Source organism: Bos grunniens, chromosome 24, assembly GCF_055505025.1.
Source record: "Bos grunniens cultivar Pamir isolate PY7600 chromosome 24, Bosgru_T2T1.0, whole genome shotgun sequence".
Classification (NCBI taxonomy): Eukaryota; Metazoa; Chordata; class Mammalia; order Artiodactyla; family Bovidae; genus Bos; species Bos grunniens.
The window spans coordinates 62,114,713-62,354,665 of record NC_141188.1 but is presented as its reverse complement, the minus strand read 5'-3'; the positions used below and the strand labels follow the sequence as shown (position 1 = coordinate 62,354,665).

Sequence of the window (239,953 nt, the reverse complement as noted above, 5' to 3'; positions counted from 1 at the left end):
AGTGGGTTGGCTTGAGGCTTCAACAGCCTAATGAATGGGAGAAAATATTTGCAAATCACGTAGCCGATAAGGGAACCCCCTTATCGGCTGTTTACACAGACGGTAAACAATCTGCCTGCAATGCAGGAGACCCAGGTTCGAACTCTGGGTCGGGAAGATCCCCTGGAGGAGGGCATGACTGCCCGTTCCAGTATTCTTACCTGGAGAATCCCATGGACAGAGGAGCCTGGTGGGCTACAGTCCAACAGTCCATGGGGTCGTGAAGAGTCGGATACGACTGAGCAACTAACACGTACTTCGATGTGATTATAAATACGGTAAAATTTAAGTCTGGCTATTTGTTTTCTATTTGTTCCACCTTTGCTCGTTTTTTTTCTTACCTTCTTTTGGATGATTTGAGTATTTTTAGGGTTATGTTTTTTTCTCCATTGGTAGCTTATTTTATATCTCTTGTTTGTTTTGTTGTTTTAGTTCTGGGTTTACAACATGACTATATGACATGACAGTTTACCTACAGATGAAATTCTGCCCCTCTAGGTATACGGTTGGAGAAGGCAATGGCACCCCACTCCAGTACTCTTGCCTGGAAAATCCCATGGACGGAGGAGCCTGGTAGGCTGCAGTCTATGGGGTCCTGAAGAGTCAGACATGACCGAGAGACTTCACTTTGACTTTTCACTTTCATGCGTCGGAGAAGGAAATGGCAACCCACTCCAGTGTTCTTGCCTGGAGAATCCCAGGGACGGGGGAGCCTGGTGGGCTGCCGTCTATGGGGTCGCATAGAGTGGGACATGACTGAAGCGACTTAGCAGCAGCAGCAGGTATACGGGAAGAACCTTACAACAGCACACTTCCGTTTCCCCTCCCGCCTTGGGCTACTGCAGTCATGCTGGTTCCTTTACTTTGTGACTCCCTCCTGGGCAGCCTGATGGGTACACTGCCAGTTACTTTTCTGCTTTTTGGAAAGCAATCTGTAGTGTTTGGTTAAAAAAAAATTAAAAGTGCAAATATCCTTTGGCAAAGCAATTCCATATCATAGTAGAAAAAGCTAGTTACAGAGTAATATCGTCCCATGTCTGTAAAAAGTAATAAAAAAAAAAACATGATTTTACTTATCTAAGCAAAGGAAGTTTCTGGAGAGACAACAATAGCAAATACTAATAGCATATTTACACTTACAAATTCATTCAATTCTTGCAACAGCTTCGCAAGGAATACTAAACCCTTTCTACAGATGAGGAAACCGAGGCATAGAGGCTAATAACTTACCTAGGGTCACCTGCAGTAAATGCCAGAGCTGGAATTCAAACCTTGGCTGTCTGGCTCTGGAGTGCATCTTATTACTAAGCACCAACTTCTCCCCAGGTTTTAAAAATGGAACTACAGTTGATTCACAACACTGCGTTAGTTTATATAGTGATACTGCGTTAGATATATAGTAAAGTGATTCAGTTATGTTTATTTTTCAGACTTTTTTCAGTTCTAGGTTACTACAAGATACTGCGAGTGCTATACCGTAAGTCCTTGTTGCTCACCTGTTTTAAATACAGTGGGTGTATGTCTGTTGATCTCATCTCCAGATTTATCCCTTCTCCCCTTTTCCCTTTGGTAACCATAAGTTTTTTTCTATGCCTGTAAGTCGGTTTCTCTTTTCTAAATAAGTTCATTTGCTTCTTTTATTTTTTTTTTAGATTCCACGTATTAAGCTAACTTGCTTCACTGAGTATGATAATATCTAGCTCCATCCATGTTGTTGCAAATGACATTTCATTCTTTTTATGGCTGGGTATTATTCCATGGTGTGTATATCACATCTTCTTTATCCATTTATCTGTTGATGGACATTTAGGTTAAAGCACCAAATATTAGCATTAGGTGAATCATAGTAGAAACTACTCATTTTAACTTTTGATGTTCCTAAGCTGTTTACACTGAGGAAAAAGTACTTTTGTACTTCAACTGACAGGTATGTACGTTTGGTAAATAGAGGTTAAAACTCCAGATGAAATTAAGTATAGGAATTGTACAAAATTAAGACTAAAAAAAATATTTATCTGGCCTATTGTTGTCTTGAATGTGGGGACAGACTTTCTGGAAATGGCTGTGTGTGAGATTCTGATTTTGATAAAAGGAACTGACTTGTGGGAGAGGGTATATTCACTGTGGCACTTCACGAGAAATACCAAGGCCTACTCCTGGCGTATTTCCAACATCAACCCCTTCTTTTTTCAAAAAAAGATTAGGGGACTTAAAACTTCTGCTTGGAAAGTCCCAGAGGTGAGTGTGCTGGTTTTGGAAGCACTGTAAACAACAGAATGCCCGGGTTACCATATTAAATCTACTAAAACAAGTTTAACTGAAAAAATAATTACTTTTAAAGACTCTATTTCAATATTTACGGATCACTCAAATAGTTCAAATACTTTATAGAGATTAATGTAGAATACATTTGTTATTAACAAGATCCATTAAAATGAGCTTGAGGACATCATCTTTCCTATATAAATGGCGTTATTATGAGAAACATGGAAGTTAAATACTATTTTTCCCTATTAAGTGAAGAATGCTTGCACTATAACTAGATATTTCTCTTCATTTACAGAAAGTGTTATTTATTATTTTTATAAGTCCATTTACAAGCACATGTATAATTAAATTTTGGTTATATGTAATAAATGCAAAATGTATAATTAAATTTTGGTTATATGTAATAAATGCAAAATTCATCTTAAACAACAGATGTTTTAACATTTATTAAACATTTCCAATTTTTACAGAGTAATCAGCCAATGGTGAATTGTTTTATTTGTACTGGGGAGAAAAATAAAAGAATCATAGCTTTAGTAGAAAACTATTTTACATGGGTAATGTGCAACTAACCCTGAAAACCCTCACTACTTCCCGCTTCTGTAAGAACTCTTTTGAGTTTCCAGAATCAAAAAGGTAAGTTAAAACACGGCTGTCATTTTCGTTTCAGGTGAATGCTTCGTAAGTATCCTATCAATAGGATTATATTTTAATGGCCTGTACTAGGCACCAGAAAATAGATACAATCTTGTTAATAAAATGCCTATAAATGTCCACAAGAATGAGAATTAATCAGCTTATGTAATTTTTTTTCATGTGGTGACAGAAAATAATTACTGGGCACAGAGCTAAAGCAAATACATAAAAAGCGAAGTTATTAAGTAAACATAAGACTTTACAAATCTTTCAGGAAAAGCTCACTAGTAAATACAAATGTTTTTATTATTCACTCTGCTTGCTTGTGCTGTCATCTCACCTACAAAACACTTTTTAAACCACAGTAAACCTTGATAAATCAGTGTTCACTCACAGATGAATCAAGGGGCGATGCTATCCCACAGTGACATGAAGAAATTCCATATCCAGGTCTGTGAGAGAGGCTGGCCTGCCGTACCCTTCCTGAATTGGGTCTTGTCAAGTTTCAGTGTCAGTGTTTTGCTGGACAAGACTGAGGAATATGGAAGACCTTCGAAAAGGTGTATAATACGGTATTACTTTTTCCTTAAATATTTGGTAGAATTCACCCATGAAACCATCCGGGCATTGAGGTTTCCTTATGGCATGGTTTTAAATGACAGGTTCACTGTATTTGATAGACAGCTTTAGAGAGCTTGTTTCCTTTTGTGTTGGTTTTGGTAAGAAGTGGTGTATGTGTGTTTTTAAATAGAAGTATGTTCATTCCATCTAATCTTTTAACTTTGCTGGTGTACAGTCATTTATAAAATCTCATTATATTTTAAATGTAGTGTTTGTAAGGATTTCTTCTTTTTAGTTTCTAATACTGGTAATGTCAGAAAGAGAAGAGGAACTAAAGAGCCTCTTGATGAAGGTGAAAGAGGAGAGTGAAAAAGTTGGCTTAAAACTCAACATTCAGAAAACTAAGATCATGGCATCTAGTCCCATCACTTCATGGCAAATAGATGGGGAAACAATGGAAACAGTGAGAGATTTTATATTCTTGGGCTCCAAAATCACTGCAGATGGTGACTGCAGCCATGAAATTTTTAAAAGACACTTGCTCCTTGGAAGAAAAGTATGACCAACCTAGACAGTGTATTAAAAAGCAGAGACATTACCTTTCTGATAAAAGTCCGTCTAGTCAAAGCTATGGTTTTTCCAGTAGTCATGTATGGATGTATCCGAGAGGTGGACCATAAAGAAGGCTGACTGCCGAAGAATTGATGCTTTTGAACAGAGGTGTTGGAAAAATTCCTGAGAGTCTCTTGGGCTGCAAGGAGATTCAGCCAGTCCATCCTAAAGGAGATCAGTCCTGAATATTCATTGGAAGGACTGAAGCTCAAACTCCAGTACTTTGGCCACTTGATGCAAAGAGCTGACTCATTGGAAAAGACCCTGATGCTGGGAAAGATTGAGGACAGGGGAGAAGGGGACGACAGAGTACGAGAGGTTGGATGGCATCATCAACTCGATGGACATGAGTTTGGGTAAACTCTGGGAGTTGGTGATGGCCAGGGAGAAGGCAATGGCACCCAACTCCAGTACTCTTGCCTTGAAAATCCCATGGACAGAGGAGCCTGGTGGGCTGCAGTCCATGGGGTCGCTGAGGGTCGGACACGACTGAGCGACTTCACTTTCACTTTTCACTTTCCTGCATTGGAGAAGGAAATGGCAGCCCACTCCAGTGTTCTTGCCTGGAGAATCCCAGGGACGGGGGAGCCTGGTGGGCTGCGGTCTATGGGGTCGCACAGCGTCAGACACGACTGAAGCGACTTAGCAGCAGCAGCAGCAGGGAGGCCTGGCGTGCTGCAGTCCATGGGGTTGCAAAGAGTCTGACACCCCTGAGTGACTGAACACCACCTGGTAATTTATTTATGCCTTCTCCTTTTCTTGGTAAGTCTTTCTGGGGTTTAATCAGGTTTTATTAGTTCAATTAATTAGAATCAAATTTTTATCTTTCTTTATCTTCTTTATTGTGTTTGAGTTTTCTATTTAATTTCTGAACTTTATTGATTCTTCTGCTTCATGGTTCTTTTCAAACTTCTTAAAATGAATGTTAATTGACCTTAAACATTCTTTCCTCATTTATGTATTTAAAGCTGTATGTACAGCTCCCTGTTAAGAATGGCTTTAGTTTTATCTCACAAGTTTCATATTTCCCATTATTTAATAAAAATGTTTTCTAATTTTGTTGTAGTTTCCTTAACCTATGGTTCCTTTTAAAAGCACATTGCTTACATCTCTAACATTTGATATTTTCCAGTTTCCTAAAAAAAAAAAAAAAAATTTGGCTGCCCCAGGTCTTGGTTGGGGCATGTGGGATCTAGTCCCCTGAGCAGGGCTTGAACCCAGGTCCCTGCATTGGGAGCACAGAGTCCTGGCCACTGGACCGCCAGGGAAGTCCCTATGTATCCTTTTTTTGCTCCATATTGTTTTTTGCATCTGTAAGATGCTACCTAGGGTCACTCTCCTTTCGCTTGAATAACTTTCTCAGGTTTTTCTTTGGGGTGAGTCTGCTGCTAACAAATTCTGTTTTGGGTTTTTTTTCTAGGGGAAGAGTGTCTAAAAATACCTTAACTTGCCTTCATTTGAAGTTGTAGGGTGGCAGCTATTTTCCTTCGGCATTTAAAAAACATAATTGCTTTGTTTTCTTTGATATGCCAACTATCAGCCTTACAGTTGCTGCTTTTAAGATTTTGTTTGTATTTGGTTTTCAGCAGGTTTACACCAACGTGGGGAGGTTAGTTTTCTTTGAATCGATCCTGTTTGTAATTCATTGCCTTTCTTGATGTTTTTTGTCAGCTTAAGCATTTTTGTGTCCATTCTCTCCTCAAATAACATTTCTGCCCAATCTCTCTCTTCCCTTCTGCCCCAAATGACTTTTACCCTCTTTTCTGTGTTTTGCATTTAAAAAAAAAAAAAAATCTGTGCTGCTTCCTGTTTCCAGTTCCACATGTAGGGAGCTTGAAGTCCCCACTCTGTCCTGATGAGTAAAAAGCTGAACGATCAATGGTTTAGTCCTTAAGTCGTGTCCAACTCTCTCGGCTCCATGGACTGCAGCCTGCCAGGCTCCTCTGTCCATGGGATTTCCCAGGCAAGAATACTGGAGTGGGTTGCCAGTTCTTTCTCCAGGGGATCTTCCTGACCAAGAGATGGGACCCTAGTCTCCTGCACTGTAGGCTGATTCTTTACCAACTGAGCCACCAGGAAATCAGTAACTCTTCCTAAATCCATTTAAGAGAAGGGAGGTCCCAGGGCATACCACTGCCCCCCAAACTGGAGAGACTGACAGGTAAACACAGAGAATCACAAATTATCAGAGCAGAAAACTCACAAGCTATAACCTCTGTGGGAACCGAGGCAGGGGTGGAAAAACTAGAACTGTAATTGATCAACTGCTGGAGTCCCAGAGAGGACAAGTGTAAGTCACAGACTCTAGGGAGCCCAGCCAGAGAGAGGTCCCTGCTCTTTGTTCTTACCTCCAGGAGCTAGACCAGGTTCACAGATGTCAGCGGAAAACTTCCTCAATCTCTAACCCTTCCCACTGGGCACATGGGAACTCAAGGTGTCTTCAGATTTCTCATCCTCAGCCGCTTCTCTTGGACCCACCTTACGCTAGTTAAATCCTGACCACCCCTTGGTAAAGACACTGCCTGCAATGTAGGAGACCTGGGTTTGATCCCTGGGTTGGGAGGACCCTCTGGAGGAGGAAATGGCCACCCACTCCAGTATTCTTGCCTGGAAAACCCCATGGACAGAGGAGCCTGGTGGGCTACAGCCCATGGGGTTGCAAGAGTCAGATGTGACTTAGGGACTAAACCACCATCACCCCTAAAACATCACCTTCATTGCTATTCTTTAGAGTGCAGGCTTTTCCATTTTGTTTCCACAAACCTCTGTACCTTAAAGGCTGGGCGTAGAACAGGAATAGTATTTGCTTTTCACTTCTACTCTCAAAGGAAGCTCCTTCCAGCTCACTTACATACTGTTGACTTTATTTAGGCCCATCCGTCCGATAGTTTCCCCCTCGTTCCCAGTTCAATTCTGTGGGTCCATCACAATAATAATTTCTTTGCAAGAGGTTTAATATCCTTGTCTTTTCTCATCTTATGCATCTGGAAAAACCCAGACCTGGTTCTACTTTATTGTATGTATACTTCACATCTGTTCTGAACAGCTAATTTTGTCTGGAAGAAAAAAAAAAAAACACAACAAACCACAATTGTGTTAACTGCCTGTCTTTAAATTCGTAATTACTATTCTCAAATCAGCTTTCACAATTGCTTGGCAGTTTAACAGTTGTATCCGTAATACTCTGCTATTCTTGGAGACAACCATTTCTACCTTCTTTTTCCTCAAACCTCCAAAACTTTCCACATGCCAGCCACACTAGTATCTTTGCTTCATCCTTTACTGAGAAGAGATGGAAAACCCCAAACCTTCCCACCACTGTATCTACCAAATTACCTCCAGTGCACCTATTCTCTCCAATCGTGGAGGAGGCCCCGATGCCTTTGTGTCCTGAACCGCACCCCCTCTTGCCTTCCCAGGGACTTCACTGTTGCACAGTCCTCACCTACTCTTGCTGTCGCACCACCATTCTCTCTCAATTTACTGACTTGCTCTCAGCAGCCTACGTACAGATCTAATTTCTCTTGTTACAAAGCTTCCCTCCACACCTCTCCTGGACCTCACGATCCTTTCTAGACGCCAGGGCTTCTGCTCCCCTTTATGGCAACGTTTCCTGAAAGAGCCGGCAACCCTGTCCGTCTCTCTTCACCGTGTGCAGTCAGGCCTCTATCTCCACAGACCCACTGAGCTTACGATTGACGTCATCAGTGACTTTTATCTTCCACCAACCTTAGATCCACCCTCCTACTGACTGCCAAGGGGCCACCGCTGTTCCTTGGGGTGTTCTTCTTTGGCTCCAGGAAAGCACCCTTTCTTGGTTTCTCTCCAGCCTCACTCCCCTGAGCCTTATGAGTACGTTCTCCTGCTCTACTGAACGTCCAGATTCGGGAGTGTCTCGGGGCTCAGAGTCGGACTCTTCTCCACGGCTGCTCTCTCCCCAGCCCATCTCATTTAGTTCCATGGCTTTAGTCAAATACCAATGACCCCACAATCTGGATTTAAGCCTGACCTCTGTTGAGACCCACACTTGGATAACGAACTTCTCACTTGACCTCGAGACAGGTACCTCTCAGATATCTCAATTCTGGCACATCTCAAACTATAGATTCATCCTAAAATTTCCTGTTGTTATCACTCATTATTTATTCAGTTAATCCAGCCAAAAATCTCAGTGACATCTTTGACTTTTCTTTTTCCCTCACTCTTCATACCCAACCTGTCATGCCAATATTACGTCCCAAATCTATCCCCAGTTTACCTCAGGTCTGCCCTTTCCCCGCCCTTTCCGTCCAGGCTGCCACCACCTCTTGCTTAGACATTGCCTTGGCTTCTGCAGCCTCTGCATGCTTGCTAAGTTGCTCAGTCGTGTCCGACTCTTTGCAACCCCATGGACTGTAGCCCGCCAGGCTCCTCTGTCCGTGGAATTCTCCAGGCAAGGATACCGGACTGGGCTGCCACGCCCTCCTCCAGGGGATCTTCTTAACCCAGGGACCGATCCGTTCTCTCTCGTGTTTCCTGCATTGGCAGGTGGGTTCTTGACCACCAGTGCCACTCGGGGAACCCCTGCAGCCTCTACTCCTGCCTTTTTCCAAAGCGTTCTTCCAAAGCCTGTCTAACCATCATGTAAACTGATCAAGCCAGTGTACTACTTCAACTATGTGAGAAGAAAGTGAAGTCGCTCAGTCAGGTCCAGCTCTTTGCGACCCCATGGATTACAGCCTACCAGGCTTCTCCATCCATGGAATTTTCCAGGCAAGAATACTGGAATGGGTTGCCATTTCCTACTTCAGGGGATCTTCCCAACCCAGGGATTGAACCTGTGTGATCTGGCTATACCCCTTTCCAGTTTAATCTGTTGATACCCCATCATATTCAAAATGCTGGAGTCACATTGGTCTTCTTTTTCCAATTCCCTAAACCCTCCAAGGCCTATGCACGTACTGCTCTTTTTTCTCTTCCTGTTTTCACATGGGTAAAGCCCAGTCTTCCTAATTTTCAGGTACAACGTCACCTTACGGAGGCCTTCCAAAGTACTCATCCTACTTACGGTAAGGCTTCCTCAGTCCTTCCCTCTCAAACTGTTTGTTTCCCTGCCTGGCTGCAAGCTCTGTTCTATGTTGACCTTATCCATCGCCTCCCGTGCCTAGCACAACATAGGTACTCCATAAATAATACACATGTTGAGTGGTGAATGACTTTATAATCTTTAGAAAGGGATGGTTTTACTACATTTACAAATGGCTTAGCAAACGTGGTAAGGTTTGTTGATAAATCGGGCTGCTCAGAGCCAGAGATAAGGAGACAAGCTCTGCTGAGCTTTTTAGGCCATGTGCCCACAGCACAGCACTTTATTTTTGCTTTTATTTACCTATATTTTTTACCTTGGAAATAAATAAAGACGTTAAGACAATCAGTCAGATACCTTGCTGAGTTCAAAATGTATAAGACTACACAATTCTGATCCACATATAATGGCTCTATGAAAAGAACATTAGGTTACAGCTAGATGAAAGGTAAACAGAACATTCTTATATAGTATGAAAATAGTCTAAAACCCAATTATTTCACCGATATGCAGATACCAGATACATTTATTATTTTTATTAGTAACATATATCTTTAACCTATTATTTTTTAAATATACTGAAATAAAATAGTAACCAAATGAGGTACACTGTAAAGTTTTCAAACACGTCTATTCATGTGAAAGGCTAAGTTTATTTCACAGTTTGCTTGTAAGAGTTAACAGCTAAGATAAAGCTAGAATATACTTACCTGGGCAATCTGAAGAATTTGAGGATTTGGAGTAGCCAATTACAAACCTCTTAAAATAAATATATATTATTTACACAAAAAATAGTTAAGAACTTATAATCAGCATAAAATGTTAGCTGCGGTTGGCTATCGCTGTTTAAATATCCACAAGGTGGGTCTAGACAAAGTTATGTTCCTAAGGGTCAAACAAGGCTATGGTTTTTCCTGTGGTCACGTGTGGATGTGAGAGCTGGACCGTGAAGAAGGCTGAGCACCGAAGAACTGATGCTTTTGAAGTGTGGTGTTGGAGAAGACTCTTGAGAGTCCCTTGGACTGCAAGGAGGTCCAACCAGTCCATTCTAAAGGAGATCAGCCCTGCGATTTCTTTGGAAGGAATGATGCTAAAGCTGAAACTCCAGTACTTTGGCCACCTCATGTGAAGAGTTGACTCATTGGAAAAGACCCTGATGCTGGGAGGGATTGGGGGCAGGAGGAGAAGGGGACGACAGAGGATGAGATGGCTGGATGGCATCACTGACTTGATGGACACGAGTTTGAGTAAACTCCAGGAGTTGGTGATGGACAGGGAGGCCTGGCGTGCTGCGATTCATGGGGTTGCAAAGAGTCAGACACAACTGAGCGACTGAACTGAACTGAATGGCCTAAAATAGTTTATCTTAAAAAGCAGGTTCGTGAAAAGACAACTCAATACACACTGATTTCACGTCCCCAAACTTTAGTTTATTTCAGAGACTATTTATTTGAACCATTTTTTCTTTTCCTATAAGGAAAGGAAGCTTGATAGCACCTGAATTGATACCCCATTAAAGTTACTTAAATTATTCACAATTTCATTCAGGTTTTAAGTTAATCTGATGTTTAGCAAGTAATCTCTCAAAAGGGGTGCTGACTGCCAACAGATGAAGGTCAAGGATACCGTGTACAGAGGTACGTACATATAGTGATGCTACCACGCAAGCAATGTTCTCAGGTTAATACAGTGAAATTGTTAACTACAGTTCTTGTGGATTTCTGAAAAATTTTAGTCTCTGGCTTGCTTTGGAGCATAATTTCAAATTAACTTTTCATTACTTTGCAAACTTTGCTTTTATTTGTATCATTTTTACGTCTGTTTAAAAAGAGCGAGGATGGGAGTTTTCCAGCTTGTTTTGGAAGAACGCACCCAGTTTTATGATTAGTGTCTGTTTTATCATTAAAGAATCTATATTTTGCCATGAAAAAAATAAATGTAAAGTCTTACTGACATTAAGGGGTTTAATAGCATAATAAGAGGGACTCGAAACACACTGTGTATCTTACTGGATGGTGCCTTTCATGAAAACCTGTTAGCATTTGGATAAATGGATTCACAAATTAATAAAACTTATCACATTAAAAATACATTATATTTATTCATCAGGTAACAAACATACTAATGTTACTTCAAAACAAATGAGAATTTAAACATTTTTTTCTTTAAATCATCTCAGAAATGTTTTCATTTTATACAACACAATGCTTTTTAAATAAAAGTAAACTAAAAGAGGTAACTTATGGAGATTATATTCCTAAGTTAAAATATATTGAAGTGAATATACAGCTTCTCATTTCATTTTGCTTGGCTGGAGGATATAGTGTTTCAAAATGAAAATAAATACACATAGCCAAAATCAAAACCAAAAGAAGTATGCAAAAACATTTTATTTATAATAGATCAACATTTTTGACATGAAAGGAAGCCACTTTCAATTTCTCAGGAATGCCTAGAATCCAACAGTTTCCATAAATACTAGCTAACAATTATTTCACTGTAGGTTAAAGAAATAATTTCAGAATAAACTTTTTAAATGGCTCTGCCTATGGAAACTTATTTTTTATACGCTTGAATGTGTAGTAAGCTAGCTTTGCCCAGGAAGTGAATGTAATCCAACTATATTCCAAGTGTATTAAAACCAGTTTATACAACAAACATGACAATCACCCATGTGTATCAGCTGTGCTCAAAAGAGAATTCTCTTTACCGAAATACGCATTTTTCAGAAAGGCCTCACATTAAACCATTAAACCAACCGCCTCCCTCCTATGTCCAGGATCACTCTTTTCTACTGAAAGTTGCATTACTTGACAGACAATTGTCAAATTCCAGGGGAACTGTACACTGACTTAAGACTCTATGTGATATATATCAAACACAAGAACAGGCACTGACTTTAGGGGACAAGGTGACGACTGAGACCAATAGTAAGGAAGCCAATGTCATTTTTTGTCTATAGGGAAAAAAGCAGCCCCCAAATGTCCCGAACTTTTCTGTACCTCTCTGTAACGCATAGGATGAAAAGATAATCTCTGAAATTAAAATTCATCAGAAAATTTATCACCTTAAATAGAATGTTTTATGTAAATAAGTATTAACTTTTAGATCCGAACCATACTTTCTTCTTTTTTCCCACTTGGGAAAAAAAAGTCACAATTATTAGCTTTTCTTACTTAAATTTAGTTTGAGTATTTAAATCTACTACACACCAGTTTGTAAAATTCACCTTGGTTACCACTCCCCATGCGATGCGTGCTCTCCTTCCTCAGGTAAGTCCGTTATATCCATATAAGTAATGGGGAGATTTACATAGCACTTAAAAGAATACTCATGAGAGCACTGAAATGTTGAAGGTTACACTATTATCTACTGACTGTAGGATGTGTAATTCAGATTCATTACAGTATTGTAAATACCGTGTGAATGGAGCGCACACAAGTCCTACAGACGCACAAACTGAGTCCAAAGGCACAGAGTGATGCTGGTGGCTCTTTCTAGTCAGTTAAGAAGCAATAAAGTCTGCGTCATCCTTTCGTAATTTAAATACTTAAGTCATCTCCATTTTTATTACTTTATAACAATGACTTCAAATTTACATTATTTTAAGTACCACTGTAATAGCTTAGTGTATCATACAAGTATTTGCTAATATCCCATCCAAAAATTAAAAAAAAAAACTTCACTATATATATATATTATATATAAAAAAAATATTCTGAAAGACAAGAACATAGAGGGGACCTGGTACAGACTGTCAACTCAGCTTATCACCACAGTTGGCACTCCAACACTGACATACAGCAATGATCAGCAGCGGTGCCAGTGTCTTTGGAGGTTAAGATGACATTAGGATGCAAGAACGGAAACCAGAAATAAAAAGGCAAGCACTTCCAGTACCAGGAGCCAGTCTGCCTGAGGCCCACCTCAGTGCTCGCCGGGGCCTCCTCCCGCGCTTACTTCTTCCTCTGAAACACGGTGGCCAGCATGGCGCCGGATGTTGTCAACTGGCCCATTTTGTTCAAGAACTTGGTCTTCGCATCTTCACTCACTAAGCTTGCAGCAATTGACATTGAGCTAGGAAAAAGATTTTGAAATTCGTGTAAAGCAATTAGAAAATGAAAATTATCTTACGTTTTTTTTTCAAGTCTTTAGTAACAGAACATTAAGAAATACATTCTGAACTGGTATCACAAAAGGGAAACTAACACTTAGGGAGTAGAGCTTTTTGGTACCATCGGAGGTTAGTGGCTTTTGTGTTAATCATTTCTTGAAAGGAAGCAGTGTGGTGTAGTGATTAGGAGCAAGTCTGGAATGAGACTGAAGCTCAGTTCTGTCATTCACGAGCTGTGTGACTTTGGGCAAGTTATTTAATCTCTGTTTCCTCATCTATTAAATGAACATAATTCTAGTACCTACCTCATAGGGCTATTCAAGGATTAAAAAGGCTTCCCTGGTGGCTCAGCTGGTAAACAATCTGCCTACAATGCAGGAGACCCGGGTTCCAGCCCTGGGTCAGGGAGATCCCCTGTAGAAGGGAGGGGCAACCCACTGCAGTATTCCTGCCTGGAAACTTCCATGGACAGAAGAGCCTGGTGGGCTACAGTTCATGGGATTGCAAAGAATTGGACATGAAGCATCACTACGAACAAAGCTAGTGGAGGTGATGAAATTACAGTTGAGCTATTTCAAATCCTGAAAGATGATGCTGTGAAAGTGCTGCACTCAATATGCCAGCAAATTTGGAAAACTCAGCAGTGGTCACAGGACTGGAAAAGGTCAGTTTTCATTCCAATCCCAAAGAAAGGCAATGCCAAAAAATGCTCAAACTACTGCACAATTGCACTCATCTCACACGCTAGTAAAGTAATGCTCAAAATTCTCCAAGCCAGGCTTCAGCAATATGTGAACCATGAACTTCCTGATGTTCAAGCTGGTTTTACAAAAGGCAGAGGAACCAGAGATCAAATTGCCAACATCCGCTGAATCATGGAAAAAGCAAGAGAGTTCCAGAAAAACATCTATTTCTGCTTTATTGACTATGCCAAAGCCTTTGCCTGTGTGGATCACAATAAACTGTGGAAAATTCTGAAAGAGATGGGATTACCAGACCACCTGATCTGCCTCTTGAGAAATCTGTATGCAGGTCAAGAAGCAACAGTTAGAACTGGGCATGGAACAACAGACTGGTTCCAAATAGGAAAAGGAGTACGTCAAGGCTGTATATTGTCACCCTGCTTATTTAACTTCTATGCAGAGTACATCATGAGAAATGCTGGACTGGAAGAAACACAAGCTGAACTCGATTGCTGGGAGAAATATCAATAACCTCAGATATGCAGATGACACCACCCTTATGGCAGAAAGTGAAGAGGAACTCAAAAGCCTCTTCATGACAGTGAAAGAGGAGAGTGAAAAAGTTGGCTTCAAGCTCAACATTCAGAAAACGAACATCATGGCATCCAGTCCCATCACTTCATGGGAAATAGATGAGGAAACAGTGGATACAGTGTCAGACTTTATTTTTGGGGGCTCCAAAATCACTGCAGATGGTGACTGCAGCCATGAAATTAAAAGACGCTAACTCCTTGGAAGGAAAGTTATGACCAACCTAGATAGCATATTCAAAAGCAGAGATATTACTTTGCCAACAAAGGTTCGTCTAGTCAAGGCTATGGTTTTTCCTGTGGTCATGTATGGATGTGAGAGTTGGACTGTGAAGAAGGCTGAGCACCGAAGAATTGATGCTTTTGAACTGTGGTGTTGGAGAAGACTCTTGAGAGTCCCTTGGACTGCCAGGAGGTCCAACCAGTCCATTCTGAAGGAGATCAGCCCTGGAATTTCTTTGGAAGGAATGATGCTAAAGTTGAAACTCCAGTACTTTGGCCACCTCATGCGAAGAGTTGACTTATTGGAAAAGACTCTGATGCTGGGAGGGATTGGGGGCAGGAGGAGAAGGGGACGACAGAGGATGAGATGGTGGATGGTATCACTGACTCGATGGACTTGAGTCTGGGTGAACTCCAGGAGTTGGTGATGGACAGGGAGGCCTGGCGTGCTGCGGTTCATGGGGTCGCAAAGAGTCAGACACAACTGAGCGACTGAACTGAACTGAGCGACTGACACTGGGTTCCCTGATGAGTATACAGGGCTCATTAGCAGTGCCAGGCAGGTGTAAGTGTTAGTTCTTCTTCTTCTTCTTAGCATTATGTCATCTAATGCTTACAGCAATCCTGGAAGATAGATATTATTCCTATTTTCACAAATGCATAAACAAAGCCACACTGAGGTCTTTGAGGTCGATCACCAACTGCACTAGTGTCAGTCAACAACGCCAAATCTTGTTTCTCTTTGGCCAACCTTCTGTGTGGGGAGTAAGCACAATCCAAATGACTACTAAAGACTGCTGATACATCATACTATTGAACAAAGTATTGATCAGGGACATTTTTCAGTGATTCAACAATTGTGCTGTAATAAGTAGATTCAGGAGTCCAGCTTGCTGGCTTTGTGACTCTGGCCAAGATACTTTAAATCACTCTGATTCAGTTTCCTCCTCTGCAAAATGTCTTGAGGTCTAAGTAAGAGAATATGTCTGACCCTGTCAGAGACAAGTGAGCGGTGAGCCAGGTACAGGAGCTCAACAGACGTCTGTTACATCTACACAAGGAGGACGCACTGCTACGAGCCCTTCTGGTTCCGTGTGGTCTTTACAGGAGGCACTGTGGGTCACTCAGCTCAGTACCCGGCCGTGACACTGCCTTGAAAATCTCTTCTTCCTTTTGCTCTTCCTCCAGTGCCCCCGCCTGCTGTGTCCCTGTGTCTCTGAGCACGCCTCTCTTGCTGGTTTCCCTCTTCCCACAAGTAATCCTCCAGCAGGCTCAGTAGTTCTTCAATTACAAAATATACTCATTCTCTATGTTTCAAATAAATTTCCATAGGATGACTACAAAATAGTTACTGAAACGCAACACTTCGCCGAGGGCCAGAGTCATCAACTGTTGTACACTGGATCAAGCAACGTCCCAAGCATTTTTTTCAGACCCTAACTTTAGAAATAACTCCCTGGAGCTCCAATACTTTGGCCACCTGACGCGAAGAACCAATTCACTGGAAAACACCCTGATGCTGGTAAAGACTGAGGGCAGGAGAAGTGGGGGGACAGAGGATGAGATGGTTGGATGGCATCACCGACTCGATGGACATGAGTCTGAGCAAACTCAGGGAGACGGTGAAGGATGGGCAAGCGCAGTGTGCTGCAGTCCACGGGGCTGCAGAGCCAGACACGGTTTAGTGGCTCAGCAACAGCCCTGTTTTCTGCCTTTCCTCACATTCCCTCTCTTCCTAGCGGTGAGTATGACGGCTCCCAAACTATCATCACATCTTGTGACTTTGCAGCATTCTATCGTTTACTTTTATTTCTAATGCCAATACTTCACAACTTCCTAGCGGTGAGTATGATGGCTCCCAAACTATCATCACATCTTGTGACTTTACAGCATTCTTTCGTTTACTTTTATTTCTAATGCCAATACTTCACAACTGGATTATTCCAATAATCTTGGATCTGGTCTTCTTGTATTAGTCACTCACCACTTAAATAATCACTTCTTTATATCACACCCCTTTCTCAAAATCTTCAGTGGCCACTTACTACCTCCAAGATAAAATATGCATGGGATTCAAGAAACAGCAATCTAATTCTTGTGTGGGTGTGTGTTTTAAACCAACCTTCACTGATTAACTCCTCGACTCCCTTGAGTCATGTTTGCCTAGTCTAAGTGTTCGAACTATTCTCAACTTAAATATCTCTTCTTTGATGTCTAACCAAGTTTTAAATTCCATGATGCCTTTCCTTAACACTATAGGTTGATGGTACTGTTTTCTTTCTGTAGGAAACAGTGTTAAGTCAGAAGGTAAGTATTATTTTAGTCTGCATCTAGAAAAACAGGAGACATGGGTCAGATAATATCTGAGATACCATCAAGTCAATGATTCTAAGAGGAGCACAACAGTATGCTAACGGAGTCTAGAAGCCAGCACACAGAAGTGAACGGAATGACCAGCGTTCAGCTTGGAGGGGAGTTAGGGGCTTACGACACCTTCCCATGAAGAACGAAACATGTGCTACGTATCTGCACAGCTGTGTGCGTCTACAGAGACCTGTGAGCCGCACCACGATCATCTGGGGAGCTTCTGGATGTGGCTCCTAGACCTGACCCCGGTGATTCTGAGTTTCTCCTTCCAGGGTCGAGGACCCAGGTAGGTATGTTACAAAGCTTTCCAGTAAAGAACCACTGCATTATAGCATTTTTTTTGTTTTGTTTTTCTGAAGAGTTTACATTTTTTATTACTTTGACAAAACAGTCTGACTCTGACCCCTCTGCCAAAACTTGTTTTAGAGAGTAGATGTTACAGGAAGGGAGACTTTAACTCAGAATATGAAAGGAATTTTTTAAAAAACAAGTGGTTAAAAATGAAATGGACTGCCCTGTAAAGTACTGTCTTCTTACTGCAGGCTTTCAGGGAAATCTGACCTTTCCATTGCAAGTCATAGGCAACCACTTCCCACTACCCGTTGATTCTGCACCTATAGAAACTCTTACTTCTGGCCTAGTTTTAAACTTATTTATGTCCTAGAATACCTCTCTCCCTCTCACATCACTCTATCTTACAAGTGGAAGACCACTGCTCCTTCTCTTTTAAATTCCTGTTTGATTTTTTGACACCACTCTGAATTGCCTCCTAATTCTAAGCGAAGCTTCTCTTGAAGTGAAGTGTTAGTTGCTCAGTTGTGTCTGACTCTTTGCGACCCTATGGACTGTAGTCTGCCAGGCTCCTCTGTCCATGGTCTTCTCCAGGCAAGAAGACTGGAGTGGATTGCCGTGCCCACTTCCAGGCAGACGTCCTGACCCAGGGACTGAGCCTGAGTCTCCTGCACTGGCAGGCGTGTTCTTTACCACTGAGCCACCTGGAAAGCCCAAGCTTCTCCTAGACGCTGCATTTTGAACACTGGTCTAATTTTATGTCTGAGCCCTCTTTCCACGTGAGATCATCCGTCCAGCTCCACCCCTCTGGTCACCACTAATATTTTAATAGTTCCTAAATCTCAGTAACTGCTTACAGTGCTTTTCTAACTGTACTTCAAACTGTGAATAAACACTTCTCTTCAGAATAGCTCCACTGGGTTGTACTGTGCCATCACCCAACCCAGGAACCCTTAGATTCTAGTTCTCTCTTAGTCTAACCTGTTGCCAAGTTAAACTGAACTCACATTTGAATATATCCTGAATCCACCTTAATTCTCATACTGACTGTTATATATAAGCTGAGTAGTGAATACATGAGGATTCATTGCTGCTGCTGCTGCTGCTAAGTCACTTCAGTCATGTCCGACTCTGTGTGACCCCATAGACAGCAGCCCAACCAGGCTTCCCCGTCCCTGGGATTCTCCAGGCAAGAACACTGGAGTGGGTTGCCATTTCCTTCTCCAATGCATGAAAGTGAAGAGTGAAAGTGAAGTCGCTCAGTCGTGTCCGACTCTTAGCGACCCCCTGGACTGCAGCCCACCAGGCTCCTCCATCCATGGGATTTTCCAGGCAAGAGTACTGGAGTGGGTGCCATTGCCTTCTCCGATGAGGATTCATTATGTCATGTTTATTTTTTGTGTCTATTTGAAATTCTGTGGAATAAGAATTAAAAAAATAATAATACAGAAGATTTGAATAACACAGGAAAACTATGATTATAAAAGTGAACTTTTCTTTTTAAATGGAAGGTCACATAACCAAATGTGTTTCAGGACAGTACAGAGACTTCTTTCTTTCCTGCATGCTACTTTATGAAATGTCATTTAGAAGGTATTTCACATATAATTTTTCTCAATTTTGGTCCCAAACCTTTTACATTTTAAACTAATAAGGCATCAAAAATGTTCATATTAAATGTATAAAAATGAACAGAATTATATGCTTTAATGATAACTTCACGGATTTTGTGTTCAGAGTAGAAACCTATCAAAGCATTTCTATTCTGTAAGTTTCCACGGCTAAAGTGATAGAAGAGCCCACCATTCCAGGAGGCGAAGGCAACAGTTCTGAGCTGTGCTAAGGGGCAAAAGACTGTGTGTGTGTGTGTGTGTGTATTGGGGTTGGGAGTGTGGAGGAAAAGACTGTGGGTGTGTGTGTGTATATTGGGGTTGGGAGTGTGGAGGAAAAGACTGTGGGTGTGTGTGTGTATATTGGGGTTGGGAGTGTGGAGGAAAAGACTGTGGGTGTGTGTGTGTATATTGGGGTTGGGAGTGTGGAGGAGTGTCTGTATGGGCACCTGGCCTGACAAGATGAAACACTTATTCCTGGGAGTCACTTTTATAAAGGAAACACCTTTGAGTTTTTCATGCCTAAAAGATTCCACTTAAGATTAACTGTTCAAGGTTACTTTAGAAAGAGTACAACAGACTATTTATAAATTACTTCCTATCCTGAAATGACCAACTTTATTCTTCCACATCTATGTTCATATTTTAATTTCACTAAATCTTTGAGCTCTAATTAGTCTGGTTAGAAGCACGTGACTAGAACATTCACATGCTGACAACCCTTTATGCAGTGAATCACATTAACTGTCACAATTCTTGTCACAAATTTTTAGAAACTATTTTCACCAGTGATTCCCAAATCCAACTACCTGTCAGAATCTCTTTGGAAGTTTTTATTTATTTTCTTTTTAATATTTTATTGAAATATACCTTATAAAGGCGTCCCTGATAGCTCAGTTGGTAAAGAATCCACCTGCAATGCAGGAGACCCTGGTTTGATTCCTGGGTAGGGAAGATTCCCTGGAGAAAGGATAGGCTGCCCACTGCAGGATTCTTGGGCTCCCCTTGCAGCTCAGCTGGTAAAGAATCTGCCTGCAATGCAGGAGACCTGACCTGGAAAAGGTCAGTTTTCATTCCATTCCCAAAGAAAGGTAATGCCAAAAAATGCTCAAACTACTGCACAATTACACTCATCTCACACACTAGTAAAGTAATGCTCAAAATTCTCCAAGTCAGGCTTCAACAATACGTGAACCATGAACTTCCAGATGTTCAAGCTGGATTTAGAAAAGGAAGAGGAACCAGAGATCAAATTGCCAACATTCGTCAGATCACCAAAAAAGCAAAAGGGTTCCAGAAAAACATCTATTTCTGCTTTATTGACTATGCCAAAGCGTTTGATTGTGTGGATCACAACAAACTATGGAAAATTCTTCAAGAGATGGCAATACTAGACCACCTGACCTGCCTCCTGAGAAATCTGTATGCAGGTCGAGAAGCAACAGTTAGAACTGGACATGGAACAACAGACTGGCTCCAAATCAGGAAAGGAGTACATCAAGGCTGTATATCATCACCCTGCTTATTTAACTTCTATGCAGAGTACATCAAGAGAAACGCTGGGCTGGATGAAGCAACAAGCTGGAATCAAGATTGCCGGGAGAAATATCAATAACCTCAGATATGCAGATGACACCACCCTTATGGCAGAAAGTGAAGAGGAACTCAAAAGCTTCTTGATGAAAGTGAAGGAGGAGAGTGAAAAAGTTGGCTTAAAGCTCAACATGCAGAAAACGAAGATCATGGCATCCGGTCCCATCACTTCATGGGAAATAGATGAGGAAACAGTGGAAACAGTGAGAGACTTTATTTTCTTGGGCTCCAAAATCACGGCAGATGGTGACTGCAGCCATGAAATTAAAAGACACTTGCTCCTTGGAAGAAAAGCTATGACCAACCTAGACAGCATGTTAAAAAGCAGAGACATTACTTTGCCAACAAAGTCAAAGCTATGGTTTTTCCAGTAGTCATGTATGGATGTGAGAGTTGGACAATAAAGAAAGCTGAGCACTGAAGAATTGATGCTTTTGAACTGTGGTGTTGGAGAAGACTCTTGAGAGTCCCTTGGACTGCAAGGAGATCCAACCAGTCCATCCTAAAGAGATCAGTCCTGAATATTCATCGGAAGGACTGATGCTGAAGCTGAAACTCCAATACTTTGGCCACCTCATGCGAAGAACTGACTTATTGGAAAAGACCCTGATGCTGGGAAAGATTGAGGGCAGGAGGAGAAGGGGATGACAGAGGATGAGATGGTTGGATGGCATCGCTGACTCGATGGACACGGGTTTGAGTAAACTCCGAGAGTTGGTGATGGACAGGGAGGCCTGGCATGCTGCAGTCCATGGGGTTACAGAGAGCTGGACACAACTGAGTGACTGAACTGAACTGAACTGATAGATGGTATACAATATTATGTAAGTTACAGGTGTACAATATAATGATGCACAATTTTTAAAGGCTATATTCCATTTATAGTTATTATAAAATACTGGCTATATTCCCTGTATTGTACAATATACCCTTGTAATTTATTTTACATATAACAGTTTGTTCCTCTTAATCTTCTGCCCCCATATTGCCCCTCCCCCTTTCCTCAACCCTTCTAGTAACCACCAGTTCATTTTCTGTATCTGAGTCTGTTTCTTTTTTGTTATATTATTCAATCCTGTTGTATTTCTTAGATTCTACATAAATGATATCATACAGTATTTGTCTTGCCCTGACTTATTTCACTTGGTAGAATACCCTCTTTTTTATGGTGTAGCAGTATTCCATTATGTGTGTGTACATATACAGACACACACACATCTTTACCCATTCATCTGTTCATAGACACTTAGTCTGCCTTCCATACCTTGGCAATTGTAAATAATGCTTCTATGAACACTGGGGTGCAAGTCTCTTTGAACTGGTGTTTTGGCTGGAAGCTTTTAAATATACAAATCTCTAGGCCAACTTAGAAAGATGAGGGCACAGAGAATGAGGCAGAGATCTGAATTTTAAATTCCCTAGATGGTTTATGGATTAGTATGTGTGAACTGCCCATTTAAAGGCTTTTCTTGCCTTCTAAATTAATTACCACAAAACAACACAATATAAAACACTTGACCCACTGACAAAAATTTTATGTAGAGAAGTTAAGGTTAACACAAAGCCATAAAAAAGAATTAAGGTTTTACCCTTGAGGCTCTTGGACGGTCTTGTTCTCTATTTTTTGTTCACATTCTTTTATCATGGAAGTTAAAATAACCTGATTAAAAAAAAATTGACTTTAGTGAAATATAGGTAGCACAGTAAAATTAAAGATTTAATTGAGTATTTAATATTGCCATAAGCTAATATGTTAATTAAAAGAGGAAACTTTTGGCAGTTACTTTGTTAAAGGCTTGCCTCTTGTTTGTTCTATTCTACAGATAGCCTCCATCTTCGATGCAAAAATCCTGAACAAAATACTAGCAAGTTGAATCTACCTTCATCTATTAATAAAAGGAATTATGCATCATAACTAAGTGGGATTTTTTACAGGGTTCAAAGATTGCTTTAGCATATAAAAACCCATTAATATCAAATATTGTGAGAGAATAAAAAACCATAATTATGTAATCATCTCAACTGACTCAGAAAAATACATCTAACAATATCCAACCACCCCTCATGATAAAAATACTCAACCAACCAGCAGTAAAAATGAATTCCCTCAGGTTGGAAAGGGCAACTATAAAATGTACAAAGCACAATAGGGAAAAAGCTAAAAAGAGGGAAAGAAAGCAATTCCTAATCATAATTTTAACATGTCTTTCATAGCTGATAGAACAACCAGATCACAAAAAGTTAATACAAATATAAGAGAACTGGCTCATAAAATTAACTACCTTTACCTCATGAAGCAAAAATCCAGGGATCAATAAAGAAATAATGGAAATGAGAATCTAATTTGAACTAAGTGATAACAAAGCTACAGTGGAGCAAAAGGGATGTGGCTAAAGGAACACTGACAGCCTTAAATTTATGTATCAGAAGAGAAGAAAAGTTAACAAGTGAAAAATCCAAGCTTCCTCCTTAAAGAGTTAGAAAAACAGGAAAAAAAAAAAATCAAACCTAAAGAAAGCAGAAGGAAATAAAGATGAAAATAGTAGTCAAACTAAAAACCAGAGAAAAATCAACAAAGTTCAGTATTTGAAAAGGTTAATAAAATTCATAACCCTTAACAAAACTATTTTAAAAAGAAAGCAAAAAACAAATTAATATCAGAAGTAAAAAGGTATAGCAATATAGAGCCTACAGTAAGGAAAAGGGAAAAAAATACAGTAAAAGTATTAGAAAATAATATATTATTTACTATAATAATAGTGACTTTCCTGCATTTGAAACTTACTTAAAAAATCCAGAGACATTTTATTATTAGAATTAATAATAAAGTTTCTCAGGTTAGCCAGACATAAATTCAACATATAAAAGTTATATACATTTCTACACACCAATAACAAAGTGTTAAAAAACATATAATCCTAAAAAAAGTTAGCATTATAGCATTATAAATATAAGGTGACAGTTTTGTTCAAACAAAATTATAAAACTTTATTGAAAGACATTAAAGGAGACCTAAATAAATGTAAGATACAGTATGTTCTGGATGCTTGCGTGCATGCTCAGTTGCTAAGTCGTGTCTGACTATTTTTGACCCCATGGACTGTCCATGGGATTTTCTAGACAAGAGTACTGGAACGGATTGCCACCTTCTCCTCCAGAGCATCTTCCTGACCCAGGCTTGGAGCCTGTGTCTCTTGCACCTTCTGCATTGGCAGGTGGATTTTTTTTTTACCACTGGGAAGCCCCATGTTCTAGATAGAAGACTCAAAATTATGAAGTTGATGTCTCTCCCAATTAATTTATAGAATCAATTAAACTTCATCAGAATATGAACAAGATCATTCTGGGAACCTTGTTTAATGCTAAAGTTTACATAAAAATGATAAGAGTCATGAAAAGTTCTAAAAAAATGAGAGGATGCTGAACCTGCCCTGTTAGATTTCAGGACTTTTTAACAAGTGACTGTAATAAAGACAGTTCATTACAATGATACAGTTCATATCAATGTTATAATAACCAAGGAGATCAGCAGAAAAGAATGTTCCTGAGTAACAGACACAGGAATACAAGGAAACATCAGGTATGACAGAAGTGGAACTGCCAATCAGTATAGACATAATGAACTGCTCCATAAACAATAATGGGACAGCTGGTCATCTGTATAGAAAAAAACATAATTTAAGCACTACCTCACACCATACATAAAAACTAATTTTAGATGGATTATGAATTTTATTGTAAAAATACAATTTTAAACATTTTAAGAAGAAAGTATAGGAGATCATGTCTTAGAAAGATTTAATCAATCTATTAAAATTAAAAATCAGTGTTCAAATAGGCCAAAAATACGAAAAAAAATTGGGAAAAGATATTCACAAAATACAAAATGAACAGAATACTGGTATTCCAATTATATAACAAACATCAAAGAAATAATAGGAAAAAATATCATCCAAAGTGAGAAAAATGGGCAAAAAAACCTAAAAAGGCTTTGATGTTAGTAAGCACATAAAGAATTCCAAGTTTGAAAACAGTCAAGGAAATGCAATGAAAACCATCATGAGATACCACTTTGTATCTACCGAATTCAAAGAAGTCCAAAAACATCGAGCACTGACAAAGACAAGGAGGAAAAGGTTACAACTCCAGCGTGTCCGTTCAGTGCAGCACTTGGATCACCAGTGAGCTCAGAGACAGAAGCTTTGCTGGCTGAGTGTGACGGTGGATACGCGGTACTGAGTGTGTGAGAGTTGAGAGTGAGCGTGGACTACTGGGAGGAAAAAGAGGTGTGGTGAAGGGGTAACGGGAAGATTTTTGTTTTGTTTTGTTTTGTTTTGTTTTGTTTAGGACGGAGAGTCAAACATGGTAATAGGCTAAAGAAAAGCTGATAGAAAAACAGATTGATGACATAGAATAGGAAATAAATGATAAAACCTGTGTCTTCTGTCCTGAGGTCACAGGAAGATAAACAGAATGAGAAGTGTTATGAGGAAATGGAGACAGAAAATAGAAACTCTGCCTCTAAGAAAGCTGATGGTCTGAGATAATACTGTACAGCAGTTTGCAGATAAAAAGCATTTCACATACATTCCTTGCTAAATTCTAGACAGTTCGTTATGCCTACTTCAGAGAACTGAACAGAGAGATGCAAAAGGAGCTGCTTAAGATCTCATCACTAGTTAATAAATCTGTAAAATGACACTGAACTCAATTTGAAAAAATTAAGCACAGCATACCATAATCAGGCCTCACACGAAGAGGAATGAAAGTCTGAATAGGAGAAAATGAACTTCCCAGGTGGTGCTAGCGGTAAAGAAACCGCTTGCCAATGCAGCAGACAAGGAGACAAGGTTGGATCCCGGGGTGGGGAAGATCCCTTGGAGGCGGGCACGGCAACCCACTCCAGTGTTCTTGCCTGAGAATCCCATGGACAGGGGAGCCTGGAGGGCTACAGTCCATGGGGTTGCAAAGAGTCAGACACGACTGAAGTGACTTAGCACGCACGCATAGGAGATATTAAAACACATGGTCATGGTGCTGATAATCACAGTGGCTTAATCATGACAGCAGCTTACTTCGTGCTCTGGAGAAAGATGTTCCATGTCGATGCGTAAACATCTGAGACCAGGTAAAAAGTGATTAACCATTAAATCCTCTGAAATGACTTGAGAGAAAGTAGTTAAGGACATTTACAAAAACCAAACTGGTATGTCCAACAGAACAACAGAAGCAGATTTCTTAAATGATGCCTATGGTATGCTTATCACTTAGAGCCAACAGGCTTCCCTCAAGCCTCATTCTTATCTGTTGTGTTAGTTACTTGTCAAAAGTCAACTGTGTTTATTGCCACAAATTTCTTCATGTCAGAAGCACTGGTTATTGTTACAGCACATAGTTTAATAACATGGTATGTAAACATACGAAATAATAAGGGTGAAAATGAAATCATGAAATTTAACTGGATGATTAAATGAGGATAAAAAGAAAATTAATGTTTCCATGACATTTAAGTTGAAAGCCCAGTTGCTTAAAACATTGCTGTTTAAAATATATGCATATTAAAATATAAAGAAAAATACAAAAATCTAGAAAAATTCAGTACCCATTATCAGAAATGTTTCCGGATTCTCTTTAAACAAAGTTAAGTTGAAATTCATAGACAATTATATTACAAATGTGATTATTCTAAGGCGGCTGATGTTTAAAACTCTAATCAGCAGACTGACAGAAGAAATTCTTTAACTCTACATCAAAAGATTGGTAAAATAAGTTACATTTATGTGTTTTAAGTTAAAAGAAGTTACCTTAGGTATATATCATTTTCTTGATTTCTTACTTCAACCATTCTGTTAAACTGACCCATACTGGTCCTGATTGAATTGGGCGAGAGAGGTTTTGCTGTAATAAGTTTAGTACTACCTATATTTCTTAGTCATATGAGTTTTAGCTGATTATATGACATTGAAAGGGATCGGGAAAGTAGATGCATTTCCCAAGAAAACAATTCACCCTGTTCATTCACATTACTTAATGACACTTTCTCACCTATCATAGTTGTGAGCCATTTAAAAATAGTTCTTATTTAATATACCATATTAATATTAAAGTGAAAAGTGCCAGTAAATGACTTCCCCTATAAAGATGAACTGATTTTTCTGAAGCAAATTACAATAAACTTTATTAAGTAAAAAAAAAATCCATATAACTACTGCCTTGAAAATATAGTTATTTTCAAGACAGAGAGGAATAAAGCCTCCTCTCTCCCTACTCACTGTTTGGTCCTCTCCCCCATGAAATCCCACAGTGTCTCAGGAGTTGGAAACTTATAGGTCATTTAGTCCTGTCTGAGGTTAGAAACCACCTCTACCTCATCCGTGAGTGATGGCACAAGGCCTCTGACAGGACATTCAGTCTCATAGAAGAGGCCATTGTACTTTTAGATAACTCAGAAAGTTCTTCTCAGATCACAGGCCTCCCTGCTCGTCAGCATTTACACAAATGGGCCTAAGTTTTTTTCTACATAACAACCTTTAAACTAATTTTCAAATTATCTTTTTATCCCTAAATCATTCCAAGTCAAATATTTCTAGACTCCTTCAAATTTTATATTAAACATCATTTCTTGACACAACACCTTGCCAAACCTATTAAAAGATGATGATGTGTTCTATCAGCTCAGAATGCAATGGAATACAGGATAGACAGACAATGTGATTTTCTTGGTGGCCATAACCTCCCTGCTCACTCAAGTCCAAGTTCTGACTCATGGAGAAGGGCTCGCACAGGGTCTACTGTTAAGATGCTTCTTCCCCTTCCTGTGCTGGTGTGGAGGCTTTTTCCTGTGTGTCCTCTGCAGCGATGCTCTGTGCACGCCTAACCATGCAGTGATGCCCCTTCCATACGGACGCCTCTGCTTTCAGAAACCACTGCCTTGTCCACCTGGAAAATTACGTTTACAGAGCTGAAATGTTTGATCTTTCTTTTTCTGACTTTCTCATTTTCTTGAGGCATATTTCACGTGAAACTCTAAGAAAATTTAAGATTACACGTAGCTTTTCACTGAAGTTTGTAAACATCTACTTTTGCAAAGTTTAGGGAACAGGTATGAACATATCCGTGTTCTCTTTCTTTGACACGCCACACTCTGACATGCCATTATTTCTTTCTTGGAAGGGTCCTGTCACTTCTCCATTACTAGAGTCCTTCCTTGAGAATTCACAATTATCACTTCCTCTTCTTGCTTCCTCTATCTTCTCTAAGTTGAAAATGCCAACAAGATAAACTAGGAATGATAGTTAACTTCTGCTTTTAGTGGAATTAAACTTATAGAAAATATATGGTTAGTTGAGGCAAAATTATCAAAATATGGTATCTCTGCCCATTTTATAATCTATATTATAAAAAAGTAGCTTATGTCAGCCACATGACTAGGCAATTTTCAGTAGAGTCCCAAAATGAAATGCTCTCAACCATGCATTGAGCTTCAAGCTTTCCCATTTTGAAAAGGACCAGCAGCTCCTTAACACACGGTTCTACGTTTCCATTTTCCTACCATCATCTCTCCTGTCCTAACCATAATTCTCTGATTATGTTCTGCGGCACGTACTTTCACAGTCCTATTCAAGTGTTTAGTGTTCACCCCTTTTCAATCTCTTATTTCCCCTTTCTAGGGCTATTCTGCTTTTAATGGGAAAGCCTGAAAGCTGGAGTTTGCTCTGCCCATCATTATCTTTACTTCCTTCTTAGTTTTATTTCATTTTTATTTCTTAGTTTTATTTTACTAGGTCTTGGACAGTAAAGAGAACATTTAACAGGATAGCTAAAGTTCGTTGTTGTAGTCACAATTTTGCTTTTAACTATTAAAAAACAGAAGTCACTAATGTCTTCAAGTTTTAGTTTAATCATTTATAGAAAGTAGTGAGTGACATGGGTTAGATGATCTCTGAACTTTCCTCCAGTTCTGCTATCAATGCAAATGATTAACCTGGGTGGCCCTGTATTTTTTTTTCAATGAGTGATATGTCTCCAAGAGATATTCATACGATCATAAAGGTGGTTAAACAGTAATTAAAAGTGAATGCCAGGACATAGACAAGGCTTCCTTTTGATTAACAGAGAAGCCTCAGCTGTAGCTCATTTGTGGCTTAAGTCATACAGCTGATTAACACAGACAAAATTTTAGTCAATGTTTTCAAGACCATAGAACATATAAAAATAGAAGACTCAAAGTTGTCTTTTAAAATTAGGGGATGGCTAGAATGAAGAGTGGGGCAAGTCAACTCAAATTTTTAAACTTCTACTCTACTTATTTAAGCTGAAAAAAAACATTCTACTTCTCAATCTTTGACAACTGAGGTTCACAGCAAAACTGATCCTTAAATATAGATAACATAATAAAGCAAGGATACAACAACAGGAAAGTGCGCTGTAGGCTTCAAAGAGATGGGTAGCAATATCCAGTCGTTTAGAGTCCACAATTTGTAAGTTGTTCACCAAGGCTAACTTATGCAGATGCGGTATAACAACTGAAAAGAGAAAAAGAAATTATTAATTTTAACCTAAAATGTCCTTTATCCATTTGAAAAATAATATTTCATTTTATAAAATTTTATTTTAATTTTGGATGATTTCGAAAGATCACCCACATCCTATACTTGCTTTTTCTTACTAGGGAAGAAAGCATGTTTTTTCAGAATAAAGAGTGATCCAGAATTTGGGAGAAAGAGATCACAGCGTGCCATCATGACCTAATTGTGAGGATGCACACAGGTCATTTAGCTTCACTGCAACTCAGTTTCCCAATCTGAAAAATGAAAACCAAATAAATAAATGTAAACAACCTACCTCTTGTGTTATTATTATAAAGTTTATACAAATCAGGTATTAATGTTGCTATTAAAAGATAAAAAGTATACTTATTCTCTTTCAATATCAAATGATTTCACTACTTCATGAAAATATTACTGGCTTTAGTTTCTCAAGTTCATAGCAAAGACCAATGTCAAACAGCACAGGTGGCTGAGTTTTCAAGTCACTCAAGGGCTCAGTATGTGATATCTCAATGAACAGCGTAAAATTTCAAAAATACAGATAACACACTACTAAAATAAAAGAGATGGCCCAAGAAACAATAACCACTTCAGTAACGCTGAGCACCCCTACTGCCTAAGATCATGAGCTCTAAATACCATTTCCCACTAAAACCAGGGTTCCTTGGAGAAATGGCTCCAGGGTAAGTGATTATCAAGTTGTTGATCACAGGGTCCCTTTCTAGCCCCTGCTTGGTTGGGGGACTCAGAGCATGGCTCATCAGGGCGTCTTCTGACAGTCGAGGTGACTTCTTTCATGTTTACACTGAATTTGCATATGTTAAAGCCACAATCTCCTTATCGAAAAATCTTTCTCAATAGATCAGCACTATAATTACAATCTTTAAGCTTACCTTAGTAAATGTAAAAAAAAAAAAACAAACCTACAAAAACTTAGGACAACTACGGCCATTTTTAGGGGACTTTTTGACTTGTCAAAATTAGTAACAACATACTTAAGAGGTGTTCTAAAAACATAAGACAAAAACTTCAACTATTCATTGAATTCCTAATCAATTTACTGAAACTTTGATTCATTAACTGGCATGCTGAGGCCTCAACAAAATGGTGGCTCTGAGACAGTCTCTCAAAGAGTCTTTATTTCATTTCTGCCCAAATTTACCTTCCTTGCACTTGTTTATCTATAAAAGCGTGGCCTCTCTATTCATTCTGCTCATTCTGTTATTTCTTATTCAAGCAATCCTTTCCTCAATGTTTTTCTCAGAAACTCAACGACCACACTACACAATATCCCCTTAAAACTGCTTAACTAGAAAACAAACCTAAACAAGTTTCTTTAAGTTCTAGTCTACTGACAGTTAAAGGCAATCATGTAGGATCTTCCTAAATCTCTGAAGATAGACATTTATTACAGAATTCAACATTTCATTATATAAGTACTGTCCTGGGTTACCATATCTGTAACAATTAATTCACTCAACTGTTAACCCCTCAGATGGAGATAAATGGTTAAAAGATTTAATAACCGAAATGAGAGTATTTCTACAAATGACCTTCAGTGGGCAAGGAAAATAGGAAACACACAACATAAGGCCACTTCTGGAGCCTTTCACTTAAAGATTCAAAACTGCAAACAAAGTAAAGATAAATCAACAGGAAATTTTTAAAAAATAGATTTTAGTAAAGTTCCAAAATATATTCTGGGGTAGATCCAATAGCAAAAATGAAGGGAATCATGTCCTCTCTTTTTATAAACGGGCTGAGATCTAAAATAAGGAACTTAAAAAACAAAACAAAACTGATTTGAAATGTAAAACTGCCATGTTAGAAAATCTCTGAAGTATGACTGAACATTTTCAGAGAGCCTTATAAAGTTAAAAAAGTGGAAAACAAAATTGTATCATAGTCTGAAAAATATTCCCCGGTGGTTCAGACGGTAAATAGTCTGCCCGCAATGCGGGACACCTGAGTTCAATCCCTGGGTCTGGAAGAGCCTCTGGAGAAGGAAATGGCAACCCACTCCAGTATTCTTGCCTGGAAAATCCTATGGACGGAGGAGCTGGCAGGCTACAGCCCATAGGGTTGCAAAGAGTCGGACACGACTGAGCGACTTCACTCACTCACTGGAAAAACCAAATGGCCCTCGAGATAAAAATAAAAACCAAAAGGGCCTGTGATAACTAAGAGTTTGGGAAAGAAAAAGGGGCACTAGGTGAACCGACGTCTTCTATTCTCTAAGAAATAGAGGGAGAAAAGAAATAGAAAGTTAAAAATATCACTCCAAGAAACAGCAGTTACTACCCTGCAATGCTCTGATCTTTCTCTAATTCCTAACAGTAATTGTCTATAAATACAGATAGGTAACAATATAGCATCCTTGTCAATATGGGTTCTACTTTGTCTACCATTCACCTTATTAATATAAGACATTAAGTTCCTTGGGGTAAAGTTTTAAAGCAAAAGAGAAATCAACTGACTGAGTAGTAAATACAGAAGAAAAAAATTTTTGTTTTTTGTCTTAAAACAGACTGGTCAATCAATATACAGTTAACTTGTAGAAGGCTTCAGGGATAATGGTTTACTACACCTATTCAAGCATTGGAAACTTCTATTCTCAATCCTTTCTCTAGTCAAACCTTGTTATTTTGGGATCATTATGAAAAGAAAATTTCTTTCTTCTATGCAATGTGTCAACCTTTCTCTTGAATGTACATACAAAGGTTCAATTGTGTTCTCAACAATGTGGTGCCCACCAAAGGTCCACTGACTATTTAGACTGTTCCTTGATTCAACAGCCAAGACCTGCTTCAGGGCAATTACAGCCTCAGTAAAGTTAGTCAAAGCTCCTGCAGAGGGCCATCTGTAAATCTAATGTTACTACTATGAGGAACTAACCCTGCTGCTCACTAAAATACTAAACCTTTTTCTGTTAACTAATTGTGAAATATGTGAAGTATTATTTCCTCCTCACGTTACCAACACTATTACCCATCAAGAAACAATCCTCTGACTGTGTTCTTGTAGCTCCATAAGTATTCATGCCCTTTTGGACACTGCAGTCCAAATCCTTACAATATTTTTGGTGATAATTCTTATAAACTGACTTAGGAAACCAAGCCTGTGATCCTTTCAAGAGCATGTCAATGGCTAAAAATAAAAGGACTAAGATGTAGCAGTGATAATTGTCATGGTTTTGGCATAATAATTATTGGGTGCTTTGATACCACTCAGAAATTGTAGTCATAAAGGTTGAGGCTCACTGTTGAAGTAACACTATAGAAACTGGAAAAAATGCTTTAGCAGATCATTATGCAGATTATTCAGCAGATTGACAAGCTGTGACTTAAAATTGTTGAATGGCATGCTAAGTGGAAGAAATGTACATTTTTTCATAACATATCTAAAAACACATATAAATTTCCTTAGAAATAGAATTAAATAATAATCTCTAAATATAAGGAACACAGTTATTTTGAAATTAAGTTATTAAGAACTGTTCTAAAAATAACTTGAAATTATTTATGAGTTACGTTTCATATGTCTACAGGACATAGTGTAAGAAACCACTGAGTGACAGCAATAATGATCAATCCCCAATAAAAAACTTGTTTCACTTGGTAGCTTTCAGTGCATGAAAGACAAAGTGCAGAAAAGGCTTTAACATATGACACATCCTCAGAGAAACTGATGGTTTTGCTCTTACATGTCAATTCAGGAAAGAGTAAAAAAACGCAACTTACACTCATCTCGGAACCTTGGTTCTGCATTAGGCCCAACTCTACCAAATGTTTTTATGATCTCTGTATGCAGAGAATATTGGTCTTGATATTGAGGGTCTTCCAGGAAAGAAGCCAACTGCATTTTCACTCTTTCCAGCAACTTAAAATTGAATATTATACAGTCAGATTGAGAGAAAGATACACACTAAACATGGTTTGCATAACTGGATTCAAATGACTTATATCAACATGAGTTGAAGTTTGAAATTAAATAAGTACTTCTTTAGTCTTTCAGCTCAGAAAAGATCCTACATATTTATGTTTGCCAACTCATTTTTTTTTTTAACACAAATATTCCCTGACAAACTGTAGAAAGATCCCGTAATATTTAGGGAAAAACATAAATGTATGATGATTTTGTGTCTAAGTCAGAATTCTTAAAACAGATCACAGTGTAAGTTACCCACTTATTCACCTTCTGAAAGCAATGAGTCATTAGTGACTTATATATTACTCATATTTCCCTAAAAGTTTTTATTTTGGGATTTAAGAACATGTTGAAATTCTGCCAAGACTGCAAGCTTTGCAGAATGATGTATTTTTTTATTTTGCTCCACCAGTAAAATATATATATATATATATGTAAGTGAAAAAACAGAGAACACTTTTTCCCACAACTAACAAAGTTGTTTAGTTTTTTGTTATAAAAAAAATCTCTATGACAAAAATTTTACAAAACAGTCTATATATATATAATTTTTGTGTGTGTGTGAAACGCCTATGAGATGGAAAATCTTGTTTTCCATTTAAGTGGCTAATAGGTCCACAAATAATTGATTTTCTAGTGTACAGAATTTTTCATTGTGCAAGGACATGTCCAATCTCATAACAGAGAATAACATTCTGATACTAATTTTGATAAGTGTCTAACAGTTAATGCTGCAGACAGAACCGAACAAACTTTAGATCACACAAGTTTCTGAATCAAAATACACTTTGAGGGAGGAAGACTTTGGTGATCTCCTGAAGCAGGCATGACAGAGGCTGTCACAGTGGTGTGGACTGCCAGAAGATGACACCAGTCTACGACATGACTTGCAGCTTGACATGAATGACAGTTACAAGAACATCGGAACCTCTAGCCTCCATTCCCGAAACTGAGGAAACCTGTTCTCTTCAAATCTGCACGCACTAACCACTGGGAATTTATGCGGACTATCCAGAAGGCTACTGAATAAGAGAAGACTTTGAAACTAGATCTGCTGTGAAGGATTATTCAATTGCTGATTATTAAGCAATATCCAGACAAGCTTAGAAAAGAACATCTGAGAGCTGGCTTATACTGAAGTTTCTAACTGAGAAGAAAGACTAGAGATTGCCTTAGCATATGAAAAGATACTTTTGGTAGGTTACCATATTTTCAAATACTGAGATCCCTCCGGCCCATAATTAACTAAGAAATAAAATGAATGCATATGCTCCCTGCCCCCAACCCCAGGGTATGTGTATGGTCATATGCTTTCATCACCTCGGCAGTACATACAGATAAATAAATTTCACTCATTTCCTACCTCTCTTTGAATAACTGTTTCCATAATCGTGCCAAAGGCTGGAATCGTAGCAATCCTGACAGAGCTGTTAGAATAAAAGAAGAAAAAAACTGACATTTTCTTTGAGATGAAAAACTGGTTATTATTAAAGAATATATCAAGGTAAGTACAAGGTAAATATACTGTATTAGTCGCTAGCAATGACAAATTAAATTTAAAAAAAGCAGACCAAGAAGAATGCTCAAAAAGACAGACAGGATAACTTAAGGTCGCAGTCTGTGGAACTCACAATTCAGGATCACTGGACAAGGTAACAAGGGCCGGAGCAACCCGCTTGTCAACTAACGCTTCACTCATGCCTCGAAGAGTCAGCTGTAAACCAGTCAACATGCAATAAAAAATGGTTTGGTAAACTGGAATGAGAACTGGGTTAGCTGTGACTGACGATGGGCAGGCAGACTCACTGGCCTTTCTTGGTTTAGTCACCCACATGAGACATTAAAACGTTAAGCCTCTGGTTCATGCCACTATACTTACTGGTAACAACATGTTAGTGAGATTAGCAGAGCATCCCTTCTTGGCTTGGAAGAAATAGTCCATCAGCATGTGTTAAGCTTTGGAGATGTTTACTGAGGAACAGTGCTACTAATAACCCCTTTCAATACACGGCCTCGTCATTACGTTTACTGTGAAGGCAGACTTAAAAAAAACCAAAACCCATACATGAATAGTAGTATAATAGTTTAAAATCAAGTAAGTATAATCCCATATTATTATTTTAAAGAGTTAAACCTACTCTTCAATGAATTTAAAAGCTGATGGTTATTTCTTGACAGGCACGTTTTGAAAGGGATGCTGAAGGTAAAAGGCAAGGACGACACTTACATTTCAGGGTCACTGGAGAGAGTTATGAGAGCAGGAACAACCCTCTGAGCTACCAGAGTTTCATTCACCCCCTTCACCAACAGCTGATTGGTCAGCGCAGGGGGTATTCACAGGTGATGCATGGAAAGAACAAATAACAATGCCACGGGAAGAAGAAAGGAACAACCAAGAGAAAGAGAAAACACAAAAGCAAAACCAAAATTAGAAGCTAAGCCAATATGACTACCGGAGTGCTTAAAAAAGGCAGAGAATGCTTAGGAGGAAAATAAAGCTTCCACAGCCTAGCAGTCCCCGAAAACAGCTTGTCACCAATTCAATGGCAATTTGTACTTTTGGTCACACAGTCTACAAAATTTCCATATTCAATTAAAAGGCAATTTAAAATAAAGCTTTATTCTTTATTATTATTTTTTTAAAGAAGCCAAAAAGACGACATACTGGGTTCTATGGTTAAATTCTTTAAATAAATCTGCTATAATTTTGTTTTGACCAACAAGGTACAAACTGGACTGTTTTTAAACCAAACTCAAACGGCTAGCAGCCACCACTAAATTGCTTTTGACTGTTCTAAAGCACGTAAATTTTAAAATCACATACAAAAATTCCCAGTCTTTCACATCACAGAGCTTTCTTTCTTGAGGTATAGAGACCTAAGACAGCCTAGTGCAAAGGAGTTACTTCATGTGCGCATCAGACCTGGGTTCAGACTGTAGCTCTCCACTTATTAGGCATGTGGCCTCACATATATTACACCATCCCTTGAAACTCAGTTTTCTCATCTGAAAATGGTGACTGTCATCTACCTCCAGGGATCACGCACTACTAGCTGCACATAATACACTTAACACTGTGTCTGACAAAGACCAGGCATTCAGGAAATGCAAGTGCAATTATTATGATGACTCAAAGGACGTAAGCTTCGTGATACATTTAGAAAAAGACATTAAATTAAAGAATGTTTCCGGTTGGTCCAAGGAGGTAATGCTTACAAATAGCTCATTTCTCTAAAAGCTCAAATTAAAAAAAAATATGATAACCACAATTAGACCTATTTCTATAATCTAATTATAAAACAATTTTTTAGCAGCCAACCCTAAATTGTAGAACAAGAGGACAATATTGAGCTATATGCATTTTGTTTTTATAGAAATCACAGCATTTTATGAGCTTCAACAGAGAAGGGTAACATCTTAATCCTATAATCTCAATTTCAGAATGTAAATACAAATTATTAATCTTAAATGCTAACCTTGTAAGGGAACTAGTCCTCCAAGAAGAGGGAAGATGTCATGGAATCTTTAGTAACAAAAACCCAACAGGTACTTTTGAATCTGCTTCAGTATTCTGAAATAATTTTTATTTCAACAGAACCATGGATAATTTAGACAGGAATAAAATGACAAAAGAATTTGTTACTACTTTAAAAGCATTACAGATGTCAGGTAGAAAGAAATAGGGGGAAGAAATTAAAATATTGTTAAATAAAACTTTCTTCTCTGTATCATTTTATAAATAAAAGGGCATCCCTGGTGGCTCAGATAGTAAAGAATCTGCCTGCAATACAGGAGACCGGGGTTCAATCCCTGGGGCAGGAAAATCCCCTAGAGAAGGGAATGGCAACCCACTCTAGTACACTTGCCTGGGAAATCCCATGGACAGAAGAGTCTGGCAAGCTACCATCCACAAGGTCACAAGGAGTTGGACTGTTAAATAAAACTCTCTTTTCTGTATCATTTTATAAACAAAATAGCTTAGATTTGAATCAGTAAAGTACATTTTGAAAGGTTTATATTGTGCCAGCCAAAAAGCCTTAAAATGGACTCATTCACTGGTCTTAAAAGCCCATGCCTCCTTTGAGTTGTGGTCTTAATACCACTTGCTTTGTTTCCTTCTGAGTGATGTAAGAAATCATTTGAAACTAACTCTCTGCATCTTTTGGGAAACCCACCACGTCACACTACAAGTCACACAAGAGGGTCTCTTCTATAAATCAATTTCAATACTAACTTGCTACATCAAGAATATACTTTCTCTTATTTAACAATGACTAGATTTCCCCTTTTCATCCTGCTGTCTGAAAACTCAGAGCTAAATTTAGTGTTCAATTTCACTAAGTATCCAATATCAAGTTCCTGATATATCCATTTCTCACTTTCTTATCAATAGTTTCTGTTCTGACATTAAAAACTTAAAAAATTTTAAGTCCCCCCCTTTTTACATTTTTATTTTGAATTAAGTCATTTTTGGGTGGCAGGGGAAGCAAGCATAATTGCAAATTATAATGTATTAGTATCAAAAGAAATCTTATGAAATAATTAATCTTTTAATACAATATTGTTTAAAATAAGGCTCATTGACAAAAATAATTTTAATTTTTCCTGATGACTTTTACTGGCATGCTCAGTAAAACTACTTTTATCATAAATGAATTTGAAAAAATACTGAGATGTCTCTCAAATTAAGACTCAGAAATTCATAATCAACCTGAGAACATTGAAAACTGCTTAAGCATAGGTATAGTTTCCAACCAGGACTGACAGCAGACATAGAAACCAAAACCAAAACCAGACAAAAGTCACATGTAAGAAATAAGGCGGAAAAAATACAAAAACAAGTAAAGAGGGAGGAGACCTCATTTTCTTTAAACTATTTTCATTTATATGGTATGCTTCATCAGTATATATAGACACATTAGAAATAAATGTTTTAAGACAAAGAAATAGCTCTTATGGTCTTAGAATACAATTCTATGAAGAGTATATTAAAGAAATACGATGCTCTTTTCTTTTGGGGGAAAGAGGAGGCTAAAGAAAGACTTTCTTCTTTCATGGTAATAACTTTTCAGCATACTGAATAATCAAAAACTATTTGTACCTAAAAGGAACTTATTATGATAGGCATCTAACTAAATTTTTAACTTGGCATTTGTCTTGATAAAGACCACGTGATTGGTTTTTTTGGATCAAATTTGTATAACTGTGGAATAACATGGACAGAGGATTTTCAATCTTCTGATAAGAATGGAATTTTCTTTAGATGCCACAAAAAGTTAAAAGTTTTAGATGGTATATGTTTTAAAAGCTATCAGTGCTCTAATCCTTTGATTGCAATTTACCTTAAATTATCTAGAAATTCTGAAATGTAGGAAGAAATGAATTCTCTCCTTCTTCTTATGAAAATAAATGCTTTAAGATATTTTAAAAATGACAGACACAATAGGGACAGTTTCAGCCTGAACAAACATACTTTTCTTAAACTATTATATTATCTTGTGAAGTAATGGCATAGATTTAAAAAACAATCATAATAATAGTTAACATTTATTAAGTTCTTCTAATTATGTGTCAGACACTGTCTTAAGGCTTTTATAAGTATTAACTCATTTAATATTAACAAAAAATCCTTTGAGATGGATACTTATTATTATCTTCACTTTATAGATGAGAAAACCAAGGCCAGAGAAGTCTGAACCCGGCATTAAGTGGCAGAGACAGATGCTGAACCCAGGCAGGATGGCTCTGTGATAAGACTCAAGAACAGTAAAACATTCAAAGCCAACTTTAGTGCTCACATTCTAGTTCTAAAAACATACATACATGAACTAGGCTGACACAATTTCCTTTGTGAAGGATAAAAAAGATAGGTATTTCAATTTTCATACTAAACTTGGGTAGGTGGCAATTTAAGAAAATCTAGTTAAATTATATGAAGTGTCTTCTCTCTTTTAAGTCTACGGGCAGTTAAAGTCTAGAGATGCTATTATTCCAGATATAATATGCGAGGAAATAACAAAGTAGGAATAATCAATAAATATTTCCGTAATTGCAACGATTGAATCAAAGTATATTTTACTCATGAGTTCAACTATATTTTACAACTTTATAAATGCCCTCTACTGTTTTAGTTTGTTTTAATAGCCATTTGCCTCAGTAAATAGAAAAGTATAGCCAAGAAGATTTACATAGGACGGAAATAAGTAAGATTTAAAAGAAATTTGAGGAGAGGAAATGATAATATAATAACATTCGAGGAACCAATAAGGCTAAAAAACAATCCGAAATATTCCAAAACTAAATTTCTGCCCCATCCCACAGGACACAACTAGATACTATTCAATGCCACAAAACATACATCAACGTAACGCAGTATGAAAAGCTCCCTCCCTTCAAAAAAATATTCCCTCTCCCTCTTCCAAAGAAAATCACTGTGATCTGAAAATCTTGTTTACATACCTCAAACATTCTAGCAGCAGTACACCTCACGAGTGCTGACGTGTGGACAACACCATACCACAGAACAGTTAACAGTAACTCATGGTAAGCTGGATTTGCACTGCAAGAGAAAAATCAACGCTAAAAGTGAGAGCCACAGTGTCTTACTGGGGTACTGAAAACTCTACCTTTCTGAGGAATACTAGTGACAAACATATTGGCAAAACATATAGAATTACTTTCTATGGTTTAATAGGCTATGTCTAAGATTCTTTAAAAAAAGGAAGTCAGTTTATACAACTACAAACTTTTAGCACATTCAGGAACTAAGTTTCTCTAAGCATGTGCAAAGACGACAGACATTTCAACTCTTTAATAGCATAAAAGTTAAAATTATAAAAAAATAAAGTAAAATAAAATTTACTACTTATGAGAAGAAACACTGGACTAAGAGTCAGATGGGTAAGTTGTAACCTTTGTGAGTCTTAATTTCTGACATCTATAAACAGTGGTGAAACAATACTGTCCTATATATGCCATATGGGTGGTATAGGATCAGTTAGGATAACCCAAATCAAGGATAACTCAAACCACCATATGGAAGGGTTAAGTTGGGTGTGACACTTATCTAAATGTGGGATAGTGTTATTAATAAATACATAAACCTGTTTTTAGTAAAGAATGAGAAGAAACTACTTAAGCAGCTAGATGATGTGATTATGAGTTCAGTTCAGTTCAGTTCGGTCCCTCAGTCATGCCCAACTCTTTGAGACCCCATGGACTGCAGCACGCCAGGCCTCCCTGTCCATCACCGACTCCAGGAGTTTACTCAAACTCATGTCCATTAAGTCAGTGATGCTATCCAACCATCTTATCCTCTGTCGTCCCCTTCTCCTCCTGCCCTCAATCTTTCCCAGCATCAGGGTCTTTTCAAATGAGTAAGTTCTTCACATCAGGTGGCCAAAGTACTAGAGTTTCAGCTTCAGCGGCAGTCCTTCCAATGAATATTCAGGGCTGATTTCCTTTAGGATGGACTGGTTGGATCTCCTTGCTGTCCAAGGAACTCTCAAGAGTCTTCTCCAACACCACAGTTCAAAAGCATCAATTCTTTGGTGCTCAGCTTTCTTTATGGTCCAACTCACATTCATACATGACTACTAGAAAAACCATAGCTTTGACTAGATGGGTCTTTGTTGGCAAAGTGATGTCTCTGCTTTTTAATATGCTGTCTAGGTAGGTCATAACTTTTCTTCCAAGGAGCAAGTGTCTTTTAATTTCATGGCCACAGTCACCATCTGCAGTGATTTTGGAGCCCCCAAAAATAGTCTGTCACTGTTTCCACTGCTTCCCCATCTATTTACCATGATGTGATGGGACCAGATGCCATGATCTTAGTTTTCTGACTGTTGAGTTTAAAGTCAACTTTTTCACTCTCCTCTTTTACTTTCATCAAGAGGCTCTTTAGTTCTTCATTGCTTTCTGCCATAAGGGTGGTGTCATCTGCATACCTGAGGTTATTGATATTTCTCCTGTCAATCTTGATTCCAGCTTGTGCTTCTTCCAGCCCAGCGTTTCTCATGATGTACTCTGCATGGAAGTTAAATAAGCAGGGTGACAATATACAGCCTTGACGTACTCCTTTCCTGATTTGGAGCCAGTCTGTTGCTCCATGTCCAGTTCTAACTGTTGCTTCTTGACCTGCATACAGATTTCTCAGGAGGCAGGTCAGGTGGTCTGGTATTCCCATCTCTTTCAGAATTTTCCACAGTTTGCTGTGATCCACACAGTCAAAGGCTTTGGCATAGTCAATAAAGCAGAAATAGATGTTTTTCTGGAACTCTCTTGCTTTTTCCATGATCCAGCAGATGTTGGCAATTTGATCTCTGGTTCCTCTGCCTTTTCTAAATCCAGCTTGAACATCTGGAAGTTCATGGTTCACGTACTGTTGAAGCCTGGCTTGGAGAATTTTGAGCATTACTTTGCTGGTGAGATGAGTGCAACTGTGTGGTAAACCAGGCAAGTCAAATGGAATGGAAAGGGAGCCCAGTGGTCTGGCTTTCACTGGGACGCCTTTTCCAATTTGGGGCCACTGAATTTTCTTCAAATTTGTACTTGATTTTATGCCCCCAGCTGCTTCAATGAAGACATATCTGTATCCTTTACCTCATTCTTTTATCACAATGTATTGATTATAAAATATTAAAATATACAAAAAAAGAACAAAAAGATCTTAAGTAAGAAATCAAGAAGTTTGGTGTGTATAGTAATCTTTATTTAGACTAAAAATATGTACTCTATAAAACCAATTTTAAGACTTGCTATAGCTTTTAAAATCTATCAGCTATTATTTTTACCCCAGTTCCACAAAAGCAGCTTTCAGGCTATCAAGAGGAGCATGAGATAATGAAAGCAAGGTCATTACATCCTCTAAGAATCCAATCAACAGCTTTCGGTCTTCTTCCTATGGAGGAAAAAGACTGATAATCAATTTCCAAGCAATCAAGTAGAACTTAAAAACCATCATTTCCTATCTACAATTAGAAAATTTTATCAAATAAGGGGAAAATATTCTAATTTGTAAACATTTTAATTAAAGATATTTATTAAGCATATCTACGATCACAATGGTATGAAGAGAAATACTATTCTGATTCATTGATTTAGACCTGAGCTGTCCAATACTGTAGTCACTCACCACATGTGGTAACTTATACTCAAACTAAAGAGAAGGAAAATAAAAGATTCAGTTCCTGAGTTGCACTAATTACAATTCAAGCTGTTTAACCTCCATGTATGGTTACCTCACTGGACAACTCAGATATAGATTACTTGCATCACTGCAGAGTTTGATAAGATAGTTCTGGTTTGAAACATAAAAGGTATATTTTTAATTAAAATTCATTTTACCAGTTTTACTTCCCATTAATTTTGGCTCCAAATACTTAAATACAAGCCACTAAAACAGTTATCCTCCTAAGAGTAGAAATTGATATCTGAGAAATTATTAGTAGTGAGAAGTCGCACACTTGCTGAAATATAGACCATTGTGTCCTTAAAAAAATAGTCACACCTTTGATTAAAAAAATTACCTTTACTTTTAAGCTTTCTTTGACAAACCATTATTTTAATAATCAGAAAATATTTCTTTCTTTCTTTTTTTACATAGCACACTATTAAGAAATTTGTTAGAAAAAGCAAGTCTGCTCAATAGAAAAGTTAAAAAAGATAATTGTATGTTAAATTAGCCAGAATCTATAAGGGAAAGAATCTGACATTCTATCAGGAAATAAATATATAATAAATTAGAGTCAAATATTTTATCTTTAGGGCTATATTATGTCAACAATAAATGGCTTCTATATATATCAGTATCAATGCTTCCTGGTGGCTCAGTGGTAAAGAATCCACCTGCCAATGCAGGAGACGCAGGTTCGATCCCTGGGTCAGGAAGACCCCTGGAGAAAGAAACGGCAGCCCACTTCATTATTCTTGCCTGAAAAGTCCCATAGACAGAGGAGCCTTGGCAGGCTATAGTCCATGGGGTCTCAAGGGTTGGACATGACTGAGTGACTAAAAAGGCACATCCATCACTAGATCCATGAGGAAGACTGGATTGCCATCCAACCTTTCCTGCATGGTCAGGTTAATCCAGAGAGAGGTAGAAATAGAGGACTGACAAAAGTAATGCTCCATGAATAAAGGACGGACACGGCAGTTTATAATATGCTGGTCTGCTCAGTGAAGAACGGAAATGCTGGCAAGCCACCATTGGAGCTACGGTGGAACACAGATCTCACCCATTTTTAGTGCTTACTGTACCAGAGGATCCATAAAATTTGGAAAATAAACTGTAAATCTGAAAAAACTTAACTGTGAAGTAACAGCTATAAAATATACTGCTAAATGAGCATGAATTCTTTGCTTTGAAAATTTACTACAACACAATTTCTCAACTTTGAAATTTCAAGACAAGTAATACTGCTTCGGTACTTGATTCAAAATAGGCTTTGTTTATCAAAGCAACAAGGACAGTTAATTTGCCTTAATAGAAAATTTTGTTTAGTAAGAAAAACACCGGCGTGTGCTTCCTTAAGCACTGACAATCTATGATAGCCACTCAATTCTCATTTTGTAAATAGCAGCAAAGCTCTTATCTCTTTAGATATTTGGATTTCACACAGTGACTCAAAAAATATGTCTATATTGATTTATTCAATAAATCTATTCTGAGGGACTACTATGAGACAAACCTTGTATTTCATACTTTATCAAACTTAAAATATGTATTTCATATTTATTATGCCTTAAAATACTGTTTATGGTCAAAATCAACATGCTTAGCATACTTACTGCACAAGCTTAAAAATGAGAGAGGAAAATACTGACATCACGTTTGTTATTCTGCTGGAAGAGCTTCTAAAATTAAAGAGGAAAGGGTATTCATGCTGCTGTGCCTGGTAATGTGCTAGGACTTAATCCTCACAAATTTAAGGAGAACAATGGATGCAATCTGTTAAGGTTACATGACTTAAAATATTCTAAACACAGAGATCCTGTGTGCATCCGTATTGTGAGGTAGTCTGAGAAACTAGGGTAGAAAAGTGCAAAGAATACCGTGCTCCTCCAACCGAGCTGGAGCTTCTACTGCAAGGCATCTTATGATACGGGGAACTGCAGTTTAATATTATAAGATGCTTCAAATCTGTCTCGGAAGAAGAGTGCAATAAATATGAACGGCTATACTTTTAGATTTAAATGTAAAAAAAGTTAGGAATTATTGTGGAAAATTTGGGGGGAAAAAGATCTTCTTCTTTGATTTTCCCATTCTAATTCCTTTTTAAAAGTTAATTTGGATTTATTTTATTGTTTTCCTATGATTACATTCAGATTAATTGGAGGGAGTGGTCAGAAATACTACATGGGAATTATTGTGTCATAATTTCTACAAATGCTTTACCTTGAGTCCATATTTTCAACTCACAGGTGGGACTGCCTCACACTTAAAAACAACTGATATGCCTTAATGCACAACGTGTTTATTTAAAACAATGCTAAGTAGAGTGAGGTGGTCTGCTATACTGGCGAGCACCAGTGAACCCACCTCCTGGGTCAAGCTCTCATTGAGTCTCCTCTTTTTTTGAATCCGGGTTGGACTTGTGACTGCTTTAACCAACAGAATACAGTAGTAGCAGTGTGCTGATTCCAAAGCCTAGGCTGCAGCCTAGAAGATTCTGTTTCTTACAATTTTGGGAGCCCTGAGCTAGCACAGAATGAGTCTGGCTCTGCTGCTGCACAGGACCTGCCGACAGAGAGAGGCCCTAAGACTCCACGGGGACTAAAGCTCAGTCATCCTGCCAGGAGCCCCACCAACCAACCAGGTGAGCGCAGCCACACAGCGACTATCAGCAAGAACAGCGGAAGAGACGCCCAGCTGAGACCATGAGCAATAAAGGAGCTACAACAATCCTTCATGCTTCGGGACTACAAAATACTTGGCTAAAAATGATGAAACAGTATGCGACGGCATTTTGCAGTTTGCTTCACCTAACACATGTGCTTTGTTTATTAATGAAAAAATTATCATGAAACACAAAGAAATTGCTACGTAAGTACAATCTAACACTTTTTTTTTTTTTAATCTTTTTTTTTTTAATCTAACACTTTTAAACAAAATATCAAGAAGCACACAATCTCTAATTTTATTTGTTTAACAGAGATGGTCCTCAAGAGACTATTACCAAAATATGCTTTCTACTATATATTATTTATTGAATAAGAATAATAAATAAATTTGTTTATTTATGGGTATTATTTTCACTTATGAACACATTAAAAGACATAACATTAGCTATCCTTCTAAATAGAAAGTGCTTTTACATTTTCCAGCCAAAGAATTTTTCCTTTACCTGAATATAACACGTGAGGACTCCTGTTGCATAAATGGGGACAGTAGCTTTAGTGAGGACCCCATTTCCTGCTGAGGAATCTAAAAATCACAAAAATAATTTTAAATATCTGAGTACACTTTAAAGCAAAAAGTCACAGTACAAATTATATTTTAAATTACAATTGGTTACAAGGCTTACAAATAAATGTTATCATTACTTTAAAAATACTTTGATCAAAACATACATATCCACTGGTGGTTGTGAAAATGTAACTTAATACTTTTCCGAGCCATTAGCATACACAGTTTTGATAGATGGGAAAACCTTTAATGACCAAAATGAGATGCTATACTGTTATTTGCACAGTCATTAAGTCAGAGCTTTCTTTAACACTTTCCCAAGTGGCCATACAAGCATGTTCTATAAAGTTTCAGGCTTTTAATTTGCAGTATTCAGTAAAGCATAAAGGCACTCAGCTGAAAGGAGACACCTAGATACGCATTTAACCTGCTTCTAGACATGAGACACTACCCAGTTTCTAGTATTAGCCTAGTTCCAGAGCTCTTCCTGTACCCTGCACAGGGGTTTTCAGAAGCCAGACAGAACCTTGACTATTTCCATGGAGTAGGGAGGCTAAATACAGCCTGGGGAGACAGGAAAGCACCCACCACAGCTGAGTGTCCCGGTGACGACTTTAGCACCTCGGATTTTCTTATGCAGCATGTGTAGACGATGTTTAAAAAATGTCCAGAGACGATATGGCAGTTGCTGTTTATAGCACCAAGAGCTCTCATTTACTGATGTTAGGCATTATTTGAAGCTCTTCACATTTGCTTTTACGTACTCAAACTTTTAAAAATTACTTTTTTCTACTCTTACATGGTTTTAAATTCTTTTCAGAAAGTAGTACATACAGAATTCAGTTGAAAGCATGTATTTAACTGTCTTGAAAGTATTTTCACCCAAAACGAATCTATTTTCCTATCAATTAGTATCTGAGGTTTCTTTATTCTCCTGGCAAGAGTAATTTTATCTTTTGGGGAGTGCTGATGTTGGCTGAGTGTGACTATGGTAGTTGAGAAGTAAATCTGAGGCTACAAACATAAGCTTAAGTTGAATTCATACATACAGACTGTATATAATCACCTCCTAACTAATAATTCTGAAAGCTATCATCATTAGAATGAATAACTAAACAGATAATACCATTTTTTAATTCCAAGTAATTAAACCATTAGAAACCTATTAAATATAAACTTTAGGAAGCATTTGTCAAAAAAAAAAAAAAAAAACCTCACTGACATTTTCAAACTTAAAAGGAATCATTTATTCACTCTCTAATTACCTCTGATGACAGACAAAAATGGAGTCCAGATGACTCAAATCAAATCACTAAGGTGAGACTGAGGTAAGAATTACCTACATCACTAAGGTGAGACTGAGGTAAGAATTAGCTATCCATCCAAAACAGCCAAGGTAAGGTACAAACCACAGGGGCTGTACATTCTTGTCCTTAATATTTTTACAATTCATTCCTAGAAATTAGAAAAATACACAGGGACATAAGATCCCGACATAAAGGAGGTCTTGGTGCTGTAACCAGACTTCTTAAGACAGGTAAGTAAAAACTACGAACAGAGGGGCTGGAGCTGCCCATTTAAGCCTGTAGTTTCATAAAAATCTCATGTTTCATTAAAAAAATGTTCATCTTACATTCTGTCCAGTTACACTTGTTTTAATTTTAAAAGTTCTAAGTAACTAATTATGAATTACATGCTCTGTATTTTTTCCTTTTTAGTATTTCAATTGCACCACTTCAAACCTCCAAGGGTACAGTAAGTACACAGTCTGAGAAGGTCAGGTTTAGGTCAATTTGATTACAGTGAAGGTAGATATTTACAATAAAACTGAGGGAGATTAATCTTATTACTACTCCACGGAAAGGATATTAGATGTAGCAGTGCTGTAAACCCAAGAACTCCATAGTATAAATTTTCCTTTTCAACTGTACTTGCTAGTTTATTTATACAATTTGCATATAATGAATAAAGTATTTTTCTGGAGTAAAGAGATTTAATTGTTTTTATAAATTATAATGCACAGACTTACCAATATTTTCTTCAGACAGCCTTAAAATCTCCTGGAACTGAGGTTTTACCTAAGCAACCCAAAGAAAAGATCCAGAAAGTCTCAGGTTCAACAGACCAATCAATGGTTAAATAAAATGTTTCCTACCATTGCTACTACTGCTAAGTCACTTCAGTCGTGTCCGACTCTGTGTGACCCCATAGACGGCAGCCCACCAGGCTCCCCAATCCCTGGGATTCTCCAGACAAGAACACTGGAGTGGGTTGCCATTTCCTTCTCCAATGCATGAAAGTGAAAAGTGAAAGTAAAGTTGCTCAGTCATGTCTGACTCTTAGCGACCCCATGGACTGCAGCCCACCAGTCTCTTCCATCCATGGGATTTTCCAGGCAAGAGTATTGGAGTGGGGTGCCATTGCCTTCTCCGTTGCTACTACTACTTATTTTTAAAGATACAAGTAGTCAAAAACATAACACTTCTTAAAAGCCATAGGAAAAAAGAAGTGTCAAGTTTCTGAAAACAACATCTTTTTAGAGATAGGATATTTAAAAAATCAATTTAGGTCAGCAAGTTTTCTGAAGGGCGTTTAGATTCTTTCACTAAATTAAAATAATTTCCAGTGACTTTAAGTGTTTGAAATTACTACCTCCCAAAACTGAATTTGATGATAGGGTATTTAGGCAGATATTATATGATTAAAATTGTTGAAAAAAAATGTTGTGTATAAAAGGAATGAAAATGAAATTCCATTCATTTAGGATATTCAGTAACATACTCATTATGTTATATCCATTGGCTTAGATTAGTCTTTAACTTTTTTAAAATTTAATTTTAAACATGAAAGACAGAATTTAACATTAAAATTTTAAGTTAGAGGAAATGCTTGTTTCAATTTTTATTTTTAACATCACAGATTTCAGGCCTCTGAAGTCAACCACTTAAGTGTTAAAGTGAATTCGTAATTGCTTTTGTAAGAAAAAGTAAAATAAATAACAGTTACTTCTGGAGATGTCAGTTTTTGCCAATAATGATTCCCAGTAAAATCCAATTATACTTAATAATTAGATGTTAATGAATGATTTGTTTTCTCCTACAGTAACATTAAGCTCTGGTTTTTGCCCTTCTATCAATAGGTCAGGCATATTAATTTGCAAATGCCATTTAAACTGAGATGTAGACCACTGTGAAAAGATTAACCTACAGCATCAGATGTACAGGATTAAATTTCATTTCACACATAAAGAGATTAAGTACCGATACATTAAATGATTTATTCGAGGACACAGAGAGTCACAACCCATTTTCTGAAGTCTGTCGGTCCACTATACCAAACTGTTATGCTCCAAACGTTTCAAAAACTATAGGCTTAGTAAAGAGATGCCACAGAATTTTTACCTTTTAAATGTCTCAACGTATAGCAACTACATCTTTATAAGGTTTTGTTAATGCTCTAAAGAACTGGCTCAACAATCTGTTATGAAGACAAATGGATTAATAGGATTAAAGAAGAAAGCAGGAGTTAAGGACTTTCCAATTTTAATATTTAAACAACAAAATAACTTGGTTAGGCAAATGTGACAGTGATTGAAATATGCAGCATTTATCTCAAGTGTCCATTCTGTTTTAGGAGCTCCTATCTTGTAGCAAGTATTCTACCTAAGTTGCTTTGTTTCTATAATCACCTGAGTGAAAGTGAAAGTCACGCAGTCGTGTCTGACTCTTTGCGACCCCGTAGACTATACAGTCCATGGAACTCTTCAGGCCAGAATACTGGAGTGGGTAGCCTTCCCTTTCTCCAGGGGATCTTCCCAATCCAGGGATCGAACCCAGATCTGCTGCATTGCAGGTGGATTCTTTGCCAGCTGAGCCACAAGGGAAGCCCAGGAATACTGGAGTGGGTAGCCCATCCCTTCTCCAGCAGATCTTCCCGACCCAGGAATCGAACCAGGGTCTCCTGCATTGCAGGGGGATTCTTTACCAACTGAGCTATCAGGGAAGCCCATAATCACCTGAAGTTTTGACCAAAGCATATAGAGGAAATGGCGGCTTCCTGAATCCGTGGTAGATTCAGTACAAGAAGCACATTCAAGGAAATGCAGTGGAGTCCCCGAGCTGATACTTTCTATGCTGGAAAGCCCTGAGACATCCACAGTGAGTCGACCTTATATTCAAATGTGGATACAGACTAAATTTTGGCTAAATCATTTTTTGAAAATCAATAAAGGTAAGAATATTACAGATCAGAATTTTCTTTTATTATCATAGTTTTCTAAGATATTAAAAGATAATTAGAATAAAGGAAGGGCTCCTGCTTTTAACTACTCTGCCATAGCATTAGTTAACACATTACATTTTTATATGTCTTGCACATAAGAAAATATGAAATACAAGTTTTTACCTTAGTGTTTGTAAAAATTTTGCCAAATGTCCGGCAGAGGCGCCAGAAAAATCTGGAGAACTCATGGACACAGGCAGTGGAAGCGACGTTGATTTTGCCAACGATTTCTATAAGCTGTGGCAACCTGAACAAGAAAGGAAGGAAAACAGGCAGGGACACAAATAAGCGACTGTTTCCTCGCCAATTTCCGAGCCCATCCAAAGCGAACAAGCTCTTCTGCTTTTCACAGCCAGCAAAATCAGAATGCAAAGGAGTTGTTTGGGACCCTTTGAAAAAGTCTTAACTTTATATTCTGTAAACTTAAATTTTAACAGGTTGTCATGAAATATATGGAAACTTAATGGCAGAGTTCTAAGTGAGGTGTTAATAAGACTCAAGTCAATGGAGGCGACACGTCATACAAAAGCTTGGCTCACATGGCACCATATATTTTAGCCTCAAAAATGAGAAGTGTGGATGCAGTTTACAATCCACCATCACTTTTAGATAATACGGTAGCAGACAGGTTTGTCTGCAATAACAGACGCACCATTTCCACAGATAAGCAGCTACATGTCTACAGGTATAGCTCTTCTCTCCTGAAGAAAGTTACCACAGATGACGCCAAGTTACGTTTTGTTATTTTTAAAAAAATATTTTGCTATATTTTGTCCCTCAGTTCCCAGGCTAAGTATAGTGAGCTATCTTCCATTCAAGTAGCTGAGATGTACCAAATGAACATGGGTGGGCGTGGTAACTTACAGCTGATTGACAACCCACAGTAAACTCTCCCAGCCGGTTGTGCCCGCGTGCTCCAGCTGGTAGTCATAGAGCTGCAGAAGCAGCGCCAGTTGCTCACGGCTTCCAATAATAGTAGACACGTCTTGAAGAGGTGACATAGGCCGAGGGAACCTAGTCACTATAAAAAAGAGCAGCAAAATAAATCATGTACAAAATGGCAGTTTGGAAAGTTAACTATCTTATCAAAAGAAAACTAAGGTTCTGCCTCCTAGTATCTATCTAGCATATTATAGACTTTAAATATAAAACTAAAATACATTAAATTACTTTTAGAAAAAAAATGAAATGTACCTGATCCCTGCACAATCAGGGGTTAAACTGTCTAACTTATTGTCAGCCCTTTGTGTCAGAGATTCTGTCACACCCACAAATTCAACCAACCATGGACCAGGCAGTGCTATGATATTAACTACGGAAAACTGTACATATATAAGTGGGTGTGTACACCTCAAACTCCTGTTGTTTAAGGGTCAACTGTAAATTTCTCTTGCATGTGAACAAATTTAACAAATCTCAAAAATTAAGGTTTTATGAGACTAAATATCTAGTAAATGAAAACTGAAAGAGTTTGCCAGTAAAAAGCAAAACTTTATTTATTTTAATTTAAAATTTGCTCCAGAATAAGATCTCAGTTAAAATATGGATTTGAATTTGGTTTAAAAAAAAAGATAGTTGTAAATCCACCAGACTGTTTATGTCAATAAATAATAACTATAAGGTATTTCTTTCATGGAGTAAGAAACTAACAGGTTGACAGCAGGAAAAAGTTGTTTAATACCAGAAAATAACCTAAAATGCATTAAAGCTTGCGCTGAAGAGGATTCTTCAGTATTTAATGTCCAATATTAAATGCTTTATTTAGAAAGTTTTCCATAATTTGATGAACATTAAGTTAATATAAAGTGTTAAAAGCAGTGACCAGTAAGACAAAGCTATATGTAATAATAATAAAAAATATTATAAATATTATAACCAGGGTCTCAAATACAAACTTTAAAAGTTTTAGGGGAAAACTGAAAAAATGACTTTTAAAATTGTGTAAATAAATAACAAATATACATTAGTACGTTTTCAAATTTGAACATATCAATAAAATCTATGATCCTACAGATCACAATTAGATTCCAGGTCTTAGCTGGCTCTTAAGTGAAGAACGCTACCAACAGAACGCTACCAACAGTTTCTTTACTGTTGAGAAATTCCTAGTGGCCTGACAGCTCCTGCGTCGAGGTTAACACCCTAAAAAGACACAGTGAAGGATGCAGCATTGTCTCAAAGCATATGAATGGCGTAATGATAATCATTAAACTTAAGAAAACATGAAACAACTTTTAAAATGCCAAAAGACAAAATTAAGATGGTATTCTCTTCCTATGCTTCCTAAGGTATTTAACAATATCTTAAGTACAGATAAAGGTTGTCCCTTGTTAGTTCAAGTCTCTCTTTGCTATCATAATACACAAACAAATAAATGAATTTAGGTAAAATGGTACCCCATACTCTCTGAGATTTCTGCATGAACTGTCATTATCTCAACCTAGGAATCAAACAGATTTGGACGGTGAGGGACAGCTGTACCTCATATTTCTATATCATGTCGCAGCACATCTGCCCATTTCAAATAGGAGTACATCATACTGGTCACAATCTGTGATACTACGACGACATGCATATTATTCCTTCAGAAGTATGACAAATCACTGAAACCAGTGGGAGAGTTAAGAGTAGAATAGATAATGTTAAGATTTGTTACGGGAAAGTAAGGTCCAAAGATGTAAAGCTAGGTCCAACAGAAGCAAAACCAGAAATGAGCAACTACTTGGATAACTCAGGGGTCTCCTGGGGGCTCAGATGGCAAAGAATCCGCCTGCAATGCAGGAGACCGGAGTTCGATTCCTGGGTTGAGAAGATTCCCTGGAGAATGGAATGTCTACACACTCCAGTATTCTTGCCTGAAGAATTCCACGGACAGAGGAATCTGGCGGGCTACAGTCCATGGGGTCGCAAAGAGTCAGACATGACTGAGCAACTAATACACCATGGATAACTCAGTTGTAAAAGATAAGTAGTCGGAATGGTTTAGAAACCTCAAAGTATTATTCTATTTAAAAGGATTTTTAAAAATGTAAGCATCTAACTTGTGAACATACAGAAAAGTCCTCAGAATGCCATTTCAATAGACTGCCAAAACTAGCATTTGTTGTCTAAAAATTACCCAAATTATCCAAATCCAGCAAAATAACAGCTGCTATGATTCTTTAATGTATTTCCTTCCCACCAAAATGTCAGCTCTATGATGGCAGAGAGTTTTGTCTGTTTTATTCCTGAGTGGATCTGAAGTGTTCAAAATAGTACCTTGCATAAATATTATCTAGTGTTGTGAAATTTTCAGTGTTTAAGAGAAAAACAAATAAATTTTCACTTGTAATAAACTGTATCCCAAATTATATAGATGTGCATATAGACAGACATATAGACACAGCTATATAGACAGACCCTAAATATGGATATATTTCCTCATTTATAGTAAATGTATTATATAACCTACAAGTGAGCATAACAACATTAACATTTACAGCTACTATTAAAAGTCAGAAGGTCAAATTAAGTCAGTGAGAACTTAAGATTATTTTTGACATGATAAAGACATAATGACAAGGAAAGGTCACATGAACACCTTCAGAATGGTAAAGTAGTTTTGAAAATTTTCTGTCTAACCTCTAGCATGTGCTTGGCCATAGGTGACATTGAAGAATTATCTGCTAAGTGAATGAATGATAGCAAATGCTAGGGGGTGAACTGTGTCTCCCTTAAAAATGTGTATGTTGAAAGCCTAACCCCTAGGACCTCAGAATATGATCTTATTTGGAAATAGTGCTGTTGCAGATATAATCAGATGAGATGAAGTCACTGGAGCAGCATGGACTTCCAATGCAATATAACTGGTCTCATAACAAGGGTAAGTCTGGGCACAGACACACGCATGCACACACACACACAGAGAACGGAACGTGAAGATGAAGGCAGAGACCGGGGGTGGGGGGTGCAGTTACAAGCCAGAGCGCCAGAGATCGCCAGCAAGCCAGCGGAAGCTAGGGGACAGGCAGGAAAGCGCTCTCCGCTCACAGCCTTCAGAAGGAGCCAACACTGCTGACAGCCTGGCCTTAGACCCCTCGCCTTCAGAACTGCGGGGTAACAACGCCTGATGTTAAAGCACTACGCTTATGGTACTTTGTTACGGTGGGTGCAGCAGAACAGTACAGCTAGACAGAAAGAAAAAGGGAATTAGAAAGTCCCGAGGCAGCTCAAGTGCCTTAATGAGCGAAGGGGTAAACCTGAAGTGGCCAGCTGTGAGCATTTTGTGGTTTAAGTCTGAATTTTCATTCTCCTCAATAATTATAATTACAAAATATTAAACTAACTCTACCCTATCCATTCTCAATTTTCCAAGTAAAACTGGCATTCTTATAGTATATACCATTTTTACACGATGCTTTGCGTATTGTTGGATATACTGTTTCATATCCCAGAGATTATAGGTGGCCCAGTTTACTTTATACTGAAATTGTAACACTAAAAACATTTGATTTTATACTCCTGTTTATTACAAGCCCAGAAGAGATATGGATAATTTCACAAATCTGAAAATCTCATATATACTAATAGCTTGTCTATAGCCATTTATCCTGGGGGTTGGGTGCTGTGGGGCTACCATGTGCCATGGATCAAAGGTCACTTACTGATTAGCTGGACTTTGAGCTAAGAAAATAACGGCTTTTGCTATCAATTTCATGCATTCCTGAAAATAAATCATATTCTTTTTTCTGGGAAAAAGAAAAACAAAAAACTGTGCCGCATATGCTTATATTCCTATCAAGGACACAGCAGGAAATAGTAATTACACTTTCTTTCCCCTACTGAAAATAAGAAAAAGTAGCTGAGGAAGAAAAAAAATACAAAGACAATGAAAACGAAAAGCTTCACAAACTGGCCCTAGTAACTATTAATTCAGCTCTGTTAATGAAAGAAAACACTTACTTCTGACTTACCACACTGAAAAAAAAAAGGCTATAAAAAGGCTCTAGATTAAGAATGGAGAGGAAGAATAAATGTAAAATAACCCCATGAGGCTTATCCATAAACGATGAAGCCATGTAGTTCACCTTAGGTATCATACAATCTCTGACCATGTGGTTCCACACATATAATACATTTTAGTAATTATGCTGTCATAAAGTGACTTTCTGAGAAGGAAATGGCAACCCACTCCAGTAACCTTGTCCAGGAAATCCCATGGACAGAAGAGCCTGGTGGGCTACAGTCCTTGGGGTTGCAAAGAGTTGGACATGATTTAGCAACTAAAAAAAACTGACTTTTACAATTTTAATCAAAAACAATTCTGTGGGAAGCTAAGCTGTTAATGTTCTACATCCTCCTTCCATAATTTAAGTTCAATACCTTCTATCTGTGGCACGTCACCATGCAGCTTGGCTTTGCTGGAGAAGGGTGCGTTCTGTAGCACTAATGCAAAGAGAGACGGGATCAAGGACTGCAAGGCAGACAGATACATGTGGAGCTTATGTTCATCCAGCCCGTGCTCGCCTTCCTGAAACATAAGCAGGTGGAAGCTAATTTAGTTTCCCAAGAGTATGCATTTATGATGCTCTTCCTTTCAGTGGCCAACAATAAAACATTGAAGTACATGTATGTTAGCCTCACAGTAAACCTAATGGAGATGACAAAGAATCTTTTCTGAATTGCTCTGAGTATGTGAAAATATGAAAAGCTAAGGCACTGTGGGGGCTTCCCTGGTGGCTGAGAAGGTAAAGAATCCGCCTGCAATGAAGGAGATCCTGGGTCGATCCCTGGATCAGGAAGATCCCCTGGAGGAGGAGAAGGCAACCCACTCCAGTATTTTTGCCTGGAGAATTCCATGGACAAAGGAGCCTGGTTGGCTGCAGTTCTTGGGGTTGCAGAGAGTCGGACACTACTGGTTGGCTAACATTTTAACTTTCACAAGGCACTGTGGACGTAACAGATCTTTCGTATGGAAAACTGCAGGGCGAACATAGGTCATTTCATTTGTATGGAACTTCTTTCAGAGCTTTCTTCTTTTAAGAGGGTCTTAACTTTTGAAATTTTAAACATCGGGTGAAAGATATTAAAGTGATCAAAGGAATTATTTGAAATGCTCAACCGTTAAACCAGCAGTAGCACTTACTACTTTCTCTCTACTTCCAAACTCCTTTCATAGACTTGATGACAACTGTATTTGCCAGTATTTAATGCACTTTAAAATAATTCAGCGTATAGGTAAAATGCAGAAGAAATTTCAAAAGGAAACAAAAGAGATACAGAAACAACAACCAAAAAGAGTGAGACGATCACTGGTCACAGAAACCCAGCATCACAGTGAAACAGAATCGTTAGAGACAGAGCATTTAATGCTGCTCAGATCCACTTGGGATGCCGTTATATCATAAGTAACACTGTGTCAGAAACACCAGATTTGTTAGGTTTTTTTACTATCAGGTTCTAAATTAGTTAATTTCTTTATGGAACATTATCTGTGCGGAATACTGCAGCTGTGCTTAGGAGCAACGTGGGATTAGCTGTGTTATGGAATGGAACAAAGAAAACCCAGTATGGATAATTCTCAGATAGAAGGGATGCAAATATTAAAGAAAAAATAAAATATTTGAGAAATCCCCTAGGTTTCATAAAAAGAAGTACTGCAGTCTAGCTATTTATAGTCTGCAACATGCATTTTGAAATTTATAGGGAAAAAAAGTCCAATTTTTAAATTAAATAAATGCACATACATACATGTAAGACTATACACAGAGTAGTATATATATATGTTAAAATACTTTATGTTAGGACTCTTATAAAGATTCTTAAAATTTGGGGGTGGGAAGGGCAACAGTATAGTTTCGGAGGCTGATCCTGATCCTGGTCCTGTCATTTGACAGCTGTGGTAAGTTAAACAGTTTCCACACCAAAAAACCAAAATATAATTCAAAGAGTTCTAAGAATGATAATAGATTTTATTTATAAAATATGGTACACACTGTGTACATAATACACATGAAAGAAATGTTGGTTTTTCTCCTAGACACTGAGACTTTTAGTATAAAAATTAGTTTCGTTGTATCAACTTTTCTTCTTAGGAAGAATGGAAAATTCATTTTAAAGAAAAGAAAATTCATTTTAAAGAGTGAGGGCATGAACGAATGCAGTGAAATAAAGTTAAAACATTTTGACATTGTGTAAATAAGAAAGCTTTGAAGACTCATATTTTAAGTCATCTCTGCCTTCTGGGGACTGAAGCTGACACTTTAAAGTATTTAAGTATTCAGAAGAGGTTAGGAAGAGGCAGCACTGGGAACAGTGTCAGAGTAGGTGCCACAAAGATGCTATTTTAGCTAACAAAGTCAGATCATGCCCTTTCTCCTTAGCTTCAGTCAAGCAAAACTTCCTCAAATCTCTCTTGGCTCCAGACCAATAGAATCTTTAACGGGTAATTAATTAGAATGTTCAGCGAAGTGGTACTTTCTGTTTCCCCAACATTCTTTCAAGATGCCTTAAAACACACTTTTAAACTTTCTGTTGTATAAATAAAGGAAGCATTTACCCTGAGAAGTTTTTCAATCTTGTTCAGCAATGTGGGTATAAGGTGAGACTGTAAATTTCCAAGTTCTGTAGTCCAGGCGGCATAGGCTGGTAAAAACACTTGATGTGTGGCACTAACGACTCTTTCTGAGGGATCACCCAAGGCTGACAGCAACAGTTCAAAACCCTGCCAAACGGAAACAGACATAACGCAGATTTAAAACAAAACAGAAGCCTAAAACATAATAGAATGTAACAAACATACATTCCAATACATCTAGAAGACATTTTAAGCGAGAAAGAAGCCATTCGTAAGCCTACCTTCCCCAATTTCTTTAAAGAAAAACGTCATGTATCCACTGATGGGGAAACCAGAGAGAAAATGGCATGCTTGCTGCCAATTTCCTGCCACAAAGCTGTGGCAGATACTATAAATGAATCAAAGCATTTTCTCCTTGAAATTGCAGAACTGAAACCAGGCAGCCAACTTTACCTTGTTCAGGTTGACATGTTTGCGATGCCTACTATAGAGTACGGGGTATTTGAATCAGAGATTTGGGATATTACACCATTTGGAATTTTATAATGGAATAGATGGGATTTATTCTGAAAAGCATACCTGCTGATACTTGTCTGGGTCATCGATGTAACCCATAATGATACCAAGGCTTTTGATCACAGCTTCTCTTACCAAATCTGCCTTATCTTCCATTAACATTTGTTGCAACATTGAAAGAACCAAGGAGCTACGGATCTCTTTCTGAAATGAACAAGCACATATTTAACTATTTTTTATACTAGCGGCAGAAAAGAATAGAAAAAAATGACAGATAACCATGTATTCACAATCCAGATTAAATATATATTAACACGTTGCTATGTTTGCTTCAAGTCCTCATTTCTGAAACACAGAAGACATTACAGATGCAGCCGAAGTGCATGACTCTCTTCCACCCTCCCCTTTCCCCTAATTCTCCTCTCTAAAGGTAACATTTACCCTGAACTTGGTATTGATCATCTCCCAGCATATTTCTGTATTTTTACTATGTATGTGCCAATCCCTGAAACCTTCACAATGCACTTTTGGCAAATCAATAGTCACCACTCTGCCATAAACAGGCTCTTCTGTGTAAAATGACTATTCTATCACTCACTACCTATGGAACTCAGAAAAGCACTGATAGTCATAGTAACAGGAAGGATTACAGAAATCACTTTGGTAATCAAAACATTTGCCTGGGATAGGAGCATGGAAACGAAAATCCTGGTGTTGCTATTTTTTTTGAAGAACTGAGGGGAAAAAAAAAGCAGAATGATAAAATACGAGAGTAAACTTTAAAAGTGCTTGTAAAACTGCACGGCTATTTTCCGATGCTACTATTAAATATAATGTCAACTACTACTGCGTCTTAAATTTCATACAACTTTTCCCCCATGGATTCAGCCTAATTAATGTCTGAGGTTAGAATAAAGTGTCATTATTTTCATATTCTTGCCCTTCCTTCCCTTTTTTGTACCATTACTGTAACTTGATCAATGTATAAAATTCTTTAAACCTAAACTTGTTTAGGTCACTTTTACATTTAACAGTTACGATAAAAGGAAATAACCACTCCTGTAAATCTCCAGTCAGTGTGATTTGGTATGCAGAGCAAGGTCTGAAAGACATTTTAAAATAATCTAGTTTTTAATTTTTAAAAACAAAAATATATGTAATTATAGAAACATTTGGTCACATTTAGGGTGGTGAATATACCTTTTGGTACAGCCTTGTTTATTTATCATTTAGGTTAAATACTGCTTCCCAAGGTCACTTTAAAAGTGAATTAAAAGGGCTTTCTGGGTGGTATCTACACAGGCAATACGACAGAGGTGAGTGAACCTCAGCCGGGCATATGCTTTGCAGCGATCGAAGCTGAGGTCAACTGTGGCAGCTTCCACGTGCTAAGGAAACCCACGGGACAAGTTAGGAGGCTTCATGCCATCTGAGCTATGACTACACTGAGGTTCTATTGCTATCAGTTACAGTGGGGTAACGAGGCAAGTGGAGATTCATGCAGGAAACATCAAGTCCATTACTAACACTGCTTAGCATTCTAGTCCTAGGAGCAGTGTGGAACAGTTTCTTCCTTCTTTGAGAGCATGTGATATTCAGCTCTCTCTTGGAACAATAAATAATAGGGTGCTCAGACTCACTCATGGATATAAACCTACACAATTTATCACAATAAGATAATTTTCTCTGAAAAGATAGGAAAACACTAAAAAAAAAAAGTTTATGCCCAGTTCCTGGTAGAAGTATGGGAAAATAAGAACTTTGATGCACTGCTGATGGGAGTACAATCTGTGCTGTCTTGGTTGGGGGCAATTGAGCACTGTCAAAATTTAAAAATCCACATGTCAACCGAAGCAAGATACAGAGGTTTCAACAGTATGTGAAAATTTAAAATGCATAGATTCCCACACAAGGCATATATAGATCACTGTACAGTGTGATTAATTCTGAGTAAGAAAAATTTTAAAGATATAAATTTGTAAGCTTGCATATGCATGAATTTTTATTTTCTGTTAAGTATTCATTAAAAACCGTTAACGATAGATGTCTGTCTTTGGAGAGAATGGCTAGGGCCAGGGAAGGCTTTGATTTTCATGTTACTCTTTTCTGTACTGTCTGAAAATTTATTTTCAACAACAACAACATTTCTGGGAGTGGAGACTATGAATTGTTCTTGAATTATTCTTTGTATTTTTCTGTATAAAAAGAAAAGATAAATTTTATTTTTTAAAAAGACAATTGTCTGACTCTTGGGTTTCTCAGTCTTCACTCACCCTCACACTACAGAATGTGAGGTAACGGTAAATGTAACAAAATAGCTCATGAACTGTTGTTGCTGCTGCTGCGTTGCTTCAGTCGTGTCCGACTCTGCTCGACCCCAAAGACGGCAGCCCACCAGGCTCCTCTGTCCATGGGATTTTCCAGGCAAAAGTACTGGAGTGGGTTGCCATTGCCTTCTCCCAAGTACTGTTGCACAATTCCAATTTTTGTACTCCCTTTAAAGAGCGGTCTTACAGAAATGACCCTTCAGGGCAGGGGTCAGCAAACTGGGCCAAAAAGTCTCTGCTGCAGCTACTCAACTCTGCTGTTGCAGTACGAAAGCGGACACAGACAATACACAGAAATGGGTGTGGCTGCATGCCAATAAAACTTTATTTATAAACACAGGCTGTGGTTTCCATTTGGTCTCCAGACTGTATTTTGTCAAGCTCTGCTTTAAATGACCATTGTTCAAAGTAAAACCATTCTTGCTGTCACCTCTTGCTTCCATCCCCTGTAAACCCTGGGCCCATCAGGAGACACCTGCTGGAGCACAGCAGGCCAGCGTGCTCAGTCTTCTTCCTGGCGGGAGGCTCCTGGTCATTTAGAAACTAACGAGCACCTCAAACAGCTTTTGTTTGGCTGGGGAATATCATCCTGACATTTATCATATCAGAAATTAAAAATGAGAAATTTCAAATTGTTAACTCATTAAAAACAATAAACTTCTTAAAGGTTAACATGACTAATGAAATTACAATTTTAATGGAAATAACTATAATCAAAAAAAACTAGTGGGAGGAATAGTGCTGCTTTATATTGCAAGTCCCAGTGACGCCCGGACTCAAAAGGAGACAGGGAGGATCCTCTCATCTTTATATTGCAAGTCCCAGTGACGCCCGGCTCAAAAGAAGACAGGGAGGATCCTCTCATCTTTATATTGCAAGTCCCAGTGCCGCCCGACTCAAAAGGAGACAGGGAGGATCCTCTCATCTTTATATTGCAAGTCCCAGTGCCGCCTGATCCAAAAGGAGACAGGGAGGATCCTCTCATCTTTATATTGCAAGTCCCAGTGCCGCCCGACTCAAAAGGAGACAGGGAGGATCCTCTCATCTTTATATTGCAAGTCTCAGTGACACCGGACTCAAAAGGAGACAGGGAGGATCCTCTCATCTTTATATTGCAAGTCTCAGTGACGCCGGACCCAAAAGGAGACAGGGAGGATCCTCTCATCTTTATATTGCAAGTCCCAGTGCTGCCCGACCCAAAAGGAGACAGGGCGGATCCTCTCATCTTTATATTGCAAGTCCCAGTGACACCCGACCCAAAAGGAGACAGGGAGGATCCTCTCATCTTTACATTGCAAGTCCCAGTGATGCCCGGCTCAAAAGGAGACAGGGAGGATCCTCTCATCTTTATATTGCAAGTCTCAGTGACACCCGACTCAAAAGGAGACAGGGAGGATCCTCTCATCTTTATATTGCAAGTCTCAGTGACGCCGGACCCAAAAGGAGACAGGGAGGATCCTCTCATCTTTATATTGCAAGTCCCAGTGCTGCCCGACCCAAAAGGAGACAGGGCGGATCCTCTCATCTTTATATTGCAAGTCCCAGTGACACCCGACCCAAAAGGAGACAGGGAGGATCCTCTCATCTTTACATTGCAAGTCCCAGTGATGCCCGGCTCAAAAGGAGACAGGGAGGATCCTCTCATCTTTATATTGCAAGTCCCAGTGACGCCCGGCTCAAAAGAAGACAGGGAGGATCCTCTCATCTTTATATTGCAAGTCCCAGTGACACCCGACCCAAAAGGAGACAGGGAGGATCCTCTCATCTTTACATTGCAAGTCCCAGTGACGCCCGACTCAAAAGGAGACAGGGAGGATCCTCTCATCTTTATATTGCAAGTCCCAGTGACGCCTGACTCAAAAGGAGACAGGGCGGATCCTCTCATCTGCTCGCACTCAACTGTGTTGTTGCTTGGGTGGGAGGACTTAAGAAAACCTCACAGAAATGTGTAACTCAGAAAGGGAGAAGTATCTCCATAGCCTCTTCTGAGAAGGATAGAAGCTGTCAAGCTCTGAATGGTGAATACAAGGTTTCCAAAATTCTTGTTCTCATTAGAAGTTCTAACTTTATCACTGGCAATGAAAACTGTACTTGTTTTTCTTGCAGCAAGGCTCCATGTCACTTATCTTCATGAAAATGTCTGCCACATACCCAAGTTTGAATAATCACAGCTTGTTTTTCAGTGATCTATCAAGTAAAATTGGTGTCCCATGAGAAAAGCAGTGGTTCAGCTCACAACTCAAACTATCTGAATGCTTTCTTTCTGCAACAGCCATCATAGTTCAGAATGCAGCAAAAGGGCTTAATATCAGTATCTTCCAGCTGATTATACAGAATATTAAACAAGAGGCATACTTAGGGTCAAAATTTAGTAGGGTTAATAATTTCACTGGGTCACCAAGTTCATGTCTAAGTGCAGCTGACTCCCTGTGAGTGCACGGTGGTGAAGAGTGCGGCCACCGCCCGCCTCTCTGGGGGTCCCTGCTCTGATCCCCGCTGGTGCACTGGCACTGGGCCCGTCACAACTTGTGCTTGCACCAGCAGTGTGACTGTCAACACACAGAAGAAGACAGAAATGCTTTAGTGTTATTATGAAAATAATTTTCATCTCATGGATCTCTTCGAAAGGATCAAGGAACTCCCCAGGGTCCTCAGACTAAACTTTGAGAATTCCTGATGAGGTTTAATATATTTATACTCATGTAAAACCAATGGCTAATGTGCCCCTCTGTCTGCAATGTCACATGGTACCAATGTGAGCTTTCTTTATTCAGCTCATCTTCTTCCTTTGTTAGGACACAATGTGGATTAAAACGTATAATAAGACACCTGAAAAAAAGGTTTCTCTATTGCTAAACAAAGAAGGAAAAGGTTTTTTGTTTTTTTTTTTTTTAAGAAAAAATTACAGTTCTTACAGGAAGGTAAGGTGCCAGCGCTCCACAAGATTCTGCCACAAGCAATCTTCTTTCTGGGTATTTGTGATTAATCTAGAGTAAAAAATAAATAAATCAAACATAAACAACATACTCTCCCTTCCTCCAAAAGAGAATTATTTTTCAGCACAAATCCTGTTAGGAATGCAATAAAGCTTCTTTCTTTCCACTTCTGGGGATCCCTATACCTGGATCAGGATTAAGGGACTCAGAGAGAGCCTAAAAAATGAGATCACAGGGGTTATCTATTGAAGAGAAAGAGGATAAAGCAAAGATGAAAATATGGCAAGGTATCTAGAGATTGTGGGCTTACCCAAGAAAGCTTTCCTTAGGATGTCAGGAGCAACCTTTTCCTTCCCTAGGAACATTATTATATTTTCAAATTTGGAAAATCCAGCTTCTAGATATTTACTGACATGGCCTACAAGATGTACCAGGAATGATCCGTCATTCCTCTTTTTCACCTCAAGGATTAAGTTGCAAATCATCAATGATTTAACCAGAGCTCCTGACTGGTGTTGTGGCTTTGTTTTTAAAGCAAGCAGATGTCAATTCATTCCTGCTTGCATACGCAAGACGATGGGGTTTTACTATTGTAATGACGACACGGAATCGTAACAAAAAATACCAAAAACAAAAAAAGGACACATACTGGGTTTTGTTCCCATATGTCTTCTTCATAGGATAGAAATCTTTCTTTGACTGGAAAAGAAGTATATCTGTTCTCATACTCCCATATGAAAAGGTGACATAATTCATTAAAGTATTGGATGCCTAAAATTAAGAAAAGATATTATGCAGCAATCTACTGGGCAACAAACTGGAGGCAGGCGGCTGACAAATCCCTGATGTCCATGTTTATTCGGGTTACAGAAGAGATAGTGGGGGAGTTGTTGGTAACTGAGATCTCCAAGTTAGGCTTAACCCAGGAACAGTAACCTCCAGACAAAATGGTTTGAATGTCATGTTACACATAAACTTACACATTTCTTTAGTCTAGCAGGATAAGTCTCAAAATTAAATGTACACACAACAACCAACTGTATTCCTACATACTTTCAATGAACAACCAGAAAAGTACAGAAAATTCTATTTACACAATAGTATTAAAAAGAATAAAATACTCAGGAATAAACTTTAAAAGTATGTAAATTATATTCTGAAGACCATAAAACATTACTGAAAGGAAATTTAAAAGACCTAAATAAATGGAGAAGTGAAGTGAAAGTCGCTCAGTTGTGTCCGACTCTTTGCGACCCCATGGACTGTACAGTCCATGGAATTCTCCAGGCTAGAATACTGGAGTGGGTACCTTTCCCTTGTACAGGGGGTCTTCCCAACCCAGGGATCGTGCCCAGGTCTCCCTCATTGCAGGTGGATTCTTTACCAGTGGAGTAAAAAGCTCAGATTTTACTCTTTGCGGTGATTACAGGTGAAGAAATACATGCATCATTGCCAAAATAAATGGAAAGACATCTTAAATTCATGGATTGAAAGCTTCACTATTGGAATGGCAACATTTTCCAGACTGATCTACAGATTCAAGGCAATCCTTACAATTTCAGCTGGCTTCTTTGCAGAAACCGATATGTTGATCTTAAAATTTATACAGAAATTGAAGGGACTCAGAATAGCCAAAACAACCTTGAAATACAAGAACCAATTTAAGAGTTTGGGGCTTCTGTTGTGGGCGATAAAACTGCTCTACAGGTGACTGTAGTGATGGCTGTGTATCTCTGTGACTGCTAAAAACCACTGCGCTGGAGACCTGAAATAGGTGAGTCGCATGCTATCTGAATCACAATCTCAATAAAGCTGAAAAGAAGATGGAAAAACAAAAAAGACATGTACATATACAGAACTGTAGAGAACTGTAAATTCAAAGCTGTGCATACTGTTTCCAATTTAACTTGATTTTCAGTGATTAGTCTCACCGTAAGCTTCTGTGCACTACAATCTACAGGAGGCACAGGGACGTCAGAGACAACGTGAACACACATAATGTTCCCTTTCAAACAATGTCTCTAGCTTACTAAATTAGATGACGCTACTAAATTTTAGAGAAAAAATGAATATCTGAAGAAAGTGGGAAGAGAATTCTCAAAGACCATATACCTTAGCAATATTCCAGAGAGTCATATTTTTTCTTAAGAACAAGTGACAGAGCTGGTATAAAGAAGGCCATGAAATCTGTCTTCATAAGTAAGAAACTCATCTTTTTAAGATGGAACAATGAGTTACTTAATGACCTAAATGTCAAGTGTACAAAGTCAAAGATCCTGAGTTTTAGAGAAGACAGGAATATTCAATATAAAACCAAAAGTGTTGTTAGTAAATAGTGAGCTGAATTGTAAATATACAGACTTCTTACATCAAAGGTTTACACTTTATATTCTGTATATATTTGTAATATATACAAGTATACAGTATATACAGAAAGCATGTCTATTATTTACCTCCTTGCTTATACATACACAGAGCCTCTTGCTTTCCCTGAACTCATTAGTTTTTTATATATATTTTTTGTATTTTGTATCTCACTTGATTCAGAATAAAGCAAAACATGCCAGACATTTCTTAAGCACTGTTAAATCACTGGGCTGGGCAAGAGAAGTCCTAGCATAGTTTATATCCCACATATTTCCTAACAGCATTTTTAAAAGACAATGTGAGCATTTCCAATAACCTAGAGAAGACCCAATACAGCTATTTACCTGTTCCCAACACTGTGGTAGAAGCTCAGCTTCAACACGTGTGGGTCCAACATGGCGTGCAAATGCCACACAGCCCGTCAGGATCATCTGCCTGAAAGACAAAACCAACGACTGTAGACCAGCATCTGCGTCAGGATCATCTGCCTGAAAGACAAAACCAACGACTGTAGACCAGCATCTGCGTCAGCAGCACGGCTAGTTACCATGGAGTGCAATTATTTTTGTATGATCAAATTTCACTCTTGACTTTTCCCAATCGATAGGCTGCCCCAAGGGAGTGAGTTTCTTAAGACTCGTCCTTCCAGCAACGGCAACACCATTTGAAAGATGTTGTGAAGAGATTCTCTACAGCTGTAAAGCTGAATCTCCTAAATTAACTTCCCATATATATAATACATTTTGAGATTATGTTTAATGCTTCCATTTCTAATGAATTTCAGTTTCTAGTTAATCAATCTATGATTGTTTTCCCAGTATTCCTATAGCTCAGTCTCCCAGGTGGCACAGTGGCAAAGAGTCCACCTGTCGATGCAGCAAACCCGAATGACTTGGGTCCCATCCCTGGGTTGGGAACGTCCCCTGCAGGAGGAAATGGCAACCCAGTCCAATATTCTCGCCTGGAAAATTCCATGGACAGAGGAGCCTGGCAGCCTACAGTCCATGGGGTCACAAACAGTCAGACATGACTGAGCAGACAGATCTTTGTAATTAAAAACTCTGACACTGTATTAGTAAAATGATACTTAAGTGAGAATTTTTGGTACTGAACCCAAGATAACTGTGGTAGGCAGCTTCTGACACGACTCCTACTGGGTCTGTCTCCTGATATTCATGCCTGTGTGTAACCCCATCTTGTTGAGTGTAGACTGGACCCAAGGATTTGCTTCTAATGAATAGAATAATGGGATGGGATGTCACTTACGAGATCAGGTTACAAAGGCCTGTGACAGCCATCTCGTGAGACAGTCTTTTCTGCCTTCTCAGCGGGCATGCTCTGAAGACACTGCCACGCTGGAACGGTTTCAGGTGGTGAGAGACTGAAGGCTGCTGCTGCTGCTGCTGCTAAGTCGCTTCAGTCGTGTCCGACTCTGTGCGACCTCATAGACGGCAGCCCACCAGGCCCCGCTGTCCCTGGGATTCTCCAGGCAAGAACACTGGAGTGGGTTGCCATTTCCTCCTTCAATGCGTGAAAGTGAAAAGTGAAAGTGAAGTCGCTCAGGGACTGCAGCCCACCAGGCTCCTGCGTCCATGGGATTTTCCAGGCAAGAGCACAGAAGGCAACTTCTGGCTATAAGTCAGTGCAGGAGGAACCAAGGCCCCCAGTCCAAAGATCCATGAGAGACCGAATCCTGCCAATGACCAACCACGTGAGTGAGCTCAGAAGCAAATCCTTCCCCCACGGGCCTTGAGGTGACTACAGCCACAGACAACACCTTGACCACAGCTTTGTAAGAGACCCAGATGAGCTGACTCACATAAATCATAATACAAGTGTTACTTTAAACCACTTTCTTTTGGGGTAATTTGTTATAAAACAATATATAAATAATTAATGACAGTTTCATTTGATGATAGATTTATAATTCAAAATTTTGAAAAAGATTTTTTACTTTTCAGAATGAAGGTACATTTAAAATGACTCTGAAAGTCAGAATGTTAATTTTTTTTTTTTTTTACTTCTGATTATCTATGACTTCAAAACCAGTAAAGCTTGATGGAAAAAAAAAGCATGTTTTCCATAGATGTTTCAAAGTAGCCAACTTTAAGGAAAAACAAAACATAAAGTTTAATTCATATCAACTATAAAAGCAGTTCCTCATTGCTGTTTCTTAAGATATGTCACTTCAACTGAAAACTGAAGCGTGACTTTAGGTTTCTGCTTAGGCTACCCAAGTCAGCGACAACGGCTCTCGGGCTGAGGGGAACAGTGACAGGCAGTAGGCCTGTGGGAGGCAGGAGAGTGTGAGCCAGCATGTCTTCACGGCACACGGCAGCTTCCTTTCACCATAACCTTCTAACTTTTATCTATATAATTTCCCTTTATGCTTATGTCATTGTCTTCTCTGATGGCTTCCCAACTTTTCTTTTCCTATTTGCTCCGACTTTAGGAAGGCAAATTAAGTGGATAAAAGAAAAATGGAAAAAGAAATTCCCAAGCTTTAAGACAGACATTTAGCTTCCCACTAAAAATTTCTTCATTTCTGATCATTTCTACCCCTACTGGTCTGTTAAAATAATGAGAAGTCACATACATAGGTTTCAGAAATATTTGATAATTATAATAAATAAACTGTTGAAATTTAAGCATTTCGAACAAATGTAAGAAGTATACACGTGTATAAGACCTTCATGTGAAATAACTTTAAATCGTGAGTCACCATCACTATATTAAACATGTACAAATTTGTTCAAAAAATGTTAAGCCCCTCAAAATAAACTTCTTAGCAGAATTAAGAGTCACAATTCTAAAAAGTGGGTCAGTTTTGAAATATACTTGAAAACAGAAAAGATCAGATGGCTACAGATTATTAATAGCATTGGAAACAGACTCCTGTGATAGTAAAAATACTGTTTCTACTTGTGGGAAATCATAAACACTGTTCCTACTTGTGAAATTATTTGACTGCTATTTGACATAATGGGCTTCCCTTGTGGCTCAGCTGGTAAAGAATCCGCCTGCAATGCAGGAGACCTGGGTTCAATCCTTGGGTTGGGAAGATCCCCTGGAGAAAGGAAAGGCTACCCATTCCAGTATTCTGGCCCGGAGAAATTCCACGGACTATAGTTTCAATACTTTGGCCACCTGATGGAAAGAACTGACTCACTGGAAAAGACCCTCATGCTGGAAAGATTGAAGGCGGGAGGAGAAGGGGACGACAGAGGATGAGATGGTTGGATGGCATCACCAACTCGATAGACATGAGTTTTGGTAAACTCCGGGAGTTGGTGATGGACAGGGAGGCCTGGTGGGCTCTGGTCCATAGGGCTACAAACACTAGGACACAACTGAGCAGCTGAACTGACACAATAGGTGGAAATACGGTGTTAGTTATGGCTGCTAGCAAAGAATTACCAAAAAGGCAATATAGCTGAGCATAGAACTGGACAGTCCTTGTGTCCTTCTCAGGACGCAAGGAAGCCTGTGATTCAGTAAGTAAAGTAATAAACGATTACATGTCAAACTTATGCTAATTTAAAAATTTTGCTTTATTTTTTATTCATATCAAATGTAGTTAACAGCTTAGCTTATTTAAATAAATAACTTTATTTCTGAGAAGTGGAAGATCAGCTGTGAACATGCGCGTTTAAATCCTGACGTATCTTGACCTGAAGTCAGGCTGACAGGTACTTTTGGCCACCAGACGGCAGCTGTTAGCTTTACAGCAGAGTCTGTAAAAACAGGCTATGTAAATTGAGAGATTTTTGCCTTGCATTCTAAAAATGACAATGTAATAAGTAGTATTTATTAATTAAGTTTCCAAGATAGGGAATAATATTTTCAAGGAGAAGATAAAATATTAATTTTCCTATATGCTGCTGCTGCTAAGTCGCTTCAGTTGTGTCCGACTGTGCGATCCCACAGACAGAACCATCAAATTGTCCTAAGAAAATTTTCGGTTTGCAATGAATGGAACCTGATTGAATTTCCCTTACTTCTGTTCAGCTAGCATGTAGATTAATCTTGACTGGATCCTGAAAAAAAACATGTCTGCTTGCTCAGGTATATTTTAATAAGGGTAGGAAAGAGATACATGTTCACAGAGTTTAAAAGTCTACATGACTTTTTATTCTCATGGTGGAGAGATTCCTTGTGTTTTAAATTTTGGGCTTGATTTGTCGTATGGTTCACTTTATGATTTTCCAACATTCTCAGAAGAGGTAAAAACTGTAATAGTCAATAAAACAAGAACTAAAATTATATCAAGTTACCTAATCTTAATGTATAACTCTATTGTTTTGCGAAAGTATAAGCAAAAATTATCTGCTTATTAAGACAGAAAATTACAGTGTGGAAACATTCCAACAGCTCAGTCTTGTCCAACTGGTGCTTGGTCTGCTTACCCTCCACTAGGATATTCTGTTCACGTTCACACTTGCACAGCTTCTCCTAGTATTTAAAAGTCTGCTTTCTGGGGAGACATCTATCACGGCTGCCTGAGCAAAAAACCCATTCCCCTTTCTTCCAGAAGTCTCCTGGGTATGTGTCTTGTCCCCCTGCCCCCAACACTCTCATGCCCCTCACCACTCCCAAGTACAACTCATTTCTCCACTCAGGCATCCTTGATTGTGGGCGTTTGAATCAGGACTAACCAAAACACTGTATCCCTCTAGCCATACAGAAACTGATTGGTGATGCAGACATTCCTATGTTAAATATTTTATTTCTGGTAAACCATAACTATTAAGAGGCCATGCTGTATCTAGCTCATCTGTGGGGGGAAAAGGGAAATATTTAGGAGTTCTTGGAAATCAAATGTGAAAGATAAAAGCAAAGACTTAATGGCATAATTAGCAGCCCAAAGATACCTAACACAAAAGTGTGGCAGTGCGACGTGAGCAGCTGGAATGACAAGGAGAGCGCTGTAGGGCACTGTGAACAGGGGCAGTGTTTGCTTTATTAAGAGACCTTAGAAAGGAGAGACGGCATTTAGATTAGAAAGGCAATCATGATGTCAAAGCAATAAAGAGCAAGTCCACATTATATTTATTTCCCAGAGAAGCAGCCATAGTCACCTCTGCTCATCGTCGGGCCTCTTGATCAGATTGAAGAGTATGTGGAGAAGCTGGTCCCTCTCCTTGGGCTCAGGGTGCAGGCAGGCTGTGCACAAGATGAGGGGGATCAACTCCTAGAGAGACACGAAGGTGGAAAGAGCCAAAGTAAAAACGCATCGCAGAATATTCTTTTCCCCCCAAAGTATTCATAAGTGGAAGTTTTAAATGAAATAAACCTCAACATAGGAGCAAATTTTTATTTTGTAAGGCTGATAATTCAAGAGATAAACACAGTTATGGAGTGACTGTGCAGAAGGTGCACATCACAATGTAATAAAGTAACTTATGATTGAACTAACCTTGTTTTCTCATCCAATACTTCCCAAGGGTCTATCACCTTTTACACTAAGTAACATTTTATCTTACTATAAGCTCATATAGTTTACATTTTGAAAGTGCTTTTAAATAAAAACTTCAGAAGTTAACTATATTTTAAAACCTAAAATGAAAAACAGAAAATAAAGATAACTCTTCATACTTCCATAAGCACAGTAGGATCAGAAATAATTAATAACTTTATACCCTTAGCACCTAACCTAGTGGGTAATTAAAAAGACCATCTTCATAGGTGTTGAATGCTCTCTGTAAAAGCACTTGTAGAAATGTTCTATTTTGAAATGAAAATTTTAAATAATATTTTGTTCCACTTTCAACATAGAGAAGTAAATTTAGTATTTTCAAGGAAACAGACAAAAGTTTATTTCTCTTTTACAAAGTATTTGAAAATTAAAGTTTTTTCACATTTTAATTAAACTGAGGCAAAATTCTAAAATACATTTAAAAGATATTAATGTTTTTCACTTTTGAAGTAGATTTGCAAATCTAATGAAATAAAAGTTCAAAAGTGATAAAGTATTTTTGGAGAGAAATCCTCTAAGTTATTTTGCAGATATTTTAAAGAAATCACTATGATATAATAAAAAGGGTAGAATGATTATTCTCGTTTATTTTTCCCATCTACCTCCCTACCCCCAAAGAGTATTAGCAGATTTAAAATAGGAATTAATCACTATGTATTAATGCATGACACTTTAAAAAAAGTCTACATTATTCTGAGGACGTTCCCTTAGAAACAGATGATATGCTTTTAGAGGAGTTGAGACTGACACTAAGGCATGACTAGAAGTCCTTTCCATTATTTCTAATGTCTTACATATATTATGTTAAAATTATAATTACTCGGTATAAATCTAAATTCAAAGCACAAAGATGTAGATAAGAAGAGGAGAAACAAATCTGAGAAGCAAAAGCAAATTTAAATTTAAAACACTTATTCTGTCATCTTTCTGTTTAGGAGCCTCTGTGGGTTTTAGATTAGTGAATAACTGAAAAGCGGGGAAAATAATTTTGTACTGGGAATGGAACAGTGTATGTATAGATCCTTGTATTTTGATGTTTCCCAAATATGCTTACCATGAGGCTTGATGGGTGAGGACCATTAATACCAAGGGTCCTTAGAGAGCTCCACTGAGATTGCTAAGGGCCAGGCCACTAATGAGAGGACCAGGATGACACATGAGCATACTCCACTGAGAGCAAAAGGTTAAGGATGAAAAGCTAGTTATTCTAGAAAGTACTAACAAAAAGAGAAAATATCTTAATGCCTGAAAAATCAAAAAGGCCCTAAATATTTAACTTGTACTTTTCCCTCATGTCCCATGGGTTTTCTTTCTCTCCTATGGGTTTTCTTGCTTTCTCGTAACCCTTTCTTCCTGCTTCCCAGTCATCTCCAAATATTCACTCTTAAACTATCTCACTCTACTCTCTCCCTATTGCATTAGTCATTAAAGAAATAAAGTTATGAAGTGTAGGTAAGATATCTGCTCTAACTGCAAGTACACGCATACACCCTCTGTCTAAAATACAGAATAATAGTTTCTTTATCTCAAAAACAGGTATACCAAAATAACTGTCTTACTGTTTACTTTTGTGCCTTACATTTTCTTTTCCTTTTTTCTTTTTTGTTAAACCACGAGGCTTAGTGATTCTTAATCAAAGAGGAATTTTATGTTATACATTACTGTAATGAATCTTTCAACTGGAATGTGGCTACAGTTGTGCCAAACCAAGAACGCTAAACTCGGAGTTCGAAGAGCTCCTGTCTCAAAACTCCTAAGTACCAAAGAACCCAATGAAAACTGTGAACCTCTCTGAGTTTTTGTTTCCTCAACTGAAACATACAGGAATTAAGCTGAGTACAGAAATCAAAAATACATATATTTTGTCATTTTCTTATCTATTGCTAATGAGATTGTTAATTTTCCTTTCTGAGATCAAAGCTGGCCTCAAAACCCTTCTCAACACAGCAGCCATTACCGACCGATTCAAACGGACACGTAGGAAAGGAAAAAAAAAATCTGTCAGTCTTTGTCTCCTTGAACCCTACAATTCTGTGAATTTAGGACTTTAGAGAAACATTCACTTTTCTCAATCACAGTTAGTAATAATTTACTCTGCCACCTGTTTTTATTTCTTGCTGGCTATAATAGCAAATGTGGGAAGTCAGTGCCAATACACTTCGGTTGATACTCTACACCAAGGAGAACTGGGCACATCCTGGCACCTCGATGGCAACGGCAGTTATAAAGTGTGCCAGATGGCTTCCTCTTCCTGAGCATCGCTGAGCTGAGAGGAGGTCCAGAAGGCGATGGCAGGGAAAAGTGGAAGCTGTAGTCTGTGTGACAGAGCCATCAGAACTTTAATTGCTAAGTCATGACCAGCTTCAAAAATCCTAATTTCCTCTTCCTCTGTCATTCATTTAACCACAACTTCCATTTATACCACTCTCCAAATAATGAATTCTGTATGTACGTTATCTGCTGTGCTGCGTATCTTACTGCTTGTAAATTCACCTTTTTCAAGCCTCTGACGTACTAGTCTATCCACAAGACTCTAATTTAGGATTTTCACACTACAGTTGACCCTTAAACAACACAGGTTTGAATTGTGCTGTGGGTCCACTTATATGAAGTATGTGTGTGCTTAGTCACTCAGTTGTGTCCGACTCTTTGCAACCCCATAGGCTATAGCCCGCCAGGCTCCCTTGTCCATGGGAATTCTCCAGGCAAGAATACTGGAGTGGCTTGCCATGCTCTCCTCCAAGGGATTTTCCCAACCCAGGGATCAAACCCACGTCTCCTGCATTGCAGATGGATTCTTCTGTCTGAGCCACTAGGGAAGCCCAAGAATACTGGAGTGCATAGCCTATCCCTTCTTCAGGGGACCTTCCCAACCCAGGAATTGAACCAGGGTCTCCTTCATTTCAGGCAGATTCTTTACCAGCTGAGCTACCAGGGAAGCCCACTTATATGCAGATTTTACCCCATAAACATGTACTACATTACTACACAGATCTGTGGCTGGCTGAATGTAAAGTTATACTTGGATACTGAACTGTGTGGCGGTCAGCACACATAATCTGTGCACTGTTCAAGGGAGGGTCGATGGTACGCATAAATGTACAGATTTGAATCAATATTTTCCCATTGGTATCATCATTTCCAACTGAAGAAATCTAGTGTTTAAATAGTTTCCTTATAATTCTAAATAAAATATTTAAAAACTGGTGTCTAGATTTTCAGAAAATGTGACAGTGGTTTTAAAAATGTCTTTGAATAATAACCATGGAAAAATAATAAAGCTTTGATAAACATTATATACAAAAGGAATCCCTTGCCTACCCTGCACAAAAACATTACCGAGTTCATATTTCAAGGCAACAGACATTTTAAATATTTCCAAACATGCTTTATCAGTTAACGTGTACTGAAGTGAAATATAAAACTGATCTCCTACTGATCATTAGAGAGGAAATCAGTGTAGTAATCCTATTACAGAAGGTATTCCCGTAGTTTCTTACCATGGACACTAGGAAAGACATTTCTAAGGCCTTTAGAAATTATTAATCTAAAAGACTTAGTAATCTGCGCTTTACCCAAGTGAATGAGTTTCACATCACCTGGTGTGACTTCCGCCACTTTGACAGCACTAGCTCTCTCCATATGGAGGGCTTCCCACCTTCCACAATTCAACAGGAAAGGTTTCCAGTATTTTTCTTTCAGTTTTCAAGTAAAACAAAATAAATTCTAATGATAACAAAGAAATCATTTTCAAGGCAGTAAATGTCTTCAGAGATGATTACATTTGATTTAATGAATACTTTTACTTGACTTTCTTAGTCTTTAAAGATTAGTATGTGTTCAGACTACAAACACAGAAGAAAAAATAGTACCTAAACAGGATCTAAAACAATGTGAGTGATCAGATGTTAAAGGGAAAAGAAATGAAGTAGGAAATGAGATCAGGCACAATTTAAAATTCAAAAAAGTATGGGAATGTTGATATGATAATAACTGCAAGATCTGAAAGGAATCTAAAATACAAAAGGAAGTATTGCACGTAGATCAGATACCAATGAGGAAATATGTGAGTACTTCAGGTCAGGAAGCAAAATTCTGCAATTCTAGAAAGGTGATATCAGTCCAATTAATTATAGGTCACCACTTGTCTTCACTATTCCACTGAAAATATTTCCTATAACCTCAGCTTTGAAAAAATTTTAGATGGCTGTTACTAAATTTTTTTCATCTAGTCTTTTTCCTAGGAATTAAGCAATAATGAATTACAATAATTCAAATGTTGATAAGTATACACCCTTTGATTTGGATTTTCAGTTGAAATTTGTCATGATGTTGGTAGTAACATATAAAGAAAAAAAACATTACAAAGACTTATATAAGGAAAAGACAAGATTACTCACCTCTGGAAAAGTTTTATACTTCAAGGGCTGCTAAAATACCTATTCTTAGAATTATTAATATCTGTAATTCCCAGGTCTCAGCCTTTAGGAAGCTTAACTGAAATACTTAAGTGACTTTTAAACTCTGATACTGCTCAAGAGCATGTGGTTTACTCTGAAAATTACCAGACACATACACACAAACACAACGTGGGCAAAGAAGGTGGACCAAACTTTCGCAACTTACTACTTACTCTACTATGCTTGTACTAGCACAGCACACTCGTGTAACTGTGAATCATACTGCTACTCTTAAGAAAAATTTACCACAGAGCAACCACAAAAGGCACCGTAAAAGAGTAAAGTTTGGTTTCTTAGAAGATGAACAAGTCTTTAGAGGTACTAGCTAATTTTTAAGGCTTTTAGGGAATTGGTGCTCTCCTTTATCTTTTTTCTTTTTATAGCTTTAATGATATACATTTCACACAACACACTCTAAAACAACCAATGGGTCAAAGAAATCACTAAGGAAATTAAAATACTTTGAGATAAATGAAAAACAGAACATACTAAAACATGTGAGATGCAGCATAAGCAGAACACAGAGGGAAATTTATAGCCATAATCACCCACATTAAAAAAAATGAGATGCCAATTCAACAACCTTGCCAGAAAAAGGAAACTAAAGGCCAGCAGAAAGAAGAAAATAATAAAGATTACAGCAGAGGTAAGTGAAATATAGGAACGAGAAAAAACAGAGTCAACAACATCAGAAGTTGGCTCTTTGAAAGGATCAATACAATTGACAATCTTTTACCTTAACTGACAGAGAAAAATAGAGAAGATACAAATAATTAGAATCAGAAATAAAGGAGAAGACATTAGTAACAAAAAAATCAAAAGGATTATAAGTGAATACCATAAACAATGGTCTACCAACAAGTTAGATAATCAATACATGAACTAGCTCCGAGAATCACAAAAATGACCAAAACTGACACAAGAAGAAACAGAAAATCAAAACAGACCTGTAACAGGCAAATAGACTGAATCAAAAGTTAAAAAACCTCTAGGATCAGATGACTTTGCTTGTGAATTCTAAAACACATTTAAAGAATTATTAATACAGATTGTACTCAACTCTTTGAAAGAACAGAACAGGAGGAACAATTCTTAAGACATTCTGTGTGCAAATACTATAAAGAATTTCCTGTTCATAAAATACAAGAGTTAATGCTGTTTGAATGTCAATATTCCTCAAAGTGATCCACAGATTCAGTGCAATTTCTATCAAAATTCAAATGACTTTTATGGCAGAGACCAAAACTGAGCATCCCATTATATGAAACCAAAAAGGGCCCTAAATGGCTAAATGATAGTGTAAAGAGAACAAATCTGGAAGACTCATACTTTTTAATTTCAAAACTTACTGTAAAGCTATAGCAATCAAAATAGAGTGGAACAGGCATAAAGATAAACATAAAGACCCATGGTACAGAATTCAAAGTATAGAAATGAATCCAAACATCTACATCAAACTGATTTTTGACAAAGGTGCCATGACCATTCAGTAAAGAAGCAACTGTCTCCCCAACAAATGGTGCTGGGACACCTGGGTGACTTCATGAAAAGAGTCCAGTTCTGAACTCCTGCCTCACTCCATACATTAACAAAAAACAAAACACAAACAGGGGTCAGTCACCTAAATACAGGAGCTAAAGGTATAGAACTATTAGAAGAAAACATAGGGGTAAATCTTTCTGACTTCAGCTTTGGCAATGGATTCTTAGATGCATACCAAAAACATCAGCAACAAAAGAAAAAAATAGAGAAATCAGATTTCACAGAAATGAAAAACATCTGTCCATTTAAGGACAACATCAACTACAGGACGGAAGAAAATACTTGCAAATCATATATGAGGTCAGAGTTTAATATCCAGAATTGTAAGAACTCTTACAATTCAAAAACAAACAATCCACTTAAAAAATGGGCAAAGGATTTACTAAATTTTACTGCATGTGAGATGACAGCTCAGGGACAGGGGAATAAAAGCTCGTATTGTACATCTTTTCATATTCAAAAGATGTTAGCCCATGAATATGCATTATTTAATCAAACCTTATACTCTATTTTTAATGCTTTACTTTTTAAATTATCTAGGCTATTGCTATGATGAATCATACAAATGGACATTTTAATTGTAGTCACATATCAATAAAAAGGCTTATACTGATGAATACAAAGAATTGAGAAATAAGAAAAAGCAAAAATATTAACTCTTAAATCATAAGACCTTTTAAAAAATATAAATTTATGGAACTAGGGTAAAATATTAAATACAAGTAATCCAATATCAAAGGATAAAATCAAATAAAAGTTTTGTGCTTTTATGCCCTGGGATTAGTTTCAAAGAAAGGCAAGATAAACCTCATTATTTACCAATTTAATTTTGAGGGAATACAACTCTGGTATATTAAAAATGGTAAAATTTCCAATAAAACAAAATATGATACAAATAATTAAATAAACAAAGATAAGTGATCAATTCTTCATGAAATTATAAGTATAAAAATATTTTTATATATAAAAAACTTAAAATCAGCCAGAAAAGTAAACATCATACCACAAATAAAATATACATGTATATATAAATATATGCTTATATATATATTTATATATATAATATATCTGATTACTGATGATGCAAATTTATAAAAACTTCATGCAGTACAATCAGATTTTAGTGGTAGAGTTTTTTATGATTAAAAAAGGGAAAATAAAAATTAAAAAAAAGCTTAAACTGCATTTCATAACAATTAGGTTTCTATGCTATTTTAAAGATTATCTTAAGGAAACATAGTAAAAGGGATGCAAACATTAATGCACTGCACAGAATATGTTACAAGCTGAAAAAGGAAAAAGAAGCTCAAACACCATTCTGCCAGGCAGAACTGCAAAACAATCTGAAATTGGACACTGATCCTTCAAGACACAGAAAATTTTCACTTCTTAATATCTCACACAACCATTCTTAAATGTTAGGTAAAATAAAACCATCAGTAAGAAAACAGTCATGTTTATCATTTTTAAATTAAAAATACCTATAGGTATAAGAATTATTAAAGCTCTACATATATGTTTTCTTGAGGATCAGTACAAATTTCTTGTGCTAAACAGATAATTAAGGATAAGCTCTCATATGGGTTTTGCCAATGCACTGTGTACCTATCATACTGTAGGTCCCATGAATTATGATTAAAACCAGTGGTAAAGATTAAGAGGATAACAAAAGAAAACTTGTAGGACACGTTCAATAATATTCTTAACCTATTTAAAAAATTTGTGAATTGCAAATTGATTTCATAAATTGAATAATTCAAATAAATAAACTTGTTTGCAAATAAATCATTCACTATTTAAATGAGATTACAGATAATTTTTCCTTAATCTTTTAATGACGAAATATAACTCTAAAGAATACTTTCTATATTATTTATGGCTTATAACATAGGCAATGTGTACCAAAATAAATCTGCTACTCTATTTTAGACATTTAAAGCATCTGTCAACAACAGGTTAGCTATAAGAAAAATGAAAAAGATACTCTCAAAAGTTATTGCAGACAATATTATAACTATCCTATTCTAAGACAAGTCTATCTACTGCCAAACAAATACAATAAAACTAACATTAATAAGAGGTAACTACAAGTACAAGAAAAGAGTTATATTATTAGTCCCTATTAATGTTCAATCCCAAGACTGTCTATTTCTGTAGGCAAGTCACGCGTATCATATATAGCGAGAGATCAAATAAACTAGGTAACTGGTGATGCAGAGAACGGACAGTGTTCACGGCACGTAGATGGACCTACAGTAATAGTTAGTGTTGCAGAAGCTAATGATGCTTTAAGCAAAATTGGAAAACATGAATCCATGCAGTTTTACTGAACTCACCTGACAGAGGTGTAAAACCATTCTCTAGGAGCAGAGATGCATGCACAAAAGTAAGAATATGATTGCAAGTAATAGACTTTAACAAAATAAAAATATAACACTAAACTTCAAAATGACGAAAAATGGACAACAGGATGGTCTAGGGACGACAGTACTTCTCTGGGTCTCACCTCTCTCTTGGCCAGCAGCACGTTAGGGACGATGTGTGGCAGGCAGCGCCCCAGCATCAGCATGACGCTCGCCTCACTGTCCGCAATCCGAGACACCTGGAAGACCACAGGGTTAGTCAAGGCTGCGCTGGAGGGCCGTGTGCGCGACGGGGCTTCACGGCTACGGTCTGGACCCTGTCACTTCTGTTTCAAACACACATTCAAAAGGACAATTTATGAGGAGGAAAACAAAAACAAGAACAACCTGAGATTCCAAACAGGACAGACATTTTTGTAGACCAGAAAAGGATTTAAAACACTAGGAAGAAGCAAGGGAGCAGACAAGGAGGCTTACTAGGCTTCAGTTCTGGGAACAAATAGCGATAACACAGGACTGGGGCAGCCTCAATGGCTTTTAATCTTTGTTCTGGGGGGAAAGGTACCCACAAAGTCACGATCTTTGGTTAAGGCGAAAGAGAAGCTTGTATAATGAAAACACATGCAAGGGGAAGTCCATGGGGGCTGCCCGAGTCTTACAATGAGAACTGCAGACTGCATCCAAACCATTCTCTAGCTCCAGATTGTTAACAACACCGTGGGACAGACGCTCAGAAGAGGTGACATGGAACCAACCGCAAGAAAGGTATTAATAGAAAGGGAGAAGTATAAAGAAAGGAGAAAAAAATACCCTTTTAAGATAAGCCTGCAATAACAGTTACAAAGGACTTGATGAAAAGAAATCTGAGAGACAATTTACTCTGCAATCAAAGACAATCAATCCTAGAGAAATTAAAAATGGAGTAATCTAAAAATAACTGAAGTTATAAATAATATATACACCTGACTTGGTTTTCTAAATTACACCATAAAGAGGCATATAATTGTAGGTTGGTAGACATAAAAAATTAAAACTATACTGTATAGAGTCACTGTCTTACTAAACAGAGCTTTAATCCAAAGATAAAAATAATCAACTACTTTGCTTGAAAGCAGAAAACTTTGGAATTATTTCTTAGATTTTTTTACTTGAAACAGAGTTGTATTACAATTATTTTTTGGGTAAAATGCTAAGAAGAAAAACGGAATGTTTTAAGAAAGTTGCAGGAATCTGGTATAACTTACCTCTGATCCTAAACGACTATCTGCTGACATTCGACAGAAAGAGAGTAGTGCTTGATGGAAAGCAGGAGACAACTTCCTAGAAGAAAACAATGATGGAAAATGGGACAATATCGAATAGTTAAACTGGCGTTTAAGGAGAAACTAAGTTGCAGGTTTTAATTCCCATCATTACTTGAATCCTACCTTACACATGTTTGAATTTCTTAGCCACAAAAGATTTAAGGTCACTTCACTGGAGAATCATACAGGGAAAAAGGAATAGCAACAGCGGGCACGACTGAGCGACTTCACTTTCACTTTTCACTTTCATGCATTGGAGGAGGAAATGGCAACCCACTCCAGTGTTCTTGCCTGGAGAATCCCAGGGACGGCGGGGCCTGGTGGGCTGCCGTCTATGGGGTCGCACAGAGTCGGACACGACTGAAGCGACTTAGCAGCAGCAGCTGAGCTTAAAGGAGCTGATATTATGTGAATGAATGTCTTATAAATGTTAATAGATTAAACCTGAAGTTGTATGGCAGGTCAATGACTACAGAAAGTGTTTGCAAAACCTGAAATGAGGATTTTTTTCCCCCCTTCCCTAATTCTCTATGGTCCCAGAAAGGTAAAGAGTGGCTGCAAAGGCTAACCTGGTATGTTGCTGAGAAGTTTTGCAGATCTGTATCATGATAATGATAACCCTCAATGTTAGGAACCCTCATAAAAGAATAAAAAATTAAAAATAAATGAAGGAGAGGCTCATTCAATGTTCACATATATTTTAAATAAAGGATTTTTTGTAATTGAAAATATTAGCCTATTTATGTTTAATAAAGAAGGTTAAAACATTTATATTTGTAAAATAACACTGGTCTCTATGTAATAGTATTCATAATATTGTAACTATGGGTTGTATTTTATGTGCTCAATCTACGAAGAGAAGGGGTGACATCTAAGGTTACATAACAGAGGTTATTTAGTATACACCACAAAGTAGCCCCCAGGAGCACCTGATTATGGACTTAGTGTGCCAAAGCTGAAGCCTGTTTGCTCATTATGTCCCCACTCCCCTAATCTTTCAGCGGAGGGAGCTACAAGGCATCTAACTGCCCAAGCCAGAAAGCCTTTATCCTTCCCTTAGTTTTAACCTCCTAATCCAATCAATTTTTTTTACCTTCTAACTATCTTACAAATCTATCTACGTCTTTCCAATACAGGAAATTCCACCATTTCTTTCTTGGACTCTTCCAACAGATATCCCACGAGTTTCGGTTCTTGCTACCCTCTAATTACCACTACTCTAGAGGACTCTTTCTAAAACTTCAGTTCAGTTCAGTCGCTCAGTCATGCCCAACTCTTTGCGACCCCATGGATTGCAGCACGCCAGGCCTCCCTGTCCATCACCAACTCCCAGAGTTTACTCAAACTCATGTCCATTGAGTCAGTAATGCCATCCAACCATCTCATCCTTCGTCGTTCCCTTCTCCTCCTGCCTTTAATCTTTCCCAGCATCAGTGTCTTTTCCATTGAGTCAGCTCTTCACATCAGGAGGCCAAAGTATTGCAGTTTCAGCTTCAACACCAGTCCTTCCAATGAACACTCAGGACTGATCTCCTTTAGGATAGACTGGTTGGATCTCCTTGCTGTCCAAGGAACTCTCAAGAGTCTTCTCCAACACCACAGTTCAAAAGCATCATTCTTCTGCACTCAGCTTTCTTTATAATCCAACTCTCACATGCATACATGACTACTGGAAAAACCATAGCCTTGACTAGATGGACCTTTGTTGGCAAAGTAATGTCTCTGCTTTTTAATATGCTGTCTAGGTTGGTCATAACTTTCCTTCCAAGGAGTAAGCGTCTTTTAATTTCATGGCTGCAATCACCATTTGCAGTGATTTGGGAACCCCCCAAAAATAAAGTTTGCCACTGTTTCCACATCTATTTGCCATGAAGTGATGGGACCAGATGCCATGATCTTCGTTTTCTGAATGTTGAGCTTTAAGCCAACTTTTCCACTCTCTTCTTTTACCTTCATCAAGAGATTCTTTAGTTCTTCACTTTCTGCCATAAGGGTGGTGTCATCTGCATATCTGAGGTTATTGATATTTCTCCCGGCAATCTTGATTCCAGATTGTGCTTCCTCCAGCCAAGTGTTTTTCATGATGTACTCTGCATATAAGTTAAATAAGCAGGGTGACAATATACAGCCGTGAAGTACTCCTTTTCCTAATTGGAACCAGTCTGTTGTTCCATGTCCAGTTCTAACTGTTGCTTCCTAACCTGCATACAGGTTTAAGAGGCAGGTCAGGTGGTCTGGTATTCCCATCTCTTTCAGAATTTTCCACAGTTTATTGTGATCCACAAGTCAAAGGCTTTGGCATAGTCAGTAAAGCAGAAATATATGCTTTTCTGGAACTCTCTTGCTTTTTCCATGATCCAGAGGATGTTGGCAATTTGATCTCTGGTTTCTCTGCCTTTTCTAAAACCAGCTTGAACATCTGAAGTTCACAGTTCACATATTGTTGAAGCCTGGCTTGGAGAATTTTGAGCATTACTTTACTAGCGTGTGAGATGAGAGCAATTGTGCAATAGTTTGAGCATTCTTTGGCATTGCCTTTCTTTGGGATTGGAATGAAAACTGACCTTTTCCAGTCCTGTGGCCACTGCTGAGTTTTCCAAATTTGCTGGCATATTGAGTGCAGCACTTTCACAGCATCATCCTTTAGGATTTGAAATAGCTCAACTGGAATTCCATCACCTCCACTAGCTTTCTTCACAGTGATGCTTCCTAAGGCCCACTTGACTTCACATTCCAGGATGTCTGGCTCTAGGTGAGGGATCACACCATAGTGATCATCTGGGTCGTGAAGATCTTTTTTGTACAGTTCTTCTGTGTATTCTTGCCACCTCTTCTTAATATCTTCTGCTTTTGTTAGGCCCATACCATTTCTGTCCTTCATTGAGCCCATCTTTGCATGAAATGTTCCCTTGGAAACTCCAATTTTCTTGAAGAGTTCTCTGGTCTTTCCCATTCTATTGTTTTCCTCTATTTCTTTGCGCTGATCATTGAGGAAGGCTTTCTTATCTCTCCTTGCTATTCTTTGGAACTCTGCATTCAAATGGGTATATCTTTCCTCTTCTCCTTTGTTTTTCACAGCTATTTATAAGGCCTCCCCAGAGAGTCATTTTGCATTTCTTTTTCTTAGGGATGGTCTTGCTCCCTGTCTCCTGTACAATGTCAGGAACCTCTGTCCATAGTTCATCAGACACTATCAGATCTAGTCCCTTAAATCTATTTCCCACTTATACTGTATATCATAAGGGATTTGATTTAGTTCATACTTGAATGGTCTAGTGGTTTTCCCCACCTTCTTTTAAAACTTAGATACCATCATGTTCCAAGTCTCTAAAATGAGTTAACACAGCTTATGTGACTTGGTCTCAGCTTAATTCTCCGACTTCCCCCTCTGTTGTCTTCTCATCTGCATGCTTTGCTTCAGTCTTCATAAACCCTTTCTTGCTTCCAAGTGCAGTGTTCTTCTGCTCCTATTAGTCCCTTTTAGTGGGAAGACTTCCTCTTATCTCTTGGCCTGGTTCACTTCTTACTCATTAGGTATAAAGTTAGAAAATACTTCTTCCCTGAAATCTTTCCTACTCTGACGACCAGGTTAGGTACCCTGATTGTGTGTTCCCCAAGCAAGCTGAACTTCTCTTATATTACTACGTTTTGCAATATTATAATTGCCTGACAGTCTCTCTCATACTGTAAAGTCTGTAACCGAAGGGTACCATATGTTTGGTTACTGTTATTATACTCTTCATTTGGGCTTCTCTAGTGGCTTCATTTAGAGAAGGCAATGGCACCCCACTCCAGTACTCTTGCCTGGAAAATGCCATGGACGGAGGAACCTGGTAGGCTGCAGTCCATGGGGTCGCTAGGAGTCAGACACGACTGAGTGACTTCACTTTCACTTTTCACTTTCATACATTGAAGAAGGAAATGGCAACCCACTCCAGTATTCTTGTCTGGAGAATCCCAGGGACGGGGGAGCCTGGTGGGCTGCCGTCTATGGGGTCGCACAGAGTTGGACACAACTGAAGTGACTTGCCAGCAGCAGCAGCTAGAAGACTGGCAGGCTACAGTGCATGGGGTCCCAGAGAGTCAGACATGACAAGCAACTAACACTTTCACTCTTCTTTAAACTTCAAACTCTTCATTGACATTGCCTGACACACAGTTAAGAGCTAAAAAAGTTAGTTGGACAAATTTAACAATCATCTTTCTCCTGAGAGTGGCTTTGGAGTATAGAGGAGATATATGGAACTACTATAAATGCCACTGCATTATTTTTATGACTATATCTTAACCATATTAGATTAAATGCACTTTGAAGACTGGGCCATGTCTATTTCAATCCTGTGACCCCCTCATAATACCTACACATACACACACACACACAACCACACACAAAGTTGTGGCATATGAGTCAAAAAGTTTGCTTTGGAAAAAAAAAATCAAATACTTCTCACTAATAATGAGTACCTTTAAGTCTAAAACAAATTAGTCATGCTTTCCTATTACATCCCAACACTTGCTATAATACTCCTCCATTTATTAGGAGGAGGAAGTATGACTGGCTCAGAATGCATCACAGGGTGTGTGTGAGGATTAACTAAGCTAGCATATGTAAAGCGTTTAGAACTGTGTCTGATATATAAAAAGAACTCAATAAATATTCCACTCTCAGAGAATATTCTTTTTCCACATTATAATGTAAACACTTTTTGTCTCCTCTACTAGAAAACATAATCATGATGGGCAAGGGACCCTGCTTTGCTCATCTAAGTTCAATCATTGTGATTCAATAAAAATTAAACGAATTAAGATAATATTAATGACACAATGTTACTAATGGAAGCAGAAACAGAAAAAAGGACTAAGATCAAGAACTAATCACCTTTTTAGTAAAGGCAACTATTTAATATCAAAACTTTCTACTGAATCTGATGATTGTAGAACACAGAGAAGGTAAAAGCACTGGGTACAATACAGCCCAGAGAGCATGCATGTTGTTTATGGGTTTAAGCACTGAGCTAAAACAGGACCTAGTTCACTCATGGTCTACTCCTCTGCAACACAATTTAACTTAGTAATTACTTGTGATTTTTCACAGTGATGTGGACTCTGCTATGTGTTAAGTTCATGCCAGACACATAAAAATTCATGTATCTGATATGCAAAATAACAACTGAAACTCTTCTAGTTTGAGAATGTACTAAATAGCTGAAAGATGCATTTCAAAACACAGGACACATACTAACCTATTGGGTTTATCAAAATGGACTGTGTTTTTACTTGATGGAGAAGAAGATGGTATTCCTTCTCTTTCTCTCCTGGGGAAAGAATGCGGGAAAGTCTCTTTAGGAACAGTAGAATCAACTTCATCTGATTTTGAAAGATGGACATCCTTATTTTCTCCCTTGTCCAAACTATTTATAACTGAATTCTGTCCACTGTCTTCAGAGTCTTTGTGGGGAGACTGATCCAAAGAAGGCTGAACAGAGTCACAAACTACAGGGCTGGCAAAGTGTTCATTTTTGAGGAAGTCCATTTCACTGTAAAAGAAAGACAAATTATTAGAGAAGAAAATTGTATTTTTTAAGACTTTGGCAATAGCATAAACCTCATACTGGGTTTAATGATTTAAAAGTATAACATATTAATAGAAAGTGATTTGGCAACTAATTAATCTTTTCTGTACCACAGATATTGATGCTTCATATAGAAATGTAGCCACAAACTCTTACAACAAAACATAAAAATATTTTTATAAACTATGCTTTGGATTATCACTTAGCCTTCTTCGTGTGTGAGATGTGGAAAATTCCATCTAACCCACATCATGAGTATAAGAATTAAATGAAATAATGAATGGAAAATATGTATAACACTAGCACGAAGAAGTTCCTTTATTACTACTGATACAACCTGAAGAAAGTAAAAAATATCTTACTCCTTGGTTCTAAGACATATATGATTTTATGATTATTACAGTGATTAACAACTTTTGGCGGTGAAGAACACATTAAGTATATACACAATTATAAGATTTTTTTCCCCAGAAGTATTAGAATATGAAAAATTATGCCTTACAACTGAAATATTATCTTATATGTTTATATAATTTGTCAATTTCTTTAATAATTTTAAGAGGTTTTATAGAAATGATGATTAAGTACTAACCTTTCAAGTCTTCTGATTTGTTCCATCAAAGACCATTTCTCACTATTTAATAAACTAATTTTATCTTCTAATTTCTGTACTAGCAAGGAGTTCTAAAATCAAAATGGGAGAAAAACAGAAACTCAACATCTCATAGTCTGCTTTTACATGGCTTAAACACTTTTTGTGGACTTGATTATTAATACCTCTCACCTCTACAGTCTGAGGAGTTTCAAGGGTTGAAGGAAGGTTGCCTAAAACTGGTGTCAGAGCTTCTAATTCGTCTTCTTCTACACCACTGGCCACGTCCACAAGGTCTTTCCCAGTTACTTGATGATTTCCAAAATCTCGGTAGAGCTGCAGTAAGTCTGGAGGTTTTGGAATATTTAATCCTACGTCATCCCATAGTTCAAAATCCTAAAAGATAAAAAACAGTAACATAAAAAAATCTACGTGGTGGTTTTATCTTGCATTTTTGAGATGTATCTTTTCCTTATTGCTACTATCTTGAAAACTCAACATAATTGTGTGATAATGTCAAAGTGTATGTGCCCGGTGAATAACATCCTGGGAGTCAGGAAGTGTCTAGGAGTGTGAGATGCACCCCCACCTCATACTTGGAAAATAAGGGAAACAGGGTACTCAGTGGAGAGACAAGCTTTCTTTACAGCAAAAAGGATATTCTGGACTTCCCTAGTAGCACAGTGGATGAGAGCCTGCCTGCCAATGTAGGGGACCTGGGTTTCGTCCCTGGTCCGGGAAGATTCCACATGCCTTGGAACTACTGAGGGCAAGCTCTAGAACGCGAGGGCTACAACAGCTGAGCCTGCCACCCGCAACTACAGAAACTTGCGCGCCTAGAGCCTGTGCTCCGCAACAAGAGGAACCAAGGAGTGAGGAACCCATGCACCCCAGAATGAACAGTGACCCAGCTCGCCACAACTAGAAGAAGCCCGCGTGCAACAACAAAGACCCACCACAACCAAAGAATTAAAAAATAATACATTTATAAAATTTAAAAAAACAAACAAAAAGGGATATTCAGAGAGAAGTTGAAAATAAAGACTTTATTTATAATAAGAAAATTTCACATAACACCACAGAAAGGAAGGATAGGAAGTAAAGGAAAGAACTGGCAAGAGGGAACCAAAAAACAGTAAGATAATGATTATATGCAGATAAGAATGTAAGAAAACTATCAGTAAGTATGTACCGAGTGCTACTATACACGCAGGCACAGAGATGAACAAGAGATTCGTTTAGCCTCAAGAAGATTATAGGCTAGTCAGGGATAATCTTAGGTAATCTTAGAGCCATTAAGATAAAACCAGGCCACTAAGATAAATGATCAAAGATAAATTCAGGTAAAAAGTCTTACCTTTTAGCCAGAGGCGAAATGTGAAAGCTGTGAGGGCCCTAGGACAGAGCTGCTTTAAGGTCGGGTGAGATACCACTGAGCAGCATCCAGTGGCTAAAGAAGACGGAACTGAGGAGCACTTGCACTGCCCTTTGTAAAATAGCTTTATTGGGGTATATAGTTAATAAGTAACAAACGGCACAATTTAAATCTGACTCTTTGCGACCCCAGGGACTGTAGCCCGCCAGGCTCCTCTGTCCATGGGATTCTCCAGGCAAGAATACTGGAGTGGGTTCCCATTTCCTTTTCCAGGAGATATTCCCAACCCAGGGATCGATCCTGGGTCTCCCGCATTGTAGGCAGACACTTTTACCGTCTGAGCCACCAGGGAAGTCTTAAATCCACAAGCTAACTTAAAATGTGCCATCTGCTAAGTTTTGACATCTGACTACACACTTGAAGAGATCACTGCAATCAAGAAGATGAACTTGGGGGCTTCCCTGGTGGCTCAGTGGTAAAGAATCTGCCTACCAATGCAGGAGACACAGGTTCGATCCCTGATCTGGGAAGATCACACTTGTCATGGAGCAACTAAGCCTGTGTGCCACAGCTACTGAGCCTGTTTGATCTCAGGCCTGGGAGTTGTAATTACTGAGCCCATGTTCTGCAACTACTGGAGCCCACACCCCCAGAGTCCGAGTTTTGCGACTGAAGAGTAGTCCCCACTCGCTGCAAAGAGCGAAAAGTCAGAGCAGCAATGACGGCCCAGCACAGCCAAACATAAACAAACAAAGCAGAGAAAAAAAAGAAAAAAGATTAAACACCAAAGCTACGGAAAAAAAAAGATGAACTTGCTCACTCCCTAGAGTTTGACCGGCCGCTTGCAAAACTTCCCCTTTTCCTCACGTACGCCCCGTTCCTAGGCAAACACTGCTCTGTTTTCCATCACTGTTACAGGTTTATGTTTCTTAGCATTTTATGTAAGTGGAAGCATACAGCAAGTACTCTATTTGCCTGGTTCCTTTCATCCAGATTATTGATTTTCAGAGTAATCTATGTTGCATCTGTCAGAGGTTCATTTTTTTTTATTGCTGAGTTAGCATTTGATGTAACGATACATCAGAATTTTTTATTCAACTGCCTGCTTTTGGATACTTGGGTTGTCTCCCTAATGTCAGCTATTACAAATAAAGTTGGTGTGAACACTGCGTAGGAGTCTTGGTATGAACATCTCCCTTCACTTCTCTTGGACTGTAATATCTAGAAACAGAATGATCAAGTCATATAGGTGGTGAAGGTTTTAATTTTTTTAAAATAGCTTGCTAAAAAATGTTCCAAAGTGACTGTACCATTTTGGATTCCCATGAGCAATGATGATATTTCTACTTACTCCACATCTTTGCCAAGACTTGGTACAGTCTCAGTTAAACATTCTAATAAGTGTGCTATGGGATTTCATTGTGACTTAATTTTTATCTACCTAATGACTAAAGATGTAGAACATCTTTTTTCATGTGCTTATTTGATATCCATATAGGTTCTTTGTTATAAATCATCTATATTTTTTATAAATCATGTATATATGTTTGTTATAAAATCATCTATATAAATTTTTTGTCCATTCTTTTAAAAATTGGGTCTTTTTTTATTATTCATTTTATAGAGTTCTTTAAATATTCTGGATAGAAATTCTTTATCAGATATGTTACTTGAAATATTTTACCTAATCTATGGCTCATCTTTTCATTTGTTTAGAGTTGCTTTCAAAGAGTAGAAGCTATTGACTTTGATGAGAACAAATATCTGATGAAGAACACCATACTTCTGGTGTCATATATAAGAAATCTTGGCCTGCCTTCCAGGGTTGCAATGAATTTTTCCATGTTTTCTTCTAGGAGCCTTATGGCTTTAGAATTTACATTTAAATCCATGATCCATTTGAATTACTTTTTGTGTATGGTGTGAGGTATGGTTCAAAGTTCATTTTTGGAGGTATATAGATATCAAAATGGTACAGTACCAATCGTAAATTGGTACTGAATGGAATTTACTTTGTGCTTTGTTAGACATCAAAAGATCATCTATGTGTGAGCTAATCTCTTGACTCTCCACTAAGTTCCAATGATCTATGTTTATATCAGTAAGATACTGTCTGAACTATAATATCTTAAAGTCAGCTAGTTGAAGTCCCCTAAGTTTGTATTCTTTATTAAAGTTGTTTTGGCTATACTATGTTATTTCCATTTCCACAGAAATTTTAGAATAAGCTAACCTCTACAAAAAAAACTGGCGAGATCATTAGGATTGTATTAAAAGTACAAATCAATTTACAGAAATGGATACTTTGACAATACTGAATCTTATCTATTAGCACAATATGTCTCTTCTTTATGTCTTCTTTATTTTCTCTCAGCATGTATAATAGTTTTCAGTGCATAATCCTTCATCATATTTATCCCTAAGTATTTCCTATTTTTTTGACACTTTTATAAATGTTATCTTTAAAATTGAATGTTTATTTGTTGCTAGCATAAATACAATTCATTTTTGTTTACTGACCTTGAATCCTACAGCTTGTCTATCATTACTTATTATAGTGTTTAACACTATAAGCAGTCTATAGGATTTTCGATACATAGAATCATGTTACCAGTGAAAGTTTTCTTTCTTCTTTTCCAAAATATATGCCTTTTATTTTTTTTTTCTTGCCTTGTACTGGCTAGATTCCTCAGTATGATGTTCAATAGAAGTAGTGAGAGCAGATATTCCTGTTTTAGTCCTTATCTATTCCGTATCATTCATCATTAAGTATGATGTTAGTGATAGTTTTTCTATAAATGTCTTATATGAATCTGAGGAAATTCCTCACAATTCCTAATTTCTTTAAAGTTTTTACAGGAAAGACATGTTTGATTGTGTCAAGTGTTTTGAGCTGATCATATCATTTCTCTTTTGAAAAGTTTCTTAAAATGGTGAATTACAATGACTGATTTTTGGACTAATCAATCTTATGTTCCTCAGATAAACCATTTGGTCATTCTGTATTAGCACTTTTACACACTGTTGGATTTAATATAGTAAAATGTTATATAGAATTTCTATATCCATGCTTATGAGGAAAATGAGCCTGCAATTTTCTTTGTTAGCCAGGTCTGTATCTGGTTTTGAAATCAGAATTATGCTGGTCTTATAGAATGAGTTATGAACAATTCCCTTCTCTTCAATTTCTAGAAGAGTTTGTGGAAAAGTGGTGTTACTTCTTCCTTAAATATCTGGTAGGTATCTACAGTGATATAACCTTGCTCATTTACTTTACTTTTTCCTTAAAAGTCTAGTAGATATCTATAGTGATATAACTTTGCTCATTCCAGATTCTGATAATTTGCTTCATGTCGCTTTTTCTTAATAAGTCAGGCTAGAGGTTTACCAATTTCATTAACCTCAAAAACCCAGTTTTTTGTTATTATTAATTTTTCTCTGTTGTTCTCTGTTGCCTATATCACTGATGCTATGCTAAGTCACTTCAGTCGTTTCCAACTCTGTGCGACCCCATAGACGGCAGCCCACCAGGCTCTCCAGTCCCTGGGATTCTCCAGGCAAGAACACTGGAGTGGGCTGCCCTTTCCTTCTCCAATGCATGAAAGTAAAAAGTGAAAGTGAAGTCGCTCAGTCGTGTCTGACTCAGCGACCCCATGGATTGCAGCCTAACAGGCTCCTCCGTCCATGGGATTTTCCAAGCAAGAGGTACTGGAGTGGAGTGCCATTGCCTTCTCCATATCACTGATATGTTCTCATTTTTAATATTTTCTTCCTTTTAATTTCTTTGGACTTCAGTTAGTTTTCTTTTTCTAATTTCTTAAAATAGAAACCAATCTTCATCAATTTGAAATGTTCTTTCTTTTCTATTCAGTATTTTGGTGTTATGGAATTTTACTGTATGTATACCTTTAAAAAAAATTAAAGCTAGATAAAAGAAATAAGTACATTATAAATTAGAAAGGAAACAAATTATTGTAAAAAAAAAATAAAAAAAGGAAACTGTACCTGATCATCATTTTCATCTGAAAACGTTATTGATGTCAGCTTGTAGTTATTCTTCAATAAAAATTCATTGACTAAGAAGTTTAGAGCTCTCTTTTCAAGAGGTTTGATTGGCTCCTAGAGACAGACAGAAGATGGAAACAGTACTGTAAGTCTTCTGCTTTCAATACTTGTGCTCCATTTCACATGGAAGATACTTTTAGATCTGTCATTCACCCACCTGAATTTCAGGACTTGATTTGTAATTTTTTCGTTCCTGTAAAGGAACTTCATGTTCTGGTGGAAGAAAATACAAATAATATTTTACTCTTTTACATTTTAAAATATCTCAGCTACTTCTACATTGTCAAAGTAGAAAAAGTCTCAAAAAAGTTGTATGTACACCACCTGCAGCCTTTGTCAGGTTGGCTCGGAGGGCCTGAATGGTCTCCTTGGCTTTCCGTAGTTCAAACTCCAGGACTGGACAGGGATTTGGAATAAACACACACAGGCATCCAACCAAGAAAAGGGAAACAAAAATAAAAAATAAAAAGCAAGGATGGGTATGGAAAAAAAATACAATTTGTATTGAAAACAGAAAGCATGCAATCTTTATGAAACTTGTGAACGCATGCAGCAGAGTTGATTTGCAAGCAAACTGGTGAATGTTTTCCATAGTTTTAGAATACAGGGGACTACTGATCACATGTTCTAGCTGTCTGACAAGGAATAGCTCTATTTAAAAATAAAATCTATGGCAGACTCTCATTTAGGCAAATAAAAACCTTGGGTGTTGTGCTTCACTCAGTCTAGGTAGGAAATGGAATGGAATGTTTCCAGGTGACATAATTTAGGGGAAAAGACAAAACTTAGATGAAGTTCAGCAAATACAGTTAAAGAAAATCTTAGGATTAAAAAAAAGTATTTATCTAGAATAATGTTTTAAATCAACATACAGAAACAGTGAATATATTCTTTCATTAAGATGTTGAAGAAGTATGTTTTAAGTATCTTACAAATGTGGGATGTCTATCAATTTTTCTATAAACAAGTATATATCTTCTGTAAACAAGCACAGATATGTTAAATACATATCTAAAAAAAGTTCCAAGGGATTTACTTTAGGTTTCATTTAAAGCCAAAGAATAGACATACGTTTGTTTTTTAAGTTACAATTAAAATCATTCTAAAGCAAATGATTGTGTGCAATTCTAATAAGAGTGTAGTTATCTAAGGATACTGAATAAAATTAAGTAGAATTTCAAAGTTTCTGACAACTCTTCAAATAGATATTTGTTCACATTAAGAGGTACTAATGAAACTTAAAGATTCCTCCTGTTACTGCAGACTCTAATACAATAAACATGAATATTGAGGAAACATTTTAATGAGCTTTTTGAAATGTTTCATCATCAACAAGATTTAACTATGTCTTTACTGGGAATTTTCTTTAAAATATATAAATACTGCTTTGAAGAAAAAAGTATTGGAGGGAAAAGTCATTTCTGTGAAGTAAAGCTCTGAGAAAATTAAGTGATCTTTGTCACAACTGGATATTAAAAAAATTATTATCTAAATAGTTCTGCATAAAGATGAGTAAATTTAAAACTTTAGAGATGCAACTTTTTCCTGATTGACTAATAAACAGAAAAAAGAAGATGGCAAATGAAATGCTATCAGAGACAACAAAGCTATAAAAATATATGGAAAAAATAGAATTCACTCAGTTTGCACATTTTCCTTAAAAACTTAAGATGTAACTGAATCACATCTAGTACATGAAGGCCAATTATTTTGATGCACAGAATTTCACCGCAGCAACATGAAAGCACAGTAAAAATCAGATGATGTGTATATGACTTTTTTTTTGGTCGTCAGCAATGCTGATCTGCAAACCTTTCTGTGCAACAAAGTAGAAACATTTTCCCTAAAAATTACACTTCTGGAAGCTCTTAGAGTTTGTATTTAAAGTCAGACTGCACAGATTTGATGTGTAAGGTAAGTACAGAATAGATTTACTTTTCTTCTATTTCAAAACTCTAGGTTTTGATTTAAAAACACTTCACTATAGCAAAGTAAGTACACATATCATACTTTCAGTATCACTTACAATTTACTAAGACATATTACAGAACAATTGCAGATCAGAAATGCCCTGTACCAGAATGATAGAATATGAAAAAAAAAAAAAAAAAAACCAAAAATTGGTTAAAACACAAACTGTGGGGGAAAAAAAAACAACTCAATTCAACTGGTGAAAGTTTAGGTGACCAAGAGCAAAACAATGAATGATCAAGGCACAGAAAGCCAGAAAAACCCATGTCAGACGGCAAGAATTTATATTTTTATGCACATCTACACATACATTGCCAAATGCCATTAGAAGTTACCACTGCTTTTAAAGCTAGTGCTTATCAAAATGAACTCACTCTGCTGCATGTTTCTTAATATATAATACAGACTTTAAAAGACAAAGGCATATCTTTGAAGCTATAGCACATCTCTATAAAGGCACAGTATGATCAAATAATTGCAGTTATGTGAAAAGTTTTCCATGAAAGGTCTGAACAGATATATTTACACACATACGTATTTGTTACTTCTTTATTCAAAGATATTGGATTAAAACTCAAGACTTATTACTTTGTAAAGCAATATATTATACCAAACGACCTCCAAGTAGTTTTCAAACATTATAATTCTTCATAAGAATGTCTGAAGAAGTGAATGCTTTTAAAACACACTGTAGGCACCAGCTACCAGCCTGCTCACTGCACCGCCCCAGCCTCTACTAGCCCAATACTGCTGAATGCCATTTTAGTGGAGCTAAAGTAACAACTGCAAAGATATAGGTATACTGTAATACTGCATATTATAATCTTACCAAAATAATTAATGACTACGTCATTATCAGCCGTTCTAGATTGGCTGAAACAGTTATTTCTCAGTCAAGGTTGGCTAATACTGGTATTGTATCAGTGGTACTAGATGAGGCGCTTATGACTTGGGATATATGCCAGTGTGTATCATTACTATCTTAAAATATTTGTTAAGTCTTAGTTCTTTTGGCACAAAACTCAAAATAATGGTGCTCTATAAACATCTGTTCATTTAGAGATCTTTTCCTCATTAAAGGAACACCTGCATAGACTTATAACCAGATTTTTAAATTTAGGAAAATGATGATGAAAATCATCACATACATACATGTATATATCTCTCTCATACACACACACACATATACGTCAGATAAACAGTTTACTAATGGTTGGAGCAGACTCGCATTTGCATCATGGGGCAATGGACTCAAAGCCTGTGTTATCTATGAACTCCTTCTGCCCGAGACTGGTACAGGAACATCAAAAAGAGATTTTTGTTCTTTCTCAGTAAGGTTTACATGTGATCCAATGACAGATGACATGGTAATTATCTCTTCTCAATTACTGGCCTTTCAATTAGCTTCTAAGTTACTATCAATGGTTAGTAAAGAGACAAAAGTCTCTTTGGAAATGGGAATTGTGATTAATTTAAATTTTCAGCCACATATCACACACTTAATTCAACAACAGGCTATGGTACAAGAGCCCTAAGAGTCTAAAGGTTATTTTCTTGGAATAACATGTATTTTCTTCCTTTTCCCAGTGAAGATGAAAGACTGCATCCATTCATGCATTTATCCTGAAGGATCACTGACTCATAATATTGTGTTCGTTTCAGGTGTATAGCATAGTCATTCCATTTTTTGTAGCCTATATCTCATTATAGGTTATTACAAGATATTAGATATAAACTTTTGTGCTATGAAGTAAACCCTCGTTGCTGATCTATTTTACGTTTAGTAGTTCGTATCTGTTACTGCTATACTCCTAACCTGTCCCATCCCCCTCTCTCTCCCCGCTTTGCAGAACCACAGCTTTGTTTCCTATGTCTGTAAGTCTATTTGTGTTTTATACATAGATTCACTGGTATTACTGTTAGATTCCACATATAAATGATATCACATACTATTTGTCTTTCTCAAGACTGCATGTATTTATATATTAGCATTATATAGTAAGCAAAAATTATTTTATTTTCCCAAACTTAGAGAAAGAGTATAATCTTTAGATTAAAAATACAAGGTCAAAACTACCAACTATTTAAAATTTTCCTTCTTAGTTATGTTTGGTTATGATATTTTGCTTAGTTATAACATCTGGCTTTTACATCCATGTTTCCCCTAATTAAAAATACTAGCATACCTAATAACAAGAATAACGATGAACCTCTTAAATTTGACTTTAGGTTTTCAAATAAAAATTAGAGGAATGAAAATAATTACATGGTCTATGTCTGGGTTGAAGTTTTTTTCAAATACATAACCATCTGAACAATAATACAATATACAAAACTAAATATATTTGGTTCAGTTCAGTTCAGTTGTTCATTCGTGTCCGACTCTTTGCGACCCCATGAACCGAAGCACGCCAGGCCTCCCTTTCCATCACCAACTCCTGGAGTCCACGCAAACCCATGTCCATTGAGTCGATGAGGCCATCCAACCATCTCATCCTCTGTCGTCCCCTTCTCCTCCTGCCCTCAATCTTCCCCAGCATCAGGGTCTTTTCAAATGAGTCATTAGTTTCAAATAAACTAAAATATCATGTATTTAACACTTAATAAATAACATATAACATCCAACATTTACTATGTAATTAAATATAACATAATGCCACTTAACAAATGATGTAATTAGGAGGATAAGTCCTAAAATTATTGAAATAATTCCCATTTGATTTGCTAATTTTCAGATATTACTGATGTGATTTGCACTTTCGACACAGCTCTTTACTAACCATTGGCAGTAACTTAGAAGCTAATTGAAAGACCAGTAATTGAGAAGAGATAATTACCGTGTCATCTGTCAACTAACAATGCTTAGGACTAAATCATGACAATTGAGGCGGCAGTTGCACTGAGTCTTCCAGTGACTTCCCCCTTCAGCTGACACTGCTATTGTTCTCACTGCCGCATCCTCTCTGAGCCTCTGCTGAACTAAAAATGATTACATCATTTTCCCCCTTAACTCATGTAACACTCTTTGAGATTTTTAAACATTCAATAGCTCTTTTCTCAAGCAAGAAATGAAAAGCACATATTGGAATGTCATTTTACATAGGTCAAACTTAATCCTTCACTCTACGAGGTGGCATATGGTATGATCAGTCGTGGGCTCTGCTGCTGGGCTATCTACATTTGAGTCTTCACTCTGCCACTAAAGTCTTAAGACTCTCTGAGTGCCTCAGTTTCTTGGGCAGTGGAAGATGAGGATAATTCTATAACTTAATGCGTTAAGATACTTTTACAAAGTGTTCAGAAAAGAGCAAGTGCTCTATAAAAATTAGCGCTCAATAGCACTCATCTTTATTCATGATGACTAGAACAGGCAAATATATGGCAGGTTTTAACAACCTTGTTCCAGTAAAGGGAAAAAAATTCAACAGGGTTGATGAAGAGAGGGAGCCACAGTGTGGATGTTCCCTGACCCCAAAGGGCCCTCACAGGCTCCACTTGTCTCATGTGGCATCTTTCCTACACCAGGTGTGCCCACCACCCCAGCTCGGGAAAATGCCTAACTGAGGGTGGCTTCCCGTCTATCTCAGAGTCAACGTCCCATGAAAACCACAATTCCTATAAAGACATTCAGGAACTACTTCAATAACTAACAGTCACAGCCTGAAGCACCAGAAAGGTGCCAGTCCCTTGACATCTGAGGAGCCAGAGCTTCTATACTGGTAAATTCAGGGTGGACCCCCCAGAAGAATCCAACTGGCCTCATCTGATGAGGGCAGAATACAGAGGGTACAAATTGGTCTTCTGAAGTCCCTACAGATCCAATGGCAATGCCAAAAAGGCAAAACTGGCGGGAGAGTGGAGAGGGGAAGGAGACTGGAATGAGGAACCAAGCAACTAAAAAGGATGCTGCTCTTCTTTTTGGAATGGGCAAAGTCCAGGAAGCCCTGAGTGGACCAAGTATTAACAACCTTTATTTTCAGGATCACAGGAAAGTCAAATGAAGTTTCTAGAGGGATGCAGTGGCGGCCACGGAGAATCCAAGGAATGAAGACAAAGTTTTGATCACCAATCAGCATGGAAGTATGTAAACCAATTTTTAACCATCAGCAGAGTTGCATTGGTATATACCATGTCAATGGAGAAGGCAATGGCACCCCACTCCAGTACTCTTGCCTAGAAAATCCCATTGATGGAGGAGCCTGGTGGGCTGCAGTCCATGGGGTCGCTACGAGTCAGACACGACTGAGCGACTTCACTTTCACTTTTCACTTTCATGCATTGGAGAAGGAAATGGCAACCCACTCCAGTGTTCTTGCCTGGAGAATCCCAGGGACGGGGGAGCCTGGTGGGCTGCCGTCTATGGGGTCGCACAGAGTCGGACACGACTGAAGCGACTTAGCAGTAGCAGCAGCATACCATGTAAATATTACTTAGCCCTGGTCTGGAGGATAAAAGGAAAGAGGAGAGCAAGGTCCAAATAACTTTGCACTAAAGCATGGCTGACTTACACCTGCTTTCCACCAGTTTTATAACTATGTGGCTGTAAACTGTTAGATGTGAGCAGAACTCAGCAGTCGCAGGCACACATAACCAAGAACTCAGAGCATCACTGGAAAGAGCGGATGGGGCTGCTGAACATTCAGGAATGCTCCCTGAAACCAATAAATTAGTAACATAACTTCATATGATAACTATCTAATTCTATTCACATACTGAACTGTAGAAGAAAGAGAATTTTTCAAGTCATTTAATTATTTCTGGAATGTCAAAAACATCCAAATCTGTCTTTAGACTCTTACCTGCCACTCTCTCATCTGTTTCCCTGTTACCATCATCTGAATATCTTGCAAAGTCTAAAGAATCAAGGGTACTGATGCTCCCGGCTCGATCTGTAATAAATCAAAAACAGAAAAAAAAAAAAGAAGAAGAATTAAACAGCTTTTTATTTAACTGCCAAAATAAGCACCTGGAAATCAATTAATTACCTATGATTTTTTCCTCCAGTTAATAAACTATGATTCTAAGGTGTAGGAATTCTATTACAACTATAACGTAAAAATGCTCATACTAAGTAAAGTACTTTGAGGTAACTCAAGTTTCCCTGCCCAGATCTCTAACTCCCGAACAAGACACACGCAGGGTATAATGCAAGCAGCCTAGCTAAGGAGAACAGAACTGCAAACAATTTGGATTTTATTCCAAGTCCAATGGAAAAACAACAGAAACACATACATTTTTAGAAACTGGCTGCTGTCAGCAAAGTGGTTTTCAGAGAGACCAGCTCAGAGGCTATTATGTAAATCAACTATACTCCATTAAAAATAAAAATTAAAAAAGAGAGGCTACTAGAGTCATGTAAGGGCTTCCCAGGTGGCATTAGTGGTAAAAAAGAACAACAACAACAACAAAAAACAAACCTGAGCCAATGCAAGAGACATAGAGACTTGGGTCTGATCCCTGGGTCAGGAATATCCCCTGAGGAAGCCATAGCAACCCACTCCAGTATTCTTGCCTGGAGAATCCCTCGGACAGAGGAACCTGTGGGCTGCAGTCCACAGGGTCGCAAAGAGTCGGACACGACTGAACTGACTTAGCCGCAGCATACATACAGAGGCGTGTAGGTGAGAGATGATCAGATCTGGCCTAGAATAGAGGTGCTAGAAATGTGAGAAGTGGGCAGATTTGGGTTATTTTTTGGTGTAAAACATGTCCTGGTATTGAATTGAATGTAGGTTTAAGTAAAAGAGAGAAAACAAGGTGATTCCTGAAGACTCCATTTACTGAATTTGTAATATGAGATGCAAAAGATGAACGCAGGGGCTTTAGGAGGTCTGTGCAGGGGTGGTAGAATGTTCTTAGCTTTAGGCAGATTTTTAAGTGTCTCTGAACAGAAAAATACACTGTAAAAATTCTCACTTGAAGGAAGAAATCAAAGCTGACACTTATTAAGGGAGATGTACCTAGCTAATGCAAAGAAGGGACAATAGGTCAACTCTTCATTAAGTCATGCTACTTACAGAGTGCCCACTGCTCTAAGGAACAGATTATCTGTTTAGAAAGCGCTATCTGGGCAAATAAATGCAGATGACAGAAATACAGATTTGAAATCACATATGGCCCCCCCCCTCCTTTTAAAACAATCAGTATATGCCAATAATTGAAATGGTTGGCTTTCAAATAGAGTTACGCTATTATCAATGTACCTCTTATCTTTAAACTCCTATTAAGGTGAACTGTGTACTCTTCTGAGAACACTGTGTTTGTATTCAGAGCAGCATTTAATTTCTCTGCACTTTAATTATATCTGATAAATAACAACTTACTATTAACTTATGTTGTAAGATGGTATAAACAAATAACAGGGAATCAAGTACACATCAAATCATTAGAGCATAATTTATTTAAGCATAAACCAGGAAATATCAAATAACAGTATTTACTATAGAAATCTCAAAAGTTCATATTAAAATAGGGTGAAATTAGGAATATTACTCAGCCATAAAAAAACTACATGACTGAATTTCAGTGCTTTATGATGAATGAGAGAATCTTTATACAGAATACACACTGTGTAATTTCCTTTACATGAAGTTTTGGAATAGACAGTAGTAATTTATGGTAGAAACAATCATTATAGTGGTTCTTGGAGCGGTGGTTGAAAGGACCAGGGGCTGAGTGACTGGGAAGAGGTGTGAGGGACCTTTCCGGGCTGACACGAGTGGACAGGAGGCTGGGTCATCACAAGCGCATTCATGTGTTGAAGCTCATCAAATAGCACACTTGAGACACATAGTTTACTGTCTTTAAACTTGCCTCACAGGAAAAAAAGGTGAATTCTAAACATTGAGCCCGAGTCAGTGATAGGCATGCTGAAATATTTAGAGGGAAGTATACCGGTGTTGAAAAGCTTCTCTGGTAGCTCAGTCGGTAAAGAATCTGCCTGCAGTGCAGGAAACCTGGGTTTGATTCCTAGGTCGGGAAGATCCACTGAAGAAGGAAATGGCAATCCACTCCAGTATTCTTGCCTGGAGAATCCCATGGACAGAGGGGCCTGGCAGGTGATAGCCAATGTGGTTGCAAGAGTTGGACACGACTCAGCAACTAAACCACCATCAATACTGATAATCTGCAACTTAATTTGGAATGTACAAAAAATAAGATGAACTTTCAGATGGGTAGAGGATCAGGGAGAGTTGTATAAATTGGAGATAAAGCAATCATAGTAAAAATTTAATTGCATAATCGAGGTGGTAGATAAAGCAATCACAGTAAAAATTTAATCACACAATCAAGGTGGTAGATATCAGCTGTAAAAATTCTTTCCCACCTTTCTTAAGTTTGGAAATTTTCAAAAAAAAATGTTGGAAAAAAACTGGATGTACAAAGGGGACCAGAAAAACTCACATTTAAGTCCAGGATCCACTGACTCCTAGAATTTAATAACTGAAGTTCTAATACTGGGAAATAGCTATGATTTCTTATTGTCTTAAATTACAAAATAAATAATTTTGTTTTACTTCTACTGTTTGAAATGGAACCAGAGTTAGACAATGTGTCACAAAAAGAAAGGAAATAAATTTCAAAATATAATGGATAAACTTCATAAGGCTTTTTACTTATACATCTTTTAAACAAGTAAAAGTACAAAATGATTGACTGGAATAGACCACTGACCTATGAATACATCTGCCTGGTAAATAACTAATATATATTATAAAATGGTGTCCTCAGATCATTATATGTATACTACCTCAAATTTCCTGTTGTTTTTTTTAATGACTTTTCTCCAATGATTTGTACCATACTGAAAATAAGAGCTCTTTCCTCCAATTATATAAATACACATACTATAAATAATTATAAAAATAGAGGTACATAGAAAAGTAGATAAACCATTCCAATCTTACTAAGATTGAAACATGATCAGAGATTATTAATTCCACCCCCCCCCCCCCGAATTTCTAGATATTCTTTTCTGAACTCTTTTCCCCTTGTGTAAGTACACATATACATTTCTGCAAAAACAGAATGGATACTAGCATCTTTGTAACTTGCTTTTTAAAAATGAAGATCATGTAGTGAGATTTTGCCATATTGATAAGGCGATGGATACACATTGCTTAGACCGCTTTCTAAATTAAGTAAGCACAGCAATCTGAGTTCCATCCACAGTATACAACAGCAGTTGTCAATGTCTGGTATTATTATTTTTCATCTCACCAATTTAACATATACTATAAGGTTGTCTTATTTAATTATGCATCTCTTTGATTCCTGGTGAACTTGAACATTCTTTTAAAGATATGATGGCTATCTACCTTTTTTGAGTGTATGTGTGCAAATTTTCTGTTCACTTTCTTTGACCATGTTAACTAGCATCCAGATTTTCCTGGTAAGTTGTTTTGCTATTACTGCCCTGATCAGAAGCTCCTCTTGAGGACTAGTCCCTCTGCTCACACTCAGAAGAATGTTTTAGCTCCTCACTAGCTCGTCTCATGTCTCCAACCTGTGTGTTAAAACATGTACACCCAGTAGGATAAATCTTTATCAACCAACATTCTGGTGGTGGTGTAGCAGACCTCACTGTTTTATTCCTGAGTTTCATGAATGGTGAAGTATGATGCTGGTTGTTGATTTCAGAAATATATATTTCTACATGTTAAGTATCTAATGTTAGTTTTCTAAGTATTTCTTTCTCTTTCTGGTATTTTCAGTCAGACATACAGGCCTACTAGGTTAGAGCCTATTTGATCATCATACATATTTCTCCACTAAACTATTTCTCCAGAAGTTTGTAATAGGAAAGAGTCTTTGGAGAAAGCAAATGCAGCTTAATTTCTGTCTTGGTATTATTATGACCATTGAAAAATATATTCTTTTTCTTTTTAGTTCCAAGCCAACAATTTTATATTCTCCAAGGAAAAAAACCTTTAATATCTTTTAAACTACAATAACATTAATGTCATAAAAGTAAAAGCAATCTCCCGATGTATTAAAATATATGCCATGTCAGAAAATAATTATGTATGGAAGAAAGTAATTTCAACTTTGATGGAGTTAACCTATAACAGTTTGTATATAAAATATACTTTGGAATTTAATACTAATAGGTGAGATTTATCAGTTTTTCCAGTAGTCATGTATGGATGTGAGAGTTAGACTATAAAGAAAGCTGAGCACCAAAGAATTGATGCTTTTGAACTGTGGTGCTGGAGAAGATTCTTGAGAGTCCCTTGGACAGCAAGGAGATCCAACCAGTCCATCCTAAAGGAAATCAGTCCTGAATATTCATTGGAAGGACTGATGCTGAAGCTGAAGCTCCAATATTTGGGCCACCTGATGAGAAGAACTGACTCATTGGGAAAGACCCTGATGCTGGAAAGATTGAGGGCAGGAGGAGAAAGGGACAACGGAGGACGAGATGGTTGGATGGCAACAGCGACTCGATGGACATGAGTTTGAACAAGCTCTGGGAGTTGGTGATGGACAGGGAAGCCTGGCATGTTGCAGTTCATGGGGTTGCAAAGAGTCAGAGACGACTGAGCGACTGAACTGAACTGAGGTAAGATTATAGCTTCTAGATAAATAAGTTTCTTTGGATTCAACCAGAATTCTTTTCCAGGGCAAGCACATACCTTTCCAAATACTCTGATATAAAAGAGGAAGAGTTTGGAAAAACTAGCCTCTTTTCTTAAGAAAGAAGCTATTACCACTTTCTAATATACAGTATACTGCAAAGCATTTCTTCAAATTCCAAGATTGTGTAACTTCTTAGTAATTCACTTTGTAACTCAGAAACTGAATGATCAGGGACTTCCGTCATAGCTGGCAAACCAGTAAAACCTGTATGTAAGTTTCAGTAGTCCTGAAAACTAAAACCATTAGACACAGTGTAACTACAAGGCATGCAGACTGATTTCATAAATTACTGTATGAGAGTAGTCTTATTTATATACATTTAATCTTTTAGTACTGATGACAGAATGTACTTTTACAATAGCTAAAAAAATTAGTTTCAGATTCTTGAAAAGCTATCTTTTATAGAAATTAGATATCAATAGCACTGTAAAAGAAAAATGTATCAGAAAAATTGATCAGCTCCTGACTGGTAAACTGCATTGGTTAATTCAGTGAACATTCAGTGAACAACTACTGTGTACCAGGTTAATAACAGGAAAATACAATAAAGAATTAAAGAATAATTTTTAAAGACTATAGATATAACTGATTCTGAAGAACAGACTTAAAATTTCTGAATACTTCTCTCTATACTGTTTAAATTTTTTACAATTAATACTTTTTGTAATATGGGCATTTTATAATTAAAAAGTCATTAAAGTACCCAATTTACAATTAATGGATTTAAATAAAAATAATGTCAAGCAATTAGATTTAAATTTCAATTTGCTTAGTAAAGATCATTTACTGAACTACACCTGTGTCATGGGTTAGGGTTAAAGCAAAGAAAAGAAGTATATAGTTTATAAATTCAGTAATAGATAACAAATTTACCTTAAAAATAATTATATCTAAATTTGAGGTCACACATAAACACTCTAGTATATTATCCATTTAAATTAAAAAATGGATCTTAGAAATTTCTCAGTGGCAAAATTTACATTTAGATTTCGTGGTCTTCAGTTCTTCTCTAACATGGGGACTCATTTCACTGGCCCCTATGTTCAAAATATTTGAGAGCTAGAAGGAATCTTAGAGACAGCCCAACCCTTCATCTTGACTAATAAAAAAACAGTGTGTATTCATTCAGTGTATATTTACTAATCCATGGAGTGGAGGAGAAAGATACAAATTCAGTAAGACTTGGCTCTAGCCTTGAGTAAGCTTATAAACCACTGGAATTCAGTCAGGTACACAGATAATAACAATACAATCAGACTACGTTAAAGGTGAAGCAAATTAACCTTTGTGAGAAGCTCGGGGTATAATTTAAGTCTCCCAGTTTCCAGTTCACTGTCTTTTCTTTGTCACAAGATTTCACTGAGTTAAATATCAAATTAAAAGACTTACACTTAGGAACAGGCAAACACTGAAACTTTATTGACTATTCACTAAAGGTAAAGTTTCTATAATGCGGGATGACTTAACCATATGAACAGCTGTCAGGTAAAGAGGAGGGTTATTATTAACAGCATTAGCTATTATTATATTTAACACTTTCTGACCACTTATTCCCTAACAGAAGCAGTAGATATTAAGAAGAGGGGGAAGGAATACACAGAAGAACTGTACAAACAGGATCTTCACGACCAAGATAATCACGATGGTGTGATCACTCACCTAGAGCCAGACATCCTAGAATGTGAAGTCAAGTGCGCCTTAGAAAGCATCTCTACGAACAAAGCTAGTGGAGGTTATGGAATTCCAGTGGACCTATTTCAAATCCTGGAAGATGATGCTGTGAAAGTGCTGCACTCAGTATGCCAGCAAATTTGGAAAACTCAGCAGTGGCCACAGGACTGGAAAAGGTCAGTTTTCATTCCAATCCCAAAGAAAGGCAATGCCAAAGAATGCTCAAACTACTGCACAATTGCACTCATCTCACACACTAGTAAAGTAATGCTCAAAATTCTCCAAGCCAGGCTTCAGCAATACGTGAACCATGAACTTCCAGATGTTCAAGCTGGTTTTAGAAAAGGCAGAGGAACCAGAGATCAAATTGCCAACATCCGCTGGATCATCGAAAAAGCAAGAGAGTTCCAGAAAAACATCTATTTCTGCTTTATTGACTATGCCAAAGCCTTTGCCTGTGTGAATCCCAATAAACTGTGGACAATTCTGAAAGAGATGGGAATACCAGACCACCTGACCTGCCTCTTGAGAAACTTATATGCAGGTCAGGAAGCAACACTTAGAACTGGACATGGAACAACAGACTGGTTCCAAATAGGAAAAGGAGTACTTCAAGGCTGTATATTGTCACCCTGCTTATTTAACTTTTATGCAGAGTACATCATGAGAAATGCTGGGCTGGAAGAAGCACAAGCTGGAATCAAGATTGCCGGGAGAAATATCAATAACCTCAGATATGCAGATGACACCATCCTTATGGGAGAAAGTAAAGAGGAACTAAAAAGCCTCTTGATGAAAGTGAAGGAGGAGAGTGAAAAAGTTGGCTTAAAGCTCAACATTCAGAAAACGAAGATCATGGCATACGGTCCCATCACTTCATGGGAAAGAGATAGGGAAACAGTGGAAACGGTGTCAGACCCTAACCCTAACCCTAATCTTTTTGGGCTCCAAAATCACTGCAGGTGGTGACTGCAGCCATGAAATTAAAAGACGCTTCCTCCTTGGAAGGAAAGTTATGACCAATCTAGATAGCATATTGAAAAGCAGAGACATTATTTTGCCAACAAAGGTCCGTCTAGTCAAGGCTATTATGGTTTTTCCAGTAGTCATGTATGGATGTGAGAGTTGGACTGTGAAGAAAGCTGAGTGCCAAAGAATTGATGCTTTTGAACTGTGGTGTTGGAGAAGACTCTTGAGAGTCCCTTGGACTGCAAGGAGATCCAAACCAGTCCATTCTGAAGGAGATCAGCCCTGGGATTTCTTTGGAAGGAATGATGCTAAAGCTGAAACTCCAGTACTTTGGCCACCTCATGCGAAGAGTTGACTCATTGGAAAAGACTCTGATGCTGGGAGGGATTGGGGGCTGGAGGAGAAGGGGACGACAGAGGATGAGATGGCTGGATGGCATCACTGACTCGATGGATGTGAGTCTGAGTGAACTCTGGGAGTTGGTGATGGACAGGGAGGCCTGGCATGCTGCGATTCATGGGGTCGCAAAGAGTCGGACACGACTGAGTGACTGAACTGAACTGAACTGACCACTTATTCTGTGCCAGATATTTTTCACAGATAAACAGGAGCTGTTACCTTCTGCATTTTGCAGTAAAGGATAAAGAGACTATCCCAGACTCACACAACTGGGAAGGAGCAGAGTAGAAATATTAATTCAAGCCCTCTGACGCCAAAGCCTGTGCTCTAAACCATTAGTTTTCTTGAGCAACATGTGAAAGCCTGCAGGCTCACATCTCCTAGATACCAGCCACGTTGGGCTTGATACTGTGAATGATCTCAGTAAGGTCAACCTGGACTCAACTTTCCTCAGGCTACAGAGGGAAAAGCTAATTTTACAAGGAATATTCCAAAGTTACATATTTAAAAGATCCCAATACCTAAAGATCATCTCTTTAACATACCATCTACATTTATTTAAAGGCTTATTTGTCAGGCACAATATTAGGCACTGGTGACAAAAAGAGAAATAAAATATGGTCTCTTTTCTCTATTCATGCTAAATAAATATTTATGAACTGCCTACTTTGGGCACTTGTGCCAGGTGTGAAAGAAGACAAAGCTATATGAGACAGGAACTCCAACAAACAGCTGAAAAAAGAATCTAGTCAGCGAAAACATCAACACACAAAAACAAGAGCAGCAGTACCACAGTCACAAGTTTCATATAATTAATTTCCATGAGAGAGAGACCAAACAAACATACAAACAAAGTTCAGAGGACTTAGAGACCACTATGAGGAAGGAAGATTAACTGGACCTTCCCTTAAAGATAAACAGAATCTGGAAAGCAGAAAAGAACGATGGAGGAAAAGAACATGAAGAGAAGGAAAAATAATACGGACAAGAGCACTGAGACAAGAATACATAAAGCAAGTTCAAGAAACACTAAGTAAACGACGTGAGCACAACAAAGGGCTGTATATGGCAGTGCGGATGAACACACAGGACAAACAGAAGTACAGGGAGAGCTTTATGAGGCATATTTACAATAAAATACTGCAAAGTCATTTTTATCATATACTGTGCAAAAATGGGAAAAATTAAATTCCTAAACAGATTTGTAAATTTTTTTTCTGCAATATATAATTCTGCTATCAAAAAGCGTTCAAAAAAACTGTCTTGGATGAGAGCAATTTTAAAAGGTTTTAGCTAGAGTCACATGAACAAACTGCTTTTAAAATCAATTAAGGATGGAGGAGCCGATTAAAGGCACAGGAACCAGCGATAAGGTAAAGCTGAAGGTCCAGATGAGCGCTAAGGCCTGAACTAGGGTGGCACACAAGCACAGGGCTGACGGAGGGTTGGGAAGAGCCCAGAGAACAGGGTGACAGCACCTCGAGCAGCAGTAGCCACCTCATCAGGACCAACTGGTTTCAGAAACAAATGAACATCACTTCTGACTGCTGAGGAAATGTGGAGAAGGTCACACCCATGACGGCAACCGCGGTCCCCACTCCTCGAGGCTTAGTCGTCTTCCAGGACTAGACCGGAAACTGAGATGTCACCATGCACCAAAGCCTTGGGACTGAAAAGAAGAAGGACGTACTAGTCCAACTCTGTGGATTTCCATAGGTGAATTTCATTCAGCAAATGATTACTCTCCTTTGTCTTGGTGTGGTGCTACAGTTTACCATTTATTTGTTAAATGATCAATATTATTCTACCCGACCTGCCCTCTGCATTAAAATGACTGGCTACTCTGAGTCAGTAAGACATACTCTGAATGGGTTACTAAGATACTTTGCCTGATCACATACTAAAATGACTCAAGAACATTTGCTTAACTGTGCTTTAAAATGGACAAAACAGTAGTTGTGTTGCAATGAAAAGAATGAAAACCTGGCAGCTGATGATGTGGTTTGGAATCCCAGTCTTGCCACTTAAGACATGATACGTACTAAAATACCAAAGGGCACACAAATAAAAGGTGAGCCCACCTTCACCAGCCACCATCACCCTATGGGTCACCAGTCATGGCTTAGACTCTTCTGTACATATCCTTTCAGAAATACGCTAGGCATAGACCAGTTTCTCCCTTTTTGTAGGTCAATGGAAACAATTCACAATATTGCGTGCATCCTAACTAGTTCAACTTGTAATGTATCTTCTGTCATCCCATGTCAGCACATGCAGATCACTCTGCTTTAATTAGCTGATCCCCCTCTGTTGGACATTCAGGTTGTTGTAAAACTTTGACACCTTTACTTGAATGTAGAAGATATAAAAAAATCTAGGTTCAATAATTTTGATGCAAACGAGCTTGTCTTTAATAAAATATGGAATGGAACTGGACACTAAGGAACATGCATTTTTAAAATGTGCTTGATACCACCAAATTACTCTCAAAGAGTGTCCTACCAAGAGTATATAAGTATACATCTTACTTTCCAACCTTTGTATTATATGTATTTTGATCAAAACTACACTCAGAAGACAACATTGTTTACAGACAAAAAAAAAAAACTTGTTAGGAAGAGTTCAGTGAGCCTGTAGACTCAAAAACCCACGTATCAATACAAGCTACCTATTTGTTACAGACAGCTTATTAGAAGGTTCAAGAGGCAAAAATCAGTATTCTTACTACTGTAACTTACCACAATGCAAATATTAAACATTAAGAACATAATAAAATATGACTAAGAGATTCTGGTGATATATTCGTTACTCTCATCATCTCATCTCATACTCTCTGGACATTTCTCCTTATTCATACATCCATTCTCCACACTGCCTATCCCCCAACACACACATACACACACACAAGCTTTATTCCTTACAGTGATTGTAAAGAATGCCTATAATCTGGAACTACTCTTGAATAAAAAAATTAGAAGCTTTTAAGGCTGCTGCTACACACTTCTCCAATGGTGGTACTATTTCTGCACATATATACAGAATATTTACAAGACTCCCCATACAGTGTAATGTGCGGGCAATACTCTGCAATACTTATTACAGTGCAATAAGAAGCTATTGCTGTAATTCTGTCTGCTTGAAACATGTCAAATGTATCCTAAAAGAGATCTTTGTCAACATGACAGTAAGAATTATCAACTGACTCTCAAAATTTCCCTTCCAAATAAAACTGACCTTCACGGTAAAATAGCAATAGGAGACTGAGAACAGAGAAGCTGGCACACAGGTACCAATCATCTGTGAGCAAAGAATGGCGTGTTTCGCTACTGTCTTGTACAGGAGACAGGGACCAAGACCATCCCCATGGAAAAGAAATGCAAAACGGCCAAACGGCTGTCTGCGGAGGCCTTACAAATAGCTGTGAAAAGAAGAGAAGCGAAAGCAAAGGAGAAAAGGAGAGATATAGGCATCTGAATGCAGAGTTCCAAAGAATAGCAAGAAGAGATAAGAAAGCCTTCCTCAGCGATCAATGCAAAGAAATAGAGGAAAACAACAGAATGGGAAAGACTAGAGATCTCTTCAAGAAAATCAGAGATACCAAGGGAACATTTCATGCAAAGATGGGCTCAATAAAGGACAGAAATGGTAGGGACCTAACAGAAGCAGAAGATATTAAGAACAGGTGGCAAGAATACACAGAAGAACTGTACAAACAGGATCTTCACGACCAAGATAATTACAATGGTGTGATCACTCACCTAGAGCCAGACATCCTGGAATGTGAAGTAAAGTGGGCCTTAGAAAGCATCACTATGAACAAAGCTAGTGGAGGTTATGGAATTTCAGTGGACCTATTTCAAATCCTGGAAGATGATGCTGTGAAAGTGCTGCACTCAATATGCCAGCAAATTTGGAAAACTCAGCAGTGGCCACAGGACTGGAAAAGGTCAGTCTTCATTCCAATCCCAAAGAAAGACAATGCCAAAGAATGCTCAAACTACCGCACAATTGCACTCATCTCACACGCTAGTAAAGTAATGCTCAAAATTCTCCAAGCCAGGCTTCAGCAATACGTGAACCATGAACTTCCAGATGTTCAAGCTGGTTTTACAAAAGGCAGAGGAACCAGAGATCAAATTGCCAACATCTGCTGGATCATCGAAAAAGCAAGAGAGTTCCAGAAAAACATCTATTTCTGCTTTATTGACTATGCCAAAGCCTTTGCCTGTGTGAATCACAATAAACTGTGGACAATTCTGAAAGAGACGGGAATACCAGACCATCTGATCTGCCTCTTGAGAAACTTATATGCAGGTCAGGAAGCAACAGTTAGAACTGGACATGGAACAACAGACTGCTTCCAAATAGGAAAAGGAGTACTTCAAGGCTGTATATTGTCACCCTGCTTATTTAACTTTTATGCAGAGTACATCATGAGAAACGCTGGGCTGGAAGAAGCACAAGCTGGAATCAAGATTGCCGGGAGAAATATCAATAACCTCAGATATGCAGATGACACCACCATTATGGCAGAAAGTGAAGAGGAACTAAAAAGCCTCTTGATGAAAGTGAAGGAGGAGAGTGAAAAAGTGGGCTTACAGCTCAACATTCAGAAAACTAAGATCATGGCATCCAGTCCCATCACTTCATGGCAAATAGATAGGGAAACAGTGGAAACAGTATCAGACTTTATTTTTTGGGGGCTCCAAAATCACTGCAGATGGTGATTGCAGCCATGAAATTCAAAGACGCTTCGTCCTTGGAAGGAAAGTTATGACCAATCTAGATAGCATATTGAAAAGCAGAGACATTATTTTGCCAATGAGGGTCTGTCTAGTCAAGGCTATGGCTTTTCCAGTAGTCATGTATGGATGTGAGAGTTGGACTGTGAAGAAAGCTGAGCACCGAAGAACTGATGCTTCTGAACTGTGGTGTTGGAGAAGACTCTTGAGAGTCCCTTGTACTGCAAGGAGGTCCAACCAGTCCATTCTGAAGGAGATCAGTCCTGGGTGTTCTTTGGAAGGAATGATGCTAAAGCTCAAACTCCAATACTTTGGCCACCTCATGCGAAGAGTTGACTCATGGGAAAAGACCCTGATGCTGGGAGGGATTGAGGGCAGGAGGAGAAGGGGACGACAGAGGATGAGATGGCTGGATGGCATCACCGACTCGATGGATTTGAGTTTGGGTGAACTCTGGGAGTTGGTGATGGACAGGGAGGCCTGGCGTGCTGCAATTCATGGTGTCCCAAAGAGTTGGACACAACTGAGCGACTGAACTGAACTGTGCAAATTTAATAGATGATACAAGACAGATATTCAATATAAGGCAACAAAAAAGGCAGACATGTACCAAACACATATGCAGAAATAACTTAACAATGCAGAATATATTCTTTGTGTTCATATACCAGAGTCAAGATGATATTCGTATTTCACATCACTAGAAACACAAAACTCGGTGTACACTGCATAGTTATAGGATTTGGTGTCAATTAATGGCAGAACACTGGAGCTGTAATTCCCATTACAAATGTTTCTTGTTTTGCTAGAATTTATTACATGCAAAATTTGACAAAAATACCTTAAATTGACTCAAGAAAGAAAAGTACAAAGTACATCATCATATAGCTACCACCTGATATGAACAATGGCTAACATTTTGCAAAATTTAAAAAGAAATAAAGTTCACGTCCCTAATGTTTCCTTGGAGAAGGCAATGGCACCCCACTCCAGTATTCTTGCCTGGAAAATCCCATGGACGGAGGAGCCTGGTAGGCTGCAGTCCACGGGGTTGAGAAGAGTCGGGCACGACTGAGCAACTTCACTTTCACTTTTTACTTTCATGCATTGGAGAAGGAAATGGAAACCCACTCCAGTGTTCTTGCCTGGAGAATCCCAGGGACAGAGGAGCCTAATGTGCTGGCGTCTGTGGGATTGCACAGAGTCGATACGACTGAAGCAACTTAGCAATGTTTCCTTCCTCAAAGGCAATCGCAGCCATGGATTCAGTGTGACTCTAGTTGATGTTTTTAAACCTATAGCACATATCACTTCAGTTCAGTCACTCAGTCGTGTCCGACTCTTTGCAACCCCATGAACCACAGCATGCCAGGCCTGCCTGTCCATCACCAACTCCCGGAGTCTAAGTACCCACAAATAATATATTGTTTTATGCATTTGAAAATGTACATAATGGCACTGAACTGTGTGTGATGCTTCACAATAGATCTGATTAAGGCTGCTAAGACCTCCATTCTATGAATATACTATAACTAGTGTTTCCACTGGAGAAGGCCGTGGCACCCCACTCCAGTACTCTTGCCTGGAAAATCCCACGGACGGAGGAGCCTGGTAGGCTGCAGTCCATGGAGTCGCAAAGAGTCGGGCACGATTGAGCAACTTCACTTTCACTTTTCACTTTCATGCACTGGAGAAGGAAATGGCAACCGACTCCAGTGTTCTTGCCTAGAGAGTCCCAGGGATGGTGGAGCCTGGTTGGCTGCCATCTATGGGGTCGCATAGATGGACACGACCACAGATGGACGCTTCAGTCGGACACGACTGAAGCGACTTAGCAGCAGCAGTAGTGTTTCCACTATGTATGGCCAAAAGCACTGCTTCCAACGTTGTACACACCTCGTTATGCATCCTCGTTAAGTTCTAGATAAATAGTTATATGTGGAAAAGCTGGGTTCACCGGTGTGCACCGCCTTCAGTTTTACTGTATTTTATCAAAACATATTTTATAGTAGTTGTACTGACAGTTCTACTGGTGCCTGCTTCCTCCATATGAGGAATACTAAGTGTCAGACCTCTTCATATTCTGCCAAAAGCTCAGGTATAGGTTTTACAATATGCATTTCCCTGATTACTAGTGAACTTGAGCAACTTTTCATTGGTTTGCTTCTGCCTATTTTCCATTAGGTTATTTTCCTTCCCTTACTTTGCAGGGATTCTATACAGATTCTATATTTGAAACACTTTTTGACTACTATATTTATGTGTCAAATATGTACTCCTAGTCTATGGTTGTCTTTTACTTTATGCTATCTTTTCACATACAGGAATTTTAATTGTGATACAAATATATCAATCTCTTCAAAGTCTACAATTTTTATGCATAAGCAATCTTACCTCAAGGTCATAAATATGTTTTAATATTTCCTTCAAAAAGTCTTCAAGTTCCATTTCCCACATTTTGTATTTCAATTTATTTGGAAACTTTGTTTTGATGTGTGCATGTATATGGTAGGAAAGAAAGAAAGAACTTCCCTCTAGAAGGAGAAAAGTGTATTGAATAGTCTACCCTCTCCTCCTTTGTCTGACTCTGTTTCTCATACAAAAGAGTCACGGAGCTTGTCTCTGGCCTGTAACCTCTCCTTACTGCAATCTGTCTAGCTCTGCTTGCCTTTACTTTTAAATATTTGTTCTGTAGACAGCAACATAATTGGTTTCAAAAAAATTTTAGTAAGCTCCAAAAAGACAAATCCCATTTTCTCATCATGTGTTGGTCATAAAATCAAATAACTAACCATTGCCTAAGAGGAACACACAAAAAAATATTTAAAAATAAATTATATGAATGTAATTTAAAATATCTACAAAAATGGAGGTACAATGCCTTTACAGATATAAAATACAATGCATTAACTGTATGGAGGCAGGTTTTAATGAACCATTACAAAATCTTAAATCCAATGTTTGCCTTTTAATATCAATAATCGATTCTACACTTACATACACTTACTGCAGATGATAATAAATATTAATTCAGCTGACTCTCATAACAGCTCTTATCAGGTAGGTACTGCTGTCCTCAATCCTCATTTTTAGATGAAGAAATTGAGGCACTGAGAGATTAAGAAACGAGAATAAAAAAGTGGCAGAAACAGGATCAAAGCCAGGACTCCAAACTCTGTGCTCTTAGCTCTCTACGCTGTACAGTTTTACTTCTTTAACTTATGGTGGCTACTCAAATAGAAATGTTTTACATTTTCACGTGAATTTCAAGTACAGATGTTCCCAGTGTGTTTTTTAAACAATTATTTTAATTAGGATGTAACATACCCATTCAGTTCACTTCAGTCGCTCAGGCATGTCCGACTCTTTGCGACCCCATGGACTGCAGCACGCCAGGCCTCCCTGTCCATCACCAACTCCCAGAGTTCATCCAAACTCAAGTCCATCGAGTCGGTGATGCCATCCAGCCATCTCATCCTCTGTCATCCCCTTCTCCTCCTGCTCCCAGTCCCTCCCAGCATCAGGGTCTTTTCCAATGAGTCAACTCTTCGCATGAGGTGGCCAAAGTATTGGAGTTTGAGCTTTAGCATCAGTCCTTCCAATGAACACCCAGGACTGATCTCCTTTAGGATGGACTGGTTGGACCTCCTTGCAGTCCAAGGGACTCTCAAGAGTCTTCTCCAACATCACAGTTCAAAAGCATCAATTTTTCGGCGGTCTTCAAAAAATAGGCCAAGTTCACTTTCACTTTCAAAAGTATAGGTGGTACACACCGGCACAGACCAACTACTGTTTTATCAGCCACACGTTTCCACTGTTACTCTTCTACCAAGCTCATATTTCTCTATTTTACTCACATCAATGTGAGAGATCTATCACATAGCTTGCTATAATACAAACACATCAGCTCTAGAACACTCTTCTTGATCCTGTTATAGTTACCTTTTGCTCAATCTTAGTAAATACCATTGCTGTATTCAATTACATCAAGTATTCACTTCTCAGAAATCTGAAGAATTTATTTTTAAAGTAAATTCGACAATTTACATCCAACTTTCTCAGATTTTCCTGTGCAGATTTCCTTAGTTTGTAGAAACTATATGCACATATGGAATTGGAGAGTTACCAGTTTCACATGCTCCACTGAAATGGGGCCAGAACCACTTTAAAAAATTAACTGCAGGTACAAGCTTCCAACAAGATAAATAAGTCTTGGGGATGAAGTGTACAGCATGGTGGCCATAGTTAACAATATTGTTTTGTGTATTTCAAAGCTGCTCAGAGAGTAGATCACAGAAGTTCTCATCAAAGGAAAAAAACAAACAAAGTGTAGCTATGTGGTGATGGGTGCTAACTAAGCTTACTGTGGTGATCATTTCAAAATACAGACATGTATCAAATCATTCTGCTGGACATCTAAAACTAGTAAAATGTCATGACGATTAGATCTCAAAAAAAAGTTAATGGTAATACCTCCACAAACATTCATATGATAAGGGAGTTGAAGCAGATCAATCCTACCACTGCCGCTGTTGCTAAGTCGCTTCAGTCGTGTCCAACTCTGTGAGACCCCACAGATGGCAGCCCACCAGGCTCCGCCGTCCCTGGGACTCTCCAGGCAAGAACACTGGAGTGGGTTGCCATTTCCTTCTCCAGTGCATGAAAGTGAAAAGTGAAAGTGAAGTCGCTCAGTCGTGTCCAACTCCTAGCGACCCCATGGACTGCAGCCTACCAGGCTCCTCCATCCATGGGATTTTGCAGGCAAGAGTACTGGAGTGGGGTGCCATTGCTTTCTCATCAATCCTAAACTAATGCAAATCCCCCAAAAGTCAACCAAAGAGGCATCGTGTTCAAAATATGGCCAAACAGCAGAACACAATTTATTTAAGTATCAACAAGTATGTTTTTAGTATAAATAATTTAGAAACCACATTTTATCATCAACTCTTACAGTACAGATGTGTGTGTTGTGTGTGTTTAGTTAGTTACAGTACATACACATAGAAGCCAATAAAAACAACTATCTGAAGGAAAAAATAGGTTATTAATATTTAAGGCCCTTCTCAATCGATATTTACAATTTAGGTATACGCAGACTGTACTTTTAGACCAAGGTAAGTGCTCTTTTCCAGTTAATCATCCTAAAACCATGGGGGTTAAGGTAGTAGGCACAGTTAAAAGCCACCATACAAAAAAAAAAAAAATGTAGTTTTTGACCCAAACAAAACGAACACTGAGCCAACCCTGAATTGTTTTTTCCAACAAAGGTGCTTAGAAAACAAGCAAAGAAACAAAACAGCAGACAGTGAGGTCATCTCTAGAGCAGAAAGTGTAAATTTAGTTTTTAACACAAAAAGGCCTGTTTGATGATTAATACCCTTATCTTGTTTCCTGTTAAACTATGTACCACAATGGCTTGAAGTGTCATACTGCATTTTTATAACTACCCAAATGGAATCAATTAATTGTGAGCCAGATAACGGCAACCATGTTCCCAGACAATGTTTTAAACAAGGCCAAATATAAAATAAACATTATCTTCTCTTTACCCTCACTTCCTTTTCCTCTTCCTCACTCAGGACGAAGACTCTAAATATGGCCAAATAAGAAAGTTACTGTTTATATTAAAATTTCACTCATACTTAAGCATCACATTAAAATTTTACTTTCTCCACAATTATCACAATCAACAATGATTTTTCTATATCTGAATGCTTACACTATTACCTGTACCACAGAAAACTACTCTATAGACTTTCAGGTGTTAGTCTTGCTTCTCCATTAAGAACATAATATGCTCAAGGATATGCACTAAACTTCTTTGGATTCCTATAATACTGAGCTGTACATAATTTCATAAATTTACTGGTCAATGTAAAATATTGAATATCAACTATACACAAGTCACTGTTCGAGGCAATGAAAATATCTGACTTTCCACAAGAATTAAAAAGTTTGAAGCTGCTGAAAGACATGGGTAAAAAATGAGTCATATAAGAGAGAAACTGCAGTCCATGGGGTCGCTGAGGGTTGGACATGACTGAGTGACTTCACTTTCACTTTTCACTTTCACGCATTGGAGAAGGAAATGGCAACCCACTCCAGTGTTCTTGCCTGGAGAATCCCAGGGACGGGGGAGCCTGGTGGGCTGCTGTCTATGCGGTCGCACAGAGTCGGACACAACTGAAATGACTTAGTAGTAGTAGTAGTATATCAATAACTTCAGATATGAAGATGACACCACCCTTAAGGCAGAAAATGAGAAGAACTAAAGAGCCTCTTGATGAAAGTGAAGGAGGAGAGTGAAAAAATTGGCTTAAAGCTCAACATTCAGAAAACTAAGATCATGGCATCTGGTCCCATCACTTCATGGCAAATAGATGGGGAAACAGTGGCTGACTTTGTTTTTTGGGGCTCCAAAATCACTGCAGATGGTGACTGCAGCCATGAAATTAAAAGACACTTACTCCTTGGAAGGAAAGTTATAACCAACCTAGACAGCATATTAAAAAGCAGAGACATTACTTTGTCAGCTAAGGTCTGTCTAGTCAAGGCTATGGTTTTTCCAGTAGTCATGTATGGATGTGAGAGTTGGACTTTAAAGAAAGCTGAGTGCAGAAGAATGATGCTTTTGAACTGTGGTGTTGGAGAATTCTCTTGAGAGTCCCTTGGACTGCAAGGAGGTCCAACCAGTCCATCCTAAAGGAAATCAGTCCCGGGTGTTCATTGGAAGGACTGATGTTGAAGCTGAAACTACCAATATTTTGGCCACCTGATGCAAAGAGCTGACTCATTTGAAAAGACTCTGATGTCTGGAAAGATTGAAGGCAGGAGGAGAAGGGGACGACAGAGGATGAGATGGTTAGATGGCATCACCGACTCAATGGACATGAGTTTGAGCGAGCTCCAGGAGTTAGTGATGGACAGGGAGGCCTGGCATGCTGTGGTTCATGGGGTCGCAAAGAGTTGGACCAGACTGAGCCACTGAACTGAATATGGTCCAGACAACAGTAGCAAGTCTCACTCAGCTAAAAGCAGTGAACTTAATATATCAGAAATATTCTCTTGATATTTTGTTAGAAGCCAGAGGAAGCACTAAACCCAATTCCAACCTACCGGGGAGGAACTGCTTTGTTAAAGTGGAAGAGATGGGAACTTTTGGAAGATGGGAATCACAGCACAGGTGATAAAAGAAGGGGACAGAGCACAGTGAACCAAGTGCTCTCTCAGAGCTCTGAGAAAAGACAGGCAGGACAGTGAAAGAGTATTTAAAAAGGAGAGAGATAACTCAAGAAGTCTGCAGGCTTATAAGTTAAATTATTAAAGTCAGTCATAAATGGCTCCTGATAAGCTGCCTTAAGAACATCTGGAAGCATGATAGCTACAGAATAAAAGAAAATTCATCACTGAAAGGCATGTTATTTGACCACTTACTGTCTCTACAGAGCTGACTCATTCTAGGCAATTTTTCTGATTTTGATTAGACCTTGAAGGCTCAGAGTAGAATATCATTTCTCTACATAAAATACTGTAATTTGTAATTAAGTTGTGCCAAAGGAATTGGCACAACTTTTATCTTGCAATCTAACTGGAAACCAAACTGGCTAAACTGGCAAAAATAGAGAGGACAATATATAATTAATGTGTGTCTATAGTCAAGCAAGCAATATTACATGCAAAAGATCAAATCAGTTTATCAAGTGGACCTAGCAGGACCATCACAAGGATGCTACAATTTACCAAACACTGAGACTCCATGAGAGCTCATTTTAAATTCTTCCACTGAAAACATCAAATTTAAAAAGCTATAGTTCTTTTATATGTTTTATACATTTGACTTACTCTTTTAGGCAAGAAAAAAGATAGTATGAAGACTTCTTAAAGTATTTTAGAATTACCACTATACTATTATCTAGGTCAGATAATACAGACTTTGGGGCAAACAATTTAGTAAATCTTACAAAATTAAACTGCTTTTGTGTGTGCTTAGTTGCTCAGTCCTGTCTCTCTGCGACCTCATTAACTGTAGCCACCAGGCTCCTCTGTCCATGGGGATTCTCCAGGCAAAAATACTGGAGTGGATTGCCGTGTTCTCCTCCAGGGGATCTTCCCAACCCAGGGATCAAACCCAGGTCTCCTGCACTGCAGTTGGATTCTTAACCATCTGAGCCACCAGGTGAGCCTTTTAGAAATCTTTAAACAAAGAAAACCACTGTTGACTATACATTTATTACTCTGAAGTTTTATGAATTTTCAGATCAGACACACATTAATCAAAAATACATAAAAACAAAAATAATTTAATGTTTTAGATAATCCACACTATCAATGTTTATACTGTTTACAATCAACCAAAAAGTATTGAGTATTATAAAGTAATAATCCAACTAGCAACAATTAACATGGTAGAACTGAATACAGAGGACCCTTATAACCAGCAGTAGTCTGGTCCTAAAGAAAGATTCATCCTCAGAGTTTCTAAAATATAATTTGTATGATCCGAATCTTAGTCAAAATCTTCAAAACATGGTACTAACCATAGATTTACAGACTTATTTTAGCATTTATCTATTTTCTGACTGTATTAAGACATTTAAGTATATTAATATTTTGATATACAATGCATTTGGATTTAAATTATACTAAAGCTAGTGCTATAAGTATCTGCATAATTATAGGAGGAATATTTTAGAAATATTTCTTCTTTTTATGATGCCATCATAGGCCTAAATTTAGAAAGAGAAACTATTAAACTTCTAGAAGAAAATACACAAGAAAATTTTTGCAACTTTAGGATACGCAAATATTTATTTAGGAAACAAAGACCATGAATCATTAAGGGAAAAACACAATTAACTGGACTTAATGAAATGAAAATCTTTTGTTCACAAGACACATTGTTAAAAAATGAAAAGGCAAATCATGCTAGGAGAAAAAACTTGGAAAACACATATTTGCTGGAGGACTTGGGTTCAGAATATATAAAACAACTACAACTCAATAAAAAGCTGTTAACAGACATTGCACAAAAGATATGCAATAGCAGTAGAGACACCCCACAATGGCCAAAAGCTGAAAGAAGGAGCTCAGCATTACTAGTCCGCAAGAAATAAAAACCACAATGAAATACCACCATACTCTCACTGCTGCTGCTGCTAAGTCGCTTCAGTCGTGTCCGACTCTGTGCGACCCCATGGACTGCAGCCCACCAGGCTCCCCCGTCCCTGAGATTCTCCAGGCAAGAACACTGGAGTGGGTTGCCATTTCCTTCTCCAATGCATGAAAGTGAAAAGTGAAAGTGAAGTTGCTCAGTCATGTCCAACTTAGCAACCCCATGGACTGCAGCCTACCAGGCTCCTCGGTCCATGGGGTTTTCCAGGCAAGAGTACTAGAGTGGGGTGCCACTGCCTTCTCCTAGAATGAGTTAAATAAAAAGCCTGAAAATACCAAGGGTTTGGGGGATGTATAGAAATTGAAACTTTCATACACTGGTGATGGAAATTTTAAATGATAGAAACACTTTGGAAAACCTGTTTGACAGCTTCTTACAAATTTAAATGTATACTAACTATATGAACCAGCAATTCTATTCCTAGGTATTATCCAAAAGAAATGAAAACATATGTCTCTGTAAAACTTATACAAGCATGTTCATGGCAGCTTTATTCATATAGGCCAAAAATGGGAAAAAAAAAATGTCTAATAACAGATGAATGGAAAAACCAAAAAAGGAATGAACTACTATTACACATCAAAGCATTATTTGAATGAATTTCAAAAACATTATACTGAGGAAAGGAAGCCATACAGAAAAGACTATATGCTCCAAACTGCATTTGTATGAAATTTTTAAACAGGCAAAACTTATCTAAGGAAGTGGTTCTCACTTGGGGAATTTTGCCCTCCCCTTCCTCGGACGGTGCTGGTGACATTTTTTGACTGTCACAACTTGGGGAATGGGGGCTGGGTGGTTGCTTCTGTTATGCAGTGGACACAGAGGCCAGCAACGCTGTTAAACATTCTAGAATGTACAGGACTCTAACACAACAAAGAATTATCAGGCCCAGAATTCCAACAGTGCCTAGGCCCAGGTTGGAAAATTGTTTTCTACTATGGTCAGTGATGGGCTTGAGATACAGAATGCAAATGAAAATGAAGGCGTTCTGGGGATGATAAAAATGTCCTCAGACATTTATTTGTAGTAGTAATTTGTTTTCCAAAATTCACCACGCTGTACACTTCAAATGGGCACATTTTATTGTATGCAATTTTACCTCAAAGTTGATGGTAAAAATTATAGCCTATCAAATAATATAAAGCTACAAAAACAGTTTAATCCATATTTTGCTTTTAAACATATATGCATAGAAAAAAACGGAAAAGGCAAGTACTATTGGTTGGATTATGGATAACTCTGATTTTTTTCCCCTACTGCTCATCTGTTTTGTATTCACTTGAAAATATATTATGTAATAATGTGCTTCTGAGTTATACCCAAACAGGTCCAGGTAAACCATGGCAGAGCACCGCCGCACACGGATGTGTGGTTATAGCCAAATCCCGACGTGTGATCACAAGGCTAAAGTTATTTCAAGAAACTATAAAAATGTATAATGCAAAGGCATTTACAAGTCAACTTTTACTTTAAAACACAGCTATATTTAGAGCCTAAATTATAAATGTAACTATTTCTGTGCAAAACAGTTTTTAACAGAAATTTTCACTATAAACAGTGATTCCACACAATAAGGTAGGCTGAAAAGATTAATAAATTCTTTTAAATTAAATAAAATAATGTTATAAAGGAATAACTTATTTCATTATATCTATACAGTAGAAAAACATAGCAGATACAATTCAGTTATGTTCAACGACAGGCCAGGGACTATACAAACTGTGAGTAATAAAAAGATGTCCCTCAAGAAGCTGACTATCTAATGGAGAGAAATGATACTGTTAATAAATCAAAATAAAAAGTTAAAGGCTATGGTTGAGGTTTGAAGGTAGTACAGTGAAAAGAAGCCTTGGTAGCGTGGGAAGTACTGACAAAGATGAGAGTTGAGCTGGGTCTTGAGGAAGTATTAAGAGCTTATCAGGTGAAAATCATTATTAGACACTTCAAAAACCTTAAAACAAACAAACAAAAGCCAGCTGTCTAACAATTTTGTTACACTGCTCTTTTGTTACATTTTATAGTCTTAAAGGTCAGCAACAGAAAAACCGGTTTCAGGAAAAGGAAGATAATCCTACAGTACTGAGTAAGGAAGTTACACCTGCTGAGAAAACTCCATACTCAAGAGAGAAGACTGCTTTGGATTTACCTTGATGGAAAATGGCACTCTTTGCAGTTTAACTACATCTAACTAAGTTACATCTAAGTTAGGCAACTGTGGTGTTGGAGAAGATTCTTGAGAGTCCATCTCAACCAGATCCAACCAGTCCATCCTAAAGGAAATCAGTCCTGAATATTCACTGGAAGGACTGATGTTGAAGCTGAAACTGCAATACTTTGGCCACCTGATGGGACGAACTGACTCATTAGAAAAGCCCTTGATGCTGGGAAAGATAGAAGGCGGGAGGAGAAGGGGACGACAGAGGCTGAGATGGTTGGATGGCATCACCAACTCAATGGACACGAGTTTGAGCAAGCTCCGGGAGTTGGTGATGGACAGGGAGGTCTGCCGTGCTGCCGTCCATGGGGTCACAAAGAATCAGACATGACTGAGACTGAACTGAACTGAAGTTAGGCTATCTCAGTCTCTAGCACCACTTAAAAGTACTGACAAAAAACCATCAGTTCGGCTACAATTTTAAATCATGTATTTTAACATGTGTGAGCAAATTTCAGTTGGCCTCACATAACACATTGAAAACCTCATACCACTAGTAAGGGAAAATCTAAGATGCCTCTTAAGAAGGATAGGTACTGGGACTCCAATATGCATTCTTGGCAGTACGTTTTAAAGACATGAATACTTATAAATACATGATGAATGAGGTAAACGACCTCTCTACACAGTTAACAATGATTACAATGAGGCAGAAAAGTTAATTCCTAAACTTCCAAAGAGAAAAAAGCCTACAAGGTACTGAGACCAGGAGGTAATACTGCAGGGAGAACCTGCCTACTCTGCTCCTTAGACTCCTATAATTCTGGACACCCACTGAAATTAAGGAACCGAAAGTGAATGAAACTGAGTTTATTTAAACTGAACAAATTTTATGCAGCAGAAGATGCAACTTTTGAGTAATCAACTCTACCCAAAGACAAAGGGTCTTCAAGTGGATCTGGCTTCGGGGAGAGAGCAACAACATTTCCTATTCTTTTCTCTCTTGACTTGGAGTCAAATAATTACTGCGAACAACATAAGGAACACTGTTTCCTGGTAGTGGCGATTCAGGAGATGGGAGAGAATGGAAAAACGATTAAAGCGATAAACCAAGGTTGCAAGGGAGTCTTCTGGTCATGTAGTAGCCAGTGAACTAGAAACTCCGGATGTTTAATAGATATCGACACCAACAGTGCTGGTGCAAGGCTGCAGGCAGGGAGAGAACAGTCGCTGCCAGAGCCTTTGGCCTCCACTGTAAAAGATCACCGCCCGCCCCCCGCCCCAACCCTCTAGCTGAAACGCTCCCAGTACTCAGCACCAGCCCACAAGCACCCCCTCCCCACAATAACCCCCCACAACCCCAACAGCCCAGCCGGAGGGACAGCGCCGTCGTTCACTTACTGAGCTGTCCCCCACCCGACGTCGTACTCGGCTCCCGACCTCCTGCGCCTCCAAGGCCGGCTGCCCCGGGGACCCCCGGCGCCCCCGTCCCCGGGGGGGTCCCGCTCTGCCTCTCGAAATTGCCAGGGTTGGAGAAGTAGTCGCGCAGCCGAGGGAGCTCACGGCCGCTCTCTAACAGCTCGGTGTGCAGCTCCAAGGCGGTCAGCAGGTACTGATCGCGCAGCAGCTGGGCCGCGATCGCATCAATTGACAGGCGGGCCGGGGTCTCCCCAGGGCCCCCTAGGGCCGCCGCCGCAGCCTCCCCGGGGAGCCCCGCTCTGGCACTGCTCCCCAAGGCCACGGGGTCCTGGGGCGACAGCGAGTCCGCAGAGCCCGGGTCTAGGCCGCCCCCGGCACCCAGCCGAAGTCCTGCCCGCCGCTCGTCGGTCGCCGAGACCTCGTCCTCGTCCTCGTCCGAATCGCTGAGGAAAGGGTTCACGCCGCAGCCGCCACCTCCAGGCGCCATCGCCGCCATCTTACACTGTCAGGAGTGTGGGCGCCTCCCTGTCTGGCTCTGACAGGCCGCGGCCTGAGTCCCGGCTCAGCCTCAGCGGTCGCCGCTCGCTTCTGCAGCCCCGGCCTTGCCACGTCCCGTCTCCTCACCTGGAGACCAGGCGCAGGCTTGGAGGCGAATCGTCCGGAGGCTGCAGCGGCAACAGCAGCCACAGCTTCAGCCGCAGCTGCACCAGCAGCCCGGCTCTGCGGGCGTCTTCCTGGTCCCCGGTCTCGCGAGAAATGGCGCGTGACCCGCCCCTCTCCTCTCCCCGCCCCGCCCCGCCCCGCCTGCTCCCCACGCTTGTGAGCAGAGACTGAGGGGCCCCGCGCCCAGCTCAAAGGCAAAGCCCCGCCCCACTCCTTTTTGATTGGTCGCAGAAGGTGGGGGCGGGGATTGGAGGGCTGACGCGAGAATTATCGCGAGAGTAGCTTCTGGCCAGGTAAGTGTCAGGGACCTTTCGTGGTTGGGGGGCGGTTGTGACGGTGGCTTAGGAACCTTCTCTTCTGAGCCAGAGGGGAGCTCTGACTCGCAGCCGGGCCCCGCCTTCGCGCTGACGAGGCCTCGTTCCCGAGGTCAGGCCTGACCTGCTCAAGCCCAGGTAGAGTCCGGGAGAAGTGGGGACAGGCGCCGGGCCCCGACACTGGCGCTCGCCGGGGTGCACTGCCCCCTCTTCCTTCGCTCCTGCTGTGTGCGCTGCCGGGTACTGATGTTTTCCCTGCAGGGGTGGCCGGTGCCGGGCAGGGCCGGTGGTCGGAAGGGGGTTTGCTTCCTCTTCCTCGCCCTCCCAGCCTCGTGCCTGCGGGCCCCAGGGGCCTGGGTGCGGCACAGGGACAGAGCCAATAGAAAATGCATTGGGGACGTTGGGATCTGCTTGGATCTGGGAATATCCCGATAGTCTCGAATTTGGAGAAGGAAATGGCAACCCACTCCAGTACTCTTGCCTAGAGAATCCCATGGAGGGAGGAGCCTGGTAGGCTATAGTCCATGGGGTCGCAAAGAGTCGGACACGACTGAGCGACTTCACTTCACTTCACTCCACTTCGGTAACAAACTATTAGGAGCGCAGCAAGCACTTGTGATTTAATGCACAGCTTGCACATTCCTTCCAATGAACACCCAGGACTGATCTCCTTTAAGATGGACTGGTTGGATGTCCTTGCAGTCCAGGGGACTCTCAAGAGTCTTCTCCAATACCACAGTTCAAAAGCATCAATTCTTTGGTGCTCAGCTTTCTTCACAGTCCAACTCTCACATGCATACATGACCACTGGAAAAACCATAGCTTTGACTAGATGGACCTTTGTTGAAAAAGTAATATCTCGGCTCTTCAATATGCTGTCTAGGTTGGTCATAACTTTCCTTCCAAGGAGTAAGCATCTTTTAATTTCATGGCTGCAATCACCATCTGCAGTGATTTTTAAGCCCCCCCAAATAAAGTCTGACACTGTTTCCACTGTTTCCCCATCTATTTGCCATGAAGTGATGGGACCAGATGCCATGATCTTAGTTTTCTGAATGTTGAGCTTTAAGCCAACTTTTTCACTCTCCTCTTTCACCTTCATCAACAGGCTTTTTAGTTCCTCTTCACTTTCTGCCATAAGGATGGTGTCATCTGCATATCTGAGGTTATTGATATTTCTCCCGGCAATCTTGATTCCAGCTTGTGCTTCTTCCAGCCCAGCGTTTCTCATGATGTACTCTGCATAGAAGTTAAATAAGCAGGGTGACAACATACAGCCTTGAAGTACTCCTTTTCCTATTTGGAACCAGTCTGTTGTTCCATGTCCAGTTCTAAGTGTTGCTTCCTGACCTGCATATAGGTTTCTCAAGAGGCAGATCAGGTGGTCTGGTATTCCCGTCTCTTTCAGAATTTTCCACAGTTTATTGTGATCCACACAGGCAAAGGCTTTGGCATAGTCAGTAAAGCAGAAGTAGATGTTTTTTCCTGAAACTCTCTTGCTTTTTCGATGATCCAGCGGATGTTGGCAATTTGATCTCTGGTTCCTCGGCCTTTTCTAAATCCAGCTTGAACATCTGGAATTTCACAGTTCATGTATTGTTGAAGCCTGGCTTGGAGAATTTTGAGCATTACTTTACTAGCATGTGAGATGAGTGCAATTGTGCAGTACTTTGAGCATTCTTTGGCATTGCTTTTCTTTGGGATTGGAATGAAAACTGACCTTTTCCAGTCCTGTGGCCACTGCTGAGTTTTCCAAATTTGCTGGCATATTGAGTGCAGCACTTTCACAGCATCATCTTTTAGGATTTGAAATAGCTCAACTGGAATTCCATCCTCCACTAGCTTTGTTCGTAGTTATGCTTTCTGAGGCCTACTTGACTTCACATTCCAGGATGTCTGACTCTAGGTGAGTGATCACAGCATCAGGATTATCTGGGTCATGAAGCTCTTTTTTGTACAGTTCTTCTGTGTATTCTTGTTGTTTCATAGTCCTTAGCTAAAAGGATTGCTGATCTTTATTGTAATTGAGTTGCCAGAGAGATTGAAAATGGAAACAATTTCTGGAATGAAAAATGGGAAGGATTAGGGAATGGCATGGAAAGGGCATGTTTAGAAATGGGTTATTTATATGCAATATTTCTGCCTGTGTAATGGGAATTTTACACATCTGTGGTACTTAAAGTCCCCACATTTAGGATCTTCCTGTCAAGGATTGTGCTTGACAGTCATATCATATCCCCGTCCTGCCAGTTATTTGCCATGAGACTTTTTAAAAGTTACTTGATTTCTCTCAGCCTCCTCTGTCAAGGAGATACACAGAATTAGGAATGTGTTTGTCACAGTACCTGGTACCTAGTACACAACAAATGTTATAATCATGTATCAATTAATATACTACTAGTGTGGCCATGGCACCCCACTCCAGTCCTCTTGCCTGGAGGATCCCACAGATGGAGGAGCCTGGTGGGCTGCAGGCCATGGGGTCACACAGAGTTGGACACGACTGAGCAACTTCACTTTCACTTTTCACTTTCCTGCATTGGAGAAGGAAATGGCAACCCACTCCAGTGTTCTTGCCTGGAGAATCCCAGGGACGGGGGAGCCTGGTGGGCTGCCGCCTATGGGGTCGCACAGAGTCAGACACGACTAAAGCGACTTAGCAAGAGCAGCAGCAGCAGCAGTAGCAGTAACTGTGTATTGAAAATATTTGACAGATTTTTAAAAGTAAAGCAAAACAGACCTGATGTCAGTCATTTATTAGCGTTAGCCAGAAAAAGCAGTTAAGGTGGTAGGCCCCAAAGGGAATATCTTTAGGATCTGATTTCTAAAATGAAAATTGAAAATAGATTTAAAATATGTTTCCTTAGAGAGTTGTAAGAAGTTGGATGTAGAAGTTCTTCCTTGATCAGCAGCTTCCTACGGCACATCTGTAATTTCCTGGTTCTACCTCACATCCTGTAATCATGGACTTGTCAGTGTGACCTTTCCAAGCCCCTAACAAATCAACTGGCCAGTCGTCTCAGTAAGTACTTTTCTCTTCCACTAGCGCATAGAAATTTGCTTATCAATTAAAAATGTTGAAGAAATATTAATAGTGCATACTAGGATATTATTAACAACTGCTGATTTCTATTTAATAATAATTTGCCATTAATATTGTTGAGGAATTTTCTTTCTACTTACCAAAATTTGCATTAATCTAGGTCTTTACAGCCACTGTTTCACTGAATAATCTGGATAGTCATTGATGCTTGTATGATAGTGATAAAAATATGAAAGATTGCTCTTTTCCAAGCACCTCAATTGTTTTCTTGATTAAAAAATTATTTTTTTGTTTTAGTACTTTTAAAATAACCACAAGTAATATTTTCAGTGCAAGTTTTTCATTGATGTAAAGTTTTATAAATATCTAATTTTTTATACATTTTTACATATTGTAATTTTTGACATTGTTTTTCAGTGTGTGGTGAACATCCCAGAGGTATAAGTTAAATGGCTTTTATTGATACATGGTTACATGTATTTTAAAAATTTTAGTAGTTATTAATTTGTTTAGGTGATTTCCAAATGATTCATCCATGAAAAAGTTTTCCTTTTCACTGAATCTGAATAAAAAGTGATTAAAAAAAAAGAGAAAACTTAAATTATAATAGTGCTTAATTATATGTGCTTAAGCAATGTCAACCCACTCCAGTACTCTTGCCTGGAAAATCCCATGGATGGAGGAGCCTGGTGGACTACAGTCCATGGGGTTGCTAAGAGTCAGACAGGACTGAGTGACTTCACTTTCACACATTGGAGAAGGAAATGGCAACCCACTCCAGTGTTCCTGCCTGGAGAATCCCAGGGATGGCCAAGCCTGGTAGGCTGCCGTTTATGGGGTTGCACAGAGTTGGACACGACTGAAACGACTTAGCAGCAGCAGCAGCAGCAGCTATAATGTAAGTAGTATGTGAAGGATGATTTTTGGAATCACTGAAATATTATGTATCAGTTCAGTCGCTCAGTCATGTCCGACTCTTCGAGACCCCATGAATCGCACCAACTCCCGGAGTTTACTCAGACTCATGTCCATCGAGTTAGTGATGCCATCCAGCCATCTCATCCTCTGTTGTCCCCTTCTCCTCCTGCCCCCAATCCCTCCCAGCATCAGAGTCTTTTCCAATGAGTCAACTCTTCACATGAGGTGGACAAAGTATTGGAGTTTGAGCTTTAGCATCATTCCTTCCTAAGAACACCCAGGGCTGATCTCCTTTAGAATGGACTGGTTGGATCTCCTTGCAGTCCAAGGGACTCTCAAGAGTCTTCTCCAACACCACAGTTCAGAAGCATCAGTTCTTCGGTGCTCAGCTTTCTTCACAGTCCAACTCTCACATCCATACATGACCACTGGAAAAACCATAGCTTTGACTAGATGGACCTTTGTTGGAAAAGTTATGTCTCTGCTTCTCAATATGCTATCTACGTTGGTCATAACTTTCCTTCCAAGGAGTAGGTGTCTTTTAATTTCATGGCTGCAGTCACCATCTGCAGTGATTTTGGAGCCCAAAAAGATAAAATCTGACACTGTTTCCACTGTTTCCCCATCTATTTCCCATGAAGTGATAATCCTAGGTAATTTAATAGCCCTGACTAAGTGCCCAGGACTGGGCTGAGTACTGGAGAAAGCCTGTCTTGCTTTCCTGGAATCAGCATGAAGTTATAGAGGCAGCCATTACTACAAACAGTCAGAGTCATAGCTGTATAATTATAAACTGAAGTAAAGGTTTGAGCTTCTGATTTGGACTGAGTAGTCCCTGAGGAAGTGATGCTGGAAAGTGCCCGGGAGGGACCTAAGATCCCACTGTTACTATACAAGAGAGCTAGATTTTTATGTTAGCTATTACAGCTTCAGGGTCAAAGTTCTCAAATAAAATGTTTGTTTTACTACTTCAGTAAGCTTTAGGGTAGAGGAAAATTTGTATTATCCTTTAACACAGACACTTTGATACTTTTTACAAAAAAGTTGTGTAACAATAGTGGGGAAAAGAAAGAACGTAAGTCCAGGAAGTTATTTGTAAATGCAAAAGAAAGTGAGAAATGATAGAGATATTTCCTTATTAGTGAGCATGATAAGGAGAGTACTCAGGTTTCCATGGTAGAGAGGAGTGTTTAGGTCAATGGGAGCCTCTCTACATCTAGGCAGATACCATATGTACTTTAGTTGTAAATAGAGTTTAAGATCTTACTGAAATGAATTAAAATGAGTTGAAAAGTGAGTTACTTTGCGTAACTAAATATGATACCTGAAGAAGAGTTGTGAGCTAAAGGATAGAAGAAAGAACAAGTGAACAGAATATTATGGACAGTTTGGAATCATAAATGTGACAATTTGGATGAAATGGACAAATGGACCAAAGATACAACCACCAAACGCACTCAGCAAGTGGCGGGCGCTCTTAGTGTCTCTCCGGGTGTGAAGAGACTGAGTTATAGTTAAAACTTTCCAACAAAGGAAACTCTGAGCCATTGATATCCTGTTACGCAATAAAGGAAGAAATAGTACTAATTCTACACAAACTCTGCCAAAAAATAGAAGGTAATAACACTTCCCATTGCATTGTCTGACATCAAAACCAGAGAAAGATATTACAAAAAAAATTTATAGTCTAATATCGCTAGTAAATATTAATTTAAAATGCTAAATATTTTAGCAAATAAAATCCAAGAGTATAGAGGAAGGATAATACTTAATGATTAAGTTCAGTTTATTCTGGGAACCCTAGCTTGGTTTAACATTTGAAACTCCATCACTGTAGTTCACCACACTAGGAGACCCCACACCAGGAGACCCCACACCAGGAGAGACCCCCACGCCAGGGGAGACCCCACACCAGGAGAGACCCCACACCAGAAGAGACCCCACACCAGGGGAGACCCCACACCAGGAGAGACCCCACGCCAGGGGAGACCCCACGCCAGGGGAGACCCCACACCAGGGGAGACCCCCACGCCAGGGGAGACCCCACACCAGGGGAGACCCCACGCCAGGGGAGACCCCACACCAGGAGAGACCCCACGCCAGGGGAGACCCCACGCCAGGGGAGACCCCATGCCAGGGGAGACCAAAAGGGAAAATCCAGATGGCCTTGGTCCTCTCTCGCGAGAGGACCTCACGTGATCCTCCCTTCTCATGTCTGCTTTTGTCAAAAGCACTTGACAAAATCCAGCATTTTCCATTCACAACTTTAAAACTGCATAGTAAAAGTAAAAGAGAACTTCTTTAACACAACAAAAGGAATCTATGAAAAAAACCTGAAAAATTGACGGCTTGCACCGTAGGACTGGAAACAAGGCAGGGATTTCTGTTGTTTCCACGCCTGTTCAACGTTACACTCAAAGTCCTAGACAGTGCAAGCATGAGTCATAAATAAAAAGTCTATAGATTGATAAGGAAGAAGTCCTTTATTCACAGGTGACATAATTTTTCTCCTTGGAAAATCAAAAGGCATCTCCATAAAAACTACTATAACAAACAGTTTTTCAGTGTTGCAGAATACAAGGTGAATATGTAAAAATCAGTGGTAATTTAAAAACTAATGAGGGGAAGCTGAAATAAAAAATGCCATTTACAATAACATTAAAAATGGAATATATAGGGATGAACCACAGGGGCATGGGGAAACTTTTGAGGGATATGAGTATGTTCTCTCCTGTGATTATTATACACTTTAAATATGTACACAGCTTACTATAGGCCAGTTATGCCTCAGAAAAGCTATAAAAATGCTGTGAAGAAAAGTACTGGGACACTTCAAAAAGTTGGAGTATAGATGGTAGATTAGGTAAAATACTGACGCTGAGTTTACTGAAGTTGGTAGCCACCGTAGGTACATAAGGGAGTATCGTTATTGTCAGAAAACAAGCACTGAAGTATACCCCTCCACACACACACACACTCACACACAAGAGGGGTAAGTTGAAGAGACGAGGCAAAGACCAGAGGAAAATGATAATGTTAGAGATATATGGCTAAGGGGTGTATGGATGTTTGTACCATTATTGCAGCTTTTCTCTGAACTTGAAATTGTTTTAAAATAAAAATATTAAAAGTGTACTAAAGAAAGTGTTGTCATCTACAAAAATTCCCTAGGTGGGACACAAAATACAATTGCCAAAATAAAAATTAATTCATTGAACTTTCAGAATTTATAAGTACTGGCTGCTCTTTGAAAAACACAGTTAAAAAAATGAAAAGGGGATAAAAGAGGATTTTAAAATGCCCATTACATGCATGTAAAGTAGCTCAACGTTATTGATCACCAGGGGAATGTAAATTAAAACCCCAATAAGTTAAAAGACTGGACAAAATTAAACACATTACAATACCAAGCTTTGGCCAATGTAATGGTTATGGCGTTGAGGATATAACGCTCAGTGAGACAAGTCGGTCATAGAAGGACAAATGTGCACATCTCTCCCTGTCTGAGATAATCTAAGAGTCAAACTCATGGTGGGTGGGTGGTGGGGGAATGAAAGTGGTTGTTCAATGGCTGTAAAATCTCACTTATGCAAAGTGAGTAAGTTGTCGAGATCTGATGTATAACAGTGCCTATAGTTTGAAATACTGTGTTTTACACATAAAAATTTAAGAGGGTAGATCTTATGTTAAGAACTCTCTCTCTCCTTTTTTTTTTTTTTAAGTCACTCAGTTGTGTCCAGCTCTTCATGACCCCACGGACTAGAGCCCGCCAGGCTCCTCTGTCCATAGAATTCTCCAGGCCAAAATACTAGAGTGGGTTGCCATTCCACATCTCCAGGGGATCTTCCCAACCCAGGGATCGAACCCAGGTCTCCCATATTGCCAGCTAATTCTTTACCATTTGAGCCACTAGGGAAGCCCTCTTCCCACAACTTGAAAACGATTACCTATGTAGATAAGGCAAGTAGCCGCAGAACAATGAAGCTTATTGAAAGATGGAGGAAGTAAGAAGTGTCCACCAAACTAAGAAGTTTTCTGAGACTGAAAAATGAGGCAGGCAGCTCTAGTCATCAAATAAACTGAACACATATTTGTTTGCGCTGAGGCTCACCCAGCTTTGACTCTGTTGCCTCTTTGCAGCGCGTCTTGGCGCTTAGCTCCTCTGGGTATGCTGCTGTACGTCACTTTGGGATTGCTCGTACACTTCGTGTTCTTCGCCTCCATCTTCGACATTTATTTTACCTCTCCTTTGGTTCATGGAATGACTCCTCAGTTTACGCCCCTGCCTCCCCCAGCAAAAAGACTAATGCTGTTTGTTGCTGATGGCCTGCGAGCAGATAAACTTTATGAATTAGATGAAGATGGAAATTCTAGGGCACCGTTTGTTAGGTAAGCATGTCAACTGGTACTGTTACACTGATACTGTCTATCTCATGTTGGGTGGAGGGGTGATGATGAAAAAGAGAGCAGGGCACGGATGCCTCTGCCTCTGTCATAGAAATTAGCAAGTGTGTTTCCTTCTACAGTTACTTCTGTTATTGTAGAAGTTGATACCAGGTGGTTGAAATGCATGACCTTGGCTGCCTAGCCTCACTTGTCCTAATTTCTGAATCCTGGCTTACAACTCAGTATATTATCTTTTTTTCTTTTTTGTAAAGTAAGACTGTTCAATTTTTAAGTAATGACAAGCATAAATTTCAGTGAATTACCAATTACAAAGGTATTTATCTAAAAAATATAAATTTCAGTTCATAATACATTTTCTATAAAATAAAGCCTTCCAAATTTACATCACTTTGTAATATGATAATTTTGGATTCTGTTAAGTGGCTTTGAAAAGAAATATTTAATTTTTTGGACCTGTGGGGTTCTTGTAATCAACTATTCTTTTTTTTCATTCATAGCAAGCCCCTCAAAAGCCCTTCCTAATGCTACTGTGGGGAGATTAAAGCTCAAATTCAAGGGAAGTTTGTCTAAAATTGTCTACATTTCCCCTGTCCCTACCTGTCATCATTGCTTCCTATCCCTCTACCCTATTTTGATTTTGTTTATAGTACTACTCAGCGTGTACAACTTCCACTAAGGCAGGGACTTTGTTTTATACACATTATCTCTGGTTCCTAAAACATAGTTCAGTTCACTTCAGTTTAGTTGCTCAGTCGTGTCCGACTCTTCGAGACCCCATGAATCGCTGCACGCCAGGCCTCCCTGTCCATCACCAACTCCCAGAGTTCACTCAAACTCATGTCCATCGAGTTGGTGATGCCATCCTGCCATCTCATCCTCTGTCGTCCCCTTCTCCTCCTGCCCCCAATCCCTCCCAGCATCAGGGTCTTTTCAAATGAGTCAGCTCTTCGCATCAGGTAGCCAAAGTATTGGAGTTTCAGCTTTAGCATCATTCCTTCCAATGAACACCCAGGACTGATCTCCTTTAGGATGGACTGGTTGGACCTTCTTGCAGTCCAAGGGACTCTCAAGAGTCTTCTCCAACACCACAGTTCAAAAGCATCAATTCTTTGGTGCTCAGCTTTCTTCACAGTCCAACTCTCACATCCATACATGACCACTGGAAAAACCATAGCCTTGACTGGACGGACCTTTGTTGGCAAAGTAGTATCTCTGCTTTTTAATATGCTATCTAGGTTGGTCATATCTTTCCTTCCAAGGAGTAAGTGTCTTTTAATTTCATGGCTGCAATCACCATCTGCAGTGATTTTGGAGCCCCAAAAAATAAAGTCTGACACTGTTTCCACTGTTTCCCCATCTATTTCCCATGAAGTGATGGGACCAGATGCCATAGTAGGCAGTTAATAAATATTTGTTGACTGCTAGAAGAATGAATGAACCTGAATTCTATGTCAGATTTCCAGGAATAAATTTATGGTGCGTCAAAGAAATGGATAATATATTAAAGGATACAAAGAAACAAGCAACTCAGGGCAATAGGAAAATATGAGTAGGAAAATAAGATTGTTAGGGTTAGGTTCAATACACAAAAATATGTAGCAAATTTCTATGACTAGTGTAAAAATTGGGGTGATATATTTGGTTGAATTTCTTAGTTGTCATAGAGGAGAGAAATGTAGTTCGTTGCAAAGTTAATGACATTAAAATATACTGGTTGTTAAGGCAAAGATGAGCTGTTCTGACCGTGCCTGTTTCTCCCTGGGGTGTTCTGGGGGGGCCAAGGGCTCCCAGGTGATCTGCTGTGTGTTGTTTGCCATTCTAGCTGCTTCTGAAGCCTTTTTTGATAGGTTTTCTTTGTTTCTCACTTCGTTTTTTTAAAAATACGATCTGATCAAATGTTTCTCAAGAGAGGTATCCACATTGCTTTATACCTCCCTTTTTTTGCTTGAGTTCAGTTTCCATTATAGAACTGAAGAAGTTAAAAAATATTTCTCCCTTAACATGTGGTTTAATGGTTTTTCAAGCCTTTGACTTTTTATGTATGTATTTTGCCAGTCTGCGGTTATAAGTCAATTAAAAGTATCTAAATCAGCACTTTTAGGTACTTCTCTCCAGAACATTTTGAGGCCTGAGAGTTTAGCTTGAAAACTGTTACAAATGAATTAGTGTTTCATAACTTGTTGCTCTGCTGACCTTTCCCTTGCAATGGCATTACTGTTCATTTTGCATTTTTCTCCAGATTTTGCAAATCACCCTTAGACAAAGAATGGTGATACATTTTAGCAAAAAAACTTTTGACTTGTTTTAATCTCAAATTTAGAAAGATAATTTAACTCCTAATTGAGAGTATAGCTGTTTCCTCTCTTAATTTTTTATTTTGAAATACATTTAACTATAGAAATGTTGAAAGGATTATATCATGAATATTCATCTGTATATCCTTAATCTAGATATGACCATTTTAAACATTTTTCATGTTTTCATTCTCTTGTCTCAACACATACACACTTAAACTTTAATTATTTTTTCCTGAATAATTTGAAAGCAAAATATTTTAACACTTTACCCCTAAACACTTCAGTGTGTATCTCCTAAGGACAAGGACTTTAACATGATCACAACACCATCATCACACCTAATAAAATTTAACGCTGACAAAGTAATACTTTGTGTGTCGGTGATTTCTTATGTAACACAGCGTTTCAGTACTTTGTGACTTAGAGCTGTAGCATGTGTTTTGTTTTGTGATTCTGTGCACTGCTTGGGTGGTTCCTTGTCTTGCCTGGGCTTTCTTACACTACAGAATCCATCTGGTGGGAGGAACTGCACTGAGCCCAGCTGGGATCAGAAAGATTCCTTCTTAAATTTTGACTCCTTCTTTTGACTGGATTTCTTCTGTGGTGATTTTGTTTTTCTAAAGCCTTAGCAGAGCCTGTGATCATAGTATATGCTGACTCTTCATCTATGATATCTTTTAGGAACATCATAATGAATGAAGGCAGCTGGGGGATCTCTCACACGCGTGTGCCGACCGAGTCTCGGCCCGGGCACGTGGCCATGATTGCAGGGTTTTACGAAGATGTCAGCGCAGTTGCCAAAGGTACTGTCTCTTTAGACGATTTTTATCACATGAAGAAATTGATTGCATAAATATTGCTTCTTTAATACTGAAGCAGTTGCTTCTTTTGTACTGACACAAAGCGAAGTATGTTTTGAGACCCTTTTGACAAGTCGTTTAGCTTGCCTAACTCAACACACACTGGGACTGACTCAAGAATAAAACTTTAATCTTATATCATCATGTCCTGTTGATAGAATAGGACTGCATGGATCTCTGGTTTTCCTAGATGTTAACTCTCAGAAGTTCAAAAGTGATTCTGTATTTTAGTAAGAAGTCAATTAACTGTTGTAAGCTTTTTATTAAAAAAATTTGTAGTATAATACAGGTAACAAAATCTGTTGTTAGTTTTGCATTTTTTCTGCAGTTAATCCTCTTTGTTATTATTTGAAAAATACTTCAGGAGCCATACCAATACGTCACCATCTAAATATTACTATTGTCATTGTTTTTTTTTCTCAATTACCTGAAGGATGGAAGGAAAATCCTGTAGAATTTGATTCTCTTCTTAATGAAACCAGGTACACATGGTCCTGGGGAAGCCCAGACATCCTGGCTATGTTTGCCAAAGGTAGGAGTCACGGATTATATTTCCCCAGATACTAAGTAGGCAATAAATCAGTATGGTAATTTAAAATATATACTACATTTTACTCATTATGAGATACATGTTTTGACATATTTAACGTCTCTGAAGTGAGTGTATATTATAATAGATGTGTGAGTTTGACTTTTTTTCATTTTAGTTATACTTAAAATGTTGGATTATACAGTTTAAATACCTTGGATTCAGTGAAATGGTATATAATTCTAACATCTAACAGCTTTCTAATTTTGGGTAAGTTAGATAACTTCTCTAAATTTCAGTTTTCTTTTTTGTAAAATGTGATAATAATAATTTCTATCTTATAGGTTTGTTTGGGGAGTTAAATAAGTTAATTCATGTGAAATATTGACCAAAATGCTTATTACAATGATCTCATTATGATGGTGATGTTCACTTACTTTGATTAGTAAGAAGTTAGTAGATAATCACATAAAGATTTAAATGTTAAGATTTATAACTTCTATTTTCATGTATTCAGATCATACCATTGAGATTGGTTGTATTTGTTGTGTTTCTGTGCATGAATCTGCAAATATGAGAAATCTCTTGATGAGAAAATTCATTTGCATCATTTTCTAGAATCAGCTGGATTCCACTTGAATTTTATGTTATTAAGTGCTTTTTAGTGGGAGCACTGTAGTCATTTCACCTAATGAAAAGGTTTGGACCTTTAGCCATGGGTATAATTATACTATAAATTATAATAATTGGAATTATTAAAGATTATTCTATATCTCAAAAGCAAAACAGATACTCAGAATTTTCTGTACGATAGTTACAGAACATTATTATGTAGAGCAGGTCCAAAAACTCATACTGCTTGAAGTTCAGTTCAGTCGCTCAGTCGTGTCCGACTCTTTGTGACCCCATGGACCGCAGCACGCCAGGCCTCCCTGTCCATCACCAACTCCCAGAGTTTACCCAAACCCATGTCCATTGAGTCGGTGATGCCATCCAACCATATTATCCTCTGTCATCCCCTTCTCCTCCCGCCTTCAGTCTTTCCCAGCATCAGGGTCTTTTCTAATGAGTCAGTTCTTTGCATCAGGTGGCCAAAGTATTGGTGCTTCAGCTTCAGCATCAGTCCTTCCAATGAATATTCAGGACTGATTTCCTTTAAGATGGACTGTTTGGATCTCCTTGCTGTCCAAGGGACACTTAAGAATCTTCTCCAACACCACAGTTCAAAAGCATCAATTCTTCAGTGCTCAGCTTTCTTTATAGTCCAACTCTCATATCCACACATGACTCCTGGAAAAAACATAGCTTTGACTAGATTGACCTTAGTTGGCAAAGTAATGTCTCTGCTTTTTAATATGCTGTCTAGGTTGGTCATCGGAGAAGGCAATGGCACCCCACTCCAGTACTCTTGCCTGGAAAATCCCATGGACGGAGCAGCCTGGTAGGCTGCGGTCCATGGGGTCACTAAGAGTTGGGCACGACTAAGCGACTTCACTTTCACTTTTCACTTTCATGCATTGGAGGAGGAAATGGCAACCCACTCTATTGTTCTTGCCTGGAGAATCCCAGGGACAGGGGAGCCTGGTGGGCTGCCGTCTATGGGGTCACACAGAGTCGGACACGACTGAAGTGACTTAGCAGCGGCAGCAGCAGCAGCAGTGGTGAGGATGAAGTTGCTATGGTTTACTAAACTCACCTCCCTACTTCTGACTGCAGTTCATAGGACAGGATCAATGCCTTAACTGGAGACAATCCAATAGGAGTGTTCCATTTCTTATAGTAATTTACAGTCCCACTCAGATCTTTACTTGGGATTTGAAGAGTAGAATGGTTGAGGAGTGGAACCGGTATCGTTAGAGCTTGCTGCTAAGTCGCTTCAGTCATGTCCGACTCTGTGCGACCCCATAGACGGCAGCTCACCAGGCTCCTCTGTCCCTGGGATTCTCCAGGCAAGAACACTGGAGTGGGTTGCCATTTCCTTCTCCAATGCATGAAAGTGAAAAGTGAAAGTGAGGTTGCTCAGTTGTGTCCGACTCGTAGCAACCCCATGCACTGCAGCCTACCAGGCTCCTCCGTCCATGGGATCCTCCAGGCAAGAGTACTGGAGTGGGGTGCCATTGCCTTCTCTGATCATTAGAGCTTAGCTTCTCATTTTTAAAAGAGATTGTCATTATTTTGTTATATCTCTTCCTTTTGACCTTTAAGAGGCTAACACAGAAATTCACTAGGTTGATTAGATCCTTAATAAAATCATACAAGTGTTTAAGATTAATATATTTGTTGACCCTTTCAAACTATTTGGCAGTTATCAATATTTTTTCTTATATATTGAGGAAAATGCATGTATTTTATGAACAAAAGAATTGAAATATGTGAATTTTCTTCTTGGTTAGGGAATTTTGTAAAACAGGTGATTTAATCTGTTTTAGATTGTACCATTCCTAGATGCCCAAATTCTTTGATTAGTTTCATTCTTACTTGAAGGCAAACTCCGTTGTTTACTTTTGTGCTATTATATACTAACTAGCATTGTGATTTTTTTTTCTTAGCATTTTAAATTACAACTCACTTGTATCTGCCAACAAAGGTCTAGTCAAGGCTATGGTTTTTCCAGTGGTCATGTATGGATGTGAGAGTTGGACTGTGAAGAAAGCTGAGCGCCGAAGAATTAATGCTTTTGAACTGTGGTGTTGGAGAAGGCTCTTGAGAGTCCCTTGGACTGCAAGGAGGTCCAACCAGTCCATCCTAAAGGAGATCAGTCCTGGGTGTTTGGAAGGACTGATGCTAAAGCTGAAACTCCAATACTTTGGCCACCTCATGCAAAGAGTTGACTCACTGGAAAAGACCATGATGCTGGGAGGGATTAGGGGCAGGAGGAAAAGGGGACGGCAGAGGATGAGATGGCTGGATGGCATCACTGACTCGATGGCGTGAGTCTGAGTGAACTCCGGGAGTTGGTGATGGACAGGGAGGCCTGGCGTGCTGCGATTCATGGGGTCGCAAAGAGTCGGACACGACTGAGCGACTGAACTGAACTGTGTCTGTAAAATTGGAAAATGTTATTGTGAGAACAAAAGCAGCAGCATATGCTCAAGCATGCACTGTGGTCCATGGCGTATCGTTAAAATGTTTTCCCCCAAATTTCCTCTTCAGGTGACCTTAGAAGCCATATTTTTACAGAGAGTTACGATGCATCCAGTGAGGATTTTGGTGCCCACGATGTGACAAAATTGGACACGTGGGTTTTTGATCATGTGAAGGTACGTGCTATTGAGTGGCTGCGCTGCAACACACTAGATGCAGGTATTTGTCTAATGTGCAGGGATTGTCTAGTACCTGTACCTAGTGTGCTAGAAACTGCTTTGGTAATACATCCATCTTAGTTTTTTCTGCTTGGATGAATTTGAAAGTTCCTTATTGTAGCATACTATTTTGAAAAGACTGGACTCTAAGAAATTGCACATTCTACACTAAACATACAGATTTTTAAAAAATTTGAAAAAGTAAACCCTTTTCAGTTCCCCACTTCTACAGTGAAGTGAGCCCTGGATGGGATTCAGGAACCCCACATTTCATTCCTCATTTGCTGAATGAGGTTATTCACCCCAGAATAACCTTTCTGGTCTTTTGTTGACCACAGAACCAGTCTCTTACAAGCAGTGATGTATGTTAAAGTCTTTTGAATGTTCAAATCTAAGGCATTTATTGTAAAACAAGGTAGATATTTTACATATTTGTAAAGAAAAATTAGATAATCAAAAAACAAGTTCATAAGTTAATCATAATAAAACATTTGAGTCCCTTTAAGAAATACAGGTTGTGTTTTGGACTCTTTGTTAGTGTCAGTCCTCATGGTTTCACCAGGAATCCAATAGAATTTATGTTTTCAGAAATTGTGAGAAAATCTAAACTCTGGATATTGGCTGACTCCTATCTATCATTCTCTTCCTTCTCATCTCAAAATTGGAACTCATAATTCATCTATTGTAAGAGGCATTCATTGACTGACCTTTAGTGATTCTTCTTTTTACCAGTAGTGTCTCTGGACTGACATTGTGGGCTCTCCAAAACACAGTCATTTTTTATTGCTTGTTTGTAAACAGTCAGTAGGTGTCTGCATATTCATCAGGAGAATGCATGCACTCTCCCACAATGCATAATAAAGTGCTCAATATGTTCTTTGATAAACCCTATTTCTTTCCTTAGAATTTTTTTCCTTAAGATTTTCTTTTCTTACTTAAAATAAAAGTGAAAATCTTCAAGTTAAATAAAATCTCTTTACAAAATTAGCAAATGATTTTGCCCAGTATCACTTGTTAATATAATCAATTTACATTAGTATTTGTTTCAAGGCCCTTGGCTTCTAACTTCATAAGCATAGCCAAAAATGTGCAGCATCATGGGTTTGATTCCTTGTGGATAGGCAGACAGAGTTAGTGGCTGGCTTGATTCTATGCGTTTTTTACCTTATTTCAACACTGCTATTGACCAGAAAAAAAAATTCCCCATAATTTCGTAAGATATGATAGAGGTATGTACATTAATCAGGTAACAACAACAATATGAAATCATCCAAGTCCAATCTAAGCCGAACAGTTAGAGGAAGACCTTCCTGTGACTTTTGAGGTAATCTATGGAGAAGCCTAGGAAACAAAGAAACGGTTGGACCCAGATTGCATATAGAGAAGAGTATCTCAGGCCAACAGCATAATGATAACTTGGGCTCCAAAGGAACTCTGTAATAGAGGAAAATATTGCTTTGAAGTTTGTTTGTCTCTCCGTGAACGATAATGCCAGTAGGCAGCCCAGGATTGATGCAGTCCAAGGTTGCCGTGGTGGCTCCCCAGTGTCGTTAAGACCCGGTCTCTTAAGCGTCTGTTCTGTCCTCAGAGCGTGGCCTTAGCTTCTGAGTCGTCTTATGACAGGAGATGCTGGAGTTCCAGCTATTATTTCAGTGTTTTAGGTCAACAATACACGGAATTGAAAAGGACCTTCTCTTCTACTAAATTAAATTTATTTCAAAAAGACCTTAATAAATAGTTAAATTTATTTCAAAAGACCCATCGTCTTTTGACTGAAGTGTTTGATTTCTGTCTCATTGGCCATAACCAAATAGGTACAGACAGGTAGCCATGGGAGAGAATAAGAAACATGTAGGTTTTAAGTTTGAAGCACTGACATGGTCCCATAAAATCAGAAGTTTTACTTGGAGAAAAAGGGAGAATGCATGCACTCTCCCATAATGCATAATAAATATTTAAGTACAAGAAGGAACAAGTGCCTTTGAGCTAAGAAAAAAATGGAGTTGGTGGGCATAATTGTAGTAAATATTGGGAGTGGGGAAGAAGCTAGGAGTGTATATCCCCTCCTGCGTGCAGAAGACCGACTTTTTACAAGGCGGTGGGAATCTGTCAGGTTGAGCTCTGCAAGGTTAGTATTTCATGGTTTCCCAGATCGTGTGTCCACTTTTGAATGAATAGCACTTTTTACAAAGCTGAATCATATCAGTCATGAAACATTGTAAATTTGACTCCAATTCAATTGCTAAGTTTTTTTGTTTCTCGTCAGCTTTTCAATTACATCTTTAGAATATAAGTCCTTAATCTTGAAAAACTTCCCATTTCCATCTAGATTTAAAGTTTCTTAGGGCTAATTAGAATGTATATGAAAGCTAGGGGGCCATTTTATGCTTTTAAGGATGATTATGTTTATTTATATTTATATTTATTTATGTTTAATTTCATCTGTATTCCTTTTTTTTTTCCTATTCGGAAATAGATAGTTTCTCTAATGGCACCATTTATATTTTTTAGTGTTTGTAATAATGAAGAATTCGTTGAAGGAATACTTCAGGCTTTTATTGGAAAGTTAAATACCTTGTTAAAATTAACATCTTATATAGTTAAAGACATTTATGTGAATAATCATTCTATATCTTGGCAGTCAGTTGACTTATTCAAAATAATTTAAAAGTACTTTCCATAGGTGCTTGCTTACACGTTCATGTGTGTGCAAGTACAGGATGAGCCCTCTTCTCAGAGGGCTTTATGAACCCAGTTTATCATTGTGAAATTAATCATTTTTGAACTGTATTTCCATTCATTATGTGGACATTTTTCTATCATACCTTGTGAAGCACAGATACGAGTCTTGGGAAAGTAGAAATAGGCTATTTGCTATGTTCCAAGGGAGAGGTTATGGTTGAACTGGGATGCTAACACGGGACAAGAAGCAGGAAAACATTTAAACTCAGGAAGCGTTCCTAAACTGTGCCATTAGTGCTGTTTTATTGTTGGCTCGTGTCAAAATAGTTCTCCAGTATTATTAGAATTTCATGAAATTGAGATCCCGTCTCTATAATCTTTTTTCAGCCTAATTATAACACGGAAAATAGCTCACTTGTTTTTTGAATGTAGATGTCTGAACTGACAAGTACTTTGTGTTGGTAGGTCCTGAGGACAAATTTAAACAAAATAGGACAATTTAGTTTTTTAGTTCTGTATAAGTTTAATTAAATGTTTTATCGGAATTATTTTTTAAATAAAATTAATGAACTAAAAATTTTTAACTGATTTGTTACATATAGGAATTCTTTCATGCTGCCAGAAACAACCAATCTTTGTTTTCTAAAGTAAATGAAGACAAAATCGTTTTTTTCTTACATTTATTAGGAATAGACACAAATGGACACGCTCATCGACCATCATCAAGGTAATGTTAATGCCACGCTTACTTTCATGGTTTTGAGGGAAATCCCTGTTCTGTTTGAACTTTTAAAGTACTATAATGTCTTCTTTGTAATGATCACAACAGAACTTATATTTTAAATAACTCTAGAATACATTCTAAGTTATATGTAGTATGATATTGTGGCTAAAATCACATGTGCTGTGACCACACTACACATTAATATAAGTAAAATATGTTCTGTACGTGTGTTCCATATGACTCATTTATCAAAGCAGAAAGAAAAAGATTATATTTCAGAAGGATTGTAATAAATTTTGAAACAAAAAGCATTTTTATGATAATATTTATATCACAAAAAGTAACTAGCTGTTCCTTACATTCCATTTAAACAGTGCTATATCTAGCAGATGATAGTATAAAGTTTTGTATCCTATATTTCAGTAGCACTCCTTATATAAAACAGCAACTGTTTTTCTCACTTTTGCAGAGCATAAGATAGGAAGAATTCATATTATGCTTTTATTTTTCGTTTTAGATTAGATTTAGATTAGTCTAACTGGTAGTAAAGTCTATTAACTTCCAGTAATGAATACCTCATGCTTCTCATCTTTAACACAATGCATTGTCTTAAGTAATAAAACTTATACTAAACCACCCCTTGTTCAACTGTATGGAAAGCTTAAATATAGTTTGTCCAAAATGTATTATATCATATCATAAACACACTAAAGAAAGAAAATATTCTATAGCTGAAACAGTGATACTTAACCTGTTTGATAAATGTGGCAAAAGCAACATAGTTTACATTATTAGAGACATGAATTTAAAAGTCATCATTGTTGCCTTTGAGACTTAAAAAGCATTCATGAAAATCTATTTGCTGATCAATACTTTTTTTAAAAAAAATTCTGAAAATGATTTCAGATTGTTTTACTTCTTTAAGAGAGGAAAAAGTGATTTTAACAATCTACAGAGCTCTGATTTAAAAACATTAAGGTTGAAATCTGAAAGTATTTTGGGAGTTATTGACTTTATCATAAATTCGTGTTGAATAAATTTGATTTTGCCAAATTAATGTAATTAATATAATTTGCTCTTCTTTTTCTTTTTAAACAGGGAATATTCAGACAATATTAAATTAGTTGATAAAGAATTGAAAGAAATTGAGTCTACTGTTAAAGATTTTTATGGAAATGATGGGAAAACAGCATTTATCTTTACCGCTGACCATGGAATGACGGACTGGGGTTAGTCTGTCTCTAAGTGATATATACTTTATGATTAAAGTAGTGGTTAATGTAGCTTGCAAATATTTGAGGGTATTGCAGAGAATTAGATGTCTTAGTATATGCAAAGTGTCTAGCACGTAATAGTATGCATAAAATGTTAGTGTAAAAAAGACTAATCTTATTTAGTGTTTCTTTTAACTACGAAAGGAATATATTCTCATCTGACCTCCCAGGTGGCACAGTTGATAAAGAATCCACCTGCCAGTGCAGGAGACAAGAAACACGGGTTCGGTCCCTGGGTCGAGAAGATCCCCTAGGGTAGGAAATGGCAACCCACTCCAGTATACTTGCCGGAAAGTTCCATGGACAGAGCCTGGAGCGCTACAGTCCACAGGCTTGCAGAGTCGGACACAACTGAGTGTGTGCACATGTGCACACCCACACCCACACACAGAGGGACCCCCCCTCCCCCAAACCCACGTTATCTACCTAGAAGTAACTGTATGTGATGGCATAGGGCGTGAGTTTAAGGTGGTGTTGCTGGGGGACCTAGGGCTACTGACCTTGTCCACTAGAGGAGACTGTCCACTCTGCCAGACTCCCAAGGCAGACACAGTGTCCAGAGAGCAAATCAAGGCAAAGCGGAGACTTGGGTCCCCGAATCACAGTGTAGAATTCTGATGAGCGGGTCCCACTTTATAAGGGGGTTTGGGCTATACCAGCCAGAGTGGCCAGGAAGAAAAGCAGACCGAGACTCTGCTGTCCTCTTCAGAGCAGATCTGGCCTCAACCGCCCGCCCCAAACCTGGGCGGTTACTCCCCAGAGGAGCCTTCCCTGTGGTTTCTGCCTTCGCTGCCCTCTGGTGGCGTCTCCTCCAAGCCTTGGTTGTTGTTGCTCTTAATCTTCTTTCAACCAGAGCCACTCCACGGATGTTCTGGTTTTTCTTTCTGCCTGTTTGTTGTGATGCTCTGATTTGCCTGGAGAATATTTTAAAACTAATTGTTAAATAGAGATGCAAGCTTTTGGGAGTGTGGTGGCGGAAATTAGCTCTTTATGGGTCAACCCTTTACAACGAAGTATTAAAAAATATTTAGGTCTAGGTTAATCAGGTACAGATTCATCTTTATGTACTTACATTGCTCTTTGGGTCTTATTTGTAGGCTCCCATGGAGCTGGTCATCCTTTAGAGACTTGTACTCCTTTTATCGCTTGGGGAGCTGGAATCAGGCTTCCCCAAAAAGTGTCAGCTCAGAAATTTGATGACTCATATTTGCAAGGTAGGTATGCTTACCTTTATTGTTTTTATGAATGTGACATTTTAAAATCAAAGTTTAATTTTAAAAAATGACTTTTCAAATTATAGCTTTCATTTTGTTATTTGTGACATTACTATTTCTGTGTATTAGTTTTGTATAGTTTATATTTCATTTATGATATTCAGCTTAAAATACACATTATTATTTGCCTTATGAAAGTTCAAGTGTACTATTCTTTTTTCACAAACCTTGTTACTCTAGGACTCAGATTAAACCCTTGGCTTAGATCTTACCTGCAAAGACTATCAATCAGATGAGCCACACATATGTCATAATTTATGTTTCAAAACTGGGCAGACTTTGCCCTGTCTCTAGTACTTTTGAAGGCCTTCTCTGTTGTGCAAGCCTCTTGCACAATCCATGATAAAAAGGAATTTCTTTTTCCTTGGAGCTCTGGTTATCTTGTAAGGTAAGGGTCTTTTTAGAATCTTCAGAGCTTTTACTAATTGGACAAAATAAATTCCTCCCAAGTGTCCTTCTCTGAATTAGTTGTGTCAACTCATTCAAAGTACTTGTTAAGAATATAGATTTTTTTAAAAATTACAGATTTCTAGACCTTGTCACTAGATATTTCAATTCCATGAGTCTGGTTGAGGCCTGGAAATTTTCTTTTTAAAACCTTCTCCAGGGATGTGAACTCACAGCTGTATTAGGTGTTTCTACTAGAAGATTTTTGGGTTTATATATTAAAGTTTTCTTACATGTTCTGTCTTTTTTTGAATTTTTTGGAGATATAATTCTCATACTATGAAATTCACGTTTTAAAGTCTGTAATTGAATTTTGTTTAGCATGTTCACACGGTTTTGCCTCTACTATGCAATTTCATTGCTCTCCCCCACCCCACAAAAAACCCTTGTCCATTAGCAGTCGCTCCTCACTCCCCTCTCCATGGTATGTGTATAAATCATATTCTGTTCAGTTAGCTTATGGGCATTTGGGTGGTTTCCACATTTGGGCTATTTTACAATGATGCAGCGAACCTTTTTGTATGGGTATGTGTTTTTATTTCTCTTGGATAGATTCCTAGGTGAGTAATAACAGTCATATGTTCCTTATGTTTATTTTTCCAAACTGCCAAACTGTTTTCCTAAGCAGCTGCATCATTTTGTATTCCTATACTCTGTGTTAAATAGATTGTTTTTGTTGTTTAGTTGCTCAGTTGTGCCTAACTCTTTGAGACCCCACGGACCATGGCCCACCAGGCTCCTCTGTCCATGGGATTTCCCAGACAAGAATATTGGAGTGGGTTGCCGTTTCCTTCTCCAGGGGATCTTCCTGACCCAGGTATCAAACCTGCATCTCCTGCTTGGCAGGTGGATTCTTTGCCACTGAGCCACCAGGGAAGCCTGTTAATGGATTCGATTGGGTCTAAGTAGGAGCTAGGTTAAACGGTATGTTTGTATTTAGGAAACAGAACTTTACTTTGGCAGTTGATTTCAACCCACTCCAGTATTCTCGCCTGGAGAATCCTCATGGACAGAGAATCCTGGCAGACTGCAGTCCATGGGGTCACAGAGTAGGACAGACTGAGCTGCTAAGCATGTGCTGCTCTCACATTTGGAATCAGTGGTGGCAGGAGCGTCAGAGCCAAAAACGTTCATGTATTTTGCAAGCAGCTGCCGTTACAAACGGAGAAGGCAATGGCACCCCACTCCAGTGCTCTTGCCTGGAAAATCCCATGGACAGAGGAGCCTGGTGGGCTGCAGTCCATGAGGTCGCTGGGAGTCGGACACGACTGAGCGACTTCACTTTCACTTTTCACTCTCATGCATTGGAGAAGGAAATGGCAACCCACTCCAGTGTTCTTGCCTGGAGAATCCCAGGGACAGAGGAGCCTGGTGGGCTGTTGTCTATGGGGTCGCACAGAGTCGGACACGACTGAAGCGACTTAGCAGCAGCAGCAGCAGCTGTTACAAAAAGGAACAGCTTAGATTGCCTACCGGACGGTCGGCTGCCTTAGTAATCGGAGCGGGACTGTCGCTGCTGTCGTGTGACAGCTGTTATCATTGTGCCTTTTGCTTCCATCTTTCCTTCCTTAGCCTTTTGATGTTTTGAAACAATTATCCCCTAATGAGCATTTTGGAAGTTTAATAAACTATTACAGAAAACATCAAATATATTTTATTGAGTTACTCTTTTAAAATTCTAGTTTAAAAAAGTTTGCAGCTCTGCCTTTTTAGCACCCTTGTGGTTCATACTTGGCTTAAAATCGACTGTCCCAATACTTTGTTTTTCCATTGACCACCTGTAATAATAAAATAACTTCTTTTTTTTTTAATTCTTAACATCAGCACTTATGTTTATTTGTATCTTTCAGAATGGAAGTTGGAGAATTGGAAGAGACAAGATATTAATCAGGTATTCATTATATTTAATCATGTTCAAATTTAATTTTCTCTCCTATAAGAAGTTTAGAACAAAAAAAATCTGGGAAAGAAAATTGTATTAAAGATGATAAAAGATTTTTCTAAAACATTTCATTTACTAAGAGAAATCCTGCTAGTGTGAATATTTTCACCCCGAGTAATCCTTTTTTGGCAAAATAAAGCAGCCTCAAATAAAACTGAAAGGAGAAGACTTCCTCCAAATACCACTGGCTAATTACAGACTTATGATGCAAATTGAAATGTGCACGCCTGTTACATTTGTGAGGCTTTTTTGTCATGGGCGCCTTGCTCAGTTGCTTTCAGCACAGATCTAATAAAACCCCGTGGTGGGTTTCTTTCCTCTTAGTGTGTCAGTTACTGTTTCTCTTTTATTAACACAAGTTTTATCTTTAATTCTACCCCCAAATTTTTACAAATGCAGTGGGAAAAAGTGACAAGAGTATATAGATTAGAAACCTGACATTATGGGATCCTTACACTGTAGGAGACCTTACATCACAGGACAGTGCCGGCCGATCGAATAGTGAGACCGGCAGCCTCACCTTACATTATAGGGATCCTTACACTGTAGACCTTACATCACAGGACAGTGCCGGCCAATCGAATAGTTAGACCGGCAGCCTCACCTTACGTTATAGGAATCCTTACACTGTAGGAGACCTTACACCACAGGACAGCACCGGCCGATCGAATAGTTAGACTGGCAGCCTCACCTGAGGTAGGAAGCACATAATTTTCTTGTGCTATGTAGATAGCTGTCTGCAAGTGAAAGGCATGGTATCGTTGGTGTGTGTCCTCCAGAATGGCAGGAATATCTTACACCTCCTCCAGGTCACCTCACACGTTCACCTCAGAAGCTGGACTTCCTTACTGTGGAGGATTAACCAAGGCCTGGGGTCTCATTTTCAGCTGTGTGCTTACAGAAGCCTTTTCTTTCTCAGCATATTAAGAATGGTCTCATCTCTCCAGATGAATGCTTATTACCCAAGCAAATGAAAATGTGTAGAATTGGATAGCAGTCTATTAATTTGCAATAAAAACCACTGTCAGAGGGATAGGAATATCTTGAAGTTCATAAAATAAGAGCATGTATTATTTATAGCCAGACTGGATTGTAATCAAACAGTGAATGCCATTGCTCTCTGAACGCTGCTTCAGACCTGCATTAGATGAGAGTTCTGCAGTCATCCCTTCCGCCAGTGTCGTTCTGCGTCTGCAGTATGTTTAAGCCCTGTGCAAACATTAGCACTGACACTCAGCATTGACATACTAACATTAAACTTCATGTGACAGCTATAATGGTGAAGAAAAAAGAGACACAGTCCCTCCCCTAGGAAGCTTATAGTTTAGGAATAAGATAAATTTTACATTTATCTTTACTTATCATACAAATAAATGTAAAATTATAGCGGTGATAAGTGCAGCAGAGGAGGCCTGGGAAGCCATGAAGGCGTAGAGCAGATCTGTCCGGTGGGCTGTGTGGTCAGCAAAGGCTTCCTGAGAAACTGAGGCCTGAGCTGAGACTGAGCCTGAGTAGACGAGGCCAGGCCAGGGCAGGAGGCGGGAGCTTCGCAGGCCAAGGGGCAGCGGGTGCCCAGAGATCTGGGAGGGGCACATGCCACTTCAAAGGACCCTGAAGAAGGCAGGTGAACAGAGCACAGACACCGTGGTTCAGTGGGAGGCGGAAGGCAGACGCTAGACCGTGCAGGGCCTCGTGGGCCTGTGGAGTTCATCCTTAAGTTGGGGGAAGCCCTCCTAGTGTTTGAAGCCTGGGGGGTGGCATGATCTGAGGTTTTACGACAGGGTCGTCTCTCTGTTGGAGGACAATTCAGAGGCCAGCAGTGGAGGCTGGGGAAGGAGAGGGTGCAATCAGGCGGCCAGGGGTGTTGTCAGGTTTCTGTGAGATGGGGCTTGGTAAAGAGGACGTAGATGGTGAAAGTGAGACAGACTGAGAGCCTGGGACGAAACTCCAACTTTAAATGAGGGCTTGAGAAGTCAGCTCTGAATGTTCATTGGAAGGACTGATGCTGAAGCTGAAACTCCAGTACTTTGGCCACCTGAAGTGAAGAGCTGAGTCATTGGAAAAGACCCTGATGCTGGGAAAGATTGAGGGCAGGAGGAGAAGGGAACAACAGAGGATGAGATGGTTGGATGGCATCATCGACTCAAAGGATGTGAGGTTGGGTGGACTCTGGGAGTTGGTGATGGACAGGGAGCCTGGCGTGTTGCAGTCCATGGGGTCGCAAAGAGTCGGACACGACTGAGTGACTGAATGAACTGAACTGAGAAAGTAGGAGACTGGAGACTCTAACTGCGGGGTTACAGAGACCCAGAGGGGGTGGTCTGCACAGTGCCGAGTGGTCGGATCATTATAATCACAGCAGCGTCTGCAGCTGCTGGTTAGTGTGGGATTATTACACACTAGTACTTTATAAATTGTCTCATTGGATCATGCCGTAATTCTGTAAGGGAGAAACTTTTATTTAATTTTTAACTGACAAGGAAAACTGAAGCATTGGAGAGTTGAAATAACCTGCCCAAGGTCTCAGAGATCACAAGCAAAGTGTTTGAAATTGGGCATTCTGACAGCCAAGCACTTGATTGCCTGAAACATTATTGGGACTAATACAAAAGCAATCAATTAGATGTAGAAAATGGAGGTTATTAGTTCTGTAGTGAGTGCAGTCTACAGGATGATAAAGAGTGAAAACAAGTTAGAGCAGCCCAAGGACGGATAGGGAGGTGAGGCCATGGAGACTGGATGCGTGGACCGCTCTTCTGGACACTTGGACCTGGAGCTGCTGCTGCTGTTGCTAAGTCTCTTCAGTCATGTCTGACTCTGTGCGACCCCATAGACGGCAGCCCGCCAGGCTCCCCCGTCCCTGGGGTTCTCCAGGCCTCCAAAGCCGTGCTCGAGGACTTCTGTCTAAAGAGCCTCTTATCCTGCTTGATGCCTTTTTCTAGACGTCACTGACTGGCCAGCCAACCTCCTTCTGCTGTATTCTTTCTTTAATTAATATATAATATATGTGTATATATCTAGTTGAAGTCTACTTTTGCTGTTTATTTTCTGTCTAGTAAGCATCCTTGTCATAATACCCAAAAACTGTTACATTAGGTGGTCAGGCTTTTAACTTGTAGAATAAGTGACTTTTCTGTTTTATATGTTTTACTTTGGGGGCTCCTAGTGATTTCAAATTTAGGTTTTCATACGTTCATGTACCTCTAGCAAATGACATTTTTTTAGAGATCAATATCTACTGTGCATGGAATAAGTATTTGATGATAATGGATTAAAATGGATATCATGGTTATCTTTCAAAATACAGTTATACAAATTAAATTACTTAATGTCCTTGTTGATCTGTCACTGTCTTAGATTTAACTTCTTCTGTTTGCAGGCTGATGTTGCACCGTTGATGGCAGCTCTTATTGGAGTTCCCTTCCCTCTTAATTCAGTGGTAAAGAGTACAATTTTCTTATCAACTCTCAGAATAAAAGAAAAATTATCGTACAGTAAAATTTACTTTTTATGTGCTTCTGAATCCATTTAAAGAAAATTTATTACAAAGATGTTGCTGGTTTGCTAGATCAGTGCTCCAGAGACTCAGGACAAAGAAAGTCACTGCAGTTCCTTGGCAGAGCCAGTCTGCAGGGTCACCGACCCGCACTGTGCCTGTTGCACCGTCTGTTCCTTGACCCTAAAGCTTCAATTCCAGTGTTTGTTAGCATTTGAGTGGTCCAGCCTGGATTACTTGTCTACCCTTCAGTATGGGAAGGCAGGGGACCTCGTTAGACCCACTATGCTCCATCTAATATCTCAGCTTCCAATGGAAATGTTTTTAAGATGGGAGCTGGAAGCTGAAAACCTAAAAGACAAACAGAATCCATTCCCATCAGCCATTCTTTTTAGCCCTTCAGCTCAAAGTTTAAAAAACTAATATCATCTGCCTCAGAGCTCTGTTGTTTGACCCCTGTAGTCATAAAGGTGTGTGTGTGTCTGTAACTGAAACCAGAGTTGCAGAAAACAGCCTCACTTTTACATACAGTGTAACAGTGTGGAGCTTCCCTGGTCACTCAGTCGGTAAGGAACCTGCCTTCAGTGCAGGAGAACCCGGGTTCGATCCCTGGGTCGAGAAGATCCCCTGGAGAAGGAAATGGCAAACCACTTCAGTATTGCCTGGAAAATCTCATAGACAGAGGAGCCTGGTGGGCTACAGTCTGTGGGGTCACAAGAGCTGGACAGATTTAGCAGCTAAGCCCTGAGAGCACACTCCTGTTTTCTTATGTCTTTTTTTTAGTGTGCTGGCTGTGGCCCGCCACAGTAGCGTTTCGTGTGTGCAGAGCATTTAGTGCACTGCCTGCCATGTAGCAATCTTTTGATAAATTTTAGGTTTTATTGGACTGAATTCATCTCTTTTGCTTTATTTATTTTATTATATGTATTTTGTGAGAAAAGTAATAGAACATTTTTCAGTTACAATTTAAAAAAATATTTTTTAATTATTCTAAGAATTTATTTGTCCATATGTCTTATCTCTATTGCTTCCCTTGTAAGTCTGTTTTGTTTTATAAGAATAACCTGAGCTTTGTTAGTGCTAATATTAAACCAGTGTTTATTATTTACAGGGAATCATTCCTGTGGATATGCTTAATACCTCTGATCTCTTCAAAGCAGAGAGCATGTTTACAAATGCAGTACAGATTCTTGAACAGTTCAAGGTAAAACAAGAGCACACACAAATATGGACATGATTCCAATTTTAAAACTGAATATATCTTGTGAAAATATTTGATTTTGCATTTTAAGAAATGATTTTCATTATTTATTATCTTTAAATTGTTTGTATTTGACTAGTGTCCTGAAGTTTCACATTTCTGAGATGCACTTTTCATGAATCAGTTTGAGGGTGTCGAATTAGCTCTGAGGAGCGTCCCGAATTGGTAGATATCACATATGCTTATAAAGACTACAAACCAAGTCTCTGTCAATGGAATCTGCCTTGTAGAAGTAGTTTTAGAGATTGCAGCATTTCATGTCGTTCTGCGTATATTATTATTTGCATTAACAACTTAAAGAAATGACCATTTTACTGAAACTTGGCTGTTATTCATAATACTGTTAATGCAGCATGGCTTATTTTGTTTCCTAAGAGTTAAAAAGTATAGCTTAATTATATGACATTTTGCAGGCTTGATATACTTCATCCTCAGCGTGTTGTAATGGTACTATATAGCATTAACATTTTCTTTAAATATTTATGAAGTAGGATACTAACACAAAATTCCATTTATTTCTATCGCTGAAGAACCATTTTAATGGATATTTGTATTTCGAAATGAAATTAGTTCATTTTTTTCTCTTATCTAATATAAAATATTTTCACGCTTGGTTCCCAGGTAAAAATGACTCAGAAAAAAGAAGCTACTTTATCGTTTTTGTTTACACCATTTAAGTAAGTCTCTTATGTTTTTTATTAACTTGTAGGAAAGAATTTTCCATTGAGTTTGAATGCTTGACACAATAGATTAGGTTCTTAGAAAATTTGTCTCTTTTGTGTACATGAGTGTCATATACCAAATGAAAGCCTCTTCTGTCATTTTGCAAGTAATGAACCAGGTGCTGTATACCTTTGAGTGGCTCGTAGAGGGGATACAGGGGTGTAGAAAGACAGGAAGCATGAAGGAGATAAACTCAGCACGGCTTGACTGGGGAGGGGTGCGGCTCTTAGCCTGGCCGAGGAGGGAGATGCTCATGCCATTCTGGCTTACAGAAAGAAAGGAGAGCTGGCGTGAGAGGTGAGGCTGGAGGCTACTGAGCTCAACTTGCATTTGAAGATACATGAATTAGTTAGAAATAGGGATTTGGATCACAAGATAGAGATGAGAGTTGGTTAGGAGGATATCGGAGCCATCAGCATAAAGATGGTGGTGGAAACCATTGCACGTGTAGGAGGCCTAGGGTGAACGTATGAAGTGAAAAGGCCAATGGTCTACTTCTGGGAAACACTGACAACTGCTTGGGCAAAGAGAAGAGCAGGTTTTGGTGGGGAGCAGATTGTCCCATCCCAGAAAGATGTGCTTTCCTTGAACTGGGAACGGGGTTATTTGAGACAAAACCTGGCTGATCCACTCTGGTGGGCGCCTCCTGGGGCATCGTGTGCAGTTAGCAAGGATTCCCATTGAATTAGGAAGGATTTTTCTCTTGACCAAAATAAATAAAATTTGTTTCAAATATGGGTAGTAGGGATGTGATTGCGTGACTTCACTGGAGTCGTTTTTGACAACTTACACAGCGTGCTAAGTTGCTTCAGGTGTATCCAACTCTTTGCGACCCCATGGACTGTGGCCCACCAGGCTCCTCTGTGCATGGGATTCTCCAGGCAGGAATACTGCAGTGGGCTGCCGTGCCCTCCTCCAGGGGATCTTCCCAAGCCAGGAATCGAACCCACATCTCCTGCATCTCCTGCGCTGGCAGGCAGGTTCTTTTCCACTAGCACCACCTGGGAACCCATCTTCTATAGCACTAGTGTGTGCTGAGTCGCTTCAGTTGTATCTGACTCTGCAACCCATGGACTTTAACCCGCCAGGCTCTTCTGTCCATGGGATTCTTCAGGCAAAAATACTGGAGTAGGTTGCCATTTCCTTCTCCATATAGCACTAGTGGTCAATCCTAAAGGAAATCAACCCTGAATATTCATTGGAAGAACTGATGCTAAAACTGAAACTCCAATACTTTGGCCACATGATGCGAAGAGCTGACTCATTGGAAAAGACCCTGATGCTCGGAAAGATCAGGTCAGGAGGGGAAGAGGACGATACGAATGAGATGGTTGGATGGCATCACTGACTCAATGAACATGAATTTGAACAAACTCAGGGAGATAGTGAAGGACAGAGAAGCCTGGCGTATATAGTTCACGGGGCTGTAAAGAGTCAGACACGACTTAGTGACTGAACGACGGCAACAACACAGCACTGGTGTAACAGTCGCGAACTCGAAGCGTTTACCCTCGGAATCACGTAATTACCAGTCAGCATGGCAGCTTGCTTCTGTGCGTGCGTGTGTGTGTGTGTAGGGGAGCAAAAACAAAGCGAAATTAGGATTTCACAAGTCAAAATTAATTATATAATATAATGATATATATAATAATGTTAGTGAAATATTATACTAATTATATATGTCAAAGGTAGAATTATCATTTGGAGAGTGTCCCTAGCTGTAAGGTCATCACATATGCTTATAAAGACTATAAGCCAAGTCTTTATCAATTAGAATTAGAGTTAGAATTCTAATCCACCAATTGGAATGTTCCCTATAGTATATCATATAGATATCATATGCATCTGTTTATTAATAACACAGTAGTATAGTCAGACCTAACTAAATAAATAACTAAATAAATATTTTATCAATTCTTGGTATGAAGAAAATACACAGGACGTTGAAAATAACAGCTACCTTAGGTCAACAACCTTACAAAGACTTACCAGGGAGATGCTCTTCTGCAGGAGGTTCAAGTGCACGTTGCCTGATTTCTTCCCCTCAGCCTGGGAGCTGACCGTGACCTTGCCCTGCTCTGAAGCTCAGCACCTGCCTGGCAGCCGCTGCTAGCTTTGTGTCAGCTGGGGACCTGACAGAAGGGCTGATTCTCATCCATTGGCTCACCCATCCTGCCTGCAAACTTTTCTGGCTGAAAAGCACCACGTGTCAAAAGCCTGCAGCATGACCAAAAAAGCCCAAGATAAAATAAAAAATTAACTTACGAGGAAATAGATAGTTGAAGGAATAGCAAAGGATGAAAAACATTAAAGTCTTGAAATCCTCAGAAGTATCTGAGAAGCTGTTTTATCCATAAGACAAAAAGTGGCTCAAACTTTACAAAAGGAGGAGTATAGGGTGCATTGTTTAAAAATGGGAAATGTGTCTAAAACCTCATGGAATGATAAATTGTACAGGAATGAGGAAAGGGGAGGCCAGTCTTCCAAATTAGAACAGCAAGTAGACCTCAAATGAAGTGAAATGGATTTTCAGTAATATATGGATTGATGAGGAGCTAGAGGAAACACTAGAAGTCATCATTTCTTCATCCCTCTTGCAGTGGAAACTTTAGGAAAAGGAAACATTTGTTTACAGTGTGTGACAACCGAAGATGTGACGTGATTTGGAACAACTGAGGGAGACGACTTGGTCAGAGCAGACATAGGGAGGGGTTCATTTCTGTATTGGGAAGCTGAGAGTTGAGAATGATGGGGCAGAGATTTATTGGTTGTCATTATGCCCCTCTGTACTATTTATTATTATTAAAAATTATATTTGTGTATATATGTGTGTGTGTGTGTGTGTGTGTGTGTGTAAGGCACTTTCAGTTCAGTTCAGTTCAGTCTCTCAGTCGTGTCTGACTCTTTGCGACCCCGTGGACTGCAGCACACCACGACGCCTCCCTGTCCATCACCAACTCCCGGAGCTTAATCAAACTCATGTCCATCGAGTCGGTGATGCCATCTAACCATCTCATCCTCCATCATCCCCTTCTCCTCCTGCCTTCAATCTTTCCCAGCATCAGGGTCTTTTCAAATGAGTCAGTTCTTTGCATTAGGTGGCCAAAATATTGGAGTTTCAGCTTCAGCATCAGTCCTTCCAATGAATATTCAGGACTGATCTCCTTTAGGATGGACTGGTTGGATCTCCTTGCAGTCCAAGGGACTCTCAAGAGTCTTCTCCAACACCACAGTTCAAAAGCATCAATTCTTCGGTGCTCAGTTTTCTTTGTAGTCCAACTCTCACATCCATACATGACTACTGGAAAAACCATAGCCTTGACTATATGGATGTTGGTTGGCAAAGTGATGTCTGCTTTTTAATATGCTATCTAGATTTGTCATAGCTTTTCTTCCAAGGAGCAAGTGTAATTTAATTTCATGACTGCAGTTACTATCTGCAGTGATTTTGGAGCCCCCAAAAATAAAGTCTGTCACTGTTTCCATTGTTTCCCCATCTATTTGCCATGAAGTGATGGGACCAGATGCCATGATCTTAGTTTTCGGTACGTTGAGTTTTAAGCCAACGTTTTCAGTCTCCTCTTTCACTTTCATCAAGAGGCTCTTTAGTTCCTCTTCCCTTTCTGCCGTAAGGGTGGTGTCGTCTGCATATCTGAGGTTATTGATATTTCTCCCGGCAATCTTGATTCCAGCTTGTGCTTCATCAAGCCTGGCATTTCTCATGATGTACTCTGCATAGAAGTTAAATAAGCAGCATGACCCATATATAGCCTTGACGTACTCCTTTCCGGATTTGTAACCAGTCTGATGTTCCATGTCCAGTTCTAACTGTTGCTTTTTGACCTGCATACAGATTTCTCTCAGGAAGCAGGTCAGGTAGTCTGGTGTTTCCATGTCTTTCAGAATTTTCTTTAGTCGTGTTCAACTCTTTGCTACCCTATGGACTGTAGCCTGCCAGGCTCCTCTGTCCATAGGATTCTCCAGGCAAGAATACTGGAGTGGGTAGCCATTTCCTTCTCCAAAGGATCTTCCCAACCCAGGGATTGAACCCGTGTCTCTTATGTCTTCTGCATTGACACTTGGCTTCTTTACCACTAATGCCACCTGGGAAGCCCAAATATATTAATATATATAGCTTTTATAAAATATAATTTAAAAAGAAATAAAAAATAGAAAATCCCCTGGTGGCACAGTGGTTGGGGCCTGGTGCTTCCCTGATGTGGGCCAAGCTCCATCCCTGGCGGGGAACTAAAAGTATGCAAGCTGTGCAACGCAGCAAAATAGATAAGTAATAAAAATGGTGAATATTAAAGTGATTTAAAAGATAGATACTTTAATCATTGGCATGAATCATAAAGTCATGCAGTCTATGGGCACAGATAAAAAAGAAGTTTCTTCTTTCATATAAATTTTAGAATCATGTTCAGTTGTATATAAAATTCTTTAGTTATTTTAATATACTTAGGAAGCAGTTGGAGAGAATTGACATTTTTTACAGTATTGAATATTATTTATTTATATCTTCTGTTATATCCCTAAGTAAAATTTTATCATTCTTCACCCAATATACATTTCTCATTATTTTATTCCTAGATATTTTATTTCTAAATATTATGAGTAGTATCCTGTTTTTCGTATTATAGATGCTCAGTATACCAGGAAAAACAGTTATCATCATTTATCATTTGAGTACAGTGGGTTCTTTAATTTTCTCTATTCCAATGAGTTTTTTTTCATTTCTACACATCTCTTTCAGTCACCTTTATATATTCACCTAATGTCAACATTGTCTGCTTTGAAACTACAATATAATTATTGGCACATAAACATTATAAAAGATGAAAGTATACTGAGGTTACACATTCTTTTTGTACAACAGAGCTTCCCTGGTGACTGCTGGCAATGTGGGAGACCCGGGTTCAGTCCCTGGGTTGGGAAGATCCCCAGGAGAAGGAAATAGCAACCCACTCCAGTATTCTTGCCTGGAGAATTCCATGGACGGAGGAGCCTGACAGGCTACAGTCCATGGGGTCGCAAAGAGTCAGACAGACTGAGCGACTATCACTCACTCACTCAGGTTCTTGTTACAAGTAATTGTTCAATGAAATCCTTCCTTCTTGAATAAGTACTGTATTTTTTTCTTCTTATAAATATATTGTTCACTCATTGGTACGTGTGAGAAAATTTATCTCTGAGGTATTGAGAACTGAAAATTCAGTCTTGAGATTTTGCTCAGGTGATCAATTTCACCAGCATCACTAGATTTTGGTTTATTAATGTCTCTTTACCATTCTTCCGTTGTCTTATTTAGTCTTTTTTAGCATGAGTAATTGATGAATAATGTCATAGTTCTTAGGGTGATGAAATAGTAAATGTATCATCAAGATTCAGAAAAACAAGATTGCTAGAATCTTACATCTTAAACTTGTTAAAGGGGCCAGTGGATCCATGTGTTCCCTGGTGGCTCAGTGGTAAAGACTCTGCCTGCAGTGCAGGAGACCCGGGTTCGACCCCTGGGCGGGGAAGATCCCCTGGAGGAGGGCATAGCCACCTACTCCAGTCTTCTCATCTGGAGAATCCCATGGACAGAGGAGCCCTGCAGTCCATAGGGTTGCACAGAGTTGGACACGACTGAAGCGACTAAGCAGCATTTTATTCTGTTATTTAAAAGTAAGTAAATTTTATTTTCTTGTATATTTTAAAGACCTCCAAGGAAGAATAAAAATCATGAAATGCTCATGACAGATAGAACTGCTCAAAAAAACCCCTCAAAACTAAAATTGGGTCTAATGGACCCTAAAGCTATGCCTAGAAGTGACCAGCAGGTGGGGCTGCATGACTAGAAAAAGTAGTTTGCCTGCGAAGGTGACTTGGAGGAAAAACATACCCTATTTAAAAATTGTGTACTATAGAGGCCAGAGTAAAAAAAAAAAAATTAAAAAAAATTCCATGAAATAAGAAAGGTCTCTTAAGAGATAGCATAGGAAAAAATGGAGACGGGAAGGAGACATTATATTGTGCTGTGTGCTTTTGCTGCTTCAGTCTTTGCGACCCCCTGGGCTGCAGCCCACCCGGCCCCTCTGTCCAAGGGATGCTGGAGGCGGCTGCCATGCCCTCCTCCTGGGGGATCTTCCCAACCCAGGAATTGAACCCAGGTGTCTTTAAGTCTCCTGCATTGGCAGGTGGGTTATCCACCTGGGATAGTATATTAATATCTTGCCATTTGAAGCCAAAACATTTTGTTAATATATTTTACTTAAAAATCACCATATAAATTCAGGGAGCGGAAATAAATGTTAAAATATTTCAATATGTTTTTCCACTAAAATAATAAAAGATATATATATTTTTTTACATTTCTTTCAGTCTGATACAGATTAAAGGTCCTCCCTTAGACCTTTTTTTTTTTTTTTAACCAGCAAAAGGAGTTTATCTTGGAATAGCAGAGAATTGCAACTTGGGACAAGCAGACAATGGTGAAGCGTAGGCGCACCTGTAGAGCAGAGGAGGGGCGTGCCGCAACGGAAGGGAGGGCTCGGGCAGGGCTGCGCGGCTCCTCCTTGGCGGCCGGGCGGCGCGCGCTCTTGCTGGGCCGGGAGGACACCTTTCCTCCTGCCCGGCTCGGCGAGCAGCGGCCAGTGATCGGGGCTTCCTTCACTTAGATGCTATTTCCTTTATTCATTTTCATGCTGCTCTCAAAAGTGCCTCAGTTTAGTTGAAAAAAAAATTATAAGGATTATAAGGGATAGTTGTTCACCTCAGGGTATTTTAATATTAAGGCTTCAGTCGTTTCTGTTTCCATTGTTCCTCTGCTGCTGCTGCTGCTGCTGCTGCTGCTAAGTCGCTTCAGTCGTGTCCGACTCTGTGCGGACCCCATAGACGGCAGCCCACCAGGCTCCCCCATCCCTGGGATTCTCCAGGCAAGAACACTGGAGTGGGTTGCCATTGCCTTCTCCAATGCATGAAAGTGAAAAGTGAAAGTGAAGTCGCTCAGTCGTGTCCGACTCTTTGTGACCCCATGGACTGCAGCCCACCAGGCTCCTGCGTCCATGGGATTTTCAGGCAAGAGTACTGGAGTGGGGTGCCATCGCCTTCTCCTCATGTTCCTCTGATACTTAGTAATACTTCATTTGCTTTAGCTTTAAAAAAACTTCTCATTTCTACCTTAGAGCAAATTTAAATATTGGTTTTAATGTGAATCTTTCTACCACTTCATCTGTCTGACTTACTATTTACTGTAAGTGTAATTTTCTACCTTAAACTCAAAATAATCATTAAAAGAGTAACTTTTATACATCATATACCTACATAGGAAAATATTTACTTTATTGTGACATGAAATATAAGCTTCTACATCATTGGTCAGTCTAAAGGAATGCTGATTATTCTAGAAATAATTTTTTATCCCGTGTTTTCTGTCTTTGTCTTCTTGATAATGTCCTTTAAATAGATATTCTAAAAAAGAATGTTCTAAATATCATTAGGTAGATCTCTAAAGCAAGTGAAATATCTTTGTAATAAAAATGTAAGTGGATAAGATGTAATACTTCAAAGGGTAGCCTTTTACAGCGATTTCACTCTCCAAATACTAGTTTACCCTGAAAAACTGATGATGAAATTCGTGTTAATCCTGAAACGTGATTTAGTTTCATCTACAGCATTCAAACAACTACACGAGAAGAATGGAACAATAGCAAGCACAGCAAAGAAATGTGCACAACTAATATTTATATTCTCTTTTACTTTTTAGCTAAGCTTAACATGTTGATAATAGATTCTTTTAAAACTTGATGTTAAAGTTCATTTCCCCTCTTACCAGGACTTGGCCTCTGTTTTTTTATCTGAGTTTTCCACGTATAAATTCTTCTTATAAAACTCCTCTCATTCATCTTCAGACTTCACTTCAAAATCTGTATTAAAGTAGGTAAAGTAATTCCAGATAGCTTTCTTTTCGTGTCTTTTTTAAAAATCCAGAATGAACGTCATTTATTTTTATTCTCTTGTCTTTTAATTTATTTTATTCTCTTTAGTCTTTATTTGTTTCATTCTCTTTTGGGTCCCCAAGTCCTGGCTGCATGGGCTGCCGCATTTTTGTCTCTGCAGTCTGGTCACATTGCCGGGGGCTTTGCTGGACTCTCTGGGTCTCAGCAGCGGCTGTCTGCCCAGGCTCTCAGTGTTTTTCCTGGTATCGGGATGTTCAAAGGGTCACAGTTTTTAGAATGTTGGTTTCCTTCTGTGTGGTTTTCTTCTCTCTAGGCTCCCAGCTCTTCAGTTCTTGATGGTCTGCTAGCTCTCCAGTACCTTTAAATTTATTTATTTTTAAAAATTTTATTTAAAGAAGGTAATCGGAGGCTAGTTACAACACTGTGTTGTCTCTGCCATGCCTCAGCAGGAGTCAGCCGCATGTATGTCCCTCCTCTGGAACCCTCCTCCCGCATGCCACCCCGTCCCACCCCTCTAGGTTGCCACAGAGCCCCGGATTTGAGCTCCGTGCGTCAGACAGCAAATTCCCACTGGCTGTCTAACTTCCACATGGTGATACATGCGTCTCCATGCTGCTCTCTCCGTTAGTCCCACCCTCTTTTGTTTGGTCAGGCTTTCAGATTGTTACTGGTGGGAGCATTGGCATGCCTGAGTTTTTCCATCAAGCTGTGGTTAAATTTTAATGTTAATTATTTTATTTAAAAAATCTGGCTCATCAAATATGAATGAGAAATTAATGCATCTCCACAATAAAAAACCACACAGATGCCCGTGGGACGTCCCCGTGCCTGTGCTCCGCCCTTCACAGCCTTTGCTCCTGTGGGCAAGGCTGCAGTCTCTCATGTCTGTAGGTGCATCTTGAGTGCACACGTATGTCTGTGTATATATCCCTTTTGCTAACATCTTTTCGATTTTAATTATGAAACTCTTCACACTGAGAAGAATAAAGACTATAATAAAAATCTTTATGCCTACAATCCAGGTTTTAGAAATGTCAACATTTTACCATATTTCTTTAGATCTTCTTTCTCTTAAGAAATAAAATGGTGTAATATCATTGAATCCCCATTTTTAAAATCTGTTCTTTTTTTTTTTTTTTTACAGTTCTCCTTTTTCTGTTCAGTTTGATTTTCAAGATTTACCTGTATGGAGCACACAGACCCCTTCTTCACTTTAATTTATATGTGCTGCTCCTTTGACTACTTCCTTGCCAACCCCCCACTTAGCTTATTGTTGTTATTTGTTTTGTCTTTTTTTCCATAATGTTAAAATATCGTACCTTAATTCTGGACTTTCCATTTTTCATAAAGTTTCTTTATATTTAAAATACGTGATACTAAGACTTATTTTGTATCCTTCTCAACTTAACAGAAAACTAAAAAACAAATTACATGGGGAATAAGAGTCTTTAATGTCATAATGCTCCAGTGAGGTTTGTTTAGAACATTTTAATGAACATTCTGATGTCCAGGAATTAATTTCTGGACAAGCTTTTCCCCTCTTTTTAGAAAGTGTTAGGTGCTTTCAGAAGAGCAGCGAGCACGCCTCTGTTCTCTTCCTGTTTTAGGTCTGCGATATTTTGATGGCACTTTAATCAATTAAGATATATTGATTGATGTGCTTTGCACTTTCCTAAGCATTATTGATATTAATGAAAATAATTAACGGCCTGCATGGAGGTTAAAATTTAGTTGGAGAGAAATGAATTGGTGATTAGACCACACTAAAGTGCTAATGGCATGAGGTGAGATTTGGAGTGGGTCATAAAGGATGATGCAGATTTGATTTTGGAAAGCAGAGACAAGAGGATCCTTATGAATAATAACTCAGACGTGAATACGAGATAGGTGATGATTGAAAAGCTTAACCATTTTATAAAGCTGAGAGTTTATATTTGGGATAACAGGAAATTAAATAGAATAGAAGGAGATGGTCATCAGTAGTCCAGGAAGTTTAGAACTGATGAAGTAGACAATAAGATGCCCATCTCAATTTCAAGTTCATTAGAAGATTTTAGGATGTGGAGTGGATTAGAACAAGGAGAAGGGAGATCATCTTAGGAGGTTTCTTTAGAACTTTGAAATTACATCTTAGATGTAGCCTTCAATGAGTGCCTGTGCTCTTTGGCCCAGTAATTCCATTTCTGAGACTTCTAAGAAGATATTCCAAACTTCGAGGTGTCTGAAAGACAGAGAACTGGGTCATGGCAACATTTTGAAGTAACTTATATTTCTTCATGAATTCCTGCTTCCTGGTACCTTTTCCTCCAAATCCCAGTGAGTCCCGGGATCTTCCTCCAGTCTGGTGAAGTGTTTAACAGTAGTGTTAGTCGTTCGGTCATGTCTGACTCTTTGCTACCCACGGACTGCAGCCCCCAGGCTGCTGTGTCCATGGGTTCTCCAGGCAAGGTTACTGGAGTGGGTTGCCATCCCCTTCTCCAGAGGATCTTCCTCACCCAGGGATCGAATCCAGGTCTCCTGCATGGCAGGCAGATTCATTACCATATGAGCTACAGGGAAGCCCTGACAGAGTGTGTGGGTTCCCATGAGTTGGAGGATCTGAGATTCCTCGAAGTGGGCACGGATTCTTCTTAGTCAGGGGTCTGTACAGAACTCGAGGGAGCTCATAGATGAGTTTCTATGGTTCTTGAATTTTCTTAAAATCTTATGTAAGGTTTTGAATCATGTTTATTTTGAAAACTCTGGAGTGAGTTTCAGATCCTGAAAGATGTCTGTGACCCACCCAAATTAATAACAATGCGTAAAGAGGACTTTCCTGCAAGTCACCATCTTACCTCTTTAGAAGCTACTGAAACCAAGTAGAAAAAAGACAAGTGATTATATGTTGAGCTATATGAAATTGTCAAAAAATTTTTAGTAGTTTTTGACGTACAGAAACATCAGCATCATATGATCTGACCTAATACATTCTTCAACATTTTTACACTTTTATAATGTAAAGGTATGCACTTTAGGAATGTAGATTCTAGTTAAGCAGTTTGTGTTCAATTTTGTGTTTATACTTATTTAAAAATTACTTATGCAGTATTAGGAGTGTTGTTCCTGTGTCTTTAAGGTTTTTACTGTGGTAAAACAGGGTAGGGAAACGGTAGAAAGAGAAATGAAAGATAGGGAAACCAAAAAAGTATATGGTAGAGTACCAAAATTGCAAATCGATTCAGATTTTTGACTGACTACTTGCTGGTTAAGCTCTGCCCAGCTCTCTTTGATAATGAAAACTGTCGGGCCCTGTCTGGCTCAGGGACAACTGAACCCAAGCCTCCCACACTGCAGGCAGATTCTTTACCAGCTGAGCCACAAGGGAAGCCCAAGAATTCTGGAGTGGGTAGCCCATCCCTTCTCCAGCAGGTCTTCCCGACCCAGGAATCTAGCCAGGGTCTCCTGCACTACAGGTGGGTTCTTTCCCAGCTGAGCCACAGGGAAACCCCCAGGGACACAAGATAGGGTAATGAATCCGCCCTGTCTGTTACATCTACCACAAGCGTGAGAGGGCTGAGTGTTGTAATGCACATCACTCGTTTGCTGTTTCACTGATTCTATTGATCTAATCATACTTTTCTTTGTTAGCCAGAGCATTCCATTTCTTCCAGTGATGTGTTGTGTGACTGTTTTAAGTGGAGTTTGGCAGTTGCAACTTTGAGTCCAGAAAACCAAATTTAACTATAAACTATTTCTCGGGAGAGTTCAGATAACCAGCAAAGATGCAGTTTGGCTCAGAGTTTGTTTCTTTCCCTCTTTCTCAATTTTCACTATTCTATTCTTTTATTTTCAATCAAGCAAAAAAAAAGCAAAAATATAATTGAAATGAGAAAACATTTTAAACCTAAGCCTTTTTTTTTTTCTCTTTTATAGGTCGCTATCTGATACTAAACAGGCCAACATTTTAAGAAAAGCAAGATACTACATAAAACAGAAAAAGTATGATGAAGCAGTAAGTATGCAGGCCTTGTGTGTATAAATAGCTGATCGTTCAGGTATGGAGAGGGGCAGATATGATGAGAGCAGAGTGAGCCAGCCAGGGAGCTGTCCTGACCCTGCATGGAAGGGCTGAATTTCAGAAGCAGCTGCTTTGGCCCCATGGATAGACTTCTCTAATTTCAGACAATGTTGTAGGTGAACTTTTTTAGGTTAATGTTGTTAATGAACGATTGCTATTTTCTGTAATGAGAAAGTATGTCCCAAGCCTCTGTCATCCTGCTTATGCGTGGTATTTTAGAACGTGACATACTCGTACATTTAGAGCTGGCTTCACACTATCATGTGGTTTCCCTGGTAGCTGAGGTCAAAGCATCTGCCTGCCATGCGGGAGACCTGCGTTCGATCCCTGGGTGGGGAAGATCCTCTGGAAAAGGAAATGGCAACCCACTGCAGTACTCTTGCCTGGAGAATCCCATGGATGGAGGAGCCTTGTGGGCTACAGTCCATGGGGTCGAAAAGAGTTGGACACAACTGAGCGACTTCACTTTCACTTTCTTTCACTTTCACACTATTATAAATTTAATAGTTTATTCTGAAGCTTTGACTTTTCCCAATTCCTACCCCGTTGTCTTTTTTATAAATTTTCCTCTTTGTTAAATGGTCATAAAAGTTTAAAGTAAAAGAGAATTCTATTTTCATTTCTAAAATTGCCTAAGTAGTACAATGGCATTTCTAATGCTTATTTTTATTATAGTTTTTCAATGGCAAATTACTCTCCTCTTAAATATTAAGCTATTTTAATAATGTTTTGTAACTGATTGGATTGGGAAGATCCCCTGGTAAAGGGAAAGGCTACCCACTCCAGTATTCTGGCCTGGAGAATTCCATGGACTGTATAGTCCATGGGGTCACAAAGAGTTGGACACAACTGAGTGACTTTCACTTTATAACTGATTTGGGTAATCTAATAATAATAAAGTAAAAAAATATAAATATGGGCCTTTCTGTTAGGGACATATAGAGCCATTTTTTAAAAAATATTTTTACTTTGTATTAGGGTGTAGCCAAGGAACACTGGTGGGATAGTTTCAGGTGAGCAGCGAAGGGCCTCAGCCATACACATACATGTACCCATTCTCCCCCAGACTGCCTTCTCAGCCAGGCTGCCGCGTAAGTGGGCGGAGTTCCCCGTGCTACGTCGTAGGCCCTTGTTGGTTATGCATTTTAAATACAGCAGTGTGTACGTGTCCATCCCAGACTCCCTGATTGTCCCCTCCCGCCTCCCCAGCAACCACATGTTCACCCGCTAAGTCTGTGAGTTAAAGAGCCATTTCCTTCATGTGTCCTCTGAAGAGAATGAATTCACAAAATGAATCATGTAAAGTCACTACACATCTCATCGATAGTTTGCACTTAAAATATCCTTTCTTATCAAGATTTTAAATTTTATTTTATTCAGGATTTTTTTCTTATTTATCCCTTGCAAGAAGACCCTTGAACAACCAGAATCTGTTTTTGCTGTGCCGTCTGCAGTTACGTTAACTGTAGTACCTTCCCTCCCCCTGACGCCTGGTTCTCTCCTTTCCGCGTGGCCGCTGTGCCCCCGCTCCCTCCAGGTCTCGCTCTGTAGGCAGCTGATCCACCTCGCCCTGAGAGGCCTGGCCTACTACCACACCTATGACAGGTTCTTCCTGGCTTTCAACGTCGTCCTTGGTTTCGTGGGATGGACCTCTTACGCGTCTCTGTTGATCATCAAGTCTCACTGCAACCTGATGAGAGGCGTTAGCACAGAGGCCAAGGTAGGTTCAGAAAAACTGAAGATTCAGGCGACACTGCCAGGCCAAAGGCCTGAGGAAGGAAATGGAATCTGACCAGCTGTAGAGCGCTCGCTTAGGGTACGCGTTGTTCCAGGCCGGCTCTCTCGTCCGCTTTTGTCGCGGTGGGTCTTTTTTTCTCGCTTTTGTCACGGTGGGTCTTTTTTTCTCAGAAATCTCTATTTCTTTACTGGGGAAAAGAGCGTATCAATAATAAGTCCTGTAACAGAAGAGAGCTATAAAGGTAGCTGTGTAGTTTACATTCACCTATGGCATTAACTGTGTGGACTTTCTGTTTATTTGTATATTTATTTAGCGTGTTATAAGTATTCCATATCTTTCTACAGTATAGGTAATCAGAAAACAATTTCAGAGCGATATATTTAACTTCATCTGATATTAAGTTTAGGAGCTGGAAAGAAATAAAATCACTTGTTCAAAATGTTCCTTTTAAAACAATATGGATATATTTTTGGAACTGTCCTTCCCTTTTTCATCTTTCTAAAATTCTTAAACATGAATTTCCAGAACTTCCTCTAATCCTCATTTTAAGAACTAGTCCCTCATTTATTGTACTTTCAACACCAAACAAAAAAACCAAAAAACCCCTGTTCTTTAGTAATACTTTATACAACTGAGAAAATATAACAGTACATATATGGTTTACTATATTAAAATACTTTACTCTTTAAAATTTATTACTGTCATTTACCAGGGATAATATGCCACTTCCATTTTCTTTACTTCATTCTCTAATGATGATTACCTTGTCCAAATCTTCTAAAAAGTAATATATCCGGATGGTGTATTATTGATAGTAATAGTCTGTACACATTTCCAACAGTAAGTTTTTTCAACTTTATATTTTATTTTTCTATAATGGAAGGAAGAACAGTAGTGTTTATTGCATTTTTATAGTGCTTTAATGCATCTTAAATTATTTAACCCAAGTAATTTTCATTATTTGAATGATTGTGAAATGGGCTAGAATAAAAATAATTTCTTACATGACAGGAAAAGAGACAAAAACAAAGATGTTTTAGTGAAGGATGTATCTAGGCATTCAGCTGGCTATTTGAAGTTTATTTTGCCCCTTTAAGCTTGTAACAGTGCTGGAAGCAGGCTGTACAAAAGAGGAGACTGGAGTTGTTTAAGTAACTTGCACAAGGCCATTCGGCTAAGATGGGGAGGAAGTGAGGTTTGAGTGCTGGGTAGTAATGCCAAGTGCCTTTGCTGTCCACTTGAAACCATCACAGCATTGTTAGTTGTCTTTTCTCCAATATAAAATAAACAGTATTTTAAAAATTGCCCCAAACTGACCACTGCAGTTGAGTTCATTAAAAGTATTTTGAACCCTTTGGTTCTGTTTGCGAAAACATTCTGGTTCTTCTTCAGTGAGAGTTTATCATCTAGTGAAGTGACAGCATCTAAGCAGTTTGGGAGGAAGAGTACATTGCCAGAAATCGGAAGCATTGACGAAAAGGGGCCGTGGAGAGCAGTTGGGGGTAAGGGAGCTGCAGCTGCAGAGCCTGGTGCCTGCGGTTGGGGAGCATGGAGGCTTCAGCAGTGCGCGGTACCCCGGCTCCCTGGAGGGACCGCACGTCACCGAGAAGGGGGCTGGTCGACGGCTGGGAGGGAGGGAGAGAGGAGCTCCCAGCCAACACTGCCCTCCTCTCCGGACGTGGGAGCAGACGTGAGACAAGCTAAGTGGTTTAGCCAGTGAAGAGAGTGAAAGTGAGTCAAATGGTTTAGCCAGACTGACGGCAAATAGAACAGAAGCGCTGAAATTAACTTTTGGTCTGACTCCAGCTATGCTGGGAAAAATTGAAAGCCGGAGGAGAAGGGGGTGACAGAGGATGAGATGGTTGGATGGCATCACCGACTCAGTCTGAGCAAACTCTGGGAGTTTGACACGAGTTTGAGCAAACTCCGGGAGATGGTGAAGGACAGGGAACCTGGTGTGCTGCAGTCCATGGGGTCGTACACGGGGACACGACCGAGCGACTGAACAACCACCACCAAAGTTGATGTCACTTCTGCCTGACAGTGTCCCTCAGACTATACAGGTTGTTTCTGATGTATCACCATTACAGACAGGTCTGCAGTGAACATTCTCTTTAAAGGTAATTTGCCACAGCTCCTCCAAGTTGAACTCTGCATTTAACTTGCATCCGTTCTCTGCTTGCTAGTTCAGACGTCTTTTGCTTTAGAAGTAAATATCCTTATTTATCTGCATGCTTTCCTGTTCCCTTGTTACTTGGGTAAATCTCAAAAGGTTAACCTCTTAAACCAAGCCCCGTGATTCCATCTCTGTGTGGATTAAATTCCTTCTTGGTCAGCACCTCGTACAGAGCGTGGCATAGACCGTGTGACTTAAGAACTGTTGGGTGGAGGGATAACCTCAGTGCACACAGCATGGTTCATTATCCTCAGGTGTTTTTTGGAGGATCTGGAAAGGCCCTGAGTTAATTATGATGAGGGAGAAAATGTCTCCCATTCCTGTTATTTAAAGTTCTTTCCATTTTTACTTTAGCTGAACTGACTTCTTTTTGATTTGGTTTCCTACAAGTAGATATTTATTTGTAATGTCTGTTGCTTTATGTGTCAAATGTTTGGATAATTATACGATACTATGCTGACCTGGAAGATCCCTCAAGGATCTTTTTACGTACTTGTTTAAATTTATTTTCTTACGATTTTGCTCTTCTCAGAGTGATGTGAAACCAGTCTCAATCCCTACAGTGCTTGCCTGCCTCAGGCACCTTCCGCGTTAGGGCCCTCCCTGTCCGTCTCTGCGTTCTGCCCCTTCTCCTCCTGCCCCCTTGCTCGGGGTCCTCCATCCTGTCTGGCCTGTGTCTCCATTTCCAGGGCCAGTCACTGGGTAGGTTTCTCCACTGACTGCTGGGACTAATGCAGAGAAGAAGAGGAGAGAAGGAAAATAGAGGCGATAATAGGAGCCGTTATTTCTTAAGCAGTAGTAATATTCTGGGCATTTTGGTAAGCTCTTTTCATAATCTCATTTAACCATGACTAGCCCTGATAAATAGATACGGATATTATTATTCCCACTTTATAGATGGGATGAAATTAAGTCTCAGAATCTTCAAGTTTTGTTTTTTTTTTCTCCAGCTCATGGTCATACAGGGAGCAGGATTTGACAGAAGCAGGATTTGAACTCTGATCTGTGTAGCTCCAAACGCTTAATCACAGTGCTGTGTTTTACCTTCCTTTTTAAAACCCTGCTCTAGTTTATCCTTGGTTCCTCGCTCCCTTTCTGGTGACATTTTAGAGCAGAAGGGAGGAATTATAAAGGGGGAAACTCATTTGCTTTTCCTCCCTAACCTCACCTGCTCCAGAAGGTAATTCGTAATTCTCCTCTTATTCAGCGTGGGCAGCAAGGCAAGGGGAAACAAGGAGCAGAGGCGAGAGGGCGCCGCCTGGCCCTGCAGTCCTGCTCCTTCCTCCCGCTGCAGTTAGCGCGGCCTTCATCGGCGCGCTCTTGTCCTCATCGCTGGCCTTGCTGCCCCCGACGGGCCTCATTGCTCCCGGCCCAGAGCACCCGCAGGCCTGCCGCGTCCACGCGCTGCCACTGAGCGGCTCCCTTGCTGCTTGGCGGGGGGCAGGAGCGAAGATGTGCCCGAGCGATCCTCCTGTGGTTAAGCGGTGGGGAGAGCAGCGTGCGCGGCTGGTCAATTGAAGCTGGAACAGATAGAGGCGTTGTTCCCAATGAAGTTCCACCGTTTACTGTAGATCCAGTGGGCTTTTGTGCGCTAGGCAGTGAGCTCAGTCAACATCTATAAATTGTTACTAAGGAGAGCTATGCTCAGAGTTCCAGACGAGTTATTTGACAGCAAACTGTAGGAACGTCGTCCCCTTAAATGGAGACTTGCCTAAGTGCCGCAGTCCCAGGCTTCCCGCTATTCTCCAGTGACAGGTTTCTTTTAAAATGCAGTTCTTAGATCGATCATCTAGTTGTGGAGTCACTGAAAGAAAGTAATATGTTTCCTTTACTTCATAAAATGTCTTTTAAGAGTGTTTTCAGTGTTCTGTTTGACTTGCAGAACCCCAGCCGTCTCCTGCCGTGTGCTTTTGTAGCCGTTGGCGTTTCCGTCACATTCTTCCTGCTGATTCAAGCCTGTCCCTGGACTTACTACGTATACTGTTTGTTGCCATTGCCAATATGGTACGCGGTTCTCAGAGAGTAAGTAATGTGTCTTGTGGTCTTGTTTCTCACTTCACTGACAGTTACATCTGTATTTCAAAGGCATTAAGTAGCATAAGTAGATTTCTGTAGCATAAGTCATGAAAGAGACTTACAGTACTGTCAAATCTCCCAGCCCTCTGATTTCATGTATAACAGCATAAATGGTGCATATAAACATCCTCTTTTTTTTTTGGCTGCCCCTCACAGCTTGCAGGGTCTTCGTTTCCCAACCAGGGATCAAACCCAGGCCCTCAGAAGTGGAAGCATGGAGTCCTACCCACTGGGTCACCAGGGAATTCCCTAAATACGCTTTTTATTTTACTTTTCCCTTTTGACTTCATCTTTTTTTCCCTGAGACAGCTTTGGCCTCGGTTCCTTTCTTCATATATCTTTTAGAAGAAAAATCTGGAGTGAAAACAAAATAATTAACATGGATTGTTCTGTGTCAGGAGTGGCTTGCCTTTTGAAGTCTCATCGTCCCAGTTTCCAGCCTATCTTTATCTTTCACGAGGCAGTTTGCATGCTTTGGCTCCTTACATTATTGCCCCTCCTTTCTCAGCTATCATGTAAACCTAGATGAATGAAAGTTTGTAATTAAATTCAATCTAGTAATGTGTACTTGCAAGGATTAGGGGAGACTATTCCTGTATGCTGTGGTTCCATCTTTTAGTACTTCCTCACAGGTTGAACTTGAAATGGACTCTATCATCATAGAAAACATCAAGGCCGAGCTCTCGTGCTCTTTAAAACAAAATTGCTGAAACGCTGGGTTGGTTCATGTTCATAGGAAGTGAGGATCGTGGTGTGGACCGTGTTGATTTCTGCATCTGCACCAGTAGTCTAGAATATAAACTTAATCTTGGGCATCCTTTGAGCAAGCCAGACCCCAGAAGCAGACCAGGGAATGACAGTGCAGAATAAGGTTCTTGTCAGGGTTGGCAAGCACGTTTGAAACGATACAATGTATGTTTCTATTCTAATTTGTGTTAACTCCAGCTTTGATCACCTCTTCTTAATATCAAAAATAAAAATTAATATTAAAATATTTTAAATATTAACTTTTTCAAATACAAGGTAAAAAGACACTGACGAAAGAACAGCCTGTTACTTTTCCATTTGAAAGGAATACATTGCTGGTTACACATATTTAAATCAATTTTTTCTAATGTCATTTTTTCTGGTTTAAAACTTTTTAGAATGAGAAGTTTTATCTAAAATTCCCTCCTAAATTATTAAATGTTCTATTTGTGAAGAGCACATGTATATTTAAATTTTAAGGGACACTGTGATTTTGAAAATACGCTGTGTTCTGTATCTTTTTGATAGATAAAGAAAATAAAACATCAAATTTCACTTTTCTTCTAGAAAAAAACTAAGTGATTTTATTGAATCATCACTGCTGAGAACAAAAGAAATATTCTCCTTTTGACTGGTGTTAGCTTTTCTTCCCTACATGGTACTTTAGTTGTTTTGATGACAATATGTAACCAGTTTTTAATTAGAAAAGGTTATAAACCAAATCATACTGACATTTTATAATTGCCTACTTAATAACGCACTACAAATGCTAAAAAATTTTTTCTAGTGATAAAAAGTAAAACGTACTCAAGTATGTAATACATTTTAAATGGTTGTGAAGTCACATTTAATTATAATTAGTGTACGATTAGTGACATCTTAAATTGAGTTTGGAAAAGGTTATTTTGCCCAATGAAAAAGTGCAATTAAGATTTTCTCTACCTAGATTAAGTTGAAGACAGTTGAGATTTCAATATAAAATTAATTTTAGTGAATTTTAAAAATGTTGTCAGTTTTTATTCATTTGGGTTCATTTATTTTATTTCTGATGTTGTATCTGTAATTGCATGTGCCCGTGTTTAAACTCTAGAGAAGGAAATGGCAACCCACTGCAGTATTCTTGCCTGGGAAATCACATGGACAGGGGAGCCTGGCAGGCTACAGTCCATGGGGTCGCAGAAAGTTGGACACAACTTAGCGACTGAACAACAAAATTTTTTAACTCAGATCAAGTAAGACTCATTTATTGTCATTAATGTTTATAAAAAACCAAGCAAATTATTATGATCATTATCAACTTAATTCAGAAGATACATTTTTCCTAATATACTTACAGATTTCAAAAAAGATGTAGGTAAGTTAAAGCATTGAAACAAATCTGTTAGAAATTATCTTAGTTTTTGAAAGATCTATGAATCGAAAATTTCCTGTTTTCTACACACAAGATTTTAATGTTTTTTTCAAAAAAGATGTAGGTAAGTTAAAGCATTGAAACAAATCTGTTAGAAATTATCTTAGTTTTTGAAAGATCTATGAATTGAAAATTTCCTGATTTCTACACACAGGATTTTAATGTTTTGCTATACGAGAACTAATTTTTTATACTCAACATAGGTTATAAATAATTTTTTATTAAATAATCCTGTTACACAGAATCCCAGTTATTCAAGGCTTTGTCACCTTACTGTCGACCTTCCCTCCACGACGCTTCCTTGGATACCTCTTGCTCTTTATCCTGGGAGTTGAAGTATTAGTAAGTAATTTACCACTTACACGTTTTCAGGTCTCTTTCATGCACGTGCATATCTCGTTGGCAGTGACCTCCTTTTCCCTGTCTTCTTTGAATTACATTCTCAGGTGCTCAGTTTCTTCTACCGCTACATGCTCACAGCTGGACTCGTTGCACTCGCCGCTTGGCCGTTTATCACTGCGCTGTGGACTCGAGCAAAGGTACAAGTACTACTCACTTCAACCCTGGGCAGATTCGTAGTGACTTTTTTGGATATGTGTTTTAACTCTGGGAATTGTTCATTTTTTAAGAGAAGCATAGAATGTGTCCTTACATAAAGATCCTGATCCTTTTGACAGGAGGACTGAGGTTGACTTAAAGGTGTCAGTGATTCGTGTAGATTTTCATAGCAAAGTGAACTCATCTTCTGGTGATTGAAATACTCAAGAAGTGCAGTTGATACATCCTTCTCTGAAAGGCTTCCTAGGTTCCTTTAGCCTCAAATGTCTAAATGCCACCGAGGAGCTGCCCAGAGCAGAGCGCGGGCAGGAGGGGCCGTGTTCTGGGCTCAGATCCAAGGGGTCACGTCCCCTGGTCCAGGGCCCCATCATGCTTTCTCTGGAGAAGAATTTGTTCATGATAGATGATTTTAAAATAGAATTACTCCTGATTTTCGGGGTTTTTTGTTGTTGTTGTTTGTTTTGTGTATGTTTTGCAGAGCTTATTTTTTATGCATTACATGTATCCCTGAAGACAAATGAGAATACACAAATAAGCAAAGATTTAGGAAAAAACCACCCACAGTCCCGTCACCCAGACATTGCATGTTGTTAACTCTTCTGGATTTTTTTCCTACACATTCATTCTTAAAGAGGAAGAAAGGAATCATCCTATACTTCATATTTCACAACTTTTTTTTTTTTTTACTGAATCATTATTGTAATTACCCCTGATTTTCTGCCTTTAACTATATAGGCAATTACAATGTGCTACAAAAAATATTCTCATGTTTCCACTTTGATGCTTTTTGGTGGAAGTAGCACGAAGATAGACATTTCTTCTTTCTCTTCTATGAGAACCTACAAGATGTTCCAGTTAGTGGAATTATTGATAATTTTTTGGCCTTAATCTAACTACAGAAATGTTTTTACTTTTATCCCTCCTGGATGTAATCATTTCATAGTAGGCCAGCTTTCTCGAAGATGTCATCAGCGTACGGTAGACTATAAATTGAATGAGGCTTCCCGGTTGGCTCAGTGGTAACAAACCTGCCTGCCAGTGCAGGGGCCACAGGAGATGTGAGTTTGATCCCTGGGTCAGGAAGATCCCCTGGAGGAGGAAAGGGCAACCCACTCCAGTATTCTTTGTTGGCATAATCCCATGGACAGAGGAGCCTAGTGGGCTAAAGTATGGGGTCCCAAAGAGTCAGACACAACTGAGCATGCACAAAGAATTGAATGAAGTGCTTGCTTTGAAAGAGTTTAAATACTGGTTTAAATCCTGGCTCTTTCATTTACTAGTCATAGATCTGGTGCTACACACTTTGACGTCTCTGAGCTCAGTATCCTAATCTGAAATACTGTGAATAATATAGCCTACCTCTTGAGGTTATTGTGAGAATTAAAGGAGATAATACCTAAATCATACTTAATAGAGAGCCTCCAACTTAACAGATCCTTCACAGGTAGTAGCTATGTTACTTTTAGACTAAACGAATGTAAGGCTTTGAATTTTCCTCTTAGTTTCACAACCATGTAGTCTGTGAAACAACGAAGACAGTTGTTTGTACCATAATGTCTAAAGATAACTTTTTTCTTTATTTTAGAGCATCTCGCTGAGTTGGATTTTCTTCTGTTTGCTACTGGCCGTGTTCCCACTTATGCCTGTTGTAGGACGAAAGCCAGATATCTTTCTAGTGTATGGACACTATTTTAACTTACTTTCTTTTGAATACAATTGTTTTTCTCAATCAACACTATATGAACCACATCTTGGCCATGAGTTTAAAATCATGTGAACAACCTGGAAGTTAAAATATTAATACTAAACCATGAGTCATCATTTTGGCCCGGCTCTGAGAGGCATTGAAACTCCCTGAAGATGCTTCTGGGCCTTCATAAAAAATGAAATTGTGCCAGTGGTAACTTAAATTTCCAACAATTTAAAAAATGTCTAGAAGCTCTTGTATGTTGGGGGAACCAGTACATGATTTCACATGAAAAACATGTTCAGTTGCTGAAATTAACAGGTCTAAAAAGCTGCTGATGACTGATACAATCTGTCTTTGCCTTTGAGCAAGTCCACATTTTTAATGCCTTAGAAAGATGAAATTCTCTTCTACTTTGAACATAAAGATCTCCACTGGGGAGGGGGGCATCTCTGTGCACCTTGACAGCTTTCTCATGTTTAATCATGTATGCGGTTAGAAAATTCTTTATACCTTACTTGAATTCTCCTTGCTGCTCTTAGGTTTATTTCCCCTCAATGTGTCCCAAACGAATCTGTAAAATTACTGGTTACCTGTGTTTTTAATTTTAAATTATTATCATATAATCTATTGGCTGTGTGTGTATGTGTGTATTGGGAAGCTAAATGATCATTATTTCATTACCTTTTACTCTCTTGTTTTCTGATCATGTAATCATCTTCATTACTTTCTTTTGAACTCTGTGTAAGGAAATTTTTTAGCAGTCTAACTCAATCTTTAATAGATGAGGGTATTCTTTTTAACTGAAAGAAACCACAACAATATTTTTAAAGTATATGTTAATTTTAAAGTATGTGTTATCTAAAAATTAATACATTTATTCTCATTTCTGTGAGAATAATAATTATGGACTTAGATTAGAAATTATTCTGTGAAATCAATTTATCTGCAGAGCTCAAAAAACAGTATTGAATTCTAGGACTATTCTCTCTTAGCCATACCTTATGATTACTAAGTGAAAACATTTTGCAGTTGTTTTAAACTGTAAACAGCATGTGCAAAGATGAATTCAAACATTTTGATTTATTTGTTACTTCCCATTGCTCTGATTCTCTTGTCTCTGTAAAGACCCTTCCGCTCCTTTCATCAGTCTCTCCCTGTCCGTCCTGTTCAAACACTGTTGATACAGATGAGCAGGACTCAGGCTGAGAGGAAAAGAAGTTTATAAATAGTCTCCATATAAGTTTGCCACTGACCTATTCTATTGTGAATTGTGTTTTAAAACAGAGTGGGTGCAGGCTTGCTGGTTCTTCTACTCTCCCTGTTTGTTGTAACATCTGTCATAAAAAGAAAAGATAGTTTTATAAATGAAGAGCTGGTGTTACATCTATTACAGGTGGGTTACAGATTTTCAATAGTATGTTATATATATGACATGATAAAATGCACCTTATGGTTGTATTTAATTATCTCGTTCTTAAGATGCCATCATGTTTTTACTACTCAATAAAAAGAGCAGAGAAGAGAGTTTTCTGTTTAAGATATTAAAAGGAAATACATTCTCTAGAAGGAATAAAGGAAATACATTCTCTAAAGTAGCAAAAAGGTCAACAGGAGCTGCCCCCTGCCCCCTCGCCGCTAAATGCCTGGAGAGCAGAGATTAAGGAGGTATAAGTCTACTTTGGCCACCTGATGCGAAGAGCTGACTCATTGGAAAAGACCCTGATGCTGGGAAAGATTGAGGGCTAGAGGAGAAAGGGATGTCAGAGGATGAGATGGTTGGATGGTATCACCGACTCAATGGACATGGGTTTGGGTAAACTCTGGGAGTTGGTGATGGACAGGGAGGCCTGGCGTGCTGTGGTCCATGGGGTCACAAAGAGTCAGACACAACTGAGCAACTGAACTGAACTAAACTGAAGAGGTATTGACCAAGAGGTTGAACTGAAAAGGGCTTCTTCTGTTCTGAGATTCTGTGTTGTCCTCTTTAGGGTCAGGAAAGAATAAGTTCTTTGAAGTGAAAGCAGCCGCTGAGTATGTTTATATGAAGATTAGCCACTTTAAGACTTCAGATGACATGCTAGGAGAAAATAAACTTCACCTTGGTTGGTGGCTTTGGAGTGGTGACAAGAACTTTGAACTTGATGTTTCCAAATTGAGTTAATTCCCAGCTACTCTTTGTACGTAGATGTGTGATTTTCAGTAATAGAGCTTCAGTCTGCTTGTTTTTAATCAGTAGAGACAATATTCAATAGGGTGGTAAGAGGTTATATGATGTCATATTCTGTAAAATGATAGCTTTACTGTAGATAAGAATAGAAGTCACTTTTTTTTTTTCCTTTTAAACAATAAAAAATAAGCCACATCTAGAACATTGATTAAAAAGAAAACATATCTGACTCTTCTCAAAAAATTTACTCAGAGTAAAGCTGGGATAATAGTTGTTCTAAGAACACTCACAAATTAAAATATACAACACATGAAAGATGTTAACTCATTCTGGAGAACAACACAGAACATATGAAAAAGAGAAATATTTTCATTAAAGATCCTATCAAGCCATTGAAACATATCTTTTCATTGTATTTGGTACACGGATTGGCTTTACACTAAACCATAGTAGCTTTGACAAAATTTACCTGCAATAGTGAATATTTTGACAAAGGTGAGTGTTTCTGCATCTCACTCTTAGGAACAAAAAATACCATGTTAAAATTCTTATGGATTTTGTTAGAAATGCTCCTAAATATAAGGTAAATCTGATTAAAAAAAAATTCCCTTATATTAACCTTATTAATTTGCATTCACTCCTCTGTTGTGTACCATGTATACATATATGTTTGATTTGAAGATTTGTGTTTTTTCACATTTTAACGTACCTGAAATGAGAATGTGTCTTACAATTGAAAGGATCCTTGGATTGTGTCATAGATTTATTGACAGCATTTCTCCTTAATTCACTGAAAACATGAGTAAATTAAATGTGTCTTTAGGATTTGGTGATCAGGTTGCTAATCTGAACTTGAAGAGAGTTTACTTGGTTCACAACCATAGTTTAGCTCATTTCTTAAACTGGCTGTTAATCCACTAATTCAGGGGTCAGCACACATTTTTCTGAAGAGCCAGATTGTACATATTTTAGGCTTGTGGGCCATATGGAGTCTTGTCAGTTTTCAGCTCTACCATTGCAGGGCAAAGGGAGCTATCGACAATAGGTAAACGAATGGGAGTGACTACAACAGTAAAGAAAACAAGATTTCAATAAAGCAGCATTTCTAAAAGTAAGCACCAGCCTACAAGCCATAGTTTTCCAGCTCCGCCAGTTTATGTGTACTCCCTAAAGAATTCTACAGTCCTTGCATTCTCAGCACCAGTGACCCCTCAGGCCACAGATGTGTACTGAATGTGTAAACAGACCTGCCGTGAGTGAGGCCAGAGGGGGAAGACATTCAGGCAGACACACCAGGCTGTGTGCAGTCCACCCTCTGCATGCCCGTGATTTAAGAAACCTTCAAGATTGAGAACGTATTCCCAAGCAGACACAGTGTGGTAACGTATGTTGAAAGTGTAGAGTGCCTCATTCGTGCTTATAAAGGACGGCCCTTTGCTTAGTCCAGGAATTCCGACTCTTGGTCTTGGCCACAGGAAGGTGAGCTGGTCCAATTTCAATAGCATTTTGGCCAGATTCCAGCGGTTGAAGCGGTTTTCTAAGTATCTTTCCAATATATACCTGGCCGCTCCCCACCTCCTCTCTTCTCACGTCTTCTGGGTTTGTTTTCAGATGCTGAGCGTCGTGTTTTCCATGTGTGTTGTGTACGGCACCCATCACAGTCTACTCAAGAAACAAGGACTGCCTCTTCTTAATCAGATTGTTAGCTGGACAATATTAGGTAAGAGGTCAATCAAATCGAATGAGGTGACTTTCCATCAGGGTACATCTTAAAATCATCCATTTACATCTGTATTATTGTTACTGAAACAAATTTGTTGTGAGAAAATAACGAGTACCTATTATTTCTGTCTCTTGCTAGAATTTGATAAAGAAAATTAGAACTCTTGTGAGCATTCATGTGTTAATAAGAATTCCTGAGAGAATATTTATGACTTGATAATAAGGCTGCATATTTATTCACACCTGATAAAAAGTGATTCCAGGGGGGAAGAAGGTTTTGTGAAGAGATTGCTATGCTGAAGTTTCATGTCAGTTCATAAATTCTCAGTTCTTACACAGGGACTAGGAAGCAGTTAAATTTCATCTGTATTTCCCTTGCTGAAAATAACATTGCTTAGTCACCTCCCAACACCTCACACATCTATAAAGCCAGTTGTGTGTTTCAGAGCGCTCTCCTCTGTCGTTCTCTGGAGAATGTGCATGTGGAGTGAACACGCCATTTAAAGGCAGCCTCTTCCTTCCAGCTGGAAGGCAGGGGCAGACGGGAAGTCCAGATTTTTCATTAAAAAAAGGAGAAGACGACAGTTTGTCATGCCTATGAATGATGTGCTGTGCAGTTAACCTTTATTTGTTTAAAAATGCTTTTTGTTCATCATTTTAATAAAAAAGATTGTTGGGCAGATCTTTGCCTTACAAGGAGCATTAAGGGATAGGAGTGTTTTACCTTGGATTACTCTTAAAATCCAAGCAGATGTATAAAAATACAGCAGGAAACTGACATGTGTCTCTCCAAGTTTTGATTTGCACCTTTTCCAGACACTGTGGTCATTGTGTAAGTGGAGCTGGACAAGAAGCGTCTTTTGTAAATGTAACTCTGTTTTCACTGTATGAGTTTTATTTCATTATGGGCTTTATGTAGACTGTTCCTTTTAAATTATCTTGATTGCTGGAGTTACTATTTAAATTTATTCTACATGACAATAGACAGACTACTCTTGGATTTTTTTAAAAAACGTGTTCAGGTGGTACTATGTTCTGGTGCTCTTCTGTTCCCTGAGAGTAATAAGAGATCGCCTAAATGGGTTAACAGACTTGCCTCATGGTTAAACAGTCATAAGCCTTTCATCCAGGATGCCCTCCCGAGGGATCTGTCTTCATTCTCAGTTCAGTTCAGTTCAGTCGCTCAGTCGTGTCCAACTCTTTGCGACCCCATGAATCGCAGCACGCCAGGCCTCCCTGTCCATCACCATCTCCTGGAGTTCACTCAGACTCATGTCCATCGAGTCAGTGATGCCATCCAGCCATCTCATCCTCTGCCGTCCCCTTTTCCTCCTGCCCCCAATCCCTCCCAGCATCAGAGTCTTTTCCAGTGAGTCAACTCTTTGCACGAGGTGGCCAAAGTACTGGAGTTTCAGCTTTAGCATCATTCCTTCCAAAGAAATCCCAGGGCTGATCTCCTTCAGAATGGATTGGTTGGATCTCCTTGCAGTCCAAGGGACTCCCAAGAGTCTTCTCCAACACCACAGTTCAGAAGCATCAATTCTTCGGCACTCAGCCTTCTTCACAGTCCAACTCTCACATCCATACATGACCACTGGAAAAACCATAGCCTTGACTGCTGCTGCTGCTGCTAAGTCACTTCAGTCATGTCCGACTCTGTGCGACCCCATAGACGGCAGCCCACCAGGCTCCTCTGTCCCTGGGATTCTCTAGGCAAGAACACTGGAGTGGGTTGCCATTTCCTTCTCCAATGCATGAAAGTGAAAAGTGAAAGTGAAGTCGCTCAGTCTTGCCCGACTCTTAGCAACCCCATGGACTGCAGCCTACCAGGCTGCTCCATCCATGGGATTTTCCAGGCAAGAGTACTGGAGTGGGTTGCCATTGCCTTCTCTATAGCCTTGACTAGATGAACCTTTGTTGGCAAAGTAATGTCTCTGCTTTTGAATATGCTATCTAGGTTGGTCATAACTTTCCTTCCAAGGAGTAAACGTCTTTTAATTTCATAGCTGCAGTCACCATCTGCAGTGATTTTGGAGCCCAAAAAAATAAAGTCTGACACTGTTTCCACTGTTTCCCCATCAATTTCCCATGAAGTGATGGGACCAGATGCCATGATCTTCGTTTTCTGAATGTTGAGTTTTAAGCCAACTTTTTCACTCTCTTCTTTCACCTTCATCAAGAGGCATTTTAGTTCCTCTTCACTTTCTGCCATAAGGGTGGTGTCATCTGCATATCTGAGGTTATTGATATTTCTCCTGGCAATCTTGATTCCAGCTTGTGCTTCTTCCAGCCCAGCATTTCTCATGACAAGCAGGGTGACGATATACAGCCTTGACGTACTCCTTTTCCTATTTGGAACCAGTCTGTTGTTCCATGTCCAGTTCTAAGTGTTGCTTCCTGACCTGCATACAAATTTCTCAAGAGGCAGGTCAGGTGGTCTTGTATTCCCATCTCTTTCAGAATTTTCCACAGTTTATTGTGGTCCACACAGGCAAAGGCTTTAGCATAGTCAATAAAGCAGAACTAGATGTTTTTGTGGAACTCTCTTGCTTTTTTGATGATCCAGCGGATGTTGGCAATTTGGTCTCTGGTTCCTCTGCCTTTTCTAAAACCAGCTTGAACAACTGGAAGTTCATGGTTCACGTACTGTTGAAGCCTGGCTTGGAGAATTGTGAGCATTACTTTATTAGCGTGTGAGATGAGTGCACTTGTGCGGTAGTTTGAGCATTCTTTGGCATTGCCTTTCTTTGGGATTGGAATGAAAACTGACCTTTTCCAGTCCTGTGGCCACTGCTGAGTTTTCCAAATTTGCTGGCATACTGAGTGCAGCACTTTCACAGCATCATCTTTCAGGATTTGAAATAGCTCAACTGGAATTCCATCACCTCCACTAGCTTTGTTTGTAGTAATGGTTTCTAAGGCCCACTTGACTTCACATTCCAGGATGTCTGGCTCTAGGTCTACGATCACACCATCGTGATTATCTGAGTCATGAAGATTTTTTTTGTACAGTTCTTCTGTGTATTCTTGCCACCTGTTCTTAATATCTTCTGCTTCTGTTAGGTCCCTACCATTTCTGTCCTTTATTGAGCCCATCTTTGCATGAAATGTTCCCTTGGTATCTCTGATTTTCTTGAAGAGATCTCTAGTCTTTCCCATTCTGTTGTTTTCCTCTATAATTTGCCTTGATCGCTGAGGGAGGCTTTCTTATCTTTTCTTGCTATTCTTTGGAACTCTGCATTCAGATGCTTGTATCTTTCCTTTTCTCCTTTGCTTTTCGCTTCTCTTCTTTTCACAGCTATTTGTAAGGCCTCCCCAGACAGCCATTTTGCTTTTTTGCATTTCTTTTCCATGGGGATGGTCTTGCTCCCTGTCTCCTGTACAATGTCATGAACCTCCGTCCATAGTTCATCAGGCACTCTATCAGATCTAGTCCCTTAAATCTATTTCTCACTTCCACTGTATAATCATAAGGGATTTGATTTAGGTCATACCTGAATGGTCTAGTGGTTTTCCCTACTTTCTTCAATTTAAGTCTGAATTTGGCAATAAGGAGTTCATGGTCTGAGCCACAGTCAGCTTCTAGTATTGTTTTTGTTGACTGTATAGAGCTTCTCCATCTTTGGCTGCAAAGAATATAATCAATCTGATTTCGGTGTTGACCATCTGGTGATGTCCATGTATAGAGTCTTCTCTTGTGTTGTTGGAAGAGGGTATTTGCTATAACCAGTGCATTTTCCTGGTAAAACTCTATTAGTCTTTGCCCTGCTTCATTCCGTATTCCAAGGCCAAATTTGCCTGTTACTCCAGGTGTTTCTTGACTTCCTACTTTTGTATTCCAGTGCCCTATAATGAAAAGGACATCTTTTTTGGGTGTTAGTTCTAAAAGGTCTTGTAGGTCTTCATAGAACCGTTCAACTTCAGCATCTTCAGTGTTACTGGTTGGGGCATAGACTTGGATTACTGTGATATTGAATGGTTTGCCTTGGAAATGAACAGAGATCATCCTGTCATTTTTGAGATTGCATCCAAGTACTGCCTTTCAGACTCTTTTGTTGACCATGATGGCTACTCCATTTCTTCTGAGGGATTCCTGCCCAACAGTAGTAGATATAATGGTCATCTGAGTTAAATTCACCCATTCCAGTCCATTTTAGTTCGCTGATTCCTAGTATGTCAACATTCACTCTTGCCATCTCTTGTTTGACCACTTCCAATTTGCCTTGATTCATGGACCTGACATTCCAGGTTCCTATGCGATATTGCTCTTTACAGCATCGGACCTTGCTTCCATCACCAGTCACATCCACAGCTGGGTATTGTTTTTGCTTTGGCTCCATCCCTTCACTCTTTCTGGAGCTATTTCTCCACTGAAACATTAATTCCAAAGGAGGCACTAATGGTAAAGAGCCTGCCTGCCACTGCAGGAGCTGTAAGAGAGGCAGGTTTGATGCCTGGGGGAGGATATCCCCTGGAGGAGGGCTTGGCAACCCACTTCAGTATTCTTGCCTGGAGAATCGCATGGACAGAGGAGCCTGGTGTGTTATAGTCCATAGGGTTGCAGAGAGTCAGACCCAACTGATACAGCTTAGCAGAGTGGGGCACATATTGCCAATCTTAACCAGGAGGGTTAGGAAATTATGCACATTTTCTTCCCAGAATCAAGATTGGGAAGTTTATGCTTAGTTGTGCTCAGCTGCTCAGTCATGTCTGACTTTCTGCCACCCATGGACTGTTGTAGCCCACCAGAATCCATGGGATTCTCCAAGCAAGAATTCTGGAGTGAATTACCATGCCCTCCTCCAGGAGATCTTCCCAACCCAAGGATCGAACCCAGGTCTCCCACATTGCAGGCAGATTCTTTACCGTCTGACCCACAGGGAAGCCCAAGAATACTGGACTGGGTAGCCTATCCCTTCTTCAGGGGATCTTCCTGACCTAGAAATCAAACCAGTGTCTCCTGCCTCGCAGGCGGATTCTTTCCTAGCTGAGCTGTAACCACCCCTGCCCCAGTTCATCTGCTCTCCCTAGTGACGTGACTGCTTTCTGACCCTGAGAGGAAAGATGACTTCCCTTACTTGGATTACTCCTATTACAGCTCTCTTGAGTGGTGAACTCCTTTTCTCTTGTCTCCTTTTCTAACTAGCATGCTGTAACTCTCAATGCAATACTTTGCAGTGGGAAAACTTGGGGAAAAGCGGGGAGGGGTGGGGTTTAGGGAAAATCAACCTCTGTCTTTGAATTAAATGTCTAATTAAGAGAAAAGTTGCTGAATCTTGAGTAATATTTATTTTTATTATTTACGTTATTCTCTTAGGAGTTATTACAGTGAGCAAGAGTGAGGATATACACTGAAAAAATCTGAACTAAAATGTGGTTAAAGTGAGGGAATGTCATTAAACATATGGAGTTTTAAGTGTCTTACAAAAATGAGTAGGGCAAGTGTAGTTTCCTTTTAAATGTCACACAACAATAAATGCTGTAAGTGATAATAGATTATTCAGTGCTTTAAACTCTGTACTCTGTGTCCCTCATACTGACTCCACCCAAATCTGTTTTATTGCAGCCTCCTCCTTCGTCATGCCTCTCCTGAGCCCTCCGGTCCTCTTTGATCGATTGTTCAGCATTCTTGTTTCCTCGATGTCGACCTACCTACTTCTAAGTACAGGGTATAAACTGTTTTAAGATTTTAATTTTTAGTAGCAAGTTTTAAATGATATACTGACCTTTCTCTAAGTATTTAACCTCTGGAAATGAAAAACATGTGAATCTTGAGAATGCATTGCAAGCATTTTTCCTCTGTAAAAACTGTCTATGCCTTTATCTGTTCTCTGCAGTTTTCTTTGTCGTACCGTTTTCAGAGTATTACCTGTTGTCTTGTGTTTCTGTTTATTTCCTAAAGTTGCTAAAATGTTGCTTACATACAGTGTTAGAAAGTTCAGATAGATTGTAGAGGAATTTTAAATCTCAAACAATGACTTATAAAAATTTTAGTTTTTGTTGCTTTCCTTTCATCCACTGTAAATTATGTTTTGATTTGTTCATTCTTTTTTGAATACATCTTCTGTTATATTTACCCTTAAATATGTCATAGTACAAATATTCCTTTTGATTCAGAAACCTTTTAGAATATTTTCTTAAAAGTGAGAGAATACATTGTCATTGAAGATTGAAGTTTTCTTGTAAAACCAAAAAAGAACAGCTTGATTTGGGTTAGTCTGAAGCATTCTCTAGAAATCAGTGAGAACAATGATACTCTCCGTGTCTGCTCTGAAGAACAGCGTTCTTCATTTGCTTTCAAATTTTATTTCATCTTTACTTAAATCCTTATGGGGGCAAAAAATACGCACATTACTGAGTTTCAAAATTCAGTCTAAATATAGGATCTTGATCTCAATTAGAATAAACCTAGGGATTCACCATTGTGCTATCAACAGATAATTTCTATCAATAGTTTATATATGATTTTGTAAAGCCATTTTGTGTCCAAGACTTGGGTTCATTTTGTGGGAAGCCTAATATCTCCTATATCAGAATTAGAGGGATGTTCTCAAAATCTTTTCATATAGACTCTAACATCCTAAGTGATCTAGAACCCAGGAGTTCTTGTAGTCTCTTTCTCTTAACAAAGTTCCCCATACCTGTTTTTTCATTTCTCCCCCAGAACCTGATCTGTTGTGTGTCTGTGAAGATGTAATATGAACAACTTGGACATTTTCACCAGTCACCTTGACTTGAGGCCTAGAATTTTCAGTTTTCAAATAAAACTTGAAGTCTATCAGCATGTTCTTACTCAAGAGTGTAAACATAATAAGACTTAATGCTATTCACTCTTTTCTCCTTTATTGGTGAAATTTCAGGATAAGTAGTTAAATTATAATCAGAATCCATTAAAGTACCTATGAATTAGAATATGCACAAGGTTTTAGTCTAGATTTAAAAAGTAGAAGAAAAAATCATTTCTAACCCTCCATTTGGGACAACACACAAGTTTCATTAAGATCACACCCGGGGGTTGTCTTTAGGAGGTGGATGTTTAAGAGTGTTCAGAATATGTGCCAGCTCCTACATAGTCACTTTAAGATCTTTTTTGAGCCTTTAAATTCTAAAGCAATCTATATCTTTTAATCTAAATATTTAAAGAAATGTATTATAGATTCAAAAATTCAAACAAATCTAGAAATAGATTTGGTTTCCTGGATTAGGAATAAAAGAAGGAAGGAAGAGTAATTAAAGCTGAATTTTAAGTCAAAAATATTTCATAGTGTAGAGTGAGTTAATCATATGACTTATATTAGGGAAAGTATTAGTGTTTTATGTTTTATTTAAAAATTTTTTTAGTATTCTAGTGTTTTAAATTATCAATTTCATTGTCAAAAGATACCAAAGCAGATTATCATAAGCATGTTTAATTTAAAAAAATCTAAAAAGTGAAAAATCACATCTGAAATCAGAATACTAATGATGAGTGTGACCTTATTAATGAATGTATTAAGAAATATATTTTGCAACATCAAAAAGTATTTACCTTTGCAAAAATAATTAAAACAGAGGTAGCTGAAACAGGAGCCTAATAATCTCAGTTAGTACATCTTTCAATGGCAAATCAGTTTTGCAAAACGTAGTCCGCCTGCCGTTGCTCCACACCACTATTTTGGACAACCCAGAGGGTTCTCTATGTGAATAAGTGTGAATAGTGAGAATTACAGGATATTTAAAAGAAATGCAGTTTTATTACTTTACAAAAGTACATTAATAGAAATTCTAAATTCTAACAATGCATCCTTGATTAAGTGAATAAAGAAGATTCATTTTTAATCAGCATTTGATTATTTTTATGCAAATGGAAGCTATTGTAATACTTAAAAATAGTTTTCTTAAGTTGGTTAAACATGTTTTTCCAAAATTTTGATTATTCCTTTGCTTAACAAAGTGTAATATAAACTGAATGTCTTTTCAGCCCAATTCAGTTGTCACAGAGACCAAACTAAACAGATCCTAACTTAGTCTAACTTTTAAGTACACTGTGAGCCCATAATGACATTTTATTGGTATTTCAGTTTATTAATTCAGATACAGAGACTTTATATGAGATATTAGTTGTCTCAAATAAAGTCTCATAAGAAGATTGTCTTTATCAGATTTATTCACCTACATTTTACAAAAATTGTATATAATAGTTTTGAAAAGAAGTAAATCTGTAGCACTATTTGTTGAACTATGGAATTTCTATTTTTATGTGGTAGGAAAGAATAATTTCACATATAAATACAAATATTTTTTAAGATCATGTTTTTTTTATCCTCAAAGTACACCTTGATTCAATTAGTCAACAGTTGTGTTCCTTCACATTTCTAGTATCCTGAACACTAGACAGACATACGGATAGAATAATTAGTATACCCCAGGTCTGTAACAGTTGTGAACGTCTATAAAATGTGGACTCTATTTTACAATGTTAGGCAATTATATAATGCAGCAATTCAGTTCAGTTCAGTCACTCAGGCGTGTCCAACTCTGCGACCCCATGGACTGCAGCACGCCAGGCCTCCCTGTCCATCACCAACTCCCAGAGTTTACTCAAACTCATGTCCCTAGAGTCAGTGATGCCATCCAACCATCTCATCCTCTGTCGTCCCCTTCTCCTCCCGCCTTCAATCTTTCCCAGCATCAGGGTTTTTTCAAGTGAGTCAGCTCTTCGCCATCAGGTGGCCAAAGTATTGGAGCTTCAGCTTCAAGCATCATTCCTTCCAATGAATATTCAGGACTGATTTCCTTCAGAATGGACTGGTTGGATCTCCTTGCAGTCCAAGGGACTCTCAAGAGTCTTCTCCAACACCACAGTTCAAAAGCATCAACTCTTCAGCGCTCAGCATGACTTCTAGAAAAACCATAGCTTTGACTAGACGGACCTTTGTTTGCAAAGTAACGTCTCTGCTTTTTAATATGCTGTCAAGGTTGATCATAACTTTCCTTCCAAGGAGTAAGCATCTTTTAATTTCATGGCTACAGTGAAATCACCATCTGCAGTGATTTTGGAGCCCCCCAAAATAAAGTCTGCCACTATTTTCACTGTTTCCCCATCTATTTGCCATGAAGTGATTGGACTAGATGCCATGAACTTAGTTTTCTGAATGTTGAGCTTTAAGCCAACTTTTTCACTCTCCTCTTTCACCTTCATCAAGAGGCTCTTTAGTTCTTCTTCACTTTCTGCCATAAGGATGGTGTCATCTGCATATCTGAGGTTATTGGTATTTCTCCCGGCAATCTTGATTCCAGCTTGTGCTTCATCCAGCCCAGCATTTCTCATGCTGTACTCTGCAGTTAAATTATCATAAGTTTATTGTGAAAATATGATATAAAGAATGACTAGAGAAAGGGATTGAATTGGTGCCATCACGGACTTAGGTGAAAATTGAACCGTATATTCAAGAATGGCTAGGATGGAGGCATTCTAAATCTTTCCTTTTCAATTGTTTTTTTTAAATCACTGTAAACATCATACAATCACATTTTGCGAAGTAGAGATAAGGAAGAAAATCATATACTAACCCTACCCCTCCTCTTGATCTTCTGTCATATTTCCTTCCAGTCTTAGCTCTGTACTTATCTTTTTAATACAGTATTAATGATAGTCCATGTACTATTTTGTATCTTAATTTTCTACTTAATTTTAGAAGCATTTTCCCAGGTGGTTTACAGGCTTCCTAAGAATCATTTTAATAGATTTTTAATATTATGTAATATCGCTACTCCTTGATGCTTTTATTATTCCCCTATTTTTGGTCACTTTATTTCTAATTCTTAGTATCATAAATAATATTTTGAGTTATATGTTTTGCATAAGCTTTTTATATAGTTATTAATAGATTATTTTCTTTGCTCACTTCTCAGCTGTATTATAAGTGGGCCATAGAATATGAACTTTTTTTTTTACTTTTGTCTTAAGAACAGCACCAGTTTATAATATTACCAACAACCTATGAGGAGACGCACTTCATCATATCTGTCGCAGTATTTGTACTTTAATTTATACATAAGAATATCAAAAGCTATTTTAGTAGGCCGAAAACAGTACAGCTTTGGGTATTTTCTGCACTTGTTTTACTAGTAGTGTTTTCTCGCATGTGTATTGTCTGTTCGTATCCTTGGATGTTCTAAACCGTATATACCAAGTGATTTATATATGCTTTCTCAAAGCTGAATGTTTTCTTCTGCCCAATTTTCAGGGTCTTGTTTTATGATTGGTGGTCACATTTAAAGGGTTTTGGTTTTCTTGCTTTCTCTTGTTTAGGAAATAGTACCATATGGATTAGAGTTCGGTAGTTGAAAAAGTTGAATGAGAAATACAGGTTGTTTTGTTTCGATTTGGTTTGCTTAATTTTGTGTTGCAACTTCCACCCAGTTAAGTAGCTCATCAGCAAGTGCTTCTGAGGTGGGCCTGTGTGGAGAGAAGACTGGCGCAGGCAGAGACTCTGCAGACCACTGGGGAAGGCGTCAGTAAACGTGGTCAGAGCAGATGACAACTGCTGTCATGTGGAGAGTGTCTGGGGGATTACAGAAATGAAACACGCCTTAAACTCGGGCGGAAAAGGACTAGAAAACCGTCTGACACTGTGTCATCTCATGAACATCTCTCCTTTGTCCACATTATAATTTCCACGTTATACACCAGCCTCGCGAAGTACTGTACATTATTTAATCAAACTCCCCTGTGAATATTAGCTTGTTTTCTTGTTTTTCTTTTCCGTAAACATATTACAACAAATGTCTTCATATGGGAATCATGGTGCATATGTCTGATTATTTTCTCAGGGTAAATTCCTAGAAGGAACATTATTAGATTGTACTATGTGAATAGTTTTGAGGTTCTTGATGCATAGTACTGGATTGCCTTACAGGAAGTATTTATTATACTTTTATAATTATTCTTTTATTATACTTTTATCTGGATTATTTTTTTAATGAGTAAATATTTTAAGTGGCTGTGTAATCTATTTTTTAATTTCTATATCAGTTTTCCATAAAGTCAAACATATTTTAATGTATAGGCTCTTTTTTTCTTTTTGAGAGGTTTGTATTCCTGTATTATACCCATTTTTAAAGAAATTTGAAGTGTTTATCTTGCTGTTCTCTTTATATTGATGACTTTTGCCTTTGCCTTATGTTTTCTTTGTTGGTGCACTTCTGTCATTTGCCTTACGAGTGACTTAAATATCTCTGCTATTTTAAATGCGTAATGGTCTCCAGTTTTGATAAATTTCAAAAAAAGATGGTGTTGGAGTTTATATTTAAATGTTGCTTTCTTTCCCTACTTTCTTCCTCTGGAAAACCTAAAAAAATTAAATTTTGTGATAATGTAACTTAGAAGTATTATCAAAATTGTTTTAACTTGCCTTTGTGTTTAATTTTTTCCTTTCGTTTCTGCCCTCTCACTTCCATGCCCACCCCTGACCCCTCAGGTATGAAGCTCTCTTTCCGTTAGTGCTGTCCTGTTTGATGTTTGTCTGGATACACATGGAGCAAGAGACCCTGCAGCACTCTGTTGTCTCCTGTAAACAGAAGGTAGCTTGTCAAAAGCGCTCTTGCATTTGAGAATACTAAAATAGTCGCATTCTAATCCCATGAGGAAGTTGCAATATTTCATCAAAAATTCTACTTAAGACTTCCATGGCTGTCCAGCGGTTAAGACTTTGCGCTTCCAATGCAGGGGGCGTGGATCTGATCCCTGGTTGGGGAGCTAAGATTTCCACATGCCACACAGCACAGCCAGAACAAAAAATTCTACTTAAAAATCTGTACTACTTAACATATTAATAATTAAGTTAAAAATTAAGTCAAACAGTTTGTAAGGAAATTTTCATTTAGAAAAGCATGATTTTATTGTTTTATGAATATATGGGTTGGGCTTTTCTTAAAGACTGTTTGTGACTCTCTGATGTAAAAAGCCATTAATATAAGTGAAAGAACAGAGGGCAAAGAGTGTTATTTATCTTGTTTCCCTTTGTTTTCACATTTAATTTTTGTTTCCTTCCATTTATTTTTGTTGGAAGAATATTCGTGTTGCCACACGTCAGCGCATGAGTCTGACCGTGAAGTGAGACATGTGTTCCCAGGGTTAGTCTCTCTTTCTAGTGATTCTAATCCAAAGCGCTTACTCTGTCGCCGTAGTGACGTGGCCTCCGTCCAAATCTCAGACTGTTTATTCAACATAACGTCCTTCGAATTGGCTAAAAGCCAACCAAATATTAAGGGTACCTTTATCATGCTGGGCTGGAGAGTTGATTGATATCTCTTGCCCTTATTTCAAAACTGAAGATAATTATAAGAAATTGATGATAGAATATTTACAGTTTTACTGAGGTCAGATAAAATGGATGCTGCAGGAAAATACCTTCATAGTTGATCCATCGATTCAGCCTTAGCTGGTTCTAGTTGAGTTCGCAGAGTACTTGATGACTTAGAATAAATAATTTCAATAAAGAAATTTTATTGAAATATTATTGAGTAATTACTGGTTTTAAGCTTTCGGCCCTGAAATATTAAAACAATACATAAAAAAGTAATTTTAATTAGATTTAAGTAAATGATCAGACTGTCTTTAGTATTAAATATTCAATATTTTAATAACTAAATATTATTAAATTAAAAATGAGGCTCATTGTGTTATTTTTTAAATTCTATATTTTAACTGAAAGATACGTCTTTTTCTAAAGAAGAAGATTAAAGCATCTTCCGAACTTAGTAGAAGATTACATGGGAAGTGGGAGATAGGGAAAGCCTCCCTTCAAACTTGTCCATGAGTTTTTGTTTTGTGGGGGAAGGGGGGTTAAGCAAGAGTGCACCCATCTTGTTGAAATTGAGAGAGTTTTTATTTTAGCAGGACAGAAATATTTTACTTATTTATACAGAGAAATATTTAGTTTATCAATGCTTTTTTAATGTCTTTCTATACCTGAGTTTGAGAAGATCAGAACATTGAGAAATCAGGTGTTAGAAAAGGGAAAGATTATAATAGTGCTTTTAAAGTGAAGCATTTGTACAGGATAAGTGAAGCATTTATACAGGATAAGTGAAGCATTTGTACAGGGTAAGGGAACCCCAAGTGTCGCTTTTGTTACTCGTACGGCACTACTACAACTCTGTTCAGTGTATTATTAACAGTGTGTTTTACCTTGGCAGATTTTATTAAGTGAAATTAAGCTGCAGGAAGAGATTTCTATTTTTTGTGTGTCAGTACAAGCTATCTTCCTGGCTGTTGTAGCTGAGACAGTGAGTTTGCCCTGCAGGTGGAGGGAAGGGATTGTGCGTTATCTCTCTTCTCACCCCACAGGTCTCCACCATCCAGTTTGCCTGTAACGCTGACGCAGCCCAGTGTCGAGACCTCTGCCTGGATGACATCCGCAGGGCCTTTTTCCTTGTATCCTTTCTGTGGGGTTTTGTTTTAAGGCGCTGCAGCCTCCCATTTAATGGAATAAGAGAAGTGCTGGGGAGCGGGAGGTGCGGTTTCCACCGGTCGCTTGACAGTGGTGTCAACCTTGGAGGCTGTCTCACCGGCCTCCCAAACACGGTTTTCTCATACAGATTGCACTTCAGAAAATGTCTGAAACTGTAGAAAAGCATAAAGAATGATGCAACAGACAAATGTGTTAGGTCTGTATGTTTTTATGTGTACTTTATATGGTACTCATATAACATGTCTCACGAGGTTGCTGGATCACCTTGTGTGACAGCTGTTAGCGTTAGAAGTTTGAAAGACAATGTAACGGGAATACCGTCTCGCTTTGGAAAGGCGAGCTGACCGGCTTCAAGGTGTCCATCGGGAGGTATCTCCTTTGAACGGACACAGTGGAGTCTGGACCACTGAGGTCCAGGAGATCAGTGCTCCTCTTCTCTCCTCTGCCTCTTGCCTTCACTCTCAATTTGGCTTTCTGTCTTGCCGACTCCTTCCACTCAGCCTGTGCTAATAAGATGCTCCTTCTGCTGAGCCCTGCCTCCTCCTCAATTATCCTTCATCTGTCCGTAGTGTTTACAGCCTAGCTCCCTGCTGCTACCATTTCCTCCCCATTTATGTGCGATCTCCTCAGCCTAGACGGGTGCCTTTGAATGCTTGTCCTTGCTGTGCTGACGTCCTCTCCTGGCCTGCACACTCTCGTGTGTTTGGTTTCTCGTGTGTGTGGCCTGCAGACCAGGAGTGGACGTCGCACAGTCCCATGTGTTTGGTTTCACTTGACCGCTCTTACAGTATTCGCCTCAACTGATGTCTTTCTTTTCCTTTGTCCTCCAGAACACGATCCAGGCTCTCTTCTCAGGTCCTACACCACCTCTATTCTCCTTCACGAAAACTCACTCTTCCTCTGCTCCTACACGATGCATGCTTTTCCTCTGAGCTCTGTCATTAACCTCCTCCTCTAAGCGTGCCTGGGTAGCGGCACCCTCTCCTATAGCTCGGACTGACACCTCTCTCTGTGCACACACCTCTGAGACCGACCTCTCCAGCCCTGACCTCTAGAGTCACGTGACTACCGTTCCTGCCGCCTGCGTGCGTGTCAAGTCGCTTCAGTTGTGTCTGACTCCTTGCGACCACGTGGTCTGTAGCCCACCAGGCTCCTCTGTCCATGGGATCCTCCAGGCAAGAATATTGGACTGGATCGCCATGCTGTCTTACTGACCCAGGAATCGAACCCACATCTCTTATGTCTCCTGCGTTGGCAGGCGGTTCTTTACCACCAGCTCCACCACATCCTGCTGGGCGTCACCAAATATATGTCCACACTGACTGACGACTGCCCACCCCTCTCCAAAGTCAGTCTCTGCCTGACCTCATCTCATTTAATGTTGTTGCTGTGTTCCCAGGCCGTCAAACTTGTTGTCATATTTAACTAGCCCCTGACCAAGGTCCCACGGTTTCTCTCCTCCATTTCCACTCTGACCACACCGGTTCAGACTTTCCTGGTCCCCAACTTATGGACTATTAAAAGAGCTTCATATCTGAATTTCCTGCCTCTAATTATTAGTCTCCCTGATCAAATATTTCACTGTTGTTGATATTTCTTGTTTGTATCACTCACTGAAAATGCTTGCTGACTCTTGAACGTCTCCACAATAAAGTTCACGGCTTTTTATTAATATGCCACCAATCTGTATTTCTTGCTTCAACTTTCTGTACCCTTCATTAATGCGCTTACTTTCCCGTTATTTACCTTTAATGAATCTTACCCACTTCTACCTATCATCAAAATTTTAGTTACCATATGAGCACTTTATACTGTTGTATTTATAATTATATTCTTAGTGCCTAGCTCTGCTTCTGACATACTAGGTGATAAATATTGGTTGGTTAGTGAATTGGTTGAATGGATAGAACCATGAATATATTTAAGGCTCAAGTCACCAACTCAGATACCACTTCTTCAGTGAGATCTGCCGTGACTCATCCTTCCTCCTCACTGTTCTGTACCACTTTTGTGTATGTGCCTATAATAATAAAGTAACTAACATTTATCGAGCACTTTCAGGGGACCAAACACTATTTTAAATGCTTTACTAGCAGTAAGTTCTTAGACACCAATAAAACTAATATCTACTTTTTATTACTGCACTATTACAAATATAAGTTGAAGAAATGTCAAAAAGATGTTTAACACTTTCTCATCTTCTAATTGAATTCTTTTAAAACACGGCATCTTATTTCTTCCTGAGCCTCCCGAAGAACCATTTCATGTATAGTGGACCCAGCGAGCATATCTGAACTGAAACTGTGTTTCAGCTGAAAATGTCTATCACTTCTTTTTTTAATCTTTAGCTGCCAGCTACAGATAACACTAATCCAATGCCTATGTGAGAGGGGAGGAAAATAGTAACCTTCCCGAGGTGACCGGTGACGAGCGAGTGTGACTCCCAGGCCTTGCTGTTCTTAGTATGTCGCTTGTTCAGCCTGGTTCTTTCCAAATGCATTCACAAGGAAATATGGTGGAACACTCATTTTCAGCAATTTACCACCAAGTGTACAAGTAGAGAAAGCAAATTACCCTCGTGGTAGAACAGATATGCCTTCTCTAAACGAAAAGGAGCTTCTATGGATTCTGACTTGTTCTGGCATTTCCTTTAACTCTATTTAGGTCTTCTTCTTAGTGACAGCCTTTTTTGGAACTGGAAATATAGCTTCTGTTAACAGGTAATTTTAAATAACAACTATATATATCCATATATATATAACCAGAAAATATACAAATTAGGGATTTTGTTCTTGCTTTTTATCCTGAAGGATGTGTTTTGGAAATTGGCACATACAAGTCTATCTCATTCATGTTACTGACTGTAACAATTCTTTTCAGACAATATTTACTTTCTTTACTTTGGGCTGCGCTGCATCTCTGTCATTGCATGCGGCCTTTCTCAGGTTGCGAAGAGCGGGGGCTCCTCTCTGGTAGGTGCGGCTCATGGGCGCAGTGCGGCTCCCAGGCTCCACCGCACACGCAGTAGCTCCACAGCCAGTGGGATCTTCCCGGATCAGGGATCAGACCTGTGTCTCCTGCATTGGCAGGTGGATTCTTCACCATTGAGCCACCAGAAAAGCCCCCATAATAATTCTTGATACACTGTATACTTGTGTTATAGTAAGAATAGCTTTCAGAAAGTTAATTTAAACATCCTTTTCAGAACATTCAAGTTGCAATAATGTGAATTCTGAAATCCCTTTTCTTGTTGATTCCTTAGCTTTGACCCTTCCTCCGTCTACTGCTTTCTGACCGTGTTTAGTCCTTTCAAGATGGGAGCCCTGATAATGTGGAAGGTTGGTTTTCTTCTTTTCTTAAGATACTGATTAATTAAGATTAGGAACTCATTGTCCCATGAAGATCATGTGACACGTGACATTAAGATTATGAAGTGGCAGAGCTAAGTAGCTGGAAAGTAGACGCCTTCTCAGACACTGCTGAATGGGAGTGGGGGACGCTTTAGCCTATGCTCCAAAATAGAGTTAATCTTCTTGGTTTAGTCTTAAGCCCATTTAACTTCAAAAAAGTAGAGAATCTCTGTTAGTCCCAGGAAGTCCTATCAAAGGTGATTAAAGCCTGGGAAGTGAAGGGTGGATCAAAACTGCCTTGCTCCTCAAGATGAAAGGTTCCCCAAAGCCGTGTTCCCCACCCACAAGACTACCAGCACGTTATCATCTTTTCTCATAATCCTTGTACCTAGAATTGATTTATTCATTCAATAAATATGTCATTGAAGGCTTATCAGCACCAGCTGGGTCCTGAGGATTCTAAGATAATGACAAATTATCAGCTTTCCAGGGGTTCAGACTCTCCAGTGGAATGTAATTCACATTCTTTCCCTTTCTCTCTAGGATTATTAAGCTTGTCTTATTCCCTCTACCATAGTGCCTGGCACATTTTATATACTTAGTATGTACTTGTTTAAATACAAGAACTAATATCTGCCTAAAATCTGATTGTTTCCTATTCAGATTACATAAGTAATAATTGTTGAAAGTATGTATATCTTAATAGGATTAATATCCTGTTTCGTTACTGCACAAATGCAAAGGTGATTTTAGGAAATGTTAAAAAGATGTTCATTTTCTCATGTCACATACTCTGTTATTTTGAAATGTGTATTAATAGTTTCTTTAGTCTATGTACATTTTTCTTGATGGTGGTAGTTCTTTTCTCAGTCTGTTAAAGATCATGAGCCTTTAATTAAAAACAAGAAAAAAAGAAAGAAAAACTAAAATTTACATTAAATGCTCAATCTGTAATCTCCAGCTTAATTCAGTAAGCTTTACTGACTAAATGTATTTGGTCACTTTTATTGACTGATGTGGCTGGAAGTGAAAGTCCTCTTAGAACTCTATTTCACTCATGTAGTCTTCACTTGAACAGGAATCTTATGTAGTTGTGAGCATCATCTCTTTTCCATATCTTCTCCCTCCCCTCTTTGTTTAAGCATCATGTGTGTGTATTTTTAACTGGTCATTGGAAAACAGTATCTCAAAATATTAATGGTGTTATTTCTGGCTTATAGGATTTTTTTTCAACCAATATAAATTTTATTATACCTTTCTCCATTTTTTTTTTTACCGAGTATGAATTTTATAATCAGGAATAAATTAGTATTGAAATAAAACCACAGAAAGCAACGGTTAGGCAGTTAAATCATGTTAACAGAGTTGTAGTGACAAATAACCAGATGAGTTCAAGGATCTGTGAGTCAGATCTTCAGGCTTCATAATTAATTTGATTTGGGCCTGTGTGCCTTTCACACCCTCTTGGGATCATTTGAACATAGTCGTTAATTATTATAATGAGTTCAGGAGAACAAAAAGCTGGACTAGGCTTTATCTGAAACGTTTGTTGTTATCGTTTTCTGCCTCTGCTGCTGACGTGGATTTCTAGATCCATTTGATCACTTGATGTGGATTTCTAAATCCATTTGATCACTACTCTACATGCCACTGGCATCTTGATTGTATTTCAGCATTTGCTTTCCACTAATACAGATAGATTGTGAGAAATCGAAGTATTTCTTCAAATGCTACAGGCACCCACGGCATCATTTGTTTTTCTTTCAAACAGATTTTAATCCCCTTTGTTCTTGTGATGTGTGCTTTTGAAGCTGTTCAGGTAACTACTCAATTATCTTCAAAAAGGTAAGATGAATGCTTTGAATTTGTTCACTTTTAGGAAACGAAAGTAAACATTTGATGGTATTTTCTGTGATTGCTATTAAGATACTGTAACATAGATTGTTTATTATAAAAATGAGGGAAAAAATGTTCCGCCCTTTTAGCCAGAATTGTGTAGTCATTAGAGGAAATAGTTGATTATAGCCTGTAACATAAAAATATGCTTTTTCAACTATAAAATATTATTAGAATGCCCCCAGCTAGAGAGGAACCCCCCCCTAGAAAACTATAAAATATAAATGTCAAATTCTTGTAGTTAGTAACTTGTTCATTGTAGATATAGCTGTGCCTACAACTCCAGGTGATATCATCCTGTTTTCTTTTGGATTCTCTCATAAATGTGTATTAGATACATGTGTTATAACATTATGTCATTTTATATCAGTTGAAATTAGCTTCTAGATGTCCCTAATTTATGTGGTTTCTCAGTCTTGATTACTAAACTTTTGACAAATGGAATAGGAAGTACTGTTTCTGAGTTTCTAGGAATTTGTGGGACAATCAATGTGTTAAGTAATCAAAGACTGGAAGAGAAGCTGTCAACCCAACTGTTTGCTCTTCTGAAGCAATGAAATTGTTTCATCTGCACAGGACTGATCAGCCTTTCTGAAAGACACTTGAGATAAATATGTAGTCTCCTAGCAGTTTTATTATTCTTTAATCAAACTGGAATATTCAATACTGAAAGAAATAATGAATATTAGAATAAATTTGCATGTTCTTCTTGATGAATTTAGGCTAGAACTGAGTATAGCATATTATTATGTGTATGCCATAATAATTTTTTAAAAAAAGGCTTTCTTCCATGGTTTAAAAATAGTAGAAATCTTATTTCTAGTCTAATTTAGTATATTTTTACAGGATTTTTACTTGAATTTAACATTAAAAGCACTTATACCTTGTCAATACCACATAGAAAATAGTGACTTATATGCAATTAAAGAAAAAAAAAACTAGTAAAGTGACAGACATGTGCTTTCCTGCATCTCTGTTAGTGAACACAGTTTTTTAAGAAGGACTTTTAATTCAAGTCTAAATAAGAAGAGCTTGTGGAGAAGGAAATGGCAACCCACTCCAGTACTCTTGCCTGGAAAATCCCATGGACGGAGGAGCCTGGTAGGCTATAGTCCATGGAGTCGCTAAGAGTCAGACACGACTGAGCGACTTCACTTTCACTTTCTTTCAAGAAGTGCTCGGCACATGTGGGACAAGAAATAGAAGACTCATCAAAGTGTGTGTGTGTGTGTGTGTGTATGTGTGTGTGTGTAGTAATTTTAACTTGAGACTCAGTTCAGTTCAGTCACTCAATCATGTCTGACTCTTTGCAACCCCATGAACTGCAGCACGCCCCAGGCCTCCTTGTCCATCACCAACTCCTGGAGTTTATCCAAACTCATGTCCATTGAGTCAGTGATGCCATCCAACCATCTTATCCTCTGTCATCCCCTTCTCCTCCTGCCTTCAATCTTTCCCAGCATCAGGGTCTTTTCAGATGACTCAGCTCTTCGCATCAGGTGGACAAAGTACTGGAGTTTCAGCTTCAGCATCATTCCTTCCAATGAACACCCAGGACTGATCTCCTTTAGGATAGACTGGTGGATCTTCTTGCTGTCCAGGGGACTCTCAAGAGTCTTCTCCAACACCACAGTTCAAAAGCATCAATTCTTTGGCACTCAGCCTTCTTCAAGTCCAACTCTCACATCCATACATGACCACTGGAAAAACCATAGCCTTGACTAGATGGACCTTTGTTGACAAAGTAGCGTCTCTGCTTTTGAATATGCTATCTAGGTTGGTCATAACTTTGCTTCCAAGGAGTAAGCGTCTTAATTTCATGGCTGCAATCACCATCTGCAGTGATTTTGGAGCCCAAAAAAATAAAGTCTGACACTGTTCCCACTGTTTCCCCATCTATTTGCCATGAAGTGATGGGACCAGATGCCATGATCTTCGTCTTCTGAATGTTGAGCTTTAAGCCAACTTTTTCACTCTCCTCTTTCACTTTTATCAAGAGGCTGTTTAGTTCTTCTTCCCTTTCTGCCATAAGGGTGGTGTCATCTGCATATCTGCTGCTGCTGCTAAGTCACTTCAGTCGTGTCCGACTCTGTGCGACTCCATAGATGGCAGCCCACCAGGCCCCGCCGTCCCTGGGATTCTCCAGGCAAGAATACTGGAGTGGGTTGCCATTTCCTTCTCCAGTGCATGCAGGCATGCAAGCTGAGTCGCTTTAGTCATGTCTGATTCTATGCGACCCTATGGACAGCAGCCCACCAGGTTCCTCTGTCCACAGGATTCTCTAGGCAAGAATACTGGAGTGGGTTGCCATTGCCTTCCACATATCTGAGGTTATTGATATTTCTCCTGGCAATCTTGATTCCACTTTGTGCTTCATCCAGCCCAGCGTTTCTCATGAGGTACTCTGCATATAAGTTAAATAGGAAGGCTGACAATATACAGCCTTGATGTACTTCCTTCCCGATATGGAGCCAGTCTGTTGTTCTATGTCCAGTTGTAACTGTTGCTTCCTGACCTGCATGTAGGTTTCTCAAGAGGCAGGTCAGGTGGTCTGGTATTCCCATCTCTTTCAGAATTTTCCACAGTTGATTGTGATCCACACAGTCAAAGGCTTTGGCATAGTCAATAAAGCAGAAGTAAATGTTTTTCTGGAACTCTCTTGCTTTTTCGATGATCCAACAGATGTTGGCAATTTGATCTCTGGTTCCTCTGCCTTTGCTAAAACCAGCTTGAACATCTGGAAGTTCACGGTTCACGTATTACTGAAGCCTGGCTTGGAGAATTGTGAGCATTACTTTACTAGTGTGTGAGATGAGTGCAATTGTGAGGTAGTCTGAGCATTCTTTGGCATTGCCTTTCTTTGGGATTGGAATGAAAACTGACCTTTTCCAGTCCTGTGGCCACTGCTGAGTTTTCCAAATTTGCTGGCATATTGAGTGCAGCACTTTCACAGCATCATCTTTCAGGATTTGAAATAGCTCAACTGGAATTCCATCACCTCCACTAGCTTTGTTCGTAGTGATGCTTTCTAAGGCCCACTTGACTTCACATTCCAAGATGTCAGGCTCTAGGTGAGTGATCACACCATCGTGATTATCTGGGTTGTGAAGATCTTTTTTGTACAGTTCTTCTGTGTATCCTTGCCACCTCTTCTTAATATCTTCTGCTTGTGTTAGGTCCATACCATTTCTGTCCTTTATTGAGTCCATCTTTGCATGAAATGTTCCCTTGGTATCTCTCTTTTTCTTGAAGAGATCTATAATCTTTTCCATTCTGTTGTTTTCCTCTATTTCTTTGCATTGATCGCTGAGGAAGGCTTTGTTATCTCTCCTTGCTTTGGAACTTCTTTGGAACTCTGCATTCAAATGATATATCTTTCCTTTTCTCCTTTGTTGTCGCTTCTCTTCTTTTCACAGGTATTTGTAAGGCCTCCCCAGACAGCCATTCTGCTTTTTTGCATGTCTTTTTTTTGTAGATGGTCTTGCTCCCTGTCTCCTGTACAATGTCACGAACCTCCATCCATAATTCTTCAGGCACTCTATCAGATCTAGTCCCTTAAATTTATTTAGTACAGCGAAAAACTAAATACACAGTTTTAGTATTTAAGTATTTAATACAACTGAATTCAAAGGGAGAGAACTGAGGCAAAGAAGGCAAAGTGTGACTTTGTAAATGTCTTCTCTTTGACTTTTAAACCCTTATAAGTCACTGACATTTCCCCGGAATGTTATACTGACCCACTCAATTTGCGCACATTGAACTCAGCAAGTCCCTTTCCTCCTGGCGACCTCTAGCTGCTCCTCCTGTTTTTTCATCTGACCCAGTGCAGAAGCTCAAGTCCGCCCATCCCTCATTGGTGTTTCCACTTGCTGAATGTCACCAGTGTCATCTTTCTGTCCACGTCTCAATCACCACCACAGCCCACTATTATCATTCATCTTCAGCGGACCCTTAGCTGACCTCCCTGCTTGTACTCCTGTCCTCCGAGAAGTGTTATGTACGCAACGGATAGTGCAGACTTTAGACCTTCCAGGGGCTTCTTTTCCCAGCGAGGACCAGTTCTGCAGCCCTGGCTGTGGCCCTGTGGTCCGCCCTGCACCTCTCGTCCTCGTTTCCCTCAGCCCTTTGCGCGCACTCCGCTTCCGGCTGCGCGCTCGCTGTTCCTTGGGCGCCATGCACGGTTCTGTCGCACGCCTTTTGTAGGTCCACGCTGGGTCCGCACGCCCTTTGTAGGTCCACGCTAGGTCTCCCGGTAGTGTTCCTGCTCATTCGGTTTCGTGGTCCGCTCCGCTCATCCACGTCTCTGCTTAAATGTCTCCTCCTCGTAGATATTCGTCCAGTCAATCCACTTTTCTTAACATTTAACACCACCTGACCTTGTATTGTTATTGCAAACGTTCTATTTATTATTTGTCTCCCTGAGTTAGATGGTAAGCTCTGGTCACCTGATGTATTACCAGCAATAAGCACAGTGACTGGCATGCCATAGAAACTGAAAACTTACCTGCTGAATTAGTGGTAGAAGTTAGTAGCATAAGATAAAACTGGAAATGGCTGCTACTGCACATTGTGACATTTCTTTTAGACACAAGGCTGACTTAAGGTCTTCAACCTTCCGATTCCCTAGAGCACTGAAAAAATGTGGCCCAGGAAAAATTAAACTTGGTAGAAAGAACACCAAATAACACTGTAAAAAGGTAAAACCACCCAGAGTAAAATCTGTAACACAAGCATCATAAGGGATCCTTGTGACGATGGAAACACTTTGTGTGTTGCCAGCACCGGTGGCAGTGTCCGGGTTGTGATATTGTCCTGGAGCTTTGAAAGACTCACCAGTAGGGAAACCGGGCAGAGAGTGCAACAGCTCAGTTCAGTTCAGTCGCTCAGTCGTGTCCAGCTCTTTGCGACCCCATGAACGGCAGCACGCCAGGCCTCCCTGTCCATCACCAACTCCCGGAGTCCACCCAAACCCATGTCCATTGAGTCAGTGATGCCATCCAACCATCTCATCCTCTGTCATCCTCTTCTCCTCCCCCCTTCAATCTTTCCCAGCATCAGAGTCTTTTCAAATGAGTCAGCCCTTCTCATCATGTGGCCAAAATATTAGAGTTTTAGCTTCAACATCAGTCCTTCCAATGAACATCCAGGACTGATCTCCTTTAGGATGGACTGGTTGGATCTCCTTGCAGTCCAAGGGACTCTCAAGAGTCTTGGAGAAGAAGAGGGTACATGGGCTCCCTCTATATCATTTCTGCAATTACATGTATATCTGTAATTATCTTATATGAAAAGCTTAATAAAAAAATCATAATTCATGTCCCTTCATATACTTAAAATAAATATTCAAAATGTTAAGTAACATTTTTGAAGTCCAGCCCATCACTGTGGGACAGGAGTCCATGATAATGTGAAAAGAGCTTTTGTCAAATGTATTTTCAGAAGCAGAAATACTAATACCAGAATGTTAGGTCATTTGATTATTCTAATTTTGATATTAATATGCTTTTAAAATGTGCTCACTGTGTTACATGTATCTTTTATTTATTTTTTTCCAGTCTTTTCCTCATGGTTATCAACATATCAGACATCATGGCTTTGGTAAGACATTACTGGATATTCAATATAAATAAGATTGAGAAGCTAAACAAGTTAATTTAATCAAATGAAATATGAGTGCATGTCTGTATATGAACTCTTTAGATACTGAGTTATAAGTGCTGGTGTAAGTTACACATAAATTACTTTCTTTTTATTATTATTTTTTTGACTTTCAATGCAGTACAAATGCTCTTCTTAGGGTGTCAAAAATCATCTAACTTGATTTATCAGAACCTGTATCTTATACATGGTCTTCTATGGTGCATTGTATTAACTTCCATAGGAAGGTAACATGAAGAGGTAGCTTTAGAGTCAGGTGATACATCATTTTCCTACTTGAAATGTTGATTTTTAATGTTTTAGTCCGATTGAAAAAGGAAAAAGAATGGGGTGAAGGAAGGGAAATAGGAAAGAGGATAATATTATCAAGACCACAGCTCTAATAACGAGTTCTAGAGAGGGACAGGTAGCTGGGCCTCTTATATGTAGTGTATGAACAGATAGCGGAGAAGGCAATGGCAACCACTCCAGTACTCTTGCTTGGAGAATCCCATGGACGGAGGAGCCTGGTGGGCTGCCGTCCATGGGGTCACTAAGAGTCGGACACGACTGAGCGACTTCACTTTCACTTTTCACTTTCATGCATTGGAGAAGGAAATGGCAGCCCACTCCAGTGTTCTTGCCTGGAGAATCCCAGGGATGGGGGAGTCTGGTGGGCTGCCGTCTATGGGGTCGCACAGAGTCAGACACAACTGAAGCGACTTAGCATAGCATAGCATAGCATAGCATGAACAGATAGACCCTGTTTTACACCTACAAGTCCAGGAGGTTCCCCTCACTACCCTCATGTCTAATCATTCACTGAATGGACTCAGAGCATTCACTGAAGACTCTTAATATTCACAAGTGTGAATTGTTACAGGGAGAAGCATTAGTTGCTCAGTCGTGTCCGACTCTTTGCAACCCAATGGACTGTAGCCCACCAAGCTCCCCTGTCCGTGGGAATTCTTCAGGCAAGAGTACTGGAGTGGGTAGTCATTCCCTTGTCCAGGGGATCTTCCTGACCCAGGGATCGAACCCGGGTCTTTCGCGCTGCAGGCAGATTCTTTACCATCTGGGCCAGCAGGGAAGGCCGTTACAGTGGAAGGAGCAGATGCAGATGAGCAAAGGGGAGATGTGCTGAGGGCGGAGTCCAACAGGGTCCCGTGGTGGAGCGCTGGCCTCCCGCCCCGTGGAGCGGGGACAGCTGGGCTCCCCCGCGTTGACAGCGACAGCGCTCGGCAGAGCCGCGACGGCCAGACTTTTTACTGGGCTCAGTCACGTTCCCACGGCTGTCTTTAATCTCCAGCCGTTTTGGAGGTGGAGCTGATAACACACGACCCAGAGCCCTGAACATAAATGACCGGATAATACCGTCCAGTGGCTGAGGTCCCTGAGGCAAAAGGCTCCTGTCAGGCAGGACCTGCTGACGCCCCGTAGTCGCTGACGGCCACAGCCGCCCTCTCTTTAGAGAAGGGTCCCTCTTCGCTAGTCACCTTTGTGTGCTGGAGGTGACGAGGCTGTTAGGACAGCTTCCCAAATCAGAGTCCTCGTCACTTGGCTCCGAGGAGAGCACTTTTATGCTGTATTGAACTGGATGTATTCCTGACATGGACCTCACATAACGTCGGGACGATTGGGCTTTCAGGTGTGCTCACAGAGTGGCAGAAAGGCAGAGACATGTTAACAGAAGGGAATTTAAATGCTGTGGTTAATTTTGTGTGAAGAATCAGACTGCTGAGCTCAGCTTGGAGAGCTGCGTGCGGGCAAAGCGCTGCTTGTGCCCGGCGCCGTGCATCTCCCCTGCCCTTGTTTCCTGGACTCAGCCTGGCCGTGGGCTCCTGATGCTCATAGTTACCCCCTCTGTCAGATCACGCTCCTCTGCTGACCTCCCCAGCCTCCCCTTCACCTCTTACTTGTCGCTTAGACGTTTAGAGTTCTTGCTGGGACAGCCTTCCCTGGCTGGGGTCCGCCCTAGTTGGAGTCTGCCCCCTTCCTCTGAGCTCCTGTCCTGCCTGTACTTCCAGTGACAACACTCATCTCACATCCACACACACCCAGCACACACACCTGATCATTGACTGAATCAGGCACTAGATTATAAAGCTCCTGAAAGAGTTTATCTTCAGGATGATGATTAGACACTGGCTTCTGCTCGCGGAGCCTCCGTGTCACTAGTCACTTTGCTGACGGTGCCGCCTTCTCTCTAGCTGTGCACAGGGTCACCTTTGTGCTCATGTCACTCAATGGAGATGCTGTTTCTGCTTTTAGGCTGTTGCTCATTTTAGTCCAAGCGAAAATTTCAATAAAAGGCGAATTCTTATTGATTCTAGTCAGATAGCGGTTCTGAGGGAAATCTGAAAGACACAGTCCTAAAGCGACGTTGTTTTTAGCCTGACTCTGTGTAGCCTTTGTGTTTAATGGGCCTGTATCTTGTTTTGTTTTACAGCATTTTTTCTTCTTGATCAAAGATCATGGCAGCTGGCTTGATATTGGAACAAGGTATAGTATGCATTCACTGTGTATAGTATAGAATATCTATATATGGTGTAGAATTCTTAAGACTGTAGTTAAAAAAAGAAGTAACTTGTATCGCAATCTCTCAAGAAGTAACTTGATTCTTGAAACAAGTAAGTGTCGCAAGCAGCAGTGACTTTTGGCCTTTAGAGGTGAGACCCGTCCCTCCAGTTCTTGCGTCAGCACGTTACCAGCTGTTCTCCTGGGACGCTGCAAAAGCAGGCGGGGTCTGAGAGGAACGCAGGGCAGCAGGCAGGTGCGAGGAGAGCTGCTGGAATCTGGGCTTTCAGGGGGGCTCACTCCGGTGTCTGCTTTCCCCTCATCTCTCTGTCTGGACGACAGTGCACGCTTCAGGTTGCAACGTGAACTTTCTGCTGCAGTTTACATTTCAGATGGTCACCATACGCTTCCTGGAATCTTCAGTGTGGGGACATTTTAACACGGGATCCCTGTAACATCATTACTTCAAGTATAATCTGAACAAAAAGTCAGTATCCTCCTTATTGTCATTTGAACATCAAGGATGGCCACAGTCTGTTAAATTTCTTTTCTTTGAGGGGAAGAAAGTGAGGTTGATTCTTTTACCGGTCTGTTTTCAAATGCAGTCAGAGATAGAATACATTTCTATAGGTGAATTTTATTTCTTTAGTCGGTACTTGTTCAGCCAGGGGTTGTGCGGCTTGGACGAGCCCCCGGCTCCCGGTCCTCCCCTCGGTCCCCGCCTCTGAGGCCGCTCGGCGTGTCCGCCTGGTGTCTGCGGCCCGTCTGCCTCCCCCCGCAGTCAGCCACCGGGAGTCTCTCCCTCCCGGTGCGCCCGGCACAGAGAGGGGGCCCCGTAGGCCGTTGGTTTGGTCTCGTGAGCCTCTTAAGCCTGCAGCTTAGGGAAGTCCGAATGTGTCCTCCTCACCACCCTCTGACACCAGACTGGCCAGGCAGGTAGTGGTCAGAGCAGGGCTTTAACCCAGACTCCTGGGGCTGATCTGTTTCTCCCAGTCCAGCTGTGAGCCTGTCAGCAGCTGACTTGACGTGTCTAATCGTCTGTCTCTTGGAGTCGTTTTGAGTGAATTAACCCATGTAAAGCATTTAGCACAGTGCCTGGCATCACGTTCCCTCCAGTAAGTGGAAACCACTGTTATTGACATCACCCTGCAGTTGTGTCTCTTTATCTTTCCGACTGTTTCTTGTGTTGACACCCCTCTCCTTACTCGCTTCATAGTTTAAGTTTAGATACAGATCAGAATTTTGTTTGGAAAATATCCTGACAAAAGGTAACATTTTGATATGTGAGACTTTATATCTTATTTTTAATTGTAGCCAGATATACATAATACTGGAGAGGGAAATGGCAGCCCACTCCAGTATTCTTGCCTGGGAATTCCCACGGATAGAGGAGCCTGGTGGGCTACAGCCCATGGGGTCGCAAAGAGTCGGACACGCCTGAGCGACAGCAGGCACATTCGTAGTATAAAGTTTACCACCTTCGCCCTTGTTAAGTGCAGACTCCAGTAGCACTAAGTGCATTCACGTTGTTACCCAGCTGTCATTAACATCCACTCCATACCTGTTTCCTCTTGCAAACAACTCACTTCTTCACCTCCACCAGCCCTGGCAGCCATCCCCCTGTTTTTTGGTGGGAGGGACCTATATTGGTTTTGGCCCTTGGGAAGTGCCAAAGAATGAAGAGGACGTACTTCTCACGTGAAGACTGCTGCTGCTGCTAAGTCACTTCACTCGTGTCTGACTCTGTGTGACCCCATAGACGGCAGCCCATCAGGCTCCCTCGTCCCTGGGATTCTCCAGGCAAGAACACTGGAGTGGGTTGCCATTTCCTTCTCCAATGCATGAAAGTGAAAAGTGAAAGTGAAGTCGCTCAGTCGTGTCCGACTCCTAGCGACCCCATGGACTGCAGCCCACCAGGCTCCTCTAACCATGGGATTTTCCAGGCAAGAGTACTAGAGTGGGTGCCATTGCCTTCTCCTCACGTGAAGACAGGCACTTCTTCACAGCATCATGAATTTATGTTACACAAACTAAAGATCTGGTTTTCTCTAATTAGCTTGAGGTTTATCTTTACATGGCAGGTTTTTTTCTTCAAAGTACACATTTCACTGTTATTGTCAGTAATAACAAGCATAAAACACAAAGCATTTTTAAATATCCATGGTCTCAATTCAACCAGGCAGCACCAGTGAGTTGCTGGGGATGAGAAGCACATTCTGGAGCTCTTGGGGAGCTTAAGGGTGGAGGCAACCAGGTGAGAGCAGAGCTGTGGGATCCAAAGAACATTCGGGAAAGAAGGTCACCGAGATGTCACAGGGAGAGCGAGTAGGGAAAGACGTGAAGATGTGCATGGGGCTAAGCAGCAGCCACTGATGAGCTTGGCCAGGGGCGGCTCAGGGCTGATTTAACACTTATGTCTGCACTGAATCAGATTCATTGATGTCTGGGTGAGGACTGCAAGCCAAAGATAATCATTTTTCTCCTCTCTGCCAACTCTTCAATGAAATAACAAACCCAGCCAAAATGAAAGAGAATAGAAAAACGATCATCAGCAAATGCAAGTTCAACAGATTTCTGGAAGATGGATAATCCGAGAGAGGAAGCAGCAGCCCAGAGCCTCTTAGCAGTCCTGCCGAAGGCCGGGCACCCTGACGGCTCAGACAGTCGGACGGTGACGGGGTGCGTAGGAATGAGGAGGGGGGCCGGGGGTGACCTGACCATCTCTGTGTCCAGTGATGGAGCTGGCAGTCTGCCCACACCTCTGCTTCCCCCATCCCCGTGCAGAAAGGATCTCACTCTCGGGAGCACCTGAGGACAGCTGCAAAGAGACAGGGCGACCGCTGCGTCCAGGTGCTTCCCACTCCTGGGAAACCTGTCTCCACTCAAGCGCTTGGAGCTCCCTCTGCCCCCGGCCCAAAGGACAGAGACAGGCCCCTCTCCTGCTCATCCCAAAACACGACCTAGCGATTTTTATTACACACCCACAACTTACTGGCAACTGCCCTATTTGGGAGGTAGACTTAGAGAAAAACAAGACTTTCTTAAAAACCTAAATAAATGCCACCCTCTAATTGATATTTTGAATTGTACAGCAATTCTATTCCGAGCCGTCTACCCAAGAGAAGGGAAAAATAGGTCCACAGAAAGGCTTGTATGGGAATTTTCATAGTAGCTTTGTGGCTCAGATGGTAAAGAATCTGCCTGCAATGCAGGGGACCCTAGTTGGATCCCTGGGTCAGGAGGATCCCCTAGAGAAGGGAATGGCAACCAACTCCAGTATCATTGCCTGGAGAGTTCCATGGACAGAGAAGCTTGGTGGGCCACGTAGTTCACGGGGTTGTAAAGAGTCGGGCACAACTGAGTGACTAACACTTTATTAATAATCAAAATCTGGAAACCTCCCAGATGTTTATCAGCACTTGAATGGTAAACAAATTATGCTCTATGCATAAAATAGAAAACTTCTTATTAATAAAAAGAAATGAATGACTGGTGAACTCAACTACATGGATGAATTTCAGATATTTTATAATGAGTGAAAGAAACCTGGTGCATTAAGAGTACATATTGTAGTATTCCATTTATGTAAAATTCTAGGACAGACGGAAGTAGTCTGCAGTCAGAGAAAACCGATCAGTGGCTGTCTGGGCCTGGGAATTACGGTGAGCATGACTGTGAATGCGTGAGTGGGAACCTTGGAGTGATGGAAGTGTTCCGTGTCTTGAGCGTGCTGACAGATACGTGGGTGAATCATTTGTCAGTATGCATTTAACTGGATGCTTAAAATGGTTTCATTTTCTTGTATATAAATTATACCTCAAAGTTGATTCATAAGGAAAAACAGAACTAAAATAATTGCCTAAAATTGACATGAGTAGGGTATGGTATAAGTCAACCAAATCCTCCCTCTCTCCTAGCAGGAACTTAGTAAGAGATGTTTTAAATTGATGCATCAGTAGAGCAACATTAAGATACTGATTCATGCCACAGAGGCAACCACCAGCAGGTCTAAAACAGGAGGAGGTTAGAGTAGTTGCTTGAGAAGTGAGCAAGAGGAACGAGGCTGTCGCTTTTCAGTGGAGTCTTTCTCCATTATTTTGCTGTTTTAGTACTGCATGTATGACTCATATAAAAATGAAGGGAAAAGGCGTAAGTGGAATGGGAGGTCAGGAGGTAGTTCTCAGTCTTGACCACTCTCTTAAGCTTGCTTGGAAAGGGGAGGAGAAGGAGGGCAGTAACCACCTGGGAAAACCCAACCTCCTTTTGAGACTTTATTAGGGTTTCGTTTCACTCGTGAGCAGGTGTGAGGGATGATATCCCAGTTGGAAGGCATGAACCTCCCTGGATCTGATTGAAAGTACAAGTGTTAGCCTCTCAGTCACGTCTGATTCTCTGAGACCCCATGGACTCTAAGCACCAGGCTCCTCTCTCCATGGGATTTCCCAGGGAGGAGCGCTGGTGTGGGTAGCCACTCCTTCTCCAGGGGATCATCCCAACCCAGGGATTGAACCCAAGTCTCCGGAATTGCAGGCGGGTTCTTTACCACCTGAGCCCCCAGGGAAGCCTCTGTCTAAGTTGGAGCCCAGCATGCGGGCCCAAATAGAACAAGCTCGTTTCCAGAGCAGGGTAGTGACCCGTCCGCACAAGTCAGAACCAGGCTGCGTGTTGCAGCAGAATCACACCAGCCATTGGGTATTCGAGCTGTGGGCTTAGAGACAGACAGGCAGCTAGCTCAGAGGGCAGAGGTCCGTCTGTGCTCTGGAAAAGGCAGAGCGAGACGGAGGCTCACACTTGGGTGGGAGGCCCAGGACGCTGGGCACAGGCTCCCCCGTCACAGCTCTGCCAATGCTGGTATTACCACCGTGTTTACAGGATCCTCGGGTCTGTTAGTTCACGTGATCTTTATCTCGGCACTGTGACATAGACATTGTTTTCCACAGCAAGATATGCTCACTGCCTCATTTTACCCCGAGGACCTTGTGGCCCTGAAAGCCTGCAACTCGCTCGCATCACGGAGCCTGGGAAGAGTTGAACAGGTCAGGCAGCAGCTCTTGGGTCTCACGGCTGTGTATCCCCACTGTCCTTCACTGCGTCTCCCTGGAGAGAATTGCCCCAAGTCCTTGTTTTGTAATTCTGATAACCTATTCGGAAAAGTGGCTTTGTGTCTAATCCTATATTTGTGATTGTTGCAAACTTTTGAATAATATAAATTTAGGATCTACAGGAGAAAGAGATACTGATTAGAAGGGAGTGAGCCAAGAGTTAGGGCGTCTTCAGCCAGAAAAGAACTGTTTGGGGCCAGGAGCCTTTGTTAAAGGTACAGAGCAGAGTCATTTCCTCGAAGAGAAAACGCTGAGACACAGGGAGTGAGGCAGGAGGTGGCTTTCTGCTAGGAGAGGCTGTCGCGGGGCAGACAGGGTGCCAACAGGTGCCACATACCCGGGCACACACCGCCAACCAAATGGCTGGCACAGTGGCTTCTTGTTTATGTCAGAAGAGGCAGCAGATAGTGAGGCTCACATCCCTGTTTGAGAGGAAAACCTTCTACATAGAGAAGGCTCTCTTTCTAGGGGAGTTGAAAGAGTTAAAGACACGCCACAGTATCGCGGTGACCCTGAAATTCTGAGGCTTTGCGTATGCTCTAGAAGGACTTCTGCTGGGGCTACAGAGTCAAGAGCAAATTCAGGAACATCGTGATGAAGCAAGATACCCCTAAGCAAGGCCCCGAACAGGAAGTCTCCTGAGCTTCGCCACCTTTGCCGACCTTGGTTACCTTCTACTCAGTATTCCACTTGAGATTTCTTTTCAGCATTGGATCCCAGAATTCAGGACCTTTTCCCCCTTTACCGACTGACTTAGTCTTCCCTGCTTTCATTCAACGAGTACTTACTGAGCAAGGACTCCTCGCCTGTCTGTCCAGTTACAGGCGTCCCAGCCTCGTGCTCACACCCGTCTCCTGGCAGTGCCTCGTGGACCCTTCAACGAGTACTTACTGAGCAAGGACTCCTGGCCTGTCTGTCCAGTTACAGGCGTCCCAGCCTCGTGCTCACACCCGTCTCCCGGCAGTGCCTCGTGGACCCTTCAACGAGTACTTACTGAGCAAGGACTCCTGGCCTGTCTGTCCAGTTACAGGCGTCCCAGCCTCGTGCTCACACCCGTCTCCTGGCAGTGCCTCGTGGACCCTTCAACGAGTACTTACTGAGCAAGGACTCCTGGCCTGTCTGTCCAGTTACAGGCGTCCCAGCCTCGTGCTCACACCCGTCTCCCGGCAGTGCCTCGTGGACCCTTCAACGAGTACTTACTGAGCGAGGACTCCTGGCCTGTCTGTCCAGTTACAGGCGTCCCAGCCTCGTGCTCACACCCGTCTCCCGGCAGTGCCTCGTGGACCCTTCAACGAGTACTTACTGAGCGAGGACTCCTGGCCTGTCTGTCCAGTTACAGGCGTCCCAGCCTCGTGCTCACACCCGTCTCCCGGCAGTGCCTCGTGGACCCCGTTCCTTTCAACACGGTTGTTCCCGTCTCCTTTCTGTCACCCGCAGTCTTTCGTCTAAGACTTAATTGGCAGAATGTTCCCCTCAACACACACCCCGCAAATTACCTTCTTTTCTTCCTCTCTCATAATATACTGTTTCATCAAAAAAAAAAAAAAAAGGAAGGAAGAAAAGGTGAGGGCTGTGGAGGAGGCAGGAAAGAAGGGAGGGAGGGAAAGAGAGAGGGGAAGGAAAAGAAGCCCCTTTTGAGCATCTTGTTTTCCATCTCCTGGCATCAGCCTCAGCCCTTAATCCACTCTGGAAGTCCTGTATTCTTTGTCCCAAAGCTACTTTCTCTCTTTCCCAGACTTTTATGTTGCTTATTTAAAGATAGTCACCATTTTTCTCTGGAAAATTCTGGAGTGTCTTTCTTTAGAAATGTTCAGTACAACTGGTTTAAGGAATTTGATGCAATCACCATTCTAGGGTCCCTGAAACTTCCCAGAAACCATTTAGAGTATTGCATTGTTCTGCCATAGAAAAAAACTTATACCCAAACCTAGGGGAAAGCCAGATTAAATTAAGTAGCAAGTGAGGAAAGTGAAAGATTACTGATTATTGAGAAAGGTATTAAATTGATATAATGTGTATATTAGTAGCTCAGTAATGTCTGACTCTTTGCAAACCCCATGGGCTGTAGCCCTCCAGGCTCCTCTTTCCATGGGATTCTCCAGGCAAGAATATTGGAGTGGGTTGCCGTTCGCTTCTCCAGGGGATCTTCCTGACCCAGGGGTCGAGCCCAGGTCTCCTGCACTGGCAGGCGGATTCTTACCACTGAGTATTTAAATGTCACTTACTGTACACAGTGTATTTGGAGTTGTACATGTTATTTCATTACTTTCATGGCAATGATATGAGGAAAGTATAATTATTTCTGTCTTACAGAGGAGGAAACCAGCTCTGAAACACTTTAGCAATAACATGGCATACCGAGGTTCCATTTTTTTGTATGTGTATACATTTAATATACAGATCATTTCTTGAGAAGAAATTATGTAGTGAGCACTCTCACCATCCATAAAGCATTCCCAGATGTTATCAAGGACCCAAGACAAATGGCATTGCCTCCTCCAGACTTGGTGATGCCCCACCTCTAGAGACAGATGACTGCATCAGAGTGTTTTGTAGGGAATTCAGGCACTGAGTGTGAGATTCTGTGTAACATATAACGGATATTCCAGCCCTGGAAGCATCTGGCCCCTGCTGTCAGGTTGTAAGACAAAATCACTGTGATACCAGGCAGCGTGTGGTTAAGGGCTTGGTGAGTACAGAGCAGAGGCCGCTTCGCTTCCAGCCTCGGTGACCGAGAACACGTTGTGCAAGGTCGGCATATGGGCTGAACCCCGAGTGAAGAGTGTAATTTCAGCTGGGAACTTAGAGGCTGGGGAAGATAGAATGGATGTGGGCAAAGCAGAGGCGTAAAAAGCCCGACGCCCTCGTATCTGCAGTGTGATAATTAGAATTTCAGAAACCATTGGTTTTGGATAAAGAAATTTCTAGCAAATAGCTTTTGAGAACCTTAATTTGGAGAACTTTGAATACAAAACTACAGTGTACATTCTGTTGGCAAACAAGTGAGGGGCCGTGTACTTTGCTTGTGCTGGAGCTGTAACATTGTAGATGTTGCTTACACAAGTGAATCATTGCCTAAGCGTTAGGAATCTTGACTGCCTCTTTCATGCAAGTGCATTCCATGGAGTGAACAGTGAGGCGGATGTGTGTCTGGAGACGAGGCACTGACCACACCCGCACCACCGGGGTGATGACAGCACTGTCCCTGGGGCTTCCTGGTGTCATGTCCCTAACGTTCAGGCTTCGATTCACTTTGACCCTCTGAAGTTCTTCTGTGCTCCCAGGCACAGTTTTTTCCAGCTCCCTCTAAGGTCAGTCTTCCCAGGCTGCCGTGATGCTGCAGGGCCCCTCACCACGTCAGAGTACTTTGCAAAAATGCACTGTCAGCTTCTACTATCCTTTCCCTTGATAATTATAAAATTTGCCTAGAAAAAAATTATAGTAATATATATATAACATAAAAATCCCACCTTAATCATTTTAAAGTGTACAGTTCAGCTCAGTTCAGTTGCTCAGTCGTGTCCGACTCTTTGCAATCCCATGGGCTGCAGCACTCCAGGCCTCCCTGTCCATCACCAACTCCTGGAATTTACTCCAACTCATGTCCATTGAGTCGGTGATGCCATCCAACCATCTCATCCTCTGTCGTCCCCTTCTCCTCCTGCCCTCAATCTTTCCCAGCATCAGGGTCTTTTCCAGTGAGTCAATTTTTCACATCAGGTGGCCAAAGTATTGGAGTTTCAACTTGAGCATCAGTCCTTCCAGTGAATATTCAGGACTGATCTCCTTTAGGATGGACTGGTTGGCTCTCCTTGCAGTCCAAGAGACTCTCTAGAATCTTCTCCAACATCACAGTTCAAAAGCATCAATTCTTCAGCGCTCAGCTTTCTTTATGGTCCAACTCTCACATCCATACATGACTACTGGAAAAACCATAGCTTTGACTAGATGGACCTTTGTTGGCAAGTAATGTTTTTGCTTTTTAATATGCTGTCTAGGTTAGTCGTAACTTTTTTTCCAAGGAGCAATCATCTTTTAATTTCATGGCTGCAATCACCATCTGCAGTGATTTTGGAGCCCAGAAAGATAGTCTGTCACTGTTTCCACTGTTTCCCCATCTATTTGCCATGAAGTGATGAGACCGGATGCCATGATCTTTGTTTTCTGAATGTTGAGCTTTAAGCCAAGTTTTTCACTCTCCTCTTTCACTTTCATCAGGAGGCTCTTTAGTTCTTCTTCCCTTTCTGCCATAAGGGTGGTGTCATCTGCATATCTGCTGCTGCTGCTAAGTCACTTCAGTCGTGTCCGACTCTGTGCGACTCCATAGATGGCAGCCCACCAGGCCCCGCCGTCCCTGGGATTCTCCAGGCAAGAATACTGGAGTGGGTTGCCATTTCCTTCTCCAGTGCATGCAGGCATGCAAGCTGAGTTGCTTTAGTCATGTCTGATTCTATGCGACCCTATGGACAGCAGCCCACCAGGTTCCTCTGTCCACAGGATTCTCTAGGCAAGAATACTGGAGTGGGTTGCCATTGCCTTCCACATATCTGAGGTTATTGATATTTCTCCTGGCAATCTTGATTCCACTTTGTGCTTCATCCAGCCCAGCGTTTCTCATGAGGTACTCTGCATATAAGTTAAATAGGAAGGCTGACAATATACAGCCTTGATGTACTTCCTTCCCGATATGGAGCCAGTCTGTTGTTCTATGTCCAGTTGTAACTGTTGCTTCCTGACCTGCATACAGATTTCTCATGAGGCAGGTCAGATGGTCTGGTATTCCCATCTGTTGAAGAATTTTCCACAGTTTGTTGTGATCTGCACAGTCAAAGGCTTTCGCATAGTCAATAAAGCAGAAGTAAATGTTTTTCTGGAACTCTTGCTTTTTCAATGATCCAAAGGATGTTGGCAATTTGACCTCTGGTTCCTCTGCCTTTTCTAAAACCAGCTTGAACGTCTGGAAGTTCACAGTTCACATACTATTGAAGCCTAACCTGGAGAATTTTGAGCATTACTCTGCTAGCATGTGAGATGAGTGCAATTGTGCGGCAGTTTGAGCATTCTTTGGCATTGCCTTTCTTTGGAATTGGGATGAAACGTGACCTTTTCCAGTCCTGTGGCCACTACTGAGTTTTCCAAATTTGCTGGCATATTGAGTGCAGCACTTTCAGAGTCATCTTTTAGGATATGAAATAGTTCAGCTGGAACTCTTATCACCTCCACTAGCTTTGTTTGTAGTAATGCCTCCTAAGACCCACTTGACTTTGCATTCCAGGATATCTGGCCCTAGGTGAGTGATCACACCATCGTGATTATCTGGGTCATGAAGATCTTTTTTGTACAGTTTTTCTGTGTATTCTTGCCACATCTTCTTAATATCTTCTGCTTCTGTTAGGTCCCTACCATTTCTGTCCTTTATTGTGCTCATCTTTGCATGAAATATTCCCTTGATATCTCTAATTTTCTTGAAGAGATCTGTATTCTTTCCCATTCTATTGTTTTCCTCTCTTTGCATTGATCACAGAGGAACGCTTTCTTATCTCTCCTTGCTATTCTTTGGGACTCTGCATTCAAATGGGTGTATCTTTCCTTTTCTCCGTTGCCTTTTGCTTCTCTTCTATTCACAGCTATTTGTAAGGCCTCCTCAGGCAACCATTTTGCCTTGCACATCCTTTTCTTGGGGATGGTCTTGATCCCTGCCTCCTGTACAGTGTCACGGACCTCCAACCATAGTTCCTCATGCACTCTGCTATTAGATCTAGTCCCTTGAATCTCACTTCATTGTATAATTATAAGGGATTTGATTTAGGTCATATCTGAATGGTCTAGTGGTTTTCTCCACTTTCTTCAATTTCAGTCTGAATTTGGCAATAAGGAGTTCATAATCTGAGCCACAGTCAGCTCCTGGTCTTGTTTTTGCTGACTGTATAAAGCCTCTCCATCTTTGGCTGCAAAGAATATAATCAATTTGATTTCGGTGTTGACCATCTGGTGATGTCCATGTGTAGAGTCTTCTCTTGTGTTGTTGGAAGAAGGTGTTTGCTATGACCAGTGTGTTCTCTTGGCAAAACTCTGTTAGCCTTTGCTCTGCTTCATTCTGTACTCCGAGGCCAAATTTGCCTGTTACTCCAGGTATTTCTTGACTTCCTACTTTTGCATTCCAGTCCCCTATAATGAAGAGGACATCTTTTTTGGGTGTTAGTTCTATAAGGTCTTGTAGGTCTTCATAGAACCATTCAACTTCAGCTTCTTCAGCATTACTGGTTGGGGCATAGACTTGGATTACTATGATATTGAATGGTTTGCCTTGGAAACGAACAGAGATCATTCTGTCGTTTTTGAGATTGCATCCAAGTACTGCATTTCGGACTTTTGTTGACCATGATGGCTACTCCATGTCTTCTAAGGGATTCCTGCCCAACAGTAGTAGATATAATGGTCATCTGAATTAAATTCACCCATTCCATTCCATCTTAGTTCACTGAGTCCTAAAATGTCTATGTTCCCTCTAGCCATCTCCTGTTTGACCACTTCCAATTTGCCTTGATTCATGGACCTGACATTCCAGGTTCCTGTGCAATATTGCTCTTTACAGCATTGGACCCTGCTTCCATCACCAGTCACATCCACAACTGGGTGTTGTTTTTGCTTTGGCTCCATCCGTTCATTCTTTCTGGAGTTATTTCTCCACTGATCTCCAGTAGCATATTGGACACCTACTGACCTGAGGAGTTCATCTTTCAGTGTCCTATCTTTTTGCCTTTTCATACTGTTCATGGGGTTCTCAAGGCAAGAATACTGAAGTGGTTTGCCATTCCCTTCTCCAGTGGACCACATTTTGTCTGTATTCTCCACCATGACCCACCTGTCTTGGGTGGCCCTACATGGCATGGCTCATAGATTCATTGAGTTAGACAAGGCTGTGGTGCATGTGATCAGATTGGCTGGTTTTCTGTGATTGTGGTTTTCAGTCTGTCTGCACTCTGATACTGAAGGATAAGAGGCTTATGGAAGCTTTCTGATGGGAGAGACTGAGGGGGAAACTGGGTCTTGCTCTGATGGGGGGGCCATGCTCAGTAAATCTTTAGTCCTATTCTCTGTTGATGGATGGGGCTGTGTTCCCTCCCTTTTATTTGACCTGGGGCCAAACTTTGGTGAATGTAATAAAGATCATGGCGACCTCCTTCTAAAGGTCCCATGTAGGCACCGCTACACTCAGTGCCCCCAGCCCTGCAGCAGGCCACCACCGACCACGCCTCCGCCAGAGACTCCTGGACACTCCTGGGCAAGTCTGGGTCAGTCCCGTGTGGGGTCACTGCTCCTTTCTCCTGGGTCCTGGTGCACAAGGTTCTGTTGTGCCCTCCAAGAGTCTGTTTCCCAGTCCTCTGCAAGTTCTGGCGGCTCTATGATGGGTTAATGGCGACCTCCTCCAAGAGGGCTTGTGCCAGGCCCAGGTCTGCTGCACCCAGAGCCCCTGCCCCTGCGGGAGCCCACTGCCAGCCCGGACCTCCGCAGGAGATGCTCGCACACAGTTCTGGCTCAGTCTCTGTGGGTCCCTGGGTCCTGGTGCACACAGGGTTTGTTTGAGCCCTGTGAGCGTCTCTGGTGGGAATGGGGTTTGATTCTAAACACAGTTTCACCCCCTGCTTCTGTCTTGCCGCGCCTTCTCCTCCTCCCTTGGACGTGGGGCATCTCTTCACAGCCGCTGCAGCGCCTACTGTCTTGCTGGGGCTTATAGTGTACAGTTCAGTTTTATTAAGTGATTTCACATTGTTGTACAGCTGATCTCCAGAACTTTCTCATCTTGCATAACTGAAACTCTGTACCAATATCTCCCCATTTTCCCTTCCCCTCAGCCCCTGGAATCCACTATCTACTATCTATCTCTCTGAATTTGGCTACTCTAGGTACCTCATGTAAGTGAAATCACACAATATTTGTCCTTCTGTAACTGGCTCATTTCACTTAGCATAATGTCCTCAAGCTTCATCCATGTTGGGGCACAGATCAGAATTCCCTTCCTTTTGAAGGCTGAATAATATTCCATTGAATGTGTATATCACATGCTGTCCATTCCTCCATCTGTGGGCACCTAGGTTGTGCCACCTTTGGCCGCTGTGCACAAGGCTGCTGCAAGATGGGTGTTCATTTTATCCATTCAAGTCTCTGTTTCAGTTCCTTGAGATACATGCCCAGAAATGAGACCGCCAGATCATACGGTGGTTATATTTTCACTGTTTTGAGAAGCTGCTGGCGTGATTTTCGTAGCAGTTGTACCAGTTTATTGCTATCGATAGTGCAGAAGATTCGCCAACTCTTCTTCTCTTTTTTTGACAGTAGCCACCCTGACGGATGTGAAGTGCATCTTATTGTTTTGATTTGCTTTTCCCCATTATTACTGACGTTGAGCAGTTTTCATGTGCTTGTTGGCTATTTGTGTGTCTTTCCTAAGGAAATGTCTGGTCAAGTCCTTTGCCCATTTTTAAATAGAGTTATTTTTGTTGTTGTTGAGTGGCGGAGTTCTTTATGTATGTTAGACTTTAACCTCTTATCAGATAAGATGACTTGCAGGTATTTTCTGCCATTCTGTAAGTTGCTTTTTGACTTTGTTGATTATGTCCTTTGCACAGAAGTTTTAAATTTTGATGTAGTCTAATCTATCTTTATTTTTGTTACCTATGCTTGCTTGGTTTTAAAACAGGCTTTGAGCCATTGCAAAACTCCAATTTAATATCTAGCGTGATGTTCTTCTTGGCATGTGTGTGGTACCTCTGGGCCTATTCCTTGTATTCCTTTACACAACCATCATGGGAATAAAGTGTTCATCAGAGCACAAAATAATAGCAAAAAAGAGACTGCAGAGGCATAAAACACACAGTGAGCATCATTCAAACCAAGGGAAACAGAACGGGGCCTTAGCACTCCTAGCCTGTGATGCACCAACAGCCCCTCACTGAGAGCCCCTCAACCATGAGAAAAGGATGTTAACTCCATGTGCCAGCCCTATACTTATGATAAATAGGAAAATAATACATAGTTAATTGATGCTACATAGGGTAAAAACTATGCTGTAGAAATATTTTGTAGTAACAGTATTCTCTAAAGGCAGCTGCCCTGCACATACAGTAACCCCGGTTTACCTGGCGCAGTCCTGGCTCATGCCATTTGTTCCATGTAATCATTACATCCTCATCTATACAACATTAAAAACCCAGAGTGCATGGAAGAGGCTAAAGGCACGGCCAGGTACGAAGCCTGCTAAACCTCAGTTTATCTCAGTCTCAGCGCTTCATCCTCACCGGTCTAACTCCCCTAGGTTAAATGGGATGCTTGCTCTGAGAGACGATTTCAGAGCTCAGTTCTATTCATCAGACTGAGGGCACTGAACTAACCTACGTAAATTCCCTGAATCCTCTGCCGGTCATTCCTCCTCGCTCTGCTCTGCTTGTCTTCTTTGTCTATTATTGTATTGTACAAAAGATTCCCACTTAAGAAAGGAAGATAATGAGGGGTGGGGAGATGGAAGAGGTTGGGATGGAGAAACAAAATGAACTCTGAGTTAGTAGAATTGGGCTTCCTAAACGGAATTGCCCAGTTGATGCTGCACAGTGAGGTTTTTGTTGCTGCTGCTGCTTCTGTTGGTGAGTTAGGACTCTAAAATCTTCCTTTCACATCCTGTATGGCAGTAATGGTATATAGAGCCGCAGGGAACCACGTGATATAGGTCTAAGGGGCGGAAGTGGTTCATGTGTCTTCATATACATCTAATTGATTGGCAGGAAAGGACTTGGATAGTGGGGGAAAATACACTTTAAGACTTCAAAGTTAAGCACCACATAACAAGGTTCATATATCAAGACTTCATTATGCTACTTTCCCTGCATTTTATTTGTGAGAACGTTGGTCTTAGTTTCAGCTTTCTAATTATTCCTCTGAATATGCATTCGAAAAGCCAAGCTGCTCCTTGTCACGTTGCAGATGTTGTTAGACTCACTGGCGGAGCTTCCCTAGTGGGAGCTTGGGTCATTCGAACTGTGCTCCTGTGGTGCTTCGCCTTGGTGACAAATCTTACTTCTAAAGCCCTTTGTATCAGTGACACAGCTAATAAGTCCAGCCACTCCCTGCCTGTTATTCTCAGGGATGGAATGTTGTCCTTCTGTCCTCTCTACTTTATTGCTCTTTAAATGTATAAATGGTGAGAGTCTGTCCCAGAATTTGAGGAGGACTCGAATGCAGTACACGAATACAGCCTGTGTATCTGCAGTGTCTGTAGTATCGTTTGGGCACTGCAGCAGGCTTTCAAAATGGGCTGGAGAGATTCTTCAGCCGTTAGTTCCAGGTTAGTAATGGTTTCTTTAAAAATAAAGACCGAATCGCTAGGGCATGAGGCAGGATATCTGTTTATAAATGTAGTTCAATATGTTTGAAGTGCATCTTTGGAGTAGATCTTAGCAGAATTAAATTGAGACTCTTAAAGGAATACACTCCAGTCAGTAGGATCAACTGAAACAATCAGTGTAAATTCAGTGGTTTTCTGGAGAACCTTCTGGCATTGGGTGTTTTTTTCTTTTAACAGCCATATGAAAAATATCCTACCCAGGCTATGAAACTGAGTGGGGCCAACCGAGCTATAATTTCGTATTTTCTTGATTTAATATTTTACACTGTTTCTTCACTTATGGCAGGCCATAAACTTTACAGAGTATTGCCTTTATTTTGCATTCTGAGAGAAGTAGTATTTTTTTGAACTAGAGAAAAAGTGCTATTGAGGGAGCTTTCATAACTATAAAAGCATATTTAAATGTATGTTCTAAACGCACTTGTACGAGGCGCATCATCATCCCCATCAGTCGGCGCTTTAGTTTGACAGCAGGATTCATCTGGACTCTCTCCTCCAAGCGCTCTTGTTACACGTCACCACAATATAAATGACAGCTACAGCGTCGTTTCTCCTTGTATGAAAACTTATCATTAAGTTCAGTGATATTTTAATATCCTCCTAAATGTAATTAATAAGCACCATAAAATCTCTTTACTCTTGACAGTGAACATTAAGCTTTATTAAAATTAATGAGTCTCCACCTGTGTCTTCCCAGTACATCTGACAGATAGGACCAGCTTCGATTGCCCATTATCCTAATTGAGAAGAATCATCAACCTTTCATCACCCATTGTGTGGGTTGAACAGACCTGCCTGGTGATTCTGTACCCTTACACCTTGCCCCTCCACCGTCTCATATGATGCACACCTTGAGAAAAAGTGAAAGTGAAGTCGCTCAGTTGTGTCCGATTCTTTGCGAGCCCGTGGAGTGTAGCCTACCAGGCTCCTCCGTCCATGGGATTCTCCAGGCAAGAATACTGGAGTGGGCTGCCATTTCCTTCTTCAGGGGTTAGAACTGCGGATTTAAATGACAGAACAGTCAAGAGGAGAGAGTGGGAACAGCTGAACTCATTTCAGATAGAAATTTGATGCTCCTTTAAGTCTGCTACGCTGTGGTGGCTCCCAGACTTGATGGAAGCTATCACAAACTGAATACCTTGGACTCAGTCGCATGGAGACTATGAGACAACGAGCTTCACACCTGTTCCCTGCCGACTGTGTTAGCTTAAACGAGCCAAGAATCCGTGATTTCAGGCCATTTCAGGTCGAGGAGATAGGTGATGTGTGGAAAACCCTTTAGAGATAGATTGTCACTCAGATTGAGGCGGGGTCACCTGCCTTCTGGTTTTACAAAACTTACTTTGTTCAGAGATCAAGTCATTTAATATTTTAAAGATTTTAAAAAATATTAGAAGTGATAAAAGGCCTAAAAGTGATAGCAGAATTTAATGGAAAAAAAATCATCTGCTGTAATATAATCTTTTTGTTTTTATGGCTTTATGGAGGTATAATTTATATATCATAAATTCCATCCATTTTAAAGTTTTAAACGATTTAAATTACTTCAGTGACTTTCAGCAGATAGATGAATTTGTGCAACCATCACTACCATCAAGTTTTTTCATCTTTCCGTCACCCAGAAAACTCCTCCATGCCTGATTCTGGTCTATCCAGTTCCCATGCCGAGCCCCAGGAAACCGCCAGGCTGCTCTCTGTCTCCACAGGTTCGCCTGCTCTGGGCATTTCGAGAAATGGAGTCGGATGACATGTAGTCTTTTATGTCGGGCTTCTTTGAGTCAGTGTGACGTTTCTGGCATTCCCCTGTGTTGCAGCATGTCAGTATTTTGTTCCCTTTCACCGCTGAGCGGTGTTCCACCGTGTGGATGGGCCACACCCTGTACACACTTCTGGAGTGTACTCTCGGTATAACCTCATGGCGTTCCTCTCGTCCGTCTGCCTCCTGACCTCCTTGCCTGCTCTCCCCATGGAACATGGCCTCCCCAGGGAACCAGGGTCAGTCTGGGCTGCCTGGATTTGGTCCTTGAGGCTGTAACCTGGGCACTTTACACTCCCTCTCTCCCTCCTCTCACCGCTGACTCCAAACTCCAGTCCCTGGGTTGGGGAGTGAGCCTTCTTACATAACATGAACAAGTTATGACCGTTACATCCAGCTTATTGGGTTGAGGATTTTGATCTCAGAATCCATTGAAGATTTTGAAATGTCCTGTGAGGAACAGAAATGGGATAGAGGAGGTATCTGTGGAAATTATGAGCTCAGCCTAGGAGTGCTGTGTCTAAGCCTACCATAATTTGTAGTCGTCTCATAAAAAGAAATGTGTCATAAGCTCATTGTAGAAAATACTGAAAGCACATAGAAAAAATAAGAAGTCAACTGTAATTCAGCCCCAGAGTCCAACAGATTGATATATATCGTTTTAGATTTAATTTATATGCAAATGTATTCAGGGTTGGGTTTTTTTTTTAAGTTGACTTTCTATGAAAGTCACGTTTCCCGATGTCATCAAATAGTTTTGAAAATTTGAACACTGTTATGATGAGAAGGATACAAGGAGAAAGATGGTAGGGAGAGAGTTCAGAAAGACAGGTGATATCACTTACGGTTTAGACTGAGGTCACTGTAAGGAATTAGGAATTTATTCTAAGTGAGGCAAAGCATTAGACTCTGCAGGGACGTATTTGATACGCTTTACACTTTAACGCAACACTCTGGCCACAGGATGGAGAACCCATTGAGGGGCCAAGAAAGGGAAGAGGTCGATTACTTAAGAGGCTCAGCTAGAGATGATGCCCTTGAACTAGGGCAGCGATTCAGAACGGTGGCAAGAGGCTAGATTGACAAAGTATCCCGAAAGAGAGGCGAGTGGAATCTGTTAACGGACTGGATGTGCTGGAAGAAAACGATGAGAGTTAGGACTGACTCCTGCCCCATCCCAGCAGCGTGAGTGTAGACCTGTGTGCTCCAACTCGGCCTTTGCAGAGCAGGCGGAAGCAGAGCTGCCTTTTTCTGTGCTGTCTGGCTGAAATGGAGCAGCTAGTGTCTGAAAGTTTTCCATCTTTGGGGGCCGCCCCTTTCCTTATCCATCCGTGACTGGAGAGAGTAGGCTTTTGTTACCACGTTGGGTTGTTTGGGGTTCTTAGTCTATGAACACTGGCTTTTCTGGTTGGCCAGTTTCTGCCAGCAAGAAGAAAATCCAGCAAATTCAACCACCGTGTCATTCCCTGGGTCCCAAGGTTCCTGACCCATCTGTCGTCTTTCCACTGTTCAGTCTCCTTAGGTTTCTTTTATACACAGCATCCAGAGGTTTTAGCTGCACTTGGCAGGAGGAATAGGGGAAAATACACCTACTCCATCTCCCGGAAAAGGAAAGTTTTCTGATTTTTTTTTGTTCGTTTGAAAGTTTCTAGTGTTCTAATACCATGTTTTCTGGGCACCTCTGTGCTGTGATGAGCTTGAATTGCTCCCCTTTGGAAGACACGTAAACTAAGATCAGTCAACCAGTTACCAACTTCTGTGTGATAAAATTTCAGCATAACTCACATAATTTTAGTAACATAATATTGTCTATTTTGGCATGAGGTTTTTAAGAGTATTCTGTTAAAATGAATATCTCGATCATTTTGTTCCCAGGAGGGCTCTATAGAATGAGAAATGTCATCATTTTCATTTTTAAATAGATAATTATTGGTGATTTATGTCCACTGTGGCTACTAAAGTTGGAAAATGGCTTTGTGAAATCTGCATAATTAAGTGGTAGATAAGATCTATATCATATCCATTCCATGTTAAAAATATACCAAAACACATATATGCAAACACACACACACATAAATTTAAGCAGGAAAGAAGTCCACGTCCAATATTCTGTTCCATTATTTTTACAATGAAAACAAACATTTCAAAAATCTTGCCTTAATGCTAGTATTTGTCTAGCAATTAAAGATCCAATTGTATTGTTTTCTTTTTAGGTCAGAAGCCTACCCTAGTCCAGAACCAGATTTCTGACATAACTAGTTCTCATTCTTATTTTTTAATTAGCCAGTTCTTTTTTTCTATTTCAAATTTACTTTATAAGATTAACCAGTTAATCTAGAGAAAGATTCTAAATAAGAATGCCCTAACCAGTGCCATTCCAAAGAAAATATTATCAAACTATAAATCTTCATAATTGGAGATTCTTACTTAAAAGCTTATAATACCAAAAATAAATAAAATAAATCTGCTTAGCGTAGAGGCTCTTCTTTTCTGGCCTGAGGGCCTTACCCATTATGGGTGAGCACCCTGAAGCTTTGCCTCAGTTGGTATAGAGCCCGCAACTTGGCATTTGGGGAGCTGCCCACCCGCTGGACCAGAGTTATTGGGGGAGTGGGAGGGTGGACTGCCAGCCTCTTTTCCCTTTTCCTTATTAGTCTCCACATCCCTCTAGGTGATTGCCCTATTTTACATTCACCCAGCAGTCACTTTCCCAGATATTCTTAAGACAAGTTCCCTGGGGCCTGCCCTGGGGGCCATCCTTGCGAAGCAGCTTGTTGAAGGGTGTAACTCTCAGTTCAGTTCAGTCGCTCAGTCGTGTCCAACTCTTTGCGACCCCATGGACCGTAGCATGCCAGGCCTTCCTGTCCATCACCAACTCCCGGAGCCTGCTCAAACTCATGTCCATCTAGTCAGTGATGCCATCCAACCATCTCATCCTCTGTCGTCCCCTTCTCCTCCTGCCCTCAATCTTTCCAGTGAGTCAGTTCTTCGCATCAGGTGGCCAAAGTATTGGAGTTTCAGCTTCAGCATCAGTCCTTCCAATGAACAATCAGGACTGATTTCCTTTAGAATGGACTGGTTGGATCTCCTTGCAGTCCAAGGGACTCTCAAGAGTCTTCTCCAATACCACAGTTCAAAGCATCAATTCTTCGGTGCTCAGTTTTTCTTTATGGTCCAACCCTGGTCCAACCCAGGGATTGAACCCAGGTTTCCCGCATTGCAGGTGGATTCTTTACCAGCTGAGCCGCCAGGGAAGCCGGATATAAGTTTATTATGAAGTTAGATCCTTCAGTGTAACTCTGATAGGCCTAGTACATAAGTAACTTGCCAGTGTCATCCGAAGCTCAGCTTGGCATTCACTGTGGGAGACCTCTGCTCTATTGCACGTTTGTCAGATCTATGTCCTCAATTTCTTTCCATGTTTGCAAATTGATTATCAAGCCGTGGACAATGTAGTATGGTGCTTAAAAAGAAAAACTGAACATTTACTATTGCTGATAGATGGGAGCTGGGATTGAGTAATTCTAACAGTGTTCTTTTTCCAGAAGTCTGGCACGCAGTGGTTTGACTCAGATTAGCAGAGAGATGTGTCCTTTTTGTTTTGTTTAGACTCTTTGACTAAAACTTCCACTTCACTGACTTTGAGTTTGAGTAACATCTTTCTTTCTTTCTCTGTGGCCTGTATTTTTGTCAAAGTATGGAATGCCATGCTCTAAAATACCATATTACTGAATCTGGGGACATCTTGGGGAGTCTGTGGCTGTGATTCAGAGGATATGAGAATTATAAGGGGAAAGTTACATTTATTTTGTAGAAGCTAGATGTTTAAACTCAGTTTCTAATGGTGACAGAGACACGGGCACTGCTAATACCAGCTTCACGTCAGGTTATAGTTGTCGGAGCTGTCTCAAAATGTTACTTACTTTCATTACTACTTCTGCAACAAATTCATTCTTTTTAACATTTTGATTCTATTTAAAAAGCATTCATATCCTTTATAATTTATGTATTTTGTATATGCAGTTGGCCTTTGAACAACATGGATTTGAACTGCATGGGTCCGCTTATATGTGGATTTTTTTTTTAGATAGTAAATGCTGCAGTACTAATGATCTGTGGTTGGCTGAGGGCAAAGAGACCAAACCACAGATACTTAGGAACCTAGGATGCTCAGGGCCAACTATAAAGTTGTAGATCGATTTTCAACTGCTCAGAAGCTTGGCACCCCTAATCCCTGAGTTGTTCAAGGATCACCTGTACGTTTAGAAATGTTAGCGGAGTCTTATGCTCTTCCTCTTGAGTGTTCTGTCCACCTGTAACATGTTTCTTTTTCTCCTGCAGCATCAGCCACTACGTGATTGTCATGTCCATGACCATCTTTATGGTGTTTCTCAACTGCCTAGCTCAGATGCTCACGACAAGGAAACTCAGTCTGTGTGGCAGACCCAAAAGCCACGTCATATAAAGTTGCCAAAGCCATCTTTCAGCATCCAGGGGCTGTTTCTCGTTCTCCTTTTCAACTAAAGTCTTGTCAAGGATTCATTAAGAAGATGGAAATCAACGTGTAGCACATTCTGCATGTATAAGGAAATTACATGTGGAATTCTGAATTTACAGGTTATCTGGAATAAAAGAGCTTCCATTTTCTTGAGGTTTGGCGTGCGTGAAATGGTGGTTACACCTGTGGAAAAGCCTCGTAAGGCATTCTCCATTTTCATTTTTCCCTCTGGTTGGAAGCTCTTCTTCTCACTGATGTTTCAGAGCAGCCATAGCAATCTCCAGCCCCCACTGTACAGCTTCCTGTGTAACATGCTCCTGAGGGGGCAGTGCTGATCACATCCGGAATCAGTGCACTGGCTGAACTTGAAGGAAATCACCAGGCGGCCCCATAAATATCCATCAGCTCTCAGCACTGGTTTTGCAAGTAGTTCTAACAACTCAACAGCACTAGAAAAACAATCAGGATGTGGAGAAAAATGTTTGCAGGTGTTTTTTAATTGTAAGACTTAATAACTTTAATTTCCGTAGCTTTTATTATGCATTGTTCCAACAGAAATCTTTGATTAATTTATTTTCGGGGTGCACTGCACGGCACGCGGGGTCTCGCCCAACCAGGGGTTGAACCTGTGCCGTCCACGCACTGGAAGCGTGGAGCCTTAACTTCTGTACCTCCAGGGAAAAGCCCCTGGCAGAGTCTTTAATCAGTGGTTAAACTTGCTGGCACTGTCATAAGAATCCATGTTGAAGCTGCTTTTCTTTCAGGTTGTGCCACAGGCCCAAAGCCTTCTTATTAAATTTTAATTTCTATTTATAAACTAACTGTAATGGACAAAACATCTTGAGAGTAATTTTTACTTGGATTTTTCTTGAAGTGACCTTTACATATCACTGTGGAGTTGGGTGTTTGCCCATAATGTGCCAGGAGAGTCTGGCTGATGCTAGGCTTTCTTGGTCTGAGTCCCATTAAAAAAAAAATAATTGATTTTAAATTAAGTTATAGCATCACTAATTCACATTAATGATGAGGAAAAGCCCTCTACAGATTAGTAGATTTTTCAAATTGGCAGGTGAGTGAAGAAATATAATTTAGGAGATTCAAAAATCAGCTTGGCAAACTGCTTTCTTAATGCCTATTTATGACGAAGTATAAATAGTATTGTGATAGTATTTCATGGTATAACAGCAAAAGCATACAGTAGTACAAAAAAAAAAAAGATGTGCTGATGTCAATATGAGATATCGTGTCAGTCTGTGGTACAGAATCGAGGTGGACGGTGAGGAAGCCGCTGTGGCTGGAACCGTGTTGGCAGATGGGGAGCCCGTGAACCTCCACAGCGCCTCAAAGGGCGTTTGATCAGTCTTTTCACAAGTCAGAGAAAACTGACTTTATAAACACATTGCTATTTTTCCTTTTATATCTAGTTTTGCCTTTCATCTTTTTCCAGAGTTTCACACAGAGGAATTACTGAATATTTTATTGCAACAGGGTAAAAGGTGCTCTGTACTTTATTTTTATTTTGATTTTTGAAGCATGTCTCTTTAATATTATTTCAAGTCAGTGTGAATTTACACAACAGGGGTCGCCCCTGCCGCTGCGGGCCGGCCTTGCAGTACCCAGACAGGACCACTCAGACCCACCTGGGGACAGAGTTTGCACGCTGGGCCTTTTCTTTTGCACGGGTTATCACAATATCTTGAAGTATTTTGAAATGCGTATTTTTATATTGAATAACAGAAAAATAAAGTGTAAGTGAAATGTATTTCTCCTGCTGTTTCGCTGTGGCTTCCTCTCTGTCCCTGGACGTGGGGTATCTTTTTCGGGTGGGCTCAGTGTTTTCCTGCCAATGGCTGCTCAACAGCTGGCTGTGATTTTGGTGCTTTGGCAGGAGAAGATGAGGACTCGTCTTTCTACTCCGCCCTGGGCTTTTAATTTAGTAAATTGTATTTCTGTTTAAGATATTTAATTACTTTTTCATCCAAACTATGAATACCAGATTTTCAAGTCAGGACTTAAGGCATTTGCTGATTAACATGTGTTTAAATTAGAAATGCTGTAAGAATTAAGGTGGGGATATCAGGTTGGGAAAATATTGAGCAACAACAATGACCAAAAACCACTGTCTCATGGAGCATGAATAAATCTTGGAGGAAACTCTAAGGATTTAGGAAACTGCCTGCAGCCTGTCTGTAAGTTACTAATGCTTTAATTCTCTGTACCATTTTATTTAATGTGCTATATTCAGAACACAAAGTGCTTTTTTTTATTTTTTAGGGAAATAAGTGGTAGTTTGAAAGTATTAGTCACTCAGTCGTGTCTGACTCTGCAACCCCATGGCCTGCCCATGCTCCTCTGTCCATGGGATTCTCCAGGCAAGAACACTGGAGTGCGTTGCCATGCCCTCCTCCAGGGGACCTTCCCAACCAGGCATATTCTCACAATAATCCCCTCAGATGATTGAACCATGATAGAGCTGAACTACACACCTAGAAAATCCACCCACCACTCACTGTTTCTCATGACAAACTGGCCCTGAGTTTCTCCAGCCCAGACGTGAGGACGTGCATCTCCCCCACCCGCACCCCACCTCCACTTCTGTGGTGGCCGGGGACACGTGTGCCCCTCCGCCTCTGATCCACCACTGGGCCATCAAAGACGTCATTTCTGATGGAGCGGGCCGAGCTGAAGGGAGCTTGTCTCGAGATGGCACCGAGCTGCGGGCTCCTGGTGCTCTCCTGGGGAGAACCAGGTGAGCTCCGGACACGCATTGGATGCCCTTTGGTAGGAGGGCTGACCACCCCCAGAGGAGGGTGAGCCAACCCGGCTCAGTGGTTCGGAGAGGGTCCCCTTGAAGCAGTTCTGAGAGCCACTTTAAGGGACAGGAGATGGCTCGGTAACTTCTCAGCCTTTCAGAGTTCTTTTTATATAGACATTCTCTCCATCTGTAGAGTGTTACAGAATGGGATTGTTAGGGTGGGTGCTTTCAATACTATGGTAATGTTAATATCTTGCAGCGTTTTCCCATTTCTGCATCAGCATGGTTTGTTAAAAAAGGTGGGCAGGATTTCTGCTCTTAATAGTCATTCTATAAAAATGTTTCAGAACTAACGTATCACTTATTAATTTCCTTAGAGACACTAATACAGGTCGTTAATTGTCAAGTCACCACCCTGAGCATTGGAGTACTTGCCACACAGCAGCATTTCTCAAAGTATATCCCTTGGAGCATGAGTTTCTGAGGATACAAATAGATGTCATAATAAAAAAACGTTCCCTGATCAAATATATTTGGAAATAAGTCAAATGCTGGCCGTACCAAGGGCAAGAAGCCCATGGATTTGATCTATAGATAAAAGGTCAGACAAATAAAAATGAAGATATTAGTTATCTACTGCTGCATAGCAAACTACCTCAAACTTACCAGCCTAAAGCATACATTTCACAGTTGCTATGGGTCCAAACTGGGGAATTTAACCTGATGAATGCATTGTGAAGAGAAAAGATAGGAGTATGCCCCAAATTTCCACTTGCTTGACTGCGCATCCAACCTCTGAGTTCCCCTTCAGCCTAGTACACATACTTCAGAAATGTCCCTACATACCTTTATGTTTTAAAAACCTCAATTTATCACACTGTTTCAAAAAATAGTGTCATATACTTAATTGAATCTTTGTTTTTTCTGAGAGCTCGAAAAAACATTTTCATTTTTACTTTTATTGTGGGAAAACTTTAAAAAGTACTGGCAATTTTCCCTGCCTCTGCATGAGTCATGTTGGACTGGTAACCTTCAGTAGTAAGGGATGGACATCCAGTCAACTAGAAATTGAACCAAGTCTTTATGCATCTGAGGTTAGGTCCTCTACCAGAAAAATAAATTCATGACAAGTACTGACACCTTTTCTTGTGACTTGCCGCTAGAGAAGGTGATTACTAGTTAAATTTTTGTGCATTCCCTGGCTTTTTATTTTACTTATTTCTCTCTTCCCAGGTCACTCCTCTCCCCTCCCTTAGTTATGTTAGAACACAGTGTTTTTCTTCGTGAATGTGCTTTTCTTTATGAATTAGTTTCCATCAGTTCTTTTTAAAAACTTTTTATTCTAGGTTTGATTATAATTCCCATCAGTTCTTAAATCCAATATGCGGTGTGAGTGCGTGGCGCTCAGCTGGGCCATCTCCGTGGCATTCTCTTTCTTCTGCAGTAACTGCCTCCATTGCTAACCACGTGTCTCTAGCAGGTGACATGGTTTTTAATGACTTCCCTCACCACAGTTGACTAGGGGTACACATTTGACCCAAGCCAGGCCAATCTGAGCTCTGGGCAAGATTTTCAAGCTAAAACAAAGAGACACTAAGATTCAAATTTCAGGAGTCATTGATGGCTAAGTGAGACCGTCCAGTAACCTTCCAATGAGTAACTTTCCACCACATCTTTATGCAATAAAAAGAGGGATTGATTTTACTGGTATTTCTGAGAACACTGTGGATAATGACAAGTCGAAAGTTCCACTTACGTGCTGTTTATCTGTGTGTGTGTGTGTGTGCGCGCGCGCTCAGTCGTATATACTTGTTTGTTTATCCCTTCCAAACTGGGGTCAACGGGTCAGAACGGCCCAGCAATGTCCTTGCAGTCCCTTTTGGCAGTCTCCTCTGCTGCTCAGCTTCCCTTGGTTCCAGCCATTTTTTAACTCTTCCTAATTATTCCATAAGCCATTCTTTTCCTTAAAATTTTTATCTGCATCTTTTACTTTCACACCCCAAGAACTTTAATTGATATGCATGTATTTGTAAGTGTCTCTTCAATGCTTAGTGTGGTTTCTAATTACAGCTTTTTAAAATATTGTGATAAGACTTATACAGCCCTTACAATGTGCCAGGCATTGTTTTAAATGCTTTACAAATACTACCTTTTTGATATTCATAATAACCCTGTGAAGGAGGTATTATTTTACTATTTTACAGATGGGAAAACCAAAGCACAGGATGGTTATAAATAACTTACCCAGGATCCCACAATTAGCATGAGGCCTTTAAAAAAAAAATTTTAGAGTAGTCTCCCCTCAAACATTCTATCCTGAAATCTGCATAAGAGCATTTGTAGATTTTTTTGCTTCTGTAAACACAGTTACTGTACCTAAGCAGGTGGCATAAAAGGTAGACTTTTTCAGCTGTGTTTGTCTAATCCACTATAATTAGGAAAACATGCTTTTGAAGTTGCCTGTATGTGTGCTGAGTTGCTTCAGTCATGTCTGATTCTTTGTGACCCCATGGACTGTAGCCCGCCAGGCTCCTCTGTCCCTGGGATTCTCCAGGCAAGAATACTGGAGTGGGTAGCTGTGCCCTCCTCCAGGGGATCTTCCCAACCCAGGGATCGAACCACTGTCTCCTGCGTCGCCTGCATTACAGGCGGATTCTTTACCACTGAGCCACCTGGGAAGCCCTTGAAGTTGCCCACACGTGTGCACCGGGCATGGAGCACACGTGTACCCAGATTCTTACCGTTCATCTTTCAGGCACATGTCAGCTGTCTTCCTCCCTCTTCTTTTTAATCAGCATTAAAGGAAGGAAGGAAATATTGGAAGGAAGGGAATATTTTCAAGCACTTGGAGTTTTGTCAAGTCCTGGAAGACCAGAAGACGCTTAGTGTAATGGATTGAATTGTGGATCCCACTGAAGATAGGTCCACATCATAACCCCTGGGACCTGTGAATTGTGACGTTTAAAAGGGTCGTTGAGGGAGTAGTAAAGTCAAGACTCTTGAGATGATATCATTCTGAATTACCGAGGTGGGCCATAAATCCAACGGCAAGAGTCCGTAGAAAAGACAGAAAAGGAGGACCTCCCTGGTGGTCCAGTGGTTACGAGTCCACCTGCCAGTGCAGGGGACGTGGGTTCAGTCCTTGGTCCGGGAAGATTCCACATGCAGTGGGGCAACTAGGCCCGTGTGCCACACCGCTGAGCCCGTGAGTCACGGCTGCTGAAACCCGCCTCCCAGGCCCGTGTGCCACACCGCTGAGCCCGTGAGTCACGGCTGCTGAAACCCGCCCCCTAGGCCCGTGTGCCACACCGCTGAGCCCGTGAGTCATGGCTACTGAAACCCGCCTCCTAGAGCCCACGCTCGTGAGAAGCCAGCCCATGCTCCATGAGAAGCCCCTGCGATGAGAAGCCTATGCTCCATGAGAAGCCCCCGTGCTGAGAGGCGCACACACTGCGATGCAGAGTAGCCCCCAACTGCTGCAACTAGAGAAAGCCTGGGTGCAGCAATGAAGACCCAGCGCAGCCATAAATAAATGAACAGATACCAAAAAAGGAGATAGAGAGAAAAGGGGAAGATAGAAGGAGGAGAAGTCCTTGTGAAGACCGAGGCAGAGATCGAGGTGATTTGCCCTAGCCCAAGGGATATTCGGAGCCACTGCAAGCTGGAAGAGGCAGGAAGGAGAGAACAAGGTGACCAGGGGCTTCTGGCCTCCAGAACTATGAGAGAATAAATTTCCACTGTTGTCCCCCATTTGTGATGTGTTATGGAAGCCCAAGGAAGCTAACACACTTGGGGAGGTGACTTTTACAGACTCATCAGCCACTTTTCAGATGGAGCACTTGCTCTAGCACTTGCTTGGCTAAGCCATACTGCTCACCAGGTCATGAGTATGAGCCCCATAGTTCAGCCTGACGTGTGAACAGTAAAATAACGTCAAGATTGCTGATGGCTTTCCTAGGACATTCCTGCCGTATTTTTCTGGAAGTAGTCAAGAGATCCTGAGGCTTTTTCAGTTTTGGTACTTATATGTCTGGATTCAGTTAAAGCCAGGAAGTCCTGCATCTGGTTGTCCTTTAAACCACGGCCTCACCTGCCCTGACCCTGTGGCGTCCGTGACCTCATCGAGGTGAGGGCATTTTCCACGGGATCCTTGCACGCGAGTCCGCTCAGCCTTTGGTCCAGACTCAGCATGAGCCAGGGCCCGGCGGCCCACCGTGAGCACACTCTCTGCACCTGAGAGGGATGCCTTCCAGTGGCGAGCCCCTTGTGAAGCCGTGAGTCTCGTGTGATGACGTTCCAGTTCATGAGGTCTTATCCCATGTGAGTCTGCAGGCTGGATGGAGCTGCTGCTTTTACTGCTTCTGAGGCCGTGGAGGTCTGAGAGGGAGGAACATGGAGAGGTGGGCCCTTGAGCTGTCCCCTGGGTCTCTGCCCTAGTGTGGCATGAGGTGCTCTGCTTCCTTCGTCTGTCTGATGGACTGGCTCCTCCGGGAGGCACCGGCATCGGGAAGCTGGCGGGGCCTGGATCAGGTTTGGTGGGTTTGGCCCAGGGCAGAGAGTGCTTCAACAACGCACTGCAGATGCTCGCGACTGCTGTCTGTTCCTCGACGGCCTTTAATAACAGGCCTATCAGGAGGACCTGCGCTGTTCTCTATTCCCACCTGGTCGCCTCTCCCCTCCCGTTTTCTGACTGGCAGTTCGAAGTTACAGCCCTGCTCCTGAATATACCCTGAAGTGCTACAGTCAGCTCTACTAAACTCCCCATTTCCTGCCTCATCAAATTCAACTTGGCCAATTCCATCAGTTCTATTGGCTGCCAACAGAGCAAATGTGACTTCTTTCAAGAAAGACGATTGCTGAAACTCCAGTACTTGGACCACCTCATGTGAAGAGCTGATTCTGGGAAAGTCCCTGATGCTGGAAAGATTGAAGGCAAAGGGAGAAGGGGGTGGCAGAGGATGAGATGGTGGGATGACATCACCGACTCAACAGACATAAGTTTGAGCAAACTCTGGGAGATAGTAAAGGACAGGGGAGCCCGGTGTGCTGCTGTCCATGGGGTCACAGAGTCAGTCAGTCACGACTTAGTAGCCGAACAACAACAAAGATCAAGAAACAAAATGAATTTCTCTTTCGTTCATTCATCTACCCCATCGTCCTCCCTTCCCTTTCTCTCTCTCTCTCCCTTTAAAGAACTTTGCTTGAGCCTCTATATGTCAGCTAGGGGGCTTCCTTTGTAGCTCAGTTAGTAAAGGTCTGCCTGCAATGCAAGAGACCCAGGTTCGATCCCTGGGTTGGGAAGATCCCCTGGAGAAAGAAATGGCAACCACTCCAGTATTCTTGTCTGGAGAATCCCATGGATAGAGAAGCCTGGTGGACTACGGTCCATGGGGTTGCTAGGAGATTGGATTAAGGAACTTGAAATGGTTAGAGATCCTGTGTGCTGTGCTGTGCTTAGTCACTCACTTGTGTCCGACCCTCTGTGACCCCATGGACTGTAGCCCGCCAGGTGACTCTGTCCGTGGAGTTCTCCAGACAAGAATACTGGAGTGGGTTGACATGCCCTCTTCCAGGGGATCTTCCCAACCCAGGGATCGAACTGGGGTCTCCTGCATTGCAGGCAGATTCTTTACCAGCTGAGCCACACTGCAGGCAGGATTTGCAATCATGTTTTCCTTAGGCTTTGTAGGTGGACAGAACAGCTAGTGGGGGTAGGAGAAAAATAGAAGAGAGTAGCTGAGATCCAAAGGGTTATGTGCATCAGTTTACCCAAAAGGGGCAGAAAAAAGGAAAAGTAGCATAAAGCCGTCAGAAAAATGGAGCAGATTTTCTCCTCCCAGCAATGCTTCTTCCTGCTGCCTTCCTATCTCAGCCAGGAATTGTGTTCCTGCGCCAGAGAACTCCAGGGAGACAGACAAGGACAGTGAGGCTCCTGGAAGTGGCTCTCAGCATGGTTGCAGCCTCCATGTGATTCGTGAGGGCCTTGTCCCTGTCTGCGGGATGCTGGGACGCTCCAAGGTCGTGCCGCTTTTCACGTGGAGACATGGTGGAACTTGTCTACTGAACTGGAGACAAGCACACGGATGTGCTTTTTGGGAATCAGGATACTGTTGCCGCCAGTGAGGACGTTGTTCCTTTCTCCCTCTGATGGTAACTTACTTACTTGGACAGCAAACCCCAAACCTTGACCTTGTTAGCTTCGTATTCTAAGGAGCTGAGAAAACAGAACCAGGGAGTTGCTTTAAAAGGGACGTCTCTTACCTAGGAAATTCCAGCAACTTTTAATCTACATGTAGATCATTTTCAAAATGGCACTTTGTTCAGAATTGTTATCCTTTATTGCACAAGGCTTTTCAGTTTGAATCACTAGAATCACAATAAGGAAAAGAAAGAGGAGAAAATTGTTTCTAAAAATTTTAAGCAGAAAATTCTGGAAGCTTTATTTTTTTGCCTGCTACTACTATCTAAATAATGGCATTTCCTTCAACTAAAATATTTGTAAAGCTTCTCAGTTTCTTCTATTTCTTTTCAGAGCAGATGGTCTGAATGGCCTGAGTCTGTCCCAAGATGGTTTGATTTATTCTTCCAGAGTTGCTGAAACCTTAGAAGGATAAACAGCTCAGGACAATGCTGTCAGTGGACTCCCTCTGCTATACTGGGTCTCTGCTGTCACACTGGCAAGGAGAGGCCCCCAGGAGGCCCCCTAGATAAAGGCTGCAACACCTTCCAGCTGTTGGACATTCTTATCATCACAGGGTTGTCATCACTAAGGGCAAGGGGAAGGAGTTGGAAGCGAATGTGTCAGCCATCCAGTGGAATCTCTCTGTGGATGAAGAATGTGGGACCATTACTGCACACAGTCTCTGTGCCTGATGCACAGTGAGGCCAAAGTACAGAAATGTGTGAGTTTGGAGCAAAGAAAGGTTTGTTTCCGGGCCAGGCAAGGAGACATGCTTAAAAAAAAAAACAAAACCCAACTCCTTGAAAGCTTTCAGCAAAGCCCTTGCACTGGGAAGGTGAGGGAGTGGTGTGGTTAGTTGTCACAAACTTCTTGGTGTGGGATTCTTTGTTCTTGCAGGTGTCCACGTAGGTCAGGCCATGGTCATGTTCGTATAAACCTCCATCAAAACAAGTGTTATTCTCTGTTCTGACAAGAAAGGGAAAGGGAGGCATTAAATTGTGTCTCCAAGTCTCTGTGCTGCTTTTAACACTTACACCCCGTAGTAAGAAAAGCGGCTTCATCACCCCTCCTTTTGCTTGGTCAAGGTCCCGAGCTTGACGTTCGCCCTCTGAGATCCGGCCCCGGCCGAGAGGAGGGTCCCTATGCGGGCAGTCACGCTCCCGGGAGCTCTCCTGCAGGCCCCTGGGCCCTCTCACATTCCGGGACCCGTCGCGGAAGCAGACCTCGGCCGGCACTGCCCCTGAGCCAGGCCCCCGCACCCTACCGGCCATCTTCACTGTTAGACAAAGGTGCCCGGGGCCCAGGCGGCCCGCAGGCTCCTCTGGCCACCCCGACAGGGCAGGTCCTGGGGACTGTGACCTAAGGTGACCGCCACAGCGGCACCCCTGTGATGCCAGTCATTGCCAGAGCGCCACTGGGAGCAGCCGAGAGCTAACGGTCACGGGCTCACGGTCACGCACTAACAGCCACCTGCTAACAGACGCCGGCTAAGTCACGTGCTAACGGACACACACTAACTGCCGAGTGCTAACAGTCACACTCAGACGGTCTCCAGCTGA

At 39.9% G+C, this 239,953-nt stretch overlaps 2 protein-coding genes and 1 non-coding gene across 25 annotated transcripts; 1 reads left to right on the top strand and 2 right to left on the bottom strand.

The window, feature by feature from the left end:
- Nucleotides 1–11,556: 11,556 nt before the first annotated feature.
- Nucleotides 11,557–125,276, bottom strand: RELCH (RAB11 binding and LisH domain, coiled-coil and HEAT repeat containing). 11 transcript variants are annotated; one of them, XR_015154169.1, is made up of 31 exons: nt 124,388–125,237; nt 99,036–99,125; nt 92,590–92,661; nt 92,423–92,478; nt 92,206–92,319; nt 87,018–87,221; nt 86,826–86,917; nt 85,904–86,197; nt 80,601–80,676; nt 79,500–79,595; nt 79,330–79,353; nt 70,594–70,706; nt 65,860–65,950; nt 63,128–63,199; nt 57,949–58,089; nt 57,352–57,516; nt 55,176–55,323; nt 50,679–50,835; nt 49,938–50,061; nt 47,563–47,611; nt 45,472–45,551; nt 41,920–42,026; nt 39,587–39,686; nt 35,355–35,437; nt 34,759–34,841; nt 34,491–34,554; nt 32,941–33,079; nt 29,060–29,176; nt 25,727–25,815; nt 22,241–22,311; nt 11,557–13,258 (listed from the first exon to the last, which is right to left on the bottom strand). XR_015154169.1 is itself a non-coding variant. In XM_086373689.1 (30 exons), exons 1-30 carry the CDS (start codon nt 124,899–124,901, stop codon nt 13,138–13,140), a joined length of 3,663 nt encoding a protein of 1,220 aa, XP_086229815.1. In that variant the 5' UTR covers nt 124,902–125,237; the 3' UTR covers nt 11,557–13,137. The 11 variants fall into 11 exon arrangements, 7 of the variants coding, with proteins under 7 accessions (XP_086229815.1, XP_086229816.1, XP_086229817.1 ...); XR_015154170.1 differs by lacking the exon at nt 79,330–79,353; XM_086373689.1 differs by lacking the exon at nt 34,759–34,841.
- Nucleotides 64,535–64,603, bottom strand: LOC147346407 (small nucleolar RNA SNORD36). The gene has a single exon (XR_015154188.1). It is a non-coding gene; the product is annotated as a small nucleolar RNA SNORD36 (small nucleolar RNA).
- Nucleotides 125,232–229,611, top strand: PIGN (phosphatidylinositol glycan anchor biosynthesis class N). Of its 13 annotated transcripts, none has more exons than XM_086373705.1 (30): nt 125,232–125,361; nt 128,250–128,404; nt 133,484–133,732; nt 136,729–136,850; nt 137,341–137,439; nt 140,590–140,696; nt 144,108–144,147; nt 145,243–145,373; nt 146,516–146,632; nt 148,990–149,030; nt 152,461–152,520; nt 153,689–153,781; nt 154,460–154,515; nt 166,417–166,495; nt 168,099–168,281; nt 172,358–172,497; nt 174,952–175,051; nt 175,156–175,248; nt 176,853–176,944; nt 178,242–178,350; nt 180,736–180,844; nt 186,413–186,515; nt 192,309–192,411; nt 194,180–194,266; nt 196,968–197,023; nt 197,566–197,641; nt 199,425–199,498; nt 205,105–205,147; nt 207,636–207,688; nt 229,302–229,611. In XM_086373705.1, the coding sequence occupies exons 8-30, from the start codon at nt 145,361–145,363 to the stop codon at nt 229,423–229,425; spliced, it is 2,004 nt and encodes a 667-aa protein (XP_086229831.1). In that variant the 5' UTR covers nt 125,232–125,361; nt 128,250–128,404; nt 133,484–133,732; nt 136,729–136,850; nt 137,341–137,439; nt 140,590–140,696; nt 144,108–144,147; nt 145,243–145,360; the 3' UTR covers nt 229,426–229,611. The 13 variants fall into 13 exon arrangements, with proteins under 13 accessions (XP_086229831.1, XP_086229824.1, XP_086229828.1 ...); XM_086373698.1 differs by having other exon boundaries at nt 144,023–144,147; XM_086373704.1 differs by having other exon boundaries at nt 125,335–125,520.
- Nucleotides 229,612–239,953: the final 10,342 nt, after the last annotated feature.

Coding starts and splice junctions, on each gene's coding strand:
- RELCH (XM_086373689.1), bottom strand. CDS start 124,901: ATGGCGGCGATGGCGCCTGGAGGTGGCGGCTGCGGCGTGAACCCTTTC. Junction 92,662..99,035: donor AACAGATGAGAGAGTGGCAG/GTAAGAGTCTAA, acceptor ATCCCTGTCCAG/TCCTGGAGTTTGAACTACGG. Junction 25,816..29,059: donor CAGCGCACTTTCCTGTTGTT/GTATCCTTGCTT, acceptor CTTTCTCTCAAG/TCATTTCAGAGGATTTAATG.
- PIGN (XM_086373698.1), top strand. CDS start 133,512: ATGCTGCTGTACGTCACTTTGGGATTGCTCGTACACTTCGTGTTCTTC. Junction 146,633..148,989: donor TGATGACTCATATTTGCAAG/GTAGGTATGCTT, acceptor TGTATCTTTCAG/AATGGAAGTTGGAGAATTGG. Junction 153,782..154,459: donor AGATTCTTGAACAGTTCAAG/GTAAAACAAGAG, acceptor CTTGGTTCCCAG/GTAAAAATGACTCAGAAAAA.